The sequence below is a fragment of the Meriones unguiculatus genome, chromosome 1 (genome assembly GCF_030254825.1).
Source record: "Meriones unguiculatus strain TT.TT164.6M chromosome 1, Bangor_MerUng_6.1, whole genome shotgun sequence".
NCBI lineage: Eukaryota > Metazoa > Chordata > Mammalia > Rodentia > Muridae > Meriones > Meriones unguiculatus.
Window position 1 is genome coordinate 145,124,805 of NC_083349.1, and position 275,897 is coordinate 145,400,701.

Below are 275,897 nucleotides of genomic sequence, written 5' to 3' on the forward strand. Positions count from 1 at the left end.
GTAGCTGCCGTGTGCAGAGCCGCCCCTGCTGCCCCGAAACCAAGCAATGCTGCTGGGGGGCCCCGACTCCTGTCTGAACTCACAGATAACAAAGTGCTTGGAATCACAGCTAAGGAGAGTTTTGTCTGTCTGTGTAAATGTATGTGTGGCCATTGCATGTTTGATTCTTACTGATCTCAAATGGTTACTGTGCTCTGTATGTCTTTGTTACAGACTAACAGTCATTGGATATGTTTAAAATTTAAATACAATCTCTTGTTTAAAATATATGTATATGCGTCTGTAACAGCTATAGAAACACAAATGTTTTTAAAAAGCAACCATGCGGCCTGCCATGTGATGTGACTCTGCCATCTTGAAATTGCCACGTGGTGTGGAGTAGGACAAAAAAATTACAGAGCCTCTTAGTCGTAATGAATTCTGTTAATCATCCCATCTCCTTTTAGACTAAGAAAACAAGTCTCACTTTAAATTGGTATTGATTTTAGAGACTGAATTATTTACACTGGTAAAATTTGGTTTGACTTTTGAAATTATGATTATGTGTTGTGACTTCACTCCTAAAAAGGATACTTTATTTTGATATTGTGAAAACACATTTCCTTTTTAAAATGTGTTTATTGGTTATTTTATAATAATGTCTTTATGGAATATATATATATAATTCAGGGTTGTATTTCTTTTTCTTTAAGATTTTTTTATTTATTTATGTATACAATGTTCTGCCTGCATGTATACCTGAACATGAAAGTCCATTACAGATGGTTGTGAGCCACCATGTAGTTGCTGGGAATTGAACTCAGGACCTCAGGAAGAGCAAGCAGGGCTCTATAACCTCTTAGCCATCTCTCCAGCCCCAGGGCTGTACTTCTGAGGCATGCTATGTGATTCAAGCCTGGTTTGTGAAGATCTACTCAGATCTGAAGTGTGTGCCTGGCCGCCAGTTCCTGAGTGGATGGATTAATGCTGTTTCTTTCTGGCTGAGAGGTTTGGTATGGCCAGAATAGTTCAAGCACAGTTTTAAAATTGTTCTATACTGTTCTGTTGTGTAGTTGGTTCTAAACCTTACTTGATTCCAATGTTAGAACTTGGTTGCGGGAAGCTGTAAATGCTCCACAGTGCCATACCTCAGGAGGCGGCAACAGCACCAGAGACACCCGATGGCTAGGTTCTTTTATTAATTTATTTTTTATTAATTACAATTTATTCACTCTGTATCCCAGCTCTAGCCTCCCTCCCTCTTCTCCTCCCTTGCCCCTCCCTGATGGCTATGTTCTAAATTTCCTGCCACAGCCTCTAACAACACTTGGCTGGCTGCCATGTCGATTTGGGGATAAAGAGGACAGAGCCATGGCTTCACTGACATCTCCATGCTTGGAAGTGATACAGTTAACGGTACTCAGATACCGTTATGGAAGGGCAAATCTGGAGGACACCAAGGGTCATATCTGGAAGACCCATGATTGGGCCTGCAAATGACAATTCGAGGGTGGGAATGACCCTCCCCCCCAAAAAAAAGTCACCAGTCCCAGGAACTAGGCCATAGGTCACCAACTCCAGGAAGAAGACAATAAAGTCCTCTACCCAAGTAACAGACTGGAGAAACCCCACAAAAATGTGCTTAGCCCACTCACCTCTGATGTTTTGTTTTTTGTTTTTTTTCCAGAGCTGAGGACCGAACCCAGGGCCTTGTGCTTGCTAGGCAAGCGCTCTACCACTGAGCTAAATCCCCAACCCCTCACCTCTGATGTTTAACCATCATCCCTAGCAACGGCTAATCATAGACGACCTGAAGTTTCCCCAAGTGTTCTTTACAATAGGGTGAGGAAAACAACTAGGGTCTGGCCGTCCAGACAAACGATCATAGATCTGCCAAGCTGGAATTTCCTGAACCTTGATGTAACCCTAAGTAAAAACCCCTCTCTCCCTGAGCTTGGGGCTCTGCACTGAGAGCCACTGCTTTGGTTAAGGTGTGGGCCCAGCTCGAGCTTTAATAAAGATCCTACTGCGTTTACATGGGAATCAGCTCCTTGGTGGTCTTTGGGGTCCGAAAGACTTGGGCATGACACCAGAGTTGTCAAGGCCTGTGATAGAGGCCAGCAGGTGGCAGGGGCCCTGAGAAGGCTTTATTGAGTTTACAGAAAGGAGACAGCGCGTGTCACAGCCTCCACCTGGGACAGTTCCTTCTTCACCATTCTGTTAAGGGAGTCCTCCAGGGTCTCTCTCCAGCCACTCAGAGCCATCGTCTTCTGAGGCAAGGTCTACCTTCTCTTTGGGCTGTTTCTTCTCATGAGGTAGTGCTGAGGTTGTCTTGGTTACCACTATACCCCCAAACAGTGCACACACATGCGCACACCTGCACACACACATATGCATACATGTGGAGTGCACACATACACACTTGCACACACACATATAGTCATATACACAGGCTCACACATGCACACACACATATACACAGGCACACACACATACACACATGCACACCCATATACCCGCATGTGCACATACACACAGACCACATATACATGCTTCTTACAGATTTCATTTACTCGTTTGATCAGTGGAAAGAACAGTTCACTTTCCCAGCCAGGCTTTGACGGGTTAGAAGTTCCATGACAATAGGTTAGAAGTTCCATGACTTCCGTGTGTGTGTGTGTGTGTGTGTGAGAGAGAGAGAGAGAGAGAGAGAGAGAGTTGTGAGATGCAGGGTAGTTAGAGGACAAGCTTGTGGACTCACTCAAGCCTCCTATCTGTATGTGGGTTTGGGGCTGGAGCCCAGCCACCAGGCTTGCACTGCAGGCATCTTTACCTGCTGAACCACCTCACAGACCCTCTACACATTTTTTTTCCCCAAGACAGGGTTTCTCTGTGTAGCCCTGGCTGTCCTAGACTCACTCTGTAGACCAGGCTGGCCTCGAACTCAGAGGTGCAACTTGCCTCTACCTCCCAAATTCTGGGATTAAAGGCATATGCACCACCACCCAGCAACTTAAATTACATTTATTTGCCAGACATGGTGCCAATACTCAGGAGGCAGAGGCAGGAAGAGCTCTGTGAGTTTGAGGCCAGCCTGGTCTACAGAGCAAGTTCCAGAACAGCCAGCGATACACAGGGAGACCCTGCCTCAAAAGAAAAAAAAATTCTTAAAGAAGAGAAAGTCTTAATAAGTCATTATTCTGTGATGGCCAATGTCTGTCCTTCCCTCCCAACAGATCACCTTGCAGCTGAAACATGGAAAGAAATACAGACTTGCTAAAATTATACCAGGCTGGGATGCTTTTCTTTCTTTTTTCGCTTTCCTTCCTTTCTTCCTTCCTTCTTTCTTTCCTTCCTTCCTTTCCTTCCTTCCTCTCCCCTTCTGCTTTTGTTTGTTTTTGAGATAGGGTCTCACTGTGTAGCCCTGGCTGTCCTGGAGCTCACTACGTAAAACAGGCTGACCAGGATCCCAGAGATCTGCCCAGCTCAGCCTCCTGAGTGCTGGGATTAACCACCAAACCCGGCCCTTTTATTTTTAGATAACTTATCAACTTATGACATTTATTTATTCATTCATCCATTTCTTTTATTTTTTTTTTAAGTTTTATTTATTTATTAGATACACAATGTTCTGCCTGCATGCCAGAAGAGGGCACCAGATCTCACTATAGATGGTTGTGAGCCACCATGTGGTTGCTGGGAATTGAACTCAGCACCTTTGGAAGAGCAGCCAGTGCTCTTAACCTCTGAGCCATCTCTCCAGCCCACTCTATTAATTTAGTGTGTGTGTGTGTGTGTGTGTGTGTGTGCGCGCGCGCGGGCGTGCGTATGGAGCACTCTCACGAATGTGTCAGGGTGCACGTGTGCAAGCCAGGGGCAACTCTGAGGAGTCAGTTGTCTCCCTCCACCAAGGATCTCTGTGTTCTAGGACGGCCCAGTCTACATAGCAAGACACTGTCTCAAAAACAAACAAACAAGCAAACAAGCAAACAAAAGAGTGGTTCCTCTTGTGTGGAATCTGTCGCACAGACTGGTGGAGCCCTTGACTCTGCCCACACCAGCACATACAGCAGGCAGGTGGAGACGCCTGGGATCATTCTCAGCTACCCCGCCTTGAAAAATAACGATCCTCTCTAGAGGCTGAGGAGGTAGCCGTCAGCAAAGTGCCTACCAGGCAAACACGGGGGACTGATCGGTCTCTAGCAGCCACGTAAGATCTGAACATGGCAGCATAGATCTTTAATCCCAGCTCTGCAGAGGTGGAGGAGGACTCCTGGGGATTGCTGGACAGCCAGGGTAGCCAACGGCAGGTTCAAATAAGAAAGACTGTCTCAAAAAACAAAGCAGAGGGGCCTGGAGCAATGGCTCTGGGGGAAGAGCACTTGCTGCTCTTGCTCAGCACTCACATCGGTAGCTCAAGACTGCCTGTAACTACAAATCCAGAGATCTATCGCCCTCTTCTGGCCTCCATGGGCAACTGCACACATATGGTCATACACCCATAGAGACACACACTCCTACATATAATTTATTTTAAAAACATAAAAAAAAAAGAGGCCAGGTGAGGTGGTGCACTTTAATCTCAGCACGTGGGAGGCAGAGGCAGGCAGATCTCTGTGAGTTCAAGGTCTACAAAGCGAGTCCAGGACAGCCACAGCCAGGGCTACACAGAGAAACCCTGTCTTAAAAACAAAAACAAAACAAAACCTTAAAAAGAATTCAGTGGAGAACAATGGAGAAAGACACATTGATTTTTACCTCTGGCCCCCACAATACACACACACACACACACACACACACACACACACTCCAAATACACAGACCAGACTCCAGACAGCTCAGTGCATAAGTCTGTATTTCTGGATGATATAAAAGAATAAACTTAAAAAAAAAAAAAGACCACCCCAAACCAAACACTAATGGCTCCCCAAGGCACAGCGGCCTATCCTTCCCACCCAGATAAATAGAGGCTTCTATCTGTCTGTGTGCTCACCCGCCCTCCCCCATAACCCCCTTTGCTATAGACATACTCTGGGTATATATTACTCTACTCCTCGATAGACATCTCCCAAAAAATAGAACTCAGTCCTGCTGCGGGACTCCACCTTGGCCCCACACCCCCGCTTCAGACCACCCGCCAGTGAAGGACACTCGTGTCTTTCCCCCCAGTAGTTAGAACCACGCTGTCATCCCACAAGAAGGCCACGTTAGTCACATGGCTGCTGTGTCCGCCGTATTTGTGGCTGAGGGCCTATAGGATGAAAAAAAAAAAAAAGTCAGATGGACAAAGTCACATGGAGGCCATTGTCATTTTCTTCGAAGCCTTTAAATAAATTTTGTGTGTGCTACAGGTTTTTTTCTGTATAGTTAATTAACCGTTTATTTATTTATGTTTTTGGTTTTTGAGACAGGGTCTTACTATGTAACCCTGGATGTCCTGGAACTCAGTCTATATACCAGACTGGCCTTGAACTCACAGAGATACACAGGCCTCCGCCTCCTGAGTGCTGCGATTAAAGGCATGCACCACTACTGCCTGGCTTATTTTTAATTTTTTCATTACGTGTATATATTACACGTCATAGTATGGGCTGGTACAGGTGCCTGTGGAGGCCAAGAAAGGCCTTGGATCTCCCGGAGCTGAATATAAGGTGGCTGTGACCACTTGGTGAGCTCGGGTCCTCAAAAAGAGCAGTATTCTCTTACCTGCTGAGCCATCTCTCCAGAGCCCCCTCCCCTTTAAAAGCATATTTGTGTGTGTGTGTGTGTGTGTGTGTGTGTGTGTGTGTGTGTGTATGTACATCTACCATTCAGCACATGTGGAGGTCAGCAGACAATGCACGGAAGCTGGTTTTCTCCCTCATAAAGGTCCTGAGGGGCTGGAGAGATGGCTCAATGGTTAAGAGCACTGGCTGCTCTTCCAGAGGTTCTGATTTCAATTCCCAGCAATCACATGGTGGCTCACAACCATCTATACCCTTAACTGCTCTCTTCTAGCTTGCAGGTGCACATGCAGATACAGCACTAATATAAATGCATAAAATAAATAAATAAAATCTTTAAAAAAAAAAAAGGTCCTGAGAATTGACTTCAGGCCATTAGGGTTGGCAGCAAGCACATTTACATGCTAAGGGCGTGGCTCAGTGGAAGAGCCCCTGCCTAGAGTCCCCCAGTGAGAGGCTGGGGTGTGGCTCAGTGGTAGAGCTCCTGCCTAGAATCCCCCAGTGAGGAGCTGGGGTTGTGGCTCAGTGGGAGATCCCTGCCTAGAATCCCCCAGTGAGGGGCTGGGGTGTGGCTCACTGTAGAGCCTTTGCATAGTTTACATGATGCCTTTGGTTCTATCCTCAACACTGAAGATAAAGGATAGATAAAATTTATAAGAGCTGGCTTCACTGAGCCAAGTTCCCATTAAAAGTGGGGTGTGGCAATTCTTGCATGAGCAGCCAGATCTCACACTCAGATATGGCTTACTTTCCTCCTCTTTGAGAAACCCAGGAGGCCACGCCCAGGAGGCCACACCCATGCTCCCAGAGGTCTTTCTTCTGAGTGCTTTTCTCTAAAACCTTATGCTTAAGTTACATTAAAATATCTTCATGAAACCCTAATTCTATTTTATTAAGGAAAAAGGTTGGGTGTAGTAAGGAGCAGACACTGTCAGCCTCAGGCAACTGCTTTCATCAGTCACTTGGTTCTGCAGAAGTCGGTCTTCATCCTAGGCCTAGAGGGGAATAATGGATGCTGGGAATTCAAGCCCTCAGCCCTATAGTCTTGCACTCAGCCTGCTGAGGGCAGTGGCCTCATGCATCTTATTTGCCCAGGCACACAGTAGGTGCTCATTTTAAAAAAGAGAATATGTGTTTAAAAAGAGAATATGAGGGGACTGGAGAGACGGCTCAGAGGTTAAGGGCACTTTCTGCCCTTTCAAAGGTGCTGAGTTCAATTCCCAGCAACCACACAGTGGCTCACAACCATCTATTGTGATCTGGTGCCCCCTTCTGGCCTGAGGTGTAGATGCAGGAAGAACACTGTATAGATAATAAATCTTAAAAAGAGAATGCGGATAACAACCTCAGAGCTACAAGTTCTATCCCAGAACCCTATGAATGACCCCGTGCCATTAAGATACCCTAAAGATGTGAGAAACTGAGGTACAGAGAGGAGTGAGTCTCCTCAAGAAAATGAAAAGATGAACAACAGAAGGCTAGGGAGGCAGCCAAGAAGGCAGGAGACCCTGGACTCCATCTCTAGCAACACATAGACTTGGCCTGAGGGTGCGCATCTGTGATCCTAGCTCTGGGGAGGCTGAAGCATGGGGGTTTCTGGGAATTCAAGGTCACCTTTGTCTATATATGGACTTTGAAGCAAGCCTGGGTTACCGGAGACCCTTTTCCAAAAATAAAGCAGATATCCCCACAAGGAGTGAATGCTGCCTCCAACCCCATCACCACGGGCCCTCCGACAGACTCACTCTGGGCTGACAGCAGGGATAGCTAAACAGGTGCACTTTGCCGAAGTCGTCAGCAGAAACCAGTAACTTCCCATCGTGAGAGCGGGCCACAGCATTGATGTCTGTGCCATCTGCCCCCTCCGGCCAGATCCCTGAAGACAAGACAAGAAAAGTGATAAAAATCTGCCTGCAAGCTGGGCATAAGGGAAACAAGAAAAAATTCAAGACCTCCTTTACGACCTTTGAGGCTTATCTCAAAAGTTAAAAGCAAAAAGCTCAGGACATGGCTCAATGGTAGAGCCCCAGCCTAGAATCCTCCACTAAAGAGGTAGGGGTGTGGTTCAGTGGTGGAGCCCCTGCCTAGAATCTTCCAGTGAGGGGCTGGGCTGTGGCTCAGTGGTAGAGCCCCTGCCTAGAATCCCCCAGTGAGGAGCTGGGGTGTAGTTCAGTGGTAGAGCCCTTGCCTAGAATTCCCCAGTGAGGGGCTGGGGTGTGGCTCAGTGGTAGAGTCTCTGCCTAGAATCCCCCAGTGAGGGGCTGGGGGTGTGGCTCAGTGGTAGAACACCTGCCTAGAATCCCCCAGTGAGGGGCTGGGGTGTTGATAAGTGGTAGAGCCCTGCCTAGAATCCCCCAGTGAGGGGCTGGGGGTGTGGCTTGACCCTCCAGGCCCCACCTCACATGTCTCTCTCTCAAGGAGGCCCTCCCTAATTTCTTCAAAGACTTGGCCCAACACTCTTTGCCCGGTGCCATTTCATATATTCCAGCTGGTCCCCGTGTGGGTCACACTGTTTGGAGTGAGCTGCCTCCCCCATTGGACTTGGAGCTCCAGAAGAGCGCAGCTCACAATGGCCACCACTACAGCGGTCAACGGAGCTCATGCCGCTTGTGATAACAATGAAGCGAGTGGCTGGAGAGGCTTTAGGGTGGAGCCGTCTGGGCCCGGGGTCCCATGCATTTGGTTTCATTTCATCAAAGCTCTGAGGGACTTTGGTGGTCATTTTCCTCTGCCCTTCCTCTTTGGCTAATACCATCCAAGCAGTGAAGAAGTGAGTTCCCCAATCTGGATGCCGCCAATATGACTATGAAAACCACAAGTCAGTGTTTTTTTTTCTCAGAGCTCGGGTCCTCAGTGAAATGTCCCCAAGCCAGAACTTACCAAACACCCCAAAACCCAACACACAGGTACTGGTGGCCCATTCCACGTTTCTCACGCTGTCTGCACTGGTGATCTGCTTACAGGTAGCGGGGTCCCCTAGGGCGGACAACCGGGAGAGATGGTTCAGTGCCTGAAGAACTACCACTAGCCAATCTATTTCCCAGATATCCCAGCACTGAGGTCAAAGGTCCCTGGACTTCTATTTGTCTCTCTGGGCCAGCTGAAGGCTAGATTTTGGGCGCTGGCACGCCAAAACACGAGCTGGATATTTTTGGATAAAAACCTGCTGTCCATTCATCAAAGCAGGAGGGAAACAATGGGAAAGAAATCACAAGCTAGAGATTGCGGAGTTCCAAATCGGATCGGCTCAGACTAGCTCAAGGAACAAGGAAGCTATAAGCACAGCGCATGCAAATGAAGCGGCAGAAGAGAGGAAGCCGGCCAGGGTCCGAGAACTCACAGTACAGAATCTCGTAGTCTCCGGAGTTGGTGACAAAGCAGGTGCTGTCCTGGGCCCAATCCAGGTGAGTGATAAAACTGGAATGGCCCTGCAGGGGACACAAGGGTCACTCAGAGCACAGGCGAGGGCTGAGCCAGGGAAAGGGGATGGATTATATCAGGATTGGGAGGCAAAATACACGGGGCGAAAACACACTGGGTAGGAGGAGGGTACACAGGTCTTCTGAGGGTGGGGGCAGGGCCAGACTGCTACGGGCGGGCGGGGCTGACGACAGCGCTCAGAAGACAAGGGCAATTTAGAATCCGTGGGCAGAAGTCCACACAGGGGGTGGGGTTTGAATGCGAGGGGCGGGGCTCCACAGAGGCGCTCCTGGGACGGGAGGGAGAGGTTAAGGATGCCGGGGCGGGGCTGCAAACGGGGGCCGGGCTCGGAAGGTGAGGGTTGGAGCTGCACGAAGAAGGGGCGGCTTGGAACACAGTAAGGGATGGAGATGGGCAAGAAAAAAAAAGTCAGTGCGTTGTGAAGCTGTGGCTCCCTTGTGGTAGAAAAACGATTAACTTTGCACCCCGCCGGGCGGGGTGGTGGCGCGGGCTGGGGACCACTGCCCACTCACCGAGCACTTGCCCAGGCGGCTGACCTTGCGGCCGCCCTGGTCCACCGTGTACACGTACACCAAGTTGTCGTGGGAGCCCACAGCCAGGTACGCCCCGTCTGGGGAGGGGGAGGGTCTATGAGGAGACACCCAGGCCCCGCCCCTCCTCCACAGTCCCCACCTCCCTCCCTGACTGGCCCCTCACCTCCCAGCCCCTACTGCTGAATCTTAGTCCCCAAAGCATGCCTTCCTACCTGGCGAGAAGCTGACCACAGAGATCTGCTCATTGCCATCTGTGTGGATAGCCACCAGGTCGTGGGTGTCTGTGTCCAGCAGCAGCCACCTTGAAGGAGAAGGCGTGAGACGGGGAAGTATGAGCCTCCGTTGATAAGGTAGAGCAGTGTGTGGGGCCTGCAGGAGAGAAAAGTGCCTCCCAAATGCAAAGCAGGGGGCGGGGCCTGACCGCTATGGGTGGAGCCAGACAGTGAGGCGCGGAGACAGGCTGTGACAGGCAGATAAATAAGCCCCGCCCTTTCATCTCTCACCTCTTCCCTCTTAGGAGCCCATAGCCCTTCAAATACGTGGACTGAGCCCTAAAGGGGGTACGCTGAATGCAAGGGGCGGGGCTACAGATAGGCCCTCAGGAAGCAGCAGATTTAGAATGAAAGGCCTCTAAGGGATAAAGGGAAAGGAACTGCTAAGGACTTGGCCTATACTTAGTAGTACCTGCCAGTCACTGTGCCCACCGCCAGGACAGAGCCACTGGGGTGGAAGCCAGCCGAACGGGCAGGGTCCTGGGAAGGAAGGAAAAAGAGCTGAGGTCCCAAGTCTATCTAGGTACTCCCCAGCCTCAGAACCAGCTCCTAATTTGGCCTGCTGCTCTCCAATGACTTCCAGAAATGACCAGAAGCCATACCCCTTTCTATTATATGCTAATATAGGAGAAATTTATTCTCTCCTCTCTTCCTACATTTTTTCCCCTTATAAGACAGGGGACTCACTGTAAACCAGGCTGGCCTTGAACTCACAAATACTGCCTGGCTAGATAGCCTTCTTAAAGAGACCACAAGTAGCCATCACCAGATACACTGAGCCCTGAAGTGTGAACAGCAGCAGCTTCTGCAGAACCCCGTGTCTGCATTCCCATCCAATTACCTCAATGGTCCTGCTCCACAGGGGCTGGTGGGTTTCTGAACTCCACAGATGCACCAACTTGTCCTGTCCACACGTGACAAACTGCGCCCGGCCAGGATGTGTGGCCAGGCCCCACAGCTCTTCCACATGTCCCTACAGGAAGAAAGGAAGACAGTGGGAAGGAACAGCTCTGCCAGCAGCCCAGGCAAGCTGCAAAGGTGCCTCTCCCACAGCTGGCTGACTCAGACTGCCCTGTGGCTTAGAGGAAACCCTATCCCTTCCCCAAGCCCTTTGCTTTTTCCTTTGCAGAATGGAAGGGGAGGAGGTGGCTCAGAATTTGACCTCAGTCACACAGGTTCCATCCAGCCTTGCTACCTGCCTCCCGTGTTTCAGCCAGAAGGGCCTGGGAAAAGCCCAGTGGTCTTTGTCTTGAGAACAAAGCTGAGAGGTCTAAGGTCACATGGTGGACTCTGGGCTTTTTTCCTGATGGTGGGAGCCAGCCACCTAGTCAGCTGACCTCACCTTGGAACCTCAGCTTTTTGTTGGTGTGGTGGTGTGTGTATTCATGTATGTGTGTGTTCCTCTGTGTGTGTGAATGTTCCAGTGTGTAGTCCTGTGTGTGTACGTGTATGCATCCGAGCACAGAAGCCAGAAGTCAGTGTTAAGTACCTTCATCTCTCGCTCTCAACTCCCTTTTTTAACTACACTCATTTATTTTGTGGGTGTCTCTGTGTGTGTGTGTGTGTGTGTGTGGTGTGTGTGTGTGTGTGTGTGTGTGTGTGTATTGACAAGGCCTGTGTTTGGAGATCAAATGACAACTTGAGAGAGCGAGGTCTTTCCTTAAATCCTGGAGTTTTCAGGGATTGAACCCAGGTCCTCAGGCTTGGTGGCAAGTGATTCTCCCACTGAGCCTTCTCACTGGCCCCTGCTCTATTTTATCTTATTTCAGCTTTTTGAGACAGGGTCTCTCCTTAAAGCTAGAACACACCGACTTGGATAGACAGGTGGGCTAGCAAGCCCCACAGATCAGCATTCTCAGCCTCTCCAGTCCTGAGATCCCAGGTGTGTTACCTCGCCCAGCTCTTATACATGGGCTCTGGGGAAATCAAATCAGGGTCTTGTGTTTAGCAAGAGTTTTACCAACTGAGCCATCCACCTAGCCCTGTTTGTTTTTGAGACAGGGCTTCCCTTTCTTATCAAGGATAGGCTGGAACTCATAGAAATCCTCCTGTTCTTCAGACCCCTGGCTGCTGAGATCATAGGTATATACCACTATGCCCAATTTAGAGCCTCAATTTCATATTCTATAAAATGGAGACAATTATCCCATGTTTTTCAAAGCATTATTGTGCTCCCTCAGAACATGAATGGAAAAGTGGCACAGTGACACAAACCTAGCACTCAGTATGTGGAGGCAGGAGGATCAGGACTTCAAGGTTGCCCTCATGGCCATCCTGGGCTATACAATACCTTGTCTCAAAACAAAAACAAAAAAATAACTAAAAGCGCTGGAAATACAGCTCAGTGGTAGAGCTTCTGCCTAGAAAGTGCCAGTGATGGGCTGGGGGTGTGGCTCTGTAGAAAAGCACTTGCCTAGCATGTCTGAAGGACTGGGTTCAAATTCTCAGCACCACAAAAAAAATTTTAATGAACCTGGCAGAAGTGGCACCTTTAATCCCAGCACTTGGGAGGAAATGTCAGGAAGATCTCCATGAGTTTAAGGCCAGCCTGTTTTACAGAGTGAGTTCCAGGACAGCCAGGGTTACAGAGAAACTTTGGGTTTGAAAAACAAAAGAACCAAACCAAACCAAATCAACCAAACAAACAAAAAACAGCCAGAAACGAATGAATGAAAATGGTAGGCGCTGGAGAGATGAGGGCTGGAGAGATGGCTCAGAGGTTAAGAGCACTAGCTCCTCTTCCAGAGGTCCTAGTTCAATTCCCAGCAACCACAGGGTGGCTCACAACCATCTAGAATGAGATCTGGTGCCCTCTGCTGGCATGCAGGCAGAACACTGTATATATAATAAATAAACAAAATAAATCTTAAAAAAAAAAAAAGAAAGAAAGAAAGAAAATGGTAAACACAGGCTAGGTTAAAGAAGGCCCTCAGAGAAAATAAAAGTCACTGGTAATTATTAGCCCCCGAAATGGCAATAACTACAGTCAAACAGGCAACAATATACCTGAGAGAAAGTCAGTTCTGCTCAAGCTGTAGTGACATCTTACTACTACTTACTACCACAGTTATGTTCATGCTCTACTAATATACATCACTAACATAAGAAAGAGCTGGACGTGGTGGCTTGCACCAGCACACCTACACACGGGGAGGCGTGAGGCAGACCAGGTTGGAAGCCAGCCTGGGCTACCCAGAAAGATCCTGTCTCCAAAAAACCAACATAGCGACATAAACATTCACAGAGGCTGTTAAAGTCCTGTCTTGCTTCAGGGAAAGAAAGTCCTGCCAGCCGAGCCACGGATGCTGGCATACAGCTCCAAGTCCAGCCGGAGAATTCAAAGCTACCCACGGACACACCAGGAGACCCTGTCTCAAGGAAACAAACAAAATCCACAAATAAACGATTGAAAGGAACCCCCGGGGCTAGAGGGAAGGCCCAGTGTAAGAGCACTGGCTACACCCAGTGGTGCCGCACGCCTTTGATCCCAGCGCTCAGGGGGCAGAGGCAGGCAAATCTCTGAGTTTGAGGCCAGCCTGGTCTACAGAGCTAGTTCCAGGACAGCCAGGGCTACACAGAGAAACCCTGTCTCAAGAGAGAAAAAAAAGAAAAATAAAAAGCACAGGCTGTTCTTTCAGAGGACCCCTTTTCCTGATTACTCTTTTAAAAAAATTTTCACATTTTAATCATTATATATCCCCATCAAAGCCCCCTCCCTCAACTCCTCCTTCCCTCTTCCCCCCTATGCCCTTCCCCTAGTCCACTGAAAGGAGGAGTTCTCTGCCCTCTGCCCATAGCTTATCAGGTCTCCTCAAGACTGCCTGGATCCTCTTCCTCTGTGGCCTGGCAAGGCTGCATTGCCAGGTGCAAGTGATCAAAGAGCCGGACAGGAGCTCCACCAGGAGACCAACAAATCTAAAAAAAAAATGTGGGCCCAGGGGGTCCTCCAGAGACTGATGCACCAACCAAGGACCATGCATGGAGAGGATCTAGACCCCCCTGCTCAGATGTAGCCGACTGGCAGCTCCAGCTCCATGTGGGTGCCCGAGTAAGGGGAGCAGGGGCTGCCTCTGTCATAAACTCAGTTGTCTGTTCTTTGAGGACTCTGGTTCCTATTCCCAGCAAGCACAGGACAACCAGCCACCTGTAGCTCCAGCTTTAAGGGATCTGGTGCCCTCTCCTGGCCAATATGGGCACGCACATATATGCACAGAACTGCAGGCAAAACACCCACATATTTAATAAAATAATAATAATAAAAGAAATCCTGCTAGCCTTGCTTTCCTCTATCTTTCGGGCTGTGGTCATCCTCAGGAATTTGTCCACTTCCTTTGAGAAGGGCTCCTTCAGCCTCTGCCACCTCCATGCCGGGCACACATCACCCAGCATTCAACACTGGTTCTGTGGGTTAAGCTTGGTCTTCATGTTCGAGGGGCAAGTGCTTTACCGACTCAGCGACCCCCCCAGCCCCATCTTTCCTCTATTTTCTTATAGAAAGCATGGTCAAAGTGGCATCTAAATGCAGCAGCACAGATTCCAGCTGGACTTGCAGAGAAAACGCAAGGATCAGGTAAGGAAAGGGGACCTTTGAGCACCGAGGACCAGGACACTGAGCGAGTCCTTTGTCTCAGAGCCCGGTTTTGATGGTACACTGTGATGATTCAGATCCTCGCCAAACCTCACGTGGTCGCTCTCTATCTCATGGCTCCACGGAGAGGTGACTCAGTATCATACAGCTCATGAGCAAAGGGCTGCGATTTCCATACAAGCAGCCAAGGCCCAGACTCCAACTTCCTGGCGTCTATGCTACACTGCCTCCTGCCAGGTGGGTTAAACTGAGTATGGCATGCCAGTGAGAGAGGACTGGGCATGTGAGCAGCAAGGAGAAATCAGAGCCCAGTGTGGGGGTGTGCCTGTAATCCAAGTGCTTGGGGGGTCAGGCGCCCAAGGCCAGCCTTGGCCCCACTGTGAGTTTGGGGGGCAGCCTCAAATCTCAAAGACAAGGAAAGAAAGAAGCTGGGCGCAGTGACACGTGCCCTTAATCCCAATACTCAGGAGGCAGAGGCAGGTGGATCTCTGTGAGTCTGAGGCCAGCCTGGTCTGGTCTACAAAGAGTTCTAGGGCAGTCAGAGCTATTACAAAAAGAAACCCTGTCTCGAAGAACAAAACAAAACAAAAAAGGAAGGAAGAAAGGGAGGAAAAGGAAAATGAGGAGGAGGGTGGGGAAGAAAGAAGAAGTAAATAGGCCAATCCTGGGAAGGCCTTCTAAGATCTGAGGAGCTGAGCTGTAGGAGAGTGTGCGAGGCCACCAGACGGAAGGGTGCTAACCCAAGCATATGAGCAAGAGGCAGTCTATTGGGAGGAGAGATGCTAGGGACTCACGTTAGAAGGCAGGTGACCCTTTGGGGAGTTCCTGGGCCGGGGCAGTGTGGGAGGACCCAGGTGAAGGGAGACAACCGAAGGGAAGGGATGTGGGGTTTCCCAGGCCAAAAAAAAAAGGGATGCGGCAGGATGTAAAGAGGAAGGGAGGTTGCGGCGAAAGCGATGACGATGGCAGCGGGAGGGGGGTGGGGAAGAACTGCGGGAGAGTCACTTACCTGCACAAGCAGCGAGAAACCTGTGTGCACTGAGCCAAGCAAGATGGAGTTACGGGTGGTGCCCACATAGAGGGTGTCTCCCCGGCCCTCTGCCACGGTGCGGACCGGGCCAAAGTCCTCCGGCACCTGAGAGGGGAGAGGTGTGTGCAGGATACATGTGAGGTGGGGTGTTAAGCGCCCTGGTGGGGTAGGGGCCTTCCCACAACCTAGGAGGCCGTCGCCCATCCCCTCGTCCTCACCTCCACCTCCTGCACCTTGCTGTAGTCTGAACCCCAGAGGACCACCCGACGATCGCGGCCCCCTCCTGACACCAGTGTCCCGTCCCGCAGCGTGCACAGCCCAAACACGCCGCCGTCATGGGCTCCCAACACTTCCTGGGTGATGCGGTTTCCACCTGAGGGGAGAGCAGGGTGGGAGCTGGCATGGGCAGGCCGTCCCTTTACTGAACCCTGTGGGTGCCTAAAGCCTTGAGGCTCACATCCACCCACTCATCTCTACCTTTCTCCTGGTCCTTGTACCTACCACCTGCCCACCATCCGTGGACTGCGCTGAATTATCTGAACTCCCAGCCACCCTCCCATCTTTGACTTAGCCACTCCCCTGTCTCATGGTCTGCCCCCCCATCCATGTCCCCTTCCTCAGTTCTGCCACCTATTTATCTGCTCCTCTCTCTACTCATTCACCCATCTACCCACGATCTCAGTCAGTGCTCCTGCACTTCCTTCTACCCAGCCGCCTCCCATACATTCATCTACATTAATCTAGTTACTGATCCAACAATCAAGCCTTCCTTCCTCCCCACCCCCCATTCATTCACTGATTCTTCTATCTGCCCATTGCATCCATCAATCTACCCCCTCAGCCACCCACCTACCCACCCGGCCATCTATTAGTCCATCAATCCATCTGGCCATCTCCACCCATCCACCCATCCATCCATCCATCCTCTCAATTACCTGCTGACCTGCCCCCCCACTCATCCATCCATCCAGTGATGAAGCCATCAGTTCATCCATTCTCGCCTATATCCCTCTCCCCTGATCTACCGATGTGCCCATTCATTTACCCATCCATTCATACAGCCACTCATTCACCAATCTACCCACCAGTTCACTGACCCTCTTGCCACTCTTCCACTCATACAGACATGAATCTTCTCTCCATTCATTCACACTGGCTATAGCTGAGTCAGTTCACACATTTATGCTCAGACCTTGGTTGCTAACATGAAACTAGCAGTGGATAAGGCGAGGGGAACCGATAATGACCTCGCAGAGCTTGGGATGCCTGGGCTGAGCCTTGTCCAGGATGCTGGAAAATAAGAATTTGCCCTAAGGGCTGAGAGATGGTTCGGTGTTAAAAGCACTTGTTTGCTCTTGCAGAGGATCTGGGTTCAGTCCCCAGCACCCCACATGGTGGTTCACAGCCACCTGTAATTCTAGTTCCCGGGAATCTGATGGCCTCTTCTGGCCTCTGTGAGCACTGCATGCACAGAGTGCACACACACACACACACACACACACACACACACACACACACACGCAGGCTCAACACTGACACACAACATATTACATATTGTTAGATTTATTTTTATTTTTAACTATGTATACAGTGTGTGTGTGTGTGTGTGTGTGTGTGTGTGTGTGTGTGCGCGCGCGCGCATGAATGCAGGTGGCTGCAACTCCAGGCCAGAGGAGATAGATTTCCCAGAGCAGGAGTTCCAGGTCACCTGACACAGGTGCTATGTGGAACTCAGGTCTTATGGCGGAGCGCAGTGTGCTCCTAACCACTGAGCCAGCTCCCAGAAAATGTTTAAAAAGAAAGAAAAAGGAAAAAAGAATTTACCCTCATGCGGGCTGGAACGACAGCCCCATGGACTCAGCGCTGGCCACTCAAGTGTGACAACCAGAATTCTGATCCCACGTAATGCCCAGCCTTGGAGGATGGAGACAGGAGCAAGCTGGCTAGCGATGCTTTGTACGCTGGTGTGAGCTCTGGGTCTGATTGAGAGACCTGCCTCAGTGAATAACGTGGACCAGTGACTGTGTCACTTGACAAACAGTTCCAGCATGCACACCTGCGCACACACACACACACACACACAAACGCACTCTAGAAAAGGAGGACAAATGTATCCTACAGTGACACTGAGCATGGATAAAGAAAGGGAGCCTCAGCCAAGAGTATTTGAAAAGATGAAGGCCGGAGTCCCAACCAGTGTGCTGACACTAACCTTTGCCCCAGACATAGAGGTTCCCCCCTGAGTCTCCAGTGACCACGTCTCCACCTTCCAAGAAGGTCACACACAGCACATACTTTGGTTTCTCGTGTTTCTGCAGGACAGGAAGATAGAGGAGGGAAGGCGTCAGCGCATCACTGAAGCAGGACGGCCTTGTGCAGTCATAGGCATCCAGGTCTTTTGGTTAGGGAAACCCTGTGGTTTGGGGTGGGAGACCCCACAGAGAATATCAGCCTTTCCCCTCTCCTCCCACAGGCCAGCTGGGAGTTCTGGCTATGTTGTGAGCCTTCCCCACCCAGGGACAAACCTCTCACCACCCCACCCCCGCCTGTCGTGCCTTCAGTTTTCTCTGCTTCCTCTCTTCCCCCTGCTGTGGGCACCCTGTTCTAGCCTCTCAGCTCATCTCTCTCTGTACCTCCTGTCCTAATGCTTCCCTCCGAGCTAAGAGTGGGGAGCCCTCTCTAAAGCACCCCTTCCCCTCCTAGGCCTTTTATCTCCTGTGCTGAGTCTCTGTGCTTGTGCACGTCTGGGAGGCCAGAGGAAGCGACTGTCCGCCATTCCCCAGAAGGCACCCCCTGGGCTTTGTTTGGTTTTCCTTTCCTTGCTTTCTTTTCCTTCCTTCCTTCTTCTTTGTTGATGTAGGAGTCTTACTCTGTCGCCCCAGGCTGGCCTTGAACTCATGGCGACTTGCCTGCCTCTGCCTCCTAAGTGCTGCTTTGAAAGGTATGTGCCACACACCACCCAGAGTGTTGATTTGGTGTTTTAAAATATTTCTATACACTTTTCATTTATTCTCTATGTTTCTGTGCTATATGTGTATGTGTGGGCACATATGTGCCAGAGTGTTCATGTAAAGGTCAGAGGACAACGATGGGAGTCAGTTCTGCCTATTATGTATACCACAGGGACTGAACTCAGGTTGTCACTTTTGAACTGCTGAGCCATCTTGCCTACCTTTGTTTTTTATTTTTATTATGTGTGTACATGTGTGCATGTGTATATATGTTTGTGTATATGTGTTTATGTGTGTGTGTGCCCGTGTATGTGTGTATATATCTGTGTATGTGTATATATGTTTGTGTATAGTGTGTGTATGTGTATATGTATATTTGTGTGTATGTGCCTATGCGTACAGGTGCGTGCAGAGGTCAGAAGTGGGTGTGGGATTCCTGGGAGCTGCCCGGTGTGGGTGCCGGGAACTGGACTTGGGTGCTGTGCAAGAACAATTTTCACACTTAACCACAAGCTATGGTCCCTGGCTCCCCCACCTGGTTTTCCAGTCAAGGTCTCCCTGGGATCTGGGGCTTGACCAACAGGCCAAGGGTCTGCAGGCTCCATTTCCCCAGTGCTGAGCTTATAAACACATGCTCCCCTCCTGGGCTTGTAGTGTGTTCATGTGTGTGTATACGTGCATTTTTGTGTGTTATGTGTGTGCATGCTGTGTGCTCACATGTGTATGCACATATTTGTGTCTATGTGTAATGTGTGTTATTGTGTTCATGTGTGTGTATGTGTGCACACATTCTGTGTGCTATGTGTATGCATGCTGTGTGTTCATGTATGTGTGAGCATGTGTTTGTGTGTATTATGTGTGGTATTGTGTTCATGTATGTGCGTGTGTGTGCATTTGTGTATCTCTTCTATGTGTTTGTGTGTGTTCATGCTAAGTGTGTTTGTGTGTGTGCTATGGGCTACGTTTGTTCGTGTGTATGTGTATGCTTGCTTAAGTGTGTTCACGTGTGTGTGCATGCATATGTGGAGGGGATGTCAGATATCCCTTCCTTGATTGCTCTTCACATATTTTAACGAGGCAGATCTCCTGTTAAACCTGGAGTTTACAGGTTCAGCTACTCAAGCTAGTTAACTTGCCCTGGGAATTCTGTCTCCCCTCCCAAGGATTACAGGCATGCCACTGTGCTCACTTGGTTGGGGACCGGAACTCCAGTCCTCAGGCACTCGTGGTAATCACTCTCTCTACTAGCCGTCTCCCCAGCCCCCTCTCCCTGCAGCCTGCCTCTGTGACTCCTAACGTGTCAGCACCATTCACTGTGTACTCCAATCTGCCTGAAGCTTCATGTTCCGTCAGCGGCTGGACCTTCCCACATCACTGTTCAGCAGAATCTTCCCTTACAGAGATGAGGACACAGAGGCCTGGCAGGTAGCAGCTCAGCATCCCTCTACTACCAAGCCTCGGAGCCCTCCGACCGTCTACCCGGGGGCCTGCCTGGCCCTCAGGTCCCCGGCACTCACCTCGAACAGGCCCTGCCGCTTGCTCAGGCTGCCCCCGTCCAGGGTCCAGAAGTAGATGTGTGATTTTCCACAGGTGATCAGCAGGCTGGGATCAGTGGGGTGGAAGGTAGCCACCAGCACGGCCTCGTTAGAGCACTTTGATAGACATATTCTGAATGAGGACCTCAGAGCCACCAGAGACCACGCCTCTCCCATCCCACACAGGACTGCCCTGTGCAGCTTGCTTGCCGAACAGGCAGTATACCAGCGTGCTTCTGGAGCCCTATTCTGTTACGCACTGGCTGAGCGCTTTGTAAGACTCATCTAGTCCCCGGGTCTACTGGAAGATAAGCACCTTTAGTGCCGCAGTATCTTTCATCTGAGGCTCAGAGAAGGTCAACACCTGCCTAAGGCGACACAGCTGTAGACCAGCTGTGTCCAGATCCAGTTCACGGACTTTCTTATCCCCTTCTCCTTTCCTCAAGAGGGGCCCCAATCTAGAATCAAGTTTCCTGCTCTCAGCCTGGCCAGCCATGTGATCTTGGGCAAATATTTATCTTCCCATCACACCCTCCTACCCCCGCCCTGCACCTTGAGAGAGACTTTCACTATGCCGCCCTGACTGTACTGAAACTCACCATGCGGACCAGGCTGCCCATGCCCACGGTGATCCACCTCCTCCCAAGTGCTGGGGGCAAAGGCGCGCGCCACTGTGCCCAGCTATCCCTTTTTCTTGCAAGAGGAAGTCTTGTAGTTCAGACCAGACTCAGACCCATGATCTTTGCCCGCTTCCCCCTGCATTCTGGGACTCAAGGAGTATCTTATAGTACCTAACTCTGTGCCCAGCCTGGTTCCACCCACACTGCACCAACCTTTCTCCAGTGAGGAGGATGGCACAACAGATCTCATTTTCAACAGGAGGGAACCGAGGCTCACACAGTGGAAGCCATGTGCACGGTCACCCAGCGGATGATGCCAAAGCCTCCATTTAAGTTCAAGTCTGGTTGCGGATGTCTAACCGTACGGTACAGCAGGTCCAAAGGTGTCACCCCCGGGCGGGGGGGGTATGAGTGGCAAGCCCACCCACCTTGCTATCCACCACCTTGATCTCCTTGGCCCAGTCCCACACAGAGAGCACATGATCATTGGATTCATCCACCGCACACAGCAGGTTGCCCCCATTCTGTGGAACACAGAGAGGTGGGTTAGGACACCTTTCCCCACACACACCTGTCCGTAGACATTCACAGGCATGATATAGGAAGCACATTTGTGTTGGTCAGTGTTCACTGCCAACCGGTACGACCTAGAATCCTGCAGGAAGTGAGTCTCAGTGAGGGCTTATCTCTGGTCTCTGGGCATGTTTGTGGGGGAGTCCCTTAATTATCCTGAGATGAGAAACCCCCCCCACCCGCCCACACCCACTGGAGGCAGCACCATTCCCTCAGCAGGGGAATCTGAACTGTGTAAAAGTGGGAAACGTGAACTGAGCGTTAGCATAAGTGCGAGTTGGGATAGTCCTTTTGTGCAGTGTAAAGCTTGTCTTTGTATTGTTCAAATGCTGGTTTCTGTACCAGCAGAGAGTTTAGATCAGGAGAGACTTTGGTATTGTTCCTTTATATGAAGCATCCTAATACTCAGGAGGCAGAGGCAGGCAGGTCTCTGTAAGCTTGAAGCCAGCCTGGTCTATAGAGCTAGTTCAAGGACAGCTAGGGCTACACAAAGAAAGTCTTGGAAAAAATAAAAGCCAGGCGTGGTGGTGCACACCTTTAATCCTAGCACTCAGGGAGGCAGAGGCAGGCAGATCACTCTGAGTTTGAGGTCATCCTGGTCTAGGTCTACAAAGCTGTTCCAGGACAGCCAAGGCTACACAGAGAAATCCCATCTCAAAAAGAAAAAAAAAAAAAAAAGAAAAAGAAAAAAATTACCCTATGTAAAAAAAAATCTTTTTTTGTGTGTGATATTGGGGATGGAAACTGTCATATTCTAGGCAAGGGCTCTATAGCTTAGCCACACCCCAGCCCCTCACTGGGGAATTCTAGGCAGGGGCTCTACCACTAAGCCACACCCCAGCCCCTCACTGGGGGATTCTAGGCAGGGACTCTACCCCTGAGCCACACCCCAGCCCCTCACTGGGGGATTCTAGGCAGAGGCTCTACCACTGAGCCACGCCCCAGCCCCTCACTGGGGGATTCTAGGCAGGGGCTCTAGCACTGAGCCCCTTGTCTTGGCTTAAAGAAAGGGCCTCACTTGTTTGCCCAGGATATGAGCCAGTGAGATGGCTCAGTAAGTGTGTTTGCTGCCAAACGTGATTTCAATTCCCAGGATTTATATGGTGGAAAGAGAGAATTGACTTCTGTGAGCTGTTTTCTGACCACACATATGGTACAAATGCATGCGCACAAACAAAATGAACAAATGTTAAAATTTCTCAATTAGTTAAAAGGCCCGGGCTTGCCTTGAACTTATTTTGGCTTCAGCCGCATTATTATCCAGGAAATCTGGAGTACGCAATCATGTCCCGCCTCTTACAGAGTTTTACAATGACTCATCCCTAAGAAAATTTGCAGCCTGCACAGTTGGGGATTTCTTCTTTACTTTTCAATTTTTATTTTATTATTTTATGTGTATGGGTAATTTTGCCTGCAAGTATTTTTGTATACTATATGTGTAGTGTCCATGGAGGCTAGAAGAGCAGATCCACTGAAACTGGAGCTACGGACATTTGTGAACCACCATGTGGGTGCTGGGAATCAAACCTGAGTCCCCTGAAAGAGCAGAAAGTGCTCTTAACTGCTGAGCCATCTCTTCAGCCCCCACACTTGGGGATTCTTTTCTGTTTGTTTTGTTTTTTCTGCAACAGGGTTTCTCTGTGTAGCCTTGGCTGTCCTGAAACTAACAGTGTAGACCAGGCTGGCCTTGAACTCACAGCCTCTGCCTCCCAAGTGCTGAGACTAAAGGTGTGCACCACCACCACCCAGCTCACAGCTGGGAGTTCTTTTGTTGTTGTTTTGTTTTTGGAGACAGGGTTTCTCTGTGTAGCCTTGGCTTTGTAGACCAGGCTGGCCTGGAACTTACAGCGGTCTGCCTGCCTCTGCCTCCTGGGTGCTGAGATTAAAGGCTTGCACCACCATGCCCAGCTATAGTTGGGAATTCTTGCTGACACCGTCTACTCTGCACTGTCATAAGGAATGAGGGACACTGAAACAGGGCCCTGCTGCGGACTCCCTGACTTGCCTCCAACTCACTATTTAGCCCAGGCTGGCCTCAACCTACGGTGAACCCTGCCTGTCTCTCCAGTGACTGTTTTTTTTCCCCTCCCCATTTGGTGCTGGAGATGGAATTCAGGCAGTTTGTAGGCTTGGCAAGCGCTCTGACACTGGACCACGCCTCCATCCCTGGAATGGCTTTTTAAGTACATGAAATCCAGCCATTATCAATGTTGGCTGCAGGACTTGGGGAGGTGGAGCTGGCAAGATGGCTCGCTCAGTGAGTAACGGTGCGCGTTGCCAATTCTGACCCGAGTTCTGACCCTAGGACGGCACAATTGGCAGAAAGAGAAAGGCAACTCCAAGCCGTTCTTGACCTCCACAGGAATGCTGAGGCACTTGTGTGTATGTACGTGTGCAAACACACCCACAATAAGTAAATGAATAAACGTTTTTTAAAAAGACAATATAGAGTTGGTTGGGGAAAGGTACTGGGTGGATGAGCATGAGCAAAACACAGTGACTTGCAAAATGGAAATATCAGAACCAAGCTCATGAATAAAACAAAACTAGGGGGCTGGAGAGATAGCTCAGTGGTTAAGCTCCCACTCCTCCGAAGGACCCGGGTTTGGTCCCTAGCACCCAGGTTAGGTGGCTCACGAGAGCCTGCAACTCCCACTTCACCGACTCTGCTGCTGTGGCCTGGGTACTGCTGCAGCAAAAGTAACAGTTACCACAGTGATAACACATAAAAATAGACGCCTGGGCATGGTGGTGCACGCCTTTGATGCCAGCCCTTGGGAGGCAGTGGATCCCTGTGAGTTCTAGGCCAGCTTGGGCTACATAATGAGTTTCAGGACAGCCAGGGTACACAGTGAGACCCTGTCTCAAAAGACAGAAGATAGATAGATAGATAGATAGATAGATAGATAGATAGATAGATAGATATAAAGTTGGCCTGATGTTTGTTGTTATTTTGAGGCAGAGTTTCACTGTGTAGCCCTGGCTATCCTGGAACTGAATCCAGAGATCAGGTTGATGCTATCCTTACACTTAGCCTTCCTCCTAAGAATGCCAATATTAGCCAGGAGTTGGCGGTGCATGCCTTTAATGCCAGTACCCGGGAGGTAGAGGCAGGTGGATCTCCGAGGCCAGCCTGGTGTACAGAGAGAGTTCCAGAACAGCTAGGGCTACACAGAGAAACCCTGCCTTGAAAAAAACAAAACAAAACTAAAGAAGCCAGTATTAAAGGCATATGCTGCAACACGCAAATGAGTTGTGTTGTTGAGACAAGGTCTCCCACAGACAAGGCTGGCTTAAAACCCCTGATTCTCTGGCCTTGTCCTTCCTGCTGAGGGGAACCCAGGCACGTGCCCCGACAGGAACAGCTGTTTCTTAAACTATCTTTGGGGAGCAGAATTCTTCCCAATCCATTGTAGGCCAGCACTTTCAAACAAAACTATCATTTAAAAGCTCCATCATGGGAGTGGAAGGGGAGGGTGCCGCAGTGACGGTAACTTGCCCCGTAAATCCCAGAATGCTTATTCTAACTCCTTTGACGGGGAATTGGATGGCACAGGGCTCTCAGTGCTAGGGGGTTGAAATGCCTTCAGAGATAAGGAAGCTTTCAGAATGCTCAGGCAAGAAGAAGCCAGCGGAGAAAGAAGGACGCAAGGCTGTGCCGCGTCTTGCAATTCTGCACGTGCTGTCTGCTAAGCACAGCCTTGGGGGCTCAGGGTCTCGGGCCTCTGAGGCCCTGGGGCCTGAGATGTGAAGGGGTGCGTGGCTTTGCTGTGACAGCGTGCTGAGGCACAGGGTCCACCCACAGGAAGGTGCGTTCTGAAGGCCCTGGGCCAAAGACTTACGGATTTGGAGAAGGCCACGCAGCAAACAGCTCTGTCGAACATCCCCAGACCCAGGACGTGTAGGGTGGAAAGGGACACAGAATCCCAGACACGCACATGGGGTGGCAGAGGCTGCAGAAAAGAGAGGCGCAGTTACTCTGGGGCGGGGGTGTCCCAGCTCCCATCAGCCCCTCTGCGCGGTGCCCACTCCCCACAGATACCTTGCCTTCCTTCGTGGTGCCTGCCACCTGTCCCGTGGCGATGGTGACCATGTCTGGGTGGACAGCCAGACTGAGGAGAGAGGGACAGAGGAAGAGAATTCAGCTGTGGGAAGAGAAGGACTCACAGGACCAGGAACCCTTCCTTACCGGGTTAGAGTCAAAATGCACAGGTGTTCACCCAAGAAACATAAATGTTAAAAATACTTATGCGTGCGGGGCTTGGTGGAGCACACCTTTAAACCTAGTACTCAGGGAGGCAGAGGCAGATGGATCTCTGTGAGTTTGAGATCACCATGGTCTATAAAAGTAAAGCCAAGGCTACCCAGAGAAACCCTGTCTTGAAAAGCAAAACAAAAATATACATATATTTATTCATGAAGCAGGGTGTGGTGGATATTTAATCCCAACTCTTTAAGAGGCAGAGGACCACTGAGTCCAAGGAGTTAGCTCCAAGATAGCCAGGGCTACACTGAGAAACCTTGTCTCCAAAAACAAAACCCCATATCTTTTCTTTCACGTTTATTGAAACAATGTTTCCTGTAGCCCAATTGGCTGTGTAGCTGAGAATGACATTGAACCTCTGACCTTCTCCCTCCGTGTTCTGCACGATGGTTTTACAGGCATGACCCATTACTCCTAGTTTGTGGGGGACTGGGGACCAAACCCAAGGACTGTGCACATCAGGTAAGTACCCCACCAACCCAAACACATCCTTAGTCCTTGGATAGCAATGACAGGTGCTTAGGAGAAATCCTGGGTTTCTAACTCAAATACCCACCTGGCTCAGGCACGTTCTAAAAACAGCGGCCACGAAAACAGACTCAGCCACAACACGGAAATACCTGAAATGCTGGGGGCCGTGGTGGAGGCATCACCACGTGCAGTACTGATAATTGTCAGGTATAGTAGGTACACAATCCCGGTGCCCAGGAGGCCGAGCGAGGCAAGAGGATCCTGAGTTCAAGGCCAGCTTTGGCTACACATCAAATTCCTGCCCCATAGGAAGAGTTAAAGGGGGCTACAGCGATGGCTCAGTGGTCAAGAGCACTTGCTGTTCTTCAGAGGACCTGGCGTTGGTTCTGAGCACCCACAGAGGTCATAACTGCTGCAGCTACAGATAAAGGGGACACCAGGCCGGGTGTGGTGGCGCACACCTTTGATCTCAGCGCTTGGGAGGCAGAGCTCTGTGGGTTTGAGGCCAGTGTGACCTACCAAAAGGGAGTCCAGGACAGCCAGGGCTGTTACAGAGAAACTCTGTTTTGAAATACCAAAAAAAGGGGTGTGTGGGGACATTGCATACATGTGTTGCACATACAAACAGCACACACACACACACACACACACACACACGCGTCTAAACAAAAAAGAGAAACCCTATACGGGCTAGAGAGATGACTCAGCGGTTAAGAGCACTGGCTGCTCTTCCAGAGGAGCCAGGTTCAATTCCCAGCAGCCACATGGCAGCTCACACCTGTCTGTGACTCCAGCTCCAGGGGATCCGATACCCTCACGCAGACATACACACAAGCAAAACACCAAGGCGCATCCACTCAGATGTACATATAATCAATGCTCATTCTCCCACGAGTCTCCGCTGGGCTGGGGGTGGGGCGGGGATGTGTGTGTGTGTGTGTGTGTGCGCGCGCGCGCGCACCTGGTGGTCTCAAAGGTGGAGCATCGGTTAGGCACCGCCCCACACTCCATGGCGGCAGTCACGTGGCCCAGGAGGCAGAGGTTGGACCGGCGCCCCGCCCGCCTGGGTTCTCCCTCCCCGGAACTGCCCCACTCACCATTTGATGTCATCGTTGTGCCCCAGATAGTGCCGCTGTCTTTGCTCTTCCACGCTGTACAGTACGGCCACAGAGGCCACGAAGTACACCACTTCTCCAGTGGGCAGAAGGTAAAGGTTGGCCCTGCAGTCCCGGCCTCGGTAGCCGTGGCTGGAGACGCCCAGGGCTGGTTAAGGAACCTGTTTCGTATCTCCTGGCTGAACGGAAATCGTAAGACCACTGGAATGTTTTCCCGTTTCTGCTGCTGTGTCTGCAGGGGGCCGAACCAGGATGCTCTCAAAATATAAGTCCACGTTTGTGTGTGTGTGCGTGTGCACGCATGCACAAAACTGTAGAGGCCAGAGATGAACCTTCGGTGTACTCCCCAGTTGTTACCCAGCTTATTTTTTTCCCCACCTTCATTTTGACACGTGTCTCTCAGTGATGCTGGAGCTCACAGATTCGGCTAGAGTGGCGGGCTGGCGGCCGAGGGACAGTGTCTGTGCTCTAGCCCGTGCTGGGGCTTCAGCCACAGCTTGCCTCGCTTCCCCATGGGTCGGGAGGATAGACTCGGTCCTCCTGCTTGCCGGTGAGCACCTTGCTAAGGGAGCTATCTCCACAGCCCTGTCTGCTTTTAGACACTATGTTACAATGCAGCTCAGCCCGGCCTTCAACTCCTAGCAATCCTGCTGGCTCCACCTCCTCAGCGCTGCGGATGACATGCCCATGCCCGCCTCTAGCTTTGCGAGGTCCACTCCTTGACCCTCCCCACAAACTGTGGCAGCGGACTTCGATGGAATGTGGAGGCTTACAGATGTCATTGGGCCCTCCTATATATATGAGAAGCATAGAGCCTAAACCTGGTGACCAGTGTCTTTATCAGAGACAAGAGAAGCCGGCACACCTGTGATCCCTGCCCTTGGGGAGGTGAATCCCTGTGAGTTCTAGGCTAGCCTGGTCTACAAAGGGAGTCCAGGGCAGCCAAGGCTACACAGAAAAACCCTGTCCTAAAAAAGAAAAAAAGGAAAAAGGAAAGGAAAGGAAGGAAGGAAGGAAGGAAGGAAGGAAGGAAGAAAAGAGCTGGTTGTGGGGTGCACAATCAACTCCAGCACTTGGAAGGCTGAAGCAGGAGACAGACTTACCTAGAGATAGAATACCTTATCTAGATTCCATGAAGGAGGGACTAGGAAGTATGGCTCAGCGGTAGAGCCCCTGCCTAGCATGCACAAGGCCTGTGCATGTGTGCATACATGCTTGCATCAGTGTGTGTAGGTGTGCATGAATGCATGTGTGAATTTCACGTCTGAAATTGACTTTGGGTGTCTTCCTCCCCGGTCTACTTTATCCAGGCAGGCTCTCTCACTGAACCTGGCGTTCAGTTCCCGCTAGTCTAGCTAGCCGGCTTGCCCCTGGAAGCTTGTCTCTGCCTCCTGACCACAGGCTGCCACCATGCACCCCCAGCGTCTGTGTGATGACATCTGCGTGTCAGCATCTGTTTGAATGCTGAGGACCAAAACTCCGGCTCCATGCTTGCACAGCAAACACTCTGGCTAACAAGCAGGCAAAACCCAGCACCTTCACCCATCATTCCTCAGCCTCAGGATCCATCAGAAAATCCATTTTTTTTCAAAGGAGACCACCAGCTGAGGCATGGGGAGGAAGGTGATTTTTCTACGGTCACAGTCAGCCAGAAGCAGGGCTGGGCTTAAAACTCCAGGCTCCAATTCTCCCCCTGTGGCTGTAGCTGAGTGTCACTGGGGACACAGTCATGGTACCTGTTCCATTCCTCAGCTCAGGCTCCGTCACTCCCCAGTGATATTCCTCATCACTGAAAGTTTCCAATAAAATATTTTTGTAGCTGGGAGGTGGTGAAGCACACATTTAGTCCCAGCACTTGGGGAGACAGAGGCAGGAGGATCTCTGTGAGTTTGAGGCCAGCCTGGTCTACAGAGTGAGACCAGGACATCCAGGGGGTATGTGTGTATGTGTGTGTGTGTTGTCCCAATGTGCCACACTCCCCGATTCTCCACTCTGGAGCTGAGCTCTCTGAAGCCCTTCTTTGGTAAACAGATCGTGGTGGCTTACAACCATCTGACTGATAGCCGTGAGAGCCAGGCGGGTGGTGCACGGAACCACACCTTCCACCCGGTCTTTGGAAGCTGCGGGCAGGAAGATGATGTGCTCACTATCATCCTTGACTGACAGGAAGTGCCACGGAGGATCACTGCAGCTACTGTGCTTCTCTCTGGGGTCCTCGTGCTGATCCCCCATGGTGAGTGGCCTGGAAAGCCCCAGCTGTAGCCCCTCCCCAGGCCCCCCTCTCCTCACCAGGGCTTACCCTCTTCCAAGACGGCAGAGAGGGAGCATGGCCAAAGGATACACCCAGTCCAGCTTTAGCCGGCTGGAGGGCAGCTCAGATCGAGTGTCCAGGCTATAGGTGGGCGCCAGCGTGTCTGGGATCAGCATGGGCACCGGGCGGCCCCTCAGGAACATCTTCACGGATCCCTCCTCTGCCAAGACACCTTCGGAGGTCAGTTCCCCAGCAGCCTAGGCTTGCCTGCACTCCTCTCACTATTATCATTACTAGCCTCATTATTACTATTCGAGACAGGGTCACTACAGCCAGGCTGGCCTGGAATTCACTGTGTAGACCAAGCTGGTATGGAACTCCAGGTGATCCTTCTGCTTCAGATTTTCAAGTGCTGAGATTATAAGTAGGAGCCATAACAGCCAGCTAAGTATATATAGACAGGAGCTCTTTACGTAGCCCAGGCTAGCCTTCCTCCAACTTCCAAACCGCCTCAGCCTCCAAAAATGCCGGGTTGCTGGCTTAAACCACACCTTCCTCCCGCCGTCTTTACTTTCCTCCCCTTTCTTTCTCGCTCTCCTTTGCTTCTCTCTCTCCCCCTCCCGTTCCCCTCTCTTTCTCGACAGGTGGGTAAAAGGAAGGCAGACAGGCAAAGGCCCTGTAGCCAGGACCCCGCGCCTTCAGCCGGCTGCACAGGGAAACCACGCCCACCCGCCGCACTCACCCATGCTGAAGATAACTTCTTTGGTTTTCCTGTCAGGAAAAGATGCAGGGAAAAAAGAAAGAAAAGAAGAGCTTTAGCAGGCAGATAAGATGGGAGAGGAAGTGCTGCCCCCTAACCCCTGGCTCTGTGGGTCTCCGATGAATAATCGGGCGAGTAAGGAGCGGAGCGCTACCTCTCTGCAGGCCCTGTGCTTTGCTCGTTAGATCTTGAAGAGCCTAAGACACAGGCCCAGAGAGGCAGAGATCGCCGAAGTATCACACAGCACGAAGAGGCAGGCGCGCGATCCTGGAAGGCTGGAGTCACTAGGGACCCTTCCTCCTAGGCAGCAAAATGCTCCCCAGCGCTCCTTCCCTCCCCCCTCCCAGCTCCCCAAACTTCAAGCAGCTAGGAAAGCCATAAAAAGTTCAGAGGAAGGGGCGTGGCTCCACCTTTTCCTCCGCTAGAGGAGAGAAGGGGCAGGAGGAGGGAGAAGGGGGCTGCGAGAGGGTCTCACCCAGTTCCAAAATTACTCATGGCGGCTGCTGGCCGAACTTCGGGTCGGGGGTGGAGCCGGGACCGGCCCCGCCGCTTCCGGCCCCGGGAGGCTCCCGCGCCACCGCCCCTGCCCCGCCCTCTGCGGCCGACCCCCGCGGGCGTCAGGTGCCGCCGGGTCCCACAGAGCGACCCACGGACTCCAGACACAAGACTCTTTGTCTGGGGTGACGGGTGGGTGATGGGCTCAGAGGCGCGCTTGCGGGAGCGCAGATCTCTCCAGCTCTGCCTCTTTCTACAAGTACGGACAAGTTGCCCAACTTCTCCCTCTGTTTCCTCGTTTCAGAAGCGGAATAGAATAACTACCTTCCCAGGGTGATGGCGAGGTTCGTGGTGGCTAATGCGGGCAAGTGTCTGGCCGAGAACGTGCTTGTTGTTATTTCAGGAGAAACCTGCTAGGGTTTGCTCTTAGACTTGACTCCCCGGTCCTGCCAAGCTAGCGTGGCTCCACCCTTGACCCTGCCTCTAGCTACCCCTCTTTCTAACTTAGTCCTGGACTGGCCGTCTCCTTGTCTGTGTCTCTGTCTCTTAAGACAAGGTCTCAGTAACCCACGCTAGCTGCAAGTAGCCAAGCATGACCTTCAACCCCTGATCCTCCTGCCTCCACTTGCCAACTCCTGAGAGCAGAGTCTTGAGCCTCTATGCACTTTATTTATTTACTTATTTATTTAGGTTTTGTTTGTTTTTTTGTTTTGGCTGTCCTGGACTTGCTTTGTAGAACAGGCTGGCCTCGAACTCACAGAGATTCGGCTGCCTCTGACTCCCTGAGTGCTGGGATTACAGGCGTGCGCCACAGCACCCTGCTCAATTTATTTATTTGTTTGTTTGTTTGTTTGTTTTACTTTTAAAATCTGAGACGGAGCTCCACTGTAGTCCAGGCTGGACTGGAACTCACGGTGTGATACTGTAACTCGGTCTGGCTTCGAACTCGGGACAATCCCCTTGCCTCAGCTTCAGCTATAACTTACAGGCTTCTCTCTTAATGACTGATGGCTGGCCCACCTCTTTTCTTGGGTCCCCTTAGGTATTCTGACTATCCAGTTTCACTCCACCGGGTCCCGAAGTTCTTCAAGCTATCTCTGTACGGTTGAACCACGCTCGCCTGCAGCCCCGCCCAATCTTAAGCCCCACCCATTCATACCAAGCCTGCTTCCTAAAAGGACAGGTCCCTACGCTGGATTCTGATTCTACCAAGCTAACTCCAGTTACGCCCCCAAATTCCAACCACACCCCTGTACCTCTGATTCTTACAATTCCCTACAGAAACTCTGAGCCTTGAGTCCTGACTCCACCCTCGGAATCAAAGGGAACTTTCTTCTATCTTAAACGCCGCACGCAGGAGCCTGGCTCCTCCCCAGCTTCCTCTGCTGACCAGTGATGGTCACGCTCCCAACTTTGGTCCCACCCTTCCTGGCCTTCCATTTTGACCAGGCTACCCGAGCAGCTACCCGCCCACACCTGAACAGGCTCACCCCACTGCAGGTTATAAGCCTCGCCGCGAGGGGCCTGACAAGTCTCCATTCATTCACTCCCTTGCCTGTCTGGGGTTGCCCCCCGCCCCGACTTACCCTTCCTTTTTGGCGCTGCAGTTACTGCTGGAAGAGGTGGTGCGGCTACGGGGGTCCTCGCGGCGCACGGTGGCCAGGCGCTCGGGGGACAAGTAGCGACGAGCGCTGCGAAGGGGAGACCAGAGTGAGGAGGGCAGAGCCCACAAGGATGAAGCAGCCTTCTCCAGCAAGGTCTGAGAGGAGGCCCTGCTTGGGCTGGCTTTTCTTGCCTTACCCGCAGCCGGAGCTCGCCTCCTTCTTGGGGGAAGACGGAGAGGTGGCATAGCCGCCCACGCGCAGCGGGGGTCCGGAGCCATTGAGGGGCGTCCTGGTGGGAAGGCCTTTCAGGAGCTGACACACTGGAGTGGTGGGGTTAGAGCACGGAAGACGGTGAGCGGGAGCTCCGACCTCCCTGACTCACCCCCTCACCCTCCACCCGATCAGAATACCCGAGGCCGTGGTGCCCAGACGCGGGGGCGCCCGGCCCTTAGGGGTGCCCCTCGCGCGCAGCGCGGCGCCCTGTTCTTCGCACGCCCGCAGGCGACGCAGCGCGTCCGCCAGCGCCGCCTTTAGGACCGCCAGCTCGTCTTCTTGCAGCTGCAGCCGCTGCTCCAGCGCCGACACGCGGTCGTCCACCTCCATGCCGCTGGTGCCGGACAGGTTATCATCTGGAAAGCCAAGGAGACGCGGGCTGCGGGGGACCACCCGGGGGTGGGGGTGGGGCGCTTCGAGGACCAGGAGCGTCCCTCTGGCCTTCCGGGGTCTGTCGGCGACCAGCCAGGCTTCCTGCCTTTCTTGCCACCTGGGGCCTGTGGGGATGCTTGGAGATGGGCGCAAGAAGAGGGTTCCGGCAAAGAGGAAGGAAATCCCCAGCTCCTCTCTCTGCCACGGTGCCCTGACCATGCGACCTTGGGGGGAAGTCCTTTTTCTCATGCGGATTCCACCAATCCCAGGGCCTCGCTTTGGTTTTGAGATTCTGTGACTAAGATGCTGAATATCTTTAAGTCATATCAGCATTTTAAAGATGACATCAACCTACTACTCCCGGGGACAAGGTTCTAGAACGCGCCCCCAGCGTCCTCTGACGAATGTCAATATTCTGTCACGGGGACTAACGTTCTCTCACTGTACCCAAGACTTTTCAAGCCAAAAGGTCCTGTCATGGTCATCCCTTCCCCTCTCTCTGCTCTCCAAGGGGTTCGCCCCCTCCAAGGAGCCGTAAGGACGGACCTTCTGTGACCCCTGGCGGCCGACCTGGGGATTGCAGGACAGAGATGACATCCGATCTCTTTTTCCCAGCAGGGAGTTTCTGTCCTCTGATCTAGCTGGCCCCACTTTCTGTTGCCTCTGTATCCCCACCCAGATTTACCTCTCCTCCTTCCCTTCACTCCATTGATTCAGTTTTAAATGACTCCCTTCCCGTCCTCCCTCCTATGACGGGGAGAAGGCTCAAAGTGGTCCTCCTCCGCCTCCCTCCCAGACCATTCCTACCCAGACTCATTGACGAGGCAATTCAGGAGGCCCGGGCTTCCAGCCCGTTTCCAGTAAAGACGGTAGCAGGACCAGCAACCGGGCTGGGAGATCGCACCATCCCGAGTCCTGTGTCCGTCCCTAGGCCAGCCCCGCCTGCCCGCTGGGCTCCGCACTGCAGCCTCCTGTTCCTCCCCGTCCCTCTCCCTCCGTGGTCCAATCGCCTGCCTGGTCCTGCCAGCCTCTCCTCTGCCCACCCCACCCTCCAGTGTTTCCTAGGTCCGCTGTCCTGCAGAGGGGGGAGAGGGGGTGGGTTCCTCCAGGCCAGAGGGAGAAGACTGCAGACGTGAAACCCCCCTCTCAGGAAGTCCCAGGGTTCTGTGGGAGTCCTTCTTGCAAAAGAAACTGAAGAAGATGCGAGGGAGTTTAAAGACAAGCCAAGGACCGCACAGCCAGTAAGGGTGTGGGGGAGCCTCCAAACGACCTTACGTGTGGAACCCTTTCCTCCCTCACATAAATAACATCACAGTCGAAAATACCGGAGCTAGGCCCTGCGCTTGCCATGCCTCCCGCATCACCATAGGAGCTTAATAAATCCAAAGTAAGATGAACCATTAAATGAGGTAGCTAATGTTTACACACACACACACACACACACACACACACACACACCATCCCACTCTGATGGCTGTGAGTGGCCTCAGACAGTACTGAAACCCCAAAGGTGCTGGGTGCTTGTTGAGGACACAGCTTTTCTTTTTCTTTCAGGAGCAGGACCCATGCTTGCCACAGCCCGAGAGACCCTGTCACCCTACACCTTTAGAGGCTAGAAGGGGATGAACATTCTAGCTCTTCCGCCGACTCTAGGGGTCCCTGGCAAAGCGTGTGTGCCCAAAGGAGTGACCTCTAAACTCCCAGATGATCCGTGGGGGCACGCTGACCCTGAGCCGCCAACTTCCGTCTGCAGCGTCGCTGGATCTTAGGGTCCCACCCCGTGACTCAAGCTCTCGGCTTTCTCCTGGCCATTACCCCGGCCCAGGGACCAGCGCCCACTCTCTGCATGTCTCCTCTCCCCGCTCCTCCAGCCCAGCTCCCCGAACACCAAAATGGCCCTTCTGGTGGCATACGCATTTGTCTAGGGAAAAAGAATTCTTCCTGGGTGGGAGGGGCGGGGCTAGAGATGGGGGCTCGAGCGGACGGTAAGTCCCGTGCGGTTCTGCTGGTCCCATGCCCGGGCCTCAATTCAGCGTTTCCCCTGCTGTGCCCCAACACAGCGCTGGGTCCCAGAGGGCAGAGGGGACCGAAAGAGTTCGATGCAGGTGACTCCCTACCCCGGGCCTGCCTTCCTTCCGTCACAGGCTCCTTCAGATTCCCTCCCCTTCCCTCTGTCTAGCAGGTGTATGTGGCGGGGAACCAGGGTCGCGGCTTTGGGGATAGAGGACCTTGTTCTGAGGCCAGAATCCTGTTGATACGGGGAAAGGAGGAGTCTCCCACAGGGAGGAGGAGATGAGGACTTGGAAGAAAAGGGTCGGGGCAGGGGAGGCTGGGTCCAACCCTGGGCGGGGCCAGGGTCGAGCTGAGGAGAGGGCTCCTACCGTTGCAGTACTGCAGCAGCGAGGACGCGTCGTAGAGGCCACAGAAGGCCGGGCCGCGCTCCGCCATCGCCCCGCCACAGCCGCCGCCGGCACCTGCAGCCCCGGCTCGGGCCCGGTCCCCCCCGCCAGGCCCTGCCTCCCGTTGCCATAGCAACGCCCTTCGTTCCAGCATCCCCAGCTCGGCCCACCCAGCATCAGGCGGCCGGCGCTGAGCCTGGCACCGGGGTCATGCCCTAGGATGCGCAGAAAGGGGACCGAGAGAGACCGCCCAGTCAGTCCCCCCACCGAACAGTCTCCAGGTCAGAATTGGCCGCCGTCCGGGTGCCCCTAGGTACTGTCTGGTTCCTCCCACAGCCTGAGTGTATTCGCTCCGCGCCCCCTCCTCTCGCAAGAGGAGCCAATGAGAGTCTGTCGCGCAGGCTCCTTCGCCAATAGGGATGCAAACGGGTTTGAAGGGGCAGGGTCTTTCCTGCTTTTCATCCTGAAGCGTCGCCCCCCGAGCTCAGGAAGGAGGGTGGGATGAAAAAACACACTCCTCTATTCCCGGAAGTCTCCTCTAAATCTTTTATGTGATTTCCCGTAAGTCTCCTCGCACGACCAAGAGCCTGACATTGAGACCTCAAATAAGCCAGGTTATCTATCCTCTAACCTGCGCCTGTATCCTAGCGGGGTCCCCATTCCTTGTTTATTAGATCTAGACCCGCCCCCAGGGCCCTTAGCTCCACCCCCCCAGATCTAGAAGCAATTGAAGTTCTATCCCGCCCCTAGAGCAAATAGCCACACCCCTCGAACGTCCAAGGACCAGAACCTTGGACAAGACTCTTCAGTGGGGTTAGCTCCGCCCTCAGAACTTAGAGCCCACCTCCCCAAATCCATTAGCCCCTCCTCTCCACTTCATCCACAGGAGCCCTTAGCTCCGCCCCTACAGTCCTAATCTCCTAGGAACGTTATCCAGTCCGTGTTTTGAAGGAGACCCAGTTGTGAAACCCTGGACCAGCTGGCAGTGTCAGTCAGAGCAGGCTCGGAAACTGGGGGGCTAGGAGGGAAGGAGGGGTACAAACCTGACAATGGATTTAAAGAAGATGGGACCGCCTTTCCCAAGTCATGAATCGGACCACGGGGCTCGTTTTGCTTTGTTTTGCTGTTTTGTGTTTTTGAGCAAGGAGGACAGACTACTCTGGAACCCATTCTGTAGGTGTCAAGCAGCACCCCACCTCCACCCGTGCCTGTTTTTTGCTGCTTTTTTGAGTCAGGGTCTCATGTGCCCCCCTTCCCCGCCCCCCGCGGCCAGTTTTGAACTCCTTATCTTCATTCTCCTGTTTCCACTTCCCAGATTCTGGGGTTACAGGCCTGTGCCACCACTCCTGGCTATGTGTTTGTTTTGAAAGATGGGGTCCCACTATGTAACCTTTGCTCTCCTGGAACTTGATATCTGTCTTCCAGATTAGTCTACTCAAGAGCTGCTTCCGCCTCTGCCTCAGGAGTGCTGGAATTAAAGGCAAGCGTTACCACTTGCTAGGTTTTTTGAGACAGTCTTTCTCTCTTGTCCAGTCTGTCATGAAACTCACTAAGTAGCCTAAGCTGCCTCAGACTTGCAGTAATTCTTCTGCCTTGGCCTCCCAAGGGTGGGGATTACAGGGAAACGCTGTTAGATTCCCTTCCAGTCTCTGTTTTTGTTTTTGTTTTGAAGCAGGGTCTCATGTACCTGAGGCTGGCCTCGAACTTATTCTGTAGCTGAGAGGATGGCCTCTGATGAGTCTCTGATGTTCCTGCCTCCCAACTCTCCAGGTCAGAGATTACAGGCATATATCGCAAGGTCCAACTTCAGGCAATATTTCTGTTCTCGATTTGTACATTTATTTATCTGTGTGTGTGTATGCATACAGAAGCACATGAGTTCTTACCATGGTGTGGGTGTCGGAGGACAAATTGTGGATTCCTTCCACCATGTAGACTTCGGGGCCTGCACTCAGGCCAGCGGGCTGGACAACAGCGCCTCTCCTGGCAGAGCCCAGATGGTGCTTTATGGGTGGGGAGAAGTGAGTCTGGGAAGAGAAGATTTACTGCTGGACACACAGGGAGCTTTTGGGACCAGATTTATTCGGGTTTTGGTGCTGTGCCCACCGCATTCTGATTGTGTGAGCCCAAGCCTCAGTTTCTGCATCTGGAAAGTGAGAGTCACAGTTGTACCAACATCATTCCCTCACTCAACATGCTTCTTCACAGTTTACACACCTGTGACTCCAGCACTCTGGGGGAGGATCACAAGTTCAAGACTAGTCTGAGCTACATAGAGATGGCCTCTAAAAACTAAGGGCTGGAGGCATGACTCATGACAACACAGCCTAGAATCCCCCAGTGAGGGGCTGAGGTGTGGCTCAGTGGTACAGTGCCTGCCTGCCTTGCCTAGCATGTTTGTTTGATGCCCTGGGTTTGATTCCCAGCACCACACACACACACACACACACACACACACGTCCTGAGTACTTACTATAAATCAAGCTCTCGCCCTAGGTATTGGATTCTCCACAGTGTTCAAGTTAGAGTTTGCCCTCACATGTCTTGAGTTTCACAAAGGTTGTAACCCCCCCCACACACACACAGAAAATAACAGCTAGCATGTGCCATGCAGTTCCTACACACCCGATACTCACTGGTCAATGCTGTTTCACACCTTGAAGAATCAGGCACAGAGCTGGGAAGACAATTCGCAGTCCTGGTAAGGTCTGGGAATATAATCAGGGCCGGAGGGTGGAGCTAGCTCCTTTAGAATCCGTAGCACTGAGGACATAATCTCCAAGACTGACATGAGACACGAATGAGAGAAAGGAAGCATTCATGCCCAGAGCAGGTCCTGAGGCAAGGTTTGGCCAGCATGGATGGAGCTGAGGAGAGAGAGAAAAGGCAAGGATACAAGAGCCTGCAGAGATGGCTCAGGGGTTAGCAGCACTTGCTGCTCTCCCAGAGACCCCGAGTCTGACTCCCAGCATCCATTTCAGGTGCCCAGCCCCATAAGAACTTGACACCTTTGGACTTTGGGGGCACATGCAATCACATTGCACACACCTATAACTAAGAATAAAAATAAGTCAGTTGGTGGTGGCACATGCCTTCAAACCCAGCACTTTGGAGGCAGAGGCAGGCAGACCTGGGAGTCTGAGGCCAGCCTGGTCTACAGAGTGAGTTCCAGGATAGCCATACACAAAGAAACCCTGTCTCAAAAATCAGTAACTAAATACTAAATAGATATAAATGTAATAAGAACTTTAAAAAACAATAACAGCAGCTGGGCATGCTGGTGCATGCTTTTAATCCCAGCCCTCGGGGAGGCAGAGGCAGGCTGATCTCTGTGAATTTGAGGGCGGCCTGGTCTACAGAGCCAGTCCAGGACAGCCAGAGAAACCCTATCTTGAAAAACCACCCCCCTCAAAACAAATCCAAAAACAAACAAACAAAAAAACCACCACCAACAACAAAATAGAATGGAATAGGACTGTACTGTGTTAAGGAATATGGCCCTCTTGGAAGGGTGCCCCAGAGCATTGTGGGAGCCCAGGTGGGTTCCAAGCCAGGTGGGAAGGGGGAAGCAAATCCAGGGCATAAAGGATGGAATAAAACACAGAATTGAGGCAGGCGGGTTGTGGCGGAGCAAGATGACGTCCTCGGTCCTTGTCCTGGAACAGCTAGCTCCAGAGCAGGGACCAGACTCTAGGAGGGTCCACGTGAGCTACCTGGCTTTTGTTTTTCTTGGAACAAATGGCTGGGGTGGGTACCCCTTCCGAGAAGAGGAGAGCAGTTTGGATGGACGTTTGGTGTGAAGTGTTCTATGCTCTATGTGAAGTGTTCTATGGGAACAGCTAATGGAGTTTATTCTCTCCTGAGTGCTTTGACAGGAAGGGGTCAAGGACCCTGAAGACAAGAGTGGGAGGGGTCGTTGCGCTGGAGGAGGTGAGTTAGATGGAATTATAGAATTGGTTTTTTTTTTTCCTTTTCCAGGTGAGCAAGGTTTTCCCCACAATCTGGAAATTACGTTTTGAAACTGGCCATTAGGGGCGCTTTTTGGCATTGCATAGGAGCCTGGGCCTTCCAGCATCCATGATTTGTAGGGACCGCCCAGGCTAGTCTAACGCCACTAGGGGGCAGCCAGAGACCCCTGTAGTTGGACTCAGCCACTGGGGTGGGGTGAAGGGAAGTGTGCAGGGGATTTGGAGGTGGAGGGGGTCTGTCTGCGGAGCGCCAGCTGGGAGCCGCTTTTCTGCCCGCCATCCTGGACTCTAGAGCCCCCATCCCACCCAACGCGACATTATGTCAACACAGCCCTGCGATTGCTTCTGGCCTGGACAATATTTGCCTTGGGGATCTGGTTCGGTCGCTGTGGAGACCGGCACCCCCCCAGGACCGGAAGAAGCTAAGAGGAGCCAACTACATCTCCTCATTTCCTTCAGATTTTGTCTTTGGGGCAGTTGAAACAGAGTCTGTCCCTCTCTGTCTCCCTCTCCGGGTACTGTCATTAACTCAAGTATCCTATCTCTCATCTTCCTGGGTTCTTCACTCTCCGTGGGTCCCCTCTTTCTGTGTTTCTCTCGTGCTGGTCCCATTTCCTTGGGTTGTACTGTCTCTTTAAAACTCACTCAACCCTCAACTTTTTTTTTTTTTTTTTGAGACTGGGTCTGATGTAAGCTGTCTTCCAACTCTCTGTGTAGCCAAAGATGACTGTGAACTCTGACCCTCCTGTTTCCACCCACTTCATGTTGGGATTACAGGCAAACCACATTTGGTTTCTGTGGTGGGGCAGAGCTCCATGCATGCTAGCCAAGCAAGCTATCCACTGAGCCACAAACGTCCCGCAATCCTCGGTATTATTTGTGTGTCTCTCCAGGCCTCTTCTATCCGACATCCATCTTTTCCTGACTGTGGATTCCTTCCATGGATCCCGCGAATGTGTGCAGGCTAGTTCCCCCTTCTTTGACTCCCAGGATCTCTGTTGGCTGTGAGCCTGCTTTTCTGGCTCTGGCTTCCTAGCCTCCTCTGTTGGAGGCTGTGCTTCTCTGGCCCCTCAAATTAGTGGCCATGTTTCCCTGAGGCTGTCTGTGTCCCTGTTACTATCTCTCTATCTCACCAGCTCTCTTTCCTTTGAGCCTCGTATCTCTGTAGTCTTGAATCTTAGGAGTCATCTCTCCCTCCCACCTCTGGCCTCAGGCCCCATGGGGTGTCTCCTCTCCCCATCTCTCTCTGCCTCATTTCTCTTGCACCATCTGCCGGCGCCCCAGGCTCTGGCCTGATCCCCTCCAGCTCTGCTTGGCTGGGCAGCCCCGTGGGAGAAGACACAGGCTTCCCAGCTCTCACTTCCAAAGTTGGGGCACTGCCTGGCTACCGCTCTGGGCCAGAGGGCAGGAGACGAGAGCCAGGAAATCCAGGAACAATGGAGAGACACCCAGAGAGGAGACAGGAAAGGAGGAAGAGATACTAGAAGACAAGAATAGGTCTGGGGTGAGACCCAATAGTGTAGATCTTGTAGTATGTGTGGGATCCTGGGCTCCATTCCCAAGATGCAAAATTAAATAACGTAAATTAAAAAACACACAAATGAATTGTGGTAGCTCATGTCTTAGTACCAGGACGGGGGGGCTGAGAAATGAGGTGATTTTGAGGTCAGCCTGGGCTGTAACTGTGTTGAGAAAGGAAACTGAGAGCAGAAGGAAACTGGAGAGTCCTTGCTTAGAATCCCCCACTGATGGCTTGAGGTGTGGCTCAGTGGTAGAGCCCCTGCCTAGAATCCCCCAGTGAGGGGCTTTGGGTGTAGTGTACTGTTAGAGTGCTTGCCTAACATGCATAATGACCAAGGTTTCATTTCAGCAACAAAATAGTAATAAGAACAATAATGATAGTAGTATAATAAATACAATAAGAAGACAAGCAAAAGGAGACTGACCCAAAAGGAGAAAAAGGCTGATAGGAAAGATCTGAGAAGCTCCATGAGAGAGAGGAAAGAAAGAGAAAAGTTCCTACGTTAAGACAGAAACAGTGAGTGTGGGCTTAGAGAAAAGGAGAGATTTGTGGGTTTTGTTTGTTGGTTGGTTAGTTTGGTCCTTTTGACAGGATCTCCCTGTGTAGCCCTGGCTGGCCTGGAACTTGCTATGCAGACCAGGCTGGCCTTGAACTCACAGCTAGCCTCTGCTTCCGGAGGGCTGGGATTTATGTTTCTGTCATGCTCTGCTGGACAGGATGGATTTGGAGGAGAGAGGGAGGGTGAGAGAGCAAGCACAGAAAGAGGAGCTGTGAGAATCAACAGAGAGAAGATGGGCTGGAGGCTGGGAGAGACAGGCTATATTTAGAGACCGGAAGAGCCAAGCTGGAGAAGTAGCCAGAGTGCTGTCAGGGCCTGAGTCTCCTGGGGTGGGTGAAGGCTGGGCTGTGGCACCCCGCAGCCTGGGAGGCTCCAGGCTGCTTCAATTCCTGTCCCTAGAGACTGCCAAGGACCCTAGACAGAGCCAGGAGCCAGTTAGGGACCTTGACTGCAGTCTCCCTTCCTCTGTCTTCCTGCTGCACACGCCTGCCCTGTGTTAATCTAGAGCAGACGACGGCGGGAGGGGGCGTTTATTTATCTGTGTGTGTGCCTGTGTGGATGAGCTGCTGAGTAGGAGTGGAGGTTAGAGGTCAACCTGTGGGAGCCGGTTCATTCTTTCCTCCTACCGTGTGGGTTCCAGAGACGGAACTGAGGAACTGAGGTGGTCAGCTTTGCTCATTCACTGAGCCATCTTGCAGGCCCCCTTTTAAGATTTTTATTACCATATGTTAGTTATACACATAGGTTTCATTGGGACATTTTTTTATATAGGTATATACATTTGCATGTACATATAACATATTCTGACTGCATTCACCCTGTCTCCCTGTTCACTGCTGTCCTGGTCCTGACTCATCTTCCCTCCACTTGTTGTGGATTTCATTCTTGTTTTTGTTTTGTTTTGTTTTTTGGGTTTTCTAGACAGGGTTTCTCTGTGTAGCCTTGCCTGTCCTGGTCTTGCTTTGTAGAGCAGGCTGGCCTTGAAATCACAGAGATCTGCCTGCCTCACCCTCCAAGAGTGCTGGGATTACAGGTGTGTGCCACTGTGCCTGGCTGGATTTCTTTCTTGTGATTCAGTGAGTTTCATTTGTGTTGCCCACAGGATCATGGGGGTAAGGGGTGACTGACAGGCACATGGGTGCCTTACAAGTGCCTTCACACTGAAGAAAATGTCTCTCCTGCCTCCAGAAACCTTTAATGGCCTATGAATTCTCAAGAAGGATGTGGAGCCTTGTGCCTCCTCAAGACCATCTTTCAGGCTCACCTTCTCTCATCTCTCTCTTCCTCTGTTTCTCCTTCTCCTCTTCTTCCTCTCCCTTTCCCCTCCTTTCCCCCCTCCTACATCTTTCCTCTCTCTCTGAAATAGTGTCTCACTATGGAGCCCAGGCTGGCCTCAAACTCAGGATCTTCCTGCCTTCACCTTCCCCAGTGTTGAGATGGACCTATTAGCACACATTTTTTCCTCCCCATGTGTAGTGCTATCTGTTCTGGCACCCGCTCTGTAGACCAGGCTAGCCTCAAACACACAGAGATCCACCTGCCTCTGCCTACTGAGTGCTGGAGTTAAAGGTGTGCACCACAGTACCTGGCCTCCCTCCCCTTCTTATTTTTATGGGTCTCAAGTTCTTTCCCTGCCCCTCTGACTACTCCAGTTCCATCTCCTTCTACCCTCTCCAGCCCAGTGACCTTCATGCCCCCTGAAGCACAGCAGGATCTTCCAGTCCCCATGTCTGTGAGGTGCTCTTCAATCTCAGACGCCCTGCATGCTCCACTTCAGGGACAGATACTTTCCCAGGACCCACAGGGCGCCAGGAATGTAGAGCAGAGAGCACAGAGGCCCCCAGGGGCTGGGCGGCAAGGACCCTCAGCCCCCTCCCCGCCCCATTCTCTCTGCTCCCTGATTCTGATGTGGACCTCAGGCCACCCCCTGCCCTTCCTAGGGCCTCTGGGCCTCAGCTTTTCCTCTGCAAAATGGGCAGGCTTGCCTCTGCCCCACTTATCACGCAGGCCCCAGGGGAGCGTGTATTGAGGGGAGATGTAGACACTGAGTTCTCATACTGGGCTCCAAGCCTCCCCATCCTACATTCCATGGACAGATGTTCCCTGCATCTAGGGTGAAGGAAGATCCCGGAAGCAGAGACTATAAAACACACACACACACACACCACACCACACACACATACACACCACACACACACACCACACACGTGGCTGATATATGGGCTCCTGTAGCCGTTTTAAGATTGAATGTTAATGTGTGGCAGTGGAACTCGCAAGGTGCGGACAGGTGACTGTGTGACTGGCTGTGGGACCTGGGAGGGTCATATATGTGACACACTTAAGCTAGGAGTAGTGACAACCCTAGGTGTAATAAGCTCAGCTTCCAGGAACTGGAGGCAAGATGATGATGGGTTCAAGGGCCATATAGCCTCCTTTCTCAAAAGAACAACAAAAACAAACAAAAAACGAACAAAAGAAAAGAAAAGAAAAAATGGCAAGGTTGTCTGCTGGGACATTTCAGCAGTCAAAGGTGCCTGCCCTCAAGCCTGGAAACCTAACTTCCATCCCTGGCACTTACACAGAATGACTGTGGTTTGTGAGTGTGGATGGGCCAATGGTATGGTTGTGCAGCTACGTGACACTGAGTGTGCCAATGGGATTGTGTACGTTTTGGTGCTCCCTGAGGTCTGCGTGTTGTTGGATGCGGTGTAGACTGTGGGGGATGCTGTGATGTGTGTCCCAGGTGACAGCATTTTTTAGTGACACTGTGTGTGTTTCAGCTCCGGCTGTGAGAGAGGATGGACTGGCTGTGTGAATGGCCACACACCCGGCACATTTGCGTCCTGGGCATTCATTGCTTGAGGTCCTGCTCTGAGTAATACTTCAGGCGTTCAGTCCTCCGGAGCATGTAGACCACCGTATCAGGTGTGGGAATGTGTGCCATTCACAGTGTCACTGGGAGCCAAATGTGGCTGCACCTGCCCATGTGATTGAAATCTGAACCTCAGCACTTAAAAACTCGAGCAGGAGGACCCAAGGTTAGAGGGCACCTGGGTTATATAGTGAGATTGTGTTTTATTAAAAAACAAAAACACCCCAAGCGTAGTGGCGCACAACTGTAATCCCAACACTCGGGAGGCAGAGGAAGGTGGATCTCTGTGAGTTTGAGGCCAGATTGTTCTACAGAGTGAGTTCCAGGACAGACAGGGCTACACAGAGAAATCCTGTCTTGAAAAACCAAAGCAAAGAAAGTAGACAGCCTCGGAGGATGACATCCGAGGTCATCCTCACACGCATATACATGTACAAGCACACACATATACATACACCGGACAATGACAACAGGAAGGCTATAGGATGCCAGGCTGTGTTTGCAGGCCTGTGAAGTGTCCACAGCCCTGGGCTCACAGCCGCACGTCTCTGTAAGCGATGGTGACGCTGTGGGTGAAAGGCTGGCTCTCTCGTGGCCCCAGCTGTAGAGCAGTGAATGAACCTGCTCCTCACGGACTCTCGCTTCTCCTGCTTGGCGTCTGGGATCCTGTGTGGGGCTGTGTGAGAGGCTGGATGTCACAGCGTGTTCTACGGCTTGGAGGGGGAGGTGACCATACTGCGTGACACGGAGTGGCTGTGATGGACGTGTCTGCTCCCCAGTTCCCACTCTTCCCCAGAGCTCCCCGCTCTGCTGCTGCTCTCTGTTCCGCCCTGGCCCCGCCCCCTCCCAACACCCCAGGCTGCCAGTGCCTGTCACCTCTCCAGAGCTCAGGCAGGCCAGGCAGGGCAGCTGTGGTGGGAGAAGGAGCTTGCCGCGGGACTGGGAGCACAGGTAAGGGACCCCCATCAGGCCCCCTGTCCTGGGCCTATCACTTCCTTGTCTGTCTCTCTGCCTCTACCTTTGTCTCTTTCTGTCTCTCTGCCCTGCCGTCTCTTTCTCTTCACCTCTCTCCTAGTTTCTAGGTGGGCTTATTTCTACCCACCCCCCAGGTTCTCCGTCTCCCCCCTCCCACTCAGTTCTCTCTGTCTGCAAGCCCACATTTTTGTCTCTGTCTCCCCCAACCCAACCCCCTTTGGACTCTGATCTCTTGCTTGTGCCTGATTGACCCGGAGACTTTCTGTTTTCATCCCCTGTATCTCTGACTCCGTGTTTTCCTTTTTGTAGCTCTGAGATTCCCTCTTGAAACTCCGCTTTCACATTGTCTGGGGGCAGAGGTGATAGTTGGGATTAGAAAAAATTTCACAGCATTTAACATCCGAAAGTCAGAAATCCGGGGTCTAATATCTCCCTGGTATTTGGGTGCTGGGAGGACGTTGTTTCTCTGACTCTGGGCTTTATGTATACGAAGCCAGGGAAGTTTGGGTTCCTATCTAATTAAAAAACAAAAAACAAAAAAAAACCCCAAAAAACTCTGGGCCGAAGGGATGGGCACTCATATGGTCGTTTCAAGTTCCCTTCGAGGCTTGACTGACGGTTTCTATTCCCCCCTCTCCAAGGAGGTCCTAGATTCCCAAGAGACTCTCCGGTCTAGCCTCTGGGTGACACTGACGCTTCTGCCCGTCACAGCTCTAGGGCAACAGGCCCCTCAGCAAACACCCCTCCCTTCCACCTTGGCTGCCTCAGCAACACTTAGGAGGGCCTGGGAAATCGCTTAGCTGATTCTCTGGAGGCCGCGCCTACTCCTGCCCCGCCCCGAATCCGCACGCGCGGAGTGGGGGCGTGGCTTCGCACGCTCCGTGCTTCTGGCAGGTGAGCGTGGACTGAGGCTGAACGAAGCGCCAGCGTTGACTCTGCCCTGGGACCCGTCCCCCAGCTGCCTCGAGTGGCCAGAGTCTCCATCACTCTTCAAAGATGCCCCCGCCGCCGCTGCTGCTGCTGCTTCTGGGGCTGTGGGCCCTGCCCCTCCGCAGGGCAGAGGTGAGGGTCGAGAGAGGTACAGGCGGTCCCGGGTGGTTTGAAGCCTTCCGCTTAGGGAGAGTTTTACCGCTGTCCTCCGGGACCTCGCATGAGCTGGACGTTTCTCTTCATCCATTTTTCCTCACCCGTCCTTCTGGGGGGGACCACCCACCCCTTTCCTTTGATGCTCTTGAAGAGTTTGCCATCTCCCGTATTAGACCCCCAGTTCCATCTGAGAGGGTTCTCAGCCCCAGGACTCCTGTGTAAAGACACTGGACAACCCCAGGTCTCTAGGGTGCTCTTGGCCCTTCCCGGTCAAGCTTGCTGCCTGGGAGGGGCGTCCCTGGGTAGGGGGGTCCTCCCTTCCCTCTTCTCTTAGACAGACTCTCAGGAGCAGACGACCGGGGAACTGTACCGGCGCTGGGAGCGCTACCGCCGGGAGTGCCAGGAGACCCTGGAGGCCGCAGACCCTCCCTCAGGTGTGACTGGGGGGCTGGCGGCAGAACGGAAAACCTGGGCGGTTTCCAGGACCCGCGGGTGGGGTTTGGTTTGGGTAAGCAGTGAGGACGCGGGTCGGATTCTGATGAACGTAAGAATCCTGGCGTGGTGGCGCACGCCTGTAATGCCAGCACTCTGGGAGGCAGAGGCAAGAGGATCTCTGTGAGTTCGAGGCCAGCCTGGTCTACGAAGAGAGTCCAGGACAGCCAGAGCTACACTGTTTCGAAAAAGCAAAAACAAAAGTAAGGAATGTGACAAACTTTTGTTTATGGCCATACCACCCTGAACGTGCCGAATCTCATCTAATCTGGGAAGCTAAACAGGGTCGGGCCTGGTCAGTACTTGGATGGGAGACCGCTTGGGAATACCCGGTGCTGTTGGCTTTAAAGAACAACAAACCAGAATCCTTAAAGAAAGCAGGGAGGTCGGAAGGGTGGTGGGCGGGGCCTGATGGGGTGGAGCTTGATAACTGAGTTTTCTCTACGAGATTAATAATATGGGGCTGGGATTTACTTGGTGGGAGGAGCCTGGAGTGGGACTTGGAGGCTGGTGGGTGGGGCCTTGAGGTCTGGTGGGAGGAGCTTGTGGCCTGTAAGGAGATGGAGCAGCATCCTGGAGGTGTGGAAGGAAGAAAAGGCTCTTCAAATCTCCAGGGTGCTTCTGGCCCTTCCCAGCCTAGCTTGCTGCCTGGGAGGGGGCTGCCCGGGGAGGGCTCCTCCCTTCCCCCTTTTCTGAGACCGAGTCTGAGGGGCACGCCCCCTGTCCTCCGGCTCAGGCTCCCTCGCTCTCTCCCTCAGGCCTGGCCTGTAACGGGTCCTTCGACATGTACGTGTGCTGGGACTACGCGGAAGCCAACACTACGGCTCGAGCGTCCTGCCCCTGGTACCTGCCCTGGCACCGCCACGGTGAGGCCCTCTCCGCCCCGCCCACGCTGGAGTCCACACTCACCAGCCCCCTGCCTCACCCCCCGGACTGATCCCGCCTGTCAAGCCAGGTGTCACCCTGTGTCCGTGTCCCCTGGGCACTGTCACGTAATTTACCTCTCCTGTCTTCATTTATTGTGTGGAAGTGTGGAAGGAGCTATGGCAGGGGCATGGCCATCAGAGGTCAATTTACAGGAATCTTTTCATCCTGTTGGGTCCCAAGGATCTAACTGAGGTCTTCTGGCTTGGCTGCCAGTGCCTCTACCTCCTGAGCCAACTCGGGGCGCCAGGCTGGCCTTGACCTCATGGCACTCCTCCAGCCTTGGTCCCCCAAGCCTCAAGATTAGAGCGGGTGAACACCTCTTTCTTTGATCCCCACCCCCTTTCTGCTCCAATAGTGTTTGCAGGCTTTGTCTTCCGCCAGTGTGGCAGCGATGGCCAGTGGGGGCCTTGGAGAGACCACACCCAGTGTGAGAACCCGGAGAGGAATGGGGCATTTCAGGTGAGGAGAGGAGAGGGATTCAGGCAAGGGTATCTCGGGAGGGTTCCAACAGAAGATCTCCCAAGTTCCAAGCCCACCCTGACATCACTTTGTACTGAGTAGAGCTCTACGTTGTAAGTCATTAAAATCCAGCTCAGGCAGGGCGGTGGTGGTGCACACCTTTCATCCCAGCACTTGGGAGGCAAAGGAAAGTGGTTCCCTGTGAGTTCGAGGCCAGCCTGGTCTGCAGAGTCAGTTCCAGCCAAAGCTACACAAAGGAAAAAAAAAGTGTGTGTGTGTGTGTGTGTGTGTTAACATACACATCCAGCCTTGGGGTGAAGGGTGGAGTCAGCCTTAATTAAAGAAGTACAAGTAGGCTGGAGAGATGGCTCAGAGGTTAGGAGCACTGGCTGGCTGTTCTCCAAAAGTCCTGAGTTCAGTTCCCAGCAACCACAGGGTGGCTCGCAAACCATCTATAAATGTGATCTGGTGCCCCCTTCTGGCCTGCAGGCAGAACACTGTATAGATAATAAATAAATAAATCTTAAAAAAAAAAAGGACAAGTGGAGCTTCTAGGAGAAAACAGGGGTGCTTTGCTGCAAAAGAACATGTTTCCCAGGAGAGACTGGGGTGTGAGGAGAGGGGTGCCCTTCTCTGGATCAGCTGAGAGTCTCATCTCGCCTTCCTTGTCCCCACCAGGACCAAAGGCTGACCCTGGAGCGTCTGCAGGTCGTGTATACAGTCGGCTACTCCCTGTCCCTGGCCACTCTGCTGCTAGCCTTGCTCATCTTAAGTTTGTTCAGGTGCGACTCCCCCAGCTCTGTGGGGGGGGTGAAGACTGGGCCTCAGTTTGTCCACTAAGATGGAAGATGAGGGGGCTCTAGGGCTGGGGCTGGTTAAAGGGACTCTGGGTGACTGAGGACGGCTCTCCGGTGGCGTCCAGCCCTGTTGTCTCTCAAATCCCTCAGGCGGTTGCACTGCACTCGTAATTACATTCACATGAACCTGTTCACGTCCTTCATGCTGCGGGCAGCCGCCATTCTCACCAGAGACCGGCTGCTGCCTCCGCTGGGCCCCTACACTGGGGACCAGACTCCTGCCCTGTGGAACCAGGTAGTCCATCTCCTCCTTCCTGGTGGGACCAGTAGGTTTCCCATCTATTTCCATATCTTTCCTCATCACTATGTACTGAGGGCATGGGGACAGGATTGGGGGAAGAAACCCAAAGGGGAATTTGGAAGAAACCAATTTGTTTCCAGAGACTGGGAATGTGAGCAGAGGACTATAATGCGAGGGTCTTGGGATGGATCTCAGCACTCATTGGAGTCCCTGTTGTTGTTGTTGTTGTTCTTCTTCTGAAACAGGGTTTCTCTGTGTAGCCCTGGATGTCCTGGACTTACTTTGGAGACCAGGCTGGCCTCGAGCTCACAAAGATCCACCTGTGTCTGCCTCCCTTAGTGCGGGGGTTAAAGGTGAAGTACCTGTTTCAATACTGGGAAAATGAAAAGAAAGATTAAGAGGCCACCTGGGGCTGGAGAGATGGCTCAGTGGTTTACAGCATGGGCTGCTCTTGCAGAAGACCCAGGTTCAATTCCCGACACCCACACAGCAGCTCACAGCCGCCTCTCATGCCAGTTCTAGGGGATCTGATGCCCAATTCTGACCTGCATGTGATGCAGAGACACGCATGCAGGAGAAATTCCTCTACTCATAAAATAAATAAAATAAAAATTTTAGAAAGGTCATCTAGATGGTTCATTGCACAAAGGCATTAGCTAGGACACCTGATGACTTGAATTCAACCCCAGAACCCACATGGTGGAGGGAGATAACCAGTTCCTGAAAGGTCTCTGATCTTCACACACCTGTGTCACATAGTTTGGCATTTAAATTTTTAATTTTTATTTTATATGTGTGTGTGTGTGTTTGCCTGCATGTATATATGCATGCATGTGTACCTTGTGCATGCCTGGTGTCCTCAGAAGCCGGAAGAGGGTATCAGACCTCCTGGAGCTGGAGATAAAGGTGTAATGTGGGTGTTGGAAAATGGGCCTGGGTCCTCTGCAAGAGAAGCCGGTGCTCTCAACTGCTGAGTCATCTCTCCAGTCCCAAGAGTTGTTCTTAAGAGCTAGTGTGACCAGATGGTGGCGGAGCACACCTTTAATCCCAGCACTCAGGAGCAGAGGCAGGTGGATCTCTGAGTTCAAGGCCAGCCTGCTCTACAGAGTGAGTTTCAGGACAACCAGGGCTACACAGAGAAACTCTATCTTGGAAAACAAACATATGAGCATATGAGAGAGAGAGAGAGAGAGAGAGAGAGAGAGAGGCAAAGGGATTCTAAGGGTACGCCACCTTGATGACGGAATAGAATATGCCATTTGCTAAGGGTGTCAATGTGGGAGAGTCCTCAAGGGAAGATGAATAAGGTGAGATAAACCTTCTCCTGGGAAACCAGAGTAAAACATTTGAGGGTAAGAGATGGAGAAGAGCCCTGTCTGATCAGGAAGTCCTGTAGTACCTGTTAGGTGGGGAGCAGAGCAGAACTGATGTTTTAAAACCTGCTTAGAGCAAGTTCAAGAAGAGCCTGGACACTAGACTGGGATTCAAAATAAAGAGAAGAGAAATGAAATGTAGCTCAGTGGTGGAGCCCCTGCCTGAAATATCCCAGTGAGGGGCTGGGGTGTGGCTCAGTGGTAGAGCCCTGCCTAGAATCCCCCAGTGAGGGGCTGGGGCATGACTCAGCAGTAGAGCCCCTGCCTAGAAAACCCCAGTGAGGGCTGGGGTGTGGCTCAGTGGTAGAGCCCCTGCCTAGAATCCCTCAGTGAGGGGCTGGAGTGTGGCTCGGTGGTAGAGCCCCTGCCTAGAATTCTCCAGTGAGGGGCTGGGGTGTGGCTCAGTGGTAGAGCCCTGCCTAGAATCCCCCAGTGAGGGGCTGGGGTGTGGCTCAGTGGTAGAGCCCTTGCCTAGAATCCCCCAGTGAGGGGCTGGGGTGTGGCTCAGTGGTAGAGCCCCTGCCTAGAATTCCCCAGTGAGGGGCTGGGGCATGGCTCAGTGGTAGAGCTCCTGCCTAGAATCCCCCAGTGAGGGGCTGGGGAGGTGGCTCAGTGGTAGAGCCCCTGCCTAGAATTCCCCAGTGAGGGGCTGGGGAGGTGGCTCAGTGTAGAGCCTAACAAGTCGTGGGTTCAAGCCCTACTACCACATATAGAAAAGCATACATACAAAGATACTGCCCTTGTCTGGTGGCTTCCTAGGCCCTAGCTGCCTGCCGCACGGCCCAGGTTGTAACCCAGTACTGTGTAGGCGCCAACTACACCTGGCTGCTCGTGGAGGGTGTGTACCTGCACCGCCTGCTGGTGATCGTGGGAGGCTCGGAAAAGGGCCACTTCCGGTGCTATCTGCTTCTTGGCTGGGGTGAGCCCTGACTTCGTGCCCCCCTCCCCCCTCCCAGCCCAGCGCGTGCATCTCGGCACCCCCACTGCCCAGCCGATCCGCGTTCCCTCCCCTCCCACGCCCTCGCCGAGGAATTCCGCGGGTTTGGGGCCTGGAAGGGGCTCGTGTGCACGCTGACGGCTGCGGCGGGGTGGGGGGCGGGGATCGGGGTCTGCACAGGGGGCCCCGCGCTTTTCGTCATCCCCTGGGTGATCGTCAGGCACCTGTACGAGAACACACAGTGAGTAGCAGGGTCTGGAGGCGGAGCCTGGGCTGGGGGCGGGACCACGCGGGACCGGGGGTTGGGGGCGGGATGGGGTCGGGGAAGGGTGGAGACGTGAGTGCTGGGCGGGGTCTAAAGGAGTTAGGGACTGCGGAAAGGTAGTTTAGAAGGCCTCCTGGAAACCGGATGGGGTTGTGTGTGTGTGTGTTGGGGGGACTGTGTGTCTCAGCTCTACCCTGCCTCCTCCAGGTGCTGGGAGCGCAATGGAGTCAAAGCCATTTGGTGGATCATTCGCACGCCCATCCTAATAACCATCTTGGTAGGGCCGAATTCGCCTCCTCCAGGCTGTGCTCAGGGATTTCCCACTCTGGGGAAGAGCAGTGCCAGCCTCCTGTCCCACCCCAGAACGGAACGGCCTCTGGCTCAGCCTCTCTCTCCTCACAGATCAATTTCCTGATCTTCATCCGCATCCTTGGCATCCTCGTGTCAAAGCTGAGGACAAGGCAGATGCGCTGCCCGGATTACCGACTAAGGTGAGGGCAGGCTGAGGGCCCAGGGTGGGAGCCGTGGGGCAGGCTCTGGGCGGGGACCACCCACAGCGTCTCTTCCCAGGCTGGCCCGCTCCACGCTGACGCTGGTGCCCCTGCTGGGTGTCCACGAGGTGGTGTTTGCTCCCGTGACGGAGGAACAGGCCGAAGGCGCCCTTCGCTTGGCCAAACTGGCTTTTGAAATCTTCCTAAGTTCCTTCCAGGTGCTCAGACCCACGGGTGCAGGCATTCTTCCACCTCGGGCATTCCCTCCCTCGGGCGTGGCGATACCATCGTTCCCTGGAGCAGCCACTGCCTGGAGTGCGCCCATGGGATTTCATTCTTGCTTTCATCTCGCTCGCACAGGGCAGAGAACTCCTGGGCTGGGGAGCCGGGTGGGCGGGGGTGGTGGTAGAGGACCACATCGCCTTTCCCAGCACTGACTCCGGGTGAGGAGCAAGGGCCGCGGGGAGGACTGAGCTGGGGCAGAGTTAGTGTCTGGTGCTTGCCAGCTTCATGGCTTCCTTCGCCTTTGGGTGAGGCTGAGGTGAGACAGCCCTAAGGTTCAGAACTCAAGGAGGTGGAGAGTTCCCCGAAGGGAGGCCAATTCTTGCTTGCGTAGTCCTCACCGCACTGAGTCTGTGTTCGCCCCAGAGTGCGGACAGTACCAGGCTCTCCCATGAGACTGTATTCATGTGGAAGCAAGAACAGATGGAGCATGTAGGGACCGAGCTGCGACCAGGAGCCGAATGGTTGGCCCCCTACGCCGTGGCAGACACAGGGAGCCACACACACGCCTGGGAGATTGCAGAAGGAGGACCCCTGAAACCATAGGGTGGCTAGTGTGAGGGAGCGCCGTGAGGGTGCCTGCTATAGCAACAGGGACAGAGAGATGAGAGGGGGCAGTTCCTTGAGTCCAACTTTAATTTGTTTTTTTTGTTGTTTTGTTTGTTTGTTTGTTTGTTTTGTTTTGTTTTGATTTTCTTTCCTGGAAAAGGGGTATGTGATTTGAATTAGATTTTAATGGGACTGTAGAAAACCCTAAGAAGTCCCTCAATAATAGCCAGTGTTCATAACTGACTTGAAAATTAACCGGCCTAAGCCAGGCCTGGGGCCTGACACCGGTGCTCTGTCTCTAGCTGCCTGAGCATGTGTTCCATGACCAAGCAAACCTCAACCCCCGTATTGAATTAATTGCTGTTTTTGAGACTGGGTCTCACCATGTAGTTCTGGATGGACATGGAACTCTGGGGACAGGGTGTCCTCAAACCCGTACTTATGTCTCCCTCCGCTTCCCAAGTGCTGGGATTACAGGCATGCGCCACCACACCCGGCTGAACACTACATCTGTTTACACACTGCAATTCTTCCAACCACCGCCTTCATTGTCTCCAGGCGGGGAAACCAAGGCACAGCGCGGTTAAGCAATTTGCCTTAAATGCGGAAAGCAGGGAATCGGTTTTTACACTCAGGATGCTCAACTTCCGGCCCTTGTTCTCAGCCTTTGGGGGTCGGGGGAGCGATGCAGGGAGCTGGGAGCCAGCCAGCAGGTGCCCTTAATACCTAGGACCAGGGCGGTAACAGCCGCAGCAACCTGGGGCTGGAAAGAATGAGCTGGAAACAGCAGAGCAGCGACCTGACGTCGCTCTTCTGGCGCTCCTCTCCTGGCAGGGGTTCCTGGTGAGCGTGCTCTACTGCTTCATCAACAAAGAGGTAGGGTCCGCCCGCGCCCCCTGGCGGCTACGCTGGGGACGGCGCCGCCCTGAGCGCCCCCCCACCCCGTTGCAGGTGCAGTCGGAGATCCGCCGGGGTTGGCGCCACCGCCGCCTGCGTCTCAGCCTCGGTGACCAGCGCCCCGGTTCGCACTTGGAGCTCGGACCCCCGGCCCCGCCCCCGCGCTCTGCACCCCGGGAGGCCCCCATCGGCAACGCCTTGCCCTCCGGGATGTTGCATGTACCTGGAGATGAGGTCTCGGAAAGTTACTGCTAGGTAATGGGACCCCTGTGTCTGTACAGTTAGCATGTATTGAATGCCTACTGTGTACCTGCCCCAGTGTGGGGAATGCTGGGGAAACGGGGAGAAGGAACTGGAAGACAAGGTCCCTACGTGTATATAATTCTTGTGGAATGGCCTACGGAAAGAGCCGAGGTGTCTAGGACAACCGGCTGCGAGGCCACCTGTGAAGATGTGGTGCGTAAGCCATGTTTGAAAGAAGCGGAGACAACTTGAAGAGTTTGAGGACAAGATTCCAGGGAGATGGAATAGCATGTGAAAAGGCTGAGGGAGAGGAAGAAGGAACGGAGAAGGACTTCAGTGGCTTGGCTGGGAAAAGCCAGGGTCTGCAGATGGGGGAGGAGCGGCGAGGAAGCTGTTGTTTTTAACGTGAGGTGCAGTACTTGCACACGCCTGAAGGGCGGAAGCTCCCTGGGACCGGAGGCTTCTCAACCTCCATGTAGGTAGGGTGAACTGAACGCCGTTTCTCCAGCCCCACACAGATTTTAGCAGGAGTGTCTCCACAGCTCTCTGCCCCCATAAGGGACAGGTTATCAGGGGCAGTGTGATTTGGGAGCCCAGTGAGAGGAATGCAGGCGGCCCGAACGGTGGCTTGACCAGGATGGAGACCACAGAAGGGGGAGAAGGATTTGCTGATGGATCCCAAGAGAAGAATCAAAGGAGACTGCAGTGACAAGAGAGAGCTCAAAGGGCTCTTCCGGGTGGGAGCGCGCCGAAGTGTTCCACCCTGGGAAATCCTGAGCAGCAGGAACGAGCGGGTGAGAGCTGGCCAAGACAAGAGGAGCCTGGGGTCAGTGGAGGTAGCCAGACCCGCAGTTAGGACACACTTCTAGAGGGCTGGGAAAGTTGTGGGGGTGCAGCCTCTGTGCCTGCACACAAGCCTCCTTTATCAGTGCTGGATGCTGTGTTCCCCACAGGTTCCCAGAAAGATATGCCCTGTAACTGACACTGCATTCCACACCCCAGGCTTGGCTTCTGGTGGAGTGGAGGCCCTAGTAAACCAAGCTTGAGCAGCAGTTGCTTCTTTATGGGGTGGAAAGGGACATGATGAGGGTATGTGTGTGTGAGGTAGTCTGCCACAGATCAGTAAGGGTGGGCTGGAGCTGCACGTGGCCACAAGAAAGCAGGGACCCCGCAAGGCCGCTGTGCCCTTCCCTAAGAGAACCTTGATTGGAAACTATTGAACACATATGTATATATTAAAGTTGTGTGTGTGTACATGCCGCTTCTCCAGAAGGCAGCACAGAAATAGCAGAGCTGGGCAAGGGGGTGGCACTCATGTAATCCCAGCATTTGGGAGGTAGAGGACTTGAAGGTCATTTATCCTGATGGAAAGCAAGTTGGATATTTGAACTATGTGCCAAATGTTTGAACCTGTCTCAAATAAACAGCAAAAGCAGCAAGAACCAACCTAGTTCATTTCTTAGTTGGGCTACTGTATTAGCTGTCACTAAACTCCCAACTTGTCCGTCCTGTCCCTTCTCTAGGATCTGTATGTTCAGGACCCTGTGGAGTCACTCATTGTAGAGACACTTCACTTACTCATGGTCCACCATGTCTGGCCAGTGTAATCCCCAAGAACCTTTATTTTGGCTTTCATCCTCTGAAGGGGTTATTCAAAGCAATCAAAGACAAGGGCACCATTGTTGCACACTCAAAGGCAGCCTTATTTACTTCCTGAGTTTTCAGGCTAGTTAGGGCTAAAGTGAGATCCTATCCTTTCCCTGCAAATAATTTCATCAGGAAATGGTGATGTACACCCATAATCCCACCATCCAGGAAGCTGAGGCAGGAGAATTGCACCAATCTGAGGCCAGCCTAGGTTATAGAACAAGACCCTGTCAAAACAGAAAGGGTCAGGGGATGGCAGTGGGCAAAGTCCTGGCCATGAAAGTCTTGGGACTAGAGCTCTGACCCCTAGTGCCCACACATGGAGTGAGTGATTGAGGAAGACTTCCTGTGTGAGTCTGGGCCTCCATACATAGAAATGTGTACACATGCCCCCGGTCATGTGTGAACATGCATACACACACACACACTCCCACCATCATATGCAATTAAAAAAAAAAAAAAAGCTAGATGAAGGCACCATTTGGGCAATCAGGTAAGGAAATGGGGGGAAAAGGGAGCCCAGGTGCCCAGGGCTGCAATTCCCTGCTGGAGAGGCAGGCAAACATTTTCCATGCCTAGTGGGGAGTGCTTAGGGGGACAGGGCCGGGACTGGAGCCTGAGCCTGTGACCTCAAGGCTTGATCCAGCCCTGCTCCTGGGTCAAAGAACCTGGACACAGGGCAGCTGTATGGACTGACATCACCCACCAGCTTGGCTTCATGGGTTAAAATTTAAAAAGTACATTTATTTATTATTTCTACAGTATTCTGCCTGTAAATTAAGTTATTTTAAAATAATTTATGTGCACCAGTGTGAAGGTGCCAGATCCCTTGGAACTGGAGCATAGACAGTTGTGAGCTGCCATGTAGGTGCTGGGAATTGAATCCAGGTCCTTTGGAAGAGCAGTGTTCTTAACCACTGAGCTATCTCTCCAGCCCCCTTAAAAAGATTTTTGGTTTTCTAAGACATGGTCTCAGTGTAGTCCTAAATGTCAAAAAAACACAATACGTAAAGGTTCAGCAGTCATATTTACCCCCACTGAAGCTCTTTAGGTCACCACATAGAGTATATAAAATGAGTTATTCTGTACATATTAAAACAGAAAATTATTATAGCAGCAGTTATTCTTAAATCAGCTTTTTTCCAAATAAAAGACACAGAAACTTGTATTTATAATATGCCTTGAAAACACTAGAGCTGGGTAGTTACCAACCCTCTAACCTATCTTGTCTGTTTCCCATCTAAAATCTCTCAAATACTCACGTTTCTTCTGCATCATCAGGCCAGTCCTCAGAGCAAGCTGCTCTTGGCCATGTGCTCCTGGTCTGTGTCACCCCATGGTGATCTCCTGTCCCCCTGCCATCTCCCCTCTTTAACTCCAAACTGAGAACCTAAGCCTACCTCTCTGTGCCCAGCCCAGGCTGTCAGCAACTTAGACCAACTAGGGGCAATTGGGGAGAGAAGTTACAGTTACCTGGTGTACCTGAGAATGCACTCAGCTGGGGTGTAACCAGATCTTGGGGGCCAGCGATTAGCTGTCTTCTTCCACTGGTACGGTCACCGACTCCCAACTGTAGTCACAAGCAGTTTTGAGTTGACAAATGTGCGTATTGGGCACTAAACTCAGTAGCTACTGAGCCATCTCACCAGCACAGCCTGGCTGCTTATCTCGATGTAGCTTCATTATTTGCTACTTGGGTGACTTTGGAACAAGTCAATGCCCTTTCTTAATCTCAAGAGGTTTCAACTAAATGAGCTCCATAGCCCTGTCATCCTAGTTGCTTGGAAGACCAAGGCAGGAGGATTACAAGTTCAAGGGCAAATGGGAAACTTCCCGAGAAGGTCCCCATCTCAAAACAGAGTGAAAGGGAGAACTGGTAGATGGCAGTGGTGAGAAGCTCCTGCTGTATGAGGAGCTCGCTGGCTACCAGTCCAGTTCAACGACTGTTTCAGGGGAATTGAGGGCAGTGTCAGGGGCCACTTACAAGTGCATGGAGAGCTTGCTGAACTCGTGAGACACTAGGTTCAGCCTGCAGAGCCACTAATAAGAGAGATGGCTCTAGAGTCCACACCAAGGCTCTTTCTGGCAGCTACTCAGGAACATGTGCCTGTGCTGACCAAGCACTAGTCTTCCCACTCTGCACCAGGGCTCACAAGGTCATTCTAGCTGTGGTTTCTATAGTTCAAGGGGGCAGCTAGGCTGGACAGTGGTGGCTCACACCTTTAAAACCAGCACTCCAGAGGCAGAGGCACAACCTCTGAGTTTGAGGCTACCCTGATCTAAAATCGAGTTCCAGGGCAGCAAGGGCTACACATGGGAACTCTTGTCTCGAAAACCAACAAAACCCAAACCAAACCAAAAGAGGACAGTGAGGGGGCTGGAGAGATGGCTTAGCAGTCAAAAGCACTTGTTGCTCTTTAGAGGACCTAGGTTCGGTTCCCAGCACCCACATGGCTGCTCATCACTATCTCTGTAAACTTACCTTCAGTGGAACCCAAGCCTCCCTTTTCTGGCCTCTGTGGGCACCAGGGACAGACATACATGCAGGTAAAACACCCATGCATGTCTTATATATTTTAAAGAGAGCAGCTATCCCTGACCTCAGGCCTATGATCTCCTACATTTTGTATTTGGAATTACCTGGAGGGCAGGGACAGAGGGGCTGCTGTACAGTCCAGAGCAAGGCATGGTCCTTCCACGATCCTCTTACAATTCCCACCTGCATCTCCCCCCAGGTTTGTCAAAAATTCCCTCTGCCCATGATAAACAAAGATCAATTAAGGCCATTTCGGTCTAGACTGTCTCCTTCACAGATGTGGCTGATGTGCCTCACCACTCACGGGCCTGTCTTAGTACTCAGCCATGACAACCTGACAGTCTCTTCCCGGCCTCCCCGTTTACAAGACCCAAGGGCAGACAAGACATTGGAAAACAAACAAACAAACAAACAAAAAACCACAGGGCTTTATTTCCATTCTTGGGCATGGGCTCGCAGGGCTCGGCAGGGCAGGGAGCAAGCTCTCAAGAGAGGGAAGAGGCCTCTCCTCTACTTGCCGGCGATGAGCGGGTTCCGCAGCACCACGATGACTGAGTCCCCACGCAGGAACATCTTGGAGATGTAGCGGTCCTTATTGACAGGCTTGGACTTCTTCTTGCCCTTGCCGCTCTTCGGGACCTCAGTCCACATCTCCTTCACATTCTCCAGCACCATGTTGCAATGCCTAGCGGGGCAGGGGTGGGTGGGAAAAAGCTGGAGTGAGAGGGGCCATTCTGAGTGACCCCCTCTGCCTGGCACTGTGTGATCCTGCCAGCAGCAGGCATGGGGAAAGGTTCAGGTTGCAGGGCAGGGATGGGCAGACTGTAAGCGCCATCTCAGCCAGTCCTTAACTGAGGCTTCAACAAAGGCCTTGATCCTTCTGTGCCTCAGTTTCCTCCTTTCTGAAATGGAGATAATCTACTTCACAGGGCTGATATGAAGCCTGGATGAATGAATACAGTATTTCTAAAATACTCAGGACCCTGGCACACAGTAAAAGGCAATCAAAATGGCCCCACCTCTGCCATTAACTTTAGGAACTTAGAGAAGCTCTTGCTCCCACCACACCCAGAGGGTCCTGGGGTTAGATGTGGCTCCGGACACATGAACTCCATGCGCGGCGCTGTCCTGTCCTCACAGGGCCAGGAGACCATGTATTCATTCCACAAACGCTTGCTTGGGGACAGCGAATGTGAGCAAACTACAATGATAGACGCGTATGACTGGATCATAAGGCAAAGTTCTCTGCATAGCCCTGGCTGTCCTCGAACTTGGGAGATTCGCCTGCCTTTGCCTCCCAAGCGCTGGAACTAAAGGTGTGCGCAACACTGCCTGGTACAACTCATCACCTTCTATGCTAACCAAAACAATTAACCAGGCAGAATGGCACGTTTCACGCCTATTATTTTAACACTTGGGAGATGGCGGCAGGAAGATCAGAAATACAAAGTTATGCTCTGGGACTGAAGAGGTGGCTCAGCGGTTAAGAGCACTGGCTGCTCTTCCAGAGGTCCCGAGTTCTATTCCCAGCAACCATTTGGTGGCTCACAACCATCTATAATGAAATCTGGTGCCCTCTTCTGGTGTGCAGGCATATGCACAGGCAGAACACTGTAATAAATAGATCTTAAAACAACAACAACAAAAAAAAGTTATCCTTTGCTACATATTCAGCCAGCTTGAGCTACCCAGTTAAGACCCTGCCTCAAAACAAACTAGAAAACATTAGAAGACACTTGGCATTGATGTCTGGCCTACAGATGAACAAGTTAAATATTGTAACACCAGTCCCGCCCCAGAATTCAGCTAGGATTCTGAAGGTACTAGCCATGCACACAGTACACAGCTACACATGCAGACAAAACACCTAAATACGTAAGAAAGATTAAAAGTAAAATGAGCCTGGCGGTGGTAGTGCACACCTTTCATCCTAAACTAGGGGGGCAGAGGCAGGTGGTTTGCTGTGAGTTTGAGGACAGCCTGGTTTACAAAGCAAGTCCAGGACAGCCAAGGCTACACAGAAACACTGTTTCATATAACCAAACAAACCCAAAAACTAAGCACCCCCAGCTTCTGATTTTTTGAGACTGAGTCTTGCTAGGTGACCCTGGCTGGTATTGTAAGTGCTGAGGTTAAAGCTGTTTTGTCACCATGTCCAGCTTATGATGATGACTCTTCTGGAATAACCTTTCCTTCAGGCCCCTCAGACCCAGCTCCCCCCCACCCCCGCATGGTGCTCACCTGTCAAAGGCCTTCACCCGGCCCAGGAGCTTCTTGTTGTTTCGACAGTTAATAAGTACTTGTGTGTTGTTCTTGACCGACTGTGTAAGCACTGAGAGGGGGCCTGTGTTGAATTCCTCCTCCTCCCGCTTCTGTAGCTCCTCTGGGGTCATCTCACTCTTGGGTTTGTTGAGGAGACTCCTGGATAGAGACCCCATGGGTGAGATGGGTTCAGGATGGATGGGTGAATGATTAAAGCCACACTGTCCAGTGTCTCCCCAGCCTGGACCCCAAACACCCTCCCTGGCTCAGTCTTTCCTGGAGGTACAAGAGACATTTCCAAGTCAGCCTGTCCCAGCTCATCCAGCCACCAATAGCTTCCACCCACTGTGTCCCCTGTATCTTCATTGATGGAATTCACTGGGTTCTTTAAGCTACACTTCTGTTTTGGGGACAGACTCTCATATAACCCAGGCTAGCCTTGAACTTGCTGTATAACTAAGGATGACCTTGAATTCTCTCTCTCTCTCTTTTGAAACAGGGTCTCTCTGGGGAGCCTTAGCTGTCCTAGACTCACTCATTTGTAGACCAGGCCGACCTAGAACTCACAAATATCCTCCTGCCCTGCCTCCGAGTGCTAGAATTACTAGCATGCACCACCACACACCGCTGCTTGAATTCTCAATTCTCCTGACTCCGACCATGGTCTGGGATTACAGGGGTCCACCATCATGCTTGGAACTCAAACCTTACATCAGATCTAGCCTCACATCTTGTCACCCAACTCCACAATACATCCAGATTCTGGCCATTTCTATCCACAGCCTAAACTTCTATCATCTCATCTCTCTCCTGGAGCCTCCCCCCCCCCCAACAATGTCTCACTGTATAAGCCTGGCTGGCTTGGAACTCAAGACTGCCTCCAGAGTGCTGGGAATACAGTCATGTGACACTACGCCCAGTTGGCGTGGAGCTGAGGACCAGACCCTGTACCTATGGTAGCTAAGTACTCTGCCCACTGAGGAAAATCTCCAGCCCAAGGACTGCCCTCTCAGTGTGCCCTTTTGTGTTACCTACTGGCAGCCATTTTTTTTCCTACTCAGTTCTTCATTCACACCCCTGATCATCTAACACACTGTATATATTTGTTCATTACTCTATGGCCTTCCTACCCCATACCTTTTACAAGCCCCAGTGATTTTTTTTTTCCGGTGGCAAGGACCTTTTAATTCACCATGTGTCTAACTTATAATCCATCTACATGCTATCTGTTCAATGAAAAAACATGCCAAACCACTGTAGCAGCTTGCTACTCTACAGTCTCTTAATTAGGCCGAAAAGGCACCTGTCTCTAATTTATCCTGGTTAAATTCCATACTTTTCACTATTTCTAGCAGAACTTCTCTCCTCGACAAGCTCTTTATCCATACGTCCACTCCCACTTAAAATTACTATTACTTTTGGAAACGGCCTCGCTATGAAGCCCAAGGCGGGCCACCAACCAGCGATCCTCCTACCCCCGCCTCTCGAGGCCTGGGATTCTAGGCATGTGCCATCAGGCTCAGCTTTCCCCTTACAGTTCGCTTCCACAAGGCTCAGCACCTAGGAGAGTCCTACGCCCGCTGCGGAATAAAGCGGTCCTCTCTGCGGACACTACTTTTGCTCGAGGAACCCTGTTTCTAGCCAGGAGCCCCATTTCTACCGCTAATTAACTAAAGCATTCCCCTGAACCTCCGTGTTCCCGCTGAAGCCCAGCCCGGCCTCACATGGTGGAGGTTCCGCTCGCAGATCACTGCCGCCTCCAACGCGTTGCTCCAGCCTCTGAGTAGAGTAATAGAAGGGGGGGACTTCCGTCTCCTGCGACTCACTTCCGCCAGCGCCTGCGCAACCCTGTGCCAGCGGATGTGGGCGTGCCTTGTTGCCATAGCGACCCCTCAGGCTGCGCTCTGCCGTAAAAAAAAACTGCTTAGAGGGAGGATTCAAGGCCACTGAGGCTCACAATGAAGGTCACTGCGCTAGACTACGGAGAGGAAGATGGGAGGGTCCGGCTGGAATTATTCCCCGGTCCAACCGTCGAGGTAGGAGGGAAGTGCAGCGCCGTTCAAACACCCGCCAACGCTTCCCCTGGAGGCGTGGCTTCAGGCAAGCCAATCGGCTCCTTGCTTTGGGGAGGGGTGCCGCCTCTTTTCTCCCAGAGAGACGGTTCCTCGAGTTGGTTCCCGGTTGACAGCGGGGAGGGGCGCGGCCCCAAGCCCGCGGAGGGTTCCCCCAGATGCTTGGCGATTATTGGCTGCGCGTCTCCCGCGGGGGCGGGCCCTAAGTTTTTCGGGCCGCCTTTTGGCTTGTGTGGCGCTCGGACGAGCCAGTCGCAATCGTCTGGGGAACGTCGGAGCTACTCGGTTCTCCATTGGGTTCTGTAACCTCTAAGAGGCGGATCTTGGCCTACACTCAAGCCACAATCCGTGGGTCGGTTTCAGGGCAAAGCTACCATGAGTCCCTGGAGCCGCGGGCGGCCCCGGCAGCGCGTTGGGGATCGGGGCCTCTTGAAGCCACCCTCACTCTCCAAGGGCCGCCTGCTGCCGCGAGTGCAACTCCTGCCCCTGCTGCTGCTGGCTCTGGCCCTGGGTTTGGCTTTCTACATCATCTGGAATGGCTGGCACCCTGAGGTTGAGGAGATGTCACGGAGCCGGGATCTGCGGGTGAGGCCTGGCTGTGGCCCAGGCACCGTCATTCTCTCTTTCCTTTCTGTAGTCTCAGGTTAGCGTGGCTGTATCGTATGGCGCTTGCCGCACGTACCATTTCTTTATCGTTTGAACGTATGCCGCTTCCCAACAGAATAAGGCTTCAGGCTTGTTTTGTAATAGCCCCCTCCGAAGATGACGGACCAGCATAGCAACCTTGGTAGATCTGAATTCTACGCCCCCAAGCCATCTATTTAGAAAAGTCTCCATCACCCGTTTTCTATTTCCCCGTCAGGACTGCGGTAGGCTGGACTAGATTTGCTTTAAAGACTTTCTCCCAATCTAAGATATATCCTTGAAGATTGGGGGGCTGCATTACCAAGAAAAGCCAGGGTCTAGTGGGCAGTGGTGTTCAGGATGGGGTGGGAATGTTTTTTGTTTTGTTTTTTAATTTTTCTTTTCCCCATTCCATTTCTCAACCAAGGTCCCGCTGCTGGGAAGCCTTCCAGAAGCCAAGCTGCGGCGGGTGGTGGGGCAGCTGGATCCGAAGCGTCTCTGGGGAACTTTCCTGCGTCCCCTGCTGATTGTGCGACCCCCGGGTAGCCCTGGCAATCTCCAAGTGAGAAAGGTAAAGGGTCTTATTTCCAACCCCCCACCTCCTTTCCCCAGCCTGTCAGGAAGTGGAACTCAGACACCTAAGATCACAGAACAGCCAGGAGGCTGACTAGGGCTCTGATGTGTGGGAGGTGTGTGAACCAGATTCTCATAGTGGTGCACAAATCCCAAACTATACAACCCCCACCAGAAGTTTATTATATGTTAGGTACAAGCAACGTACTGTTTTGTGAGGTTGGAACTAATATGATCTGCACTATACATACGGGAAAACTGAGGCCCAGAGGGTTAATTACAGGTTGTCCAAATCCCACATTACTTGAAGTTAAAAATCTAAGAAAGCTGGCTTCAGAGTTGATGGTGTTAGCATTGCTTTGTTGCCATCAGATACAGTGTTTAGGATCCACCTTAGATGAACTAATTTCTTAACCTCTCTGGGACTCAGTTTCCTCATCTTCAAAATGGGGATATTCACTGACATTGTTGATTTCATAGCGATCCTACAATAGGTTTGGCACATAGGGAGATCCTTTTAAGAGGAACTCAGAGTATGGCTTAATGGGAAAGTACTTGCTTAGAATTTACCACTGTGAGGTTGGGGGCAGGGCTCAATGGGAGAAGGCTTGCCTGGTGTCCACCAGCTTGGGGCTGGGGCTGTGTAGGCAGCATGCAGCAAGTCCTGAGTTCAATCCTCAGCCCCATGGAGAGAGACAGGAAAAGGGAGAGGGTGGGTAGAAGTGAGTTGAAGGCCAGAGTCAATGTGATTTTGGAAGAATCAACACGAGTAGAGAGAAAGGGGAGGCAGGGAGGGGAAGAAGGAGGGAGAGAGAGAGAACAAACTGTCCATAGCTGGTTGGGTATGGTGGTGGCCTGGGTCTATAATCCTATCATTCAGGAAGCAGAATATGGATTTCTGGGCCAGCCGAGGCTACATAGCAAGTTGGAGGCTAGCCTGGACTACTTAGTGAGAATCTGCCTCAAAATAAAGCCATGAAAAGTTTTGTTGCTATCAAGAGGTGTGTTTACCCCACATCTGGCATCTAGATGTTTCTCAGCAGAAGGACATGTTAAGGAAACAGCCTAAGCCAAAGTGGGACTTTCTAGTCACCCAGACTGCTCTGTGTGGCTCCAGTTACAAGGCCCTTCTCCCCACCTCCTCCCCAGCCCCTGTCCACCCTCCTACCTCTCTCTTGCCACTAGTTCCTGGAGGCCACGTTGCGGTCACTATCAGCAGGCTGGCATGTGGAACTGGACCCATTCACAGCCTCAACTCCCTTGGGGTCACTGGACTTCGGGAACGTGGTGGCCACACTTGACCCAGGAGCTGCCCGTCACCTCACCCTCGCCTGCCATTATGACTCTAAGTTCTTCCCTCCTGGGTCACCCCCCTTTGTGGGGGCCACAGATTCAGCTGTGCCCTGCGCCCTGCTTTTGGAGCTGGTCCAGGCCCTTGATGGGATGCTGAGCAGAGTCAAGCAGCAGGTAAGGAGTGGGAGAGGGTTGCCTGTCCCTAGTCCACATCCGAACTTGCTTCTGCCATTCTTTTCTGAGATAGGCTTTCATGTTGCCTAGTATGTTGCCTAAGCTAGCCTTGAACTCACCCATTCTTCTGCACCATCCTTCCAAGCAGTGAGATGGCAGGTACATGCCATCACACCCACCGTCACCCTTGCTTTCTCCAACCTCTGTCTGTGCAGAGACAGACTTTACCCCCTTCCCCAAGCAGGTCTCATGTAGGCCACACCAGCATCAAACTCAAGAATGACCTTGAACTTGTGATCCTTTGCCTCCATTATAGTCCTTCACACACCACCATGTCTTGTTTATGCTATCCTGGAGACTGGTCCCAGGGCTCAGTGCATGCTTATTAGCACTCTAGCAACAAAGCTACATGCCCATCCTCCCACAGGCATCTTTCTACATCCTAAATGACAGCTCCTGCCCTCCTGGGTCTGGACACTTTCCCATAGACTGCATCACATTCTAACCATAAGCCAGAGGCCTGAGGGTAGCCCACGAGATGCAGTCTGTTACTTTCGTATTGCTTTGTCATCACTCCACTGTAGCCACACCCTTTTCTGTGTCCCTCCAATCCACAGGCTTCATTTTCGCCTCATTAGCATTTGCTGTCTACGCTGCACAGATCATGTTTTTCTCACATAAGGTTTTACCCACTTCCTGGCTGGCTCTCAAACAGTTTTTTTTTGGTTTTGTTTTTTGTTTTTTGTTTTTTTTTTTCAAAGAAACCTTTCAGACCATCCTCAAATATCTCCCTGTCACTGCTCATTCCTTATGGTACTGATGACTTGTTTTCTCTAATCATCCTTCTTCCACAACCATAAGGACCTTCTTCTCCTTCCTGTTACTGTCTCCCTGAGTCAGAGTAAAGTCGGACCAGAGTAGAAATCTGTGGAATGAATGAAAACACAAATTTCATTATGTTTCTGTCCTCCTCAAACCCCTTCTCTGGCTCCCCAATACTAATGCAACAAAGCAAAGCCCAGAACTGGGCTCTTGCTAACTCCTCTGCTCTCCCCTCGAAGCCCTCTGGCGCCAGCTCTGGGCTAGGCTGTTCCCTTGCCTGAGAACACTGTTCCCTCTTTGCCAGGCCAACTCCTATCGACTGACTCTCAGCACAGATATCCATGTCTAATAGAACCGGTGGCCTCTGTCAGGCACATCACTCTGCAGCCTCCTGGTCTTGGAAGCATCTGTCCTAACCATGTTTCACTGTTTGTGTAGTTAGTATTCCCTTGTGGGTCTGTCTGTCTTGCCAATTGGGCGTAAGTACCAATAACCAGACTGACTAGCTTTTCAGTGCTTACAGACCTGGATTCAAATGTGATCCTGTGAACAGAACTGTTATTAACCCTATTCATAGATGGAGAAATGTAGTTAATCTTGGTACAGGCCTGTAATCCTAGCTCCTCACACATGGAGGCCTGAGGAGCACAAGTTCAAGGGTACAGAGTGAGCTCAAGGGTACCTTGGGCAATTTGGTAAAACCCTGTCTCAAAAAGTAATCAGAGGTCCGGGGATGTGGCTCAGTGGTACAGTGCATGACTAGCATATGGGCATCCCTCGAGCACTCTCTAGTAACTCAAAGGGGGGGGGGGAATTAAAATGGGCATTGTATAATCCCAGGTAGAGAGTCAAGAGGGATGGAAATCACAAGCCAGTTTGGGCTATACTTTATTTCCAAACCACAATACAAAACTAAACTAAAGTTACCACATCCAACAAACACCTACAGCATGGATTTAAACCCAGGCCTCTCACTCGACCTGTGACTTCTGTCACCACACTTGAGTAAGGACACTTGGTTTGTCCCACCCGAGCTGTGCAAATAGGCAGGGCATTTGGGTGGACTGATGCCAAGGGTTGGTACTGATTTGGTGGCTTGCTCCCACAGGCAGCACCTGTGACCCTGCAGCTGCTCTTCTTGGATGGGGAGGAGGCGCTGAAGGAGTGGGGACCAAGGGACTCCCTGTATGGCTCCCGGCACCTAGCTCAGATCATGGAGTCTATACCACACAGCCCCGGCCCCACCAGGATCCAGGCTATTGTAAGATTCATTCCTCGGGGCTCTGGAGGAGGAAGTGGGGAGGGAGGAACGAGGAGGGCAGGGTCATTGGCATTGGACTCAGCAGCCTCCAACCCTGGACTCCTTCCCCCAGGAGCTCTTTGTCCTGCTTGACCTTCTGGGAGCACCCAGCCCAATCTTCTTCAGTCACTTCCCCCGCACAGCCCGCTGGTTCCAACGACTGAGGAGCATCGGTAAGGAGGGTAGGCCAGGGCCAGGGTGGGATAGGCACCTGACTTCTTTGTACTCGAGTATCTAGCCTTCCCTCCCATCCCTGGGCTAAGAAACTAGGGCAAGAAACAAACTGATCCTATGCAGGTCCAGTGTAGGGACTCTGACAGTAGAATCCTTTTGTTTTTATTTTTTTCCCCCAAGACAGGGTTTTCTCTGTGTAGCTCTGGCTGTCCTAGAACTTGCTCTATATATCAGGCTGGCCTTGAACTCACAGACATAGTCTTTGCCTTCCAAGTGCTGGGATAAAGGTGTGTGACACCACAGTTGGGCAACAGTAGAATTCTTATGTGAGCCAGCCCTGGTTTCAAACCCAGGTCTGCCTGGGCAAGATACTTTATCTCTCGAAGCCTCTATTTCTTACATGTAAACTAAGCATGGAGATAATGCTAACAGGGGCACAGCTGTGAACTGGCCATCATGGTGGTGCGGGCCTGTAATCCCAACACTCAGGAAGCTGAGGAAGGGGATTGTAAGCTCAAGGCTATCCTGGGATGCATAGTGAGTTCCAGGCTAGGATAAGCTGCCTGGTGGTGTTCACCTATGTCTAAGCACTTGGGAGACCACGGCAAGAGGATTGTAATTCTAGGCAAGTGTGGGCTACGAAGCAAGACCTTATCTCAAAACAAGTAATAGCTGCTATTGGTCATGTATGCCTGTAATATCAGCACTTGGAAAGTAGTTGTAGGGCAGGAGGATCACGGGTTCATGGCCATCCTCAGCCACAAATAGAGTATGAGGCCAGTCTGCAGCCACCTGAAATCCTGTCTCTAAACATGTCTACATAGATTGAAAAATAGGGACATTAGCCGGCATGGTGACACATGCCTTTAGTCAGAGCACTCAGGGAGGCAGAGGCAAGGCACATCACTGTTTGTTCAAGCCTCGCCTGGTCTACAAAGTGAGCCAGGACAGCCAAGGCTACACAGAGAAACCCTGTCTCAAAAAAACCAAAAAGGGGGGGAGGGACATTGGGGTCAGCGACATGGCTCAGTGGGTAAAGATTGCCTCAAAATCCTGGCAGCCAGAGTCAATTCCCAGAACCCACATAAAGTTGAAAGAAGAAAACTGACTCTACAAAGTTGTCCTCTGACCTCCACATGCACAAACCACCCCTCCAACCACACAGGGACAAATAAGAAAAAGAAATAGAGGTACCTACCTCCTAAACAGAGGATTAAATGAGACGAGGGATAGGAAACTTGCAATAAAAAGAAATGCTTGGGGCTGGAGAGATGGCTCCGTGGTTAAGAGCGCTGGCTGCCCCTTGAGAGGTCCTGACAGCCTCTCCCTGGGCCCCCACAGGCTCCATGCACACGGTGCACATGTACAGGCACCGGTGTTGTGTGGCACGGCTGACTACTGACTAACCCTGCTCTCCAACCCTGACCTGCCCCCTCCAGAGAAGCGCCTTCACCGTCTGAACCTACTGCAGTCTCACCCCCAGGAAGTGATGTACTTCCAGCCCGGGGAACCGCTGGGCCCTGTGGAAGATGACCACATCCCCTTCCTCCGAAGAGGTACTCACTGAGGCCAGGGGTACAAGGAAGTCTCCTTCTCAGGCCTAGGGGCTGCTTGCAAGTGGCTTAGTCCTGATTTCCTCATCTATAGAGTGGGAGTATCAAGGGCATCTCATATGCAAATAGGAGTCAAAATTTGAGGCCAGTGCATGGCAAGCACACGGCATGCTGGGCAAGTGCTATTCCATTTCTTCACTGAGTGCCGAGGTAAGGGATGGCGTGTCAGAGATACTCTACTGGGGCCCAGTCCACCTGCCTCTGTGCACACACAGGGAAGCATTCAAAGAGCAGGATCCCAGTGGAGGACAGGAGTTAAGAGCACAGGTTCAGCTGGGCGGTGGTGGTAAACACCTTTAGTCCCAGCAAGTGGGAGGCAGAGTCAAGTAGATCTTTGTGAGTTCAAGGCCAGCCTGCCTGGTCTACAGAGTGAGTTCCAGGACAACCAGGGCTACACAGAGAAACCCTCAAAAACAAACAGAGCAAAAGCACAGGTTTAAGCGTGGTGACTTTGTTCCAAATCTTGACCTTATTGTTTACTAGGAATATCAGTATGCCTGTTTCTGTGCTTCAGTTTCCACAGCTATAAAATGGGAGTAGTCGTGCACAGGACTATCATCTTAGCAGAATTACCTTATCCACAAATTTGAGACCAACAACGTAGAATGTAGTTCAGTGTTAGAATCCCCCAGTGAGAGGCCGGGGTGTGTTTCAGTGGTGGAGCCCCTGCCTAGAATCCCCCAGTGAGGGGCTGGGGTGTGTGTCTCAGTGGTGGAGCCCCTGCCTAAGTTATCTTAGTACCAACCAACACCCTCCCATACCATCTTTTGCACCCATCCCTTGGCCAACAACACAAGCTACCCTAAAACCTGAGAGAAGAATGTACACAGCCTGGCCTCAGTAGAACAACGCCCTGTTTCTGAATAAATAGCTAAACATTATTTAAATAAGGGTAATGATAGTAGATGCCTGCCACAGATGAGCCTACAGGCTGGAGATGTGGTTTCTTTGGTTCTTGCTTCTTGTCCATGAAGTCCTGGGCTATATGCCTGGCAGTGAGTAGACAGGGTTTGTTGGCACACATTTGTAATCCCAGCACTGGGGAGGTGAAGGCAAGTAGACCAGACGGTTACGGTCATTTGCAGCCCTATTGCCTCATATATACCTAGTGAGGAGTAGGAATCTCTTTCTCTGTCTCTGCAAGCCCTTCAGTTTTGAGGTCCTTAGATTTGTTATGTAAACAGTAATTTTTATTTTGTTTTGTTTTTTTCAGGACAGGGTTTCACTATGTAGGTTGGGCTGTCCTGGAACTCACTATGTAGACCAACTGGCTTTGAATTTACAGAAATCCACCTGCCTCCAAGTGCTGGGCTTAAAAGTTTTTTGTTGTTGGTTTTTTGAGACAGGGTTTCTCTATGTAGCCTTGACTGTCCTCGAACTCATTATGTAGACCAGGCTGGCCTTGAACTCACAGAGATATGCTTGCTTCTGCCTCTTGAGTACTGGATTATACATGACAATTACAATTTTTAAAAATAATTTACTTTATTTTATGTGCATTGGTGTTTTGCCTGCATGTATGTCTGTTAGAGGGTGTCAGATATTGAAGTTACAGACAGTTGTGAGCTTCCATGTGGGTGCTGGGAATTGAACCTGGGTCCTCTGGAAGAGCAGCCAGTACTCTTAACCTCTGAGCCATCTCTCCAGCCCCACTTACAACTTTTAAAATTATATTTATTTATTTATTTAAAGTTTTATTTATTACTTATGCAACATTCTGCCTGTACACCAGATCTCACTATAGATGGTTGTAAGCCACCATGTGGTTGCTGGGAACTGAACTCAGGACGTTTGGAAGAACAGTGAGTGTTCTTAACCTCTGAGCCATCTCTCCAGCCCCCTAAAATTACATGTATTTATTTTGAGTGTGTACATGCATGGGTGTGCCAGTGGAGGTCAGAGGACAACTGTGGGAAGCAGCTGTCTTCCTCCTTCCACAGTGTGCCAGGGATTGAACTCAGGTTGAGAGGCTTGGTGGTAGGTAGGTGCCTTTTCCTGCTGCCTGATTACTCTTCGTAAATAGTGGGGGAGCTTGGCATGCCCGAGTTTGTGTTGAGAGGCCACAGTGTCTTCTGTGTCTGCGGGCTGAAGCGGGTGCTCTGTAACTGTTGGTTGTAACAAGTGGATGAATGGCTCTTCCAGGTGTCCCGGTGCTCCACCTCATCGCCACACCCTTCCCTGCTGTGTGGCACACGCCTGCTGACACCGAGACCAACCTCCACCCACCCACTGTGCACAACCTGAGCCGCATCCTCGCTGTGTTCCTGGCCGAGTACCTGGGACTCTAGCCGGCAGACTGGTATCTTGAAGGGATCTTCCAGCCAGCTATGACTCAACTGGACCACCTTGAGCTGGTGCAGGGTGAGCCAGGCTCACCTCAGGTGTTTGCTTCAACTGTCTCAAGCCACCCTGTTTTAAGGATATTCAAGGAACACTGAGGGCATGAGAAAGCCAAAGGAGTCATTTGGTCTCCACCCTGAAGTAAATGAGTAGTCTGGACTATTCGGGACCAAATGATGTGTCACGGGCTGGCACCTGGACCAGCACCACCAACCAAATGAATCGTCTGTGGCTAATGTTTCATGTCAGTTCATTTGCTTCACACAGACTCAGTTCTGATTCCCGCATGGGCATGGGCTCCAAACTCAGGAAGGCAAAGCCCAGCTCAATGCTGCACGTTCTGCTTGGCTCAAGGGCGCCAACCTAGAGGGGAAGGGGTACTGAAGCCCACAGTTCTCATGGGGAAGTTACATTAAATGAGCATCCTCACTACAGGCGAGGTCTTCCAGAGTAAGAGACAATGAAGTGGTTCTCAACGTGCCTCACGGTGGAAGCTCTTTATAAGTAAGTATTTCAGATGACGCTGCCTCGGGGCACACACTGGGAAGTTCTGGGTTTGGCAGGTTTTGGGCTGAGAATGGACTGAACAGACGGAGATGCACCTGGGTGCAGGCCCCAGACCACCCTTTCCTTTTGTTGCCCTAGCTTACCTGGAACTTTAACAACAAAATAATCTATTTAGATAGATAGAATTTTTAAGATAAATATAGATACACACACATATGTTCATATAAATGTTTCTCCCTGTAGCCCTGGCTGTACTAGAACTCTCTCTAGACCAGGCTGGCCTTGGACTCAGCTACACCTGCCCTTCGGCCTCAAGTGCTGGGAATAAAGGCATATGCCACCACTGCCTGGCTGTCCTGGAATTTTCTATGTAGATCTTGAACACAAGAGGTCTGACTCCTCCGCTGGCATTAAAAGCACGGGCCACCACACCCGGCCCTTTTTCTTTTCTTTTCTTATCTTTTTTTTAAGACAATCTGAACTATGCTGTCCAGATCAGTCACAAACTCAGAATCCTATTACCCAGTTCCCTGAGTGCTGGGATAACAGGTTTATACCTTGCCATAGGCAGCCAGAGGCTGTTTCTCAATTCCATTAAAAACAAAAACAAAAACAGGCTTCCTAACCAGGTGGTGGTTGAGTACGGCTTTAATCCCAGCACTTGGGAGGCAGAGACAAGAGGATCTCTTTGAGTGTGAGGCCAGCCTGGTCTAGAGTGCCAGGACTACACAGAGAAACCCTATCTCAAAAAACCAAACCAAAACTTAAGACAACAGGCTCAGAAGATCCACTCCAAGCCTACTGAACCAGTACCAATGGGAGGAGCAGAAACAATAACAGAGTGGGTCTCATGGAATTCACCTTTAATTCCAGCACTCAGGCAGAAGTAGGTGGATTTCTGTGTCTGAGGCCACTCTGGTCTAGAGAGCGAGTTCCAGGACAGCCAGGGATACACAATGAATCCCTGTCTCAAAAGAATAGATACTAAGGGAACTGCCTTATCAACTGAGTTTAGAGAAGGTTATCCCTAAGGCCTGTTTGGTGAATGCAGTTGCTTAGAAAACATACCCCAGGAAAACCACAGATGGTGGGAACCATTCGGAAGGGCAGCTGAGTCACCTTAGCAGATAGAAGGTGTCCATTGGTTTTCCTAGTCAATTTCAGCAGATTTCATGGGAGACTTAGCCACAACTCAGGACATAAACTAAGCTAGGTGTAACGGCATGGGTCTGTTAATAACAACTTACAAGTTCAAGTCCTGCCTGGGATAGAATGAATTCAAAACCTGCTTGGAACAGGCTGAGAATGTAGCTCAGTGCTGAGAGCCCCTGCCTAGAATCCCCCAGTGAGGGACTGGGGGGTGTGGCTCAGTGGTAGAACCCCTGCCTAGAATCCTCCAGTGAGGGGCTGGGGGTTTGGCTCAGTGGTAAAACATCTGCCTAGAATACCCTAATAAGGGATTGGGGGGTGGGGGAGGGGATAGCTCAGTGGTAGAGCACTTGCCTAGCATGTGTTGCCTCAACATGACATATACACCAACACACAAATTTACTGTCCTATTGTGTATAAGCTGACACGAAGCATATGAATTTCTTGGGTCTGTGAAAAGGCTTCAGTAGACAGAAATGTTTGTTGCATAAGCCTGATGATCTCAAATTGATCCCTGGAACCTGCAAGTGAAGAGATCTGCACGTGAGTGCAGTGCCAAATGTGTATTTGTATACTCACACATCACACACACAAGCACCAGATGATATGAACTCAGAGATTGCCTGCCTCTGCCTCCCAAGAGCTGGGATTAAAGGCATGCACCGCCTTGCCTGGCAGAACCCCAATCCCAGCATGTCTCATGTAAGGAAAAATGAAGGGGTGGAGAGGTGGCTCAGTCAGCGGAATACCTGCATGCAAGCAAGAAGATCTGAAGTCCAAATGAACATAGATCTAGGGAGAGTTGAGCATGGTGACACACATCTGAACTCTGACGGATCTAAGGTATTCACAGAGAGTGTAGCAACTGCCCTGGTTATACAATAGGGACAATCAGGAATTCCTGCAGTCATAGACCACAGCCATGAGGGGCCCCCAATGCTGGATTCTTGAAAGAAATAAAAATCATCTTGTTCAAGCTTCTACTATTTCGAGACATTTAAAAAATACTGACAGATGATAAGAAAATACTAAGTCCCTTTCAGGCTAAGGGACATAGCTAGGACCCCTTCTTCACCACCCCACCCTGCCACACACAGACCTATGGGTCTCTTCTGTTACCAGTTCCCCTCAACATCACAGACCAGTCTGGGCCCAGCTTTATAAATACTGATTTTATAGAAAGGACCAATTCAAAATTGGTCAGATGCCACACACTACAAGTTTCCAGAACCACAAGGAAAAAAACAAAAACTCCGAAAACAAAACAAAACAAAAAAAAACCCACAACAAAAATATTTTGGACCAAACTGCCTAAAAATCAAGGTCCCAGGTAACCAAAAGATTTTAAAGAAAGTTGTAGCTGGGGACAGAGACCCTAATGCCTCACTGAGTACCCCAAGTACAAGATGAATCACTGAGAAATTCAGACTCCCTGTCCTTGCCCTCTGGCCTGCTTGCCATCCAAGAGTGAGGCAAGGGGCTTCACAGCTTTACTGGGGAAAGAGTCAGTGACAAGAGTGTAAAGGGAGTTTTCCACACTGCGGGGCTCTCGCTCCTTTCCCTAGAGGGAAGAGGGAGACTCTGGTAGTTTGAATTTCAGAAGAAAACATTTTTTATTTAATGAGGAAAACATCTAGAAATGGTGGGCTCCCTCAAAATAGTGCCAACTTGAATTGTGAGCTAAGGGCCTGGACATGGCACCCTTGGAGCCTGCAGCGTCCTGGGTAAACACAGCTCCAAAGATAACTGGGGGGAGGTACAGAAGAACGGGGAGGGCCAGCTAGAGGAAAGCCTCAGGTGGTACCAAAATTAGCTGCCGTCTGCTCCCTGCTGGTGGGTCCCTGGGATGGAGAGACTCGGGACTGGGATTGGGGCTGGATGGAGGCAAAATTGAGATGCTGATAAAAAACAAACAGAAAAAAACAACCCTCTCTGAGGGTTCATGGCCTTGGCTCTGAAGAGTAGAAAACCAACAGAGGTCAAGCAGGGTATTTACCCCGGTGACCCCCAAACCTAGTCCCAGTTCTGGTGGGAGATCAATGCTGCATGGACTGGTAGGTGTTGGCTGGGGACTCAGTTCTGTGCCCCAGCTCCCAGCAAAGCGGGCAGGGGCTAGGTATGGCAGGTGTCTCCTCATTGTCAGGCTTCACCTCCCCTCTTCCCGGCCAGCACGGCCGCCACCCACCCCATTGCACGGCAGTACCCAGTTGTTGTCATGCAGGCCCAAGCGACAGCCTGGTGTCTCACGATCGGCTCTGCGGCAGCACATCCAGTAGGAACGTCCATAAGGCAGGTCATGGTGGTAGGGCTTGGGGTGCCAGCGGCACAGTGACACATCGCCCTTCTCATATCTCTTGCGGCACTGCTTACAAGGGTCATCGCGGTAGAGCGGGTCCCGGCTCCAGCGAGAGTCCGTGGCACGTACACCGAAAGCCTCGATGATGCCTTTGAAGTGGTGGCACGTGCACTTGAGGGCTGCCAGGGCCCGGGTGGGCAGGAAGCTGAAGATCTTGACCAGCACGTGCTCAGGCAGCAGCAGCATATACTGCCGGGGCTCCAGAAGACGCTGGATTTTAAAGCGAATCTCCAGGAAGTCGTGTGACACGTGCCGGTACAGGCGGCACAGAGAGGTGTCCGCTGTGCCCTCAGAATCGTCAGGGCCTGGCACTGTGCTTGGTGTATCAGTTGGGGGTGGCTCAGGAGGCCCTTCTGGGCCCCGGGACTGGAGGAAGAAGAGCTGGCCAGGTGGGGGAGGTTCCTCAGGGCTCACTGTCAGGCACACAGTCTCTTCCTTCACGTTCTTAGTGCCATCTTTGCCAAAGAAGATACACTCATCCACTACACCAGTCACTACCACATCCACGTGGAATCCTGATGCACCACAGTCCCGGGCAGGAGGTGGAGGGGGTGCTGGGGGAGTGTCCTGAGGCCTGGCTGGGGTTGGTGTCTCAGCCTCACTGGCTTCATCGGCCCTGGCCAGTAGGAACTCCACGTTGCTGGGAAGGGCATCCCTGGAGGGACTGATAAGCTGGTACAAGTCGCAGGTGATTTTGTCTTTGGCTCGAGCCCCAGGTCCAGGACTACCAGGGTAGGGACAACCAGGCCGACCTGCGCCCCCATTGGGTAAGCTGCCATCTGGTGAACGGGGTTCTCGGCCATTGGAGATTCGGAAAGCTATACGCACTTCACCGGGCCCAGGGCCTGGCCGTTCCTCCTTCCGGAGACCCTTGGTTGGAGGGCTGTCCCGCTGGGCCTCAAAGTGGGCCACTGCCTCAGCAACTCGGCTACAGTCACCACCACCAGACCGCCTTTCTGACCCTAGGCCCTTGGCTGATCCCCCCTGCTCAGCTGATACAAACACCACAGGAGCTGGGGTAGTGGGACGTGGGTAACTCTGCAGGGCCAGGGCAGCTCTCTGTTCCACCAGGGCCACCATTTCTGCTACAGAGAGCAGGTCTACGTCATCCCCAGATGAAGTGGGGGGGGCCTCAGTGGCAGGAGGCCCTTCTTGGCCCCCTGGGTCTGGAGGAGCCTTGGTGGGCTCAAGGCAGCGCCTCCTTCTCTTAGCTTTGGAACTGTCATTGCCCCAGTGCCCTTTGACTTTCATAGAGCTAGCCCTGCTACCTCCACCACACTGGTGGGCCACAAAGAAGGCCACCTTCTCCTTTGTATTTCCAGGCTTGATAACATACCATGTGTCCAGCAGGACTCGACCCTCATCACCAGCAGCTGCTGTAGAAAGGAGTGGAGCATGCGGGGAGGTGGGGGCTTCTGCAGCCAAGGCAGGTGGTGTGTTCTCTGAGTGTGCAGGCCCGTGATCAGGCTCAGTCCCGTTGCTTGTGTCAGGGCAGACTGGCGGCTTGAGGGCTGCGGAAGGTGGGCACGGCTGGTTCTGGGAGTATGTGCCGAAGGGCCGGGGGCACCAGAGCTGGAAGGGCAGGAGGCCGCCTCTGTCCATGTTGGTAGATAATGGCAAGCAACAGCAGGTAGTCACTGAACCTCAGGACCAGGATGGTGGTGAGGAGCTCCACAGGCCACCTGGAGAAATAGAAGGTTGGAGCACTGAACTAATGGCCTTTCTTCCCAAGACCACCCACCTCAACTTCTTCAGAGAAGACAGTAAATTAGAGCACTGAGCACTGTGTGCCTCAGACAGTGAAGGGTGCAAGCCTAACCCCAGTACATGGAAAGACAAACAGGATTAGAAGTTGAAGGTCACCCTGGTCTATATGAGACCCATCTCCAAAACACACAAGTGAGTGCAAGACAGCGCGCACACACGTACTCATGCTTTCAAACTCTCTTCTTTGACTAGGAACGCGGCTCACAGTAGGAGCCACTGTCTCGAATACCCCGTAAAGGGCTAGGAGCATGGTTCTACAGTACAGCAACAGCACTTGCCTGGCTCTGCCTGCCTATCTGGTAGGCTGGACTGTGTCCCTTGCATGGCCAAGAGAATAAAACTATTCCAGCCCCACATCAGAGGGATGCAGCCAAATTGCCTTTGTTCATAGTCCAGAGCCCTCCTGTCATTTTTTTTTTTTTTGAGAGAGAGACAGGGTCTCTCTGTGTTTAGACCAGGCTGGCCTTGAACTCAGAGATCCACTAGCCTCTCCCTCCCATGTGCTGGCATGACACCTGGCCTGACCTTTAACCTTAAGGAAAAGTTCCAGCCTTATCAAGCTACATTTGCGCCTCTATTAGGTGGTTCCTCGTTTCTCCACAATTACAGCTGCTGGAGCACAATGACAAATGGATCAGTTAGGAAGGAGAGGAAAATATGAAGCCAGAACCAGACAGGCCCTTAAGAAATTCACTCTCCACTTGTTTTGGGTCATGAGGTTCTTAAATATGACAACAATGGCTCTTTTTCTCCTTTTGAAGATATGGTCTCATTGTAGCCCAAGCTAGTCTTGAACTCACAGCAATCCAATCCTCTTGCCTCATTCTGGGATTACAAATGTGAGATACTACACTCAGGTTTTTGAGGTTAGTTTTTGAGACAGGATCTTACTCTTTAGCTCCAGCTGGCCTGAAACTCACTAAGTAATCCAGGCTCTTGTCAAACTCCTAGCAATCAACTTTGCCTCAGCCTCCCAGGCACCTGGGATCCCAGGCCTGAACCACAGCATCCACGGAAGACACCCTTAATACTGATTCTTTTTTGTTTTGCAATGACTTTGCATGTATCAAATTATCTGGAGATAGTTTTGTTAAAGAGCCTGACAGCAACATTTTCCATTCTGCTTTCTACTTACCAGTAAGCAGCATACCCCTAGTCTCCATCTTTGCCCATCTCCTTCCAGACATCTCAACATGAAAATAACCCTCCAACAGGGCATGGTGGTGAGTGCCTGTGATACCAGAACTGAAGAGGCTGAGGCAAAATGATGCAGAGTTCCAGGTCAACCTGTGCTACATAGCCAGACCTTTTCTAAAAGTAAACAAACAAACAAGCAAACGAATGAATGAATGGAAAAGAAAAGAGGAAGAAAATAATCCTTCATACTCTTATATCCTGATCATGACAATGCAACGCAGAGGTAGGTAAACTAGGCAAGAATTAACCCCAGCCCACTGCCTGTCTTTGTAAATTAAGTTTTATGGGAACAAATTATGGCTGCTTTCACACAAAAAGAGCAGAGCTGCATCAATAATTGTATGGCCTGAAATAATTCATTACCTAGCTGGTTACAGAAGAAGTTAGCTGATGCTGTAGGATAGACTGCCCACTCTAAATGCAGACAGTTCTGATACACTAGCACTTCATGGCCCTGCAGATGCCATTCAAAACTCAGCCTGCAAACACTGTCACTGTAACAGACCCAATCTTAAGAAACCTTACCCAGGGCTGGAGAGATGGCTCAGAGGCTGGGAGCACTGACTGCTCTTCCAGAGGTCCTGAGTTCAATTCCCAGCAACCACATGGTGGCTCACAACCATCTATAATAAGATATGGTGACCCCCCCCTTCTGGTATGTGGGAGAACATTGTATACACAATAAATAAATCTTAAAAAACCAAAAAACCTTACCCAACCCTTCCTTCTCCTATCCTCATTTCCAGTATCTCAATATTCCACCAAATATCCAGACTTTTTCAAATTCTACTTCAAAAAATCCAACTTCTTCCCCCAATATCCGACCAAGCCTGGAACATGCCTATAATCCCAGCATTTGGGAGGCTGGGACATGAGACAGGATAAGCAGTTCCAGATCAGCCTGGCTACATAAAAGACTCTTGCCTTAAATATATAAAAATAAAAATCAAAGTGGGGGAGGCCTTTAATCCTAGGACCTGGGAGGTAGAAGCAGGTGGTCTCTGAGAGTCAAAGCCTGGTCTACATTATCTAGTCCTAGGTCAACGCGGGCTACCTAGACCCCCTGTCTCATAAGTAAATAAGAATAGGGGCTAGAGAGATGGCTCAGCAGTTGAAAGCACTTCCTGCTCTTGCAGAGGACACAAGCCTGGTTCCCAGCACCCTCAGAGTCCGAGAGGATCCAATCTGGTCTCCACCGGCAACAGGTATGTATGTGGTACACAGACACATATGTAGGCAAAACAACCATACACACACAAAAAAACCTAACAATAATAAAGCAATACGCCATCCAGCACAGAAAAACCAGATCACAAGTAACTTTTCATAGGCCCGAAGATACACAGCAATACCCTAATTTCATAGGTGACTCAGTGGCTCTCCTAACATCCTCCGCTCATTCCCGACACCGGTCCTTATTCTACTCCTTCATTCCCCAGAAGCCTAGGAACGTTGAAAGAACTAAACGCCCTCTTTAAAAAACAATCCCAAAAGAAGTAAATGTCAACATCCCTAATGGAACCTGGAGCGGTACAATAGCAGACGCGTGTCCCGCGCGCTCCCGCAGGCTTTCTAGAGGTCCATCGAGGCTCTGCGGGGCTCTGGGCGGAGAGTCTCCGCAGCTCCTGTGTGCAGATGGGACACAGAAAGGAAAGTGCCCTCCTGTCCTTGGTCACAAAGGTAGGAAGTACTCGAGCCCAAGCATTCTGGCCCCGAAATACTCATCTTGCGCCCACCAGACACCCCGAGCTACAAAGGACACCTCTAAGCCTCAGCCAAGCCTCCCACATTACAAAATAACCAGGACCCACGGCGGTTCTTAAGCCGCGGGAACCCTCAAGTACCCCATCCACCTCAGCAACTTCCCCAAGCGCTCAAAGATCACTCAGGGGCAAACAGTGGCCCCCGACCCTGGACCCGCCTCCTTTCGACCCCCACGCATGACCGCCCCCCCCCAGCCCGGACACGCCCCCCCGGAGCCCTCACCCGCAGCGCCTCCCCCAGGTGGCAGGGAGAATGGCGGCCCCCAGGCATGCGCACTCGTGCCCCGCGGGCCGGCCCCCTCGCGCGGGCTGGCCCGCCGCAAGCTCCGACCCGCCCCTTTGTTGACAGATGCGCGCGTGACGGCCGCGGCCAATGAGCGGCCGCGGCTCAGAGCCGTGCCCATATAAGGAAGGCCCTGGAGAAGGGGCCCGACAGAAAGACAGGAGGAGTAGGCGTGAGGCGGCGGCAGGGGATGGGCGGGTGGAGACGGCAGATGTAAGGGAGCGGAGACAAATTCCCTACGCGCTACACTGCCGAACGGAAACCCGGGCTCCGACCCGGGCCTCCACACTTAACGGGAGGAGAACTACCGGACAGTCCCTTCAAACTGAAGTCCTGATTGACTTAAAGATTTAAAGGGCCACGCGGCCAGGGAATCGAAGACTTGGGGCAGAAAGAAGTATGTGGGAGGGACGTCTGAGACCCTGGCTTTGTCTACCAGATGTGCTATGCGTGGAGAGGTTTCTTGGTGGGACACCGGGGGCTTAGTCACCTCACCTTTAAGCAGAAAGAGCTGTAAGCCAACCTGGGCTTATTGTGTGACTGTCGTAAAATTTTAAAAAATCCTAGAAAAACGGAATAAGCAAAATAACACCACCAACAACCCAATCCACAAATAGGCAAAGGAGAGGCTGGAGGGATGGCTAAGCGGTTAAGAGCACCGGCTGCTCCTGCAGAACCCAGCTTCAGCTCCAGCACAAGGCAGCTCGCTTGTAAGTCTAGTTCCAGGGAATCAGCACCCACCTTTGAGCAGTGCATGCGTGCGCTACACAGACAGACCTGCAGGAAAACACACACGTACACACTATTCAAATGAGTGGGAGAAAGCTAGGATGCAGGAAATAAGAGGTAGGAGGAACAGGAGTTCAAGGCCGGCCTGGGCGACATTAGACCTTATTTCAAAAGCCAAATTCAAAACCAAAGAACAAATTCTAACCCTGTACTGGTCCCCACAGTCACTGCACTTGGCATTGAAGGCTAAGATAGCTGGCCATGGGACCTGTCCAGTTTTCCCTGTCTTACACTCACTACAGGAAAACAATGGGAAGTCACTCATTAATGACTTCTAATGTATCTTAAAATTACAGACATCTTGCACTGTGGCCTGTGCCAGGCTGATTCGGGAGAAACCCAAAAGTGGCCTTCAGTGCACTGGGGGTGGGGTGGGAGGGCTGGAGGGGTGGTTCATCAGTTAAGGGTGTGTATGGCCTTTCCACAGAAGCCAACAATTTCACAGATCTACAGTTTAAAGGTTTATTTTTATTACTTTTAAAGTGTGTCTGAGTATGGGTATGTGCATGTGAGTGCAGAGATCCATAGATGAGGGCCTTGGAATTACCAGCACCAGTGACGCTGGGAAACAACTCTGGTCCTCTGGAAGAGCTGCAAATGCTCTTCATGGTTAAGCCATTTCTTCAAACATAATCCACAATTTCAATGAGAATCATGAACACTCCAATCACAGGAGATTGCCTGAGAGAGCAAAGCGAGAGTACAGCCACACACTCTATACCCTCGTTAAATGATCCCAATAATCAGAGAATGCACATTTTCGCACAGATAGAGGTAAAACCTTGCCTTTGACAGGCACTGAGGTCCTCCTATGGGCTAGTCAACATACATACATACAACACTGGGCTCACAGAAAACAGGAAAGACATCCACTCACAGGCCACATAAATACATTAATCACAGCAGCAGTTAGCAGCACAGCACTTAAAAGTAACAACCTGAATTCTCAGATCTCTCTCCGGTCTTACTCTGGCCTCAACTTCTTCAGCACTAGGAGCCCAAGCTCTTTCCTCACCGATGTGTCTCATTTTTACGTCTTTATTTGGGGTCTATGTGTGGCATACAAATGTGTGGATGGGAGAATACAAGTGCTTGTGAATGCTCATGACTGTGTAGCGGCTAGAGGGCATCACCAAGCGTCTTCATCAATCACTCAGCACGTGTTTTGTGTTGAGACAGGGTCTCAACTACATAGCCTTGGCTGGCCTACAGCTCATTTTGTAGAGCAGCCTGGCTTTCAATTCACAGATCCGCCAGCCTCTGCCTCCCCCGTGGTGGGATTAAAGTGTATCACTATAACAGGTTGCACCTGGCTTCTGAGACAGGCTCTCTCCCTGAAACCCTGGCTGGGTAGTGGCTTTCCTAGGTGGCCAATGAGCCCCAGGAATTCAATCCTCCCTGTTCTGGGATTACACTGTGCATGGCCATGCCTGGCTTCTTCGGTGGGCCCTGAGACCTGAGCTCAGGGCTTCATGATGCAGAGCAGGTACTTAACCAACTAAGCCAGCAGTTCTCAACCCATCACCTATCCTGCCCGTCAGGTCTTTACATTATGATTCATGATAGTAGCAAAATTAAAGTGAACTGCATTAAAGGTTCGCAGCGTTAGGAAGGCTGAGACCACTGAGTTAAGCCATCCTTCCATTCAAACTCAGGCCCTTTGCAAGAACAGCAAGCACTTTTAATGGCTGAGCCACCTCTCCAGCCCGTCCGAAGGCTAGGAAGGAAGAGAACTCTGAGGCAATGCTGTCCAGACTGCCTATGCTCCCTGGCATGGATTGTATCACTAAGTCCGCAAGGCCATCACAGTCACTGTTCCCTGCCTAAAGTACTGTTCCTCACCTACAGCTCAATCTTCACCTGCCTCAGGCTTGGCTCAGATGGCCTCTGGGAGGCCTCTGATCTAAGCCCATAGCTTCTACACAACAGACACATACGCTCAACCCTCAGTTTTTCTCTTTAGTGCCTATCGCTGGCCACTGAACTAAATACTTTGCTTGTAAAGTGTGTTGTCTGCCTCTCCTTGTTGAAATCACAGCTTAAGGGCTGGCATTTCCCTTTGTCTATGTGGCTTATCTCTAACTGGAGATCCTCCTGCTTCAGTCTCCTCAAGACTGGAAATGACAGATGGGAAATACCATAGCTGGCTCGGCTGGCATGAGTGTATCTCCTCTTCCTAGTACTTGCCTTCCTGAGGCACAGTACCCCACATCCCAGCTACTGGGAACAAGCACAGACAGGTTCTAGGTCCCTGCCTCAGGGCGGCTGAATGTAAATGCACATTTCATCAAACAGCCCAGGCCACCGTGTCCACTGAAGTTCAAGAAGCAGTGCCCTAGCACGTGGGAGGTGTACAATACACATGGCCTGGATGAGTGACTGAGTAGATGACCTGAATGCTGGCCAACTTTTCCCTGTCCACTACTGCAGAACTCTGCACAGCTGGCTGCTGCAGCCGGTGCCCTGGAAAATCCCACCACCTCCTTCAGGGGCAGCCCTACTACCTTCCCAGGCTATCCCGGACCTCTTCCTCACCACCATTCTGTTTCTAACATCTGTCCTCTGTCATGGCTCAATGGCGATGAGCTAGGTAGGTGAGAGGCTCTCTCCCCTCCAGCCTCCACAGGTTTCAGGAAGGTTGGGATCTCTTCCTTGTAGCTATCCTGGATCAGCGAGTGGCTCACTCGATGCCTCAGGGGTCCACAAGCCTTGCTCATCATGCCTCCCCCGCCCCACTCCTGGCTTTTTGGTCTGGGTGTCATCTTCTCTCTCTGAAGTTCAGACACCATATCATCCTCATCTTATTCTACATTGTGAAGAACTGGATTGCTGGCCAGCCCCTGGGAAAACTGGGACACGAGGAAGCAACCTTGCCTGGTTTCTGTCTGCTTCTAGGATCTCTAGATGCCCAAAGGGTTAGCTAGCTCTCCCTGAGGGTTATTGGTCAGGAACATCTTCAAAGCAAGTGTGATAGCCACATCTGGGATTCTAGCTCTTTGGGAGGAGGAGCACAGGTTCAAAGCCAGCCTGGGAAACTTTCAGGGAAACCTGACTCCTAAAAAGAGAGTGAGGGTGTGGCGTGCTCCCACACGGATGGATGGCTCACCATCATCCTTAGCCTCAATTCCGTAGAGTCTGGTGCCTTCTTCTGGTCTCTGCAGCACAAGGAACACACACACAGTGCACATACATATATGCAGGCAAAACTGCTTATATATAAAATCAGAGTAAATAAATCTTTGAAAAATAAACATGCTGAAGGTCTGAAAAAATGATCAAGGACCAATGGCTGCTACTACAGAGACTTCTTCTGCAACCCACGCTGGCCCAGAAGTCACTACGTTGGAACTCCCAGCAATCCCCTTGTCTCAGCCTCCCCTGTGCTGGGATCACATGTGTATGTCACTGTATCAGGGTGGCCCTCTTTAGTTCACATTCTGACATGAAACTGATCTCCAGGAGATACCCACAAAGCCCAGAAAACTTGCCTCTGCTGCTGCTGGGTCCTGAGCCTTACTTATTAATTTAAAAGCCTATACTGTAGGGGCAGAGAGATGGCTCAGTGGTTAAGAGCACTTGCTACTCTTGCAGAGGACTCAGGTTTGGTTTCTAGTGCCAACACGGCAGCTCACAACTGTTTATACCTTCAGATCCAGAGGATCCAGTGCTCTCACCTGGCCTCAGGGTGGTGCACACACACCGTGCACAGACATACAAGCAGGCAAAATATCCACACACAGAAAAATGGACTAAAAACAAAAACAAGGCTGGGCACGGTGGCACATACTTTTAATCCCAGCACTTGGGAGGCAGAGGCAGGCAGATCTCTGTGAGTTCAAGGCCAGCCTGGTCTACAGAGTGAGTTCTAGGACAGCCAGGGCTATTATATAGGGTAAACCTGTCTTGAAAAACCAAACCAAGGCCAACCAAGGAAACTCTGCCGAAAAGAGAAGAAAAGCCTGCACTGTGGCAGGTGCAGCTCCAGGCATCGGGGACACACAAGGAGCAGGAGACAGGGCGCCTTGTCCTCAGGGGCTGACATGCTAATTGGATAAAGGGAAGATAAGCTCACTGGCAGTTTCCAGGCAGAAATAAACAAACACACAAGGGCTGGACTGTGTGGAAGGCCAGTTTATGTTTTCAAGTCAAGGAGGCAGCGCAGTCAGAGAAGCCATGTCCTTTTCCATATAAAGGTAGGTATCAACAGCAAACTCTTCACAAGTCGTGCTTTGAGGCCTAAGATAGTTTTGCTACCACAGCTAGTAATCTGCTGTCACACATGGAATACAATAACTTTAGAGGCAGGCGTGACATCGTGTGCTTGCAAACTCAGCATTCAGGAGGCCGAGGTGAGAGATCCCTGAGCTCTCAGGGCCAATCAGGGCTACAGAGTGAAACTGTCATAACAATTGGGGATGAGCTGGGGCTGGAGAGCTGGCTGAGAGGTTAAGTGCACTGGCTGCTCTTGCAGAGGACCCAGGCTCAATTTCCAGCACCCACATGGCGGCTCACAAAGGTCTGTAACTCCAGTTCCAGACTCTCAAAAACACAAGAACAAATAAATAACGACAGCTCAGTCTGCCTATAAAGTGCTTGCCAGGCAAGCATCAAGACCTGGATTTCATCTCCTTCACCATGAAAAGAGCCTGGCATGGTGGCATATGCCTTTATGACCCCACCACTGTGGGGACAGGGATAGGAGGACCCCTGGGGCTTGCTGGTACATACACACACACACGCATCATGTGCTATATATGGTCAAGCCTCAGACAGGCACAGGCTGAAACCCAACCTAAGACAAGAGCATGGGACCTGGAGCCTGTGATCCCAGCACCTGGGAGGTAGAGGCAGAAGAATCCAGGTCATTATCAGCTACATAGTTGGTTTAACACCAGCCTGGGCTGTGTGAGACTCTTCTCTTAATAGAGGAAAGAAAAACAACAGCCACACTGGTGGCCCATGCCTATAATCCCAGTACCGTATAGCTGGGAAAAGATGACCAAAGGTTTGGGACCAGCCTATGCTACAGAGTCAGACAAATACATGTGGCTCCTGCCTTTTCAGCTCAAGGCTCAGCAGGCAGAGGTAGGCAGATCTCTGTGAGTCCCAGGACAACCTGGAGACTGACGTATTGAGTTTCAGAGCATCGAAGCTATACAGTTAGAACACGCCTTACAAAAACAGACACGAAGGGGGAAAAAAAGGCAAAAATAACTTGGGAATCTGACTCGTTTTTTCCTAAGACAAACAAGCGGATGGCACGGGGTGTCGGGGGGAGTCAGTTCACCCAGTTGTGACACACAGGGCCAGGGACAAGTGAGAGATGTTTGACTTTACCCTAAAATAATAGAGGTTCAAGTAATTTACAAAAGAGTGGAGAGACCCTGTTAAAACCTCTCAGGCGGGTGCAGGAGAGGAGACAGACACAAAAGGACCCTGAAACCTGAACTCAAAGCCACTAGTGCCGAGAGAACAGTGCCCTGGCATTATGGCAGCAGGGAGCCCTAAAAGATGACTGCCTACAGTCCAGACCTGGCATCTAGTAGGATCTGGCCACTTAAGCAAATCCCAGTCCAGCAAGGTGACTTGTGGGTACAGTTAGTTGCTGACAAGCCTAAACAACCTGATTTCCACTCTCAGAATCCACAGGGCAGGAGAAAACCGGTTCACACTGACCCTCCCAGGTGTCCCATAGTACACACTATACAACAGCTTTTTAAGTGAACCCTCATTTTTCCTCTCCCCTCCCATCTTCTTTCTTGCTTCCTTCTCTCTCTCTCTCTCTCTCTCTCTCTCTCTCTCTCTCTCTCTCTCTCACCCAGGCTAGCCTCAAACTCCTGATCCTCCTACATCCATCTTCCTTGTGCTATGATTACAGGCTTGTGCCACCACAAACAACTGAAATGTGTTTTTCCTGAAAGAATGAAAACACCAGAAAGTTGTCATACTTATAGAGAGCATGACACACCAGGTATTTTAAACACATGCTCTCATTATCAACTCTTTAGGAGGACATCATGAGTTAACTGTGGTCTCATTTTACATGTAAAAAAATGGAGGCCAGGCATGGTGGTGCACGCCTTGAATCCCCACACTTGGGAGATAGAGGCAGGTGGATCTCTGAGTTTGAGGCCAGCCAGGTTCACAAAGAGTTCCAGGACCGCCAAGGATACATAGAGAAACCCTGTCTTGATGAAAAAAAAAAAAAAAAAAAAAGAAAGCAAAGAAAGAAAAAGAGAAAGAGGAGAGAGGAGAGAGAGAGAAGCAGGTCTGCTCCAAGCAAACGCCTGTGCTAGGGCTGCTAAGATGGCTGAGGTAGCAGGCTCAGTGGCCAGTGTCTACACCAGGCAGCCCACAACCACTTGTAACTCTAGCTTCTGATGATCCAACCACCTTCTTCTGGGAGGCACATGTACAAACCACCCATACCACACACAAAACAAATATCATTTGCTAGCTGGGTGGTGGTAGCGCATGCCTGTAATCCCAACACCTGGGAAGCAGAGGCAGGTCAACCTGTATGGGTTTGAGGCCAGCCTGGTCTAGAGAGAGAGAGAGTTCCAGAAGAGCCAGGGCTACACTGAGAAACCCTGTCTTGAAAAACCAAAAATAAATAAAAAAATTTTAAAAGCTCAAATAATTTCAAAGTGAACTACAAAGTTGCTAAATTCCCTAGGCAAGACCCCCGCCTGGCCTGACCAAAATATTAGGGTACACACACACCCAACAACAAGAAAACCAAAAATCAAAACAAACAAAACCCCAACTCAGTTGTCAGCAGCATTTCTAACTCACTGGAAGACCTGGGCACTGGGCCAGACCTGGCAAGTGAATTATTAATATTTGGTTGGAGACAGATTGAGTTTCTGAGCACCTTTCTGAGAGACTTGCTTAGACTCAGGAGACGAGAAAGGTAAAACTAGAAAAATCAGGAAGGGGTGAGGTGGGAGGGGGCAACGGCATGTCCAATGCTCCAAGGTTCCTCTACCTTCTTTACGATGCTTCTCATTTGTTTTGGAAACAAAAGCATGGACGTAATTCAGTAGATAGAGTACTTATCTAGCATGCACAAAGCTCTGGGCTGGATCCTCAGCATAGCATAAACCAGGCATGGTGGTGTAAACCTATAAGTCCAGAAATCAAAATATGGAGGCAGGAGGATCAGGAGTTCAAGGCCTCCCTCAGCTACACAGAGAGCTTGAGGCCAGCCCAGAATACATGAGTCCCTGTCTCAAAACAACAAGAACAAACAATATCTAGGCTAGGGTGATGGTAATTCTACAGCACTCTGGATCCTGAGACAGAAAGATCAAGAGTTAGGGGCCAGCCTGGTCTACACAGTCTCAAGACAACAACACATGTGTGCTGTACACTTACTCTAAGCATTTCCCAGACATCACTGCTCTAATCTCCCTAACCTACCCAGGTTATGGAGCTCATGTAATAGTTGGACAGAGTCCTAAGACTTGCTCCAGGTCACACAAAAGAATTACATCATCTCTGACAGGTGCTCTGGGTGTCCCCACTCACCCTATCCTCACTATAAACAGTGGGGACTGAATGAAAGCAACAAAAGCAGTTTTGACAGGGACTGCAATTCTAGATTTGCCATTTGATGCTGGCTGACACCAAGAAAGCTGCTCAAACTCTACCCCTGCTTCCTTCTGTAAAATGGAGCACCTCCACCTAACCCAATGAGTTAACACAGACAGCTAAAGTCAATGCTGAGCATTTCTTAAAAACAGGTGCCAGCAGAAAAGGGGCGGGAATGGGGCGTCCCCTCCACAAACCGTGTGTACACACAGACTACTGTCAGGTTTTGATAAAACGTCTGGGGTCCGGACTGAAAAGTGGGGTTAGCAACTCGAACCCAGTCAACATTCAACATCCTTGGGATGGGAGCTCCCCACCGAGGCTGGGACTTCAGTTTCCTACCGAAAGCCGAAAGTATCAACTTGTACCGAGCCTCCCGTTAGCTATCTTCACAGGGGCCTCATCACACAGATAAGGGCACAGAAGCTTACAGACAGACTTGCTAGGTCACAAAGGAGGCAGAATGGGGAATCTGAAAGCTGGACTGCCCACGCAAAGCACTACTCCTCTCCATTCCACTGGTGCTAGAAGGGTGCTAAAGGTTGTCCCTACGGATCTCTTCTGGCCACGTCAACCCGGAGTTCTATGTCTGGAAGTTTCTGGTTAGATTAAGGCACGATTATCGACAGCCACGTTCCTAAACTCGCGAACCCTACGACGCCTCCTGGTCCCAGAAGCTAACCCACGGCATCGACGAGTTCTGCCTCCCAACTCCTTAACTTGCCCTGCCGCCCCACCTCACAGGCAGAGACCCAATCCAGTGCATCTGCGGTTAGCTCTTCCTTCACTCATTTAGCCCCGACTCCCATGTCTTTCCATGAACACCAGGCTAACTAACCCCTCTCGAAATTACCCACCTCAGGGTCTCTCACCTGTTCAGCCAGGACTCCAACTCGGAGCCTCACTCCCCCAGCTCCGAATCCCTTTAACAGTCAATTTCAAAGCTCGACTCTCTCCACCTCCAAGACCCCTCCCTAGCCCCCATTCTTCTACTCCCTCGGGCTCCCGTTCCTCTCAATCCCCACCCACAGTGCTCTCCCCACACCCGGCTCTTTGAGCCTCAGTTTGCTTCCTCCAGAACCCAGGTCCTGAACCGCCTGCTCATACTCCCTAGCACCCGCAGGACCTAGCTTGGGGCTCTCACCATCTCCCCGCGCTGCAGCTTGCTCGACTACGCGGGTTTCCCCCACTCGCTCCTCTCCAGTCTCCCCTTCCGGGTTCTCGCCCCGAAGCCCGCTGGGAATTAGAGTACAGGCGGCTACGGACTACAGCTCCCAATATGCAGCACGGTAACTTGGAGGTAGACAAGGAAAAAAAACTAGGCGGGCTTAGACATAGAATGACTCTAATTCCCAGGAGGCAAAGGGCACATTGAGTTGCGCAGGCGCAGAAAATTCTCCCTCTAGGCTTTCTGGGAAATAGAGTCCAGCCGCCTCCATTTTGGCTCGAGGCCCTTGAAAAGGAAATTGAGGCTAGGTCAAAGAGATAGAGGATGGAGAGTTGAGAAAGAACAGATTTATCTGGTTTTATTTATGTCAATTAATACATAATTGACAATATGTGCGTTTTCCCAAGCTTCCCATCTTCATTCCTCACTTCCTTCTCACACCCCACTCTTGCCTACTACCTCCTCCTAATTCACAAATAAGAAAAACAAGACACTGGAGTGAGGAGAGCCTAGACACTGTCGGACCGTCCACATCACAGGTAGAGCAAAACATCCAGAAAGGCAGGAATCTCTGTGTTTCTTGGTTAGGCACCCAGAACAGTACAGAGTGAATAGTTCATGCTTTCTGCTCACTTAGTAAGAATTACCCCAAATTTCTTACATTTCTAAAAGTCTGCATTATTTCTGGAAAGTAGTCTGATCTGAGATAGTTAACCCCAGGTACTTGTCATAGTTAGGTTGCTAGAAAACTTCTGAAGATTTCCCCCCACAAAATTCCGTATTTGTGTACTTGAGAATGAGCTTTCATTTGATTATTTGTGTGGGTATGGGGGAGGTTAGAGGACAGCTTTCAAGGAGCTGAGTCCCTCCTTCCACCATGACAATCCCAGGGATGGAACTCAGTTCGTAAGAACTAGCAAGCAGGGGCCGTTATGCACTGAGCCAGCTCATTGGCCTAGGAAAGCCTTCTTAACATGTACAGTTTGGGTCTGCCATAGTGGTGCATGCCTTTAATGCCACCATTCTGGAGGCAGAGTGTGGTATATATCTGTGAGTTTGAGGTTAGCCTGATCTACCTACATGCTGAGCTCCAGGCTGTTGAGACCCTATGTCAAAAGATAAATAAAACTGGAAAGACTGCTCCGCTGTTAGAGCACATACTGCTCTCTCCGAGGATCTGGATTTGCTTCCAGCACCTGCCAGTAACTTCAACTCTAGGGGGATCGGCCCTAGATGCATCTGGCCCCTGAGGACACCTGCACTCATATGAATACACCTCTCCCCCGGAAAAAAAAAATGTGTGTACATAGTTAAAAATAAAAATATTTGTTTAAATAAACAAATAGTATAGTTTGTAGCCTGACTTGGTGGTGCGCTCCTTGCATTCCAGACAGACCCGGGACAGAAGGATCACAAGTACTAGGCAAACTTGAGCTACGTAGCAAGACCAGACACTAAAAAGGTTACTTTGTTTGCATCTACAGAAACTGGTATCTCCTTCAGGTCTACAAAGGAAAGTTGGCAAAGTTACCAGCCTGAGCAAAGTGCTTGGCACACAACGGTTTTTAATTGTCTCTGTGCTGAAGGGAAAGTGTTGGCCCGGGACACAGGGAAGCCGGCAGGGGGAGTGCTGACACCTAGCTCTTCCGGGACCTGCCAAGACCTGCTAGGGGAAATACGGTTAGGGGCGGGGCGAGGCAGGGGCGGGGCGAGGCAGGGGGCGGGGCCTGAGAAAAGGGCGGGTAGCGAAGCAGGCGCTGATTAGCCGGCCCTGCGGGGCGCGGGAACAGGAGCACGTGTCCGAGCCGCTGCTGGCGCCCTACCCCGGGTGCGCGTGCGCATGGCCTGCCTCTTTCCAACGCCTCCTCTGCTCCCGCCTCGCACCGCGTGGCGGGAACGTGGAGGGGCGTGGCCTCGCCTCAGGAGCTCCGACGACGTCGCGCGGCCCGCCTCGCGCCCTGCCATTTCTCCCTCAGCCTCCGCCTCGGAGGGCACGCGGCCTGCGTCCCTGGGACCCGGCGCGAGGCGCTGCCTGAGCCCATCGGGCTTGCCCAAGCGTGGGCCCGGCGCCAAACCAGAAGCCGAGCCTTAGCGCCATCTTGCAAGTCTTGAGGCAGGTGCTGGTGGCCCGCGGCTGAGGGGCGGGGGACGCCGGGGCTCGCCGGCCTGAGGTGGCGTCGCCGGGGTCATGCCTCCCGGCCGGGGCCTCTCCGGGAGCTGGAGAGCGGAGCAAGTTTGAGGCTGAGCCGAGGTCTGGGGGACCCCTGGTTAAAATCGGATTTCTGGAACGTTCTTTCCGAGCGCCGTGGAAGACTTGGGGTCTCCTGTTCGAGGCTCGGCTTCCGGGAGATCTGGAAATCTTAGTTTGGGGTTCCAGAGTTACTATTTGGAGGGTCAGCCGTCTAATTTGACAGGGTTGAGGTGAGGACTATTGAGGTGTGAAGGTAGGATCTGGGGTGGGACCCAGTTTGGGTCTTTTGAGAACTAGGTTTAAGGGCTGGAGTTGACCTCTCGCACTGAGTATAGACAGGTGTCAATTTAGGGTTCCAGTCTCAGTGGGATGCACGCGTGAAATCGACGTTTTCTAAGGAGATCGAAATTTGAGGATCTGAAGGGACAGTGTTAGAGTCCAGAGATATTTATTGTAGGACATGAGATACACTTTTTTTGGGGGGGGGGGGAGGAAATGGGATCTGGGCTTTTCAGCGTTAAGGTTTGTGGTTTGAGGTGGGTGTGGTAATTCACACATGTAATCCTTCGTGAGTTGGAGTCGGACGTGGACTACCCGTGTGTGTGTGTGTGTGTGTGTGTGTGTGTAAGTTTGTGGTTTATCATCTGATATTAGGATTAGGCTCCTATTTGAGGGTCAATACTCAACATTTTGAACATCCAGAATTTCAGTATTAGATTTTCAGGATGAATAGATTTAGGAAGCTTCTTTTGGGGATTTGGCTTTCACCTAGGAATTTCTATTTATTTGTTTGTTTAACTATTTTTTGTGGTGGGGTTTTTTGCTGATTGTTTTTTTGAGACAGTGTTTCCACTATGTAGCCCTAGAAGACCTGGAACTCACAGACATCTGGCTGCCTCAGCTTCCTGAGTCCTGAGATTACGGTGTGGTCCACCAAGCCTGGCTCACTTTATGATTAATTTTTAAAAATTATATATTATATAAACATGTTTATTTTATATATTATAAAACATGTTTATATATGTTTTGCCTGCATGTGTGTGTGTGTTTGTGTGTGTGTACATGCATGCTACATGCATGGAGTTTCTGGAGTAGACCAGAAGAGGACATCAGATCCCCTGGAACTTGAGTTAGAGACAGTTGTGAGCCACCACGTGTCTAGGAATCAAATCCAAGTCCCCTGAAAAAGCAGTCAGTGCTCTCAACTGTAGAGCCATTTATCCAGCTCTCACTTTAGGATTAAATATATATATATATTTCATTGGTGTTTTGCTTGCATGTATATCTGTGAAGGTTCCAAATCCCTTGGAATTGGAACTTCAGGCAGTTGTGAGATACCATGTGTTTGCTGGGAATTGAACTCAGAATTTTTGGAAGAATAGCCAGTGCTCTTAACCTCTGGGCATCTCTCCAGCCTCTCACTTTTAAAGTCAGTTTTCATCTATTAATATCGCTATCTAGCTGGGTATGGTGGCACATCCCTTTAATTTCAGTGCTGGAGAGGCAGAGGCAAATGAATCTGTGAATTCAAGTGCAGCCTAGTCTACATAGTGAATTCTAGGACAGAGCTATAAAGAGAGATCCTGTCTCAACCTCCTACCCCCACCCATTTCTAGAGGTTTCAAACCAGTTTTCAGAATAGACAGTCTTTATTTCAGCCTCTGGCATCCAGTTATTGATGTCTGAATTCTGAGATAAATGTCTGGAAACTTGATGATTTTGGTTTTAGATCCAAATTTTAGGAGCTTAAATTTACCATTTGGGATTTGTGATCTTCTATTTAAATTTTAGGGTTTTTAGGCTCCTGAGCCCATAGATATGTTCTATTTTAGGATATCTGGGTGCTTTTAAAGATGTGTCAAGGGGGTGGGGAAAGGTGTACATTCATTTTGGAGTCTCAAAGGTCACTAACAATTCTTTCCCTCTTTGCAGATGTTGGGTTCCAGGAGATTCTTGTGTTTTCCTGATCAGCTCAGAGCTAGTTCTTTGAGTCCTAATGACAGGTAATTGTTTCCCCATCTTCAGTATAGCTCCAGCCACTATGACTGACTAATAGTAACAACATGATGTTACTAAACACTGTTTCTAGCTTGTTTGTCTAGAACTTTGATTGTATCTAATAACAGCCACCCAGCAAGGAAGGAGGTGGGAATATTCCCGCTTTTTCCCAAAGAGGGTTCTGAAGTTTTGTTTGTTGTTTGTTTGTTTGTTTCAGTTCTGTGAATGAACCCAGGGCCTTGTGATGTGAAGTCCTAAGGAACTCATCACTTTACTACATCCACAGATCCCATTTTGTTGTTCATTTCTTTATTTTTAAGTTTATGTGTGTGTCAGTGTTTTGTTTGAACATCTCTCTCTGCACCATGCACATGCCGTGCCTGTGGAGGCCAGCAGGGGGCACAAGATCCCCCAGAACTGGCGTTGAGAAAAGAGTTGTGAGCCACCTTGCAGGTACTAGGATTGCACCCTGGATCCTCTCTGAGAGCATTGAACCATCTCTCTATCTAGCCCCTCTAATTCTGAGGTTCTTAAGTGCTCCTTCTTCCTTTCACTCACAATGTGCATTCATTCATCCACTAAAAACTTACTTACTTAGGAATATTTTGGGTGTTGGGAGTGGGGAATACTGAAATGGCCTTCAGGGCCATATGCATATCTATATCCTCAGCTGTAGGACTCTGAAATCAGCAGATTGAGGGTTGCACTGGATTCCCTCTCCATCCATCCAATCTGGAGAAATTAAGAACAGTCGAAGTTCATCTTGCTCAGTACTGTCTTCCCCTAAACAGATGTCCATACAGCCCTCCTCATCTATTTATTAATATCACAATTAAGCACCTCCTTTGCTCTGGTCCACTATGTAGATACTATGCTCAGAAGGAGCACCATGAAGTAATGAAGACTCGTGCATCATGCAGCCTATTGCTTTTAGAATCTTTGTGATCAACAGTTCAGTCTCTTGTTTTCTTCTTTCTAGATGAGGGTTTTTTCCAATAACGAAGACTCTTGTTTTGGTTGGGTAGAAAACTAGCTGAAACTAGGTTTATGAATAAAAGGGAATCTAAATAAAAAGGGAATAAAAGGGAAATTAAATCTAGGTCATTTAAACAAAAGGTCAGGGATAGCAGGGCATGGCTGGTCCCAGCCAGGCAAGGGGTGAGTGCTGTTAGTGGAGCTTTGCTTGCCTTCACTCTGCTCTTCCTTATCAAGCAGGCTCCTTAGGGGAGGGCAAGATGACTCCCAGCTGCTCAGGTTTATATCCTGCCTGCTGATCACCCCAAAGAACCTCTTTTCAAGACTTACTAACTCTCACTGGTCAAGCCTGAAATCCAGACCCCAATTCTGAGTCAGTCATGGTAACTTCTTGGATGGACCTTGGTTCTGTGCTCCCTTTGGAGGGGGGAATAGGGTCAGCCTCTCTGAACAACATGCACAGAGAGCAGAGAAGTTGTCCAAAGGACAATTGAGGGAAGGGGAATGGGATGTTGGTTAAGCAAAAGCAGCAGCTATCAACAAGTCATTCAATATGCTATGTGCCCCATTATCTAATCATTCTGAGAAATAATTCTACCTTCTTTTTTTTTTCAGTTTTTTTTTTTTTTTTTTTTTGAGGCAAGGTCTTGCTTGGTTGGTTTTAAATTCATACAATGTTCCTGTCTCTCTCTCTCTCTCTCGTACAGGATTACAAGTGCAATTTATTTACCATGCAAGTAAATAAATAGGGTCAGGTCAGGAAGATGGCTTAGTGGACAAAGTGCTTGCCATGCATGAAGATATGAATTTAATCCCCTGTACCCACATGAAAAAACAAGTGTAAGAGCACATGCCTATAATTCCAGCATAGGGTGGGGTGGGGGAGTAAGATAGAGACAGGATGATTTTTAGCCACTCAGTCTAACTAAATCAATGAGCTCAAGGTTGAAAAAGAGACCATCTTAAAACATAAGATGGTACTCGGATGTGGTGGCAGGGACAGGCAGATCTCTGTGAGTTCGAGGCCAGCCTGGTCTAAAATGGAGTTCCAGGACAGCCAGGGCAGTTATACAGAGAAACCCTGTCTCGAAAAAGAAGAAAATACAAACACCGTAAGATGGGGAGTGATTCAGAGACACTGGATTTGGACCTCAGGCCTTTTTACACACCACACTCATGCATTTTTACACACATAAATAAGAACAGGGCTAGACAAAGCTTTGGAGGATTTACTTATATTTATCTGTTGCTTGCAGTATTGAAAACTGAACCAAAGGGTTTATATGTGCTGAGCAAGCACCAGTATTTTTTTTTTATAATAAAATCATGTGGCTGAAAAGATAGCTCAGAAGTTAAGAGCACCTGCTGTTCTTGCAGAGGAACCAGGTTCAATTCCTAGTACCCATGTTGTAGCTCACAACCATTATAACTCCAGTTCTAAGGGATTCAACTCCCTTTTCTGACCTGAGGGCACCAGCCATGTACATACATGCATGCAAGCAAAACACACAGTCATAAAATAAAAATTTTTAAAAAATAATATCTTGAGCCCAGTGTGGTGATAGACACCTGTAAATCCCAGCACTTGAGAAACAGAGGCAGGCAAGTCTCTTTGTTTGAGGCTAGACTGGTCTACAGAGTGAGTTCTAAGACAACCAGGGATACAAAGAGAAACCCTGTCTTAATAATAAAAAAAAAAAAAAGAAGGAAGTTCAAGCCAGCTTCAGCTACACAGAAAAACTTGAAAACTACCCTGAATTATCTATATGAGACCCTGTCTCAAAAAAAAAAAAAATAGTTCACGATTAGCTAAGTTAATAATGAGACTGAACTCACCAGTGGTCTCAACTACTGGGGTGGCTGGGGTAGAAGGATCTTAAGAGCCCAGGAATTTGAGGCTAGCCTAGGTAGCACAGTGTGCCCAACAACAACACTCCTCAAAATTGCAGTCAGAGAAGAGTAACTTGGTATCCAGTATGATATTTTCCTCTTCACTCCTCCATTAATATGATAAGTGTGTGTGGTTTCTGTGCCCACAAACATTTTAGGAGGTGAACTAAGGATGCCATCTGCTGCAGGAAGCCCTTTAAGTGCTTTCAATAGGTCTTAGAATATAGATAAAACTCCTCTGTACCCTAAGCCTATAGGTTCCTGTTTCACCCAAGATGTTAGCACCTGCCTTGTCTACTTTTCTTGCTGAGCTCCAGTGCTTGGGTTTTATTTTCCTTGAGTTCTCCTTGCTCCTTTGTGTCATAGGGCCTTTGCACATGTTCCCTCTTGCCTGGCGTGTTGTCTGTTCCTTCTCATACCCTCTTATCCTCTAGACTAGGTTCTGGCCAGATTTAGTTTCTGAGGAAAGACCTCACTAGTGCAGTTCCAGGTAACAAGCTCCTCATTTTGTAGGTCAATACCTGCTATTACAGCATCCATAACCAAACAACCCCTCTCCTTAAACATTCCATGAGAACCAGCCTGATGGGTGTTTGACTTGTGCAGTCGTTTACACAGGGCCTAGAGTTTAAAATGTCAGACCATGGGGTGGTTGGTGGCTAGCTCAGAACAGTGCTTGGTATGCAATGTTAAGGATCTGAGATTAGATCTCCAGCACCCACAAAATACAAACAAGTGCTGGGGAGATGGTGCAAGGATCCTTGAGGTTAGGCCAGCCCGCCCAGCTGTGTCTGTGAGTTTCAGTTTCAGTGAGAGACCCTGAATCAAAACTAACATGGAAAGTTGGGTGCAGTGTCACAAGCCTGTAATCCCAGCAAAGCACTCACGGAGGCAGAGGCAGGCAGATCTCTGAGTTTGAGGTCTACACAGAGTCCAGAACAGCCAAGGCTACACAGAGAAACCCTGTCTCAAACAAACAAACAAACAAAACATGGAGATTGACTGAGAAGGACATCTGATCTGGCACACGCTGCATACATATGTCTGTGTCTGTGTGTGCGTGTGTCTGTGTCTGTGTCTCTGTACTCGTGCACACAGAGAGAGAATAAAAAGACCTACATAATGAGTTTAATGCTTTGCTCTCTCCATCTTGAAGCTCTTTTTTTTTTTTTTTTTTCCCTGAGACAGGGTTTCTCTGTGTAGCCTTGGCTGTCCTGGACTTGCTTTGTAAACCAGGCTGGCCTCAGACTCAGAGATCTGCCTGCCTCTGCTTCCCAGAGTGTGCCACCATGTCCAGCTGAAGCTTTTAATTATTAAGCAAGTGACACCACATTTTTATTTGTAGTGTACCCCTCAAATATGACATAGCTCATTCTGGTCCTAGTTGCTGTTTCGTTTGTTTGTGTAGCAGTGTGTTTGAGGACCTTATCTACAACTGTCCCTTCAGCTGCAGAAGAGCTGTTTGTTCTTTATGCTCTTGTTCTTGTCCCTTACCATTCTTGCCACACAGTAGATGCTTGGTAACTAATTGCTGAATGAATAGGTGAAAAGATATTTTTAACAGTTACTTAATTATTCTATGACAAGGGAAGGGGGATATGGCATTATGTGTGGACGTCAGAGGACAACTTGCAGGATGACTTTTACCATGTAGGTTCCAGAGATGGAACTCAGGTCATCAGGCTTGCCTACCAGTGTCTTCATACAGTGAGAGATTTCAGGCCCTTGTCTGCTCCCCAACCCCCAGTTTTTGTTCCTTGAAGGATCTTTTCTCTTTTTTTTCTTTTTCTCTTAATCTTCCTTCCTTCCTTCCTTCCTTCCTTCCTTCCTTCCTTCCTTCCTTCCTTTCTTTCTTTCTTTCTTTCTTTCTTTCTTTCTTTCCTTCTTTCCTTCTTCTTTTCAGTGTTTGGAATGGACTCCAATACCTTAGCACTGGTAAATTCTAGGACCACTGAGTCACATTCCCAGCCCAGAGAGATTCTTCTAGAAAGTTGGAGTTTGATTGGGAAGATGAGTGTGCTTCCCACACAGAGCCCCATCTCCTCATAGGCAGGGACTAGAGAAGTTCTTTCCCCTGCGTATGAGGCCAGCATCAGGCTTGGGGAGGAGAATCAGTGTATCACCACCACTAGAACTAAATCTATCTATGTAAGGTGGTTTTGGTGTGGACAGGGTATGGTCTTTTGGGATACCAGGGTACAAGAGCTAGCAACTGAAGGCCCTGAGGAGGGTATGAGGAGAACTGGTAGCAATGCAGGTGCTAGGGCAACCATAGGAACCCTGCAAGCAGTGGGGTAGTGTATAATTTGGGAGTCAATCTTATGGCTCGACTAGTGGGGGAGGGGTGGATCTGTGTGTGTTCTAGTGTGTGGCTATCTCATGAATTATGTATTCAGAAATTAGGCCCTGGAGGTTATCACAAGTCAACTCCTTTCATGCCTGTATTGAGGCCTTTAGCCAGCATGCACTGAATTTCCAGAGTACCAGAGCCCAGTGACTGTGCTAAGGACACAGTGATGGACTGCAGGGGCATGGAGCTCACCCACCCTGTGCAGCGTGGGTCAGTCAGTATGAAAGAGCCAAAGTAATGCTAGGACTGGCATGTCCAGCTGGACTAGAAAAGGAAGGGTGAGCCACTCAGAGGCTTTAAACATGGTCCTCTCAGGTGTTATGGTGCACACTTGTAATCCCAATACTTAGGAGACTAAAGCAGGAAGTTTGAGTCCCTCCTGTGCTACATAGCAAGTTCCTACATCTAAAAATAAAAATGAACAAATTGCTTCATATCAATGGCATGACCTTGAAGGTGTGACGCCAAGGTCAGATTTATGTTTCAGAAAAGTGAGCTTGCTCAGACAAAACAGATGAAGGAGATAGATAGGACACTGGGAGTCCTATGAGGATGTGAAGACAGCCATGGAGGAGTTAGGGCCTTAACAAAAGTGGGAGTGGGGCGGAAGATGGGCAAGATTTGGGGACCCATTGGTCCAAGCAATAAAGGAGAATGGTAAATTCTGATGATGTCTGAGACTCTGTCTTGGATGTTCAAGGATGGGGATAGGGCACAGTCTTGACTCAAGACTGAAGGTTTGGGGGCAGGCCACAAACCTTTAAAACTAGATGTGATGGCTCATACCTGTAATCTTAGCACTTGAGGGGCTGAGGCAATACAATCACCTTGTCTCCAAACAAAGCATAATTTTAGGTATCTTAACCAAAATTGGCTCTCATCCTCAAACAGGAAGGATAAGAAAAACCACACGAACAAGCTTCGAGAACTGGCCTTACTGATCCCTGTGACCATGAAGACCAGAAACAAGAAGCACACCAAGGTATGGGGATGGAAGGGGAGGAGGCAGGTGGGAGCAGGGTGTCAGAGCAGTAAGTGGGGGCCTCTCCTAGGAAATCCACATAGGCCTCTCAGTGGTGGACTTGAAACAGGTGGTCATGCTCTGAACAGGAATTTCTGGGAGTCCATTGGGGGGGAATTCTTGTTTTTAGAAGCCAGTTACTTACCCAAAGTGTCAGCAAGTGCTTTCTTTGCCACTGAGCTATACCCCCAGCCCTGTGGGATTCTTTCAGGATAAGAGGTGGGGTAGGTGGAGCTGGGACTGGAGACTGTTCAGTCAGTACTTGCTACAAAAGTATGAGGACCTGAGCTCTAGTCCCAGAACCCACAGAAAGCCAGGGGTTGTGAGGTGTCATGGTGCAAGCTTGTTTTGGTTAGCAAATCTACTCTCATTAGTTATTGAGCTCAGGTCACATTGAGAGACCCTGTTTCAAAAAATAAAACAAAACAAAAAAAACCCATAGTGAACAACCCCTGAGGAATGAAGCTGGCCTCTGATCTCTACGTGAACATGCACATACACAGAAAGAGGTAAAAGGAACAGGGAGTGGAAAAAGTAGAGGCAGAGGTCACACAACAGAGCTGGAGCCCTCCAGCCTCGCAGCTGCTGCTCTCAGCCCAGAGTTTCTCAGTTGTTATCAAAAAGGAAGATAAACTGGGCATGGTGGCACACACGCCTGTAATTTCAGCACTCAGGGAGGCAGAGGCAGAGGGATCTCTGTGAGTTCAAGGCCAGCCTGGTCTACAAAGGGAGTCTAGGGCAGCCAGGGCTACACAGAGAAACCTTGTCTCCAGAAAGAAAAAAAAAAGGTAACTCCTGCTCCTCACGTAGTTTAGCAACAGAGCTCTTGCCTGGCATGTACAAGGCTCTAGATTTCATCCTTGAAGGTGGGGCACAGAGGGAAAAGAACAATTATGGTCTAGTGTTGCATGCTTTTCATTCTAGCACCTGGGAGGCTGAGGCAGGAGAATTGCAAGTGCAAGGCCTGCCTGGGCTATAGAGTGAGTTCAAAACATCATGTGCAACTTTTGTTTCAAAATACAAATGTAAACAGAGGACTGGGGATGGTAGCTCAGTGGTAGAGCATTTACCTTGGACACCTAAAGTCCTAGGTTCAATGAAACAGACAGATATACACATTTTCTTTCTCCTCTCTCTCCCTCAGGGGAAGGTGTATTATGTTTTTCTTTGGCAACTTTCATGGGCCTCATATTCCTTGCAAACCATCAACAAGTTCTCGTCAGGGCTCCTGCTCTGCTTTCATATGCTCTTCTCCACCTTTGGGCTTCTTGCCTCCCTCTTACAGTAATCATCATAATCATCATGATTATGTCCGGTTCATGTGGATAACCTCAAGCAATCTCTCTATCTCCAGTTCCTTAATTCAGTGACATCTGTAAAGTGCCCTTGCCATATAAGGCAGCCTAATCTCAGACATGGGACTAGGATGTGGCTGCCTTTGGAACTGGGATGTGATGATGGGGAATTTGTCTATGTCCTCAAGCACTTGCTTATTTGCTGTGTATAGGTGCTGTCATAGGATCCTGGGAACCAGGGAAGAGAAGGACTCTATTCCTGCCCTCAAGGAATGAATAGCATTTCTTAACTGATGAGATGTCATCTCCAGGAATCATCTCCAGGCCTTGCTACATAACAGAGAGACCTCTTTTTCAAAACAAACACACACATTAAAAAGAAAAAAATATTTATTTGTTTATTTTTTTGAGACAGGGTTTCTCTGTGTAGCTCTGGCTGTCTTGGAACTTACTCTGTAGACCAGGCTGGCCTTGAACTCACAGAGATCCACTTGCCTCTGTCTCACAAATGTTGGAAGCAAAGGTGTGTGCCACCACTGCCTGGCTCTTTTTAATTTTTTTTTTTTTATGTGCATGGATGTTTTCCCTGCATGTATGATATGACTATGTAACAAACAAGGGTGTTGGATCTCTTGGAACTGGAGTTATAGGTGATTATGGCCTGCCCTGTGGGTGCTGAGAATAGAACCTGGATTCTCTGGAAGCTAGAGCTTTTAATTGATGGCCCAACTCTCTAGCACCCAACTCCCCCACCACACCCCCTTTTTTTTTTTTAACTACATAAGGGCTTCATATTTGCTTTGCAAGGGTTCTACTACTGAGCCATACCCTGCAGTGACATTTTTAAGAATTCTGGAATTTTGGTTTCTTTATTAAAAAAAAAAATAAAAACAAAAAACAAACAAACAAACAAACAAAAAATAAACCAACACAGAGCTATTACAAGAATGTGCTTTCACTTTAATCCCAGGTTTGGGGATATGGGGGGTGTGGGGATATGGGGCTGCTTCGGACTGTCCGCAGCAGCAGGCTATGGTTTGCCTCCTCTTCTAGCAGAAGCGTGGTTTTGCCAGTTGAAGATAGTTTTTGTAATTGTGTGGTGTTTGGAATTCTGGGATTCTTTTCAGAGGGTACATAAATGCAAGGGCCCAGAAAGGCAAGGTCGATGTTTGTTAGTCTTTTAGGGAGGTTAGTTATGATTTGTTAGTAGTTATGGTCAAATAAGAAACAAAATGAAAGAAATTAGATTCAGGGATTTTCCTAATTCCTCTCTCCCTGATATCCTTGTTTCTCTCCCATCAGGAGTGAAACAGGAGGAATAAAGGGCAGGAAAAGAAGAATTCACAAAGTAGCAAGGATGGGCTGCAATATCCCACCCTCCTATTTATTTAAATAATTTATTCATGACACTGGGTATTGAACCCAGGGCCTTGTGTACACTAGATAAGTACTCTTGACTGAACTATACTTATTTCTGAGATAAGGTCTCACTAAGCTACCAGGCTGGCCTTGAGCTCATTCTGTGGTCCTGGCTGGCCTAAACTTGGAATCCTTTTGCCTCTCATATCCTGAGTAGCTAGGATTACAGGCCTGTATTATTAGGCCTGGTTTTGGTCTACTTTATTTTAACAAAATTATTAATGTATGTGTAAGAGAGAGAAAGAGGGGGTGGACATAGCATGGCATGTTTATGGAGGTCACAAGATAACTTTTGGGAGTCAGTTTTCTCCTCCACCGTGGTATTGGGATGGAGCTCAAGTCATCAAGCCTATACAGCAAGAATTTTTACCCTCTAAGCCATCCCACCAGCCCATTCAGCATAATTCTTTCCCATGTGTTCTCTCCTGTGCTCGGGATCCCTTCTCCCCTACATTCTCCTTGGGTTCTATCCTGCACGCTGGCCTACATGCAATCTGCTTGCTAGTTAGAGCTCATACTCTGAGGTCAGTCTCTTACTAGAGGAAGTCACCCACTTGATCACGGCCATATGATCTCTTATTGGAGCTGTTAGGGGTAGTTTTCTTGTGTCTGAGGCTTGAGGTTGTGGTATCTATCCACACCACTCTGGCGGATTCATTGTCTCCTGTCCTGCATGAACCACAGCCTTCCCATCCACCACGAAAGTCCTTATCACAGTGATTATTCCTTCATTTTAGAAATGTATATACTTAATATATTTGTGTGTGTGTATATATATATGTTTATACATGTACACATGCACACAGACATATATAATTAGTAACTTTCTGGGAGCAGTGCCTGTGCCACAGCGACAAGCACCTCCCCCCTGAGTTATCTTAGTCCTGTTTCCTCATTTCTGATGCCCTTTGGATGGAGAGTTCTGTCAGGCAAGGGCTTCAAAGGATGACTCTCTTCTTAGCAACAACAGGAACAGCCTCAAGCAAATAATAACTGATAATTGTTGTTCCTAATTGACTGTAAGTTTCTGGAATCAGCCCCCAAATGCTGAGTATCTCTTTAATATGCCTCCTTCTTTAAAAGGTAAAGTTTTAAATTATTTATTTGGTATAAATGTCATGACACAACTGTGGAAGTCAGAGGCCGATTTAAGGGAGTCAGTTCTCTCATGTGGGCTTGAGTGATTGAACTCAGGATGCCTTCAAAGGGGTCTAAAGGGACTGAAATTTGAGAAAGGTGCATTTCCCCACCTGAGCCACCTCACAGGCCTGCTTTCTTTTTTTAACTTTGGAACATAGACAGCCAGCTACATAGTGAGATCCTGTTCAAAAACAAAACAACACAACAACAAAAACCCATGCAAAAAAAAAGGGGGGGGGGAGAAATTCCTGAAGGAATAGATTGTCCAGAAATACCCAAAGGGAAGAGGAATAAGAGAGGTTGACAGAGAGAATAAGATTGAGTGATAATGCATCATTCCAAAGGTCTGTGTCTTCAGTCACTCAGTGGTCAATAGATGTTTGTTGAGTGAATTTTCTTTGTTGTGACAGTTTTAATGCCTATTATAACTTGAGATGGTCTCTGGGGTTTCACCTTCTAGTTGTAGCTGCCAGGTCATGTTCCTAAAGCACTAAGACTGAACTTTCTAGATGGGTGTGGAGCTCATGTCAATAATTCAAGCACTTAGGAGACTGAAGCAGGAGGATTACCAGTTAGAGGTCAGCTTGAGGTACACAGTGAGACCATTTCTCAAAAACAAAACAAAACAAAAATCAGAAACAGCTTTCTATCTTGAAAACAGGGATGCAGTCCAGCTACCTTTGCATGGACCATCTGTGTGTGTCTCTTCACAACTACACAAAGACTTCATTGTAATGGCATTCCAAGCCAGGTGTTATACATGCCAGTCTAAGAAAGACACCTGTCAGTGGTCTACTGACAGCTTTCTTCTCTTTCAGGCCCTTTGAGACCAGCCCCCTTGAAAGCAGTCTCATTCAAACATTGACTAAGCCTTTTTAAAATTGTGTGTTGGTGTTGGGGGTGGTGTTAAGAAGTATTCTCTCTCAAGTCTGTCTTGTCTCTCTTTCTATGGGGTCTTCCTAGGCTGTATTGTCCTGGAATTTACAATCCTTCTGTGTCAGCTTCCTGAGTACTGGGATTACAGGTATACTCCAGAATGCATGGCTGATAATTTTGAATGATTTCTGAGTTATTTAGGGACTGTTGTCCTTGCTAGATTGTGTGTCCATGAAGGCACGTGTTTGCATTGGTTTTAGCTTTGTGTCTCCAGTAGCATCTCAGGAGGTATTGAGTGGTGGTAGTGGGGTAGGTGATATCTGCACATTGGCCAGGAGCACCCTGTTGAATGATGTGAAAAATCTGCTTCTTTAAAAGCCCCCGGCCAAGGCACCTCTCCATTCTATGTCTTTGGAATACAGAAATGAGTTAGCTAAAGTCTTGCTTCAACCAGCTCAAGGTCAAAGGGAGAGAACAACACAGAAACAGATAACAGAAAGCAGTGTGGCTGATGTGGAGGTGGGAAGAAGTCCAGGGTGTTTTAGACTGCTGAGATATGGTAAGCTGACCCAGCCTGGGCCAGGTAGTCATAAGAGGAGGTGGCTATGCTGAAGTTCAGAAGAGGAACAGGCAGATGAAGGGGCTTGTGGAGAGAAGTGGAGGGCCAGACAGGAAATTAAGTATGAGCAAAAGGCCAGAAGCTGAGCAGTATATGCCTGTGACTGGGACCAGGAGCAGGCTGCCCCAATCAGATTCTAGCTCTGTCTCTTTAGGTCTGCAAGCTCCATTAATGTTCAGCCTTAGCCTCCAGCCAGCTCTCTAGGACAAGCTAAAGCCTAGATGGCAGAATAGGTGGAGCTCTGCCAGCTGAGGCATTGTTGGGGTGTATGTGGAGAGCGGGTGTGAGGTGCTACCTCTCTCTGTTCCCCAGGAGCCTTACACTGTCTTAGGCCCTGATACTTGTGCAGTCAGGGTCTTAACAGCATGTATTGTAGGCTGGTTTCCAACTCATGATCCTGCTGCCTCTCCCTCCTGAGGAGCTGGGGTGACAGGAGGGCAATGTGCCCAGCTCTCAACTTTGTCTCTGCACAGAAGGAGATCCTGCTGCGTGTCCTACACTACATCCAGTATCTCCAGAGAAGTATTGATGTGGCCAAGGCCTTGCTCAAGCTCCACAGCAGCAATGGCAAAGGTGAATTTGTGGGTAAGCAGTTCCATCTCCAGTGCCTCTACACCATTTTTTCCTGGCTGTCAGGGAAACCAATCTTCCTCTTCCTGGGGAAGGTAGCTACATCAGAGAGATGTGAAAGGTGCTGTAAGAGAGCCACACCTGTTACTCCAGCGTTCAGGGGCTGGGCAGGAGTTCAAGGCCAGCCACGGCTACACAGTGAGCTCCAGCCCAGCCTAACCTACCCAAGCAAGACCCAGTCTCAGAGACACAAAGCAAAACATAGACACTGTGTTTTGGAGTTTGGAGGAGGTAGCCTGAGAGCTTGGCCTTCAAGGACAGCATAAGGGAACCCTGCCAGACTGCAGAACCACTCCGACCAAGAACATGTGGGCATGAGGAGACATAGAATGTTTAAGGAAAGGCAAGCAGCAAATGTGACTGGAGTAGATACTACACTGATCTGGTTTATGCATGCTCTTCCCAAGCCAGATGCTGATTCATATTCTGTTATGACTATAGCCTGCCTGGGCTTCAGTCTTGTAATCTGTACATTGGGACCCCACCAGCACTTCCATACTGTGTGTGTCATGGGAATGAGATGTGTTTATACAGAGAAACAACATGGTGGCTGCAGCACACAGCTACCCAGCACTGTACAGTGGCTGGGGTGAATACTCACACAGGAAGAAAAGGCCAGGGACACAGAGGCTAGAGCAGAGGGGTAAGGTCTGTAAGACAGAGCAGAGGGGTGGAGATGAAAAGTATTAGAAGATTCAACCAGAGAACATCCTAAAGATTAATTTGTTTTTGTTTCTATTTTTATTTTTTCTTATATTCATTCATTCACTCATTCATTTATATTTTTGAGGAAGAGTCTTACTATATAGCCCAGACTGGACTCAAACTTACAGTAATCCTTCTGCCTCAGCCTCCTAAGTGCTGCCTGCCCTTTGACTTCTTGGCTGTGTAAGAATAGACCTTAGTTTCCTTGTTTGTAGAGTCTGCCTGAAAACATTCCCACCCAGAGTTGGAAAGCCTTGTTTGGGGGGGGAGGAGGATGTGCAAGACCAGGAGTGGGGTCTGACCTGTGTCCTCTCTACTACCAGGGCTGGGTGGGAACCCATCTGCTGGCCAGACCCGGCGGAGACACTCCACCCCCTCCAGCTCTCAGAAGTCACGCCTTTGGGGCACTTGTTTGAAACCTCGAAAGAAGAAGTTTACCCGAGTGTCAGGTACGTGTGGTCTGTGGAAAAAGTGCAGTGAACTGCTGTCACAGAATAGGCTCCTTCTCCAGGGACACACTGGGCCAGGCCCCACCAAACTATGCTGGAGTCCCAGACCTTCCAGGACTTTCGTTTCCCCTCACTGGGACAGGGACTGATCTAGTCCCTCTCAAGGTTACAGAAAAGCCTGAGAAGACACTGCCAAGCAGTGCTTATATGAGAAGCCCTGGCAAGGCCCAAGAAGGATGCTACTGTCATCATTTGTTGTCCTTGATCGAGTGCATAGGGGAGGCAGGGTGGTAGAAAGATCTAACTGTAGAGGCTGAGAGTCCTGGCTCTAGCTCAGCCTCACCACACCCTTGCTTCCCAACCCCTTAAGCACCTCAGTGCCCATGCCTGTGAAATGGGGCTATGGCCTACCTAATCACTGCTCTCTAGTCACAACTGTACATTACAATTATTTGAGGTGCTTAGAAACTTCTTAAGTGTGTGCCACACCCCGAAAGCTAGCATCATTGCCTGGTGTGGGATATCACAGCAGCTGTGCATCATGCTGTTAGAACTCAACTTATGTACACAGAGCTGGCTCAGTGAGCTCTGGTTGAAGAGCTGGTAACACCTGGACTGCTGGTGAGTGCCAGGAGATAAGCAGTGTTCCGGAATGTGTCAGCCTCAAGCAGAAGAGTTCCCTACCTGAGCCAAATTCTGAGGCATCCTGGTGCTAACACCAAGCCTCCAGACTCCTGTCTCTATTCTCTCAGAGCGCCCAGTCTGGCCCTATAAGTCTCGCCGCTCCCTAGTTCTGGACCAGTCTGAAAATCAGATGACCACATACCCAGGCCTAAAGGAAGAAAATGGGGAAGGTACCATCTGTCCAAGAGACCTCAGCCCTAGCATCCACCCCACAACTATACCATCCCTGTCTGAAGGTGACGGACGAGGGGCCCAGCTGGTGTTCCTGGACATGGCTCAGAACATCTCTGCCTATGACATCACAAGTTGGTGCCTTTCTTTAGCAGGAACTCACTTTATATTTGCATGTGCTCTTTAACCCCACCCATGTGTGTACATGTACATGTGTACATGTGTATTTGTGCCCTTTTGCAGACTCTGCCCTGGACAGTTCCAGCAACTAGGCATACATCAATGAATGGGATGACATTGCCTCTTACACCATGGGGCTTTCCATTAACTTTTGTTGTCAGTCTCTGTAAGAGAGGGGCAAGATAAAGGTCACCCTTGTGTGTAAGCTTCAGGTCTCAAACCTAGGGATGGGGCAGCATACGTCTACTTCTCTGAGTGCCCAGTTCCTCTTCTCCACCATGCTCCCCTATTGTTCATGTATCCTCTCTAGTCCAGGCCATGACCATGCTATGACATGGTAGTGACCAAATTCTCAGTCCAGTGATGGAATTCCCCATTTTTCCAGGGCCACCTGGACTTGCTGGAATGCCCTGGTACTAGAATGCCCTGGTCCCAGAGGCGGTCCTGCCAGCTATGAGACTTGGAGCTAGACATGCCATTTCACATGGCAATGACTGGGCTTACCCATTGGTGTAATGGTGCTGTACATCAGTAAAAGATTTACAGGGAGGAGGACAAGGCCAGCTTCACTTGTGTGCCATCATTGCTGGCATTGTTATTCTATACTAAGGATCTGGTCTTCTGGCACTTCTGATGGAGGTGTGAATCATTGGGGTGACTCACACACTCTGGCTTCACCCAGGCACCACAGCCTAAGATTCTGGTTTTGGTTATGGGAGGAGGAAGGCTGATGGCAGAGCCTGGTCCTCTCTCTTCCACCCTTACCCCTCCCCATCTTGGGTCCCTGGAATCTGGCCCATATACAGGCATAGTTACCTTATTCTGACACCCCTTCCTTCAGGTGATCATGCTGTAGCAGCCCAGGATGGAGAGCTTGATGTTGACATCAAGGCTCAGAGCAAGGTTCAGAGGTCCTTTTTCCTCACCAGGGCACAGCCCTGTCTCAGGTAAGGAAACCCCAGAGTGCCAATGGCTGGGGCTGAGGTATCTGTCAAGTGTGAGAAAAAGCTTTACATTCTCTGCCAGGGCTCCCTGAATGGCGCTCTGGGCTCAGCTGTGTGCTGGCTGTTTCAGGCTCCCAGGAAGGTCTGGCTTCCCACCTTCTAGACTGGTGATTGTCACCTGCTGATCTTCCTTGACTCTCTCTCCTCCTAGCCTATTCTCATCCATTGAGTGCTTGTCTAATATAGACTTTGACTAGATCAGTGCAGCTTGAAGCCCCTGACCCAAGGTAGAGCCAAAACCTCTTCCTTGGCATTGGAGAATGTGACCCAGTCTCATCATGTTTGTCCTCTTTTGCTTTTGCCCCCAACCTTTCACTGAACAGCCCAAATGTTCTCCAGTCCAGACCCTACCTGCTCTGAGCTTGCTGCCCTGGTCCCTCTACTTAGATCATCTGCCTCTCTGGTTTACTTGGGAAACTACCGTGTCTCTCTCATACTTGCCCTCGTCTTCCCTGGAATGCTCCCCCACAGGGTCTCCTCCATTATCAGCATCTGCTTACCAGCTCATTTTTCCATGCACGACTTGGAGCTCCTTGGGGGTAGAAACCCAGTTGATTGAGTTCCCTGGGGTTGCCCACAGTTGATCATGTGAGCTCAGTCCCGGGCTCTGTGTCTTCCTCAAATTCCAACTCCTGCAGGCAGAAGCTATTCTTGTGCCCTTCCAGTGAAGCAGACAAAGAAGCCCCAGACATTGACCCCTGGCTTCCTGTGTGGACCTCCGAGGACAGCCCAAATGGTGATTACAACTTCTCTTCTTGTAGGCTTTGAGCCTTCTGAACCTTCCTCTTCAGGGGATTTCTATAGCAAGAAAAGCAGGAAGAAGGTTGTGGGATGAAAACACACTATACCTAGCATCATTCTACCCCTGGTTGCTATTCTAGACATTGCTAATCAATCCATGCTTTTCCACAAGCCAGCCACCACAGAACCTTTTAAGCACAGAGCTGTGGGTCACCATAGTCAATCTGTTGGCTCTGGCACGTTGCAATGATTCTTTTTTCTTTTTTGTTGATGTATTGCCAGGCAATGTGCTTCTTAATCCTATACCACCTTGACTCTGAATGGCAGTCTCCTTTCCCTAGGGTGGGGCTATCTCCTCAAAGCCCACTGCTACATTGGGGGTTGACCACATGCCTGAGTGCCATGATCCTTTGCAGGAAGCCCACTGGCCTTGAGGTCTTCCCAGAGCAATACCAGGCATGTGACGAACTACCTAAGTGAAATCTTAGGATTTAGCTCTTCCCTCTTCAGCTCCCCAAGCAAAATCCTGCCGGATCATGTCCTGGAGGATGGCACCTACTTTCTGACTGAAGGTGGGCTACCAGAGTGGGAGGAACGTCATTCATTCATAAAACATGGGGTCACCATCCCACCCAACAAGTACTTGGGCCTGAGCTGGGCCCAGTGGATGCCTAGAGGGCCTGGGGGGGCCTACAGCTTCTCACAACATAGGAGCTACTAGGCCATGTAGTAAGGGAGAGGCTCCACAAAGCTGTCACTGTGCCCTCAGCTGGCACATGGACTAGGAAATCCCAAAGTGGAGAAAGTAGGGAAAGGAGGTGGGGCTAGCCAGGGGTGGTGTGGGAAAGGCCCAGTCCTGCTAGTGTTCTACTCACAGGTCTCTTGGAGTCTTCACCTGCTGCCTGTGAACTGGAAGGCCCCTCAGAGAAGGTAGGCTCTTGTTTTTCCAGCTTGTCTTCCTCACTGTATCCCATACCTCCATCCTTCCCAGAGTTACCACCTCTGTCCTCACCGCCCACTTTTGAGCTCACTGCTGCCATGAGAGGCCCCAGAAGGGCCTGCATGAGATCACAGCCACTCCCCTAGCAGGGTGGACACAGGGCAGTTCTCTCACCTACAGTGGTTTACCACTCACAGCTTAGTGTGTGTGTGTGTGTGTGTGTGTGTGTGTGTGTGTGTGTGTGATTGTATGTTTGAGACAGGGTCTCCTGGATCACAGGCTGGCATCAAACTCTCAATCCTCCTGCCTTAGCCTTCAGAGAGCTTGAATTACAGGAATGTACCAATTTATCTGGCCAAATAATTCTTACTTCTCTGACCATGGAGTTTATGCACAGTGGTAGTGGCACCACAGGGCTCATGGTGCCTGGGACTCAAGATTGGCTCCATTGACACAGCTCCATTGGTGTCATCCAGCTTTGCCTTTGCCTCCAGCTCAGCCACATGAGGGAGTAGGAGGGAGGGATAACCAGTTAGCTGAGACTGGTGCTAGGGCTGCTAAGGCTGTGCAGGTGGGAGGGGCACTCATGTCCTCCAGCTGAAGCACCCTGTGTCCTTGTTCTAGTACCAGTTTCCTCATGTGTGGATTGATGCCATGAGGCTCCTGCCTGGGACATTCAAGTCGAGGTTCCTGTGTTTCCAGGGGTGTGGAGACAGGTGAAGGTGTCTAACCTGAGCTGTTTCTAATGTCTTGCGAATCCTGTAGTCAGTGTCTTCCTCCTCATCTGGTCCAGGACACACCCTCTGAGGGCCACACAGGCCCCCCTAACTTCCAGTCTGCAATTTCACTGGACCACTGCTACCTGTCGCTGAGTGAGAACTCGAAAGTGCTGTCCAACTGCAGCTCCAGTTCAGAGTCCACAGACATAGACTCCCTGTGGGGACAGGAGGAGGTGAGAGGGGTAGCCATCTACTCAGGGAAGACAGGGGTCTTCTCCCTCGCTCAGCTTTCTGTTCTGCAGCAGGCCAACCCAGAGGGCTTGCAGAGTTCCAGTGATGAGGACAAAGACTACACATGGACACCTACCAGGAGGTCTTCTGGCCTACTAGTAGCTGGCAAGAAGATCAAGAAGGTCCAGGCAAGCCAGGGCCCTATGAGGCCCAAGGACAGTAAAAAAGTCTGCCCTGGCCAGGTGAAGAAAAAGTGTGTTAATGGCTTCATCATGTTCTGCAGGATGAACCGGAAGCAGTATATCCGGTGGGTGAGGGTACCCAGGTTTTTAAAGGGTTTACTATCCCCATGTGCACCCCCAGACCATGTGGCCCCACTGCTGTGCTTCCTATCCTGTGCAGCAGACCCAAGTTCCAACCTGAGACATCAGAGAAAAGGAAATTAATTGGCTTCTGTCACCTTCAAGAAAACTGCCTTCTGGAGGGTTTGGTTCTGGGCTGAACCAGTCCTGTCCCTCTCCCCTGAGTTGTCATCTGCCTGCTAGGCCACATTGGCTGCAGGTTGTCTTCAGAAGGTTCAGGCTCAGTCCTGCCAGATACCTTAGAAGTCTCATCGCTAAAGGTCCTTGGGGTTGACTTAGAACAGTTGCCAGCCCTGGACCTGTCACTGTTGGCTGAGCAACAGCCCAAAGAGCTGATTGCCTTTGCTGGAAGAACATGTTTGTGTGTGGGGGAACCTGTGAAGTTGGTGGCTGTGGGTCATTTATGCTTTGGAGGACATCTGTGTCTCTTCCTTGCCTCTCACTCTAGAGGGTGTAATGGGGCACTGGAAAGCTGGTGGGAGAGGAAAGATGGCCAAGGACCACGGTGTGGCCATTGTGACCTCCTCCTTCCTGTACCAGAGCCTGTCCTGGGACCGCATCTACAGCTGCCACCAAGGAGCTGGCTCAACTGTGGCGAGGGATGACTCTGGAGGAAAGGAGACCATACTGGTGAGAAATACCTCTTCAGAAGGCATGGGGAGACCTTGGGCCCCCCCTGTGACCCTCACCCTCACCCAGAGCTTCCTGGCTTTGCTGACGGGTTGGGGTGTCACTGGGCTAAAGACTTGTAAACACAGATTCCTTTTTCTTTGTATATGTGTGGTGCGTGCACACACGCACGTGCATACAAAGCCCAGAACAGAACATCAGGTATCGTTCTTTTGCTTTTTGCCTCATTACCCTGAGGCAAGGCCTCCCACTGAATGTGGAACTGGCCTTTGCAGCCAGAAGGCTGGACAGAGAGCTTTTGATCTACCTATCTCTGCTCCTAGTGCTTGGACACAGGCACACACAGCCAGGCATAGCTGTATACTAGTAACTCAGACTCATGCCAGAGTAAGTGTCCTTACTAAGTATGTCCTCAGCCCCTGGGTCACAAGGTTTACCACTTGGAGGTGCCATCTGCAGTTGGGAAGAGTGACCTTTGCTGGGTCCTGGATCTGCTGCCTCCATTTCTACTTGTCACACCGAGCATCAGTTATTTTCCTGTCGCTTAGCCTCTGTCTTTTGTCTTGGTCATTCTAATCCAAAGTCTGCCTCCTACGCCAACCTCAAGAGCTCACCCTTGCTCATTTCCAAACTAGCCTAACCCCTCACGTCTGTATGAAAGCACCTGGCACAGTCCAATCTAGGTATCAACACCCAGAGGCCCAAAGAGAGGCTGGCCCCAGTGGGACCAAAGAGAGTTCCAGCTCCCTTCAGGTTTGGTCACTGCTGGGGACTCTAGTTGGGGAACCTAGGAGCTGACCTTGAGGAACTTCCATCTGTCCCCAGCACTAAGGCACGCAGGTTCAGCCGCCAGCACAACCGCATTGTGAAGCGGGAGAGCTCCAGCAGTGAGGACGACGATGGGGAGACCCCTAAGCCCTTCTACCAGCTGCTGGCTGAGAAGGCCCAAGTGTCTTTGGGCCTGACCTCGTGCCCACCCCTTGCTGCCAGTGAGAGGGACAACCCTGGCTGGGCTCTACCATCTTCTTAGCTTCAGGCCCTCTACATTTGTTTCCCCTGGGCCTCAGCATCCAGTGCTGTGGGTCCCCTGCCCAGTCCCCAATCCCCAGCACCTGAGAGAAAGTGTATTTACTGACCCAAGGCTCTGTGTACTGGCTTGTGCACAGACCCTCCAGCCTTCCCACCTCTTTCTTACAGGATGGGTGCCCTAGATGAAATGCAAGCTTCCCTCTGCCCCTAGAATCACATGCTTTCAGTTCTGTTTGTGCTCGCTGCATCCTTCCCCGCTCTATTTATGGACTATTTATTGTCTTAAAATGAACTGGGACCTTTTACTCTCAGGGGAGAAGGGATGCTGTGTCCAGGATCCCTTGGGCAGGGGTGAGCTTTCAACATTATCAAATCCAGAAGCCCTTTGCTTCCGCACCTTGAAAACCCTCTAGAGCCCACAGGTCTGAACCCAACCCCTTTACCTCAGAAATCCAGTCTTGGGATGTGATGACCCATGTTTGTAATTCCAGCATTCAGGAAGCTGAGGCAGGAAGATGGGATTTGAGACCAGTCTGGGCTACATAGCACATGACCCCATCTCAAAAAGAACCTAAACAAAAATAAGCAGCCTCAGCCTCAGGCTGGGCTTTACCTCTAGTTGTCTTTTGGGCCAGTTGTTTGGCAGGTAACCCTTACCCTTAATGGCTGTTGTCTGTTAAGTTGACTTTAATTGAAATGGAGGCATAACATGTCCTAGAAAAATAAAAATTTACGATACAAACTAAACAAAAGGGACCAGGGTTGCCCCAGGGGACAGGGAAATCTTTGGTCTGGGGCTGGATCCTGGGGCTCAAGTCCAGGGAAGCAGGGGAAGGGCCCTGTGCACCCATCAGACCCTCCTAAGCAGCAAGGGCTGTCTCTGAGGCACCCTGGTCTCCCACTCCTGTGACTCCAGGAAGCTCTGGGAACACTGAGTGTCAGTGGGGCTATTAATAGTGTTATGAGGAGGGCGCCGGCTGGAAATCAGCCAGCTGGCAGGGCCTGCTACACTAGTAGCAGGTAGAGGAGGGCAAAGCCCAAGTCTGGACCCCTAATGGCCCTACACATTGGGCAGACAGAGCAAGGAGAGGGTTTAACAAGAGATCTCCTTTCAGGAGAGAGGCAGTGCCCTGACTGTGCTGCTCCCTCTGGCTCCTCCAGAGAGCAGCTTATCCAGGGTGGAGGGATGTAGTGTGGGACCTTCTGACAGCAGCCACTTTACTGATGGTTTCTCTTCCTGCCCTGCCACCTTGAGCACCATTGTCAGGAGAGGCGGTAAGTCCAGACAGTCACAGTTCCAAGGGCTCCTCCACAGGTACTGACTGCAGCTGGGTCAGGACCTTGGCCTCAGCGTCTAGCCCCTCATCGACCTCAGTCCCTGCTGTGGCTCCCAGGAGCAGCCCCTGCGGGTCGGGGTCTGCCAGCCTCAGCACAGTGTGGGTGGCCTGTGTCCCCAGCCCCTCCACCCCTGTGCTCAGTTCGAGCCCTGCTGGCCAGACTGGCACAGCTGCAGGGGACAACACCAGACCCTCAGGCAGGGGTGCTGGGAAGCTGGGCAAGAGCCCAGTGGGGTCCGGAGAGAAAGGCAGGCTGGCGGAAGAGGTGACAGCAGGAGCAGGTGGCAGTGGCTGAGCAGAAATTGGCCCCAGAGTGTGACCCTCTGGGAGGGCAGGACTGGGAGCCACTGGGAGGGTTCCTTCGGGCACTGTGATGGCTGGCTCTTGCTTCAGGGGCAGGGCTAGGCCGGGGGTGGGTGGCAGGACCTGGGAGACAAGCATGCTGGTGGGAAAGGTGGCAGTGAGGATGATCTTGCCCTGCTGCACAGCTACCCCAGTGACGATGGGGCTGCCAGACACAGGGTTGGCCAGGAGGAAGTTTCCTGTGGAGAAAAGAGATGGAGTGGAAGATGCTGGGTGGTGGGCAGAGGTGTCAGTAGGCTTAACCCCAAGAGATGTGCTAGGGGCAAGAGATACCTGCTCCCCAAGCCCACTCAGGCCTAAAGAAAGCAGGAGGTACCTGGAGCAGTGGCCGAGGGAAGCTGCAGTGCACTCACTCCCACTCCAGAGTTTATCAGGTGAACATTGGCAGGTCCCGCTGTAGCTGCCACCTTCACAGGGCTGCCTGGCCCAGCTGCCAACAGCTGGAGTGGTCCCACAGCCTGAGGCAGGGTCACCACTTGGGAGGTGGGCACCACCTGGGGCAAGTTCAGCAGTGGGGAGGTGGGACTCAGGCCTGTTGGGTACCCAGAAGAGGGGGAGAGTGGTACAACCTGAGGAGCAGCCACGGCTGGCACAGCTCCTGGGGTCAGAGGGAAGGTGGAGGCAGGTGGGGGGCAAGGGACTACTTGAGGCAGGGTTCCTGGGACTTCCTCTCCACCTGTCCCAGGGGCAGCCCCCTGAACCCCTTTGGTCTCAGGGGCCTCAGATTGAGCATCCTCCAGCCGAACCTCTCCTGTTTGAGGGTGCAGGACCAGGGAAGTCTTGGCTTCACTGGCCCCCTGGGGGCTGGGCTGTGGTGGAGGGGCACCCCCTCCTCCTGTGAGTAGCAGGGGTCCCAGGCTGGAGGCCTCTCCTAGGGCCAAGCTGTTGATGATGACCGGGCTGCCGTTGAGGAGCACCGCTGGGGGGCTGCTGGCCGCCAGGAAGCTCCCATTCACTAGGATAGAGGAGGAGGCGGGGCACGTCGCAGGAGGGGTGGCCCCTGCCAGGAAGATGGGACTCTGGGTGGGGGCCTCGGCAGCCACGGAGGCCACACTCCTTTCCAGATCCTCTGGACTTCTGCTGGACTCATCCTCAGTGGTGGGGTTCCCATCCGACTCGCTGGCAGGAAAAAGGATTAAGTCATAGGCCTGAGGGCTTCATTGCCCTAGGGGCAGAGGCAAGCCAAGCTCCTGATAACTGTAGAGCCCTTCAAAGAACCCGCATGGACCCCAGGGCTTCCCCAAGCCCTGCTGGGGTTGACAGCACGGCGAGAATGCTAAGCTAGAGGGATGCTTTCCCTTCACCTTGGCCTGCAGCCGAGCACCCAGGCTGCCCCAAGTCCCCTGGGTCGGCAGGCGCGTGGCTGCAGAGTGAGGCAGCAGCCTTTACTCCAGTCCTTCCCCCAAGGGCGTCAGAGACCAGAGCTAGAGGCCTGGCGCTGGGGTGGGAGGGGAAGGGCTTGGTTACAGGGAAACCGGAGCCGGAGAAGGTTCACGTTTCACAACAAAGACAGGCGACAGACCATGCTGTTTGGGTTGGAGAGGGCGTGGGGGTGGGTATTAGTAATGGTCACCCAGAGGCCCCCAAAGCAGGTCCCTACCCAGGATGCCTTAGACAAAGGCCTCTTTCCCTTTGCCGCCCCTCCGGGGATCCTCCACTTTTCTGATTGACCCCCACCCCCGCCCACCCTCCCCGGCACTGTAGTCCCAACTTGGAAGCGGCGGCAAAAACTTCTGCCAGTGGGGAGGTGATGTCCAGAGAAGCCAGGGGGGTGCCACGCTCAGCCCGTGCCCTCGCCGAGGCCGAGGGCTGTGTGAAAGGTCACGCGCACGGACTCCAGCGGGCACCGAGGACGGAGGGCCGGTCCCCTCACCTTTTGCAGGGCGCTCCGCCGCCGGTCCCAGTACGGTCGCGCTGTCGCCGGTTCTTGAACCAGTTGCTGACCTGTGTAAGCGAGAGGCCGGTGAGCGTGGCCAGGCGGCGCTTCTCATCCGGCGTGGGATAGCGGTTGCCGCGGTAGCAGGCCTTGAGCGCCGCGCGCGAGCGCTCCTTGAAGCAGTAGACCGTCTCCTCGCCGTCCCAGATGGTCTTAGGCAGAGGAAACTTCTTGCGCAGCCGGTATTTGTCCACCGCGCCCAGCGCGCGGCCGCGGGCCCGCTCCGCCTCCTGGTAGCGCGCTCGCAGGTAGAGGTCCTGCAGGAAGGCGTGGTGGGCGGCGGGGAAAGGGCGACTCTCGAGGAGCCGGTAGAGCTCGGCGTATTCACCACGCTGGAAGGCCACTAGGGCCCGCGCGCGCAGCACCGGGTCGCTGCCACGTAGGCGCTCGGCCGGGGGCAGCGCGCCCAGGAAGCGGCTTAAGCGGCCGGCGTGGCCCGCCTGCAGCAGCGCTTCGCACACGCACGCCACCTGCTCGGGCGAGAAGCGGAGGCCCGTGGGCGCCTCGGTCTCCGGGAGAGACCCTGGGCCGCTGGGGGATCCAGAAGCAGCCGCCGCCGCCTCTCCCGCCCCGGCCGCTGCCGCCTCCCCCTCGGCCGCCTGCAGAGTCTGCAGAAGCTGGCGCGCTTCCTCCTCCTCCTCCTCGGTCGCCGCCGCCGCCTCGCCCCCGGCCGCCTGCCCCGCGCTGGGCTCGGCAGGCGAGGTAGCCATGTTTGGCAACTTTGGGAAGTTCCTCCCTCCTCTGCCGCCTCCCGCGGGCTTCCCCAGCCCCCTCTGCCGCCCAGCCCTCCTCGCCTTAACTCCCCCCCACCCCCGTCCCCTCGCGGTCTTTTGGCCCCTCCCGGCCCAAAGACTAGACCCAGCTCTGTACTCAGGTCCGTCCCTGTCCCGGTGTGTCCGCCCCCTCCCCGACTATCGGGATTCTTCGTTTTCCCTCCGCCTCCGGCCGCGCTTTCGGCCTCCCTCTGCGTGTGCCCCGGGCTCAGGGCCTCAGTTTCCCCATCAGAGCAACGGAGAAAGAAATGGGCCGTCCAGGAGGGTTAAGGGCGCGAAGCCGCAACGATCTCCCGGGTCCCTTGAAGGCCCCTCTCCTTCCCCATCTCCGCGCCGCGCTCCGCCCCTCGGAATTCCCGGCCCCGCGGACTGGGGGCGGATCTAGCTTGGAGGAGGGGCGGGGGAAACGCGCTAGAAAGTTTGCGGCAACTTTTCTGGAGGTTCGGTCCTACGAACGGATGCGCGTGGCTTGCGCAGGCGCAGTGAGATGACGGGCTCGCGGCCGGCCCAACCCCCTACTTTTCCAAGCTTGAGTTGCACAGCTGGGTCACAGCTGGGCGGGGGTGGGAGAGGCGGCGTCTCTGGTGGCTGGACGCCTAAACTCCGCCCTTCAGTCTGATCTGTGCTTTGCGTCCCGCTAGCTCCAGGACAAGCCATTGGTTATCTTTACTGGGCTCTCCATTGGCCTGCGGGGCAGCTTCCTTGGCACAACAGAGACAGGGCTCCGGGCTCAGGGCAGACCAGAAAGTAATTTATTCGCTGGGGTCGGGGGTGGGGTCGTAGGTGGGGACAGACAATAAATACCGAGGAATGTCGAGTCTCAGTGCATCCAAAACGTGGGTCCCGGAGTCTGTCAGTGAGTCAGAGGGCAAGGTCAATAAATACCCACACTGCCTTGGGGGGGGTGCAACTGTGGCTCCGATGGGAGTGTACGTGAGGAAGGGGTCTGTCCGAAGCCAAAGACTCCCGTAAGAGCGGGCAGTCTTGCTGATCTGTCACTGCGGGAATGGGACGTCCCTGGAGGGGTTCATGCGCAAGGATTTACGGTTTGTGACCGACGACTGGGAGCATGAAAAGTGAAGTCGGACGTGCTGCGTAGATCTAGTTTGCCCATCCGAGTCGGGCTGAGAAAGCGCGGTCGGCAAACGCCCGGGCAGCAGCTGCAGCGTGCTAGCCACCAGCCCTGTCCCGTTCCTCCCTCCCCGGCCGCCAGGTGGCGGGCCCGGATCACAGGCGCGGAGCTGGGGAACGACCCAGGCTCCCAGAAATGTGGATGGGCGACTGGGGTGGGGCGGGGTGGTGCGGATGAGCACGAGACACTCCGGGACGCTCCCGGGTCACCCGTCCTTCCAAGAGGGCCTAGATTAAAAAATGGCTTGGAGTTTTAGGGTTCAGGGGGCGAAGGTGGCTCCCGGGAAACACCAGACTGGGGTGAGATGGCCGGTAAAGGCCACCAACCCAGTACAGCCCAGTGTGGCGGCAGCAGCCAGAGCAGCGGCGAACAGGAGCAGGCAACGCGCCTCGGATAGGCCAGGCCTAGGGACCTGCGGGCAAGAGGGTTGGATTAGCACTGGCTCCTGAGAGCTGCCCAGCCTGTACCCATAGATGGGCCTCCGAGCGCATCCCTGGTCCCCACAGCCCACAGCTACAGTTGGTCTGCTTGCAAGCCTGAGCTCCCGTCGGAACTCGTCATTGGCTACTTGGCAGCGGCCTGTGTTGATTGGCCCGAATACCCTCCCCTCCCTGCGGTGGGCTGGCTCTACAGAGGCACAGCAAAGCAGTGGGGACACTCAGTGGGCGGAGCAAGGCGGAGGCCGGAGGCAGCAGACGAGGGACGTACCCTGGCTGGGAGCAGCAGGTGACGGCGGTGCGTGGGGCCTGGCCCCACCAGCGGGCACTGGCCCAGAGCCACGGCCGGGGGGCTATCTAGCTGGAGAGAGAAGGGACAGGTGACCCGATCGGAGCCCAGCCCGGCCGCCCTCAGCAGCAGGGCCAGAGGCAGAACGGGAATCTAGGGAGTCTTGGGAAGGATTTGGCAAAAGGCCTGAAAGGAGGGACAGCTCGCAGAAGCAGGCTGAGTGAAGGGCATCTTCCTTCTGGAGCCCCCAAGGAGGGTGAGCCCTTAATATGGACGGGGAGACCGGCTTTGGTTAGCAGATCTAAGGGGCAGGGAGGAGAACGGGGTCTTACATGGGAAGGCAGATCCGTGGCCCTGGGACTGGGGACCCCCGTGACAGCTAGAAGTAGAAGAGAGAGGTGTATGGAGCGTGGAGGGAGGAAAAGGGCGGTGGTGCGGCGGCGTGCCCCAGCCTGGGCTCCTCCCCTACCCCAGGTGTCCACACACCCAGCGTGCCCCCAACTCCACCCAGCACCTGGGCTGGGGGTGGGTGAGGGACTCGCCTGCAGCTCCCGGGGCCTGCAGCATCTCCATCCGCTCCTGGAGCTGGCGAACGTGCGCCTCTAGGTCTCGGTTCCGGACCGTGGCCTCCTGTAGTTGGCTGCGGGCAAACAGCAGGGTGAGCAGGCCCTAGCTAGGGGTGAAGAGGCTGCCGAGGTAGCTGGCCTCCCCACCCAGCATCCTGACCCCGACCTGGAGAAGTTCTGGTTGGCCGTTCGGATGGCCTCCAGCTCACGGCTTAGGCTCTGCCGGGTAAGGACCTCTTCCTCCAGGGCTTCCTGCAGCTCCCGCAGCGTCACCACAGTCTCTGGCTCTGCCATAGGGGCAGCCACTGGGTCTGCCACGTCAGCCTGTAGGTGGGGATCCGGGTTGGGACCTGGGGTTGGCTCAGCGCCGCACCCACCCCACCCCACCCTACCCCATCTCCAGTACAGTCAACACAGGAGCTGAAGGACTGGAGTCGGAACTTGAGCATGTGCCGTCCCTCCCAGCTCCGCAGTGCTTCAGACAAACCTGGCTTTACCCACAAGCCTCCCCAGTTTGTGTCTTGTCGCTCTCTGTAACTCCACCTCTTTCCAGTGCCACCCACCCACGGGTAGCTTTTAAGAAACCAGCATCTCACTGGGGGTCTCTAACCTTGTTCCCAGACTGACCATAAGGACCTCTGTGTGACTCTTCCAGGTGGTCGGCAGCCCCTCCCCTCCAGCCCTGGTTGGTGTTGCTTTCTGACTCCACCCACATGTCAGGAGAGCATCTATGTCTGAGCTATATATTCCCTAATTGTCCTTTTTGTTTTTTGTTCCAAGACGGTCTCATTACATAGCTTAAGCAAGCCTGAAGCTTGGGATCCTTCTGCCTTTGCCTCCTGAGTAGCTGGGATTACAGGATGTGCTGTGGGGCCAGCTGGGAGCAGTCTCTTACTGGAGCGGCAGCTGGCACTGCAGGACACCCACCCAGGAGGCTCCGGCCTCCTCTCCTGTCTACTCACCACTTGATCCGGTGTGGACACTGGGGGCTCCAAGTCCAGCACTTGCAAGTCTGACTCGGGCAACTGCAGGGCCTCCAGTTCCATAGGGGTGGGGTCTGGGACCTGACTGTCTCTGGGAAGAGGAAGAGAGACAAACAGGGATCTGGGACTCTCTAGCCTGTGGGCACCAGGCAGGGTTCCTGAGACCCCATGGCTTAAGGAGGAGCGGGACAGAAACAAGAGAGCAGACTGCCAGGGCTTCAGCCCTGTGGCTGCCTTGTGGGCTGGCTGGGTGTAAGTATGGCTCTACAGAGGGCGGGCTGGGTTCCAGCCTGTTCTAATGAACATGGGATGGGGCTTGCAGATCAGGAATAAGCTGTCCAGGAATAACTGTGCAGGCCAGGGACAGGCCTAATGGTGGCACTTTGCAAATGTCCTCTAATGTTCCCTGCTTCCCAGGTTACCCTTGAGAAGTGTTTATTTCATTATTATTGTGTGGTCATGGGGATTAATCCCAGGACCTCATAAATGCTAGGTAGATTCTTTTTGTTGCTGAGACAGGGTTTCTCTGTGTAGCTCTAGTTGTCCTGGAAGTTACTCTGTAGACCAGGCTCGAACTCAAGAGATCTGCCTGCCTCTGCCTTTTGAGTGCTAGAATAAAAGATGTGTGCCTAGGTAGGCTTTTTTTTTTTTTTTTTTTTTTGAGACGAGAGCTCATGCAACTCAGGCTGCTCTGGAACTTGCTGTAGCCAATGATGACTATAAACTTTTGGTCTCCCGGTGCTGGGATTACAGGTGTGAGCCACCATGCACACTTTATATAGTGCTGAGGATTACTAACTTAGCACTCTAACAGCTACGCTACAGTTCCAGCCCCAATGCTCTCTTGTTCTAAGCCATGCACTAGCCCAGGAAGCACTGTCTGATTTGAATAATTGTTTTGTTTTTTTCTTTCTCTGAGACCAAGGTCTCACTATATCCTAGGCTTGCCTTGAACTTGTGATCTTCCTACCTCCACTCCCCCAGTATTGGGACTGCCTCACCAATAATGATTTTTTTTTTTTTTTTTTTTGAGACAAGGTTTCTCTGTGTACCCTGGCAGTCCTGGAACTCACTGTGTAGACCAGGCTGGCCTCAAGTTCAAGAGACATCCTCCTGCCTCTGTCTCCCAAGTGCTAGAATTAAAGGCTTGCACCACCACCTCCTGGCTATGAATTTATTTGTTTTTGGTGTTTTGAAGAAAGCCATCACTCTGTAGCCCAGGCTGGCCTCAAATTTGCAGTGACCCTCCAGCCTCAGTCTCACTGGTGGGGTGGCAGGGTGTGCCAACCTGCCTGGCAACATCAGGTGTTGTTATCTCTTGTTTCTTAGCCTCTTGTAGGCCAGGCTAGCTTTAGACTCACTGGATAGCCCAGGATGGTCCTGAACTTCTAATCATCCTGCCTTGACCTTCTAAGTGCTGGGATTCTAGGCTTGTGCCACTACAGCCAGCATAATCAATGTTTTTAAAAGGTCTTATTGACTAGGCATGGTAGCACATGCCCATAATCACAGCATTCCAAGGCCCGTTTAGACTATATTAACAAGATCAGGCCTCAGAAAACAAGAAAAAAAAAAAAACTTTAAAAAGCTTAAAAGTTGTTCTATTGTTATGTGCTCCAATGAGTCTGTGTTCTTAAATTGTCAAACTAGGCATGGTGGTAATTCCAGCACTCTGAGGGCAGAGGCAGGCAGCTCCTGTGAGTTTGAGGCCAGCCTGGTCTACAAAGCAAGTCCAGATAGCCAAGGCTACACAAACACTGTCTCAACAAAACAAAAACAAATTAAAATTAAATAAAATTGTCTTCTAAGATCCTGGGTACTACGACACGTCCTAGAAACATAGAAGTCAGCAGTTGGAAGATTCCGGAAGCCAAGTTTAAGATTCTTGGGTTGTACAGCCGAAGTGAAATGCTGAAGTACACAGCCAGAGGCACCTAATAGAGAGACCCAGTCTCAAAAAAGCAAAACAACAACAGAGTACATATGTGTTCCTAGAGCCATCAGAGAAGAGGGAGCCTTGACTTAGAAAATGCCTCAACAGGCAGAATTGAAGACCAGCCTAGTCTAAGTCGCAAGTTCTAGAACAGCCAGAGAGCTACACAGCGATGCCCTGTCTCAGAGAGAGAGAGAGGATCAGCCTATAGGCAAGAAGCCTATAGGGCATTTTTTAAATTATTGATGGGGAGAGCCAAGCTCATTGTGGGTGAGGCTATCCCTGGGCTCATGGTCCTGGGTTCCTGGGTTCTATTAAGAATGCAGGCTGGAAAAAAAAAAAAGAATGCAGGCTGAGCTAGCCGTGGGGAGCAGGCCAGTAAGTGGCACCCCTCGTGGCCTCTGCATCAGCTCCTGCTCCAGGTTCCTGAAGGTTCCTGTCCTGACTCCTTCAATGATGGCTCAGATGTGGAAGTGTAAGCCAAACAAACACTTTCCTCCCTGACTTGCTTTTGGTCACAGTTCATCACAGCAGCAGAAACCTTGACTTGAATAGTTCCTAAGAATTCTTGGTTCCAAGACTGCTCCTTGAGTTGACTGCTGAGGTGAGCCTGCACACACAGAGGCCCCAAGCAGCAGGCAGGCATGCTTACCTGAAGGCCATGCAAGAGTAGGAGTAACCCACAAAAGGCAGGTGGACCCCGAGCGGCATGTCTTCCTGCATGTCCGACAGTGTCTCCTGTGGAAGAGGCACAGGGCTGTGGCCAGCACTTGTCAGAGACGGCCCCTCACCCCTTTATGATCGTGGTGTAACTAAACAAACCCCATGAACTAAGGTATCCCCTCCATCATTTTCTCGTGTTGTAACTTCCTGTTGGGGTTCTACCCACACTTTTCTCTGCTGTGAGTGAGCCAAGGCAGGACCTAGAACTTGTTAAGTGCTGAGAGAGTGCTAGCCTGAGAAAAGGTCTCCTGGCATCCTTTGGGGCCTCAGCTCAGTCTCCTCCAGGAAGCCCTCCAGCACCTTCCAGGTTGGGTCAAGAGCCCAGCTCCCTGCACCTGCATTGCTAGTCTTGCTAACAATGAGGACTCTCATGTCTTGGGGACTGGCTACGCAGCACACCTGAGTGGGCACATGGCAGTGCTCTAGGAAAATCATTTGGGACCCCGGAAGGCCATCACCCGTTTTTATTTTTAAGGGAGGTCCTGACTGGCCTGGGACTCACTATGTGGACCACGTTAGCCTCGACTCACCAGAGCTCCAGCTGCCTCTGCCTCTGAGGGGTACACCATCACACCTGGCCAGTCACCCCACTTTTATGGAGAGGGCTAAAGAGATTCCCTCAATCGACCAGGAGCCGCAGGTACGGAGCCGCAGGTACGTACCCCGCCCCCGCTCACCATGGCAGTGAGCCAATCCTCCACCACATCGAAGTTGCATGTGTCCGTGGCACCCTCGAAGTCTGGTGTAAAGGGGGGCACACTGTCTCGGAGACCCTCCCAGTCAACGCCAAAGAAGAACGGATGCTTCTGGAAATCAGCTGCCCCACCTCGGCCTAGCCTGATCTCAGCAGGGCACAGCAGCCCCCGAATGAGGTCCTGAGCTTCCTCAGGGACCCCTGTGTCTGCCAGTGGCAGAGACAAGTGTTCCTGTTCAGAAACAACAGAGGAAAGCAAGAGTCAGCCTGCGCTGAGGAGCGGGTGGTGTTAAGAGCACTGGCTGCTCTTGCAAAGAAATAAAGGTTCTGTTTCTCAGCACCCACATGATGGCACCAAACAACCTATGACTCCAGTTCCAGGGGGATCCCACGTCCTCTGACCTTGTGGGCACTCACAAAGTGCACAGACATATTGCCGGGAAACACTTATAAGTAAATATCTTCATGAAAAGAGTCGTTCTTGGAACATGCGCACCAAGTCAGACACCCTGTGTGGCACCCAGGCTCACCTTGTAATGCACAATCTTGGCATATGTCTCGGCCGTGGAGTCTGCGTAGAAGGGTGTCTGCCCATAGAACATTTCATAGGCGAACACGCCCAGTGCCCACCAGTCACACTCCGGTCCGTAGCTGCCTGCCCCAGGCCCTCCGCCCACAGCCTGCAGAATCTCAGGAGACAGGTAGTCCGGGGTACCCACAGCCACCAGCGACCTCACCTGTGCCAACCAGACCCGGATGCTTTAGACCCTTTCCCTGACTGTCCAGGCTGGTGCACAGAACACCCCCACCAAGCTCCTCTTGCTCTTCAACCCAACCCTGGCCCGTACACCTTCTGGCCCTTCACTGGTGGGGAGGGCTTTGCCAGGCCCTTCCTACCGTCCCGTCCGGCTGCAGTCTGAGGCAGGAGCCGAAGTCCGCCAGGCGGATGTGCCCACATCGGTCCAGAAGAATGTTATCTGGTTTGATGTCCCTGTGCGTAAGGAGAAGAGGGGAAGCAAGCTTGAAAGACTTCCCTCCTGGCCCCACCAGGCTACGGGTGGTCTGGTTCCACCCCAGGGGGAATTCTACATCTCTAGACCCGTGATCCTGCCCCCAAGGGATCCGACCTTTAGGTACCCTTCCTTCCCACACAATCTCTGCTAACCCTCCAAGGGCCCCGCCACGCCCACCTGTGCACGTAGCCCAGCCGGTGCACCGAGTCTATGGCCATGACAATCTCGGCCAGGTAGAAGCGCGCCATCTCGGCGGGGATCCGCTCCCCAAACTTGCTCAGCAGCGTTAGCAGGTCCCCGCCCACGTAGTATTCCATGACCAGGTACTGGGAGCGGGTGTGTCACAGGGGTCGATTGCCCCCAAGACTCCCAGAGACACCCCATCCCAAAGCAGAGTTCCCTCACCCAGTGAGAGAGCACCCCAGAGATCTGAAGGCCAAACCAGACATTCCCTCCTATCTCAAGGAAGGTCCTGAGAGGACGACCTGAGACACACTACTACCCATCCCCAGCCTACAGCTGCTTTCCCTTCTCCAGCCCCCTCTATTTGAGACAGTGTGTCTGTCCCCCCTTCCCAGTCACCCAGATCTGGAGCTCACCAGGTAGTTCTCATCCTGGAAGGCGAAGTGCAGTTGCGTGATCCAGCGCCGGTCCCCTTTCACCAACACATCTCTCTCTTCCCGGAAGCATGACACCTGTGACGTAGGAGAGAAGCTGCAGGAGGTGAGCCGAAGAAACAAGGGCTTGTCCCCCAGCCCTGGCCCTCACCTCGCCTCTCTTCAACATGTCCCATTTATTCATAATCTTCATGGCATACACTTGGCCCGTCTGCTTCATCTTCACCACTGCTACCTACAGGCAGAACCAGGATGACAGGTGGCAGGAAAAAAAGCAAGGCGCACCTAGACGGAGTTTTGCCCTTGTCTATACCCAGCCTTGGCCACGGCCCCCACTCACACGAAGCCCTGCCTCCATACCATCCAGCCTTAAGTTCAAGCTCATTCATCCATTTTTAAGACTCTGTCCTGGCTGGTATGCCCCACCCATCTCAAGTAAAGCTCCGTTCCCAGGTCACTCAGGACTCACCTCACTGAACGCCCCGCGCCCAATCACCTTCAGAATCTCAAAGTCATCCCTCTGCAATCGGACCTCCTTAAGCCTTGCTGCAATGGGCTCCACTAGGGGGGGAACCAAAGGTTACCAGAATACTAGAGGCAAGAGGGGTGCCCTCAGTCTCCTCTTCCCACTGCCCCTTAAGCTATCTTTAAGATTCCTGCTTTCAAAACCTCTGTGATGTTTGGGGGATGCAGAGCTGCCTGTTTCCACAAGGCTGGAGGTGAAAAGGGAGGCAGGGGAGAAGATGGAGCATAAAGCCCTCCCCTCCCACAGGATGAGCAGGATGGTTAAGTCACTGGGCCCTGCAGCATCAGCCTGCAGCCCAGCCGTGTCTAGCACTGGAGCCTGGAGTTGCGGAAAGGCATTCTAGGTTTCCAAAGTGGGCAGGAGAGCCTTCTTACAGTCAAACCTCAAGAGCAGATGGTTCTCCCCTAAGGCAGCTCAGCAGGAAGGTCTGAAGGCTGGAGACTTGGGGGCAGTGGACAGAGGGAGGCCAGCTCTCCCTTAGGGAAGTAGTCAGGACTGGGAGTAGGGACGGAGGAGGGAGGAGTGAGGGGAAAAGGGGAGATGGTGGGTCGTGGAGAAGAAAGGGGTTAGGGAAAGTGGGCCTCCGGGAAGATGCAGCCAGGGCCAAGGCTGGGGGGGGGGGGTTGGGAGGAGAGAGCCAAGGCATTGAGCCCTTTTAAGGCAGCGGGAGCCCAGGCCCCCTCCCCCGCCCAGGCCTGGCAGGGGAGGGGCCCACAGGATGCTGCTCAAGCCTCAAAAGGACTGCTCCTTCCCTGAGGGCCAGACCCCTGTCCCCACCCCAGTTCTCAGTTTACCCTACCAGCCCAGCCCTATCTGCTGCCAAAGGGAGGTTAAGGGAATCTCTGAGGGCTAGAAAGGAGAAAAGGCTTCCATAAGTTTAGTGGCCTGGCCCATGGCCTCCACCTTTCCATCCGTGATATGGGGGAGGAGGGGAGCATGAGCTGGGGTCACAGACATGGACATACAGGCGAAGGACCAAGAGCAAGACCCTTAATGACAGGCATAGCATGACAATCCAGGCTGTTATTTGTGAAGAAGCTGGGGTGAGCCTGAGCTTAGGCTGGAAGCGGGGCAGGGACAGATAAGGCTCCAGGCCTACCCAACTAGGCCTGAGAAGACCTTCGGGGAAGGGCATTTAAGTCAACAGAGAAATTAGGGGTCCTGAGTGAAGAGGGCCACGAAAGGAGGTGGGAAGCCAGAAGGGGTCACCAATCTGGCTCACACAGGCTGAGAGGGACCACGATGCGCGGGGTCGGCATACTCAGAAGCTGAAGTTGTTCCTTTCTCCTTAATTTGGGGGATGGAAGGGGTGCTGCGTGGCGCCTGTCTGCCAGGCTGTTTCTCCCCCTGAGCCTCTGTGAGTCACTGTACCCTCATAGTTCCTGGACACCTGTCAGGGCAGCTGGGGAGGCAGACAGACGCCAGACACCTGCCTGCAGGCCCCACCCTAGCAGCTGTCCCTCCCCACACTCTGGGAAACTAAGGAGGGCCATAGAGCCCATTTCTGGGGTCGAGGGTCCTAGAAGAGAAAGCTGCCAGGCCTCAGTGAGGGATGGCAGGAAGCTGCGCCCACCCCAGCCTGCACAGGCTGAGTCACAAGTGGCCTGCACTGACCCTAGTCTGCCCCAGCAGGGGAGCTTGGACTTCAGGCCTGACCTCTGCTTGGCCCCCTTACAAGAAGACCTCTCTAGGTCTCCTGCCCTCCACAGCCAACTCTTGCCCTGTAGACCTCCTGCTGCCTTGCACCCCACCCCAGGTCCCCTGCCCATACTCACCCCACTGCAAGAAGTCGGCCACATACTTGTCCTGGGCTAGGTGGGAGGCGCCCAGCTCCTGGTGGACGCCCAGGAGAAGGTCGAGCAGGGGCTCCAGCCCCAGGAAGCCGGGGTCCAGCACCAGCTGCTGGAGCTGCCTCAGCCGCACTTCGGCTGACATGTTGGGCAGGCAACACCATGGCCCCTCCCCGGGCCGTAGCTCGGGGTCTTCCCGTCACGGGGCCTGGCTGCCCCTGTCCAGGCCCCAGAACTCTGGCTGCATGTCTGCCTGTCCCTGACTATCCCCTGGGTCTCTCTGGCCAGTTCTATGGCTGAGGCCTCCTCCTCTTTTCCCCACCCCTTGGCCCAGCCCACCCCACCCCCCACCTCCCAGCTTTAACCCCTCCCAAGCCAATACCCCAATCTCTTCTTCCAGGGCCCCTCAAAACTCTTCAGTGCCCAATGTCAAGGGAAAGAGCGATACTCCAGAGACACCCCAAAAGCCCCTGCCCACCCAAAAAAGGCAGAGCACAGGAGTTACAGGTGTGCCATGTCAGTGCCCAGAAAGGCCAGTAGGCTCAAAGCTGGGAGGGGTAGGGAAAGAGGTTGATGCCTGGGCCCACAGGGAAAGGGGGGCAGAAGCCAGGGGTAACTTCTTCGTGACTCAGCAATGGATTCCAACTTTGGGACAGTTAAATTTAGTCCCTGTGTCTGCTGTATTACATCCCCCCCCCTCTTTTTGGCAGGAGGTAGAAGGGAGATCAGGAGGGAACTTGCTCAGTCGCCAAGACCAGGGGTGACCTGCTGGCCCAAGCCTGGAGGAGGCAAGTGGTGGAGCCAGGCCCTCCCCAAGCAAGAGAGACCCCAAAATAGCTCCTTGGCCACAGGCCGGGGCAGCCACATTCCTGCCTGGGCTAGGATTAGAGAGAAACATTTTGGGGGTTGGGGCGGAGCTGCAGGGACAGCCAGCCAGGAGACATGTTCTTTCTAGGGTGGCCAGTTCTCTGGGGAGGAAATCATGGCCTCCAGCTAATACTAGATGGCCAATCATAAAAGGGCCAGGGGCATGAGGCTGCAATGGCATGGCCTGAGGAGGCAGTGCTGATCAACTCCCAGCACCTCCCCTCCTCCCAGGAGAGCACGCTTGGGCTTGGCTAATCCTAATGCTTAAAACAAGTTTCAAACACCTCCAAGGACCTAGCAGGAAGGCCGCCTCAGCCTCTTGCCTCTGGACTCTTCTTCCAGAGGGGTGTGCTCAGAGCTAGGGCGAAGGGAGGCAGGCTGGATCAGACTTGCTTTGGTCAGTACACAGGCCCCTCCCCACCAGGGCCAAGTGCTGCAACTCCCCCCCACCGTGCCCCAGGGAAAAGAGACACCATGCAAACAAGGACTTTAGTATAAATAAGAGGTCCAGGGGGACAAGAAGGGCTCTGGGGGCTTCCATAATTTAACACTCTTCAAAAGCACAGACCATAGCAAGGGGCGGGGTTCGGGCCGGACGGGGGGCACCCGGTGCCCTGCCCTGTCACCCAGGGGTTCTGTGGAGCTGGGCTGCTGAGGGTGTAGTCTCTCCCAGGAGTGAGCAGTCACATGCTGGGGCAGGGATGTGGCTAACACTGACGTTTTCAGAGAACAGGTCTTGTACTTGGCAGTGGGTGGAGGGCAGGGCCGAGGCCACACGGGCCGCTACACCCCCATGGCTGAGCCAGTCTAGGGATCCCCAGTACTTGTGCAGGGTGGGGCTGGGAGTAGTCCTTCCATCATGGTTAGTCTTGTTAATACAGTGGTCCTGGAGGTCAGCAGGGGGGTTATGGCTGGGAGGCTGGGGGCATAGGACAGCCACGCTTCACACCACAGTGCCGCTGGGGGAGCTGCCTGGTTGGGAGGAGATGCCCTGGGGAGGAGAGGGAGAAGCTGGATTAGCAACACCTGCGCTTCTGCCAGCGTCTGAGGAAGGGCCACCCCCAAGCCTCACAGATGCTGCTGCCCCAGCTGGGCCCTCTGGCCCCCAGGCCCAAAGCTGCAGACATAGGAACAAACAGCTCAGCCGCTTTCCCTGCCCCAGGGTAGCACTTTCACAGTAATTAATGGCCCCAGGTGACCTGAGCAGACAGGGGAAGACAGGGAAGAGGAAAGAGAGAAAGGGGTCCTCTTGTAGTTTGGGAGTTGTCCTACCTCTACCACTGACTTGCTGGGTGACCTGGGCCAACTTGCTTCCCCTGCCTGGGCCTCGGTCTCCTCATCTGTGAACTAGGGAGACAGAGGGGTGTCTTTGAGAACTCAGTCAACTCCACAAGCCCTACCCTCCTGGCCTCCGCCCTGAGGCTACCCTGAGTTCTAAGGCTTCTGCACTCTAACCTTCCACAGCAAGGATCTGGGGGACTGAGGGCAGTGTGGGGTCCTGACACAGCAAAGAATGGCCTGAGCAGATAGGTGCCAGGCCTGTAACTCACTAAGACTAAGACCACAGCCACCGGACAGCCCACCTACAAGGCAGTGAGCAGGAACAAAGCAAGCAGAAATGCAGGCCTTCAGCAGCTGCCTCAAAAATGGAGTGTCTAAGAGGCAGGCCGGAAGCCAGGCCCTCAGCTCAATCTCATCCCTAGAGTATCAGCCTAAAATAAAGTTTCACCATTTTAAATACTGGTTTTTCCATGAAAACTGTTTCTGTCTTGAGTGTTAAGTGCTAAGGATGGGCCATCAGAGGCCCTTTAGAGAGTTGGCTGTGCACCCCACCATTCTGTCTCCTACACCTGGTCTCTCTGCTGATACCTGGTATCCAGGGATCCCATCCCTCAGAGAGCAGGGACAGTCCTGGTGGCGGGACGGGTGGAGACTCACCGCCTTGCCTGGCCGGGCCCAGGTGCAGATGAGGCCTTCTTGGCAGGCAGTGATGATGCAGTCCTCCAGGAACAGGAGCACAGTCAGGCGCTCCTGAGCAATCTTCTTGCACACGAGGGGCTCCAACAGTGGGACCTCATGGATTCGAGGGCACAGTGCCGTGCCCAGCACCTTGGCTGGGTCCAAGCGACTTCGGGGAGCAGGGCCGCTGAGCTTGTCGTTGCTGCTGTTGCCACCACTGCCACCTCGGCTGATGTTTCCCAGGCTGTGGTAGCGCTTGTGCTCCTTCTCAGTCCCCCGGTCCCGCCGCTCCTGCAGAGTCAGCGTGGCAAAGCGGCCGATGCTGAATGGTGTGCCAGGTTCCATGGCTGCACTGGGCCCACCAGCCTTGCCACCACCAGCTGGGTGTGGGAGGCTGTTGGAGCGTGACAGGGAGCGGGGCAGGGGGCCTGCACCTGTCTCTCCAGCCCGAGAGCTACCAGAGGCTGGTGGGGTGGCACCAGGTGTGCCTGGGAGGGTGCGGGTACGGGCCAGAGATGGATGAGGGGAGAGCACATCTTCTGTGAGGTCCCACAGGCAGAACTGCGTGTCCTGGCCAGCTGAGCCAAAGCGGTAGGTGATGGAACCAGACTTGGGCAGTGGGGACAGTGGGACTCCTGTGTCTGAGCCGGTGGCCTCAGGCTCCTCCTCTTCCCCACTGGCAGATGCTGCCTCCTCTGCCCGAGTGGTGTAGGGATCAAAGGCTACAGCATTGACCCAGGACTTGTGGCCGTGACCTCGAGCTACCACACGACCCTCTGTGAAGGACCACACAGTGACTAGATCATCTTCCCCTCCTGTCACCACATAGCGGCCATCAGGGCTCCAGCACACGCACAGCAGACCCCCAAAGTAGCTCTTCATGAGCCCACGCAGAAGCATGCTGTCAAAGTGGAAGACCCGTAGGCAGCCATCTTGGCTGACGCAGGCTAGGTGTCGGCCATCAGGTGAGAACGCAAACTCGTTGAGGGGCCCCTCACCCACTGCCCACTTAGCCAGTGGATTGCGGGGTGCCTTGCTTTTGGCTGCATAGACAGCAAAGCCCTCACCCTGTTTCAGCAGACTATACTGGGGTGGGGTGGAGGCGCAGGGGTGGCTGACATTGTAGAGGTACAGGTGGCCACTGGCATGAGAAGCAAGGAACAGACTCTCTGACTCAGGCAGCCACTTCAAATATGTCACCTTGGTCTTGTCAATCAGCCGCTGCAAAAGGAATAATTGACAGGGTGGGGTTGGGAAGTAGTGAGTACTTTTGACAACCATGTCAGGGTTTGACCCTAGCTCCCCTACACACTGAGACAGATGGCAGGATGTCACAGGAACACAGGGAAGAAGGGCTGCCTATGAGTAAGCCACCCCATGGTGCCTCCGTGTCCCAAAGGAACAGTCCTGCTGTCAAATGCTGATCCTAACTCAACTGTTACTCTGTCTTCAGTATCAGCCAAAAGATAAGAACTTCAATCCCAGAACACCAGTTTCCCCCAGAAAGGTCCCCATCACTAACCTGGCCCCAGCATACAGAGCAGCATCCAAAGGACATGCCCTGAGCAATGTCCCTGCACAAACTGATGGCAACCTCACCCTTTTAGCTGCACATGTCAATACCTTTCAAGCAGTTACCCTGTTTTCCCCACAATGAAGTCTAATCTTCCAACAAAAGCTGTGGGCCTCCTAAGCAAAGTGTGCCCACAACCCAATCTCTCAACTCCTGCTCCGTCCACCCTAGTCTCACTGCCACCACCCACAACTGCCTGCTGGCTTTAGACACCCATAGCTGTCTCCTCCTTGGTGGTCAGAATCATATATTCGAGTCAGCCCCTAGCATTGTCCTGCCTGAAGCTCTACAGTTTGAGGCAGCCACTATAATGACCCAATATCTCTCCTGGGGCCAAGATGCTTCCTACTCAGAGCTGATAAAGCCACCTCAAATCATCTTGGCCCTATGGCTCAGACACAGACCAGTGTGCGAGGCCACTCCTCTGATTCCTGTTGGTGAAGAGGGCAAAGTCCTGCCTACAGCTTTCTAGACAAGCCCAAGCCAGCACCTCCAGTTCTTTCTCAGAATGCATCTCCTGTCTTCTCTTCAACTGCTACCCTGGCCATTCAGCACGATGGTTGTCCTGTTTGGAGAAGTTTATCTAAGTTGTTCCTTCTACTCTGTAGCCCAAGCAGCCCTCGAACTTTTGATCCTCCTGCCTCAGCTTCCCAAATAGCTGTGACAGCAGACTGTGAAGCCCCACTCCTTCTCTCTATTTAAATGTCCTTCCCTGAGGTTCTTTGCCTCTTTCAGGCTTCACTTCAAATGTGAGCTCCTGGCTGACAGGGGCTGCCTGCAGGACACCTGAGGAAGCTGTGACCTGCCTCCCGGTCTGAACATGTGGCAGGGCAGCCCTTGCACCTGCTCACTGAGCGGCTCCTGGAAATAAGTTGTAATCCACACACTGTTCTGCTTCTTTGCTCCCTCTGGCCACTTGCTCATTTTGAGGACATTTGTGAACCACCTCCCCTGGACGAAAGGCAGCACAATTCCGAGCACAAGGGCACTCCCTGCCTGATTACTAGGTCATCTTCTGGCATCTCCTTTTAAGCCAAACTAACCCAACCAAGCAGTCCATGTGAATGAGTTTAAACAGCCCCATGAGAAGGGGACAAAAATTCCACTTTGCAGAAGGCAAATCACTTTCCCAAAACCACATAGTAAGTCAATGATACATCAGGGACTAGAATCTAAAACCCAAATTGCCCAGAATTTGTAGTTAGCAAGAATATCAAGGAAATCCTAACTGGCTATAAGCCTCAGTCTTCTAACCTATGAGATGGGTACCATACTTTCTTATGAATGAGAACACAAGCAGTGGAGACTTCTTTCAGTTTAGGGCTGCCACAGCACAGGACCAGGACTGAGTAAGAGCAATGGCACCATCAGTGGCTGTCATGGCTGTCTGTTACTCGTTCCCCTCTCCTTCCTGCCCTTCAAGCCTAGTCTGTTTCCAGGCTACTTAGTGTTGGGGTGGGTAGATAAAAAAGAAGGGAGCAGTTCATGTCCTCAATCACCTCTTCATTGAATAGCTTGCTGGTGTCTTTCTTGATGAGGTCCAGATACTGCACCTGGCCGGCAGAGAAGCCCACCAGCAGGGAAATGGTCTCTGTGGCAGCTGTGAACTGGTTGAAGTCGTGGCAGGTGGGCTGGGTTCCCTTGTAGATCCGCTTGTCGATGGGCTTGTTGAGATCAATGGACTTGAACCGTGGGAGAAGACGAGTTACAGGTTAGAGAAGGAAGAGGAAGGAAGAGGGAGCTGGGGTCAGCGAAAACCACCAAGAGGAAGCAGGGTTAACCTCGAGAGAAGCGGGTGGGTGGGTGGGGAGGAACAGGCAACCACAGACTGGAAGGGGATTCAAACCCAGAGCACACACATGCTCACATACACATGATCACACACCACCCAATAAAGACCACAGACCCTTTCCAATCGTAATTTAGGGGCAGCTACCCAGAGCGTCAGCTTCAGAGTCCCCGTGGGCCTGCAGCTGACTCTCCTCAGTTTTCCCAGCCACTACTACAGGAGCAATTCCAGCCGGAGTTAGCTACCACCATATTCTAAGACCCCCCAGGACTCAAGGACTCAAAAATCCAACATCCTAAGATTTTTTTTTTCTTTTCTATATGTACATGTAGTATGTGCCTATGTGCTTTGTGTGTGCATTATGTGTGTGGCTGTAGTGGTTAACACTGAGCATCTTTCTCTGCGGCTCTCCATCTTACATTTGACACAGGGTTTCTCACTGAACCTGGACTAGCTGCCAGTGAGCCCCAAGGACCCTTCTGCCTCTGAGCTCCCTGAACTGGGGTTGCAGACTCACACAGATACACCCTTTGGGTTACCGGGATCCAAACTCAGGTCTTCATGCTTCCAAAGCACACATTCCATCCACTGAGCCACCTTTGAACCCTCATTTCTTTCAACTTGGGAGTCCCTAAAACTTCGGAACCTCTGTCACAGTTCAGACACCCATCAGTCATCACGGTCCCTCATATTTTGGGTACACAATCACCACTGGATTCTCACGGTCCTCATTTCTCCTCCACCCCAACCCAACCCTTCTGGGACTCAGCTGCTTTAGAGATGTCTGTCACATCTGGGGATGACCCCTACTAGTAACCCCATCAACTCAGAATTCCCATCGGTTCCTCCAAACTCCCTTCATTTCCTGCAAAGCCTTTAGTCACCATATTCTTTAGGATCTCATTCACCAACAGGTGAGTGTTTGTAGACCCCTAAGTTATACCTCTAGTCCTCGGTGCCTTTTACCTGTAAGAATCCCATCATTTAGAAATCCTGTCACTCCTGGCTTTGGCAAGTCTCAGGGCTCCCTCCAACATGCCCAGAATGCGGTATGTATCTTTCCCTTCTCCATCTCCCCTGGTCCTGCATCCCCTTAGGATTCCCTGACGCCTACAGAACGCCTGTCACCTTGGATTCCATGACAGCCCATCTCCTCTCAGAAGCTCCATCACGTCCAGAACACTCATTCACCACGCTCAAGAACCCCCACGTGAAGATTCCCTGCAACCTCTCAGAACTCCATTAGCTCCAGGAACCAGGCTCCCCCGGGATGCCCACCCTCGGGGCCTTCTGTCACTCCGGGACACGGATGCTCTCGGCACTCGGGTCCCCGTGAAGAGCGAGCACTCACCCGCTGGCTCCCGCGGCGGCAGCAGCCGGGGTAGAAGTAAAGCTCGCGGCCCAGGTTGAAGCAGACGCGGTCTCCTCCCGCACCCAGTCCCGAGGGCGTGGAGGGCGGCTCCCCCGCGCCCTCCGGCTCGCCTAGGCGCACCAGGCTGAGGCGGACGGCGGGCAGCGCGGGCCCGGGTCCCGGCCCGGCGGGCGGCGGGGACGACGCGGGGCCTGCGGCTCCGGGCCCTGAGGCTGCGGCGGGCCCGGGAGGGGGCTGAGCGGGCTGCGGCGGCGCCGGGGTCTGGGCGGAGGTCGAGCCCGACCTGCGCGTCGCGTCGCCGGGAAGCAGCTTGTAGAAGCCCTCACGGGTGCGAAACTGCGACTTGATTTCCGTGCAGTCGCCCATGGCGGCGCTGGGGCCCGGACCGCCCTCCCCGCCGCCCGCCGCCATCTTGGCCGCCCCCCGGGCAGCACCACAGCCAGGCCGCCCGCCGCCGGACCCCCAGACGGAAGTTGCGGAGTTAGCACCGGAAGGGGTAGGGTCGTCGTCCGGGTGACGCCTCTACGATTGGCACCCAGGGCCGGAGGCGGGAGGAGCCGGAACCGTTGCTGAGGTAACGGTTCTGGGGCTGTGAGCGGGGTAGGATGTGGGTGTGGCAGACGCCACAGACGCTGGCATATGGTTGGCTACTGGCCGTGACCGATGGGAACGCCCCTAGGCCCTAACAACCGCTCCCTGGGAACGGTTTGCCTAGCAACGGAGCAACCTCAAAGCCTATTCAGAATCCTCCTGTTGTTACAGCTGACTCCAGTCGATTCTTGCTTCTTTTAACTAAAAAAATTATTGCAAGCATTTATTTTTTTGTTAGTGCGTAGACGAGCATGTAGAGGTCAGAGGAAGTCAAGTGCCCTTCCACCAAGCGGGTCATAGGGATGGAACCCAAGTCCTCATACTTGGCAACAAAAACCATTACCCGCAGAGTCATCTTAGTGCCTTTGTTTTGTCTTACGCTTGTAGGCCGGAATGTCCTCAAACTTGACCCAATCCTCCAGAAGTGCTTGGATTTCAGGCCTGAGACCACACCCAGCTCCTTCCTTGTTTCAGTTTAGATCCTCAACGGTATATTTCTGGGCCTTTCCATGTCTGACTGGCAGCCTGAAGGCCCTCCCCTTCCTCTTTGACCACCTGTGGTCCCCTGCTGCTGTGAGAATGAAGTGAAGCTTTCTGTGACCCATCTAACCTTGCCTGCTTTTTTGTTTTTGTGATGATGGCTAGCTTTGTCAGTTTAACACTAGCTAGATTCACAACGACGGACTGCCTACACTGGGATCCTGGCAGCAGGAAACTGATGTGGGAAGACCCAGTCCTTTGTGGGAGGGTGCATACCCTTCCCTTGTCAGCGGGTCCTGAGCTGTGACTTGGAACTGCGACCTGAAACAGGCTTCTCTCCCCCAAAGTTGCCCTTTGTCAAGGTATTTTTCTTTCTTTCTTTTCTTTTTTTTTTTTTTCTGTGTAGCCCTGGCTGTCCTGGAACTTGCTCTGTAGACCAGGCTGGCCTCAGACTCATAGATATCTGCCTGCCTCTCCCTCCCAAGTGCTGGGATTAAAGGCATGCAGCCCCCACCACCCAGCTGTTATTTTATATTTTATCATCAACAGAAGAAAAATAGTTCTGTTTTGCCTGCCCTTTTTTTGTGAGACAAGCTCTCTAGCTCAGACTGAATTCCACCTCACTTTGTAGCTGAAGAAAACCATCAACTCCTTATCTTCCTGACTCTGTCTCTTCCAGGTTAGTATTACACCGTATGTGCAGTGGTAGGGATTGAACCCAGGGCTATGTGCATTCTAGGCAGTCACTCGGCCAACTGGTTATAAACTACTATGTGGGTGCTGGTAATCAAACGCAGGTCTTCTGGACAGGCAGGCAATGTTCTTAACACTGAGTCAACTCTCTGGCCCTCTACCCCACACAAACTAACTAACTAACTAACTAACTAACAAAAATTGGGCTGTATGACACAAATTCAGTTCCCAGCATCCACATGGGGATGCGGGGGTGTGGCTCACAACTGCCTGTAACTCTAGGGACACAGAATATAGCCCACTCTTCTGGCCTCTGAGGGCATCTGCACACAAATGCACAGACACACATGTACACAGAAATGAAAACCAATCTTTAAAAACAAAGAAGTTGGGCAGTGGTGGCACATACCTTTGATCTCAGCACGTGGGAGGCAGAGGTGGGACGATCTCTCTGAGTTCCGGGACAGCCTGGTCTACAGAGAAGTTCCAAGACAGCCAGGGCTACACAGAGAAACACTGACTTTAAAAAATAAAATAAAAATAAAAACAAACAAACATGGAGAAGGAATGAGGGAGTCAGCTGCCCAGTATAATGAGTGAATGTGTGACTTATCAGCTGTGCTGTGGGGAATTTTATTTGGAGCACTGGGTGCTTTTCTACCCATGTCCTGCAAGGGCAGGGAACAAAACCAACAAGAAAAAATACAATCTGTAACTACATCTAAGGGGAAAAGGCTGTGGGAAACAGCCTGGGGACCTCAGTCATCCAGGTCCTCATCCTCCTCCTCTTCTTCATCCTCCTCCTCTTCCTCAGCGGCTGCCAGGGCCTGTTCCTGGGCAGCCTTCAGGGCCTGTTCCTCCTCCACTGTGGGGTCACTCATCTCCAGGATTTCCGGGCCGCTGGGATACTCCTGCTGAATCGGAGCTGGCAGCAATGGGTTGAAGTTCTCGGGGCTGTACTTGTGACCCCAGCCAATGTAGAGGTTCTCAAACTTCCTGGAGGAACAGGGAGACATTGTCTTTGAGGGTGAGTCTAAGTGTGGCATAGCATCACTGCAGGGTCGCCAGCGGGCAGGTGAAAGCACACACTAGGTGTCTCTGTCTGCCCACCCCACACAGGTTTACTGAGCATTTGCTTGATACTCAGCAGATCTAAAGCGCACATGCTGTCCCAGCACTCAGGGAGGCAGAGGCAGGCAAATCTGTGAGTTCAAGGCCAGCCTGGTCTACAGAGTGAGTTCCAGGACAGCCAAAGTTACACAGGGAAACCCTGTCTCAAAAAAATAAAGTGGCTATGCCAACAAGACAGAAGTGGACTGGGGACCTGAAGAGTGTATGTGTCTGTCTGTCTGTTGTCTGTGTGGGTTTGGGCACATGAGTGTAGTGCCTGCAGAGGCCAGAAGAGGGCCTCAGATCTCCTGGTGTCAGAGTCACAGGGAGCTGCGAAGCTGCCAAATATAGGTGCTGAGAACTGAACTCAGGTCTCCTGCAGGACAGCGCCTGCTCTTAACCACCACCTACTTTTTGAGACAGATTCTCATGGCTGACTGGTGGAGAACATGCTATGTAGACAAGGCTGGCCTCGGACTTGTATGCATCTGCTGGCCTCTGCTTCCTGATGTACTACCAAGCTCAGCTCTTCACCAGGTCTGGAGCTCACCAATTCTGCTAGGCTGGCTCACCAGAAGCTCCAAGGATCCATCTGCCTCTGCCTGTTGCCTTACCAGCACTGGGGTTAAACACATGTGGTACTGCCCTGGCTTTTTCATAGGTCCTGGGAATCAAACTCAGGTCCTCCAGGCATGGGCAGCAGGTAGTTTGCCCATCAAGCCATCTGCTCGGCCTCTGATGTCTTCATCCATCACTGATCATTTCAGAGTCTATTGGTTCCTGGTCTCATGTTGTCACCCACCACCAACTCCCTTCCTTTACTGACTTCTTACATCACTTCAGGGAGCCACAGAGCAGATCTGGTCCAATTGCAGTCGCCTGTGTCTCCTGAGCCTTGTTTGATGACTCAGTTCACACTCTGTCTTGGAGTATTTCCATGGACACTAGAGGAGAATGTGTATTCCTCTGTTTTGGGGTGGAGAGGCTTTGATTTAATTTTAGTTAATTTCAATTTTAAAAATAAAACTGATACTTAATTTGGTTATTGGAAAACCTCCAAGGAGTCCTGGAACAAGTGGGTGCATGAATCTGCTTCTATTTCTTTTCTCTTTGTGGGAGTATGTCACCATGTGCCCCAGGCTGGCCATAAACTGGAGCTCCTCGTACCTTAGCCTTCTTGGTGCTTAGATAGTAGACGTGTATCTGTAGACTGGCTACAGTTATTTTCTTCTTCCCAGTGGTAATAGAGATTGAAACCAGGCTCTCCAAACACTTCACTGCTGCGGGATGGGCCCCAGCCCCTCACTGGGGGATTCTAGGGAAGTGATTTACCACTGAGCTGTAACCTCAGTTCTTTATCTTGAAATACATTCTAGGTGCTCAACCTAGCCTTAAGCTCCCCCTGCAGCTAAAGCTGGCCTTGAAACACCCTGTCTTTTTTCTGTGTTGGTTCCTGATTACCTGAGCTTATTGGAAGCAACTCTTTATGATGAAAACTTCAAATCCAAACGGAGATTCATTTTAGTGAAGAACATGTTTCATATTTCAAAGACTTGTTATGAAGTAATAAAAAATAGACCTAGATGGTGGTAGCACACACCTTTAATTCGAGGACTCAGGAGGCAGAGGCAGTAGAATTTCTAGTCTGGCCTACAGACATTCAGGACTACATAGAAAGACCTTGTCTAAAAATTGTGAGTTGCAGCTGGAGAGATAATTTAACAGTTAAGAGCCTGCTCTTCCAGAGGCCACAGGTTCAATCCGCATAGCAGCTCACAATTATCTATAACTACAGTTCCAATGGTTCTGGCCCTCTCACACAGATATACATGCAGACACATGAAATAAAAATAGATGTCTCTTTTTAAAAAGTGAAATGAAAAGGCTAGGGGTGTGGCTCAGTGGTAGAGCCCCTGCCTAGAATCCCCCAGTGAGGGGCTGGGGTGTGGCTCAGTGGTAGAGCCCCTGCCTAGAATCCCACAGTGAGGGGCCGGGGGTGTGTCTCAGTGGTAGAGCCCCTGCCTAGAATCCCACAGTGAGGGCCTGGGATGTAGCTCAGCAATAAGGCACTTGTCTAGAACAGGCTAAAACCCTGGGTTCAATCCCAGCACCACAACATGAACAGTCACCCTGAACCTCAGGCTCTCTGCTAGATGTTAGAACTAGAATTTTCTTCTTTGCCAGATTCTCAGTGAGCCCTATATATTCCATATGTAAAACTGGTCTAGAATATTTCTTCTGTCTGTCCCTCACTGGTATTTTCTTTCCCTGTGGATTGTAGATTGAAGATTGCTTCTCTCCAGAATTCCCAAGGACTCAAGACACTTAATTAGGAGCTTATCTGCTTCCTAACAGGCTACTGGCTAGCTCGGGTGGGAGAGTGTTGTATGAATGATGACTGCACTTTCTCTACCTGCTCCTACGGATGCATCCATGGCTATGTTTTCAACAAGGGCCTGGTGTCTGGCACACAGCTGCCAAATAGTGACATTCAGAAGTTTCTCTCTTTTCTTTTCCTTCTTTCTTTTTGGTCTTTTGTGACAGGGTTTCTCTGTGTAGCCCTGGCTGTTCTGGAACTCTCTGTGGACCAGGCTGGCCTGGAACTCAGAGATCCTCTTGCTTCTGCCCTCAAAAGTGTGTGCCACCACGCCCAGCTCCAGAGTTTCTTGTAGAGCCAAGTGTGGTGATATATACCTGTAATCCCAGTACTCCAGAAGCTGAGTCAGGGGAATTAGAAGTTCAAGGACAGCCAGGGCAGCATAGTAAGACCCCAGGTTAACAATAAAAAGGCTCTTCGGGGGCTAGAGATACAGCAGCACAGGCCAAACAGCCCAGAGCTGATCCTGGAGCCCGTGTAAGAAGTCAGATCTGGTGGTGCACATCTGTATCTTGGCACTCTTACTGCGAGCTGGGAGGCAGATGGGAGAATCTTGTGTGGGAGCTCAAGGAGCTAGCCTAGAGCACACAGCACAACACAGCACAGAAACAGATAGAGACCCTGCAGCAATTAGGTAGGTTACCACCCACGCCCGTGACTTCTGACCTCCACTTGCAGATGTGGCACATGTGTGGGTGTGACACACACGCACACACACACACACACACACACACACACACACACACAGATTCTTAGGCACATACAGTGACACACGCCTTTAATTCCAGCACTTGGGGGCAGAGGCAGGCAGATCTCTGAGTTTGAAACCAGCCTGGTCTACAGAGCGAGTTCCAGGTCAGCCAAGACTACACAGAGAAATAAGGTGTGGCTAAAATAAGAAGGTTAGAAAAATCTTAGTCTCAGATTCCGAACAAAAAAATAATCGACAAGAATATAGTTATACATATCAAGTCCCCATGAAATTCCCTCAGGACTCAGCCAGAACTCAACGATGCAGTACCCTCTGGTGGACAGAGCTGGTTTCGCAGCCAAGCTAGTTAGGGATTTAGAAACAATTGAAAAGTAAGAGTGAAAACAGAGGAAGTGGGGTTGGGGGCTGCAGCTTGTCAGCTTGTCAATGCATATATTGACTAGAGATAGAGACAGACAGACAGACAGAGTCAGAGTCTCTGTGTAGAGTTGGCTGGCCTGGAACTAACTATGTAGGCCCGGCTGGCCTCAAACTCACAGAGATCTGCCTGCCTCTCTGCCACCAACTCTTGAGGTTACTGCCATGCCTGGGAGGGCTGTGAGCATGGACTCTGGCAGGTAAGATATCTGTACCACAGACAGGCCCCTGGGTCTAAGTGAAGTCGTACTTGCCAACGGCGTAGGCGTAGGCCCCCGGCCAGAGGTTGGAGCGCACAACGGCCACCGAGTATTGAGGGCTGAGGCTGCAGGAGAGGCGGGTGGTCCAGGGCGACAGGTGCATGATCTCTGTTGTGAGAAGGACAGGGAGGGGCAGCGGGGCCAAGGCTGTCCACAGCCTGCCTTGCCACGTGGGCAGAGAGAGGGGATGGAGGGGACCAGGCAAGAGCTACAAATCCCACCGAGAGCCCTGACTCTCTCTCCTGATGTGGCCCCAAGGAAGCCACTTTACCTGTTGTTTCTGTGACCCTTCCAAGGAAATAAGGACGCTCGCTCGTGTCCCTTCCCTTGCTGGGTGGCAGTGAGGTCTGGTGGCCACCAGCAGGGAGCTACAAGCATTCTCCTGTGGGCTGCACCGCTTTGGAGCAGGGTGCTGTGTGTAGCTCATGCACAGAACCGGGGCCACCCCAGCCTTGCCCCTTCCTCCAAGAGCCAAGAACTCATAGAATTCCTGTGATGAACACAAAATCCAGCTCCCGGCTGCCTCTCCTGAGGGAGGTCCCTAACTCTCCCTTTCCCAAGCTCTAGTGGGCCTCAAAGACTGTATCCTGGCTAGGTATAGGGGCACACATAGTAATCCCAGCACTCGGGAGACCAAAGAAGATTGCTTAGAGTTTAAGGGCAACCTGGGCTACAAAGTGAGGCCCGCCTGAAACAGCAACCCCTATGACAACCCTGCCCCCCAAAGATAGAAAATTAGAGAAGAGACTCTGTCTCAAGACCATGATAATTATCACAAGCCAGACAAGGCTCAGTGAGGGGATGAACACATTCCCTCAGATGTGTGAGGCTTAAAAACAAAAAACAAACCTACAAAAAGCTGAGTCTTCAGCTAGACCGATGGCTCAGAGGTTAAGAGCACTGGCTGCTCTTCCAGAGTTCCCGAGTTCAATTCCCAGCAACCACATGATGGCTCACAAGCATCTATAATGAGACCTGATGTCCTCTTCTGGCGTGCAGGCACACATGCTGATAGAGCACTCAATAAATGAATATTAAAAACAAACCAAAACAAAACAGGGTCTTGCCCATCGTAATGGTGCCCACCTTTAATCCCAGCACTCAGGAGGCAGAAGCAAGTGGATCTCTGTGAGTTCGAGGCCATCCTGGTTTGGGATAGCAAGTTTGGGACAGCCAGAGCTACACAGAGAAACCCTGTCTTGAAAAACCAAACCAACAAAACCAAACAGGGTGTCATGCAGCCCAGGCTGGGGTCTTAGACTCCTTGTGTAGCTGAGGGTGACTCATGTCTGTTCTCATGCTCATGCTGGGATGACCGACTTGTGTTCTCAGTCTGGCCCGATGCCCACTGCACATAAAAAAATACCCACTGAGGCTCAGAAAATGGGTGACACCAGTGTTTCCAGGGGCTGCTGCTCTCCCCACCCCACCAACACTTAGCAGGCTGGCACTGCAGCTACCCCAAAGGGGGACTTACCTGCATCTTCGGAGAGAGGAGTCAGAAGTGGGGGACCAACCTCCTGCTCCACCTCCTCTGCCCCCTCATCCGCCTTCTCCTCCTCCTCCCCGAGCTCCTCCTCCTCCTCGCTCTTCTGCAGTGGGTTCACCCACGTACAGCGGCCCTGGAGGAGCAGCAGGAGAGTCAGTTGATACGCCAGGAGAGAGCCTCACCTACTGTGGGAGAAGGTGAAGGGACAGACAGGCCCTAAAACACTGGGCCTGTCCCTTAGCTATCAGCTGAAAGGGCTGCCAGTGCTGAGCGGGTGGCCCCAAGTATGTGCCAGCAACTGCTATAGCGCAGCAGCTTCCAAAGCTGGTCACACTGTGGAGAAAATTGGCCTCAGTATTTCTGCTCGGGGATTGCTGTTACTCAATAGTGGGAGGGTCACCTGTGCCTCCCTCACCGGATTGCCGTTGGGCTCTGTCAAGTCAACAAGCACTCCTGTTGGTGTCTCTGTCCCTCTTCTCTCTTTCTCCATCTGTGTGTATGTGTCTTTGTGTGAGAGAAAGAGAGAGAGAGAGAGAGAGATTGATATCAAGGAAGCATTCTACTGAACTATAGTCTCAGCTTTGTTTTGTTTTTGTCTGTTTTTTGTTTTTTTTTTTTGAGACAGGATTTCTCAGTGTAACCCCTGGCTGTTCTAGAACTTGCTGTGTAGACCAGCCTGGCCTCAAACTCGCAGAATTCCACCTGCCTCTGCCTCTCTAGTGCTGGGATTAAAACATCAGGCCCTGTTGTTTTAAACACAGGGTCTTATTTGGTGGCCTTGACCTCCCTCTGATAAATGATAGCTTTTTGACTAATAAATACAGGCAGGCACCCAGCCTGCAGCTACCTCCCATTTCCTCAGCTGTGAACTGGGATCAGTCCTTGTCCTGATCACAAAAAGACTTATGTTAAGCAAGTGTGGTAGCTTATGTCTGTTGTGCAGTTTGCTGCTGCTGCTGCTGCTGCTGCTGTATCAGCTTGATACAAGCTAAAGTCTTCTAGGAATAGGGAATCTCATTGAGAAAAAGCCTCCATCAGATTGGCCTGCAGACAGGTCTGGGGGGAATTTTCCTGATTAATGATTGATGTGGGAAGGCCCAGCCCACTGTGATGGTGCCATCCCTGGGCTGTATAACAAAGCAGGCTGATTCAAGCCATGGGGAGCAAGCCAGTAAGAAGGACTCCTCCATGACCCTGCTTCAGACCTCCACCCAGGCTCCCGCCCAGACTTCCCTCAGTGGATATGCAGCCAAATAAACCTTTTCCTTCCCAAGTTGCTTTTGGTCCTACTGCTTATCATAGCACTGAAAAGCAAATTAAGACACTTGCAGTCCAGCACTTGCTAGTCCGAGGCAGGAGGATCACCATGAGTCTAAGGCTAACATGCAATACAGAGACTGTCTCAAGAAACAAAAAAGAAGGCAGGTGTAGTGATGCATGCCTGTAATCCTAGCACTCAGGAGGCGGGGGCAGGCAGATCTATTTTACGTTGGAGGACAACCCAGTCTACAGAGTGAGCTCCAGGACAGCCAGAGCTAAATATTGAGACCCTGCCTTGGAAAGGAGAAAAAAGAAAACAAAAGAAACAAAAAAGTTAAGAGGGATTTATTTGAATGTAATCAAACATTGCAGAGTCAATAACAGCTGATTGAACAAATCACTTCACTAGTGAATTAATTAAACGTTGCTTGCTGGTCCAGTGAGACAGATGGTTTAGTGAGTAAAAGCGTCTATGGAAAAGCCTGAGTTCAAGTCCCAGGACCTACATGGTGGAAGGATCTAACTCCCAGAAGTTGCCTTCTGGCTTCCACTAACACAATAAATAAATAATAAGTTAAAATGTGATTTATAAGTTTCTTGCTCAGACTGGAGAGATGGCTCAGAGGTTAAGAGCACTGGTTGTCCTTCCAAATGTCCTGAGTTCAATTCCTAGCACCCACATAGTGGCCCATGACCATCTAGAGATCTGGTGCCCTCTTCTGGCCTGCAGGCAGAATACTGTGTAAATAATAAATAAATAAATCTTTAAAAAAAAAGTTTTTTGCTTCCAGCAATCGTCATGGAATGACTAAGGATCCAACAGGCGCTCAACATGAGCATCACAGTTTCCTGTTCCCAACTCAGAAATCCTAAACACATGCTGAGCAGCGGAAGAAAAAAGGCCATTAGTTCCAGTATCTGTTACTGTAGCAGGTCTCCTCAGAAACCATCCAGCAGCAACCCTGGCCCAAACCTATGAGAGTTATTCTGATTTTAGGCAGAAATACCCACGTGTTCAAATGCTCAGTGCTGCCCTCGCCTGTCCTGGGGCCTAGTGAGGGGTCTGAGTGCCTGCCACCTCCTTATAATCAGAAAGACCTGAAGGTCCCCAAAATCCATCTGACCCCAAAGCTTCTGTTGGGAGATTACCAACCAACCCCTATTCAAGGAAATAAGGAGGGCATGAGAGGTGGAGGAGCAAGTGATGGGTGAATAGATGGATGGACAGATGATGGACAGATGGATGGGTGGGTGGGTGGATGGGTAGGTGGATGGGTGGGTGGATGGGTAGGTGGGTGGGTGGATGGGTATATGGATTAGTAGACGGTTGCAGGAAATTTGACCCCATTGTGAACTCTGAGATTGTGAACTTGTCTTTTGTTTGGTGTGGCTCAGCCCTAGCACACACCTTTAATCCAAGAGCTTTCTGTACACAGGATTTAATGAAGTTAACCCTAGGTCAAGAGGTAGAGCAAGAAATCATTTGACAGGGATTAAGTAGAAAGGGGAGCATTGAGTCGAGGGGCATTTAAGTCAGTGTTGAGAAAAAGAAGGAGCTCTTTGGCTTTTAGCTTTTTCCTCCTGGGCTAACAAGTGAGCTAACAGGCCTTCTCCATCTGGGATGTGAGCTGAGTAAGAGGCTTTTTCCTCTGGGATGTGAGCTGAGTAAAGGCCAGCTGGGTGCTTTCTCTGCCTCTCTGAGCTGGCAGGTTTTCACTGGCTCCTGAGTCTTTAATGGTACTATCAAACTCCTGGGATTTTCTTTCTTTAAAACAACAGTAGATGGCTGGGTAGACGAATGGGGTGGATGTATGAATGGATGAATGGACAGACAGCTGGTTTGACAGACCAGTGGATGAATGAACGAACCAATGGATAGACTGGCAGGTTCATGGATAATAGTTGGAAGGGAGGGTATGGGTTGAGAGTCTGGGTGACGGTTAAGTAGATGAATGGATGAGTTGGTGGGTGGATGGATGGGTAGATCACTGGATAGACAGATTCAAGGGAGAAGGATGGGTAGATGGGTGGATAGACCAGTGGGTAGGTGGATGGATCCGTGGCTGGATGGTTGGGTAGGTGGATGGACAGACAGATGGACGGATGGACAGATAGATGGATGGGTGGATGGATATGTGGTTGGATGTCTGGGAAGATGAGTGTGCAGATAGATGAGTGGGTGAGCAGAATACTGGACGGATGGATGGGTGGACGGATGGATGGACAAACAATGGCTAGTATCACACAGATTCTGGCCTGGCCTGGGGCAGGTACTGGGCAGGGTACGGGGCGGGGAGCTCCATCCTTACCTGCTGCAGGATGTGCTGCTTGTGATGTACCCAGTTGGCCATGGAGTCCACGAGTTCCAGCACAGGGATGCCTTCAAAGTCGGGGTTCTCCTCGAATGAGTCGCGCCCAGCGCCGCCCTCCTCCTCTTCATCGCCCTCCTCCTCGCCGAACTGGTAGAAGCCCAGCGGACTGACGTGCGTGGCAGCCGAGATGCGCGCAATTTGCGCCCGCAGGTAGTTGGCCTCGTTGCCCGGGAAGGGGGGGTAGCTGATGACCGGCGTGTCCAGGAAGCCGGTGAAGAACTTCTTGATCTTGCGCGCGCCCACGATCTGCGCGGGCGTGACGTGCGGCAGGCGCGTCCACGGGCGGCCCGGCTCGTTGCACACGAAGTACAGGTACTTGTTGGTGCCGGTGCGGCTCTCCTCCTTGGGGACGACGGGCGGCGGCTTCCACTGAGGCTTGGGCACGGAGTCCACCACCTTCTCCTCATCCTCCTCGCCCTCCTCCTCACCGTGCGTCTCCAGGACCTCGCCTCCCTCCAGCTCCTCCACCTCCTCCTCTTCGCCTTCCTCCTCGCCCTCGCGGAACTCCACCTCGGCCACCAGGTAGCTGCGGCTCAGCCCCAGGATCTTGCCCCAGAAGCGGCACGTGTGGATGGGCTGCTGCTCCACCAGCTGCCTCAGGGCCAGGAAGATCCGGAAGCTTTCGTCCGAGCTCAGCCCCACGCCCGCCTGCTCGAAGTAGAAGGCTGTCTCCATGATGTTGGGCACCGGGCTGTCATTCTGCGCGAGGACGGGAGAAGTGGGTGGGAGAAAGGCTGAAGGCTTCCTAGCCTGACTCTCCTGCCACGGCTAAGCCACCACTTTGGAGAATGTCCTCAGGGAGGGGGTCCCTTGGTGCAAAAAAAGATGAAGAGAAAACCCTTTGCTCTTCATCCTGACAGAAATAAAGGATGTGAAGCCTGGAGCCGCAGAAGCTCTTTGGGTACCAACGGGCAATACAGGGGTGGCCATACTCTGCACCCTAACAGTAATCGGGTGAAAGGCTTAATTAGCTCACAGAGACACTGCTGGATTGCCTTACTACTCTGGCCTTCTTGTTCTACTGGGGGGGAAAAAGCCACAATGGTGCCACATATCTTCAAACCCAACACTTGGAAAGCAGAGGCTGATGGGTCTCGGTGAGTTCAAAGCCAGCCTGGTCTACATAGCAAATTCCAGACAGCCAGGGATATATATCATCCTTTTCCACTGTGTCCATGAAGGCGGGTCGGGTGGAGGATGGAGGGTGGGGGGACCAGAAAAGTGACAAGGACCCTGGGGTGGGGGTGAGGAACAGAAGTCGGGAAGGAGTGGAACCTGTGTCTCTGGCACGTGGCCTCCGCAGGTCACCCACCAAGGCGCTTGCCTTGCTCTAGAGATTGCCTGTCGCTGGCTCAGCAGTGGGTCACGGGCCTTCAGTCTAGTCTGCTGTGGCCTGAGCTAAAGCCACTGAGAAACAGGCTGATCTGGACCTCCAGCTGGTTCTAGTCATCTTTGGAGTCTCAACCTGCAGCTTCACATGGTATCTTCTGTGTGTGTGTGTGTGTGTGTGTGTGTGTGCGTGTGTGTTCCACTTTCCAAACCTCTTTCTATTTGCTTATTCCTATGCAATTAGAATTGACATTTGGGATGTGATAGACACTTCATACTAAATATTACACTTTCAGTATCTAATATAGTTCATTCACTTTACCAGCAAAACAAAAAAAAAAATATCCATGGCAGAATTAGAACTGGAAAAATAATTATGTCCCCTTTCATGACTCGTGTCCGCTGCTTGCATTTCGCCCCCCTCATCCCGATAGCCGGCCCCCTTGTTCTCTTTTCCTCCTGTTGTACTGTGTCCGCACATTTGTTTTACGTACATCATGCCATATTCCACCCGTGAGGGCAAACACGTGGTGTGTTTTCCTTCTGAGGTCTCAGCCTCACAACAGTATATGTCCCAGGTCATCCACTTCCTGAAAATTGAGCATTATTCCATCACACATGCTGCACGTGCATACACACACACACACACACACACACACACGCACCAAAGTTTCATCCAAACTAGGTTGATTCAAGCCTTTGCGATAGTGAATAAAGCAGTGATAAACAGGGGACAGTGGAAACGTCTCTGATGGGGTAGAGAGAGTTCTAGGGATAAGCCCAGAAGGGAAACCGCTGAACCATATGATGGTTCGATTTTTAAGTTTTGCAAAATCTCCAAACTGATGTCCACAACGGTTGTGTTAATCTTGACCTCCATCAACAGTTAACTGAGGTTCCTTTCCACATCCCTGCCAACATTTGTCAGATTTAATGAGAGCCATTCTGATGGAGGTGAGGTTAATTAATTTATGGTTGTTTGAGAAAGGGTCTCTCTGTGTTGCCCTGATTGTCCTGGAACTCACTCTGTAGACTAGACTGGCCTCAGACTCAGACATCTGGCTGCTTCTGCCTCCCCAGTGCTGGGATTAAAGGTGTGCCCCACCACCACCTGTCTTTTGTTTCAAGTTTTAAATTAAGGTCTTCAATCTGTTTTGAGTTGGTTTTTGTATAAGGTGAATATGAATCTAATTTCATTCTTTTGTTTGTTTGTTTGGTTGGTTGGTTTTTTTGAGACAGGGTTTCTCTGTGTAGCCTTGGCTATTCTGGACTCGATTTGTAGACCAGGCTGGCCTTGAACTCACAAAGATCTGCCTGCCTCTACCTACCTGAGTGCTGGGATTACAGGAGTCTGCTGTCATAACTGGCTTTTTTTTTTTTTTAAGCTTACCTCACTCAGTATTCCCATCCAAGTATTACTCAGGCCCAAGCCTGCTTAGCTGAGATCAGGCACATTCAAGGTGGTATGGCTGTAGACTAATTTCATCCTTATGCAGTCAGAAATCCCATTTTGCCAGCACTGTTTCTTCATTAGGTTTTTTGTTTGTTTTCTCCAAACTATGTGTCTGCCTCCTTTGTCAAAACCTAAGCAACCATCACTTTGCTGTTCAGCATCCAGGTCTCCAACTCCATTCCAGCGGTTTACCTGTCTGCTCATGCCCGCATAGGCTGTTTCTCATCATAGTGCTATACTATGATTTCATTTTATGCGATATATCGTGGCCATCTCCTTTCCCCTCCCCCAGCTCTTCCCAGATCCTCTAACCTTCCTACCCACCCGCCTTCATGTTGTCTGTCTCAGAAAATGGGGACTGTGATAGCTCTGTCAGGGGCTATCCTTGGAACTGCTCTGGCTGTGTGGTTTTGTGCTTCCACATGAATTTGATGGTTTTCTCTGGGTAGTGCTGGCTGTCCTGGAACTCACTCTGTAGACCAGGCTGGCCCCAGACTCTTGGACCTGCCTGCCTCTTCCTCCCATATGCTGGGATTAAAGGTGCTTGCCACCATGGCCCAGCTGTTTCTCTCTCTCTGTCATTTTTTAACCATTGATTTTGTATCCCAAAACTTTACTGTGTTTATTGGGTCGAAGAATTTTCCAGGCAACACAATAGGTACTTAATCATGCCAGCTGGGTGGTGGTGGCACACACCTTTAACCCCAGGATTTGGGAGGAGGAGGTAGGCTGATCTCTGAGTTCAAGGACATTGGTCTCCAGAGTGAGTAACAGAAGACAGGGAAACCCTGTCTAGGAAAAAAAAAAATCACACCATCTGCAAAGAGATAGTTTGACTTTGTCCCTTCCTATTTTTATTTTTATCCCATGTCTTTCTCTTGTCTAATCACTAAGCTATGGCTTCAAGCAGTGCGGTGAATAAGAGGATGAGCCTTCTTGTATCAATCCTGATTTTAGAGAAATGCTCTGTTTGAATTTATTTAATATAATGTTGGTTGCAGGTTTGCTGTATAAAACCCTTTGCTATTTTGATATATGTCTCATCTATTCCTAATGTCTCTAGAACTCTTATGATGAAGGCATGTTGAACTTTGTCAAATGCCTTTTCAGAGCCAACTGAAATAATTATGCGTGGTTTCTGTCCTAGAGTGTTTATAGTGTATCACATTTATTGATTTACATGTGTTAGACCAAACTTGCCATTCTGTGTATGATCTTCATGTGTTCATGAATTCAGTTTACAAACATTTTAAGAATGTTTGCATCAAAGAAATCAGTCTGTAGTATCTTTTTTTTTTTCTTTTTCTTTTTTGGGGTTTTTTGGTATCCAGATAGTATTGGCTTCATACAATCAGTTTGGTAGTGTTCCTTCACTTTCTATTTTGTGGAACAGGTTAGGAAGAATTGGTGTGAGGTCTTCCATAGTGGTCTGGCAGAATTCTGCGTTGAACATGCCTAGCCCTGGGTTTTTCTTCAAGAGAGGCTTTTTACCAACAGCTTTTTATAGATCTGCTTAAGATTACGCATGGTGGCACATGCCCTAATCACAGCACTCAGGAGACAGAGGCAGGTGGGTCTGCAGAGTGAGTTCCAGGACAGCCAGGACTATGCAGAGAAACCCTCTGTTAAAAAACAAAACAAACACAAACTCAAATTCTTCTGCTTCTGGCTTATCCAGCCTTTTCATGTGTTAGCCTTCACAGTAATTTCTAATACTGTTTTGTATTTTGCTGGAGTTAGTTGTAATGACATCCTTTTTGTCTCTAATTTTATAAATTTGTGTCTTCACCCTTCTTTTGTCAGATTGGCTAAGGGCCTGTGTATCTCACCTCCTTAAAGAACTGCTTCTTTATTTGGCTGACTTTGGGTACTGTCCTTTGCTTTCAATTTCATTCAGTTCTTCCCTTCTTATTTTGCGCTGTCTGCTGTAATGAAAGTTTTGTTTTCTTCAAAAACTCAGTTATGTTACGTAAGCATGTTTTTGTCTTAATCCCAAGTGTGGGCTATGGGACTGCCTTAAGCTTGTCCACAGCTGATAACAGCCTCTTGCAGCTCTGAGAGGGGTGTGGTCTTTGCCAGCTGGTAACAGTCTCATGCGGGCTCAGAGGTGTGTGATTTTTACCAGCTGGAGTTAGTGGAATTCTGAGGATTCTGGGAGAGTATAAATACGAGAGCCCCAAGAGCGAGAAGGGGTGGTGGCTTAGAGGAGAGAGTGGGAGAGAATGCTTCTGATAACCCTTCTAGAAGAGGACTGCTTGCTGCATTTGCTGGTCACCTGGACTGCTGGATATTCCGATGACTGAGATTGGTATTGCCCCCAAAAGAAGCCGAGGACCCTACCCAGATGGAAGAAGTAAAGAGGTTTATGTCACTTTTCCTTCTAACCTTCTTTCTCTCTTACCTAAGATTGGGAGGTTGGAAGGGAGGTAGAGGCTTTAAGAACCCCAAATAAAGTAGAGTTAAAAATAGCAGTCTGTGGTTTGGGATTGGCTGCTCTTGCTTTTGAGATGGGGTGCACCATTTGGTTGCTTATCCAATGCCTCTCAGCTTCTTTAACACTTATCACCATCAGCTTTCCCCTTAAGAGGGTCTTGGCTGCACCCTAGGGCTTTTTTGTTTTCATTTGTCTCTGGAAATTTCTTCATTTCCTCTCTGACTTCTTGGATGACATGCTGTTCATTCAATCGTGTGTTTAGATTTCAAATGTTTTTGTAGTTTCTATTGTTGATATTTAGGGTTTTGTTTTGTTTTGTTTTGTTTCTGACAGGATTTCTCCTGGACTCACTCGTAGACCAGGCTGGTCTCAAACACAGAGATCCACCTGCCTTTGCCTCCTGAGTGCTGGGATTAAAGGCTGCACCACCACCACCATGTCTTGATTTTTAGTTTTATTGCATTGTGATCTTCAAGGAATTCTTTCCCTCTATCTTTCTTTTCTTTTTTTAAAGATTTATTTCTTTATTACGTATACAATGTTCTGCTGCATATACACCTGAACTCCAGCAGAGGGCACCAGATCTCATTATAGATGGTTGTGAGCCACCATGTGGTTGCTGGGAATTGAACTCAGGACCTCTGGAAGAACAGCCAGTGCTCTTAGTCTCTGAGCCATCTCTCCAGCCCTCCCTCTATCCTTTGAGACTTGACTTATGTCCTCTGATATGTCTGATTTTGGAGAAGATCCCATGTACTGCCAAAAGTCAAATCTGTGGGGTGAAATATTCTGCATATGGCTATTAAAGGTGAACTCATGCATAGCATATTTTAGCTCAGAAATGTCTGTACTTTTTAGTTTGGAGGACATAGCTAAATGTGAGAGTGGAGCATTTGCTGGTGGGGCTGGAGAGACCGGCAGTTAAGAGCACTTGCTGCTCTTGCACACACTGGACTTTGATTCCCAGTATGCACTCCGGGCTGCTCACAGCCACCTGTGACTCCATGTCCACGGGGCAGCTAGCTACATCTGGCCTCCAAGGTACCTGCATACATGAGAGCATACTCCACACATGTGCATAAATAAAAATACATTTTTGAAAAATTGCAAACCACTATTTTGTTTGTTTGTTTTGTTCTGCTTTCTGAGACATGGTTTTGTTGTGTAGCCCTGGCTGTCCTGGTACTCCCTCTGCAGACCCCGCTGAAAAGCACCGTTACTTTGCCATGATTTCCACACGGTGTTCATGTAGCCTTAAACGCTAGATCCTGCCTTGGCCTCCCGAGTGCTGGGATCACAGGCATGCATCCCTATGTGCAACCTCACTCGGTCTTTAAGCATGACTCCAGCTTGTTTGCCTGCTGTCACTGGCAGTCTGAAAAGTGCCTGCTAATGCAAGCATGAGGACCCAGTTCCATCCCTAGAACCCTGTAAACAGTCTGGTGTGGTGCTGTAGGCTTGTAATTCTAGTACCAGGGAGGCAGAGGCAGAGGATTCCTGGATTTATTGGTCAGGTAGCCTAGTTAAGGTGGCCAGGAGGGAAGATTAGGGAGCAAGTATGGGGAACTCTTTGGGTCTGTTTCTGGCACAGGCAGTTACACTGATGGCTATCACTTTTCTTTTTTGTTTTAAGATTTATGTTCTGTATTACATGAATGCTCTACCTGCACGCACACCTGCATGCCAGGAGATGGTTGTGAGCCATCATGCGGTTGCTGGGAATTGAAGTTGGGACCTCTTGTGCCCACATTACCCTTGAACTCAGCCATGTAGCCAAGGGTGGACTTGAACTTCCAAACCTTCTGGCTCCATGCCCTAAGTGCTTGGATTGCAAGTATGTGCTTCCACAGCCAGTCAGTGTGGTGTGGTGGGGGTGGGGAGGGTTGATGCCAGCGCTTCCTGCGTCCCAACTAAGCACTCTCCCACTGAGCTAGGTCCCCAGATGCTTTTTCAGTTTTGGGAATCAAACCCACAGCCTTTTGAATACTGGGCACTCTTTCTGCCACTGAGCCGCATCCTCAACCCCTCACTAGGGGATTCTACGTTTAACCACCGAGCTAAACCCTCAGATTGGATTTTGGGAGGCATACGGGAGGGGATGTTAGGATGAGATCTCCTAGCTGGGTGATGGTGGTGCAAGGCCAGCCTGGTCTACAGAGTGAGTTCCAGGATAGCCAGGGCTACACAGAGAAACTCTGTCTTGAAAGCAAACAAACAAAATGTTTTATGCGTATGCCTAGTCTGTGCACCCTGTGTGTGTCTGATGCTCTCAGAGGTCAAAAGAGGGCATCCCCTGGAACTTTCCCATCTGATTTTTTTTTCCTTAAAAATGGGATCTCATGTATCCCAAGCTATTTGACCAGATGGTTTTGAGCTGTCCTGTGTGAGTGTGAGACTGCTGAGCTGTCTCTTTAGCACCAGGTTAGACCCTTAAAAATATCATAGTTAGCCAGGTCACACCTTTAATCCCAGCACTCGGGAGGCAGAGGCAGGTGGATCTTTGTGAGTCTGAGGCCAGCCTGGTCTACACAGTGAGTCTAGGACAGCCAAGGCTACACAGAGAAACCCTGTCTCAAAAAAAAAAAAAAAAAAAAAAGAAGAAAGAAGAAAAGAATATAGTTACTGAATTATTTGATTGGAGGGCAGCTCTTGTGAAGTTTGCTTTCTCTTTCCACCATGTGGGTGGGTCCTGGGCTCTCAGGTTGTCATGCTTGGTGGCAAACACCCTTATTCACGGCGTCATCTCACCAACCCATTTCATCCAATCACAAATAAATTGTTATATTATTATTATTATTATTATTATTGTGATAACACTTCACCCTGAGCCCTGGGAGACCCATCTGTGTAGCCTGTGTTAGCCCTGACTCACAACACTCTTGCCTCGGCCCTCTTGGGCTTTTCCACCAAAACCAACCAAACTACAACAAAACAATGCAAAAACAGGCCATTTGACCTGGAACTCACCAGGTAGCCGAGGATGAGCTTGAATTTCACTCCTTACACCACCAAACCCAGGTTACACAGCGCTGGGGATGGAATCCAGGGCCTTGCGCCTGCTAGGCAAGCGGTCAACTACCTTGAGCCGTGTTCACAGCACCCCACCAAAATTGTAGGCATCACCCGATTCAGGAACCAAGGACTTAACTACTCTGAGCATGGTGGAATATGGGTGGGAGTGTTCTTAGCATGTCTTAACTTATAAATGGGGAAACTGAGGCAGGAGCTGAAGAAGGAATGGATTCTGAGTTGAGAGACGCTGGAAGGCAGTAGGAAATGTTTGTGGAGAGGGAGGGACAATGAATCGTTCCGGTGAAATGAGAGACCGGGCTTCTTCACCTGACAGCCAGAGACAGCTTCTGGAAGGCCAAAGTACTTGTTCCACGCTCCTAAGCCTCATGTGGTGCCCCAGATACTCCTCTGTTGGCACTCAAGGCCCTCTGCTGGCCTCCCCAGGCACGGTAGATACCATGTGCATTGCCAGTCACTTTTGTTTCCACCTTAGCACAGGTTGTGACGTGGACCAGTGTGTCCTTCTCGGTCCGTGCCCCCCCTCCACTGCCCCCTAGTCTCCCCTCCCGCCTGCCCACACCCCACTCACTCACCACTTCCTCTTCCATTTCCTGCTCGCCTTCTCCACCTCTGCTGAACAGAGCCTTTTGCTTTTCAGCCATCTCGTAGGTGGGCTGCATCTCAGGGTCATCCCGAAGCGTATCCAGTTTAGGGTGAAACCATTCCCACTGCGTGGTGCGGTTCATGGACTCCAGAATGGACAAGGGATCTTCGGGCCGCTGGTTCAGGATCTTGGTCAGCAGGTTCACCAGGTGCTCATACCTGCCTTCCAGAGCAGGGGTCAGGGGATGGGATGGACACTCGCTCAGTGCATTGAGCCTACTGTTCTGTGCCTGTCCCTCTGTCTATTGCTAGGGACACAGAAGGGAACAGAAAATGTTCCTGCCTCAGTGGGAGTGACATTCAGATAATAGACACAAATGGCTAACTATAGCCAGGATGGTGAGACTAAGCTCTCCCTTCCAGCCTTCTCTGTAACAGGATCTTACTATGTAAGATTGGCCTTAAACAAGAAATCTGCTAAATGGCCATAGCCAATGCAATACGGCATGAAAAGAAAAGAGGGAAAATATATTAAAATAGAATAAGCAAAATTGTTGAGGCTCATAGGTCCTCCCTGGGGTTGCAGGAAGATCTGAGGATGGGAGTGTGCCTGGCATACTGGAAAAAGATGGAGGTTTAGGTAGCGGGAACAGAGAGAGGGAGGGTTGAGAGTAGAAAAGAAAGCAGAGTCGTAACAGTCCCATGGCAGCTTCCACAGTTAGTCCAGGCACCATGCTATGGGTTTAAGAGCAATTTTTGAATTCTTGCAACAATTCTCACACACACACACCAACCCTCCAGATGAGGGAACTAATGCTTAGGAACCCTGTAGTCATGGCTCAGCACCCTTTGAAGCCAGGCTGGTCTCATCCCAAAGCACTTACATGAGCCTTTCTGCTGCATGCAAACCGCTCTGTGAAGTCTCAATTGCGTGGGAAGTGGGGAGGACCCACGCTGCCACTGGGAAGGTAAAGAGACTGGGCTGGTCAGGTAGCTCAGTGGTTAAGGTGCTTGTCTAGCTTGCAGGATGCCTTGGATTCAAGCTCCAATACCGTAAAGTAAGTAACAGGACTATCTTAGAGGGAGCTGGAGAGATGGCTCAGCGATTAAAAGCACAGGCTCTTCTCCAGAGGACTGGGTTCTGTTCCTAGCACCACCATTCAGTTTCAGAGGATTCAGTGCCCTCTTCTGACCTCCGAAGGCACTGCAAGCATGCGGCATACTTAACAAACATGCAGGGAAAATACTCATGCACTCTAAATAATTTGTAAAAGCATCTTTAAAAGGCTAGAAAGACAGCTCTGTGGTTAAGAGCACATACTGCTCTTGCAGAGAACCAGAGTTGCCACCACCAGGAAGCCTACAACTGCCTCTAACTCCAGTTCCAGGAAAGAAATGCCCTCTTCTGACCTCCACAGGCAGTATGCACGCACACACACACACACGCACACATTTAAACAGATAAAAATGGAAAAAGAGGTGAGACAGCCCCAGGGCATTTTAGGAAGGAACTCTGAAGTTCTCATGACCGGAAATGTGAGCCAGATGAGGTGGCACACGTCTGTAATCCCAGCACTCAGGGAGGCAGAGGCAGGCGGATCTCTGTGAGTCTGAGGCCAGCCTGGTCTACAAAGTTGAGTCCAAGACAGCCAAGACTATACAGAGAAACCCTATCTCAGAAAAAAAAAAAAAAAAAAAAAAAACTTTTTTAAAGAAAAGACTGGAAATGTGTTGGTGAAACACATACAGGTTAATTTTGGCTGGATCTGGGGCCCGAGGGAGACAAGTGAGGAATGGGTAGAGACTGTATGGGCAGTGCAGGGTCATGCCTCCTGGCTGTCTTCTTTCAGACACTAGGCATAGCAGGTTCTTAGCATGGAAGGGACAGAACCAGCATGTGCTCCGGCCAGCCTTGTGTTTCCTTTTCTTCTTCCCCCTGTGGTCCCGCATATGACAGCGCCCTTCCAAGCCCCCTGCGTTTTGTGCAAGGTGTTATCCCCAGGCCCCCCCCCACGTCCTAAGTCCTTCCTAAGTCCTTCTCATTGACCATGCCACATTGGACAGCATTCTCTCTAACGCGCTAACAGGAGGGGGCGGGGACAGTGACTGCAGCTCAGCGACTCTGACAAGCATCCTCCTTAGGGAGGCTAGCAGACAGAACAGGGACCTGGGAGCCAGATGCCTTGTTCTAGAATACTGGTTCTACCCACTTCTTGGCTGTGTGATTTTAGAGCAAGCCAGTCTCTCTGGCTCAGCGTCCTCCTGTAGTAACAGGTGGAGTGGCTGTGATTAGATGTTATTTCTCCCTCAGCTCTGCTAGGTTAGATGCCCACAGAGACCCCACACCCGAGGCAGCCTTGGCTAGAGCCCTTCCCAGCCTTCTGCCCGCTTTCTCCACCCTCCACCTCCTCTCACAGGCTGAGGTTGCAGCTCACGCTGGTCTGCAGCAGGTAGGCCTTGGCATTCTGCACTGCCAGCTCTCGGGGCTCGGGGTCAGGCATCTCTCCCATGAAGGGCATGAAGCCCAGATCAGAGGACCCTAGGTTGAGGGCAGGGTCGTCCCTCAGGTAGGGTCCGTGATGCGTGGCCTGGTTGAACAGCTGTTCCTCTCCTGGGTACATGTTGAATTGGCCCAAGAGGCCGGCGCCCGAGTCCTGGTAGGAAGCCTCCAGTTGTTCTAAGAGGGCCTGGCCCTGAGGGAACTGCATCATTCTGCTCTCATCCAGGTAAGCCTGTGGGGAGAACTCCCCGGGAAAGCCAGGCGGGAAGGTCATGGACTGTTGGTACTCCAAGCTTTCGTCGCCCTGATTATCTGAAGACAGGCTGGACCTCTGTGGCAAGTGGAGGCCAGTCCCCAGGTCCTGACTGTCCTGACTGGCCCTCTGTGGAGGTCGGCGCACCCCATCCTCCGGGATATTCAACAGAGGCTGTGATGAGTCTCGACTCCGTGCTCTTTCTGAGCTTTGGGAAGTCCTCCGGCTTTGGGAGGAGGGGTCTGAGTTGGGGTTGGGCAGTGGATCCCCCATGACTCGAAAAAGTGTGCGGACCTGTAGAAGGAAGCTAGCTAGTGCTGGCTGGGCCTGCACCCCGCCTGCCCTGCCGTTAGATTATCAGCGCGGGGCGCCTGCAGCACAGGGAGCAGTGCGCGCAGGCGCAGTCTAGCACGGGGCTCTGATTTCAGGGTTTCTAGCCTGCGGCAGAGAGGACACTGTAGCCACACCCTGAGTGCCACCTCCTTTATTTGTGTTAAGGCAAAGCTCCAGGTGACCCCGTCCCGCCCCTCCCCCCAAACTCCCGCAGCTGTCAGCTGTTCCCCTTGCTCTCGGGCTCCCTGGCCTCCGGGCTGGAGGTCTTCAAGACTTCGTCCACAGCATGGCTGAGGCTTTGCGGGCTCCGCTCATCCTTGGAGCTCAGCCCGACTGCTGCTGCCTCCTGGTGGCGGGAGAAGGCAAGGGGCAGCAGGTCAACAGCTGGTCACACCCTCAGCCCACTGCCCAGAGCTCTGCTCCTGCCTCCCTCTGCATCTCTGGCTGTTGCCCCTACCTTAGGCAGGGGGCCCTCGAGACTAGAGTCCAGGAGTGTGGTTTCGGCCAGCCCTGAATCGTCGTCCATGCTGATGAAGATGGCCGGGGTCTCACTCTCGGGACCCTCCTCCCGGTATTCCATAGCTTCCTCAACCGGTGTGGGGCCAGTTCGCGCTGTCCCAGAAGGTGTTGAGGACACGGAGGGTGCGGGCGCCACGCCTGTGGGCTTCAGCTTCTGTTCCTCCTCCAGCTGCCGCTTCAAGGCCTTCTCCTGAGCCAATCGCAGGCCGATGAGGTCCTGAGGGGGCCGTGGGGCAGGGGCCGGGGCTAGAGCCAAGGGCTCCAGGTCATCCTGGGGAAGGAGGGCCACTCAGCTAAGAAAGGGCACGTTCCCTCCTCCTCCCCCCATCTCCGGATGGAGGAGACTGAAAGCAGGGAGGGCACAGTACATAGTCTCTCCATCCGGATACTGAGGGGAGGGTGGGTGGCCATTCCCCTTCACCAGGTTCGCAATCTTGGGTGACTGTGGGTTAGCAACTGGGCCACATTGCCCTCACCTCCTCCAGGGGCCCTGAAGGTGCTTCCTTGACTTCCGGCTCCTGCTTGCCGCTGGCTTCCAGGATGGTCATGATGGAGTTGGGGATGTGTGCTTGCTAGGGAAAGGGAAATGCAGAGGCCAGGGCTATAGCGAGCTCTGGCCAGAGGAACCTCTCAGCGCACCCTATACCCCACAACTAAACCCTTCAGAGCTCTCCTGCTCACTTGGGTCCACTCTGCCACTCAGGTACCTGGTGGGGGGTGAAGGAGCGCACATGGGCCAGCAGCGGCTCCCGGAGCTCAGGGCACTTGTCAAAGACCGCACCAAGCTGCTGCGGAGGTAGCTGCAGGATGACCTGGAAGCTCTGGGGCTTAGTTCGCTGGCAGCACTTGATGAAGCCCTCCCATACCTTAGGGTACTTCCACACCTGTGGGATGGGGGAGGGGGCATTAGGCACAGGCCCAAGCAGCCACATCTTTCCCACAGCCACAACCCAGGGCCCCATATGCTGCCAGTTGACAGCGTACTCCAGGCTTCATACACCTGCCTGCCAGAAACTTGCCTTTCTCATACGAAACTGTACTAGGACATGAGCCAGGGAAGAGGGGGGACCCTGCCTCCAGTCCCTAGGTTAGCACAGCACCAAGTGCCAGGACAGCACCGCCTCAAGCTGTTGTGGTAGGCACCTCTAGCTGGTGCCAGTAGCTACATAATAGGCTTGGGGTGCTGCATAGGGGCAGCCTGTGGTCTGATCCCAGCTTCGGATGGAGGATGGACTCGATCATTTGCAGAGTATTTCTAGTTGGTGTTACATGCTTGTAATCCCAGCACTTGCGAGGATTCAGGCAAGAGGATCACCACAAATCTGAATTCTTGGTTATTCTGAGCTACAAAGCAAGACCCTCACCCTAACCCCCTAAAAGAAAACAAAAAACCCAGCCCTAATTCTAGTCTCTTCTGGATGCTTTCAGCTGAGCTATGTGCCCTGCAGTGCCCAGAGGTGAGGTAAAGGCAGGCACCCACACCTCTCCTACCTCTAACTAGGAGTCTCCCTGAAGCCAGTTGGACAGAGCTGGGAGAGAACACTGCAAGAAGTAGGGCAGGTGTTCCAGAGATAGTATTCTGAGATTTGCCCCACTGTGGCTGACTGCTGGAGCTAAGGACAGGTTACCTGCTTCATGATGAGTCGGGCCAGGATGTTCATGACGAAGCCCCCCAGGCGGGGATACATGGTCAGGGACTGGATGACGGTCCTCATGAGCAGCATGGGCAGAGGACTTTGCTCCATCAGCTGCTGCATCACCACAGCTAGCACTTCCGAAGTGTACACATTCCGCTCCGCAAAACACAGGTTGGTGGCTACGAGGAGGCGGAGAGTGGGCCTGTCCTCTCTGCCTCGATGTCCCCCATAAAGTGGAAACCCCACTCCCCAAGCTTCTCCACCCTGAGCACAAAAGGCTCTTTATGAGGATGCTTAATGGTCCTGCTCCTAGAAGACTGAGATAAATGCATCCAACCCCTGAATAACCCACGGTGGACCAACTGCAAGACCACAGCTTCTTCCCTGAGGACAGCCCCAGCGAGTGGGCTGGAGAGCACCCTCTAAACTCTGGGGCCTGACCTAGCCTAAGGAGAGTGGCTGTAACCCACTACGGGGAGGGGGGGGGAAGCTGCTGACAACCCTAGCACCCACAGAAGAAGCGGATGGGTCTCTGACAGAGGCTGACTGAAATATGAGGGTCTGTGACAGTGCATGGCAGATGTAAGGGACATGTAGCAGAGTAACAGAAGGAAGGGTAAGAGGTAGTGGTGGGAACCAGGACGAGGACCCAGCTGAGAGCAATGCCCACAGGATGTGGGAAGATGTCATACTGAAGAAAGCCTGGAGCAGACCTTGCTTGGGGGCTAGCTCCTGAGAGTAGGTTGGTAGTATCAGGGTTGAGGGACGATCCCAGGAGATGCCTCTAAAGTCCTTCCCCAAACACCACTGGCCATGTGAGTGTGTCAACCAGGAAGTCTTTATTGAGCCAGAAAAAAAGACCCCAGTCCCAATCCCTGAGAGGCCAATGGAGGGGAGGGTGGTCCTGAAAGGAGGCTAAAGAGAGGGAGGCACTGCAGCAGATGCACAGGCTGAAGGGCAGAGAGGCCTGCCAGTACTTGAGGAGGAGGTGCCTGTTGCTCTGTGGAGATACGCTCCACTGCTGCCCAAATGGACCCTGACACAAGTCTACCCAGCCTCCTCTTGTGCTTCTCACTCAGCCTCTAGCCCTTCCCAGTCAGCAGCCCAAGGGGTCTTCTGAAAGACCTGTTCTCCACCCCAGAGGCTGCAGGAGGCCAAGGCCAATTTCCTCTCTCACTTGGAAACCTCTGCTCAGCCCTAAATCTGACCAGGCTCAGCACACTATCAGCTCACCCCTACTGGTTCTGTTCAATAAAGGTAACCCCATTTCAGGAAGCCCTTCCTTAGTCCCAGCTAGGCTGGATCAGGGCAGTCTGTCCTAGCTGTGTTGCCAGCACTGTGTTGGGACTGCTGATTGGTTGGGCAGGAGTGCTGGGATTCCACAGACCCCAGGAAAGGCAGGGTTTTCACTTGAGCAGATGGCTGAGAGGTGGTGAGAGCTGTGGGCTGCTGGGGTTCTGCAAGCCTAGAGGTTGTGCACTGGCAAGTGTTCCCAAAGAAACTTCCACAATCTACTAGCTTTTGGCTGGACCCTTTTTTCCCCTCTTTGTGACTGGATTTCTATTCTGGATCCAAGATGGCTGTGTGTTTCCAAACCCCTTCAAATTATGCACAAAGAACCCTTAAAAATGGAGTGTTGTGGGGCCAAGATTGTTCTCATTGCATTTAAAGGATCAAGGCGTGGCTAGTGGTAGAACACTTAGCTAGTCCATGTGAGGCTTTAGATTCTTTCCTATCATTGTACAAATTGAAAGAAAGAATTTGTTTCTGTGAGTCTACAGCCAACAACCCTGGAGCACTACCTTTGAGACCTGTCCCCAATCCCTTCCCTTGTGGCCTTCCTTGGCCTGTCTTCACAACCCCTCTCCTGCCAGGAGCTGCTGAGGAAGGCTAGGAAGGCAGTCCCTGAAGCAGCCACTTCAGGCCAGACAGGAAAGGTAGGGACAGAGAGGAAGCCACGCTGAAGTGAACAGAGAGGATGGGTGACAGGCAGGATCCCCTCTTGGGACAGAGTTGATCCTGGCCCACAAGTTTCTGGGGGAGGGAAGAAAGGAAGGAAAATGGTGTCTTCCCAGGGGAGGCTCATGGGCAGAGCCCTTTTTGGTTTGGGTTCAGCTTGGTTCAGGTTGTGTTACATGACTAGCTTCTGTGTGACCCTAGCAAATTATTTAGCTCATGTGAACTCCGTGTCCTATCTACACCATACTTACTAGGAGTGTGTGGGCTCATGGCACGAAGGGAGAGCCTGGCAGAGGACACTTGGCAGACTGTCACCAAGCCCCTGCTATGGAGGTCCTCCGATGACTCAACTCATGCCAGCAGCAGCCCTGTGCCTCTGATTTGCTCCGTGGGCTCTGCTTCCTTGAGCTCCTCAGGGTAGGGTGGGAGGGATGGCCCCTAATTCCCAAGGACCACCTGATGCCTGGCATAGGTTTGTATGTGCTTTACATGGAGGCCAGGGTGGGGCAGTCGAGAAGTCTTCGTTCCAGTGGGGCCATGCAGGTGACTGAGGCCCTGCCCATCTGTGGGAGCTGGGCCATGTGGGAACAGGGGTGCCTCACCTTTGATGATGGACTTCATGTCACACTTCACTGAGTCAATGTTGTGCAATGCAATCAGCAGCTCTCCAGGATTCAGGGGGGACAAGGCTGAGTTCCCTTCACCTGCAGTGAGTGGTAACAGGGGAAGGGAAATAGTACAGAGCAACCTCAGCAAAGAGCTGGGTCTCAGGCCAGGCTTGAGGAACAGTGAATAAAAATGAGGCACCCTCTGCTTCTTGGGGGCCAGGAGACAGAAGGAGAGACTGGATGAAGTGGCCTTCACCATTCTTTTTACCACTGTCCCCCTCCCACCTTGTTAGAGATGCCCTGCTGTGGCCCCACTGATCCTACTGGGCTGTGCACCCTGAAGGCAGGGCTGGGCTTAGCCATCTTAGTACTAACTCTACATTGCCCATGATCATGGGCAGCTACTTGTTGGGGTGGGGTAGGGCAGGGCAGAGCAGGGCAAGGTCTCACTTAACGGTACTTTATTTAATAGTAAATTGGCTTGAATCTTTGCTGTGCTGGGGCAAAGAGTTGGGGGGAAAGGCACTTAGCAGAGGTGGTCTGCTGTAGGAAAGAAGACCAGATATGCCATGGAACCACACACACCCCCTACTGTGTCCCTAACTGTGGCCACAGGGACCAGGGATAAGGAACTTGTCCAGATCACTGGCTACTTTTCCTCCTGAAACTTTTTTTTCCTTGTTTCTAACCCCAGTGGACAAAATGCCACTGCCTCACAGCCTGAGAAATCACATAAGACCCCAGGGGGCTAGGAGGGAGAAGGAACTGATGGGAACCAACAGAGACCCTAGTCTCCAAGGACAGTGGAGCCTACCTGGGCCCTTCCCACGTGATCCCTGTGCAGCTAGGAGGAAGAGCACCTACCGTGCTGGGTGCCCAGCAGGCGGTTGAAGACTTCCTTCACCACGATGGGGTTGAGTTTGATGAGCTTGGGCAGGGCCTGGATCACCTCTTTCTAAGGGGGAGGAGAGTGATGATGGGCTGGGAGGCCCCGTGATCCACTTACTCACCCCAGTGAGGCCTCTAAGCCTCATCACATGTCTCCCTCTCCCCAAAGCTGCTGCCTACCACTTGTGAACAGTGTCATCCTCATTCCCACCTGCATGGGGATGAAGCATCCTTGCTCCCCTGTTCTTGCTGGGTGTTTCCCATAGGCCAGGGACAATGGTTGCACACACAGAAACACACACAGTAAGATGCTGCTGTGACACTTGAGCAGTGGCTTGAGGAGGCTGAGATGGGGCAATTACTGACTACAGGGGCAAGATGGATTCCCTGCTTTTCTCACAAGCCTCTGTCCTATATACTGTGGAAGTGGGCTGGCCACCTGCCCCTCTCCTCCTGCCCTACCTTTTCCAACCCATTGAGCACAGGGATGAGGAAGCGCACGTCAGGCAGCCTCTTGTGGTACAGGTCTCGGACCCGCTTCACCAGTTCTGGGGATGGCGGTACTTCAGGAAGACAGAGAAAAGCAGAGTTGGGATGACAGGGAGGAGCCAGAGGAGGTGAGCATGGGTTAGGGGACAGAGGTAAGCATATAAGCAATTCCAGAGCAGGATCCCCAGCCTCTCCTTTCCTAAATGTTGCTCACATGGCTCTTCTCTACAGAAGTCCAAGGACGGGAGAAACCCACAGGGTTTGGGGACATAGTAGCTCCACCCACTGAAGGGGAAGAATGGGTGAGATGGTAGTTGGAAGGTGGGGCCCAGGCACCTTTGTCAGTGAGGCTGTGCAGGCATCGGGTAACCAGGGTCTCCGCCCCCTTGGGGCAGTTTTCGACCAGCAGCAGCAGCTCTGGTGAGTTCATGCCCATTCCTCGGATCTAGATACAGAGGTCAGCAACACCAGGTTATGGTGAGCATTCAAGGAAGCTGGAGAAGCTGGGGTGCTTAAATCTCTGGGATCCTCCAGGTCTTTCCTGGTGTCAGCTCAGAGCCTTGATCTGTATCACGTCCTCCTCCCTGGCAGGATAGTGCCCCAACTGTCGCAAACCTTCCATGCCCAACTTGTGTTGCAATGCCTAACAAGGTTTTCCTCACCCTTGCCCACCCTCCTGCAACCACTGTTCATTCTAGTCTAGCTGAGAGTGCAGGCTAGACTCGGGCAAGGAGCTTGCTGGCTGCCCTTCGCATCCTCATGTGTAATGTGATGGACACTGACGCACTTACCCTGCCTATCTCCCTCTGTTTCTACTGGAGTTTTCCATAATAAAAAAAATGTCATGAGGGCAGGGCTGTGTATACCTGTAACCTCAGCACTCAGGAGGATGAGCAAGAAGACCTCTAGACCCGTTCAAATATCAATACAAAGCCAAGGGCAGAGCTGTTATGTAAAACAAGGGGTTCTGAACCGAGGAGCAAACTGGGTACTCATCTGATCTGCTTCTCATGGGGTGGCCCTATGGCTCAGGACCTCCAGTAACGGCACAGGGAAAGGCCAATAAAAAAGGTAATAGGAACTCAAGCAAATGTGGTTTCTGCTTGGGGGTCTGACCTGCACCCCTCATCTCAGGGCAGAGTGAAAGAGCAAAGGCAGAACTTCATTATGAAGCGAGGTGTGCCCACTCCAGGCCCTGTACCTCTGAGACACCCTGTGCCTTCTCATGAGCTGAAGAATGATGTGAAAACCACCCACAAGCCAAAGCCATGAATCCAGATGACAGCCCTTGGTGCCTGCTGAAGTAGACACCCAAGTAGCAGCTGGAGTTGGGGACTCGGCCCTGCCCAGGTGGGCCGGGAGCCTCACCGGCTGCTCAATGACCCTCAGCACTGTCCGCTTGATGTCGGCGATGGCCTCGGTGTACACAGCTGCCAACTCATGAATCAGCTTGTGGTTCTGAGGCAGGAGAGCCAGATACAGATATAAACATTGCTTCACTGTCTCCTCCGTCCAGGGCGCAGCCACCTCTGACAGGACAGGATAGAACAGGACGGGGCCATGAGTCAACAGAGGCCAGTATTTCCTTCCCAAAGCTCTGTCCCCAGTGTCCATGCTCCTCTGAAGTCAGCAGGAAGAGGGAGCAGGTGGAAAAAGAGCAGGACTTCCTCCCACCACCAAGCCCCAAGGCAGCTAATGGTCATTTGTACAGTGTGAACCTAACCCTACCTTCTCCGAGTCCTATCACAAAAAGACTACAGCATCAGCATAAATGCCCTCATAATGGCTCTCAGTCAGGTACTACAAGGGGCAGCCCACCTGGCAGTGCTGCTACCCTCCATGCTGGTCCCTACACAGACTCTCAATGTGCCAGCATCTCCCCGGCAGGGTAGCACCTCTGCTCACATGTGCTCACACCTTTCCTGTGAGGCCTTTTCCACATTCCTGATCTGGGACTATGCTAAGGGACTTGGCCTGAGATGGCCCTGGAACCCACAGTTGCTCTCCTGGTCCTCCAGTTTTCCCAGCCCTGCAGCCTCTTGTCTGTCTGCCTTGGCCCTCTTGCAGCCATTCTAGTAGGCTGGGTGGGGCTCAACACAAGTCAGATGAACCTGCATCAAACCTGTGTCCTTATCAGCTCCGAACAGCACTGAAGGGGGGTTGGGGTGGACCAGGAGCTGCAGGTAGTTGAGGGCGAATTTTTCCACATACTCTCGAAGCTGCTCCTTCTCATACATACGCTTAATGAAGAGTAGGGCCTGGGAGCGCACCTGAGGGCAGAATGGGCAAGATGAAGGGAGCTGAGGGAGGGAGTGAGGACAGAGCTGCTCTGCTGTGAATCAAGTCCAGCCTGAGGCTCAGGACAGTAGTGACCTGTATCTCAGGTTGCACTTCTCAGTCCCATCTTGTTCCCCTGCCTTGCTTGCTCCTCATTCCTCAATGGTAACTCCCCCTGCCAAATGGCCTTGGCTTTGGAAGTTGGCAGGACAGGCAAACCCATTGACTGGAGCACATGTCACTGTCCAAGCTTCCCTCGGACACCATCTGCTGTGAGCCACAGGAGCAAGGTCTAGTCTTTAGCATGAGTTTGTAACAAATGACAGCACAGGCTGCACATGTACCCGAAGGGAGGGTGGTGGTGACAGGCTACAGTGCAGATGGGTCCAGGGGCCTTTCAGCCATAGCATGTGTCTCATCTAGAGCACAGCTACTCTGTGTTATGGTCATCTCACCTACCTCCTCTTCCAGGAAACATCTTGAACCCCATTCCCTGCCTACACAGGTGGATACCTAAGCACTGTGTGCCGTGATATCACCCTATCTGCAGCCACATGGGCTCCTCTCCTGGCTGCAGCCCAGGTGACAGTTTACCAACAATGAGAACAGTGAGAAGAGAATGGGCACGCCCTCCTTTGAGAGGGCACACTCAGGGTCAGGAAAAGCACCCCTGACTCCATGGTGATGTTACACTATGGTAAATGGAAAACATGAGTTTTGAGGAAAAGAAGAACAAGGATGGCTGGCTGGCTATGGGCATAAGCTCACCCTGTCCTTCTCATGGGAGCTGAGGTCAAGGAGCACGTGCAGGTACTGGAACTGGCGAGAAGGGCGCTTGAAGATCAGGTCTCCAAGTGTCGACATCCCCAGGTAGGCACGGCTCTGCAGACGGGGGCAATGCTCAGTCTGCTATGCATCTTCCTCTTGCGTCCCTTCTGCTCTCAAACCATGCGCCCAGGACTGGGCATGACACACCTGCCTCTAAGTCTACACCACAGATCTGCAAGCTGCTCACCTCATCCTCACAGTACCTCCGTATCACCTCCAAGGCACTCTCGGTGATCAGTGGGGCCTCCAAAACCACCTTGGTGAAGATCCTACCCAAGAAAGACCAGGTTGCAGAAGTGCAGTAAGATAGCCACATTCGGTGGCCCAAATGGCACCCAACTTCCCCGGCCCTGGAAGCTTCAGAGAGGGGCAGGCTTGTGCAGACAGGGCACCAGTGTTCCCTCTCTGATGCTTTCTTCCTTTTGCTAGAATGAGGAAATGCAACCCAGGGCTTCCTTTGTGCAAGGGCAGTGCTCTAGCACGGAGCCACTGTACCACCATCGTTATCACTGGGACCTGTTAGTACAGATGGGAAACAGATGCCCAGAGGGTGAGAGGCAATTTAGACCAAGAAGCAAGAGTTTGGAGTGAACCTGATGACCACCACCCAAGCCCTCCCACACAGCATCGTCTGCATAAGCTTCTTTAGGGAACAGGAAAAAGGGAGAGGAAAATGGGGAGGGCAAGCCTGAGTAGTACCAAGGGATAAAGGGAAGTGAGACACAGGAGGGGAGGTGGGGCTTACGGCCAAGCCCTCACCCATCCTTCTGGTCCGGTTTCTCCTGCAGTCCAGAGAGCAGGCGGATGAGGCAGTCCTCATATTTGTCCAGGGTGCCGGAGGCCCCTGCTGCCAGGTAGGCATTGTACTCCTGGTAGAGCCAGGCAAAAGCCAGGTCTAGCCGGGCCCGGACATCTTCCAGGATGAAGGACAGCACCTCTGCCTTGAGTCCAGAGTCAAACTGTGTTACCAGGCTGGCCAGGATCTTGATGCGGACCTGGGGGCAGGTGAGCAAGCAAGTCAGTAGGCAAGCATGTAGGTCAGCGCCTGACAGCCTACATGAGGAGCACCCTTCATCATGCCTTGTACTCCCACTCCCACTGGTTCAGGAATACAGAGGCTAACATCTACAATCTTACCACCCAGATTGCTCAAGTTCAAGACCAGCCTGGTGAGTGAGACTTCATCTCAGAAAACCAGATCAATCAATCATCAATTAGTCAACCAACCAACCAATCAACCAACCAAGGAAGGCATCATGAAGGAGCATAAACACAGCAGCCTCACATTGTATGGCAGCGAACAAGGAAGAACCAAACTTTCAACTGTTCCAAGCCACCCCAGGCTCCCAGAAGTGACTTGTGTTCAGTCCTAGGGCAAGATCCTAGGGATTCTCTTCTTGTCTCCTCTAGGCAAGAACAGGATGTGGGTGAAAACCAAAAAGAACACACGGTATCTGTACCACCCACAACACTCTTTAAAATGTAAGAAAAAGACTGGAGTGGTGGCACACGCCTTTAGTCCTAACACTTGAGAGGCAGATGCAGGCAGACCTCTGAGTTCAGGGCCAGCATGATCTACAGAGCAAGTTCCAAAGACAGCCAAGGCTACACAGAGAAGCCCTGTCTCAAAAACTCGAACAACAACAAAACAAACAAACACATTAGAAAATAAAGGCTGGAGAGATCAGTGCTTAAGAGCAACGGCTGTCAACTCTGGAGGACTTGGGTTTGGTTTCCAGCATTCACATGGTGGCTCACAATTCCGTGTAACTCCAGTTCCAGGGGATATGTATCCTCTTCTGGCCTCTGTGGGTTTCTGCACACACACAGTGCACATAAACCCATGTGTGCAAACACATATACACATAAATTAAACAAACAAATTAAAAAAAAAAAAAAAAAGCAAAATATTTGAAGCCAGGTATGTCTGAAATCAGAGCAGCCCACACCCCACACCCTGTGTAGCCCTGCTGTCTAAAAAGCTGCTGCTCTGATTCTGCAGGGGGCAGAGTCAAGCCTGGAGCAGTGGCTCAAGCAGAGGAGGAGAGGCTGGAGCCACGGGACTTTCCACTAGGCTGAGGGGCGCACCTGGGCCGCCCCACTGCAGGCTACGGCCTTCTCAGCTCTCAGGATCCGCTTCACAGCTCCCAGCTTCATGGCTTCCACCTGGGCATCTGTCAGGGGCTTCAGCACATCGCTCAGACGGAAGATCTTCTTGCGCCCACCAGCACCTGCCAGCCTACATGAAGGCAGGGTCAAGGACAGTAACTTGGCATGCTTTCTGCAGCCCAGTGTGTCTGGTGGCCCCAGCTGGGCCACATAGGCACCTCTGAACTTCCTGAGGCTCAGCAGGCCAGGAAGCCAGAGTCAGGAAGAAATTGTGATTGTTTTTGCCAAGGAGCATATCTCCCTGTGAGAATAGGCCAGGACCAGAAGGGGTCAGATAGAGAAGAGTAAGCACAAAGACCCTGAAGGGGGCTGAGCGTGGGTGGGGTGAAAATGGAATGGGGAGCGGAGCATGAGGCTACAAGGAAGCAGTAACATTCAAGTGATGCTCGAGTAGGGTTGAGCTTGATTTATGATAAAAGTGATGAGAAAAATGAAGATGGTGGTGACGTCCAGGAGCTCCCGTTGCAAATCAGGAATTGTACCAACTGTCTCACTGTCACCACGACTGGTGGCCCCGAGAGTCTCTAACTTAAGTCACTCTACCACTGTTCTCCCAGGGTAAGACGGAAAAAGAAAGTGTGGTTGCAGAATCCTACAAAAGCTTGGTGGTCCCTGCGCTGACTCTGAAGTAGAGGAACCTGGCCCAGCCCTCGGCCTGCCCCATACTCCTATAGCACACTCATGGGACAGGCACCACATTCCAACTGGAAGAGCACTTACCGTGGCTGTGTGACAGGGATGATGGGTTCTGGCCTTCTCTTGGCCTGGGGTACCTCCTCTTCCAGGGGGGACATGGTGCTCAGAGAGCCCACCACAGAGATGGCCTGGCCCTGCACTGACAGGCGCCGCTTGATCAGGACACTCTCGGGCTTCACCACCTTCTCCTCCTTGGGCTCCTCCTTGCACTGTTTGGTCTGCTCCACACCTGAACAGAGGCACCCACATCAGCTTCATTACCTGCACCCCAGGCTCTGCTGTGCACACTGCACCCGCCAGGTGGCTCACCCAGCGAAGGAACAATTGAGCCAAACAGCTTCATTCCGGGTCACAGCCTCTTGAGATACATCACAGGCAGGTTCTCTTAATTATGTCTGTGTGGTGTGCATGAGTATGCATGTGTGTGTGTTGATGTGTTAGACTGTATACACACGTGGGAGAGAGGGGTGTGTATCTTCCTTTGTCTCCACTTTATTTTTTTTATTAAAACAGAGTCTCACTGTGCAGCCCTGACTGGGCTAGACTCAATATGTAGCCCAGACAGGACTCAAACTCAGGGCTTCAGGCTGAGGTTAGAAGAATGTGTGTTACTACCCTGTCTCAGGCTTTTTTTTTTCTTTTTCTTTTCTACATTTTATGTGCTGTGCATGTCATGGGGCAGGCACCGTCACCAGCTGAGCCATTAAACCAGCCCCACTTAGTTTTTGAGACAAGTCACCCATGGAACCCATGGTGTTTGACCAGGAAAATCCCCAGGGCCCAACCAGTACTGTGGTTAGGTGTAGCCCAGCATGGCTTTTCTGTGGACGTTAGGGATGGGAATGGAAGTCCTTGTGCTTCCATCTCATTTATGTGTATGAGATGTACATGCATATGCCACAGTGGATGTGTGCCGTTTCCTCCTTCCACCTTGTGGATTCCAGGGGTCAAACTCAAGTCTTTGGAGTTTACAGCAAACACTTTTTACACACTGAGCTGTCTCACCAGCCCATTTGGGCTTTGTGGGTCAGGGTCTCATGAAACCCAGGCTATCCTCAAGCCTACTATGCATCTAAGGGTGACCTTGAACCTCTGATCCTCCTGAGATGACAGATGTGTACCACTAGGACATGTTCATGACAAACATTCTTTAATAGCAGAGGGCATGTGACTTGACAACTCCATCCCTTGGAACATACTCAGGGGAAAACCTGAGTGCACCAAAGACTCGTACGCCACTGTTCACAGCAGCTATGCTCACAACAAAGTCTGAAACAAGGGCTGGCGTGATGGCTTAGAGGGTAAAGGGAACTTAGTTTAACTTCAGAACCCATTTAAGGTGGAAAGAAAGGATGTGGTTCCTGAAGTTCGCAGCCGTGTTGACACTGGAGTTGTGCTTGTGTTACTGTTTATACTTCAAAGAACACAAAGGTGCTGAGAGTGACTCACACCTGTAACCCCAGCACTCAGAAGGCTAGGCAGAAAAACTGTTAGAAGCTAGAGGCCAGCACGGGTTACACAGCAAGACCCTGTCTTACAGAAAGCGAAAGGGCTGGAGAGATGGCTCAGTGGTGAAGAGTACTTGCTGCTCTCACAGAGGACCCACAACCTCCTGTGGTTTTTCCATCTGCAAGAAATCTGACACCCTCTTCTGGCCTGTGAGGGCATACACATAGAACAAAGTGATAAAATAGACAGACCTCAAAGCTCACAGGCTCAGTAACCCGACACAAGCTAGTCTGGACTCAAGGTGGAGTCTGTTGGATTTCAAAGCCCAGTCCTGAAGACACTGAATATCCTGCATAATGACGGACCCATGACAGGTGACATGTTAGATAGAAAATAACCTTCATCCCGAAACTTTTCCAGTAAGAAGAGCCTAGTGCCATGGCCTGGCACGGGTTAGCTCAAGACTCACCAGGACCCAGTCCTGCAGCTGTCATCTGTGTGGCCATGAGCCGAGCCAGGTGCTTGATCTGGGCTTCAGTGCCTGCTGACTCCACAGGAGTATAGATGGCTTGAAAGGAGGCAGGCATGGTCTCAGGGAGGTACACCATACTGATGAGGACCTGCAGGATGCCCAGGGAAGAAAGCTCTTAGGCAGCTCAGCCTAGGGCAGCATGGGAGATGCAGCAGGAACTTTGGTCGAGGCTGGGGCTGTTCTTCTTGTCTTAGCTTGTGGGGGAGCCAATGACTGCCAGCCCATTCACTTGGGAGAGTCCTCCTTCCGAAGAACAGAGTGAGTAGATAGGGAGTGGGATCCTGATGATAAATGGCCATTGGAAGAAAAGAGGCCCATCCAAGGGTTGGAGGGAACCCCAGGCTGACACTATGGCAGTGGCCATTGTGAAGTACAGGCAGCGAAAGGACTGGGATCAGGACTCTGTGGGACGACCTCACTCTCCTCACCAGATTGGCCACATTGTCAGGTGTCAGCAGAGGCTGCAAGAACTCAGCAGTGATGTCTGTGTCTGACTGGCCTGAGATCTGGGCTGAGGCCTTTGAAGTCCCTGATGGGCCAGGCTCCAAGTCTTTGTCCTCATCGTCCTCTCCCAAGTTGGGCTCTGAGAAGGGGAGGGGAACAAGAGGGTGGTTCCCTAGATAGCAGCATGATCTTTGCTCGGGAGCCAGGTAGCTTACATCTAGCAAATCACCACAAAAAGCAGATGCAAACTATAAGGACCTAGGCTGCAGTGTGCCATGGTCATAAAAGTACTACAGGATCCTAAGCACCAACATGTCTTCCTGGGTCTCAGTTTTCGCCAGGGCTACACAGAGAAACCCTGCCTAGAAAAAAACCAACCAAACAAAATATTATAGATGGTTGTGAACTGCTATTTGGGTGTTCTTTAAGGCTAAGCTAAATATCCCCCTGCCCCACATCCTTTTAATAGTGGCCAAATACTCTGTAATGTGCATGGAAACATTAACAATTCCGAAGATTCAATGCTCTCTTCTGCCTTCTGAAGACACAAAGTATACATGTGGTAAATATACACATGTGTAACCAGAACACTCACACATAAAATAAAATAAACAAAAAGTTAAAATAAATCAATAAAGAGATGCAGGGCCAGTGACACAGCTCAGTGGAAAAGGTGCTTTCTGCACAAACCTGAAGACCTGAGTTCAATCCCTAAAACCCAAATGAGGTGGAAGAAGGGGGCAGACTTCCACAGTGCCCTGGCTTCCATAAAAACACCATGGTGCGCATGCATTAAAAACAATGTACACATGTGCACACCAAGAAAGTGCTCCACAGAAACCTTCAAGAGGACAGAACAGACAGAACATTGCTCTCCTTCACTGAGCAATGGAGAAATCTAGCTAGAGCCACACAGCAGCCCTTGTGACGTTAACTCCACTTGAATATGAAAAATAGTTTCATAGCTGGGTGTGTTGGCACACACCTGAATCCCAGCACTTGGGAGCAGAAGCAGGTGGATCTCTGTGAGTCTGAAGGCCAGCCAGGACCTTGTCAAAAACAAAACAAAACAAACTCCCCACCCAAGAATTTCAGAAATGTTCTATAAACAAACAAAGATGACATTTTTAAAAAGTGTTGGTATTGAGGCTGCTATGGCCAACACTACTGTCAAATACCACAGAAGTCACTTCAAAGCTGGGATGGTGACACATACTTGTAATCCCTGAACTAGGAGGCTGAGGAATAAGGCTGTGACTGTGTTTCAACAAAAACCAAAAATGCTAAAGATTTCAAAATTAGAAAAGAAAAATCCTATTTATGTATGTGTGTATGTGTGTGTGTGTCTGTGTGTGTGTGTGTGTGTGTGTGTATAAACCAAGGGAAACAAGCCTTCTACACATGTATAAAACAGGAATGAAAACATGAAGGATAAGACACATTGTCACTCACTTCATTCCTTTCTGTAACATTTAAATTCATTCTAATTGGCCACACACCGGTCATCCCAGCTATCCACAGGTGGAGGCCGCACAACCAAGGTTATCCGCTCCTAGACTAGAAGTACATTTACTAATGTATTATATGCCATAGTTATTTTACTTAGCTATGTTTACCACATCATGCTTTGTAATGTACTGTGTATTAATGCAACTTAACAGATCCACTAGCGACCTCAGACAAGGCCAGACCTCATGCCCCTGCTCACCTAGCTTCATCTTCTTGAGCGTAGAGTCTGCATCGTCCCGGGGCCGCTTTCGGGAGTCCTTGTTGCTAGGCATATTACGGGCAATCTCAGCCTGAGGCGTGCCCAGGTCCACCAGCAGGGTGGTGATCTGGGCCTGGAACTCCAAGGAGGCAGGGTGCTTGAGCACGCTCAGCAAGTGCAGCTTGAGGTTCTTACGCACGCTGCTCACCTGGGACTTGGCCAGTGTTGGGGGCAGGTTGGCTGTGAGGACAGAGGTGGAAGCTCGGTGCTGGGGAAAGATCACTGCAGGGCCTACCAGGCTCAATACTCTGCCCCAGACATGGGCAGGGCGCTGGCTGACATTTTCTGGAAAGTTCCTAGACTCAAAAAAAATGACTTCCCACTTTCAAGCTGAAACTAAAAACCTAAAACACCTCTACTACATTAGTCCTTTAAGGTGAGAAGCCTAAATGTTCTTTGTCTGCGCAGCAAGCCTCAGGTCAGGCCTCTGATCTGCAGGCCAGTGCCAACCCTGGGGAGACTGTAACTGCCACCTTCTTCACAAGCTGCTGAACTGCTGCCACAGCTGAGGCCAATCCTCCTGCCACTGGCATGAGCAGCCAGAGTTTCAGTCACCTCGGTGAGCAAGCCGTGCCTGCTCCCCAGGGAAAGAGGCCTCTAACTTGGCCTTCACAGCATCCACCAGTTCCTCAGCCAGCGCCACTCTCATTCCCCTTTGAGGGAACCACCCTGTCTCCATCCTCTGTCCAAGTGTGCAAGAGACTGGGGCCAATGAGAATACTGCGTTTCCCAGGCCACTGTGATTGGCTCAGCAGCAGGCTCGCAGGCTCTGCTCAGCCAATCATAAACAATGAGCATCAGCCTTTGACTTTTGCTGGAATGATGGGGAAAGAGTCGCTCTCTTTCACTCTGTTGCTAAGTGGATCCTCCGGGAGCCTTGAGCTCTGGGGCCATCTTCCTGCTTCAGGAAACAAAGCCGACCAAGAGCTCAGAGATGGACAATTAGAACCATGCCAAGCATCACTTATGCCTCAACGCCATACTCTTTGGAGATAGGAAGGCTGAACTTCCAATCCCAGCCAGAAGGAGGGAGGGAGGGAGGAAGTAAAGAAGGAAGGGATGGAGATTGGAGGGGCAGGGGAGGAGAAGGGGGGAAAGGAGGAGGAGAGGGCAGAGAAGAAGGTCGCTATAGGAAAGTTGCCATGAGGACAAAGATGGTGCAGGATCGGCCAGGGTGAGACTAGATAGCAGCTAAAAGGGCACATGGCTAGGAGGTGGCCCGACTAGCATAGCTGGGTTAGACTAGATGAACATCTGCCCAGCTTTAGTGTTTTACCTTGTTGAGTAAATCTAATAGGTCTCTGTGTCAATTATTTGGGAGTTAGGGTGGGTATTAGAAAGGGCCCACACTAATACCACAACCCAACACCAACGCTTTCCATCTAACATGGAGCTCATGGTGAGCTGCAGTGCTGACTGGCATGCAGCGAAGCTCAGGGCTCACGGTTCCTTAAGAACCAACCACCTGGCCAGGGGAGGACATGGGGTGGAGGGTGGGGAACACCCAACCTACCGTGCAGAGTCTCATATGCCTGGATCACCTCGGACATGAACATGGGTCTCTGGCGGGCGATGTTGGCAAGAGAGCCCAGCGCTGTGGTCAGGTTGATGGAGGAGATGGCGGGGTGTACCATGAACTTCAGCAACTGCTCCAGAGCCGCCTTGCCTTCTTCCCATAGGGCATCTAATGAGGGAGAAGAGAGGGTCAGTAAGTGAGGTCCTATTGTCAACCTGACTGGATGCAGACTCACCACACAACCCAACAGGCCCCAAAGCAGCATGGCTCTCAGTCTAGTCCTCCAAAATCAGTACACAACACTTTGGTGTAAACACACTGACTCATGTTAGAGGAAGATGCGTAGAATACATTAATTTGTATCTACAGACACTGCAATAGCACTGCAAGGTGCTGCATGGCGAGTTTTTGTTTTTAAACACAGGGTCTTACTTTGTAGGCTGGGCTGGCCTCGAACTCATGATCCTCCACCCAAGCACTAGGATTTTCAGGCATGTAATGCTCAGTGTATTCAGAACTGGGGAAATCTTGGGGTTCTGTGCCAGCCAAGCACTCTATCGATACAGCCCTGGTCTGTAGACTTACTAAACTTGGAAGGTTTCAGGTAAGAGTATTAGAAGTTCAAGTTACCCTCAGCTACACAATGCTAACACAGGATACGGGAAACCCTGTCTGAAACAAGAAAAGAGAAAAGGAGTAGGTAGGAAGAAGAGGGTGACTGAGAGAAGGTGGTGAGCCCATACAAGGCCCTTGGGCACTCACTGTACTGGATGTAGGGGTGATCACGAGGAATGCGGTCCAGACTGATGTCATGTTCCTGGCGTCGGGGGACCTCCGAGTCAGCCATGCGGGGCGAAAGGGTGACAATGAGGCCCTCCACAAACTTGATGGCATGTGTACGGATGCCGTCATTGTCAGAATCTAACAGCAGGATGATTTCCCCGGCCATAGAGGACACCATGTCCCAGCAGGCCTCCTGGAGATCACTGATGACACGAGACTTCACCATCCACTGCCAGGGAGCAAGAGAAGAGACACAACAAAGACAGCACATCAGCCACCAGCAGGCTCTGGCCCACCTCAGACTCAATGATGAGCATTCACTTGGTTAAGGCACAGCTATGCTCAGCACTGGGTGAGGCTAGGTTGGGGGTGACCAAGACACAACCCAGTGATGCAGATCTCAAGACACAGGAGTCACCTCGGAAGGTGGGAGCACGACTAGAGACAGCTCAGAAGTTAGAGCACTGGCTGGCTGCTATCCTATCGCAGAGGACCCAGGTTGCATTCCCATACCCACAGCAGCTCTCAACTGAAACTACAGTCCTAGATTTGATCCTTCTTCTGGCCTCCACAGGCATTCCACAAAGACTGCATAAACATACATGCAGGCACAAAGCTTATATACATTTTTTTTTTAAAAAGGGCAACGATTAACTGACTTTGTTTTGATAACCTAACTCACTGTTCCAACCAATGAACTCACTCCTGTGTCATCAACTGGCAGTCAGAGGAAGTCATATGATCCCCCCCCCTTTCTGAGATTTGTTTACGTATAAGGGTGTTTTATCTTCGTGTATCTGTGCACCACATGTAACAGTGCCCGAGGAGGCTGGAAGTGGGCATCAAATGTTCTGAAACTGGCATTACAGGTGGTTGTAAGACAGCATGTGGGTGGCAGGAAGTGAACCTGCGTCCTCCTCCAAAAGAGCAAGTATTTCCAAAAGCTTGGCTATTTCTACAACTCATGATCCTTTTAAAAAATTTGCTAATATTTTTGAAACATGATCTTCCAAGGTAGCCCAAGGTGGTCTTGAACTCTTTCTGGCTTAGCCTCCCACATGCGGGGGCTACAGGTGAGCGATCCACACCTGGTTGAGATGATCCTTTAGTCTGTGTCCCTCACTGGGCTAGGAGCACTGTGAAGGTTGCACCTACAGTCCTGGTCCTGGCTGTCCCCTACATCACCTGGCAGAGGGCTTGAGAATTCTTGGGGAATGTTTGTTGAATATCATAAATGAGTGGACCTAGAAAACAACATTAGATGCCTTGTTGTCTACGCTCCTGACAGCAAACCTCACTCATAACAAGCTTGCACTCGTCAGGACTGGCAATACAGGCTATAACCCAGCTAAGGGACTCCTAGCACAAAGAGAGAGAAATTCAAGGTTTCCTTGGGTACTTCAGATGGCTCAAGACAAGCATAAAACAAGGGCTGGAGTGTGGCTCAGCAGAGCAGTGCCAGCTCTGTGTGTGCCCAGCCCTGAGCATAGCCGGCATCAAACCCCACTCTGACGTGGCTTCAACCTTCATTTGGAAGGCCCAGCTGTGGTCCTCACCTGCAGGGCCACCTTGTAGAGCTGAGTCATGGTGAGAATGGCTTTCTTTACCACATTCACGTTTTCGTCCCGTAAGAGCATGTTGAGGTTGGCAATCAGTTTCAGCAGCAGCTCAATGTCCCGCTTGCTAGGGAGGGAAGAGAAGGGGCCAGGGGTAGGAGATGGGGACTCAGGGTCCACAAATCAAGAAACTGAGGTGGAGGTGTCGGAATCTTTGTTGCCAGCACATCCAGTAGTGGAGGAGAATGCTGACACCTCCATTGTAGAGCTGCCCTGGGCCCCTATACTATGGCTGGTCCTGCAGTCTTCACTCCTTCAACTCTGTAGGGCCCTGCTGGCTGTGTAAGTGACAGCCTACAACTGTTTGAAGTATGTCCAGCATCAGCTTTTTCTCTGAGACAAAGTCTTAATCACAACTTGGCCTCTAATTAGGAGCTAGAGCTGAGGAGAACCTTGAGCCCCAGACCCTCCTGCCTCCAGATCCTGTGTGCTAGCGTGTATACATGCACGCACCACAGTGCACATTTATACAGTGCTGGTGACGGAACCCAAGGCCTTGCATGTGCTAGGTACATGAGCCACATCCCCAGCCCTATTCCATCTTCATCTTATTTGGAAGAACACCTACTGCAGAGGTGTGAATGGCCACAAAACCCATCAAGTAATCAATGAAAGAACTTAATAAAAACACCTAGTTGAGTTTACTCAAGACTGGAGGCTACCATTGTAAGAACCAAGGCTACCCTTGGTTCTAAGATCTGACAGGTTCAGTTGGGTTGACAGAACCAAAGGCCTCCAATAATGTCTGGTCAAGGAACAAAGAAATTGAGAAAGCTAGCCCTCAAAACTCAGCACATTAATGGGACTTTTCAAAACATAAGTTTCAATCCAAGTCTAAACATCGGCTGCATCATTCAAAAAATATTAAACATTTATATGTGGTGGTGGCACACTCCTTTAGTCCCAGCACTCAGGAGGCAGAGGCAGGCCGATCTCTGAGTTCGAGGCCAAGCTGGTATAGAGTGAGTTCCAGGACAGCCAGGGCTACACAGAGAAACCTATCTAAAAAAATAACCAAACCCAAACCAAACAACAACAAAAAATACCAAACATTCAAAAAGACCAAAAAACACAAGCTAAGAGATGGCTCGGTAGTAAAGAAAACTGGCTGCAGGCCTGGGCTAAGTGAGACTCTCTCTCAAACAGACAAGCTCAACTGTGAGGCCAGAAGGCAGGGCAGTACACAGCTTCGCCTCATACTGTATCCTTCAGCACACTAGGACACATTTGCTACACACACAATTTTTTGTGAACTCAAGAAAATTTAGCATAGCTGGGTATGGTAGCACATGCTGCAATCGCAACACTGGGGAAGCTGGGACCATGGAGGGAGGGTGTTGGGGAAAACACAACTGCCACAAGTTCAAGGCCATGGTGAGATCCTGTCTCTACCAATTTTCCCAGTAAAGAAGAGAGTGTGACAGTGTGGGCACTGGGGTCAGAGATATAGGATAAAATATCCTAGGTCTGCCAAGTTCCACCAAGTCAACTCGGAGAGACCCCACCTGACCCTCCAAGCCTATTTCTCAATTAAACAGATCAAGAAATCCCCAAAAGCCTCATGCTGAAAGCTGGACAAAGCAGGTCAAGACTCAATAGCTCCTGGCAGGCTCTGAGGGCAACAGAAAGAGCTACTTTATCTCCTCCCCTCACAGAGCCAAGAATGAGTAAAGAAGGGATGAGCTATAGCCCCTTCTGAGACTGTGAGAGGGCAACTGGCCCCATCTAAGGCTGCTATGGGGATCACAGGCAAGAGACTGTGAGCCATGATCAGATGCCTTTGCTTACAACAGCCATTGTCACTGCTATTAGATCCAACACTGTTTAAGGCAGACCCAGAACGAGAAGGCTAGAGACAGTGAGGCCCCACTGGGAATCTGAAGTTTTTTGTGGGGAGAATTTTCCAGGCAATTTCAAGCAGTACAGAACACCATAGAGAGCAGTGACAGTAAAGACAGAAGTGTTACTGGGTAAGACCCAAAGGGAATGCTTTGGAAGGGTTTTCTGAAGTATCCTGGGGACGTGAAGGAATGGCCACCTGGAGTCACAGGTCAAGCAGAAGCAGACTGGCTACGAAGGGAACTGGTGTTTTGTGAGGGCTAGAGGGAGATGAGGTCAGGCAAGTTCGTGGGTTTCCACCTGAGTGCTTAGAGGGCCAGCAAGAGTGTAAGATCAGGCATAATAAGATTCCATGCCTCTCAGCAGATCATCTCGCTATGGGCAAGCAGTGAGGGATATGATTCCCCTCTGGCCGACAGATGCTTCAGAACTAAACTATGAGGCCAGGGTGACGGCAAACTTCCTATTCCAGAAACAGGGAGACAGAGACAGGAGGACCAAATATACATGGTCATCCTCTGCTACAGAGGAGGCTCTACGCGAGCCTGGGCTTCAGCTTAGACCTTGTCTAGAGCAAAACAAAAACTGAAAGTGACTGTACTAATCACCACTGATTGATCATTTTTAAATAGTAAAGAAGTGGAAGGGGGTGAAGTGGGCTAGAGAGATGGTTCAGCAGCTAAGAGTGCATACTGCTCTGAAAGAGACCCTGAGTTCAATTCCCAGTTCCCATGTCACGTCAGTCTGGTGGAGAAAAGCCATGGTGGAGACAGTGGCTGAGAAATAGTAAGCTGCTGCCTGTATTCTGAAAGGAGGACTCCCGTTCTATGAACAAAGCACCCAAGAAGTGTTGGCTGAAGTGCAGTGACTCTTTGACAACTAGGGTTGCAATCCCATTAGCTGTGTGCTGGGGGACCCTGAGGAACACAAGCCAGGACACCCAGACACTCTCAAGGAGCCCCCATACCATGCCTCCTCAATGAAGCCAATGACAAACTTGCGCACTTCAATTGACTTGTCTGCTTGGAAAGCGATGATCTCCTGTAACGTCAGAGGGAAGATGGATCAGGCCACACCAAGGGCATCACCTCCCCTTCATCCTACCCCCAGGCCTATCACTCACATCCAGGAAGTTGTCCAGCAAGGTGGGGTCTTTGTTGATGATCAGCTCTTGGACCTAGGCAATTGAAGGAAGGAGGAGCAGACATAAAACAAGGCCCCAAAGCCAGACACAGTTGCTTTCACTCATAATCCCCATACTCCCAAGTACTTGAAAGGCTAACGCAGACTGTCATGGTAGCAAGGCAGAATAAACTGAAGACTTTAAAAACTAAAAATTAAGGGCTAGCAAGATGGCAGAGTGGTAAATGAACTTGCCACACTTGCTTGAAGAACTAAATAGCATGTCTGAGAATCACTTGATGGAAAGAGCAGGCTGACTCCAGCAAGTTGTCCTCTGACCTCCGCATGCTTGTCCAGAAATAAGCCAGGCTGGCTCTGGCACTCCTTGCACTCAGGGAGGCAGAGACAGGCAGATCTCTGTGAGTTTGAGGCCAGCCTGTCTATGAAAAGAGTCCGGGACAGCAAAGGCTACACAGAGAAACCTTGTCTCAAAAAAACCAAAATCCAAAACAAAAACAAAACAACAAAAAGAGCACTGGCTGCTCTTCCAGAGGAGTAGGTTTGATTCCCAGTACCCACTCATGGTTATCTGTAACTCCAGTTCCAAAGGGATCTGATGTCCTCTTATAGTCTTTGTCAGAGTTGCACGTGCATGAATGTAGGCAAAACATATAGAATTAAAACACAAAGAAACCTCAAAACTCAACCCAGATTCAGTGTATGCAGACAATAGGGAGGAGATGGCACTGGTGGCCCTGACACTCTGGAACCTCTGGGCGGCATTGCTGTGCTGTATGGTGAGACCCGCACTGACTAAGGACCCTGGGAGGCTTCAGTGCACCTGTAGACGTGGGTCGGGTCCTGGTCAGCCGTGAAGACATGATATCCAAGAGTATTAAACAAAAGAGAGAGTTGAGCCTTATGGCACAGGCCTATGATTCCAACTGCTCAAGGAGGCAGAAAGATTACAAGTTCAACAGCTGTGTAGGCTGCAGGGTGAGGTCAAGGCCAGTCTAAACAACATAATAAAAATACTTCTTAAAAAAAAAAAAAAAAAAAAAAAAGTCATCCAGGCATGGTGTCACATGTCTTTAATCCCAGCACTGAGGAGGCAGAAGCAGGCGGATTCTACGAGTTTGAGGCCAGCCTGGTCTACAAAGTGAGTCTAGGACAGCCAGGGCTATTACACAGAGAAACCCTGTCTTGAAAAACAAATAAATGAATGAATACAGAGTAAAAGGGTCAGGAACACAGATGACAGTAGAGCTCCTGCCTTCCTGATGTTCAGCCTCCTTTCCCATCAGTTCTCCAACCTCACAATGTCAGCAGCCAGCAAGCATTCTGACCATGAGAGCCCTTTCCAGAACCCTCCTACATTAAAAAAAAAAAAAAAAAAATGCCCATGAGGGGATGGGCACACTCATGTGTACAAACAGAATGTCTTCCTTGTCTGTTCCTCTTTCAAATATCTCAAACCTGGGAATTTTAGCCAAGCTAGTTAGGCAGCTCCCAGGAGTCACCTGTTTCTACCCCTCGAGCTGAGGTCCTAGGCATATGTGGCCACGCCCAACTTTTCTATAAGTTTTGAAGCCAGATCCTTTTGCACAGTGAACAGTCACTCCAGCCCCACGCTATACTCTTTGAAACAACACCTTCTCCAGACATCCTCCTGCAAACCTAAAGCGAGCCCAAGACCTCAACAATACAACTCCAAATATTGCTAGTAAATCACCCTCATAACCACACCACTGTCAGCACCCATGGTACTGCACAGGGAATACGGCCATGTGCTAAGGGGGGAGAAATAGGGTCCCGACCTAGGCAGTGTGGTCCCACAGTCTTTGTGGTTCTAGGAAGAAGGACCCCTAGGCTTCATGCCTGATAAACACAACCTCTGAGCACAACCCCACCCCCACTATGGGATTCCAGGCAGGAGATCTGCCACAGAGCTCATATGGACTCCACCCTGTCTTGTTCTGAAGGACTCTATTCTTTTCCACTTCTGCATGATTTGATGCTCTGCCTGTGCTTGGTTATGCCTTTCAGCTTCTCTTCCTCCAGCACTTGTTCTGATAGCCTCTTTTAGAAAACCCTCCGTGACCACTATCCTGAAGACAGGTCAGGAATTGCTTTTTGGAGACAGGGTTTCTCTGTGTAACCTTGCCTGTCCTAGACTTGCTTTGTAGACCAGGCTGGCCTAAAATTCACAGCCATCTGCCTGCCTCTGCCTCCTTGAGTGCTGGGATTAAAGGTGTGCAACAACACTCCCAGGCAGGAGCTCCCTCTTAATTCTGCATGCCAGCCTGTCCACTATAGGTCACTGTCTGTCCACCTAACCAGACCATAGTAAGGGGAATGGCAATAAGGAAAGGCACAGGATCTGAGGTGGTCTCCAGAATCCAATGGCTAATTCTGCCAGCTGCTAGCAGTGTTCTTAGGCTCAGTCTGTAAACCCTGAGGCCTGCTTTTCTGTGCACAGACTACAGAGGTGACCCCTCCCACTGTGCCCAGTCCCAGGTCGTGAGAAGCGCTGAGTGAGCACGCTGTACGCTGGGCACTGGTATGTATGAGTGTGCACGTGCACAGGCAGGTATGAACGCATCACAGGCGTGTGGGTCTGTGTACAGACATGCATGACCACGTGTCAGCAGGGCTCCCTCAGGGACGCTATCCCCTGCCTTGTCCTGCCCTTCTTCTCCCTTACCCCGCCTCACCTGTTTGAGCACTGTGATCTTTGAGTCATTGGTGATGAGCGCAGCCTGGTTCAGGAGATCGACCACCTGGAGGGATACAAGAACCAGGTGTGCGGCCTGTCTTGCCAGCCTGGGCCAATTCCTGCAGTCCTCCTGTTCTCTGCTGTTGGGCAGCATCATTCAAAGGCAGAAGGCAGACTTTCTCACTCCCAGCCTCCCCCAGTGACACTCACCCTCTCAGAAGTGGTCATGCCATCAATGCCTGGCCCTTCTTCTTGTGTGAAGAACTGGGATGCCACACTCCGGCGGGTGACACTGTCCCCGCTGCCGCTTGCCATGACTGCTGTCAGGTTTTCCCTGGAAAAGAAACTAGTAAGCTCCCCTGTCCAGCCCTCCTCCTTCCTCTTGGGTGAATAAGGGGTTTATGTCCATGAGCAGGGGGCACAGTGCTTCATCTCTAGCACTTTTTTTTTTTTTTTTTAAATACAGGGTGTATGTAGGTTGGGCTGGTCTCTGTATGATCAGGTAGCCAAAGATGGCCATCAACTCCTAGCCCTTCTCTTGGTGCCTCCCAAGAGCTAGAATTACAGGTGTGCAGAGCCACAAACTCTTTCCAGGCTAACCAGGGTGCACAGTGAGACAGCCCCAACCAAAAAGAAAAAAAAGAAAGACCATCTACATAACCAGGTGTGGTGGTGCATGTCTCTCACTTTTATGACACAGGTACAAACACTGGGAGTTTAAGACCAGCCTCAGTTACGCAGTGAGTTCAAAGCCAGCCAGAGCTACGTCATACTGTCTCAAAAGAAAAAGAAAAGACTCATTGCAATACAGCATCCCTAAGCCATTCTGTGAAGAGGGAGGGAGAAGAACCTCTACATAATTATCATAAAATCATACTGACAAAAATCATGAAATGACTCAGAGACACCACTGCTACAACATGACTTTTAACAGCAAGCAGCATAATCCAACCACATGTTCTTAAGCAGGGAGCCAGGCTGCAAAGACTACACCTACATGCTGGAGGACTCTGAAAGCTGGAGTGTGTAGGGGAGTGCTTGCACAGCATGTGCAAGGCCCTGAGGGGATAAATAAGCAAACCAACAGGTGGCACAGCTGCAAGGAATTGCTAGGAGAGCCAGGTAGGTGCACACACCTGTAGTCTTAACACTCTGGGAAGTCTGAGGCAGGAGGATTGTGAGTTCTAGGCCAGGTGGGCTGCTAAGAGAGGGGAGAGGGGCTGGAGAGATGGCTCAGTGGTTAAGAGCACTGGCTGCTCTTCCAGAGGACCCAGGTTCAATTCCCAGCACCTACATGGCAGCTCACACCTGTCTGTGACTTCAGCTCCAGGGGATCTGACATCCTCGCACCAATGCACATAAAATAAAAATAAATTATGTAAAAAAAAGAGAGAGGAGGAAGAAAAGAATATGGAAACTCTACACTGACAGAATGTGGTAAATCTGTGAGCACCAGCAGACTACGGTAATTTCTACAGCTTCCCCTTTTGGGAGGGAGATCCATTATATAAGGAAAACCAAAGTCAGGGTGGTCTAATGCCAGCAGTTAGACTGAGGCAGGAGGAGCACATTGAGCTGTAACAGTGTGAAGAAGTGACAAGCTTTTATAAAGGTGGAACTGGGGGCTGGAGATTTGCCTTCGCTGATAAAAGCATTGGTGGTCTTCCAGAGGACCTGGGTTTGTTGGCCCCCAGCACCCACAGAACAGTTCAAAACTCTAGATCCAGGGGATATGAAACCCTCTTCTGGCCTCTGAAGGTACTCGACATAAATGCAAACAATAATCCGTACACAGAAAATAAAGATTAATTTTTTAAAAATATGTTAGATTAGTCCTAAATATAAATGGTGCAACTATAAGACAGCATTGGAGATAACCACCGTTTTTTTGTTGTTGTTGCTGTTTTTGTTCTGTTTTGTTTTGGTTTGGTTTAAAACAGGGTTTCTGGCTGTCCTGGAACTCTGTAGACCAGGCTAGCCTTGAACTCAAGAGATTCTGCCTGTCTCTGGAGTGCTGGGATTAAAGGCAGGCGCCACCAACACCCAGTGGAGGTATCTAAATTTAAATGGAATTAACCTATAAACTGAATAGCAACACCTCCTCCAGACATCACAGGCTAATACATTTTTAAAAAGTTTATTGCCAGGATTTTTAAGTGAAAGTAACCTGGTGGGTGTCAATGGGTTATAAATCTTATGTAGACCAGGCTGGCCTCAAACTCACAGAGATGCACCTACCTCTGCCTCCCAGTGCTGATTAAAGGCATATGCCACTAGCCAAGCTAAGTTTTATCTTTTTAAAGAACTGTGACATCCTGAGCAAGATGTGAAGGCTGCCTGTCACTCCACATCTTGCACAGAGTCAGTGCCATACCCACAGGCCTGCCCTATACCTCCCTCTGGCCGCCATGCTGTCAGTTGACCCCCCGCCTGCACAACCCTTTCTCAAAGTCTGTTTCTTTTGCCCCCTGAGATCTAGTCTGTTCCTCCATACTGAGGCCCCTACTCCAAATTTTATACACTCACAGCACATTCAATCCCATGCTACCGACAATCACCATTCCCCTGTGTGCGCATTAAGCCAAGGAGTATGGCCACCTGACACGACACGCCGCACTGCTCCTGGGACCAAAATGTAAGGAACTTTCCACTCGACACATCAAGAACCAAAGAAACTTTCCTTCCTCTTTGGCTTAACTCTTTAATTTTTTTTTTCGAGTCCATATTTCTACTTTTTTTTTTTTAATTAGTAAAATGATGTTCAGCTCCCCACAAGTATCAGCAATTGACCCCAGGACTCCCTTTATATCAAAATTTATTCCTATATTTACAACAGCATTGCTTGGTGCTGTTAAGATGGCTAAGTGGTGAAGAACCCTGGCTGCTATAAAGGGATCTGGTGCCTTCTTCTGGCATGTAGGTGTACATGCAGACAGAGCACTCCAACATTTAAAAAAAACTACATAATTAAAAATATTTTAAAAACACCAGCATTGTTTGGCCAGATATGGTGTCATGCCTTTTAATCCCAGCCCTCCAGGTAAAGGTAAGAGGATCTCAGTTTGAGACCAACTGGGGCCACTGCTTAATAAAATAAAATAAAAATAAAATAAAGCAGCACTGTTGGGGCTGTTGTTTAAAATACAAAGCCCCAGGCTCCATCCCCAGCACCACATAAACCCAGAGGTGTAATATTCAAGGCCATCCCCCATATTTGGTGAGTTGGGAGGCCAGCATGGGACGCAGAGACCTCCCCCAAAACAAAAGAGCAGTGTTCATGTGAAACCCATACATATCCTCTAGCACACTTTTAACCTCCGCCCCCCCTTCTCTCTCTGGCTGTGCTAGATATGGAACCCAGGACCCCTGTATGGCAGGCACGGGCTCTAAAATAGAGCAGCATCCCAGTTCTCTTTTTGCTGTTTGACTTTGAGACATCTCAAAGTCTCACTAAGTTGCCCAGGCTGCCAGTAAACTTGCTCTGTACCCCAGACAACACCTAGAATGTTGTGAACCTCCTGTCTCAACTCTTAAGTAGCTGGAACTACAGGTCTGAGCCCCCAAGCCTGGCTTAAGTCACCTTCAGGTGTCTTTAAATACCTAATGCAAAATACTATGTAAGCACTGCTACACTGTATTGTCTAGGCACTGATGGAAGAGTTAAACAATTTACATATGGTCAGGGTGAACTGATTTCCTGAATATTTCCATCTAAGGCTGGCTGAGTCCACAGTGAACTGGATACAGAGCTGACCTTCAACTTGTACATAGATTATTTTTTGCTTCACTTTTCCCCTTAATAATGCTGGAGCTCAGTCTAGTTTTCTACTTCCTTTCTACAGTTGCAAATCATTTTATTACATAAATATAATTAGTGATTTCCTACTCAAAACTGGTTGGGATGTTTGCAGTCTGGCTATCAGAAACATTAGCTCTTTTTTCCCTCCCCCGCTGTGTGCTCAGCAGTGAACTGCCCCTCCCACCAGGAAGGACGACGACTCCGCCGTCACTTTAAAGAGTGGACCTCCAAGTGGTTTTCATTCATTCAACGAACATCACCTGAACAACTCCAGTGCCGGTGCGTGGCGGGCGCTGCGGACGCCGACCGACACACACCCAGTCCGCGATCACACACAGCTCAGGGTTAGACACATCCTCAGACAGCACACACACAAAACCCTAACAACAAGTTCAACCACGCGTGACGTGGGGGGAGGCCCAGGGACCTGCGAGGGCCTTCAGCGGGCGGATTTCTGGGAACGAGGGCAGAGAGCGGGGGGCTTTGCAGGGGAAGTGACGTGGGGTGCCGAGCCCCCCAGCCCCAGGGATGAAGGGAGTTAGGCCAGTGGGTAACAGCATGTCTTGAGGGTGGGGGAGTGGGGGAAGTGAACAGCCTGTGCAAAGGCCCCGCGGCGGGAAGGCACATGGCCAGTCTGGGCAAAGTAAAGGGCCAGTCGCAGCTGTGTGCGGAGCGGAGGATAAAGCAGGACGCAGACTGGAGGCCGAGGAGGTCTGCGGGGCGGACATGTGCGGGGCCACGCTGGAACTCTGGTCCCGGGAGACTGGGAAGCCGAGGAAGGGTCCTGAGCAGGGGGGAAGGGGCAAGGGCCGCTGCTCCCGGCCCTCACCGAGGCCCTCCTCGCCGCTCGCGCCCGGGCCTCGTCAGCGCCCCTCCTCCCCTCGCCCCAGGCCCTCACGCCGCCACCCGCTCACCGCGGCTCCAGCCTCTGTCCCCCTCGCGCCCCCTCAGCAGCGCCTCTCCACAGACGCTGCCGCCGCCATCTTCCGCCTGCCGCCGTGACACAGCGCAGGCGCTGCACTAGTAGGGCCGCCGGGAAATGGAGTCCCGCACCGCGGCCCGTCCCCGCCCCTACGGCGTGCCGCGTCGGCAGCCGTCCGCCCTCCCCGGGCGTCCACCGGGGCGGCCGCCATTTCCGGCCTTCGAGCGCCATGCCTTCTGGGAAATGTAGTCCGACGTGCGCAGGCGCTGGACAGAGATAGGGGCGGAGGCTTCTGGGAAATGGAGTTCTCGGAAGTCCTGAGTCTCCCATCTCCCTAGACGGCAGGCTGACGTTAAAGTGGAGGGTGCTGTGAGCGGAGTTTTCTGAGTCTTGGAGACGATCTGGTGACTCAGTGGGGTCTAAGCAGAAGTCTTGAGCCCTTCCACCACCGGCCCTGATCCCGTGCGGAGCCTGCAGCATTTGCAGTCGTCCAAAGCCTCAGTCTTCCCATTTGTCCAGTGGGAATGTGGTTTCAAGAATCCCTGCTGGCTGCTTACGGTGTCCTATAGGGACTTGTGGAGTCCTGAGCGCTGTTAGCTGCCTTTCCTTCGTGGAGTACATGCGGGGCTCTGGCGTTTCCCTCTCTTAGGTAGAGATGATGAAACAGCTCGAAGCAGAAAGATTTCCCCGCCCCCGCAATGTGGCTCTAGGACTTTTGGGATCAGCAGTGTGTGGTCCTCCACGCCACTCCTGGTAGCTCCCCCACTCTCCATCCATCACTAGCTTCCAGGTGCCAGGACCGAAGTTCCCGGGGCCAGAGGGCTGTCTTCTTGCGATCCCGCAGGGGGCGCCCCAATCCGAGCGCGCTGCCCTCGGGCAGGGAGAGGAGCCCGGGGCGGGCCAGGGCGGGGGTGTCCCGGCTATAAAAAGTGGCTGCCTCCCAAGGCGCCTGGGCCAGCGGGACTCCCGGGCTGCGTGCCTCAGGTCCGAACTCCGGGCCAGTGCTTGCTGAGAGACCGAAGCGCTCGGTTCCCCCGGGGGGCCGCAGCCTGGGCGTGTGGGGGCGCAAGCCCAGGGGATGCTGGGCTCGGTGAAGATGGAGGCCCATGACCTGGCCGAGTGGAGCTACTACCCAGAGGCGGGCGAGGTGTGTCCTCGGGGATGGCGGAGCGGGAAAGTGGGGGAGGAGGGCAGACGTGGGGCTGCGGGCTTATGTGCAAGCAGGGACTGTGGTGTAGACTCAGGTGGGAGCCAAGGACCTGGGAACACAGACACCAGGTATGGGAGTCGGGGACTGGGGGACAAGGCTTGGGAGAGCGACTTAAACAAGCAGATCTAGATGATGGCTTGCTTCCAAAGGGAAGGGGGGGGATGTTAGCAAGGAAACCTTGAGGTCACACTTGAAAGGTTCAGTTGAGACCCTGACTTGAACAAATTGGAGATGGGAAGTCAGAGCTCTTAGGATAGGGGGATAGAGCCGGAGGACCTCAAGAAACGAAGTTCACAGTACAGAGAAGTGTAGTGACTAAGAGGAGTTGGGAGTCTGCAGTAAGGAAAGTCTGTGGTGGAATTCAGGGTTAAAGACATGGTTGGGGGGGGGCTTTGGGTGGTTGGGATCAGAATTGGGGTTCAGGGATAAATATCAGCTGTAGAGCTAAGGTAGGAGCAGAACTAGGGGTCCTTTTGATGAATCTAATGTAACAGGTGGCTTGGGAAGACTAGTCCTCAGATGACGTCAGCCTTGGGAGATCGAAAGACATGGGCATCCACATCTGTGTGGCAGGAGTCAGTTTTCACCCTCATCCTTACCGTGACTCCCAGCAGGGACTCCCTTCAGATTCTGCACAGTCTCGTCATTGCTAGACTGACCTTAGTTCCTTCACCCCAACAAACACAAAAGTCCCTCTTCACGTCTTACTCTTGTTTGTCCTGTTGCAAGGACTCCGGCTTTGCTCACTCATCCTGTAATCCGTATTGTGATGGTGGGGAGAAGGACACGAGGTTCTGGGCCCACAGGTCCCTGACATGGGCGACTTAAGGTGGGGGTGAGATATTGGAACAGTTGGGCTCGCCTAAGAGTCAAGATTTAGTGGTTGAGAGAGGCGGCTAGGGTCTGTATTTCCAAGTTGTGGGGTTGGATCCCTGAGGGGTAGCCAGGCTTGGATTTGGCCAGGTGCCCAGGAGGGGCCTGTTTTGGGTCTGGGGAGCTGTGAGGTGGGGCAGAGCTGACTGGGAAGGGATTGGGAGTGTGGAGAGGTAGAAAGGGAGTGGGCTGGAGGTGTTGGTGATATAGAGGGAAAGCAGGGGCCAGGCTGGTATGTGCAGGCTCTCAGGTAATTGGAAGTCTGAGCATTGGGCTTAACAGAGCCAACTACAAGTTGGTCCTAACGGGGACACATCTGAAGAAGTTAGTTGGGAGGGGGCATCTAGGGCAGAGAGGTAGTGTTCAAACACCCCACCACCACCACAGCTGAGGAAGTAGTGTGTGTGGAGAGACCGACAGAAATTAACAGACCAGTCATGGCTCTGCATGCGTGTCAGCCTAGCACCTGGGAAGCTGAAGCAGGAGGATGACAAGTTTGAGATCAGCTACCCGGCAAGCTCCAGGCCAGCGTGACCTACAGAATGAGGTCTTGGGGGAGGGGGAAGCTATGTGAGGGCCAGCCTAGATGTAATTTCAGAAACGTCGACAAAAGGGAAGACTGGAATGGTTTGGAGCTGGAGTCTGAAGATGCCCACCCCCTCCCTCTGGCAGCACCTGCGGCTTCTCAGCAGGAAAGCCGCTTTGCCAGTGTGAACAATGGGTGGGCTGCATTTCCCTGGGACTAAGAACAGACAAGACCACGCCCAACGTGTCCCCCACAACTCAGCATTTTTCTTTCCCGTTAATGGCTTCTACTGATGGGGCAAGGTTGCTACCTTGTACTCTGTGGCTAGCTGGCTCTTGGAAAGCGACCGTGGACGGCTTTTAGATATCAGCTGCCCCAACAGCCCCCCTATTTCAAAGATGGGCCGTGGGGCACCTTGCAGGACACTGGGGTCCTCGGGGTCTGGAACTGGAAGGTCACCGGGCTTCCCCTCTCTCCTCCCCAGCACTCTCTTCTCCAGAAACAATAAGGAAATGAACAGGGAGAAATTCCAGCCTCCCAGGTGGGGGTGCCACCAGTCCCCTGAGGGCCTCCCCCCCACTCTCAGCCGCACCCTGAGGAGGGGGAGGGGAGATCCGGTTCAGACCCGGACATCAGGGGTTCATCCTAGCTGTTGGGCGTGGGAAAGCCTAAGGTGGATTACAGCAGCTGGAGTGCTTGAGGTTAGACCTCGAGAAGGACTTCCGGGTGGGTGGGGAGCAAGAAAAGGAAAGGCCTGATGTCCCAGGGTTGGAGAAGTGGAGATGCAAAGAGATTCAGAGATAGTGTGGATCCCCCTAAAGTCATCACTTTTCCCTTCGAAGGGGTGGGGGTGCAGAAACAGCCCAACCAGGGTGGGAAGACAGAGCATGGGGGAGGGTAGGAAACGGGCTCCTGGAGAGATAGAGATTCAGAAAAGTACAGAACTGTGCTGCTGCAGACTGGGGGATGGGGTGGGGGAGAGACATGGACACATGACAACAGAGAGAGAGAATGCCAAGGAAGAGACCGAGGCAAAGAGATGAAGTGGTGAGAGGTGAGCACTGGATTGGGGGGAAGGAGGAAGAGATGGCCCAAGGACAGAGACATGGGAAGGGGAGGGGCAGGAGCTTCAGGGACGTGGCTAGAGGAACACAGAACACCGGTAAAAGAGCCTGGGGTGGTCGCAAACACCTTTAATCCCAGCACTAGGGAGGTGGAGCCAGGAGCCAGAGTGGTATAGAAAGAGGGAGGGAGAGAACGGAAGAAGAGGAAAGTGACAGATTGTAGGAGACCAAAGCAAAAGAGCTGCCAACAGAGCCTGCATGGTGGAATCACCTACCGGTATTGGGGGTGGGGGGAGCAGGAGGGTCGGGAGTTTAAGGCTAGCTTTGTCTGCTTGGAGGAGCTGCCTATAAGGGCTGGGGAGAGAGATCGCTCCCAGCTAAGTGTGCCATTGCTGCTCTTTTTAGAGGACCTGAGTTTAATTCTCAGCATCCACACCAGGCAGCTCGCCACTGCCTGTAACTCCTGAACCAGGGGGTCTGGAGCCCCTCAGCACCCACACTCACCCGCACATGCCCACACACAGATACCCAACATATAATGAAAAAAAGTTTTGTAAATGTATCTGGGGCTAGGGCTGTAGCACAGTTGGTAAAATGCTCTCCTGGCATGCAGGCAGAGCTGGCTTTCAATCCCAGCATGGTATAAACCAAGTTTGCTGGTCCATGCCTGGAATCCCAGCTCTTGGGGAACAGAGGCGGAAGAATCAGGAGTTCGAGGTTATCCTAGGTTACTTTGAGGCTAGCCTGGGTTACACCATGCTCTTGTCAGAGGGAGGGAGAAATGAGCTAACTGACAGAGGAAGGCTCCCTAAGCCACTGGAGCCCAGCTAACGCTCACAGTGGCAGAGAAGCAGACACCAGGTGAGACCCCAGCTGGGAGAGGAGAGGGTGGCCAGGCATGTGGAAGGCTGAGGAAGGAGAGGAGGGAGGAGAGCAGGTAAACGCAGTAGGGATATCTAGAAAGAGAAGGACCCATCCAATGTGCTTGGTGCTTCCACTGCTCTTTGGGATCACTGGCTTTCTGCTAGACTGTCAGCTCTACAAGGGTGGGCATTTCTGGCTGTCTTGACCACAGCTTTCATAGCATGGTCCAGTTCAGGACACTGGTCAGGCCCAAGTTCTAGACTACCAAGATTCTTCCTCTTCTTTTCTGTGGCCCTCACCCCCTGACAACTTTTCTGGACCATAGCTGACTCAGATGTAAAATGGTCATTTTAATACCTCTCAAGCAAGGAGTATATCTCAGTGGTAGAGCCCCTGCCTAGAATCCCCCAGTGAGGGGCTGGGTGTGGCTCAGTGGTAGAGCCCCTGCCTAGAATCCCCCAGTGAGGGTCTGGGGCCGTGGCTCTGTGGTATAGTCCCTGCCTAGAATCCCCCAGTGAGGGTCTGGGGCCGTGGCTCAGTGATAGAGCCCCTGCCTAGAGTCCTCCAGTGAGGGGCTGGGTGTGGCTCAGTGGTAGAGCCCCTGCCTAGAATTCCCCAGTGAGGGTCTGGGGCCATGGCTCAGTGGTAGAGCCCTTGCCTTTGAAATGCTTGGGTCCATTCCTGGTACAGTGCAGACGGTGAATAAATACCTGTTAAAGCTGGGTATGGTGGCACACACCCGTAATCCCAGTACTAGGGAGGCTGAGACTGCTCCAGAAGGAGTTGAGGGCAGCATGGGCAAGACCCTGCCTCCTGTTCCAGCCTCTAGTGTGGCAGGACCACAGGCGTGAGCCACCAGTGTGAACATGAGGGTGATTCTGGAAGGCATAGCAGGGCAGACCGTAGCTCACTGAGCTAGGAGACACCTGTTTCCCCTATCTGAACATGTCTGAAAATGGGGTGCGTTTGTAACTGCTTTTCAAATTCTTTCAATTCTGTTTCACTTACATAAATAGAACTGTGTTTGCACGTGCCTGTGTGTTTCTGTGTGTGTGTGTCCTGCATACACATGCAGTTGGAGATTGGAAGACACGTTGCAGGAAAGGAGAACTGACGCTCTCTTCTGGCCTCCTTGGCCACCAGGCACTCACAGGATGGGCACACACATACATACATGCAGGCAGGACAATAGTAAATAAATCTAAGAAGAAAAAGTGGAAAACCACTGATTTTTTTTTTTTTGACGTAAATTTATTTTTTAGCTGACTTGGCTGATTTTGATTGATTTCTCAATTTTATTGTGCTCAGAACTTTTTCCTTTTCTTTTTCTTTTTCCTGCCTAGTCTGGAAGTTGGTATGTAGACTGTGCTGGCCTCAATTGCCTGTGTCTGCCTCCTGAATGCTCGGGTTGAAGTTAGGCACCACTGTGCCCAGTAACAACATAATTAAAACCCATCATTACATTTTAAAAATTATTTTAACTGTGTACATGAGTGTGGTTACGAGCACATGGGGACAGGTGCCCAAGAAGGCTAGAGGGGTCAGATTCCCTGGAGCTAGGATTGTAGGCAGTTGTGACGTGCACGGTATGGATACTGGGGACTAAGTGCCTGTCCTTGGGAAGAACAGTACTTACTCTTAGCTACTGAGCCGTCTCTCCAGCTATCAACCTCTTTACATGATTTTAAAAAAGCAGACAACCTCCCCACAAAAAAGGAAAAAAAAAATTATTGAGACCTCAGACAATGTCATGTTTTTGTTTTTTTGAGACAGAGTCTTGATAGGTAGCTTTCTGCCTCTTTCCCCACTGCTGGGACTGCAGGCCTGTGCCACCAGCCCTGTTCCAGTTTCTATTGATCTGGGATATGTCTACTGATAATTATTGTATTCAAAAGTAAAACTTTAAAAAGAAATTTAAAATATAAAAATATGCATAATGTGGTTTAAACCTTTATTTACATGTATTTATTCTTTGTATATGTATGTGACCACACAAGTGCCATGGTGCATATGTGGAGGTCAGAGGACGGCTTTCAAGAGTCAGTTCTCTCCTTCCACCAGGTGGGTCCTAAGGATCAGACCTGTGTTGTCAGGCTTGGTGACAGTGTCTTTACCCACTGAGCCATTTGCTGGCCCCTCGTTTAGTTTAAAATGGCAGTCACTTATTAGTATAACCAAGGGTTTTCAGAAGCTGTTTAAAGAAGGTAGTGAGTTTGAGAGCAGCCTGAGCCGTGCCGTGAAGCTTTGTCTCAAAGACAAATAAATAAAATTTAATGAGAAGAGTAACACTGCCCTTTATTTTTGCCACAGCAGGAAGGGCAGAGGAGCCAGCAGTAGACCTTTGGTCTCTTGCAGATGTTGCAGATCGATGAACAAGAGGGTACAAACTGGGCAATGGTGGCACGTCCCAGCACTAGGGAAGCAGAGGCAGGTGAATCTCTGTGAGTTCGAAGCCAGCCTGGTCTACAGAGTGAGTTCTAGGACAGCCAAGACTACACAGAGAAACCCTGTCTTGAAAAACCAAAGGGGGTGAGGAGGAGGATATAAAAAGTTGACAAAAGCTTTCCTTTTTAATTTACTGAAGAGTGAATCCAGATCTTCCTGTGTGCTAGAAAAGCAGCTATCATTTAGCCACACCCCAGCCCCTCACTGGGGGATTTTAGGCAGGGCCTCCACCACTGGGTCATGCCCTCAGCCATTCTTTCTGTTGTTTATTTTGAGACAATATCCAGGTAAGGTGTCCAGGCTGTCCTAGAAGTCTCTCTGAAGTTCAGGGTGCCCTTGAACTTGTAATCATTAGCCCCCCAGGTGGCTGGGATTACAGACCTGTACCACCTTACCTCTAGAGAGAGACATGGAAGGGACTCAGAAAAGGCAAGACAGGAGGGTGAGCTGGGCATGATGGCTCTTGGAAGGTGGAGACAGGAGGATCAGGAGGTCATCCTTGGTTGCATAGTGAGTCTGAGGCTAGCTTGGGCTGGATGAGACTCTGAAAACACATAGGTGGACCTGCATTTGAGAGCTCTTTTGCCGAGCAGCGAGCACTGGCTGATGTGTCTGTCTCTCTCACTCCTGCAGGTGTACTCGCCAGTGAATCCTGTGCCAACCATGGCCCCTCTCAACTCCTACATGTCCTTGAACCCTCTCAGCTCCCCCTACCCTCCTGGAGGGCTTCAGGCCTCCCCGCTGCCCACTGGACCCCTGGCACCCCCAGCCCCCACAGCGGCCCTGGGGCCCACCTTCGCAGGCTTGGGTGCCGGTGGCAGCGGCGGAAGCAGTACTTCTGGGTATGGAGCCCCAGGGTCCGGGCTGGTGCATGGAAAGGAGATGGCAAAGGGGTACCGGCGGCCGCTGGCCCATGCCAAGCCACCATATTCCTACATCTCTCTCATCACCATGGCCATCCAGCAGGCGCCAGGGAAGATGCTGACGCTGAGCGAGATCTACCAGTGGATCATGGACCTCTTCCCCTACTACCGGGAGAACCAGCAGCGCTGGCAGAACTCCATCCGGCACTCGCTGTCCTTCAACGACTGCTTCGTCAAGGTGGCGCGCTCCCCAGACAAGCCAGGCAAAGGCTCCTACTGGGCCTTGCATCCCAGCTCTGGGAACATGTTTGAGAATGGCTGCTACCTCCGCCGTCAGAAGCGCTTCAAGCTGGAGGAGAAGGCGAAGAAAGGGAACAGTGCCACGTCTGTCACCAGGAATGGTACGGTGGGGTCAGCCACCTCTGCCCCCACGATGGCCGCCCCGGTCGTCGCCTCCCCGGCTCAGCCCCAGCCTACACCTTCCGAGCCTGAGGCCCAGAGTGGGGAGGATGTGGGGGGACTGGACTGCGCCTCCCCGGCTTCCTCCACACCCTATTTCGCCGGCCTGGAGCTCCCAGGAGAACTGAAGTTGGATGCGCCCTACAACTTCAACCACCCTTTCTCTATCAACAACCTGATGTCAGAGCAGACACCAGCACCTTCCAAACTGGATGTGGGGTTTGGGGGCTACGGGGCTGAGAGTGGGGAGCCTGGGGCCTACTACCAGAGTCTCTATTCCCGTTCTCTGCTTAATGCATCCTAGCAGGGCAGTCGGGAAGGTGGTGATGGGGTTGGCTGTGACAGACACCGGGTTCCTGGGCTCTGATCCTTGTGGTTACACTCTGCTTGTCCCATTAATTAACATCTTATTTGGTCTATGACTGTGATGACCCATTGGCTGCTGTGGTAACTGCCATGGACTCTTTCGTGGGCCGAGGGTGGGGGTATTGTGAAGGTGGCCATGTTGGACCTATTGTGAATGCAGCTGTTCTGGGTGTGTGCACTGTGAAAGCTGCCATATTAAGTGAAGCTGTTGGCCGATCCATGGGTGGCTGACGGTCACCATGTTGGATGGCCTCTTCGTTGGCCTGCCATGCCGGCCACATTTTCTTTGTCCTGTTGGGATCCCCTTTTCCTTTTTTTTTTGGCAGACTTCTTGGTACAGCAGATGCCAAGTTGGCCACCAGATCACATGGTGTGTTTTTTGACACACTGGATGCATGGAGGGAACTGGCAGGGTGACATCTCGGCATGCTGTTAATGCACCGTAAAGGCCACCACAGGACTGTCATCTCCATCTCCTTGGTGGGGGTTGGGTGAGGGTAGAGGTGAGCAGACCCAGTGATTTTTTTTTTTTTTCTCTGAAGCCCATCCCCACCCTGGCCAATGAGAAAGGGCTGGTGTGGGTGTGGGGAATTCCTACTGAGGTCAAGTTCTTGTCTGGGACTTGGGATACTGCCTGTGTCTGACCATTAAAAAGGCACCATTTCCATCTCTCAGTGTCTTTTCCTTGGTGGACCGTGTGGGGCTCAAACGCCTAAATTTGTGTTCTCTGTGCTCTTCTTCCTATCCCAGAGAGCTGGTGGCCCCTGTGGAGGAAGGGCTGGGGGAAAGCAGCAACGTGACCTTTGGCTCTTTGTTGTCCCTGACCCCAAGGACAGTTTGTTCATAGATAGCAGCCCCCGCAGTAGTGGGGCCAAGGCAGCCAGGGGGGAGGTGGCTTTGCAGTGACCAAGGCCACTGCCCCTCCCCCACAGTGCAGACACACTCACACACACACACACACACACCTGGCGCTCTGAGGCTCCAGGAACCTACGGAAACTAAGGGCTGTTCAATTTGGAGGAAGAAGGAAAAGGATGGAAGACTTGAGGGTGTGTGTGGGAGAGAGAAAGAGAGAAATTTTTACTTACTTATGAAAGGGTCTCATACTCAGGGCAATCCTCCTGCCTCTGCCTTCCACATGCCACAGTTACTGGCATGTATGCCTGGCTTGTACTCATTCGCTCTGGTGTGTTCGGTGCTGCGGGGTGGAACCGTGCCAGGACCGTGCCAGGCCAGGCAATCGCTTACCTACTGAGCTAGGTCCGCTCTGTCACTCTTTCTCGTCCTGTCACCCATGTTGGCCCCTCCTTGGCTCTCTTCTCTGGCCTCCCTCTCTGGTTCAGAGTTTCCGCCTCTACCTGCCGCCTGGCAGGCGGGTTCCTCTATTTCTGTCACAGTCCCGCCTTGCCCAGGCTGCGTGTCACCCCGCCCCCTGCCTTGCCGGCTCCCAGTTGCCAGCGGTCCCACCAGGCTGGCTGTCCTGGGGAATTCCTCCCGGTTCCTGGAAAAAACAACTGGGGCCTAGAGAAAGGCCCTCAGTCTCCCTGGGCCCCGGCCCTCCCCCCCGGACTGGGGGTCGCCGGCCCGAGGCAGGAAGCCCTGCGGTTTCTGGCTTCTCCCCGGCGGCCTCCGGATCTGGCCCTCGCCCCCCAACCCCCACCCCGCCCCGGCCAACAGCCCAAATATTATTCCGCAGGAGGAGTCGGTGGCAGCGGGAGGAGGCCCAGGTTGAAAGAGGCTTTCAGGGCAGCTAGGCTTGGGGCTTCCTGTCCCCAGGCTCAGGCCTCAGGCTGCCCCACTGGGGACCTCAGGTGGCCTGAGAGGCGGGTGTTGTTGCAGGGTCCTTAGGGGAGGGTGGGGCATCTGTCGGGGTGTCTGGTGGCCACCAGCTTGCCTGGCGTGGGCCGCTGTGACCCCCCACCCCAGGGACAACCGGCTGGTGTCCAGTGTGGAAAAGTACCACCATCAGACTGGGACGCATGGACAGACAGGAGGACCAGATGAGGAACGGATGGGTCATTGGAGGCGGGGGCCGTAAAAACATAGAGAGGGCTGGCTGTGGGTCTGAAGTGACATAGTCTAAGGAAAGGACCCGTGGGTGGTGGGTGGGAAACTGAGCCTAGGGACCGGGGTCCCTGCTTGGGCACAAGGCTATACACCGGATGCTTTGAAGTGAGAGAATGACCATAGCTGTGGGTCTAATGGCCCACACCTGTGTTCTCAGCACTCAGGCAGTAGAGGAAGGAGTGTTAACCGGTTGGGGCCAACCTGGGCTACATAATGTGTTTGTGTCTCTTAAAAAACAAGACCCTAAAAACTTGACTAGTAATGAGCAATTTGGAAAAGCTTTCTAGGGCCCCTCACTTTAACATGGGCAAAAACTGAAGGACAGAGTGGCTTGGCTTGACCAAGGTCACACAGCTAGTAAGTGGGGTCCTAGGGAGGCCACCTGGCTTAGACCCTAGGGCCCTGGACCTCCACTATTCTAAAGGATACCCCCACTTCCTGCCACAATTTGGTATGGTAAAAGCCTCATCCACAAAAGCCAACAGCCTGGGCAGTTCATCATTCTGTGCGTGTGTGTGTGTCTGTCACAAGGCTTCTTGCATTTCTTAGTGTTAATTTTGATGTTGCTTCTCTGTTCTGTGATGTCTTTTAGCATAGCTGTGTCTTTGTCACTGGCTTGTGCATAACAACACTTTTACCTGTCACTCTTCTCTCTGTGTGTAACTGTGTGTCTCTGTCCTTCAGACCTGTCACTGTAGATCTGCCTATAATTGGTCACTATGCGTCACTGTGTCTGTCCACGAATGTGTCACCATCTACCCTGGTGCCAGTGTGTGTTACTCACCACTCAGGCCACAGGTGGGCGTGTCAGGCCCACTGGTCCCAGGACTGCGGCCCGGCCCAGCCTACCCGGGCTGCTGTGGTCCAGGCTGGACGCCTGTTTGCCGTGCCTGCCTCAGGTAAACAGGAGCCTGCAGCCCCAGGGCCCCTCCCTCACCTCTGCACCCTTCCCTTTAGGGCTGCTCCCAGCTGGACCACAGCCACCCTGCACTCACAGCCCTAGTCGTGCTCTCAGCCTGGTCTGTCCCTTTGTCTGTCTTTCTCTCTCTCCAGAGTAGTGCTTCTCAGCCTTCCTAATGCTGTGACCCCTTATGTTGTGGTTACCCCCAACTACAGCATTATTTTCGTCGTTATTTCACAACTGTGATTTCGATACTGTCATGTAAATATCGGATATTTATGTGCAGATGTCATGATGTAGCTATCTGATACCCAGGATTGTGCATCCTGAAGGGGTCCTGATCCCCAGGCTGAGAGCCACTGTTCTAGAGCCTCACGTAGCTTCGGCTGCCCTTTACATCACCTGATCCTTTTGCTTCTACCTCCATAAAGTTGGCATTACAGGCCTGAGCCACCATGCCCAGCTTATGACGTGCTGCATCTTGAACCCAGCACCCTTGCACATTACAGAAACACTCTGCCAGAGGAACTGCATGCCTACCCTAGATTTTTTTTTTTTAATGGAGTGGGAGATTCTTTTGTTTTGTTTGTTTGCTGGTCTCAGACTCACTTTGTGAACAGGGGTGACCCTGTTCTTCCTAACGTCGCCTCCCAGGCGCTGGGGTTACAGTCCACCACACCCATGCTCCCGTATTTTAATATCTTTGTTTCTTTCTGTACCTATTTCCTTCCACCTGTGTCTGTGTCTCTGACTTTCCCTGCCATTTCTTCATTCTGCTGCTCTTTCTCCATCCATTCATTCGTCTTCTTGCCAGCCAAGTTTGTTTCTCAGATATGTCTTCAACCTCAGAATCAGCTACTCTGGGCCTTCAAGCCCCTTTCACCATGAACGCTTCTCTCTCCTCTCTGTGTTGAGTCTTGGCCACAGTGGCAGACTCTGCTGTGCCTTGGCCCTTCAGGGACAGAGCGGCCCCCAGCCTCTGCCCAGCCCGCTGGTGTATATAAAAAGGTATATGCATGTCTTATTTCTATCTGTATGGGGGCAGGAGGGGCAGACACTGGGGCCTTTGTGTAGCCACTGCCTGCCGCCTGCCTGCTCCACACTTCTCGCCCTCCGGCCTGCCACAGCCTCTGTTCACTGACCCCCTCCCACCCCCACAAAAGTTCCTGTGGGGGCCTGCCAACTTCCTCTGCCCAAGGTGTGAGTGGGCAGGGCAGGAGCAGGCATACGGGGGGACCTGGAGGTTTTCCCGGTGAAGAAAGCTCTGGAAGGAACAGGACTTCCCCACCACGTTGCTGCCGTCTGCATCTGTTGTCCCTGGTTGTCCTCAGGTCCTTAGGTGGCTTCTCTCTGTGGGGGAAGGGAAGGGTCTGAGTCTGTCTGTCCATCTGTTTGCTCTGGCTCATGTGTGGCTGCTTCTGTGAGGAAAAAAGCAGGTTACTACCTCAGGACCTTTGCATAAGTGAGCTGCACTGATTTCTCTTGGCTTGCTTCTTCCTTTCTTCTTTTCTCAATGGACCCTTTCTAAAATAGCAACCTGTGATCTGTTTGCCTGGCCAGTCTTATCACTTGAGATCCTATGGCTGTCATGTTTTAAGGGTCCTTGCAATTCATTTGAACTGTGGGGACTCAAACAGCCTTGTATGCAACCTCGGAGTCAGAGAAAGCTTCCAGGATGAGGTCACAAGTGAGCTGAGCTGGAAAGATAAGAAAGAACTAGCCAGGCTGCCCTCACCACATGGGTAGGGAGTGCAACCAAGGATCCAGAGGATCTAGGACAGGCTTGGCCTGGCCCTTATTCCCAGAGGTCTTTCTCTCTCTGGGAACTTCCTAGTTTGAACAACTTTTTTGTTTGGTTAGTTGGTTTTTCAAGACAGGTTTTCTCTGTGTAGCCTCTGCCTGTCCTGGAGCTCAGCTCTGTAGATGAGACTGGCTTTGAACTCACAGTGATCTGCTTTCCTCTGCCCCCGAGTGCTTGAACAAGTTTTTGGTGTTTTGTTTGTTTTTTAATGTGTATTAGTGTGAAGGTGCCAGATCCCTTGGAATTTGTGTTACAGACAGTTGTGAGCTGCCATGTGGGTGCTGGGAATTGAACCCAGGTCCTTTGGAAGAGCAGACAGTTCTCCTAACCACCGAGTCATCTCTCCAGCCCTTTGAACAGTTTTAAGCCTTTGTTTTCCCTCACCTGCTTTCTGTCCTTTTCTCCTTCTTTGTTTTCTGAGATGGACAGTTCCCTTGCAGCTCAGTCTGGCACTTATGTGGATCTTTCTGCCTTAGCATCTTGAGTGCTAGGATTGTGGGTATCATCTCTCAGCCTTCAAGTCTGTTAATGGTATCTTAATGCAGCTGCCTTTCTCAACCTTTCTGGACATCTCTTCATTATACTCACTTCTCTGAGCATGTTTTCCTCCATTTTTGCCTCATTTTTTGAGGTTCTCTTTGTTCCATGTCTTTAGCTCAGTGAATTAAAAATGTTTTTGTAGGGCTGGAAACATGGCTCAGCAGTAAAGAACACTGGCTGCTCTTGCAGAGGACTGAGTTCAATTCCCAGCACCCAGATGGCAGCTGACAACTGTAATTCCAGGTTCAGGAGACCTGGCACCCTCACAAAGACATACATGACATACATGCAGATAAGACAGCAATGCACATAAATTTCTAAAAAAGTTTTTGTAGTGTTGGGCTCCCACATGCTTAGGCAGGTGCTCAACCACTGAGCCATGTCCCCAGGCCCTCACTGGGGGATTCTAGGTAGGGGCTCTACCACTGAGCCACACCCCCAGCCCCTCACTGGAGGATTCTAGGCAGGGATCTACCACTGAGCCGCATCCCCAGCACTTTACTGGTAGTAAGCAAGCCCTGTGCCACTGAGTCACAGGCTCAACTCCTCACTGGTAGATTCTAGGCAAGAGTTCTACCACACAGCCCTTAACAATTGGCCATTTGCTCCTCTTTTCCCTGCTTCTGTCCTTTCCCATATTTTCCTGAACCTCCCTGTAGCATTTTTCTCAGTCTTTCTGCCTACTCTCTGGTCCCCAAACAAATTCTAAGTCCTTCTACCCTAACCCCACCTGGGCATTGGGGGAAGGGGGACTGACCCAGCCCCCACACCCACACAGGTCAGGCTGTCTGTTTTGTTAATAGTTAACCTAACCTCTATCTAAAATACACAGCAGCTAGGCTGGGGGTGACTCCTCTGACCCCCACCCACCAGCTGCTCTTAAAGAACCAGGTGCCTTGCACAGCTGTGAGCCCTGCCTGGAGCAGAGCATCCAGGTGTGAGGAGGCCTCCATCCATCTGAGGGTTTAGACGGAGGGTGACAGATCCAGTGCTGGAGCCTGCAGCCCTCCATCACTCAGGGCGACTTTAAAGGAGGGCGCCCGGGATCCGGCACCACCCGCTGCTGCTTATCACCAGGTGTATTTAATCAAGGGTGGTTTTCCTAGCCCTGCCCTGAACCCAGGCTCCCGACGTTGCCCGAGTGCTCACCACTGGGGTGGAGGGAAGGGAACTCAGTCCTGTAGATCCTGAGGGTGACGTGTTTTGAGGGGAATGCGGGAGCACTCAAGCAATGAGGGTTCTTCACGCTCAGGTGAGGAGAAGCTAGGAGGGAGGTCAGAAGCACCCTTGGGTCTCAAAGCGGAGAGCTACATGCACAGCGGCAGGACACAACTCTGCCCTGACTCTCACTGCACAGCTACGGTCCCTTTGGCTCAGCATTCCAAACCTTCCCGGAATCTCCATCTCGGTGAGGAACGGGGCACAGCTCCTGGGGCCGCCCCCTTCTTTTAAGCTTGCCTAGGGCCCGGACCCCGCCCCATGACGTCAGCCAGCAGGAAATCCTGGTTAATGATCAGTCACCCAGGACAGGTGCGGGGCAAGGCCGCACACACATCAGAAGCCGCCGCGGTGGGTGGGAGCCTTTTATTTAGCTCCTGGGTGTTTTAGTAAGGCCACTACTGTCCCCAGATGGACATGGGCCTACTTCAGGCTTCTCAGGTGTGTCTAACACTCAGGCACCATCTGAAGCAAGGAACCATCACTCTGCTTCCATGTGTCCTGTTTATCCAGGAAAGTAAAACTTACTCTTTCCGTGGGCAGTTCCTCTAGAAATACACCTTCAAGTAACCTGCCTCCAGGAAGCCTCCCACACTTCCTTTCCCTCCTCTGACGTCTCCACACGTGGAAAGTACGAGCCAGCTGCAGCGCAGACCTATTCCCCGCATGCCTGTGGTCCCCATGCAGGAGGCAAACCCTGTTAGAATCTCAGTTCCATCGTCTACAAAACCAGCCTTGACTACACCTTTTAATCGGAGCATCGCAAATGTACACTACAAAAAGCCACTTGCTGGACAAAGGGCGCCACCTGGTGGTCACAACTCAGAAGTCCACTCTCGCAGAACACGTCCAGTCCCGAAGGGGGCGCAGCATTTCACAAAACTAAAGGGACCAAGAAGGGAAAAGAAAAAAACCAACCCATCTTTCGGTTTATTGAAGGAGGAAAAGGAGTTGGGGGCAATAAAATGCTTTTGCTTCGTTTATAAAGAGCGAGTTCTCAGGAGGTCCCTTCTCAAGGACAAGGGGGGTACCTCTCTCCCAACTACCAACAGCAGGAAAGCCAAGCCAAGAAAGGAGAAGGAAATTGGGGGGGCCCAGAACTCCAAACACCCGCTCTGATAGGAGCCACAAGCTCTCTCCCCCCACCCACAACGTATCTACCCCAAGGGACTCATCTGGGCAGAGGAAGAGGGTATTATACACAGGTCAGGGTTACTGGGTTGGGAGGGTGGGGAATAATTTATCCGCAGCTGCGGTGGGCGGTCAAGGGGGAGGGGAAAGTAGCCTGGTTGGCAGCGGCGGCCTAGGGGTCCCTTTCTTTCTTGACCTTGATGTCTCCAGCAAGGATTGTAGCGATCTCACCCTGCATGAAGGCCCAGGGGACAGAGGAACCCACCAGTGGACATTTGTCTCCGCTGGGGCAGTACACCTCTCCAGCGGGGCCCTGTGCCTTGATGAACTCCCGGGAGCAAGGAAAGCAGAACTTGTGTCCGGGTACCGAGGGACACTGCACGAAGTGGGTGTCTTCCAGCCTCTCTCTGCACAGGGTGCAGCACAAGGGGGCTCCGGGGGTCGCCCCTGGGCCGCTCCCACCCCCGCTGACAGCTTCAGCCCCGGCTGTGGGGCTGACTTCTGCCTCTCCATTGCGTGCCACCAGGCGATGCTGGGTCGGCGGCTGGGTAGTGGAGGAAGCGGCTGGGCTGGCGCCCCCTGCGCGCACAGGGCCTCCACCCCCACCAGGGTCCTTGGGTGAGTGGCCCAGGGCCTCCGCCACGTTCTTGAGGGCAGCAATGGGTGAGGGTACACCGGGGGTCTCTGTGGAGTACGGACCACCCGGCGCTACCCAGTGCCGCTGCTGCTGCTCCTCTGTGGTCATCTTCCCAGCTGTCTCGCCCTCGGGCTCAGGGGATGCCTTGCGACGGCGTGGCGTGGGCACCAGGTTCCGGGATGGGGCTCGCGGCGGCGGACCACACAGGGCGGCGGGGGCCGGTTCCGGGTACTGCTGGGGCAGAGCCTCCGCGGGAGCAGGCTCTCGAAAGCTTCGGACCCCGTCGGTAAGCAGCTCTCCCAACTGGCGCCATTCCCCTGAGCCGTGGCGGCGTTCGTATTCGAGGTACTTGAAGCCCGAGGAGGCCAGGGCCTTCCCCGGCTCTCGAAGAGCATCATGAAACATCTGGCGAGCCACTGCAAGGACCCCCGCGTACACATTGCCAGAGCCACAGGGGTATTCGGTGAAGAGCTTCAGCTCGAACTCATAGCCAGGAGGGCGGGCGGTGGCATCAAAGGCAAACACCCTCCCCACCAGCCCGTGGTCCTTCTTGAAGCGGACATTGAAGGGAGCACAGGCGGAGAGCGCCAGTAGCTGCTCCCGCACAGCCTTGGGACGCCCATGCCACTCCTCCGCCCGGCCCCGCATGGCTTCGTTCAGTTCTGCCAAACAGTCCGCATTCCTCTGCTGCTTCTCTTTCTCGAAATCGGAGCCGAAAAGTGGACGAGCAGGGCTTAAGCCAGGTGCCAGCGTCAGGGCTCGGCCTCCGAGGCCAGACACTGCAGCTGCCAGCAGCCCGGGGGGCATCAAACTGGGGATAGAGCCAAGCAAAGCCCTGCGTGCCCCTTCCGCCACGGCCTCCTCGCGGCCCAGCCCGTTGGCCAGACGGGACCCCAGGGTGTACTCCAAAGCCGGCGAGGGCAGCGCCAGGCGGCTGGATGAAGTGGCCCTGTCATAGCGGTCCGGACCTGAGACGCTGCCTCCGGTCCCCGATGGCTGCGCCTGGGCCTGCGGGGGTGGCAGCTGGGAGCTCTGGGAGCCCGTGGAGGCCAGGTCCTTGGAGGTCGGGTGCTTGAGAGCCGGGGGTCCCGGGGAGCGGCCCTCGGGGAGCACGTGGCTGCGCTTGAGCTGGCGGGCGGCGTCGATGAGCAGCTCGATGCGGTCCGCGCCCTCGAAATTCACGCACCCGCGGCAAACGGCCTCGCTGAAGTCCCACACCATGGCCCACGGCATCTTGGGCAGGTCGCACAGGTAGCACCACTGGCGGCGGGACGCTTGCACGGACGCCATGGCGCCCCCCGGAGCGCCACCAGGTGCCCCCGCTGTGCACCCGCCGCCCACGTTCGCTCCGCCGTGCCCGGGGACGGGCGCGCGAGCCACTCAGTCTGGCCTCCGGCTCGGCCTCCCCGCCGGATTCAGGCCCGGCCCCCCTTCCCCGCCCCCTAGGCCCTCAGCCTTTTTTTTTTTTTTTTCTCACTCCCGCCTCCCGTGGAAAATGCAAGCCACGAGCACGCACGTCGGCGCCCCCGTCCGGTCCGCGCAGTGAGCCAAGATGCACTGCTCCAGCTCCTCGATGGGCCTCGGGCGCCGCCGCCCCGGGCTCCCGCCGCTCGTGCCGTCGCCGACGCCGCTGCAACGGCCGCCTTCGCCTCCACCTCCTTCTTCTGCCCCAGAGGCCGCTTCGCAGGGAAAGTTACATAACGCGCGGGCAAAGCCTTGTGGGAAATGTAGTCCCGTCGGGGTTGCTTCTTAAAGGGGACTAGGCAGAAAGCAGTGGCTGCAAGAGAGGGTGCGTGCTGGTCTCTGGGTGCTTAACACTCACTGTGTTTCGCTTAGAAGCCGGGGTTAGCATCCAGGGTCCAGGGAATGGATAATGGATTCAGAAATGCTTGGAGCGGACAAGTTGCTGGGCATGCAATTTTATTTTATTTTATTTGAGACTTGGATTTATTCTTTACCTTAGGCTGGCCTGGAAGGCTAGCCTGTGTAGCCTAGAATGGCTTCAAGCTCGCGGCAGTCTTCCTGCTTCAGCCTCCTTAGTGCTGGGGCTACAGGACTATGACTCCAAACCCAGGACCCAGAACGCAGTTTCTGCTCTGATTTGCTGAGCGGTTTTAGAAAAGAAAAAAAAAAACCTTGCCCTCTCTGAGGATCCCGCCCCTTCGAGACGGGCCAATGACGGGTTAGAAAGGCTGCAGCTTTCTGAGATGGGGCGGAGAGGTTCTGATTGGACGGCTTCAAGAGGATGGTATCAAGAGGATGGTATCAAGAGGACTGTCTACTTAGCACTTTGTCCTCCCCCAGAGTTTAGCCTCAAGGCCAGTCCCCAGGGAGAGGATGAGACGGTGAAAGCTTCCGAGCCAGGCGCCTGCCTTAGTTTCCTCTTCTGTTAAAGGGAGTTCACCGAGCGCCTTCCAATTCTGCTCCAGCTGTGCACGCGCTTTGGTCTCCAAAGGGTTACACAGTTGGCTTCTTGGCGCTTCCCAATAGCACTACATTTCCCAAAATGCTCTGCGAGATGGACGAATTGACGCACTTCCTCTGCCTGGAAGCTTGAGGGAGGCCTTCCCGATTCTTGCTCTCCCCACCCCCTTTCTTTCCCTTCTTTGCTAGCAGGGCTTTTTTTGTTTTGTTTTGCGCTGTGGCGCAGAACGGTTCCCTTATTGCTCTCGTATTTGGAATGAGAGACCCAAGAGGAGGTTTCTGGGGAGGGCAACACCAGATCCTCAAGTGCCTAATGACCTGGTGGGCCCAGTGTGGCTCTGGGCACCCCATGTTTTCTCTCGCAGATTTGGGGGGTGGGAGTAGGGGTGAAGGGAGAAGCGATGTATGTGTCCTAGCTCCGTCAGCCCTTTCCCTTCACTGGGCCTGGGTTTCCGCTGGTGTTTGAAAAAAAAAAACAAGTCTTGTCAGTTTGCATTCAATGGAGGCTGCCTGCTTTCTCACCCTCACCCCAGGATTGTCACAGCAGCTCTGGCTTTCTATTTCAGCGTCACAATTTTACCTACCACCTGCATTACTATTTTAACGCTTTTCTCCTTTAAACAAATTGCCTATTTTTGTCGTTTCCTGGGAGATACTATGTTCACAACCATTGGTACTACTGTTTATTTACTTTCTCTTGCTTATTCTTGGTGCTGGGACGGAATCCAGGGCCTTAGCGCTCTTCCACGGAGCTGTACTACTAGCCTGCATTTTTTGTTTTGAGACGGGGTCTTACTACTGAGGCTGGCTGGTGTGAGGCCCTGGATCCTCCTGCCATAACCTCCTGAGATGTATTTAAAAATACATCTCCATGCCTGGCTCTATTTTTTTCTTTCTTTCTTTTAAAGATAGGTCTCACTCTGAAGCATTCGTGGCAATCCTCCAGTGTCAGCCTCCTTAGTAATGGAATTGCAAGTGTAATCCATGATCCCCTGCTGAAAGTTTTTAAAATTGTAAAGGTGTATTTCCTGCACACTTCTTGGGAGTCTGACCCTCGGGCAGCTGTCTTGTCTTTGCCTAAATCAACCACCTAGGTTGCTTTATGAACTACTCTCTTTAACACAGCACCGCATGATCCCTAGCCTTTAGTTCGTAACATTCTTTGGGGACTTTTTTTCTCTGATACAGGGTCTCGTTATGCCGCCTGCCTCCCTCGTGTAGCTGGGGTTACAACCACCTTCAGTCTGGGCTTCTACACTAGAATTAAAGCTTTTAGAGTAGTTAGAAAAAAGAAATACCCACCCTCCTCAAATTCAGGAGGCGTGTCCTCTGGGAGGGTGTGGCCTACCATGGGAGGGGTGGAGCAGTGCTGGATTCCCAAGGCCTGTCTCGGAGCCTCAAGTTAATTGTATGAAAATAAGTTTATTGACATCTTGTCAGCACTGAGGAGAAAAGGGGGGGAGGGTGTCTGAGCTCTGGAGGTCAGACACGCCACGCAGCAACGGGAGGCACAGGACCCCGTTATACTTCCCCAGTCAGAATTCTGCCTCCCTTTCCCTAGAGTCCTCCACCTTCTACGTTCTCATTTGTCAAGCAACTCCCACCCCTTCCAAAGGATTTCGGGCTGGGGGAGTGGGGCGTGTTGCTTCTCTTCAAGTCAAGAACAGCAATGATTGGGCGAAGGGGCATGTCGCAGAGCCAGGAGGCCCCCCTCCCACCCCACCAAGGGTAATACAGTAACATAAAATTGATGGCTTAGAAGTTGGGGTTACAGGAGGCAGTCGGGCAGACACCGCCTATCCGAGAGAGGGGCTGAGGGAGTCCACCCGGGCACTCACCCAGAGAAATCAGGCACTAACTAGCACAGGGAGTGGGGCGCTCACTCCCCTAGAGCAGGAAGCCCGGGTGCAGCAGGGTTGGGCAAAGAGCATCTTCCTCCTCGACTGCGCCAAGCTGGGAGCGGGGTTGCAGGCAGGAGCATAGACGGGAGTAGGTTTCACGGAGACTTCCAGCGGCCCCGCCTTTTCCGAGAAGGGAAACCTTTCCTCCTCTTGTGTGGAGGTGAGTCGTGGAGGGGAAGTGGTGGGGCTGAGGGGGGCTTGGGTACCCCTTCCTCACTCCTAGGGGCCATGATCACTCCCCTAGCTGCCACTACGGCCCCATCCACGACAGCAGCCACCACGGATACAGGCTCTGCGGTGATCTCCACCTTGGGGGCAGGTGATGGCAGGGCCGGCTTGGGAGGCGGGGGCGGGGGTGGGGGCGGGGGCGGAGGCAGAGGCTCAGCGGGGGTTCCTGGCAGAAGGGGTAACAGGGCGCTGAGGGCCTCGCTCAGTTTGGCCAGTCCCTGCCGAAGGGTGCCAGCCAGCTCCCTGATGGCATTGGCAGTCTCCTGCTGAGCCCGCAGGAAGTCCAGGGACTGTTCCGGGGCTGATGAGGTGGGTGGCGGCGGCGGAGGAGGAGGAGGAGGAGGAGGGCTAGGGCATGATGGTGCCACTTGGGCCAGCGGCGTGGGTGGCGGTGGAGGAGCAGGGAGTGGAGACAAGGCCAGGCGGGGCAGCTGGACAGGCTGCATGGCTGCAGGGGACGGGGCCTCACGCTCCTTGGCTTCCTGGGGATTGCACGGGGGCCGGGCCCAGGACTCTGGGCTGCTGGAGGCTCCCTTGCTCTGCACTGGGGCATCTGTAAGAAGAGAGACCTTGGGTAAGTTATAATGAGCCTGTAAGGTTTCAATTCCAGTTTTTGGCTTCCTGGCCCCAGAGCAACCTCTCAGTTCCTTCCTTCTTCAGTGAATGGGGCTATGTGGTACAGGCTATCCTGCAACTCCTGATCCTCCCCCGTCAGTTTCTAAGTGCTGGTAATACATGGGCACTGCCACACCTGGCTAGAGTCAGGCTTTCCAAGGGTCACACCCTCCAGGCACACTGGCACATGCCTGTTAACCCCGGTACTTAGGAAGCCAAGGCAGGAGATGGAGAAGTTGAAAGCCTGCACTTACTACACACCCAGGTTGAACTACATTAGACCATAGCAAAAAGAAGGGGGAAAAAACCCATAAGACCTCTTCCACATCAGCGCGCGCACGCACACACGCACACAAACACCCAAAAGCCAACCTAAGCTACAGAGAGAGACCCTGTCTCAAGCACATCAGGGAACACCCATGACATCATCCTTGGATGCAGAGGAGTCAGGAGTCGATGCATTAAACCTGGTGGCCAGCTTTAGTGGACAAAAGCCTTGAAAGCCTTACTGACCTCTAGGTAGCAAGAGTATCTGCACACTCATCCCTACCCCTCAGCTGGAGTCCCTGGAGGAGGGAGTGGCTGGCCCAGGGGTCAGACTTGCAGAGTTCTCTCCAGCCAAGATGGCGAGATTTCCTAGTTCCATCCCAGCCTGCTTGGCCTTTAGGACCTTCACTCAGCTGAGACCTCATTCACATTCTTGGACCATGTCCTGGGTGAGCTGAACCTCTTCCCTGAGTTCAAGCAGCTCTCAAGTGTCGGGGTGGGGGTGGAGCAGTGGCCACTGTCTGTGCATTGTCTAATGACACCTCAAACTCACTCCAGGACTGAGCTCTTGATCCCAGAAGGCACCAGTTCCATGCTTCCAATTTCTGGGGCTAAAATAACTCCTTTATTCCCCATTCTTCTCCTACCCCAGAGCTGGACCACAGTTTTATTCAAATTATGTATGTGCTCTATCATTACGTCACAACTGAACTCCTTCTATTATTCTCTCTGTGTGGGGTGGGGGGGAGAGGAAGCATGAACACGTATGCACATGTATGTGGACTGACCAGAAGTTTGCTGATTTGGTGTGGCTGGCTAGCCAACGTCCCTTAGGGGCCTCCTGTCTTCCCCTCTTCCGTGCTGGGATTTCACACATGGGAACTTATACCACCGAGCTTTTGAGCCTGGGTTCTTGGGATTGAATTCAGGACTTCCTACTTCCATGGCAAGCATTATTACCAACTGAGCACTCTCTCTCTCTCTCTCTCTCTCCAGCCCTAGGGTTTGTTTTTGGCTTTTTTCGAGACACGGTTTCTCTGTGTAGCCTTGGCTGTCTTACACTTGCTCTGTAGATCAGAGCTGGCCTCCAACTCTCAGAGATCTGCCTGCCTCTGCCTCCCTGAGTTCAGGGACATGTACCACCGTGCCCAGCTAATTTTTTAAGATTTAAGTTTAATTCTATATATGTGTGTGCCTGTGTGGGTATGTGCAGGTGGGGTGGAAGCTCTGGAGGCCAGAGGCCGCTGGGGCTGGTGTGCCAGGTGGTTGTGAGCCCACAAGCATGGGTGCTGGGAACTGAACTTGGGTCCTCTGCAAACAGTACTCTCTCCGATTTTGAGACAGGGTTTCTCTGTGTAGCCCTGGCTAGCCTTGTTCTGTATACCAGGCTAGCCTTGAACTAAGAGATCCACCTGTCTCTGCCTCCTGAATGCTGAGATTAAAGGCATCTACCCCCATGCCCTGCTCAGAACACACTCTTAAGTGCTGAGCCATCTCTCCAGCTCCCCTGCTTTGAAACAGGGTTTTGCTAAACTGTCCAGACTGACCCTGCTACCTGAGCCTCCTTAGGAGCTGAGATCACAGGCCGGCACTGCCACAGCTGGCTCCTTGACCTTACTGAAGGCACTATCCTGATGCAGATGCTCTTCCACATAAACCTGATTAAATCCAACACCCAATCTAGAAGCTTCTCTCTGACGCCACAGCCCTGGCCTTCTCCAAACCCCTGAACTCCCTTTCCTCATCTAGCACATGCTCAGTCCCTTCACCATCATCAGCTTTGTGGGGTCCCACCAAAATGTGGCCAGATGCCAGGAAGCCACCAAGGCACAAGTGACTGTGCTGTCTGCTTCCTCTTACACAAAGTGTCTAGAGCATGCTGACAGATGCAAACAGTGATCAATGGCTGCCTAGGCTTCTGGGGCAGTTGGTGTGGTGGCCTCCAGGCCTGTAGACTCTAGTGCTTCCTCCTCAAGGAGACATTCCTTAGCTGTTTTTTCAAGTGGCTGCCAGTCCCTCCCTCAGCTCTGCCTTCACCCCTCAGTGATTTCTCGGAGCACTCATTCCCCTGGGCATTCAATCCATGTTTGTTGTCTAATCATTCTAGGTGAGCTCTACCAGCTAAGGCTTCCTTGTGCTCACAGCTGTTTTCCCAGCCCAAGGATGGGACTCCAGGCCTCATACAGCCTGGCAGGTGTGTACCCCTGAGCTATACCCCCAGCCCCTCACTGGGGCGTTCTAGGCAGGGGCTTTACCACTGAGCTACTGGCCCAGCCCTTTTTTTTTCCCATTTGCTGTTTTATTTTGTGTGTGTTGTTATTACTTGTGTTTATAGGGGTTTGGGCACACATGCCATGTTGTGCATGTAGAGGTCACAGAACAACTTGTCTCTGCCCATCATGTCAGTCCCAGGGATTGAACTCCCAATTGTCACCCTTAGTGGCAAGCACCTTCCCCTACTAAGCCTTCCTTTTAAGTTTTTTTTGGGGGAGGTGTCTTTTGTTGTTGCTATTTTTTCAAGACAGGGTTTTCTCTGTGTATCCTGGCTGTCCTGGAACTCAACTCTATAGACCAGGCTGGCCTCAAACTCAGAGATCCTCCTGCCTCAGCCTCTGAGTGTTAGGATTAAAGGTGTCTGTAACTACACCTAGCTTTTTTCTGGGGGGGGGGTGTTTTTTGTGTTGGGGGGACAGGATCTTATCTGTAGTTCCGGGTAGCCTGGAACTCACTATATTGAACAGCCAGCCTCAGGCTTGGGATGATTCTCCTGTGTCTGCCTCCTGAGTTCTGGAACTCTGAGTATGTGCCACCATGCCTGACTGTCATAGCCTTCAAACGCTATGTCAGAAATAGGTGATCCTTAGTTCAGTGCCAACAAAGACCCAAGCAAGCTGCTCGCAGCTGCTCAGGACCATGCCCTGCTTCTCTGATTATAGCAACTTCACTCTGTAAATTTTACACAGTATTAAGTGGCTAGGTAAGCCAGGTGCTGTGGCACAGGCCTTTAATCCCAGTACTCCAGAGTCAGAGGCAGGCTGATCTCTGAGTTCAAGGCCAGCCTGTCTACAAAGTGAGTTCCAGGACAGTCAGGGTTACATACATAGAGTGACCGTGTGTGTGTGTGTGTGTGTGTGTGTGTGTGTGTGTGAGAGAGAGAGAGAGAGAGAGAGAGAGAGAGAGCGCGCATTGGTTAAGGGTATTTTACCTCAGGGCCTTTACGATGTAGTTTTTTCTAACTGCAACATTCTTTCCTCAGATATCCACTAGGCTCAACTTCTGAATTCAAGTCACTGCTTGATTTCATGACCTCCAAGAAGCCCTCCTATCATTACAGCATGACTTTTAACTGCTTTTGGGCACAGGGTCTCTATGCAGCCCAGGCTATCCTCAAACTCTCTTCTCAGCCCCGAGTGCTGGGATTTCAGTGTGACCCACCACTGCGTGGCTTGACACCCTCTCAGCAGAATTCTCTGTTAATAGTTATCACTTATTGGCATTTCGTATAGTGTTGACTCTTTATGGTATGTATCCCCAAATACATCAGTTCTCTGAAGGGAAAGGAATCTGTCTTGTCCTCCACTGTATCAAGAGTCCACCCCAGGAAGAGCTCTCATTAAACAGTGATTGTGATGGGCAGGTATGGCAGCAAGCCTGTTAATGCCAGTCTTGGAAGGTGGAGGAGCTGGCTAGTGGGTCTAGCCCCATCAGTGAGCTCTGGGTTTGATTGACTGAGCCTGCTCAGGACACATCAACTTTAGACCACCACATACATGCAAACATGCATTCCTACACACATGCAGACAACATATGAACATAGAACAAACTTGTTATCATGGCTCTCAATTCACAGGAAGAGATTTGGTTCAAACTGAGAACACAGGCTGGCTTTCTGGCAGTTTCCTCTCTCCCACATGCCCTCTGTGTGAGTTCCAAGTCCTGAGTTGGTACTTGCATTCTGTCACATCCGTTAACTCCCCAGTTGTTAACGGGCAAAAACTGCACGAAGACTAGAGGCTGGGCATAAGATACCGTTCAACATCTCACCGCCTACCAGCTGTGTGACCTCAGGTAGGGAGATGAACCTTTCTCAACTGCTTAGCAAAGGGGCCAGTGAGCTGGCTCAGTGTGTAGAGATGCTTGCTGTGTAAACTGACTTCAATCCAGAGACCCCACAGTGGAAAAGAGATTTCTGAAAGCTGGCCCATGATCTCTACCCCCACACTCATGTGTGCATGTACACACAAGTAAAGACTTGAGACGTTAATGAGAAGGACTGTTGGGCATGGTGGCACAGCTCTTGAATCCCAGCACTCAGGAAGCAGAGGCAAGTGAATCTCTTGACAGTCTGATCTACAGAGGACAGCCACGGCTACACAGAGAAACCCTGTCTCAAAAAACTAAGAGAGAGAGAGAAGCTGCCTAGTGTGATCATGCCTGTGCCCTCCCTTTCTCAATGGCTCCCCAGAGCACATCTCTTTCCCCCATGTACCCAGTTTTTTGAGACTGGCTCTCACACAGCCCAGACTGGCCAAGGTAAACCCTGAACTCCTGATCCTCCTGCCTCCACCTCACTTAGTGCTGGGATTGGGGCATGTACTGCCATACAAGGATCATACACGCCAAGACCAAATGTGGTCTGGCTTCTATTGATCTCGCTGATCTCATCTAAATGATGATGGTGGTGATAGGAAATGTCTTTTGTGTAATCTTTCTGTTTCTAACCCATCCTCAAACCCTCAAACTTCCTTCAGCTTTCCAACCGGGCCAGGCTATCCTGTCTCCGTGCTGCTGCACAGGCCTTTCCTCCCATTAGGACGACTTTCCGAGCTCTTTTTCCACACTTTTTGTGTGTCAGCTCTGACATCATCTTCTCCCATCAGCCCTCCTCTTACACTCCCGAGCCTGGGTGAGGTATATGCCTCTGGCTCACTCAGGCCCTGGGTTCCCCTGCTTTATGCCTGTCACCTTGAGCCACTCTTTTCTCCACCAGGGAACGGTGTCAATCATTGGTTTGTGTCTGCACAGGGCAGGCGTTTGAGGAAGAAAGTGGCCTAGAGACCATGGCTCAGTGACTATTGTGCTTAGCTAGCATGCACAGTGTATGGATTCCACCCCCAGCACTGCATAAAGCCAGGCATGGTTCTATGTACATTCTTGCAATCTGAGGACTAGAGAGGTAGAGGCAGAAGGAGCATAAGATCAAGGTCAGCTTCAGGTATGATGGGAATTCAAGGCCAGCCCGGGGTACATGAGACAATCTCATGGGGGTAAAAAAATCCACAGTGAATGCTGAGCAGGAAGGAGGTCTCCACAGCAGCTCCTCAGACATGACCTTGAGGAAGTCACCAGGCCTCTCCAAGGCTTGGTTTACAGTGGCAAAGCAGTACGGACCACGCACTGTTGATGGTCACCTAACTCCACAGGCTGGCCATGCACTCAGGAGATGCCATAGCTAGAGATTTGCCTGTATCGCCTGACTTAAGTTTTCACAGAAACCCTGGAGGAAGAAACTTACTTTTTGGTTCTACTCTGCAGGAGAAGTGAGAGAACACTAACTGGTGGCCCTGTCCGGGGACAACGCGACTAACACACTAAATTCTGCATGGAGGTCTCCCCTCATCCCATCTCTCTCTCTATTTTCAGGGCTGGGAATGAACTCTCACCCCAACGCCTGCCCATGGCTCCCAGACTGGTCCTGAACTCACCCGGTAATCCAGGGCAGGCACTGAGCACCCCAGCCCTTGCCCCAGCCCTCCACAGTAGCTGGGAAAAAAGGCCACCACTTCCACGACTCCCCAGTTCCCCCGATCCCCACTGAAATCCCACCTGCCTGATGATAACATTCCAGCTATGGACCCTGAGCCAAGCCTCCTAGGACTGGTTCCATGCCTACCTCTGGCCATTACCAAGCAGCTTTGGAACCACCAGAAACAATGCGTTTTCTTTTCTCTTTTAAACTGTTATTTTGGGGAGGCAGGATCTTGCAGTGCTCGGAGTTGCCTCTACCTCGCTAAGCACACAGGCGACCGTTGAACTTCCTGGTGTTGAGATTACAATCATGTGCCACCACACACAGCTATCCAGTGTGGGGAGCTGACCTAGGAAACCCTGAAAGCTAGAAAAGACACTCTACCGACTGGGCATCCCCAGGCAGCGGTGTCTCCAGTAGCACAGGCTAGCCTTGAAGTCCCACTTCTGCCTTCAACTCCCAAGTCGTTTCCTTTCTCTGACCTTAAAGCCCCAGCTCTAAGATGGGAGCGGCAGCGCTCACCTAGGAGTTTTTAGCGAGAATGCCCTGAAGGACCTGGGCGTGAACTGCGCGCTGTGGGCTTCGGGAGTGTTTGCGGTTGTTGTGAAAAGCGCTGGCTTTGGGACTCACCTGCCCGTCGGTTCTGTCTGCGGTCTTCTGACAGCACATACCGCTGCGTACCGGAGGTCGGAACCTGAGGCTGGGACGAGGCGGCCGCCGGGGACTCCTCAGCCCCGGCGCCCGCCACACCCGGCCCTAGGATGGCGAAAATAGTCTCCTCCTCCGCGGAGAAGGCGTCCTCGGCGGCGGGCCCCGCGCCCTGCGTGGAGTGCGGCACGCGAGCCAGCTTCTCCTTGGTGCGGCGCTTGAAGTCATTCCAGCGCTTCTGGACCTCCTGGCCGGTGCGCTTCCAGCTGGTGATGCCGTTGATCTTGGTGGCGATGCTGTCCCAAACTCGCCGCCGCTCGGCCACGCTCACCCGACGGCTCTGCGCGCCGTAGAGCTGAGGGTAGTGGGCACGCACCTCCCGGATCAGGATCTGGTTCTCCTCGAAGGAGAAGCGCGGCTTGCGGAGCCGGGTGGTCTCCTCCGCTTCGCCCGGCGCCGCCGCCGCGGTCGCCGAGGCCATGGCGCCCCCAGACGCCACCGATCGGCTGCCTGGCGCATGGGGGGCGCCGGCTCTGCGGGCAAAGGGCGAACAGCGCTGGCGGGGGCTTGGTGTCCCCGTGTCGCCCCGACACGGGCTCCTCCGGTCTCCTGTACAAAAGTGGTGATGGGAGCGGCGAGGTGCTGAGTGCAATCAGAGGCGCTTCCTAGTAGTTGACACCCGCCCAGTTGCCCATCTTGTGCTTCACGCGGCCACCGAGTGCCTCGCGGAGTTGATGGGTATTAGGGGGACAGTCTGGAAGGATGGAGGGAAATGAGCAAAAGTGGAAGGGAAAAGGGTGTCACTGCAGGAGTTAGAAGAGAACGGGGGCGCAGAGGAACAGGACAGGGAAAGATAATCGGAGATGCCCCGGGGGTCGAACATGCATGAGTTTGGGAAGTGATGCCACCCGGGCAATGCAGCAGCCAGGGGGGGCTCAGATCAGAGGGGAGCGTTGGGAGGGGGGCTCCTAGGGCAGTGGATTCCCGTTCTAGGGTCCCTGAGAGAGGATGTCCAGGAATAAAGGTGAAATGGGGGCCTCTGGATAAGACCGTGAATTATCAAGGCTGAGGGTCTGCAGGGATTGTGGGGGTGCTGGGGTGGCCGGGAATGAAGGGGAGCTCTGGAGATAACGGGGGTCCGAGGTGAGAAGGAGACCCCCCGACGCTTTTGGGAACTCCAAAAGAGTGATGGAGCACAGAGGATGGGGACCCCAGTTGGGCCGCGGGGTCACTCACCGGCGCCACCGCAGCCCCTGCCTGGCGGTGGGTCAGGGCTTCGGCTTCTGCGGCCTCTTCCCTCCCCCCCGCCTCTCCCTCCCCCTCTGGGCCCCGCCCCCAGTAGCACCGAGCGCCAAGACGCATGCGCGCCGGGTGAACACGGTCTCCAGACTCTGACCGCCTGGGCTGCGTTCTCTGCGCCTAGCCGCTCAGCAAGGCGCAAGCGCAGAACTGCCCATCGCCTGGCTTCACCGAGATACGGCTGCGCAGCCGCACAACCAGCGCTAAACTAGATTCCAAGGGCTTCTGGTGCCCAATGGCGCATGTGCAAACTTACAGTGCGCATGCGGGTCGCTGGCATCTTGCCTGCGGTGGTACCCAGGACTAAACCCCAGTGCGGGCTCAGCAGAAGAAGGTGGTAGGGAGAACGCTAGAACCAGGCTGAATCTCCTCCTTTTGGGTAGTCCTCTGGCTTACTCTTCTCGCTGAACGAGGTCTTTCTTATTAGGGAAAAGGGAGGAAACGCTGGGGGAATAGAGCTTCGTTTCCATGACAACTGCGTGGGTGGGGACGGGGAGGTGTTAGGAAACCTCGCTGCCCACGCCTCATCACGCCCCTGCGCAGGATCGCTAGGAAACCTCCTACGGGTTGAGGCGGGGCACCCTGGAGCTATTCCCCGCCTATGCAGAGGCGGTAACCATAGCAACCCAACAACTTCCCAATCACGCCTGGGAGGGCCCCGGTCCACAATTTGACGTCATGGCTCGGAAAGGTAGTTCAAAGGCAGGAATTTGTTGGAGGAGGGTGGGCACGGCGATCCTGGCCTTGGCCCATTTTAATCAAAAGCGCAGAGCAGGAAGGAATCCAGAGCACCGCTTGGATGAACTGGATAGTCTGATAGCTGGACCACTGAGTTCAGCCTCATGAAAATCGTCAGGGCTAGCTGGTGAAGAATTTCAAAGTCATTGTGTAGCCGGCGCATCATCTGTCCTTCTGGTGCTCACTTACAAAGATTCTTTTTGAGGGCATTTTAGTAGTCTCCCAGGCTGGCACTGAGCTCGCAGCAGTAATCTCGCTGCAGCCTCCAGCGAGGCTAGGACAAGTATGTGTCGCCGCCACTTAAGGAAAAAGGTGACACGAGGCTGGGGAGAGGTTAAGCCCTCTCCCTCGAGGCCCGGGAGATCTCTGCACCCAATCGCAGGGCTCTTAGCCGTCCTTAGTTAGAGTACCACGTGGTGCACAGACACACAAGCAGGCAAAGCACTCACATACATTGAAAAGACTTTGGAGCTGCTTTGTTGTTGTTCTGAGACAGCATTTCTTTAGGTAGCCTTGGCTGTCCTGGAACTAGCTCTGTGAAAGACCAGGTTGGGCTCGCCTGCCTGCTGGGATTGACTAGAGAGGCAAACCGCATCAACTCCCGGCCTAACATCTTAGGGTTCCTGGTGTGTATCTGTTTGTGGGTGCTGGGGCCGTCGGTGCAAGAGGGCACCCCTGCCGTGGCTCCTCCTGCCTCTGGCTCCGCAGTGCTGAAATTCAAGGCGGGGCTCCACCACTACTCAATGCTGGCTTATACCTTTTTTTTTTTTTTTTTAACAGTTTTGTGCTGGGAAGCTGAAAGAGTAAGATTCAGACCTGGCAGTTCCTAGTCTCATAAGGCAGCAGGGGAACCCCCGGGTAATCAGAGCTGTAGAGCCCTAGGTTCACTCTCTAGTGAACAGGAAGGAAAAAAAGAAGAAAAACAAACAAACAAAACACAGACCTGGAGCCGGTCTCAGTGGCCTAATGGGTGAAAGCTACCTGCCACTAAGCGTGAGACCTGAGTTCAGTCCCAGGCCCCAGGGCATGGCAGTGAGAAAGTCAGCTCCCTTGAATTACCTGGTCCCACCCACACCCTCTTTTCTCGTTTGTTTTTCAAGACGGGGTTTCTCCGTGTAGCCCTGGCTGTTCCTGAAACTCATGCAGAACAGGCTGGCCTCAAACTCACAGAGATGCGTCTGCTTCTGCCTCCTGAGTTCTGGAATTCGTGCGTGCAGCACCACCTGGCCTTTCCACTGGTTTGTTTGTTTGTTTTTTAATTATTATTATTAAAAAAGAAAAAAATAAAAAGCAGTGTCTCGGTGGAAGCTGAGAAGTATTTGGGAACGTGTCCCCAGACAGACGCCCTGTGTGGGAAGACAATGAGGCAGGCCTGGGGTGCAGGTCTGGACTCCTTCCTGCTCCTCCAATGGTTCCCTGGGTTTTGCAAATGCAGCCTTCCAGTCCCCTCCTTCACTTCTGTCTCCCAAAGGCACAGCCTACCAAGTTGGCCAACCAAGTTAAAAGATTACAGGCACTAGGGTCTCAAAACTAACTCTAAAACTCTTTATTCACCAGCGTTCACAGCCCCATCCTCATAAAATTGCCAAGCCCGCCTGCTAAATAATGAACAACAAACTCAACTGGAGTTCTTCCTTGAGCCTAACAGTAAAATACAAACAGGCGCTGTTCTGACGGGGTCTCACTCTTTTGGCTGTGGGACACACACTGACCTAACACACTCAAGTAACAAGATGGTGGGTGTCAAACATCTCTCACAGGGTGGGGGGAGGGACCCATCAGTGATTGGGGTTTGGAGGCAGGAGTAGAGTGAAATGGGATTAACGCTGAAGCAGGGGGAGCGGTGGACTTCAGCACCCAAGGCAGGAGGCAGTCTGTGAAGTTACAAAGGTCTGGCAGGCTTCCCAGAGGGCCCTGACCCTCCTCTAGTTCAAGGAACTGAGGGCTGATATTGAATGGTCCACGGGGAAACCTGAGCCTGCAGATGCTGAAGAAGGTGAAGATAGATGGACGGCATCACAGTGCCAATATCAAGTTCTTGAGAGTGCCATTCTGGGCCAGTCTCTGGCACTGTCCCTGGGTTCTGAAGGCAGGCCTGTCAGAGCACAGAGCACACTGAATGCGATTCTACTTGGTGGGGAATCCAAGGATCCCCCCAGGGATCTTTTCGAGAAGCCGAGAAGTCAAAGAGGCCATCTTAGTGTCACCAGCAGGCCCTCACGATCCAAAGGAAGCCACCAAGAGGCGCGGTCCCTGGAGAAAGGCTCTCCCAGTATCAGGAATCTGAGACAAGTGGTCCCACCTGCCAGCACCTCCCTTTGTTTCATGATCCTGAAAGTAGAGAACACTGGGATCCAGGGACCCCCAGAGGACTGGGTGAGCAGAGGAGATGGAACTAGGGTCAGAGGCTAGGAGGGTTTTGGGGTGTAGGTGGTAGGTACCCGAAGGGTCTTACTTATCGCTTGACTTTGCGGCCAGCAGAGTTCCGTCCACTGCGACGGTAAAGGGACTTCTGGCTGCTGTTGAGCGGACAATACTTGAGCGTATGAGCCTGGTCCCCGGTGGCCCCGCACAAAGGACACACGTAGTGCCTGAGGATGGGGCACACCACCACACCCTCAGGGGTCTTCAGCTGGTGGGAGGCGTAGACATGGCGGGACTCTCCGTTGTGCTTGCAGAAGTTGCACAGGGCAGCCGGGTTTCCGGACAAGACCCCCAGGCCCTCCTCTCTCGTCTCCTCGGGCCTGGGGTTGAGTTTCTTGTCCCCCTCATCCCCCAGTCTCTGCCCCCAGCCTTGAATTAAACCCAGAAGCACCTGGCTCAGGTTAAAGTAGTCCCTCCACATATCAAAGGGTGGGAAGTCCATGACACCTCTCTGTGGCTGGTGGCTGTGGGCACTAGGGGGGGACTGGGGGGACAGGCCGTGAGGTCAGAGGGCAGGAGCGGCAGGAGCTCTGTGGAGCAGACAGGAGGCACACCCCCTTATAAATACTCCCCAGAGCCCACTCTGAGCAAAGGTGGAGCCTAGATTTAAAGAACCCACTTGCAGCCCAGGTCCTCGGTGGACTCCAGTCTCCCGGAGAGAACTGGAAGCAGCTATTTCCCAGGTTGCCCCTCCCCCAAGGCGCTCTGTGTTTTCTGGGAAGGACCTTCTAGTCCCTGGTCCTCAGGTTCCCTCCTGTTCAGTGCAGGGCTTCCCATGTGTCTGTTGATCTCCCTCAACTTCTACCTTTCCTCCCTCCCCCCTATTCCGCTCCTCCCTTTCTCTCTCACTTCCTTCTTCCTCCCCACCTCCCCTTTGGGTCATCCGGAACCTTATGACTTGACCTAATTTGTTTTTGTTTTTTGAGACTATGTAGCCCTGGCTTGCTCTGTAGACCAGGCTGGCCTCAAACTCACAGAACCCAGCTGCCTCTGCCTCCCAGATGCTCAGATTAAAGATGTGCCCACCATGTCCAGCTTACATATTTTTTCATTACGTTTATTTACATAATGGCGTGGGGCAGTGTGCCACAGCTTACCTGTGGAGTTTGGAAGACCTTACAGGAGGCAGGTCCTTCCTTCCCCCACGTGCATTCCAGGGACCAAGTTCAGGTTGTCGGGCACTTTGCCAGCTAAGCCATCTCACTGCCCTGATGTGGGTTTGTTGTCTGGTGTAGGGTTTGTTGTTGTTGTTTGTTTTTGTTTTTTGAAACAGTGTTATGTCTTGTTACATAGTCCATGACTCTGACTCTCCATCCTTCAATTACGGTACCTGGGAGCGGCCTTCGGCTGTGTTGTTTCAGTCCTGAGTGTGGGGAGACGACAAACACAGGGTTGGGTGTGAAGCTCAGGTGGGATGCCATATGAGCCTGGTACCATATACCCATCATGTCATCCCCACACTTGAGAGGATCGGAAGTTCAAGGCCAACCTCAGCTACCTGTAGCCAGTGAATTTGATTCAATAGGGGACGGAGATGGCTCAGCAGTTAAGAGTTTTACGATCTGGCATATGATCCAAGTTAAGGCCAGTTGGCACACTACCGCCTGTAACCTCAGCCCCAGGGGACTGAGACGCCTCTGACCAATATGGGCACCTTTATTAAAAGTAATAAAGGAGGCTGGAGAAGTGGCTGAGCTGTGAAGAACACTTGCAGTTCTTACAGAGGAACTAGGTTCGGTTCCCAGCACCTACTCTGGGCAGCTCACAACCGTCTATAACTCCCACTTCAGGGGATCCAGTGCCCTCTTCTGGCCTCTCTGGGAACCTGTATATATGTGGTGCACAGAAATCAAGAAGGCACACATAAACAATTCACACACACACACACACACACACACACATACACACACACACACTACCCGCACACATGTTTTAAAAAATTAGAAATAGTCATCTAAAGAAAAAACTAAACAAACTAATGAACAAAGCCCCACACTCCGGGATGCATTCAAATCCCAAGCATTCCCTTTTGAAATTGTTTTTTGTTTTTTGAGCTGTAGCCTGGGCTGGCCTCGAACTCCTGCCTCACTTTTTGTTTGTTTTTTGAGACAGGGTTTCTCTGTGTAGCCTTGGCTCTCCTGAATGCGATTTGTAGACCAGGCTGGCCTCGAACTCACAGAGATCTGCCTGCTCTGCCTCCCTCAGTAGTGCTGGGATTACAGGCATGTGCCACTTCTAAAGACCTCACGTCTAACTGCTGGAGTAGGCGTGAGTCACCAGGCTTATGGACTTTTTTTTTTTTTTGCTTATATGTGTGTGTATGTTATATATGTTTTTGTATTGCATATGTTTGTATATGTTTGTGTTGTATATGTGTGTTGATATGTGTCTGTGTTGTTCGTGTGTCTATATTGTTTATGTGTGTGTGTCGGTATGTGTGTTGATGTGAGTCTGTGATGTGTGTGTTGATATCTGTATGTTGTATATGTATGTGCTGATATGTGTGTCTGTGTTGTGTATGTGTGTGTGTTGATGTGTGTCTGTGTGGTATGTGTGGTGCCCATACTGCAGCATGCAGTGGTCAGAGGGTAGCTGTCAGACATCAATTCTATCCTTCCACCATGTGGGTCCTGAGGTTGACCTCAGGTTGTCCGGCCAGAAAGCAAGGGCCTTTCCCCTCTGAGCCAGCCAGCCAGCCAGCCCAGCCTTAATTGTTACAACAGCCCTTAGGATGAGGCACACACTGCGACACAGTTACCTACATAAACTGATTCAACCCTCACACGTCCGTGAGGGGAATACAGCTATGATCCTGTGTTACAGATGAGCAACCGAGGCTCAGAGTGGGAAGTTCATGGGTCGGGCGTCACACAGCACGCAGGTCAGGGAACTGGGCTGGAAACCAGCACGAACCGTAAGGTGCCCGGGGCCTTTGAAGGCCATCATCAGGTGTGGAGGCGAGGATTCTATTCCTTTCTTGTCACAGAGAATATGAGGCTCAGAGACAAGAAGGCGCACACCCAAGATCACAGACGGGGGATGGTGTGTACATGACTTTTTGTTCCCACTCCCACTCCCCACTCCCAGATAAGGCCCAAACCCAGGGCCTTGAGCTTGTTAGCTAGGCAAACACTCTGAGCTAAAACCAGCTCTCGGTGTGTTTATTTTGGGGGTGAGGTCTCACGTAGCCTAGGCTGGCCTCGAACTCTCTGTGTAGCTGAGGAGTGCCTTCAACTTCTGATCCTCTTGCTTGTACTCACCAAGTACTGGGCTTATAGGTGCGCACCGCCACGCAGAGTTTTTGTGCGTGCGAGGTTAGTATTCTAACAGCTGAGCCAAATGACCAGCTCCCTTTATGGGTCATTTTAGGGTGACCTCAGCACCGGCTCAGCGCAGCCTCAGCCACTGCGTTTGTAAAGCTGCAGCCTTGCCTAAGAAGACGCGCTCACCAAGAGTGGACTGTGATACCTCACGTGGTAGCAAATGCCTGTCACCCCAGAACTGGACAGTAGAGGCTGGAGGACCATAGGGAGTTCCAAGCCAGCCTGGGCTCCGAGACCCTGTATCAAGAGAACAAGCAGCTGGGCAGTAGTGGTGCACTCCCTAAATCCCATCACGCAGGAGGCAGATGCTGGTGGATCTCTGAGTTTGGAGGCCAGAACTACTGAGTTTCGGGACAGCCAGGGCCACACAGAGAGAAACTGTCTCAAAAACACCAAAAGCCAAGACGCTGTTGTGGGCTGTGGCTCCCTCGTACAGAAGGGCAGAGGGAGACTCCAGAGAGCCTGAGGATGAGCTCTGTGGGTGGTGGAGGTGAGGTGGGACCCAAAGCCACAGTAACCTGTCCCAGATCCAGGCACTCTCCAGTCTCATGAACCAGCACAGAAAGTGTAGTCAAGGGAGAAGAACAAGGAGGTGCCATAATCCCAGCAGAGGCAGAAGGATTGCTGCAAGTTCAAAGCCAGCCTAGGCTGCAGGGTGAGGTTTATCACAAAAGAAGTCAAGGTAACCGGGGGGAGTTGGGGGAGGCTTGCCCACTGTACACTGGGCACGCTGAGGTGTGAGGACATGTGTGAGGACATGTGTGAGGCACTGGTTTTTCACGCAGAATCAATCAGGGACAACCTTCCAGGCCGAGGAGACACACTGGCTTAGGTATGGAAGAGCCAGGCTTCTGATGGGGAGCCCAGAACAGGCACCAGGTCTCTGCGCTAAGCAGAGGTGGGGCAGGGTGGCTGAAGTCTGTAAGTCCAGTATGTAGAGGCTGAGGCAGGAGGGTCGTGAGTTCTAATCCATGTTGGAGACGCAGGTGAATCTCTGTGACTTTAAAACCAGGCGGGTCTACAAGGTATTAGGTCAGGTGAGGGTCTCAAAAAGGAAAAAAATATAGCCACAGTGGTGATTTTTAGGGGGATGCTGAGCCTCCTGTGCACTGCAGCACCTGAGCGTGACAGTGCTCGCTGTAATTGTGGGTCTGAGAGCCACAGTGCCTGCCTGCCTCCCTTCTTTATTTTCCCTTGTTTCATATCTCATATTGTTACTTAGCTGGGGCTGCTCTTCCTCCCAGGCCTCTGTTTGTGGTTTATTTTATTTACTTATTTATTTTTTTGTATGTTTGCAGACACCCCCTTAGATAAGCCTGCTCTGTGGGTGGTATAGACCGGGTTGGGGAACAACCCGGAGGTGAAATTGATGAGAAACTGCCCAGCCTGGTGTTTACCGTGTGGGGTTACTGCCCACGCCCTGGCCCTGCAGGGCCCCACAGCTCTGTTTACTTCTGAGTTTCCTCTTCAGCCTGACCCCCTCCCCTCCCACCTCTGGCTAGAAAACAGATCAACTGGGGTTTCGGACAGGTGGATGGGGCCAAGGATTACAGCCCTTCAGAAAGGCAAACACTAAGGAAAAATTAGGAGAATTACCCCCACTTTCCAGATGGAGATTCTGAGGCCCATGTTCCACAGAATCATCAAGCCACAACTACAGCTTATTAATTTATTTTAATTAGTCTTTTATTTTTTTTAAAGGCTGGGTCTCACTATATAGCCCAGGCTGGCCTTAATCAGTGATCCTCCTGCCTCAGTTTCCCAAGCTCCTAGACTACAGGTGTGCACCATTATATCCAGCTATATGGTTCTTTTTAAAAATGTTAAGGCCAGCAAAATGGTTTCGTGGCTGAAGACTTTGGCCACCAAGCCGGCCACCTGAGGGTGATCCCCAGGATCCACACGGTGGAAGTGGAGAACCAATTCCTGGAATTGGTCCTCTGACCTCCATGCGGGGCATATAAATACATAAGTAGATGAGATCTTAAGTCTTGGAAAAAGTTCTGTTAAACCAGATTCTGTGGTGCACATTAGTCATTCCAGTGTGCAAAGTGGGGAGACAGAAGTTCAAGGGCATCCTCAGCTACTTAATGACCCTCCTCCGGGTTACAGGTGATTCTGTCTCAGATGGAAAAGACAGAGTTGACTAGGTGAGGAGTGAGCACCGTTGGTGGAGGGCTGACTGCCTAGGATGAAGGAAGACCAGGGTACTGGCGGCAGTGCTTTGAGTAAGACGGGCTCCCACAGGCTTATTGATGTTTTGTCATCAGGGAGTGGCATTGTCTTAGTCACTGCTCTATTGCTCTAAAGAGACACGGTGACCAAGACAGCACTTATGAAAGAACGCATTGGATTGGGGGCTGGCTGGCTTATAGTTTCAGAGGTTTAGTTCATTGTCATCATGGTGAGGAGCGTGTCACCGTGAGTTTGTCCCTGTTTTTTTTTTTTTTTTTTTTTTTGTGTGTGTGTGTGTGTGTGTGTGTGTGTGTTTGAGCTCAGTGGCACAGAAACTGCTTAGCCTTCAGAGACACCGGATTTGATCCCCAGCTAAGGCAAGACAGAGAAATACTTGACTAGTCTTTCCAGCTTCCCGTCCCCACAGCTTCAGCTCTTAACAGCTGAACGGTGTATCACTGCGCTAGCCTCTGGGAGTCTGTCAACACTGCCCGTTGCCTGCTCCCTTTTCCTCTTTCCTTTGGTACAAAGACAAGATAGACCAGGCTAGCCTCCACCTCACAGAGGTCTACCTGCCTCTGCCTCCTGACTGAAGGTGCTGAAATTAGAGTTGTGTCCTACCACACCCAACTACATTTAACTTTTCAAAAAGTACTATTTTATGTGTATGTGTGAGTTCCTTCATGTATGTCTGTGTATCACTTGTTCCTGGGGTCGGAAGGAGGCCATCGGATGCCTGGATCGAGAGTTACAGGTGGTTGTGAGCCGACACGTGGATGCTGGGAATGGAACCTGGGTCCTCTCTGAGAGCATCCGAGCCATCTCTCTAGCTCCCTGCCTGTTCTCTTTTGTGACCTGCTTATTCTGGCTGAGTGCTCGTTCACCTTCAAACTGTATGGAGGTTCCCCAAGCTTGACTGAGTAGAGACAAAGGCTGGTCTTGGCCTTCTGGGGCCACAATTCTACTTAGAAATGAATAAAAGTTGTTTTGTTTCATTTTTGAGACAAGGTCTCACTTTTTTGGCTCAGGGTATCCTGACACTAGTGTCCATGCCCCTGCCTCTGCCTCCCTCGTGCTAGGATCACAGCCATGAACCATCATTCCCTGCTCACAATGACTAAATCAATTAGTGCTTTTTCTTTCTTTTTTTTTAATTAATTTATTTATTTATTTAGTGCTTTTTCTATACGTTCCTGATGGTTTAACCATTGTATCTTTTTATTCATCCTACTAGGTCTCACTGGGTAGCCCAGGTTGACCTGAAAATTGTTCCAGTGCTCCTGCCTCAGCCTCCTGAGTGTGGAAGTTACAGTTGGGTAATGCAATGCCTGTCTTCTTATCATATTCTGGCCTCCGACTCCTCTGAAACGTTACAGGTGCATGCCTTACATCGTTTGACGGTAAACTAGTCATTCAGCCTGAATCCCAGCACTCGGGAGGCAGAGGGAGGCAGATCACCGAGTTCCAGGCCAGGCTGGTTGACATACTGAGTTCCAGACCAGCCAGGGCTACACATAGAAACCCTGTCTTGAAAGCTTCTGAGAGGAAGGAACCTAACTGAGAAAATGCCTCCAGAAGATCAGGCTGCAGTTTAGACAGTTTTAAAGTTAGTGGTTGACGTGGAAGGGTGCATCCCACTGTGGGTGCTGCTGTCCCTGGGCTGGTAGTTCTGGGTTCTAGAAGGCGGGCTGAGCAAGCCGGTAAGCAGCACCCCTCCATGGCCTGTTGCCCAGCTCCTCCCTCCAGGGCTCTTCCCTCCTGTCTGGACTTCCTTTGATGATGGACAGTGATGTGGAAGTGTAAGCCGAACAAACTCTTCCTCCCCAAGTTGCTTTTGGTCATGGTTTCATTGCCCCAAAACTGTTCTACAAAAGGTAGAATGGGTTTGGTGGTTCAAGCCTGCAGTTCTAGCAACACCTACATAGTGAATTCCAGACCAAGCTGAAACCTTGTCTCATAAAACTGAGATTAAAAAAAAAAAAAAGTCTGACATTGTGGTGTATACCTGTCTTTCCATATCTTAGGAAATATATGGAGGAACATCAGGAGTTCAAGGTCATCCTCAGATACCTGTTCGTGTTCTTGGCTATATGGGACTGTGTCTGATGAGTCAGCACAGTACTGTAACAGTGTAACAGGGATACTAAATCATCAACACGTTGGGCCATGGAGATGGCTCAGCAGGTAGTGGTACTTGTTGCCAAGGCTGAAGACCCGAGTTTCAATCCCTGGGATCCCCATAGTGGAAGGAAAGAGCCACATATATGAAACACATATATACACATACATTTCTGTTATACCATGTTTACATGTGCAGGTGCGCACACACACACACACACACACACACACACACACACACACTGTAACAGGGTCTCGAGGTAGCCCAGGCTGTCCTGGGGTTTTCCAGCCGCCTGTCCTAGTCTCCTTTGTACCGGGATGACACTGTGCACCACACTTAGGCACAGCCTCCACGAGCACATATCTTTACTTCATTTCAGGCCTTGCTGTTTTCTCCTACCTCCGCCAGACTCTCCCAAACAAACCCCAGGCACACTGTTATTCCACCCATAAATACAGATGGTCCTGCATGCAAAGATGGCTTGACTCATGATATTTTGACTGCACGATGGTGGGAAAGCAACACACATCCAGTTGGATCATTCCCCGATGCTAATGGCAGGCAGGAAACTGTGAAGATGCCGGGCCCCAGGTCCTGGGGGTCAGTTCTCTCCTACCACCCGCTTTACCTAGCATGGAACTCAAGTCATCAGGATTAGTGCCAGAAGCTGCTACTCACTGTACCATCTCTCTGGCTGCAAATCTAGAAATCTGAAAGGACCCGAAAACAAAACAAAACAGAAACCAGGCAAGATAGTTCAGTAGATAAAGCCACGCAGTGTATACGTCTGGGGACTTGAGTTCAAACCTCGGAAGACATGGCAAGGTAAGAGGAGAGGACCAACTCCATGAGATTGATATTTAACCTTCCTATTCACGCTCTGGGATGCAGCTTCCCCCATCCCAAGAAAACTAAGAAGTAAGGCTGGGTGTGGCAGTAGATATCTTTTTGTTTTTCTTTCTTTTGATCATTTTAGATTTATTTATTATGCATACAGTGTTCTGCCTGCATGTAGGCCTTACCCAACAGAAGAGGGCACCAGGTCTTGTTATAGATGGTTGTGAGGCCCCATGTGGTTGCTGGGAATTGAACTCAGGACCTCTTTGGATGAGCAGCCAGTGCTCTTAACCTCTGAGCCATCTCTCCAGCCCTGTTTCTTTGTTTTTCAAGACAAGGTTTCTCTATGTAGCCTTGGGTATCTTGGACTCGATTTGTAAATAAGGCTGGCCTCAAACTCACAGTGATCCTCCTGCCTCTGCCTCCCTGAGTGTTGGGATCACAGGTGTGAGCCACCACGCCCAGCTGGTGGTTAGATATCTTTAACCTCAGCACACTTGGGAGCAGAGGCAAGTAGAACTCTGGGAGTTTGAGGCCTTCTCGGTTTCTATATCAAGTTCCAAAAAAGTAAGCAAGTAAGCAAACAAACAAATAAATAGAGGCCAGATATGAAACATAGGAGACTATGTTCTGCTGGCCTTCTTCTGGGTCACTGTCTGAAGCCCTGCTTGTAGCTGGTGTCTTTGCTTCCACAGGGTAGGGGTTGACACTCGCTCGGAATTTTCATGTCAAGTATTAATGGACACTATGTTGGGCCATTTCTGCTTCTCTAACCAAATACCAGAGACTGGGTAATTTACAAAAACCAAAAATTTATTTTCCATAGTGCTAGAGGTCAGGAAGTTCCGGTTCAGGGTAGCAGGTTCCATGGCAGGGGTTCCGTTTCTGTTTTGCAGATGGTGCCTCGGGCACTGTGTCCTCCATAGTAGATGGCAGAATGGAAAGTACACACACGCACACGCACACACACACACACACACACACACACCTAAGTGTTTTTATAAGTGGTCATCTTGGTAGTCCCCATGGTGTCTGAGAGGCCCAACCTCTAAACACTGCAGATTAAGTTCCAACATGAATGTTGGAGAGACACGCTCAAACCGTAACAGATAAGCAAGTGTCTGAATGTATGTATGCCATGACGGTTCGTGTGCAGATGTCAGAGGACAGCCTGCTAAAGTTAGTTCTGTGAGTCCCGAACATCGAACTCAGGCCCTCAGTCTTGCTTGGTGACATCTGATGAACCATCTCACCAGGCCACACCCCGGACATGTTTGATTAGAAGTACCTTAACGTACAAAGGATGAAAGCTTATGTGATTGGTCCCATGTGTACCGCGTGTGTGAGGTCAGCTGCAGAACCCTTCATGAGATGGGAATTTGCAGACCACTGTGGATGGCTTGGAATTCATGTAGGGACCAGTGGAGAAACTGACATGGTGGATGCTGTTTGCCCTTTGGCAGGATGATGAGTATTGCTCTCTCTACTTTTCAGAAAAGATTTGCGTTATTCATATGTGTGTGTGTGCCCAATCGTATATGTACATCAGATCACCCAGAATCTGGGTTCCAAGCGGTTGTAAGCTGCCTAAAATGGGTGCTGGGGCTCAACTCAGATCCTCTGTAAGAACATCTCTCCAATGCCCCTGTCTTTTTTTTTTTTAATAATTTTTTAAAGATTTATTTATTTTATGTATATGAGTGTTCTATCTGCATTTACACCTGCCAGAAGAGAGAAGCAGTTCACATTATAGATGGTTGTGAGCCACCATGTGGTTGCTGGGAATTGAACTCACGACCTTTGGAAGAGCAGACAGTGCTCTTAACCACTGAGCCATCTCTCCAGCCCCCGCCCCTGTCTTTTAAAGATCTATATATTTGTATATAATATATATATATATATATATATATATATACAAATAAATAAATAAATAATACATACATACATACATACATACATACAAATGTTTTGCCTGCATGTCCGTATGTGCACCAAGTGTGTGCCCGGTATGTGAGGAGACCAGAAGATGGCATCAGGTCCCCAGGAAGTGGAGTTACAGAGGTTGCCTGTTATGGGTGCTGATGGATGATGGGTGCTGATGGATGATGGGTGCTGGGAACCTAACCTGGTCCTCTGAAAGAGCAGCAAAAGCTCCTGACCACTGAGCCGTCCTGTCTCTCCAGTCCCTCTCCTGTTTTCCTTTCTCTATTTGAGACTGGAGTCTATGTATCCACACCCAGCCTTGAACTCTCAGAGCTGAGGATGACCTCGAACCGCTGATCCTCCTACTTCTACTTCCTGATTGTTGGGGTTACAGTGGTGGTCCACCATACGTCTTCCAGAGAGTGACCGTCGTCTTTTCTCTCACTTTTGGAGATTCCATAGAGGCCCCTAGTAAACACTGTATGTGAAGACTCAGACGTGGGTGAACTGAATGTTCACGCTGAGGCTCTCTGCTTTAGTCTCCGCCTCTTAGGAAAAGGCAGTCGTGCCTGGTAACAATAGTTAGCACCTGGCCTGTGACAGGCTCGTTCTGAAGGCCTTACCTCAGCCCTCACAACCTTACAACCATAGAGCCAGAGGGAATTTGGTCACACACCAAGCCTGTGACAGAGGCAAGGCGACACAGCCAAGTTCTCTGTCCCCGCAGCTGCTGGACTCTCTGCTCAGGTTTGGATCCTGGCTGCCCAGGATTGTACAGTAAGGGTGATCAGGTGAGTCCCCACGTCTGGGGATGATGCTGGGTTGGATTGCCTTAGCTCACAAGTCAGGAGTCAGAAAGTTGAGTATGGTCACTGACACCTGTAATCCTAGTATTTGACAGGTGGAGGCAGGAGCGTCAGGGGTTCAAGGTCAGCCTTGGCTATATAATGAGCTGGAGGCCAGAGCAGGGTGCTGGGAGTCTGTTACAGAACAGAAAACCAAAAGACCAGACGAGGAGAGAGAGGGGCAGTCTGCCTGAGTGGCTTCCAGGCTTAGAGTATTTCTAATGTGTTACAATGTGTTCACTCTGTGGGTGTGTAGGCGTTTGTAATCACAGCAATCAAATAAAGGTTTTGGGTGGAGTTTGCATGACTTTTACCACCAATGCCTGTCTCAAACAGTGTGGCTTTGGAGAAGTCTATTTCTCTCTTTTCTTCCTTCCTTCCTTCTTTCTTTTGCAAGACAGGATTTTTTCTGTGTAGCCCTAGCTTTCCTGGAGTCCTGGACTCACTTTGTAGTCCAGGTTGGCCTCGAACTCACAGAGATCTGCCTGCCTCTGCCTCCCAAGTGCTGGGATTACATGTGTGTACCACCAGGGCAGGGCCTAGAAGTTTCTTAGCGTCTCTGTCCCTTCCTTTTCTTCTCTGTAAGATGGAGATTAGCAGTGCCCGGCTCACAGAGTGCTATGAGGGTTCAAGGAGACAGTGCATATTAGGTTGCATCAAAGCCCTCCATGGTGGCTGGGGAGGAGAGGAGCATTGGATAAGCGCTGGCCACGCACGTGTCATGACCTTAGTGCAGTGCCACGGCACCCGTGCAAATATGAGGTGGTGCAACGGCCCCTTTGTGATTCCAGCGTTTGGAAGATACAGACGGAGCGCAAGGGGCAAGCTTGCTAGCTAGTCCTATCTGTGACCTCCGGGCTTCACTGAGAGATCCTGCCACAAAGAATGAGGAGACTATTCCAAAGTCTTCAGTACTTCAATACCTTCTGTACTCAGGATCCGCCCCAAGCTTACATCGTCTGTGACTTCTGCTTATGTGGTCTTGGGCTCCTCAACCCAGTCCTTCAGTCTCAGAGTTAAACAGCATTGGTGTTATTTCTCCTGTTCCTGAGTCTCTTAGCTATGCACACTGACCTGTGGTCTCAGTCCTCCAGTCCCAGGCATAAAGAGGCTAAGCCATGCTTCTCTGTCAATTCCAAGTCTGGGTCTGCAAAGGTCTGTTCCTGAAACGCCACCTCTCCTCCTCCTCTGTGGGTTGACTACCACGCTTCCTATCGAAGTGTGTCAGCACAGCTGCTCACACTCCAGCCTAAGTCTCCTTGATGCTTCATGTTCGTGTTCAGTGCTGGGGATGGAGCCTGTGGCCTCGGACATGGCTAGGCAAATGCTCTACCACTGAGCCACACCCCCAGCCCCTCACTGGGGAATTCTAGGCAGGGGCTCTACCACTGAGCCACACCCCCAGCCCCTCACTGGGGGATTCTAGGCAGGGACTCTACCACTGAGCCACACCCCAGCTCCTCACTGTGGGATTCTAGGCAGGGGCTCTACCACTGAGCCACACCCCAGCCCCTCACTGGGGAATTCTAGGCAGGGCCTCTACCTCTGAGACAAGCCCCCAGCCCTCTCAGATTTTTAATTCTGAGGCAAGTTTCCAGTGAGTCAACCAAAGAAACTGTCCTTGAATTCCTTCTATAGTGGACATGAGGCTTGGCCTTGAGATCCTCCAGGTTCAGTTTCCCTGAATAGCTACAGGCTATGCCTTCAGGCCCAGATACCCTAGGTTTCGAAGAGTTGCTAAATTTTGGAAGAGTGTGGGTCTTGGAGATTTGCCTCATAAAGGTCTTGGGATTGACAAGTTACGCCTTTTACTAGGGCCTTCTGAATCTCCAGGTTGGGAACTGGAGCAGCAGAGCAGAGGCCATGAGGGTTATGTCTTGTGACTGCTGCAGCTCTGGGCCCACTGTCGGATATCAGTGTCTTTCTTTTCCTGTCAGCCCTTTCTAGATGAGCTGCCGTTCTTTTAAAAGCAATTTTTAATTTTATTATTTTTATGTATGTGGGTGTTTTACCTGCATGAATGTCTGTGCACCACATATGTGCCTGAGGAGGCCAAAAGAGGGGTATCACACCCTCCGGAACTGGAGTGACAGATGGTTGTGTGGGTGCTGGGAATCAAACCCAGGTCCTCTGGAAGAGCAGTGTCCTTCATGGCTGAGCCATCTCCCTCTCCAGCCCCGAACTGTCTTTCTTACTTAAAAATAAAAACTACATTAGCCCTCCCCCGTGTGTGCGTGTGTGCCGCGTGTGCGCCATAGTGAATGTGTGGCAGTCAGAGAACAACTTTCTTACCTCGTGGGTTCCAGGATTCAAACTCTGGCCATCATGGTTGGCGGTAACGGCCTTTGCCCACTGCGCCAGCCTGGCAGGTCCTGTGACTACTCTTTTGACAGCCTCTCTGGGAATCCACAGCCAGGAGGCAGAGTGCTTCTGGAGTGATGTGGGGATCCCCTGTCCGTGGCTTCTTGTCTACTGTTTACCCTCAGGGTTTACCCAGCCCCCGGGCTCTAGTGACTTGGGTTTCCTGTCCATTTGCTGCTGTTTGCTGAGTAGGCTCTGAGGTTTGGGGAAGTCTTTGGCCTTGTCTTTAGGATAAACAAACAAACAAACAAACAAATAAAGTTTTAAGGAAAGCAAGCTAGGTCTTGTGAGGCACAGCTATAACCCCAGCAGCACTCAAGGGGCTGGGGCAGAATTATGAGTCTGGGACCAGGGCGTGAGTTGGGCTACAGTGTGAGATCCTGTCTCAGAAAGAAAAAGTTTAAGAAGAAAAAAAAAAATACTTAATCTATTGATTTTTTTTTTTTTAAAGGAGAATGGCATGGTAGCATGTCTTTAATCCCAACACTCAGGAGGCAGAAACAGGCTGATCTTTGTGATTTCAGGCCATCCTGGTCTATATAATGAGTCAGGCTATCCAGGGCTTTATAGTGACATCCTTTACAAAATAAACAGAAAGAATGAAAAGAAAAGAAAAGGAAAGGAAAAAAAAAAAAAGAAAAGAAAGGAAAGGAAAAAGAGATGCCTCAGCTGTTAAGAGTCTGGTAGTTTACAATCCTCTGTAATTCCAATACCCTCTTCTGGACTCTGTTAGTATTGCACACACATGGAGCACAGACATATATGTAATAAAGACATAAATTAAAATACACATAAATTAAAATAAACAAAACTGAAAAAAAAAAAGAACAGAAAGAAAAACAGTAAGAGTGAGGCATAAAGGCACACACCTTTAACCCCAGCGCTTGAGAGGCAGAGGCAGGTGGATTTCTATGAGTTTGAAGCCAGCCTGGTCTGCACAGCAACCTGACCTAGCCTGCTCAGGCCAGCTGGGGCTACATAATGAGAAACTTTCTCACACTATAAAAAGTTGTATTTCAACCGCCAAGCATGATGACTCACTCTTGTTATTCCAGCACCTGAGAGGCTGTGACTTTGAGGCTAGCTTGGGTTACAGAGTTCTAGGATAGCCTGGGCTACAGAGCTGAGGGAGACTCTGACTAAGGCACCAGTCTGAATCTTGTACGCACAGTAAACCCCACCCTACACTAGTTCTACTGTCACCATCATCTCTGTTTGTTTGTTTGTTTGTTTGTTAAGACAAGGTCTTACTATGTAGCCCTGGCTAGCCTGGAACTCACTGTGTAGACTAGACTAGCCTTGAACTCACTCATAGAGGTCCCCTTGCTTCTGTCTACCTAGCACTGGGGTTAAAGGTGTGATCCACTCCACCAGACTACTTCACTGTAGTCTTAACGCACATTTCTGCCTCATTAAGGTCATCCTCTGCCAGCCTGAGTCTCAGATCCTGTGGCCTAAGTCTCCTGGTGCCTCTGTAACATCTCTCTCACAAACCTGCTGCTGCTTCTGTCTCTGAACTCTTCTGAGCTCTCTCTCCCTCTCTCCTCTCTCTTGACAGAGGGTTTCTTTGTAGAATAGCCTTGGCTATCCTGGACTCATTTTGTAGATCAGGCTGGCCTCATCAAACTCACAGAGATCCCCCTGCCTCTGCCTTCCAAGTGCTGGGATTAAAAGTGTGCACCCCCATGCAAGGTGAATTCTCTCTTTTTAAAAGGTTTTATTACTCTTATATCCTGAGTAACAGTCAGTGTTACTCAGTGTTACTGAGAAGGAAGCCTGGGCAGGAACTCACACTGCGAAGAAATGTGGGGGCAGAAGCTGATACAGAGGCCATGGAGGAGAATGCTCGCTGCCTGCTCTGCTAACGCAAGTCTAAAGAAGGGATCAGACCCTGTTATGGATGGTCGCGAGCCACCATGTGGTTGCTAGAGATTGAGTTCCAGACCTCTGGAAGAGCAGCCGTCGCTCTTAACGGCTGAACCATCTCTCTAGCCCCGGGGCCATTCCCGCTCTGATCTGATGTCCCTAATTTAGCCATTCCCTAAACTGAACCCTTAACCCAGGCCCTGACCCTCAGAGATTCACCAGGACCTCGGCTGTAACTCTTAGCCCTGCTGACCTTGGCCGCAATCCTTAGATTATCAAGCCTCCATCTTGAGTCTCACTGCAAGCAGGGTCTTGACTCCAGCTCCCATCTTCCTCACCCCACCCCGAGTTCTTTATTATTATTATGAGCACTGCATACATGTGCAGTGTGTGTGCCTGTGCGCCACAGCACACATGTAGCGGTCTCTTCTCCCCTTCTGTCTTTACGAGGACGGGCTCTAAGGACCAAACTCTGGTTTTGAGGAACGCACCCTCCCCCCACCCGCACCCAGACATCTTGATGGCCTTTCACAACCCATGTTTACCTCCACTCCTTAGCCCAATCCCCATCCTTCCATCTTTCCTTCTTCCCCCTCCTTTCTCCCTTTCTTTCCTTCCGTCTTTGACACTCTCTTTCTTCCTTCCGATCAAAAGCTAGCTTGTTGTGGGGGCTTGTGCCTCTAATTCCAGCACCAGGGAGACTTGAAACGGGAACCATCCTGCCTTCCCACCCTCCATCCCTCCTGCCCTTCCTCCTTTCTCTTTCTCTTTTTTGGCTTCTCTTTTGCACTTGTGTCTGTGTTTCTGTGTCTACATGTGTGTGTGAACATGACATGTGTTGCAGGAGTGTGTGCAAGAGTTTATGAATGCCTGTGGTGATCAGAGGTCAATGTCAGGCGTCTTCCTGGATGGCATAGTCTAGCTAGGCCCTTTACCCCCAGGAGTCCTGCCTCCACCTCGGAAGTGGAGGATCCCAGGCAGGCCTTCCTTCCTGTCTGGATTTTCAACGGGTTCTAGGAATCCAAACTGAAGTTTCACACTTGCTGGTGTGGGGGCCAGGAGGTGTCTGATCCCCTGGATGTGGGCGTAAAGATGACTGTGAGCCACCACGTGGGTGCTGGGAATGGAACTCAGCTACAAGAACAGCCACCACGCCTCACTACTGAGCGATCCAGCCCCAGTTTCCTCACTTGATTGGTAAGAGTTGTATCTTCTGAAGCATCACCTCAGCCCCTCCCTGTGTTTCCCTGCAGCCCCCAACCCAGGGTTTCTCTGTGTAGCCCTGGCTGTCCTGGAACTCACTCTGTAGTCTAGGCTGGCCTCAAACTCCGAGATCTGCCTGCCTCTGCCTCCAGGGTGTTGGGATTAAAAGTGTGTACCACCACTGCCTGACCAGCCCTCCTCCAATTTTTTTTATTTTTTTAACTGGGTCTTACTTTGTAGCCCAGGCTGGCCTTGAATTCACCAGGTAGCCTAGCCTGGTTTGAGTTCAAGACAATCCTTCTGCCTCAGCCTTTCAAGTCCTAGAACTATAGGTGTGAGATGCTGCCCCCTGCTCTTTTGGTGCCATCCCCCCTCCACCGTTTCTGTCGCACGCTGACTGTCTAGAACAGTAGGTGCTTACTAAATATTTTCCGATGCCTATATTCAGTTTTGAAGGATGGGTCTGTGTTTCCCCACAAGTTGAAGCTTACTGGGTAAAGGAGCCAGGTTGAGGTGGTCACAGTCTTCATAGGGCAGGCTTAGTGGTCACTTACAGTTGGCTGACTGAGAGCCTGGCTATGACCCAACTCTCTTCACTTCTTTGGGCCACTCTAGTACAGGCTAGCTTGGTGCTCCTTTCAGCACCCGGTCCTGAGCATCCCCATTGCAGAGGGAGTTAATCTGGGAAACAAAGATTTCAGCCCAGGACACCTCTCACCAATCCTCTCCCCCTCTGCTCCTCATCCTTTAGGGCTCTGAGATTCAGGTGTAGCTAAAAGGGGATGAAGGTGAAGAGGGAAACTCACTTAGCAACAGAGCTGGAGCCTGGGCCTGGTGCAGCAGCCGAGGCCGTTAGCCAGAGGCGGAGGCTGGAGGAGCTGTCACCTCCAGGCCAGGCTGGTCTACACAGAGAGCTCTAGGCCAGCCAGGGATTCAGAAAGAGAAGCGAGACGCTGCCTCAGAAAGGAGGTGTTGGTGCTGGAGAGATGGCTTAGCAGTTAAGAGCACTTCCTATTCTTCTAGACTTCAGTTCAGGCCCCTGCACTCATCAGCACCTACTCACTCCACAGGTTCCTAGTTAAAAAGACAGCAGCGTGTGGTGTACATGTTTAATCCCAGCACTCAGAAGGCAGAGGTGGGCGGATCTCTGTGAGTTAGAGGCCAGCCTGGTCTACAAAGTGAGCTCCAGGATAGCCAGGGCTACACAGTGAGACCATACCTCAAAAAACAAACAAACAAACAAACACCCCCAAAACCAACAACAACAAAAAAACCAAACAACAAAAGGAGAGGACATGAAGGTGAGAGGTATTCTGTTGCCAGATGTCTAGGGGTGCTGTGGGAGTGGGAGGTCAGAGGTGAAGGGTGGGAGGATATGATCAAGATACATTGTATACAAGTACAAGCATGGAATTGCCAAAGAATAAGTATGTTCTGAAAGCAAAACAAACAAACAAAAAACTAAAACCAGAGAGAGATTCACAGAAAGACTGGACATGAGAGACAGGTGTAAACAGGTTCACACACAGGGAGGGTGTGTGCAATAATGTGGAGAAACGGGCTCGCTAGCTCTTATCCCTTGGTTAGCGCCCTGGCCTGTGACAGCCTAGGCAGAAGGCTAAAACTACATTTCCCAGGAAGCTGCGTGGCTGGAGTTTGGCCTCAACGATCAGACGCTTCAGTTGGAAGCTTGGCTGTCTAACCTGTGTCTGTGGAGGGGGAGGCAGCTTGATGGCCTAGCCAGTGTGGGCGCTGCCTGTCGCCCAGGGAGAGTGGAAACTCACCTGGGAGGGTCATTTCTTGTCTGTCTGTCGCCCCTCCCCCGCCCCACTCCCTCTCCAGGGTCTTACAGTGTTGCTCCGGGTACTGCCCAGGATGGCCTGGCACTGTCAATCCCAGGTCTCAGCATCCTGAATGCTGGGATTAGTCATATCTGAATGAATGACTTGGCTCCAGCGTGATACGCCATGACCTGGACAACCTTTTCCTTCTGCTGCCGTTCTAGCCCTCTCTCTAGACTGATCTTCCCGTCCAGGCAACTTCTCTGCAGTGTTCCTTCATTTCTCTTCGGGAACATCACCTGCCCCGGCTGCCCTCCTCACTTTTGTCCTACCTCCTCTTTCCTTTCCATTTTGTCAGCAGAGGGTCCCCACGTCAGAACGGGAACTAACCCCACGGTGCCCCACTCCCTTCCAGTGGAAAGTCAATCTTCCTGACGTGGCTCTGCCTGGAAATATTTCCTGACAGTTACAGGTCAGGATCACAGGTGCCTGTGATTTACAGCATGACAGTCTTTTGAGGCCCTACTGTGTGCTGGGAGTTGAGCGGATAGGGATCCATGTATCGGAACTGGCAGCAGGCTTACTATGTTTCCGGCGTGCCTGCAGCCCTGCAAAGCCTTCTGTAGGCCATGCTGACCTTGAACTTGTTCTCTAGCTGAAGCTGCCCTTGAACTGAAAATCCTCTCTGCTTCACCTGGCAAATGCCGAGGTTACAGGTGGACTTTTAGTTTATTTATTTTTTGAAACTATGTAGCTGTGTCTGGCCTGAGCTCTCTGAGTAGACTATGCTGGCCTCAAATTCACTGAGATCCGCTTGTGTGCAATGCCTGGGAACCAAACGTGGGAATTGAAGCCTGATGGTTGAGGCACATCCCAAGCCCCTCACTGGGGGATTCTAGGCAGGGCTCTACCACTGAGTTACATATCAGCCAATCTTATAACTTTGAAACAGGATTTCACTAAGTTGTGTAGCCCAGACAAGGCTTGAACTTTCTTCCAAACCTCTTTCTTCAGCCTCCCAAGTAGCTGAGATTATAGATCTATACCACCCAACGCTGGTAATAAATGTTTGTGGGCTGAATGAACAAATTCATGGATGACGGAAGCCTCAACCAGTTGATACCCATTTTTCGGTCTGTCCTTCTCTTCAGCCCCGTTGAGGTCTGAGCCTCCAGCCTCTCTTTCCTTCCATCCTCTCCTCTTTTGAGTTTTCTATTTTATAACTGGAGGGGTTGTATAGCTGGAGCTAACCATCCCCTGTTACGAACAGTGTTGGTAGATGCTGATGGATTGGTTGACACATGGCACCCTTCCTTATATGATTTTCCAGAAGATAAATACACCTAAAGAAAGATGCTTTCCAGTTGTGGAGACTTGGCCACAGAGAGGATGGGAGGGGTCCTGGACACCCCTCGCTAGCCCCAGGTTCAGAGTGTGCCCCCTATACCATCTCCGACCATCTGTCTCCGTGTCAGATTTCCTTGCTTGGTACACCCTCACCTGCCCAGCTTCGGGGTAACCTCCGAAATGTGGGCATAACTCAAGAGTTGCCTCCTCCAGTTTATCTAGGGGAGGGCCAATTAACACAAGGGCAGAGTGCAGGCTGGGAATGGACTGTGCTACCCCACACCCATGAAGGCTTGCTTCTGAAGGCAGCTGCATGCCACCTTGGATTTATTTTCTTCTTTTTCTTTAGCTTTCTGAGACAGGGTCTTGCTATGTAACTCAGCCTGGCCGGGAACTCATTACATATAGCTCAGGTTGGCCTTCAAGCCCTCAGCACCCCCAAGCTGGCTTTCAATTCTTGCCGATCAATCCTCTTGCCTTATCCTTCCAGTGCTGGGATCACAAACCTGCACCTCCATGCCTGGTGAAACCTTGCATTTTCTCAAGCCAGCGTTTCCCACGCAAATGCAAACGCTGTTCAGGGGTTGGGAACAGGTTCCGTGTTTGCCAGACTTACCCCTCTGGCTGATGGCCTGAAGTTCCCGGATTTGTGTGTGTGTGTTCTGTGTGCTGTGTGCCAGAGTTAAGGCTAAGAACGAATTTGAATTCCAGTAGAACACACATTCCCTGAAGGCGTTGGGTCTGTTTAGTTCATTTTTCTAACTCTGGCACTTAGAACAGTGCCTTACACATAGTAGGTGCTTAATAAACTCTTTAAAAAGTGAATGATGTATTAAATCCAAGCATAAACCATTGATGTAGAAATAACATTTAAAAATTGTTTCCATTCTACAGTTGGCAAGCTGGTGGCTCAGATGGGCAAAGTCTTGGGAATCTGAACTGGGGCCTCACACACTCCAAGCACCTGGCCCCCGTGGGCTATCCTGGTGCAGCTGGACTGTAGGAGCTGCTCCTCATGGACACGGGCGTCCAGGAGCTGTCTGTGGGTTCTGTGTATGTGTGGCTGGTGGGAACCCTGGCTCCCAGGACTGGACATTGAAACTGCAACCTTGAAGCACTTCCTGTCTTCGGCCATGCTGACTCTCATTTGTTCACGCAATTCAGAGAAAACAACACAGCCCTCCCTCCTCTGGTACCATCCTTAAAGATCCCCCCTCCCCTAAAAGCCCAGAGCCCTGGGTGTGGGATGAAGGGGAGGAGGGGGAAAGAGTTGAGGATGAGGGTGGAGGTGCCAGGGAGGAGGGAGAGGAAAGGGGATGGGTTAAGAAGGCGTGTGTGATGCCAAGCAAAAAAGACAACATTAGACACAGATGCTGAGATGACGTTTATCGCGGCAAAAAAAGGTGAAGTCGCCGAGGGAGGAGGGGTGGGGGAGGGGTGTGGTGGGGGCGGGGGGTGGGTGGGTCCATGGAAGCTAATACACGGTGCACTAGGTCACACAGCGGACACTGGGGTGGGTGGGTGAGTGGGTGGGAGAGGTGGGCGTGGCCCAGGCATGGCGATGGGGGGAAGGGGAGGAGAGTGCGGTGACCCCAGCCAAGAGCTTCTGGAGGTGGCGGAGAGGAAGTGGTCGGCGGCGCTGGTCGAAGAGGATGGAAGGAAATCGGCTAAGAGGGGGTTGAATGGAGAAACTGGAGGCATGGCCACTTTACTGTCCACCCCACCACCAAACTGGAATGCAGCGCAGAGGCAGCAGGCAGGCCAGCCGCGGGGCTTGGACCTGTTCCTTAAAGGTTAGAAAGGGATCTCAGACGTTCATCTGACTACCTCTTTGCAAGAAAACAAGCCTAGCAGAGAGTAGCGTCAGGTCCCAGGAAGGATTCCCAGTCTTTTCTCCAAAGACAACCCCATCCCAGAGCCATTCTTTTCGCGCCCGCCTCCACCAGAGGAAGTGGAGGAGAGATTCAACTCTCGGTCCCTCCAAGGTTCTTCAGGGAGATTGGAGGATGAGCCCATTTCACAGATCTGGAGAACAGAGCCTTCCCTCTCCCGCACAGGGGGATCTGTGTATCCCAGCCCTTTCAGAACTAATACTGTTTTCTTGAAATCCTCAGCATTTTGGCGGAACACACCTTGGGCTCCTCCCAAATCGAACCGGGATGTGGACCATGCCTCCAGTAGCTGAGATGCCAACACAAATAAAAAAGAAGGGGAGGGGGGGAGACAGAGAGAGGGAGAGAGAGAGAGACTCCCCACGTCGCCTGGCTCAAACCAAGTACAAAAGTGACTATTTACAGTGAAGGCGTGGGGAGTGGGTGGAGGCGAAGAGGAGGACAGTCGGAGTGCGCGCTCCGCTGGGGAGACCACGACCCCTAGACCCGCCTTTGCAAAGCCAAACAGCAAAGGTATTTCCAGAGGATCCCTGTGCCCCTGGGAGAGGCAGATCCTCAGGGGTGAGGGCTGAGGATGGGGACATGGGATGGGGAGGCATGGGCGCTGGGAGGAGATGGAGGAAAGATAAGCAACTGCCCTTAGCGTCCACCCCCTGGCCTCCCTGCCGGACACACAAGTTTTCCGTGGGATGAACACAGAAAGGGTTAATCAAGAGTTCGATGAGTCTGACGGTCGAGTGGGGGCGGGCTGGAGCAATGAGGCCGCAGGTTCCAGTGGTGGCCGGTGGTGATGGAGTCACTTAGAAGATGAGAGGTTGGTGGTTTTGTGGGGATGGGAGGGGGGAGGGAGGAAGGAGGAGGGTCTCCCTACATTAATTCTAAGGAGACGCGTGTCCTAGACTGGCTGAGAAGGGGTTAAAAACCAGCAGTCTTCACCACCACCACCACCTTCCAGAGACTTCCCCTCCCTCCTGCCCCTCAGCAGGCAGTCGACTCTGCTGCTGGTGAGAGCCTGGGGACCCGAGGGACCGCACACACCAGCTGGGACATCCAGACCGCAGACTGTGGTGTGGAGAGGGCTCGGACGGCAAGGACGGGTGTCCACACTCCACAAAGCGCAGATCAGGCTTCTCTGGCCCGGACCTGGGTATTGCGACTCTGTCCTCCCCCACGAAGGTTTTCACGAAGGTGATTCCGGATGGCGCTTGGGGGCGGATGCATTAGGTACAGAGAAGGCCTGTCTGGCTGTCCGACAGGTGTGCGAGCTAGCGGGGCCTCCTGGACACCTGGACTGGCGAACGGGTTTGCCAATTAACCTGCTAGCTTAGGTTGGAAACGGCAAGAGTCCATGCAAGGGAAACCCTCCTCATTTTTTTAAACAGTTGGAAACCAACTAGCCATAAAGTAATACGGACGGTGTAGGCCACAGGGACAGGCAGATGAAACAGAACGGGGTCGGGATGGGATGGAGGAGCGCAGATATTCCAAGGGATTTGGTCAAGAGTGGAGGGAAAAAATACCACGGGGAAACAAGTGGTTCCAAGTATAGGACCAGTAAGACGACTCTTGCCACGATCCCATAAATTCCCACCTCCAAGTTCAGTACAAACAGAGGCGGCAAAATCCTTGCCGTCCGATCCCCGCCCTACTAATTATTGCAGCAAATTTTCCTTGCCCTTGTAGAGATGGCTGGCAGAGGGCAAAAATGATGACTGGGCAGGCTGGCTCAGAGCCCTGCCCAGGACAGGATGGAGAAGGTGAATTTGGCACTTTGGAACCCCTCTTGTCATAAATACTTTGAGGTCCCTCCGCAGCGACTACCCCGTTAGGCCAGCAAAAGAGGACGGACACTGTCTTATCCGTCCCCAATTTCTATGGATTTGCCGAGAAAGAGGCAAAAGGGGTTCTCCTTGGCTGGTGGAATTTGGGGAGGGGAATCCAAAAAGGTAGGGGTTAGTTGAAAATTAGTTTTTTTTTTCTCTTTTTCTTTTTCTTTTTTTCTTATAAAGATTCTAAGAAAAAACTCAGGTTGAGAGGAACGAGGAAGGGGGTCCAATTTAGCTCAGCGTCCGAAGGTGTTTTTTTTTTGCCTCTTAAGGGGCCCCCTCTTAATTAAGGGGTCTCCTTCCCACCATCTGAGATCCTCTCCCCCCAGATCGGCTCAGTTCCAAGGAAGTTTGGCACTTTTTGCTTTTCAAGGGGAAATGAAAGAGTTGAGAATTTAGGAGGGGAAAAAGACAGACAAAGATAGAGACAGGACAGAGAACAGTGTGAGGGCGGGTGTGGGGGTCACAGGAGGAAAACCCAGTGGGCCTTAGGGAGGCAGAGAAATAAAGAGAGGGGAGAATGCTGGGGAAGGTATTAGAAGCTGGAGGGGAGATGAAGAGACAATTCAATGCAGGCAACACTTACTAACTTATTAAGCACCTACTGGGTGCTGAAGAGTGGGATGCAAGGAGCCCCCTCAGATCCTTTGAGATCTGACTGGCTAATGGGTAAAGAGGAGGAGATGGGTTTTGCTATTATTTTAAAAATAATTCTCATCCCTGGCCCGCATCTGTGTCCCTTCTGGACCAACTACAGCACAGAAAGACTGAGGTTACTTTGCAGAAGGGACTTTCAAGGGGTAGGGGAGATGATGGAATTTCCCAGCGCCAACTGGGTCAAGTGGGAGGCCCACAGCTCCCACCCACCAGCACTGTGAGTGGACCAGCTTACAAAGGCAGCAAACCACCTTTCAGATAGCCCTGGCTGGAGGGGTAACGGATCCCCAAAAAGTGTTAATAGGGACAGGCACATCACACAGCCCGCCCTCCCCCAGGATACTTTCTCGGTGTGAAAGGAGTATTGGGCCCAGACTCCAGCCTAGGGCATTTGCAAATGGTCTCTGTATTCCACCCACCCATCCCAGACCTTGCTTCCCCCGGACTCCTTCCCCTCCTCTTGGGGCCTGGGGGCTTTACAGGGGATATTCCAGCTAGATACTTCACTACCCACATGCAAGGTGGAGCTACTATGAAATACTGTAAGGTCATTTAAGAGGTGGAGGGGAGCAGTGGCCCTGTGGGCCGCCCCCACCTCCAATCCCTACAGCCCCAAATGGTAGAAGATATGTACAAAGTGGTATCAAGAATTGTTTTGGCACTAAAATCCCCATCTGGGCTCAGTGTGGAGATGAGGGGTAGGGGGCAGCAGCGACAGGAGGTGGGAGATGGGGGTGTGTGAGGGAAATGGGGCCTGCCCCTCACTGGGGAGATGAGGACATGGAAAAGTCACCCCAGTGCTCAAGCTATAGCCTCCCATTCCGGTGGAAGGGCTGGGGTTGGGGGTCAGTGCGAGGTACCTCGAAGGCTATTGCTTTCTAGGGATTTTCACATTTTGATTTGGGGGTGGCTCTCTAGCACAGGGTAGGGAGTCTCCCAGGCTTCAGGGGTAGCAGGCATTGTCTGGGTGGGTGGTTTTCCCTCCTCCCAGCTCCTTTGTAGGGATAGAAGCAAGGAGGCCAGTTGCCCCAAAGCCATGGAGAAGGGCAGGGTCTGGAAGACCTAGGAGGGGGACTGATGGAGGAGGGAGCAGGCACGGGGTGCCCCTCCCCCAAGAGATGCTGATGATGGAGCCCGGGTTCTGAGGACCCTGCTTGGGGTTGGAGGACCTGGAGGTGGGAGGGGACAGGTGCCTTTCAGTGATCCTACTCTATAGGTTTTTCAGGCCCTGAAATCTCAGTCTTCAGAGTTGACAAGAGCCACCAAGCTCAAGTGAGCCACTCCTAGAACAATCCCAGGGCAGCCTGGCTTATCACAGTTCCGTCAGAGTCTTCTAGCTCCTCTGAGCCTAAGGCTGAGCACACTGCGTATTTCTGACTTCTCGCACATCACCTACACCGATCCCTGGAAGCCACCAAGCCCATCGAATTCGGCAGACCACGCTAGGCATTCCAGCCAGAGACACCCACAGCTTGGCAAGGCTTACTGAACTCTACACCAGATCACACGGGCCTGACAGAGCCACCATACATTCGGCTCATCCGTCAATGAAATGAAGCCACGTAGACACAGGCATGCACACAAAAGGCAGGGAGGGGAAGAGGGTAATCTTCAGCAATCATTTTCACTAGCTGCTTCTCCCAATCTTACCTGACAAGGCAAGTTCATAGATGGTATGTTTGGATGGAGTTGACCCTGACAGCACAGCACTGTTTGCACTGTTTTTTTTTTTCCTCCTTAGAACCTCCATGTTAGATCCAAGTCCCATCCTCTGTCTCTTCCCAGGGATCCCCCTCCCCCAGGGACAACACCCACCAAAGAGGAGTGGAGGAGGAGGAGGAAGATCAAAGGACTAGCCACTGTCCAACACAGGAAGCGCATGCTTCATCCCTATGACGCCACAGGAAGTGACCTCAAGATTCCATAGGAAGTATATGCCCTCGCCCCTGGCATCACAGAAGTGACCTTTGAAGAAAGGTCTTTGGGTTGTGACCTCACAGGAAGTGATTTTTCTCTAACCAGTGCAGCAAGTAGCCTCTGAGGAAATACTTCCTAAGACATCATAGGGAGTTACTGGAAGCACCCCATAAATACTTGATTCAGTGACATCACAAAAGGGACCCTCGTTCCTCTAGGGAAGGCCACGAGAAGCCACAGCCAGCTGCCCCTGAGCCTTACAACAGCGTGGCTCGCAGGAACTGAGGCACTCCAGAGCTGGCATCGTTCCCAGCAGGAATATCTCTGCTTAACGAAGAGGAAGAGAGCTACATTTCCACCACATTTCCACCGAGGGCATACTGCAGGGGATAGAGGAGCGAAGGAAATGTGGGGCTCCAGGGGGCGGGCAGGGGTGGGGTCTATGTTCCAAACCCCTCATTTCAGCTCTGACTCCTGGGTGGCTGCCTCTACTCCTGACACTTCCCAGGTTCTGGAACTGCAATAGAGAGGCAGGATGTTGTGTTTGGGAGAGGCACCTATTCCAGGTGACCTGAAGGCTCCCTCCCCTCCTCCCATATGTTAACAAAAATCTTATAAAGGAGGGGGGTCCTTATCAAAAACAAGAAGAAAAAGTTAAAAAGGAAAAAAAAAAGGAGGGAAAGAAAGAGAAAATAACGCTTTGTTTTCTATTAAAATCAACAAAATGCAATATATACAGATATCACACAGACCTGAACCCTGGGAGAGGCGGGTCAGGCCCAGTCAAGCACAGGGAGGGAGGGAGGAGGGGTCAGTTCAAAGCTGGGGGCGGGGCTCAAGAGCCCCCTCCTCAGCCGTCACGTCACTCAATCCTGCCTATGACTACCAGAAGGGAGGGTGCAGCCAGGCCTACCCCAGCCCCGTCCCAAGCCAAGCAGGAGTCACACCAAGCTGAAGTCTGGCGGGAGTTGGGAGAGGAGGAGGGGGGGGGGGAGAGGAGGAGCGGGAGGGGGTGGGGACGCACACCACAGGCCTCATCCCACTTTCTGCGGGTTTGAGGCCCTCACCCCCTGCTCGTAGGTGACCCGCTGGCTGATGAGGTATTGAGCGGCTTGCGTGGCCGCGGGGCTGCCCGTGATGGTGACCCGCCGGTTCCGTGTGCCGGGCAGGAACTCGCCCTTCTTGGAGATCTGGATGCGCGCGCCCGTCAGCTCCTGGTACTCCACCAGCGTCTTGCCCCCTTTGCCCAGGATGGCCCCCACCAGGTTCTCGGGCACCGCGATCTCCACCAACTCCTTGGCGCTCTCGGCCGCCAGCTTCTCGGCCGTCAGGAAGCCGCCGGCAGCCCCGGCCGCAGCCGCGGCGGCCACCAGGGGCGCGCCCCCCGCTCCGGCCGCGCCCCCCGCGCCCGCACCAAGGTAGCCGTTGGCGGCCGCAGCCAGCGCAAAGGAGCCCAGCGCTCCGGGGGGCGGTGGCGGCGGCGGGGCGGCCCCCGCCCCCGGCCCCGCCCCGGCGTCGCCCGCGTAGGACGCCAGGAGGTTGGCGGCGGCGGCGGCAGCGGGGTTGGCGCCCGCGGCCACCGCGGCCAGGACGCCCGAGGCGGCGGCCGAGTTGAGGCCCAGGCTGAGCGAGTTGGTGTTGTAGCCGTAGCTGGCCAGCGTGTTAAGCGCCGTGCTGATGGCCAGCAGGTCGGTGCCCGAGAAGGCGGGCAGCGCGGCGGGGAAGGCGCCCACGCCCGCCAGCCCCGCGGGGCCCAGCAGACCCGAGGCGGCGGCGGCGGAGGCGGCGGCCGCGGCGGGCAGCACGTCGGCCGGGCTGGCGTAGGGCGAGCCGGTGGGGTTGGAGTTGGCCACGGGCCCCGCCACGTTGGCGTAGCTGATGTTGAGGCAGCTGCTGCTCTGCGGGTCTTCCTGTACCTTCTGCACGATGGCGCTCACGGCCTTGTGCACCTGCTCGGGCTCGCCGCTCACGGTCACCACGCGCTCCTGCAGGTTGATACCCTCGGGCTTCTGCGACAGCTGCACCCACGCGCCGGACTGCTCCATCACCGCCTTCACGGTCGCTCCCCCTTTACCGATGATCAGTCCCGCCGTGCTGTTGGGAACGATGAGCTTGGCCTGCGTGGGGAGAGAGACAGCGTCTGCGCGGGGGCAGAAGGAGGTGCGCAGCCGGCTCAAATCGTTCCTGGGGTTTTTGTGTTTCTGTTTTGTCTGCCCTCCAGGGTGTGTCCTCTAATAAAAGCCACGACAGCCCTATTAGTTCCTAAAGGAGAATTCGGGAGTATCTGTCGGGGTATAGTGCTGCGTGCCTGTAATCCCAGCACCTTAGCTGGTGGAGGCAGGAGGAGGTCAAGTTCGAGGTCGGCCTGAGCTATATATACATAAGCAAGACCCTGTCTCGCGAGAAAAAAATCCAATACACAGTCCCTCGGACACCCTGACCCACGTCCCTGGGACCTCAAATGCCTCCTCTTGTGTGGCAGATTAACGTTTATTAACGGGTGTCCCCTGGGAGCCCATCTTGTGTCTGCTCCAAGCTCACACCATCACTCCCAACTTCTGCCTTGGTGTGCTCTGGTTCCCAGTTCCCCCTCCCACTACAAACCTTCAAATCTGACTTTACAAAGTTCTCCCTCCGTCCCTCCCTTTCTTCTCCCCTCTGCTGTCCTCTCTCCACCTAGGCTGGCTGGGAACTCATGATCCTCAGCCTCAGCCTCCTGAGGGGATTTCCCACTCAGACTCTTACACCAAAATCCACAGCCTGACCAGTGTGTTTCTGTTTGGAGACACAGTTTGTTTTTTGTTTTTTGTTTTTTTTAAAGGTAAGCAGGGCAAGTGTGGTTTCAAATGCCAGGCCGCTGAAATGAGAGGATCAATGAGTGCAAGGCCAGCCTAGGCAACAGAGTGAGTTCTGGGCTAGCCTGGCCTACACTTTGAGACTCATTTTTTTTTTTTTAAAGCCCAAAACAAAAAGGAAGTCTGAGGGTCACTCTGTTATAGCTTTATTGCTTTGTGCAGTCCCGGTGTGAACGGTAATGACATTTCTTCCACTGTGGTTCCATCTGAATAGTTATACATTAAGATTCCACCTCATTTACAACAAATTGCCTTCCTTTTCTCTCTCTTCCCTTCTCTCCCTTTTGAGACAGTGTTTCTCTGTGTAGCCTTGGACTCTCTTAGTACACCAGGCTGGCCTTGAACTCATAGAGATCTGCCTGCTTCTGTCTCCCTGAGTGCTGGCATTACAGGCATGTGCCACTGAGGCCGGCTTTTATTTCTCTGTTATTTAGTTTCTTCCTCATTTTTTTTTTTTTATTTTGTTTTGAGACAGGGTCTCCTTAGTGTCTTGGGCTGTATTGATCAGGCTGTCTTTGAACTCACAGAGATCTGTCTGCTTCTGCTACTCCAGTGCTGGGCTATCAGCTGTGAACTACATCCATCTCTTCTACAATGTGTTTAGCCTAAAGTGTGTGTGTGTGTGTGTGTGTGTGTGTGTGTAGGTGAGAGGGCACTCACACCACCTACATGCACCTTTCTCTGTGGAGAAGCTTCAGCTCAGGCTGCCAGGCTTCTAAGGCCCGTGCCTTGACCCACCGAGCCCTCTCCCTGGCCTGGTCTCCTATCTTTAAAAAAAAGCTCCATAAAAGCAATCAAATATGAGCAATAAAATCCATGTGTGTAATGGGATAGTATTGGGAAATAAATATACATGAAATACTGACATAGCACATGCTATAACATGGATGCTGCTAGGAAACACACTGAGTGAAAGAAACCAGACGTAAAAGGTCACATGGTTTTGTTTTCATGAACATCCAGAACATGCAAACACACAGCGACAGGAGAGTGTTTGGAGAGCAGGAGGGATGGCTCAGTGGTTAAGAGCGCTTGCTGCTCCTTCAGAGGACTGAAGTTGGGGTTCACACATCAAGTGGCTCACAACTACGTGTAACTCCAGCTGCAGGGATCCTCCCCTCTGGCCCCCACAGGTACCTGCATTCATGTGCACATACGACACACAGACCTCCATGTAATCAAAAGTAATAAAAATGAATCCTTAAAGAGATTTTTATTTTATGTGTCTCTGTTTTTCCTGTAGGAGCAGGATCCTGCCTTCAGAAGCCAGGACAGGACAGCAGACCCCTGGGAACTGAAGCTACAGACACGTGTTAGATGCCGCTAAGAACTGAACCTAGATCCTCTAGAAGAGGGACGAGTTCTCAATAGCTGAGCCAACTCTCCAGTCCCAAGACCCTGGGTTCGAATACCTAGCACCTCCGTTAAGAGCTGCGCATGCCGTAATCTAAGAACTGAGGCAAAGACCGACAGACACCAAGAGCTTGCTTCCCGGTCATCCTATCCATGGAGCTGTGGTTTAGCTAAGAGACCCTGAAGTCAGTGAGGGAGAGAGCAAAGGAGGAAGACAGTCCTTTTTCTGCTATGGGCTTAGCAGGCTCCTCACCTCACATGAAACACACAAAAATAGGTTAGTGGACACTAAAGCTACAAGACAGGGCTTGGGTGACTGCCAACAGGAATAGTAGAAATATTCTGGAATTCGATGGTGGCTCTGGTTGGCCACATATTCTTCTACTTTAAAAAGATATGTGTGTGTGTGTGTGTGTGTGTGTGTGTGTTGCTTTCCTGTATATATATATATAGCATGTGCATGCCCTGGTGCCTGCAGAGGCCAGAAGGTATCAATCTCCTGGGACTGAGTTACACACGGTTGTGAACAGCATGTGGGTGCCAGGAATTAAACGTGGGTCCTCAGGAAGAGCATCCAGTGCTCTTAACTGCTCAGCCATCTCTCCAGCCCTCTAGGTTTGTTTTGTCTGAAAAGATGTGGTTTCACATAGCTCAGGTCACTGTGCAGCTGAGGATTTCTTGTCGCCCTACCTCCACTTCCTGAGTTCTGGGATTGTTGGTTTACATCACCACACCCTGCTTGATTTTATAGTTTATGACTTTATTTCTACAAGTGTCCAGGACAGGAGACTCCGTGGACACAGAGAGCAGATTTAGGGGTGTCTTAAGGAGGAGAGAGGATCAGCTGGGGAGGAGACCGAGGGGCCACAGCTAAGGGGATCAAGGTTTCTTTGGAGGGTTGGTGGAATGGCTCAGTGAATAAAGGAACTGGCCTCCAAGCCTCAGGACCTGAGTTTGATCCCTGGTACCCACATGGCGGAAAGAGAGACCCAATACCAATACAAACACACACACTTTCCCTAACAAATAAAGAAATGTAGCAAACTGTCTTGAAGGATTTCTTTTGGAAGCCAGGCATGATGACACGTGACTGTAATCCTAACATTCAGGGGCTTCCGTGGTAGCACCATGAGTTCCAGGGTAGCCTGGGCTACACAGTGAAACCTCATCTCAAAACAAAATAAACAAAGCAAAACCTAAAGTTCAAACAAAAATTTACAAAATGAAACAAAAATAAAACATAAACATAGTTTTAACTGGGCACGGTGACACACATGTTTATAATCCCAGGACTTGGGAGGCAGAGGAGAGTAGGCCTCCAAGAGTTCAAGGCCAGCTTGGTCTACAATAGTGGTAGACTGACTGTATTGGTGGTTTGTTTTTGAGACAGGGTTTCTCTGTGTAGCCTTGGCTGTCCTGGAATCGATTTGTAGATCAGGCTGGCCTGGAACTCACAGAGATCTACCTGGTGCTTCTGCCTTTGCATCCCTGAGTTGCCGGGATCACAGGCGTACGCCACTGTGCCCAGCGGTACCGTCTTAAAGACTAAATTGGGAGATGAGAAGGTGTTCTAAACTCAGGTGGTGGATGCATACCTCTGTGTTTATACTAAAAGGCTTTGAGCTGCACATCTCCCTGTTTCGCCTGGTAGTGGGCATTCAACCTAGGGCTTCACACCTGCTGGGCAGGTTCCTGCCACTGAGCTACTCCCTGAGTCTTCCTCTTTTTTGAGACAGCGTCCCTCTAAATTGCCCGTCCTACCCTCAGAAACACACGCCATGCACACAGTCCTGGAACTTAGCACCTTCCTACCACAGCCTCCTGAGTAACGGGTTTCAGGTGTGGGCCACCAGCCTTAGCTAACTACCTACATACGTCAGTGAACTGCTAGCCAGTATGTAAACCGTATTCCCGTGTGTCCTGGTTAGATTTTGTCAGCTTGACCTAAGCTGGAGCCATCTGGGAGAAGGGAACCTCATTGAGAAAATGCCTCTGTCAGACTGGCCTGGAGGGAAGCCTGTGGTTCAGGCTTTTGATTATTGATAAGGGAAGGCCCAGCCCACTGTGGGTGCCTCCCCTCCCCCTGGGCAGGTGTGGTCCTGTGTAGTATAGGAAATCAGGCTAAGCAAATCATGGGGAGCTAGCAGTAAGCAGCCTTCCTCCTGATTTCTGCTTTAATTCTTCCTGCCACGTTCAGGCCTTGGCTTCCTCTGATGAAGGTCTGTAACCAGTATGACAAATAAACCTTTTCCTCACCAAACTGTTTTTGGTCAGTGTTTTATCACAGCAGTAGAATCCTGAGTAAAACACAGTGAAAGTTGCTAAATAATTTAAAATATATGTTTTAGCCTTTTATAAGATTTTTCGTTTACTGTGTTCCACAGTTGAGGGCAGTGATCATAGGACATTTTGAAGGAGTCAGTTTTCAACTTCCATCATGGTTCTGGGGATCCAATGCAGGTGCTCAAACTTGCCAGCAAGAGCTTCTACGGGCTGAGCCATCTTGCCAACCCAAGTTAGTTAAATCTTACACATATTATACAACTACCAAGTATCTGTATTTAAAAAGACTAGAAGATTTGAACATTTTCACTATAAATAAAAGAAAGGCAGGCATAGTATCCCAGTCCTATAATCCCAGCACTGAGGAAGCCGAGGCAAAAGGAGAACTGAGATCCAGGACAGCCTGGGCTAGGTAGTGAGTGACAGGCTATCACGAGATACAGAGTGAGACAATACCTCAAAACAGAAGCGAGAAGTCACACACACACACCAAGAAAAATCCCATGAAGATGGCAGCTGCCTTTAGGATAGGCCCTGAATTATAGCACCATAGAATCTGAGATGCTCAGGTGCCAACCTACAGGGTTCTGAGATACATGTTAGAAGCGTTGAACCTGGGCCAGTGAGATGACACCACAGAAGAGAGCGCTTGCTGTCAAGCTGGAAAACCTGAGTTAGGTCCCCAGAACCTACACAGGAGAGAGAGAAGACTGATACTCTTGTCCCCTGACCTCCACCTGTGGCCATGGCATGAGATACATACACACAATAAACGTGAATTAAAAATATATATAAACAAACCAAATCTCCAAATAACAGTATATGCTCAGAAAATATTTTTTTTTCCAAAGTCAGGGGTCTTACTACTTGAGATCCTCCTGCCTCAGCCTTTCAGATGATGGGATTACACGTGTGTACCTGATGCCCCTAGGATCTCGGAGTCGCAGACACAGCCCTGGAGGTGGTTGAGAGGCAGAGGCACTCCTATTATCTGCCTTGGGACTTTACAAACTCATGGAAAATTCCAAGCAGAACTGTCAAGGGCAGACAGCCTGGCAGTGGCAGCCAGCACTTGTCAGGGATTCTCTAAAAAGTTGTGTGAGGCAGCTGAGCATGGTGGCTCATACTCTTGAAAGTGGCCTAGCGCTTTCAAGGCTAAGTGAGGAGGATTGTCCTGGGTTTGAGGCAATCATGAGCTACTTGGGATTCCAGGACAGCCTGGGCTCCAGAGTGAGACCTTGTGTCAAATAAAATAGAATAGAATAAAATAAAAATAATAAGGTATGAATGAATGGGATCAACTTTTTAAAGTCAGCAGCTTCCAGAGAATTATGGCTGCTTTTGTGATGTCTGCAAGGTGTGGGAATGGCTTGTGCTCCCCAACGAGAAAAAACTGCATGGGCTGGTCATGGGCTATCTGTCCCCTTCAGAAGGCCATAACTCCTAATGCTTTTTATTCCCTGTCTAAATCTTGAAAACATTTGAATAACTCTGGGTTGGATATGACTGCTGTGTCAAAAGAGAAACTGAGACCTGAAGAAACCAAGGCGGACATGTCCAACACAGCAGTCTAAAGTAGAAAAGTGGGTGGTGGTCCTGAGTAAGGGAAGTCCTGTAATAGGGGCCAAATGAGTTACAGCACTTGCCGTCCTAAGCCTGACTACTAAAGTGTCATCTTTGAAACCCACAAAGTGGATGGAGAAAGCCAACTCCTCCTAGTTGTCCTCTGATCTACACACACACACACACGAATGAGCGAACGCACACTCACAATAGAAGGAAGAAATGCTGTAACAGGACTGAGGCTGTAGATCAGTGTGTTGATTTTGTGCTCGGCAGGCATGAGGCTCTGGGCTAGATCTCCAGCGCCACAGAGACAAGATATGGGGGTGCACATCTGTATCCAGCCCTCAGTGGTAGGCGGTGGTCGCACTAGCTGCCTTATGAATCTGAGGCCAACCTTAATTTTCAAAACTTTCCCTCGCCCAAAAAAGAAAAAAGGTTTGTGAAATGACTATGTGAGTTAAAGCAGCAAGAGATGGGATCCCCAGCACCTTGGTAAGAGCCAGGCAGGTGTAGGGGCTGTTATCAGCCACAGTACTCAGGAGGGAGAAACTGAGCATCCTCGGGCAAGCTGGCCGGTCAGACTGGCCAGGTCAGCAACAGACCCCACCTCCATGAATAAAGTGGAGAAAGACAGAGAGAGACCCCTGACATTAACCTTGGACATCCTCAGACACATACGCACATGTGCCTGTGACCTGGACAGTCAAACACTCATAGACATAAGCAACACACACACACACACACACACACACACACACACACACACACATATCCCAGAAAGAAAAAGGGTAAGAAAACCGTCTATGATGGCTCATGCCTGCAATCCCAGCACACAAGAAGCAGATGGGCCCCATCTCAAAACAAAATCCCAAACAGCTAACACTGTGTTTTCGAAGGGGAGAGAAGAGTTTTGCTTTGTAGCCTGAAACTTTCTCCATCCTCCTGCCTCCACCACCCCAGTGCTGGATTATAATATACCACCATGCCCAGTGTGTTTTGTTAGAACTGTCTATGCACTAGGCATCTAAGCTAAATACTCTTTCAAACGCTATCATCCATACATCTATAACAAAATAAATCTCACAAATGAGAAAAATGAGGCAAGGAGCCATCACAGCCTTGTCGCCTGCTAAAGGCCACGAAAGTAAAAGGAGAGAACAGAGGATTCAAATCAAATGTGCCTCCACAGCCAGAACTTCCACAAGCACTCTCTCTTTTTTTTTTTTTTTTTTGAAGCCCCGCGGAATAATAAGATCAAGGCTAGATCCTGGTTCTGAAACCTTCCGACTGTCCTGTGTGGGTGTAAGGCCTAAATGGTACTGACCCCATTTCCCGCGCAACATCCACAAACGTTCCACGAGCCCTCACTCTCTTGTGGCCACACCAAAGCGGAGAAGGGGCCCGAAGTCTCTCTAGGCTGCGTGGGTGCACGCCCTGGCGGGTGTGAAGGCTGGACGCTGGGAGCGCGGTCTCTTCAGCACCACGGACAGCAGCCGTGCACCAGGCCTTCAGCATTTTTTTGGTGGGGAACGGTCACCAGGAACGCGTTCCTCCAGGGCATCCCGCCCATCGTGTCCACAGAGTTTAGGATAATTCAGGTTTATGGTCTCCTTAATGCCAGGGCTGAAGACTCTCAGCTTCTTAGTACCAAGAGGGGCTTTAAGGAGCTCTCGTGGGGGCGCCCTGCTAGCCTGCGTAGGACTTTTCCCTTTGTGGCAAGAGATCATGTATTTGGGAGAGAAGAAAGAACCGGAAGCGTTCGTAACCGGCTCTGCGTTCCTCTTCTACCTGCAACCCCCACTGGGTCGGGACATCAAAAAAAAAAAAAAATTCAAAGCACACACACACAGGCACAAGCGCGCGCACACACACTCAGACACACACACACAGACACACACACAGACACACACAAGCCCACCAATCCAGGGACTTTCCTAAGAGCCCACCTGTCCAAGGCGCAATATTGTCATGGCAACCGGAGAGGCTCGAGAAGCCATTGGTCCACTCTCTGCCACGCCCCTTACACCACCGCTTCCTGGTAACTAAGGCAACCGGGAGGCTTGCTTCCCTCGCCATCCTTTCTAGACAGGGTTGGGTAGGATGGAGACCAGCCCCTCCCTTTCGTTAAGCAAAACACTATCTCTATCCCCATAATGGGTATTAGGGAGGAGGGAGATAAAGAGGCTGCTTCTAAAATTCTGGAGGGGTTGGGCTCGCACTGAAGTCACTTCCGGTGAACACAGGAAATAGGAGGCAGGTTGCTTTGAGAGACAAGGATGCAAAGGAAAGGAGAGGGAGCATCTCCGGGAGGATGGGTGAAGGGGAGGGTGCCAGTGTTGATCTCCAGGCCCTCCGAATCCAGCCCCGCCAAGAAATGTGGAGCCTTTTCTAAACTATTGGAGCTGATTTCCGGACATGAACCACTAGCAGGCATTTGAGGAACGTTATCATTTATCTAACAGAACCCACTGTGCAGGGACCTCACCAGCTTTATAGAAAAACAGTCAGTTCCCAGCTGACCTGCTTGGCTCTGTCGGGGTTCATCGTAGTTTGGGGTTGAAGGATGTTGACCACCTCAGGCTTGGTCATCGCTTGAGGGATTTCTCGGACCTTTTCTGCGATAAAGCTGTGGACGGCATTCAAGGCCTCTGCCGTGCCCTGTACTAGGCATACCCGTTCAGTAGTTCCTGTTAAGCAAGGGACAGAGGAGGGCACATACGTCAGACAGCAACAGAGACATTCCTGACAGGCTGGCTCCATTTAATGGAAAGGGAAAGTCAAGGTCTGAGTGAGTCAAGGAGTGAGTCTGGGGCAGCTGATGGGGGGACTGGCCCATGGGGGATAGCTAGCTGGGAGAATGAATGGAATCCCTGTTTTATAATCTGTACTTTATCTCCCTCCCCTAAAACAACCCCGGGGAATGGAAGAATGATGCTTAAGTGCCCACAGCAGCCCTGGGCATGGGAGGTAGGGCTCAGCTGCCTCTTCCCAGTTCTTGTGGGCTCCCCCAGGTTGCTGTGGCAACCATTCACTCGCCACTCACCCCCCTTCCAGAAGCAGAGAGCTTAAGCCCGAAACGGTTGCCACAGTAACTGGAACCCCCTTATCAGGTCTGGCTGGCCCGGTCCTCAGCCCACCCCCAGGGGGATGAGGGATGAGGCTCGGTTGCCATGGCAACCGCTGAAAGCCTACAGCGCCTGGCCTCTGGGCTTTTGGAGAGGATGGGGAAAACGTGGGGGGATGGGGAAGGCAGAAGAGAGGCTACAGTGCGAACCTAGACCCACCAGATGGAGGGCTGGGGGGTGGGGGAGGGCAGGGGTGTGGCTAGGGGAAGAGCAATCGAGGTCAAAGGCAACACTTAAGAGAATAGAGACCAAGAGACTAAGAATAAAGGGTGGGGTAGCCAGCTGCCCTTTCTGGAGATCTTCCAGGTACTGGCTGCAGGTCTGATTTGGCATTCTTTGTATGTGTGTATTAGGGAAGGGAATAAGAGTATCTGGGTGATGCTAAAATATACACGGGGTGGGAGGATGAGGGAACGGGGGAGTGGGAACTCTGGGTGACACTGTGATCTGTGTACCTGTGAGGCTGCCTGGGGGAGTAAGTGAGTATCTCTGTGTACTTGGGCAGGGTTGGAAAGATGACCATCTTGGATGTGTGTCTAAGGGAAAGACCAGAAGAGATTGCAATAGAAACATACTGTGTGTTGCAGCATAGTTTAGCATCTGCCTAGAATCCCCCAGTGAGGAGCTGGGGTGTGGCTCAGTGGTAGAACACCTGCCTAGAATCCCCCAGTGAGGGGCTGGGGGCGGCTCAGTGGTAGAGCCCCTGCCTAGAATCCCCCAGTGAGGGGCTAGGGTATGGCTTAGCAGTAGAATTCCTGCCTAGAATCCCCCAATTTGGATTATGGGTGTAACTCAGTCAGGTACTTGCCTAGAATGTACAAGGTCTTGGATTCAATCTCCAGCAACACACACACACACACACAAACACACACACACCAAAACAGATAATAACTGAAATAACAGTTTGGAGTAGGAAGACTTGATCATGTAAGCAACAGAGGCTGTGCGATGACAGAACCCTGTCCACTGGCAGTGTGCATCTGTATCTGTGGGAACAAGACAAAAGGACAGTGCACACCTCGAGGTGTTCCCGGGCTGTCTGAATGATCGGCACGTGGTATGAAAACATTAGTGTACACACGCGCACACACAGGTACACAGAGGACCCACTTTTCCTGGCTGTGTGAATGTGTCCGTACATTGCTGTTTGGGTGGCATGTGAACTAGCATGTGTGAACATTTTTCCAGGTGTGTACACTGTGGAGACAGAGGACTCCCGACCACACCTGAGCTGTGTGGTAATGCGTGTGCCTCGGTGTGCTTGGGCCTTTTAATGTGATGTGTGAGTGTCTCTGTCCCCAGGAGAGACGCAGTTTGTAGAGTCAGCTCGCTGGGTCTGTGAAAGGTTTCTGAATGTGTGCCAGGTCCTGTGCCTGCGCGTCTGGGACACTTAGTGCTGAGTGCCATTGTCTATGGAGTGCTCCGGTGCAGCGTCCTGGGAGTCCAACCCTGACCTGTGGTGCTTTCTCTCAGCCTGGCCCTTCAGTCCTGCCGTGTGTCTGGGGTGCTCCCGTCTGGTGGCCGTGCTGCCAGCCCATACCCTTGTCCTCAGCAGCATGGCCCTCACTTTCATACCCCACTCCACCCAAGAACAATAGCTTGGTCTGGGCCAAGGGGTGAGTCAGCTGAGTCGGCCTCTGTCTGGGTGTAAATAGGAAAGGGTGTGGGTCGGGCTGGGAATGAGGGTGGGGAGACAGGGAGCCCCGGGGTGGCCGTCTCTGCAGGGCTTCCATGTCTGAGCACCCACCCCCCCGTAGTTCTTACTCCAGGGTCCACAGGAGGCTGACAAGGGGACCCTGTTAAACCCTGAAAAAGTGTCCTGTGATAACAGCTGCTGGTTATGTAATGCTCAGCGCCGGGCACGGTTCTGAGGACCTGCTATTAGTCTATGCACCGTTCACTTGACATAGGAGGTAGGCTGTGTCTCGGTTGCTTTGATGTCCTTCCTGCTAAGGACACAGAGAGGACTCTGGTCTTGTCCCAGATCACCCAGGCAGTACAGAATCATCAGAGACTGTGTGTGTGTGTGTGTGTGCGTGTAGATTCAGGGGACCACCTCGGGTGTTGGTTCTTTCACTTGAGACAGGGTGTCTTCTTCCCCAGGACGTAGTAGGCCAGACTAGCTCCCGCACAAGCATTCGGAGATTCTCCTCTACCTGGCTCCCATGTAGTCATGGAAACACTGGGATTACAGACATATCCTAACCGAACCTGGCTTGCCCTGGGCTCTGGGATTTGAACTCAGGTACTCATATTTGTATGGCCAGTGCTTTACCAGATCTGCTGTTTCCCTAGTCCACCATCAGGCCTTTTTATCACAAATGTCTGGCTCTTTTCCAGCACCTGTCATCCTCCTGCCTCAGTTTACCAAGTACTAAGGTGATGCACATATGCCACCATACCTAATGAATGTTCTGTGCTCTTCATCCCAATCCACCCAGTGCTAAATCTGAGGTTCTTTTGAGTTATTAGCTCTATGCATGTGTGTGTGTGTGTGTGTGTGTGTGTGTGTGTGTGTATGTGTGTGCACACGCATGCATGCGTATGTTCGAAGGAGCAGTATGGAGGACACACAAAACAAAAGCTTTGCTTTTATCTTGTATTTATTTATAAACAGTGTTTTGTCTAGATTTCTTTTTGTGTGTTTGTGTGCGTGTGTGTGTGTGCGTGCTAGTAAAAAGTGCAGTATCCCCAGGAAGTGGAGTTACAGGTGGGTGTTTGTGACCTCTCTGATGTGGGTGTCCTGGGAGTCGAACTCAGATCCTCTGAAAGACCAGAAAGCGCTCTTAACTGCTGAGCCATCTCTCCAGTCCTGAAGCTTTGTTTTTAAAGATGTATTTGTCTTCATTTCATGGGTATGAGTGTTTGCCAGCATGTATGTGTATTCCTGCAGTGCCCATGGAGCTCAGAAGAGGGTCTGATGGACTGCAGCTACAGAGGGCTGAGAGCCACCATGCGGGGTGCTGGGAACTGAACCTGGTTCTTCTGGAAAAACAGCCTGTGTTCTTAATCACTCAGCCATCTCCCCAGCTTTGACGCTTTGCTTTTAATCTTAAGGAAGACTATGAATGGAGTCATTTGGTAGATACTTAAGATTTTGCACTTTGGTGCAGCTATGTTATAAACCAATAATAATTATGAAGATCACATGTGTGTTCGTGTTTTGCTCTTGGGAGTCAGGTCCAGAGCTCTTTACAGATGCCCCAACTATGGGAGTGTTTTAGCTTTCTGAGGAAAGTGATGTGGTCAGGAGTCTTTGGGGTCTTGGGCCAGGACTTGCTGCTTTCCAGTTCCCTGCTTCATCATGAGAGACCCAAAAGGACTGAACCTAAACTTTTGGGCTCCATTTCCAAGATGAGGCACTTCTTGTGTTTTCTGAGGCATTCTCTCCTGGGGTAAAGGCTGGGTAGGTTTAGCTTTGTGAAACACAAGTTTATTGAGTGTGTCTGTGTGTGTGCACGCACACGCATGCGTAAACCTTAGACCAACATTGGCTTTTTGGTTTTTTGTTATTGGGATGAAGGGCCTGCAGGACCTTGCTTATGCTAGGCAAATGCCTTTAGCACTAATGTAGGTCTGCTACCCCTCACTCGGGAATTCTAGGCAGGGACTCTGATCCTAAGCCATGAGCTATGCCCCACCCCTCTCTTTTTTTTTTTTCCTACTTGGATACAAGGTCTTTCACAGGCCTTGAACCTGTGATCCTCCTAGCCCAGCCTTCTGAGTAGTTGGGAACACAGGCCCACGCCATCCCGTCCCGTCTGGCCTAGTCTCACACTGTGACACCCTTTCTCTGCTGTCATTTCCTCTCCTGTTTCTAAAGTGTTAGCCCTACCTTACAGCAAACCACTTCCCAGTTTTTGTTGTGTGACTCTTTCACAGTCCCTTCTCTACTCTTCCCTAACTCATCGGAAGCTCCTGTTGTAGGCTTCTTCTCCAGGAAGCCCTACCTGGTCTGTCCTCCCTGGTCTGGGCCAAACGCTTATGTCAGCTCTCATCGTTGTCTGACCTTCCTGTTCTAGCTCTCTGGCCACGATGTGTCATTGTCAGTGAGGGCTCTGTCTCCATGGCTTGAGATCCAAGAGAACAAGATTGGACTTCTCTCACTGCTGTGTCCAAATGTCTGTCCAACTGGGGTCACAGAGGTGGAGAATGTGTGTTGAGTGACTGAATGAAAGGATGTCAATTAGGAGCCCAAGGAAATACACCCAGAGTCATGTAGTGGTAACAGTTCTGGGTTCTGGGTTCCTAGGGATACAAGCAGGGTAGGGCTAGGAGGAGCCACACCCATGTCACTGACTGAGGGGACAGCCTTGCTCTACCTCTTGCATGCTTCATGCCAGGAGCTGTCTGTCTGTCTGTGAGGTGGGGAGAGAGGAGCCACACATTGGTTAGCTAGTGGGCACAGCATATGTTCCAGGAGCATCAAGGACTGTCCTATCTTTTGGGTGTCTCAGTAGCCTGGCCTTGGGGTGAAGCAGAGTTAGGAGGAGGGAATGTCACCATCTCATAGCACAGAATGTAATGCAGAGGCAAGGAGCCAAATGTCCTCAGACTGATGTCCTGGGCAGAAAGGTCTTACCCACATGGTGTGGACTAGAAGGGGAAAGAGGAAACTGGGCCACGATGGCTGAGAAAAGGAGGTAGGGTGCCTGGGTTACTAGATTTTTCTCTAAAACACTTGGTCAAAGCAGCTTAGTGAGATGGGAGGCAGGGAAGGAAGGGAGGAGGGCAGGGGGAAGGGAGGAGGGAGGAAGGGAAGAGGGAGAAGGGCTGGGAAAGAGGAGAAAGAAGGAAAGAAGGCAAGAAAAGAGGGAAGAGTGAGAAGACGGGAGAGGGGAGAAAAGGGAAAGGGGAGAGAAGGAGAGAGAGAAGAGTAGAAGAGAAGGGGAAGGAGAGAACAGGGATAGTATGAAAGGGAGGAAAGGGAGAGAGGGAGGAGGGGAGGAAAGAGAAGGGGAAAGGAAGAAGGGGAAGGAAGGATGGGAAAAGAGGAGAGGAGCGAATAGAGAGAAAGGCAGGAGGGAGGATGAAAGTGAGAGAGAGAGAGAGGGAGGAAGGGGAAAGGAGGCAAGGAAAGAAAGAGAAAAAGGGAGGCTTGAGGAGAGAGAGGAAATAAAAATGAGAGAAACAGAAAGAGGAGAGGGGCAAGGAAGGGAGGAGGAGAGGAAAAGGAAGAGAGGAAGAAAGGGAGGGAAGGAGAGAGAGGGAGCGAGAGAGGAGGAGAGGAGGAGGGAGAGGGAGAGGGAGCCATCCAAACCCTGTGCTACATCTCTGGTGTCTGACCTAAAAAAGTAAAAAATCCAAGAGGATTAAGGATGAGCTAGAACCAGCAGCGTACAGTATACTAGATGCAATTTTGGAACCCTTCCTGGGATCCCTAAAGGCCAAAGCTCAAGCTCTGATCTTGGGAGGGAGCAATGGAGGGATGAGAGACTTTGAAGGTGTTGGAGAGAGCAGAGTTGTTTAAACATATGTAGTAGGGGCTGAGAATGTGGCTGAGTGCAGAGTGAGTGAAGCCCCGTGTGAGCCCACACTTCGTACACTGCTTGTCATCTTAGCACCTAAGCAGGAGGGCCAGGAGTTCAAGGTCATCCTTGGCTATACAGTACATGTGAGCCTGTGCTTCATAAGACCTTGTCTTACGAAATGCGGTTGAGAGGGACCAAGATGGAGTCTAAGAAGAGGCAGAGAGTGGGCTGGGCTGAATTTGGTGAAGAAAGGAACAGGAACAGCTAAGACTTTGTAAGGGAGCTACATAAAGGAGGCAGAGAGAAGTGAACAGAGGCGGAAGCCAAGGAGGGGAGCAAGCACCTGAAGTGGGCTGACCACCTCCACCGCCCCAGGATGGCTGTTAGGTTGAGTCAAATGAAGTTCTGAGGCAGGGGTGGCGGTGGTGAGGGGGTGGAGCAGGAAAACCAAGGGGTGGGGGTAGGAGGGGAGCTGAAAGGGATGGCAGACAGAAGGACAGACGGACTGGATGAGAGCCTCAGAGGACGGGAGATGGGGATACCCAGACAAATCCCTAGAGAGAGGGGCAGTCCCAGGCAGAGAGATGCAGAAGGGCACAAAAGGTGGGGACGGGCAGAAACAGATGTACGAGAAGCATCAGGCAGGGCATGGCAGAGCGTGTCTGCGATCTCAGCACTGGGAGGCAGGGGAAGGGTTGGAAGCTGCAGGCCAGAATGGGCTACAGGGTGAAATGTCTCGTTCAAAATGCCCCAAGAAAGCAAACCGGGTATGGGGCGGACCACTGTGATCCTAGCACTTCAGAGGAGGAAGCAGGATGAGGAGTTCAAGGTCACTCTCAGCTACATGAGGAAGTTCCAGGTTAGCCTGGGCTACATGAAGCCTTACCTCAAAGGAGGGAGGGGGAAGAAAGAAAAAAAATTAAAAGTGCCCCTTCTCCAAAATGACTCAGAGGAGAGTAAATTGGGTGCAGGTTGGGGTAACAAGTCCAAATGGACAGAGCAAATGGGATGGCTGCCCCCACCAAACCCCTCCTCTGACACCTGCCACCCTCCCCACCCTGGCTGCTCCAACTGACTGACCGGAGGAGGCGGCAGGTGTGTGGGAAGGACACAACTGCCTGGCATAATGCAAATGAGTCCATGAATATGCAGCAGCTCATTGTCTGGCCCTGCCCCCATCCCCATCTGCTCGGGCCAGGCCCCTTGGGCTGCAGGCAGCTCTGCCCCTCCCACCCCCAACTGTCCCTAATGCAATCCTTCCTCACACCCAGGGCTCAGGAAAGTGGAGAGAAGAGAGAGGTCCCGCTCAGGCAGCTGGCGGGTCTGCGGCTTACCTGGGTAGAAGTCTTTGGACTTAGACAGCTTGATAGTGGCTCCCGTCTCCTTCTGCAGCTGCACGATGGTCTGGCCGCCTTTGCCGATGATGGAGCCGGCTGCGTAGCTGGGGATGAGCACCTTCAGGAAGTACTCGCCTTCCTCTGCAGGGTAGAGAGGATGGGAGTGAGTGAGCGAGGGAGGGGTCCCGCTCTAGGAAGGCACCTCCAGGGAGATTCCCAGCATTGGGCACAAAAGGGAAATCACAGCTCCACACTGTAATGACCACTGCGGCAGCAGCATGAAAGATAGCATAGAACTATCTTCATTCACTCACTTTCTTTTTTCTCTTCTTGCAACAAGTCTCACCACGTAGCCAGGCCGGTCAGGGACACTCTATGTAGACCAGGCTGGTGTCAACATCACAGATCGCCTGGCCCTGTCTCCCGAGTGCTGGGATTAAAGGTGTGCCCCACCATGCCTGACCTACATTCAATTTTTATTTTTTTGAGACAGGCTCTCAGATAGCCCAGGTTAGTCTCAAATTATGTAGCTAGGATGGCCTTGAATTCCTGATCCTCCTGTCTCCGTCTCCCAATGCTGGGATCACAGGAGTGCACCACCATACTTGATTTACGTGGTGCTGGGAATGGAACTCGGCATTGTCCGCTTGCCTGCTAGGCAAGCACTCTATTGATTAAGCTATGTCCTCAGGAATCATTCATTCATTCATTCATTCATTCAACAAACAATGACTGAGCACCTGCTTATGTACATACTTGGCATTAGTGTGGGGAAACAGCCATCAAGGGAACAGCAAAGGCTTCCCTCATTTTGTGTACAAATAAGGTCATGAGACTTTGCGTAATCTAAGCTAGAGCTCAGACAATTACATTCTTCTAGAGAGGAGACACGCTACAGTTCATGCAAGATAGGAGGAAGCAGGAAAAAGAATGGGGAGGGCAGAGGAGTGTAAAGTGAGGTACGAGGGCCAGGAACTGCCTTCCCAAGAATGCAGAGCCCGTCACGAGCCACACACCTTCTTTTACTGCTTAGGACACTGGGGACTGAACCAAGGGTCTCTTGCAAGTACATTATCACTGAGCCGCATCCCAGCTTTTCACTGGGGGATTCTAGGCAGGCGCTCTACCACTGAGCAACACCCAGACCCCTTTTTAATATTGGGGATAGGGTCTCACCAGGTTGCCCAAGACTGGCTTTAAAGTCACTCTGTACTTCAAGGAAGCACTGAACTTAGGGGTCTCCTGTCTCAGCCTCCAGAGTATCTGAGGTGACAGGCCTCTGGCCATCATGCCCAGCTCCGAGTAGGCATATTTTATTCATTGGTAGACCTGCTAAATACCCGATTCCACCTGAAGTACTTTACAAACATCAGTTATTTTAATTTTCACATTGTTCCTATAAAGAAATCCATTCTGCAGATGAAGACATGAAGCTAAGAAATCATCCCAGCGTCACTGAGCTGGTAGGCTGCGGAGCTGAAATGTGAACTCAGCCTGGAGTCATGTCCTGGGTTATTATCATTGAGGTAAAGAGAAGGAACTGAGCCCCATCACACATGTGAAGCTCCGGGTGGGATGGGATGTGAGTTGTTGGGAAAATCAAGGAGGCTGCGTGTGAGGTAGGGAGAGGAGAAGATGGTGGTGACGGCGGGGTGCTGGGGTTTGTGCGCCACAGTGACGTCTTTGGCTCTTACTACAAGTGGAATGGGAGGCTCAAGGCGGTGTGAACTAATTTCAAGTTTGAGAATATTCCTCTGGGCCCAGCAAGATGGCTCAGTGGCAAAAGGAGTCTGCTGCCAAGACTGATGACTTCAGTTCAGTACCCAGGACACATCTTGTGGAAGGGGAGAACTGGCTCCTGCAAGCTATCCTCTCATCTGTACAGCCATGGAGCATTCACGTGTGCGCACACACAGAGATATAAATAAGCAAAAATATTAGTTTTGTTTTGTTTTGTTTTGTTTTCGGTCAGGATTTGTTTATTATGCAGCACTGGTTGCCCTGGAACTCACGATGTAGACCAGGCTCATAGACATCTGACAGCATCTGTCTCCCAAGTGCTGGAGCTAAATAAAGTATGTGCCACCATGCCTGGTTTTGTAAGATATTTTAGGTTTTTTTAATTATTATTTAAGAATATTCCTTTGGGCTGGGGATACAATAGGGGCTTGCCTACCATGCATGAAGTCCTGGGTTCCATCCTGAGCACCACAGAAATTGAGTGAGGTGGTGCACACTTGTAATCCCAGCACTTGGGAGGTAGAGGCAGGAGTTCGGGGTTGCCTTTGGCTACGCAGTGAGTTTGGGCCCAGCCTGGGCTCCACGAGACTCTCTCTCGAAAGCAAGACAAAACAAGAATATCCCTCCGGTGCTTGTGCCAGGAGCAGACTGTACGGGCAAAGGCGAAGGAGGTGGGTCTTGTGCTCAAGGTGAGCGACAGCGGGCCGACTTAGGGAGCAATGACCGAGTGGTGGAGGGCTGGATTGGGGCTGTCTCTGTGCACGGCTGGTGGATGCATACACGTAGGCAGGCGCCCATGTGTGGAGGCCAGAGGAGCACATGGGACAGTGTTGGGTTTTGAGGCAGGATCTCTTACTGGTCCGGAACTCACTGACCAGGCTACACTCATCCACACAGGCCAGAGGACAACTTGCGGCAGCCAGTTCTCTCCTTCCGCTGTGTGCATCCCAAAGATTGAACTCAGGTCATCAGGCGTGGCAGCAAGCATCCTCACCCGACGAGCCAACTTGCTGGCCCCTGGGCATCCCTTCTTCTAAAGCAGTGTCCTCAGGAAGGCAGTCACACGTAAGTAAGACGCCTAGTTAATGCCTCCTCAAGGCAAACCTCTAACTTAACTCTTACCTTCTAAACAGATGGTTAGCCCTAGGTGCTGCCAGGATGACAACTCTGCAGCCTTCTCCCTGAAGGACCTTTTAGGATATGGCCTCACTACTCAGCCTTACTTCTTCACTACCCATGGGCACCAGATTCACTGTCCTTTCATTTCTTCAAGCACTCCCTGTTCCGTCCCACCTCAGGGCCACTTCAGATACTCTCTGCCTGGCATCTCTCTATCCCATCATTTTCAGGGCTTCCCTGCAATGTTACTTGTTCCCCAAACCTTTTCTGGACTGCTGAGGACTGAAGAGCCCTCCTTCTCCCTCACACCTTGCTTCATATCCCTAGAGCAATTTGTCACACAGGGCCAATATAGACCACTTCAACAGAGTGCGCCTCTGGGTCCCTTGCACCATGTAACAGCATACAGTAGGCTTGGGATAAGGAGTGAGAAAAGAAAGGGAGTTGAGCCTTTCTGCTTCCAAGGCATTTCTTCTCCCCGAGGGATTTCAACCTTTTCTTTTAACTATAGGATGCCTGCTTTTTACCATCAAACACAAAACCCCAACTGGTAGTATGGTGATCAAAGCTGCCTCCCAGAGCAGATAAAAGAGAAGTGTTGTATGTAGCCAGGAGGGGTGGCTCGGTGGTAGAGCCCCTGCCTAGAATCCCCCAGTGAGGGGCTGGGGTGTGGCTCAGTAGTAGAGCCCCTGCCTAGAATGTACCCCTGTAGAGGACCTGCCTACCATGTTCGAGGTCTTTAGTTCCATCCTTAACACAAACTAAACGAGGTTGCTCTGGATGGGGAGGTGCTGAGTGCTTCCCACCTCAGCTCAGGTCCTTCAGAGTGAGAGTTCTGGTTTCCCAATATGTTTTGTATGGTTGTGTGGGGCACAGTGGCTGAAGGTGGCCTTTAAGTATGAGGAGGAAGTCAAGAATAAGAGGGTTTTATTGAGCCCAAACCAATCCTCTTAAAATGGCCTAATCAGACCATTAAGCCTATTAGGTAATTAACCTCCTCCACCCCCAGGGAGCCTTCTCAGCCATCTTCTGGACCCTGCTCAATTCACTTTCTTTCTTTTCTCCCCAGCCCCCTCTTTCTTAATGCAGCTTAGCCAAGTATCCTAGCCAGGCCTCAAATTTATAATCCTCCTGCCTCAGTCATTCTAGTGTTGGAATGACAGGATACATCATGACTACTATGTCTCCCAGCTTTCTGGGCTCGAAATGTGTCTATTGTCTTTGAAAGCTGGACATCCACACCTAATTCCCTCTGTGTTCTATATCTCCTCAAGCTCTAACTGGGGATTTCTGTGTGGAGAAGGCAGACAATCCTAAATAAAGGGTGAATTTTGTTTTTAATGTCTGGATGAAGCTAGGAGATGGTGGCACATGGCTTTAATCCCAGCACTTGGGAGGCAGAGACAGGCGAATCTCTGAGGTCAAGGCTAGCCTGGTCTACAGAGAGAATTCCAGGACAGCCAGGGCTCTACACACACACACACACACACACACACACACACACACACACACACGAGGGTAGGATGGAGGGAGGGAGGGGAAGGAGAGACAGAGATCTGGATGGCTTTGGATATGTTGTCCTACCTTTTCAGGCCTCAATACCCTAACAGTAGATTGGGAACACAGCTGCGCTGAGTTTCAGGGGATATGATCATCCACTCAACAATGAACTGGAAAGTAGCTAGGATGTTCTGGGCATACAGCATGCATACACGCCATGCCACTACCATTGCTACCATCTATTGTTTGTTTGTTTTGGAGGCTGGCTGTCTTGGAGCTCACTATGTAAAGCAGGCTGGTTTCCAACTCACCGTGATCCTCCTGCCTCTGCCTCTGCAGGGCTAAGATCACCACGAACCACACCGGGACTTGTCTCTTTGTTTTTGTTTTAAGACAAGTTGTCTTTGTACTTCAGGGAGGCCTTGAACTTCTGAGCCTAGTGCCTCTGCTTCCCAGGGGCTTGCAGTAGAGCACTGTTCAGGGTTCAATACATAATGGGTGCTTTGTTCTCTGTGAGTTGAAAACCAGAGCTTAAGGTTTGTGGATTTTGTTGGGAGGTAGGAGAAAGAGGGGGAGCTCTGTCCCTCATCATCTTGTTTGTGGGCACTCAATGCTGTGCCCTACTTTTTGGAAGAGGAATGAACATTTTCTTTGAATTGTTTTTTAACCCGCTTTCTCTGTGTTCATATGTATGTAGCACATGTGTAGGTCAGAGAATAATCTGTGGCAGCCAGTTCTCATCCTCTACTTAGGTCATCACACATGATATTAAGTGGCTTACCAGGTGAGCCATCGCACCTGTCCTTTTCATTTTCTGTGTGTGGAACTATCCATTGGATTCCTAGTTCCTACATACTAGACAAGTGTTCTACCACTGAATGACACCCCAGCCCCTCACTGGGGGATTCTAGGCAGGTGTTCTACCACTGAGCCACACCCCCAGCCCTCACTGGGGAATTCTAGGCAGGTGTTCTGCCACTGTGCTACACCCCAGCCCCTCACTGGGAGATTCTAGGCAGGGGCTCTACCACTGAGCCACACCCCCAACCCCCAATATGGGTAGATTTGTAGCAAATGCTCTACCACTGAGCTACGTTTCTAGCCTTTTTTTAGCTTTTCATTTTGAGATAGGATCTAACAAACTTATCCAGAATGCCTTTTAACTCATGATCCTCCTTGCCTCAGTCTACAAAATAGCTGAAATTACAGGTCAGCATTTTCATATCCCACCTGGGGAAGGCCTTGTGATATCGGGCAACCCCATATCTCCTGTCTGGAATCCCTCTAGTACCTTCCATTGTAGAGTGTTGCTATCATATTTTTTGCTTCCCCCTATTCCTGTGTGTGTATTTCATGTGTGCATGGTTGCCATAGTGTGAGTATGGAGGTCAGAAAATAACTTTGGAGAGTTGATTCTCTCCCTCCTGCCATATCAGTCTCAGGGAGTGAACTCAGACCATTAGGCTTGGTGGAAAGTATCTTTTTAACCTGCTGAGCCATCTCACTAGCTTTCTCCTGCCAGGTACTTGATTTCTGCTCTCCTATGTGCCTCTGAATGATGACATTATTTCTTTTCTTCTTCTTCCTTCCCTGTCTGCAACAAGCCCTCCCCTAAACACCTGCCCAGTGCCCGCGCTTGCATTAGATGCTGGGATTCAGCAGGGAGGCCACAAAGACAGCTCTTTCCTTCATAAACTCCTCCCAAGACACATAAACACTTTCATTTAAAAGGAGAAACTCTGGACCAGCGAGATGGCTCCAAAGATTTCATGACAGGCATGGCTGTGCACGTCCTGTGTCCTAGCACTCAGGAGGCTGAAGTATTAGAAATGTCCAGCCCAGCCTGGATTGAGTTTATGTTCAAACAAACAAACAACAACCAAAGAAACCTGGGCTGGGATAGCTCAGTAGGTAAGAGTGCCTGCCTTCAAGCCTGACCTGGGAGTTTGATCCCTTGATCTCACAGAGTGGAAGGAGAAAACCAACTTCTCAAGCTGTTCTTTGACTTCACACACACGCACACACACGCACACACACACACACACACTGGATGTGAATAACTAATTAACTAAATAAGTGCAATTAAAACAAACAGCTGTGGTGGAAGGGAGATAGATGCCACAGGGCATGATGAGGCACACCCCTGAGCCCAGCACCAGCGAGGTGTCAACAGGAGCAGCAGCAGTTCAAGGCAAGCCTGGACTACGGAAAGAGCTGCAGGCCTACCCAGCATGAGACTCTGTCTCTGAAAAGAAAAATCAAGAAACGAAAACCCCAACCAAAGCAACAGACAGTAACTTTCTCTCAGATGTGGAGTCCAGTTATTGGGACTAGGGATGTAGCTCAATGGTCGTTCACTTGTCTAGCATGCATGATGACCTAAGTTTAATCTCTAGCACTACACAAACTGGGCACAGTGGCACACACCTATAATGTCAGCATTTGGGAGGTGGAGGCGGGAAGATCAGGAGTTCAAGGTCATGCCGGCCTACTTACAGAGCATAACGGAAGCCTAGACTACATAAGACCCTGTTTAAAAAATATTGATCTATGTATCATGTATGTCTGTCTCATCTATCCATCCATTCATCTGTCCATCCAGACATCCACCTATCCATCCACCCATTATCATCTATGTAAGATCTTAAATCAGAAGGACTATTGGTATTGGTGAAGGAAGGGAGGAACAAGAGAGGGTAATTGAAGGTAAGAATGAACATGAAAAACGTCATAATGAGGGGCCAGCAAGATGCCTCAACAGGTAAAAGCATTTGCCACCAAGCCTACAACCCGAGTT

General features: G+C 51.6%; 16 protein-coding genes, 2 long non-coding RNA genes and 1 pseudogene across 41 annotated transcripts in view; 7 read left to right on the plus strand and 12 right to left on the minus strand.

Moving 5' to 3' along the window:
• Positions 1–4,817: 4,817 nt before the first annotated feature.
• On the minus strand, positions 4,818–35,555 carry Eml2 (EMAP like 2). Of its 4 annotated transcripts, none has more exons than XM_021642144.2 (22): positions 35,232–35,555; positions 32,616–32,834; positions 32,402–32,525; positions 32,188–32,292; positions 30,089–30,117; positions 29,437–29,566; positions 27,078–27,227; positions 25,288–25,357; positions 25,088–25,198; positions 21,101–21,196; positions 20,035–20,169; positions 17,779–17,878; positions 15,785–15,939; positions 15,546–15,671; positions 10,790–10,921; positions 10,361–10,428; positions 9,889–9,977; positions 9,656–9,753; positions 9,043–9,130; positions 8,583–8,678; positions 7,448–7,578; positions 4,818–5,230 (listed from the first exon to the last, which is right to left on the minus strand). In XM_021642144.2, the coding sequence occupies exons 1-22, from the start codon at positions 35,401–35,403 to the stop codon at positions 5,105–5,107; spliced, it is 2,550 nt and encodes an 849-aa protein (XP_021497819.1). In that variant the 5' UTR covers positions 35,404–35,555; the 3' UTR covers positions 4,818–5,104. The 4 variants fall into 4 exon arrangements, 3 of the variants coding, with proteins under 3 accessions (XP_021497819.1, XP_021497820.1, XP_021497821.1); XM_021642145.2 differs by lacking the exon at positions 35,232–35,555 and adding an exon at positions 33,658–33,805; XR_002476574.2 differs by lacking the exons at positions 4,818–5,230; positions 9,656–9,753 and having other exon boundaries at positions 7,498–7,578.
• On the plus strand, positions 14,254–23,689 carry LOC132648107 (uncharacterized). Its single transcript, XR_009586485.1, has 2 exons — positions 14,254–14,518; positions 17,885–23,689. It is a non-coding gene; the product is annotated as an uncharacterized LOC132648107 (long non-coding RNA).
• Positions 35,556–35,974: 419 nt separating the features above from the next.
• On the plus strand, positions 35,975–55,685 carry Gipr (gastric inhibitory polypeptide receptor). Of its 4 annotated transcripts, none has more exons than XM_021642128.2 (14): positions 35,975–45,121; positions 46,040–46,207; positions 46,566–46,665; positions 47,482–47,589; positions 48,006–48,109; positions 48,788–48,891; positions 49,057–49,201; positions 51,340–51,499; positions 51,698–51,758; positions 51,990–52,059; positions 52,185–52,273; positions 52,353–52,491; positions 53,939–53,980; positions 54,056–55,685. In XM_021642128.2, exons 2-14 carry the CDS (start codon positions 46,142–46,144, stop codon positions 54,254–54,256), a joined length of 1,389 nt encoding a protein of 462 aa, XP_021497803.1. In that variant the 5' UTR covers positions 35,975–45,121; positions 46,040–46,141; the 3' UTR covers positions 54,257–55,685. The 4 variants fall into 4 exon arrangements, with proteins under 4 accessions (XP_021497803.1, XP_060224677.1, XP_060224692.1 ...); XM_060368694.1 differs by having other exon boundaries at positions 35,975–39,179; positions 45,787–46,207; XM_060368709.1 differs by lacking the exon at positions 53,939–53,980 and having other exon boundaries at positions 35,975–46,207.
• LOC132651579 (5S ribosomal RNA) lies at positions 46,949–47,067 on the plus strand (annotated as a pseudogene).
• Positions 55,686–58,837: 3,152 nt separating the features above from the next.
• Snrpd2 (small nuclear ribonucleoprotein D2 polypeptide) lies at positions 58,838–62,567 on the minus strand. Its single transcript, XM_021642182.2, has 3 exons — positions 62,414–62,567; positions 60,669–60,848; positions 58,838–59,112 (listed from the first exon to the last, which is right to left on the minus strand). Coding segments are annotated over exons 1-3 (357 nt in total). The 5' UTR covers positions 62,416–62,567; the 3' UTR covers positions 58,838–58,937.
• A 457-nt stretch (positions 62,568–63,024) lies between these two features.
• Positions 63,025–71,912, plus strand: Qpctl (glutaminyl-peptide cyclotransferase like). 3 transcript variants are annotated; one of them, XM_021642121.2, is made up of 7 exons: positions 63,033–63,346; positions 63,813–63,956; positions 65,144–65,425; positions 67,356–67,508; positions 67,621–67,720; positions 69,161–69,277; positions 71,477–71,912. In XM_021642121.2, the coding sequence occupies exons 1-7, from the start codon at positions 63,137–63,139 to the stop codon at positions 71,620–71,622; spliced, it is 1,152 nt and encodes a 383-aa protein (XP_021497796.1). In that variant the 5' UTR covers positions 63,033–63,136; the 3' UTR covers positions 71,623–71,912. The 3 variants fall into 3 exon arrangements, with proteins under 3 accessions (XP_060224727.1, XP_021497797.1, XP_021497796.1); XM_060368744.1 differs by lacking the exon at positions 71,477–71,912 and having other exon boundaries at positions 63,025–63,346; positions 69,063–69,200; XM_021642122.2 differs by lacking the exon at positions 69,161–69,277 and having other exon boundaries at positions 63,026–63,346.
• A 3,006-nt stretch (positions 71,913–74,918) lies between these two features.
• On the minus strand, positions 74,919–90,315 carry Fbxo46 (F-box protein 46). Of its 2 annotated transcripts, XM_021642199.2 has the most exons (3): positions 90,223–90,294; positions 78,589–78,764; positions 74,919–77,368 (listed from the first exon to the last, which is right to left on the minus strand). In XM_021642199.2, exon 3 carries the CDS (start codon positions 77,286–77,288, stop codon positions 75,477–75,479), a length of 1,812 nt encoding a protein of 603 aa, XP_021497874.1. In that variant the 5' UTR covers positions 77,289–77,368; positions 78,589–78,764; positions 90,223–90,294; the 3' UTR covers positions 74,919–75,476. The 2 variants fall into 2 exon arrangements, with proteins under 2 accessions (XP_021497874.1, XP_021497875.1); XM_021642200.2 differs by lacking the exon at positions 78,589–78,764 and having other exon boundaries at positions 90,223–90,315.
• Positions 90,316–100,260: 9,945 nt separating this feature from the next.
• Meiosin (meiosis initiator) lies at positions 100,261–115,036 on the plus strand. The gene is made up of 13 exons (XM_060381325.1): positions 100,261–100,307; positions 100,542–100,632; positions 106,494–106,593; positions 107,679–107,804; positions 108,557–108,793; positions 109,681–109,786; positions 110,482–110,579; positions 111,001–111,156; positions 111,462–111,514; positions 112,318–112,476; positions 112,546–112,781; positions 113,377–113,466; positions 114,292–115,036. Exons 1-13 carry the CDS (start codon positions 100,261–100,263, stop codon positions 114,494–114,496), a joined length of 1,704 nt encoding a protein of 567 aa, XP_060237308.1. The 3' UTR covers positions 114,497–115,036.
• A 128-nt stretch (positions 115,037–115,164) lies between these two features.
• On the minus strand, positions 115,165–119,278 carry Six5 (SIX homeobox 5). Its single transcript, XM_021642210.2, has 3 exons — positions 118,069–119,278; positions 116,512–117,314; positions 115,165–116,374 (listed from the first exon to the last, which is right to left on the minus strand). The coding sequence occupies exons 1-3, from the start codon at positions 118,839–118,841 to the stop codon at positions 115,785–115,787; spliced, it is 2,166 nt and encodes a 721-aa protein (XP_021497885.1). The 5' UTR covers positions 118,842–119,278; the 3' UTR covers positions 115,165–115,784.
• Positions 119,279–119,634: 356 nt separating this feature from the next.
• On the minus strand, positions 119,635–129,920 carry Dmpk (DM1 protein kinase). Of its 8 annotated transcripts, none has more exons than XM_021642166.2 (15): positions 129,593–129,920; positions 127,761–127,852; positions 127,443–127,526; positions 127,274–127,369; positions 126,852–127,000; positions 126,559–126,652; positions 126,192–126,398; positions 125,645–125,893; positions 124,897–124,982; positions 122,291–122,402; positions 121,495–121,652; positions 121,305–121,402; positions 121,095–121,141; positions 120,745–120,830; positions 119,635–120,448 (listed from the first exon to the last, which is right to left on the minus strand). In XM_021642166.2, the coding sequence occupies exons 1-15, from the start codon at positions 129,750–129,752 to the stop codon at positions 120,289–120,291; spliced, it is 1,878 nt and encodes a 625-aa protein (XP_021497841.1). In that variant the 5' UTR covers positions 129,753–129,920; the 3' UTR covers positions 119,635–120,288. The 8 variants fall into 8 exon arrangements, with proteins under 8 accessions (XP_021497841.1, XP_021497843.1, XP_021497839.1 ...); XM_021642168.2 differs by having other exon boundaries at positions 120,745–120,834; XM_021642164.2 differs by having other exon boundaries at positions 125,630–125,893.
• A 1,029-nt stretch (positions 129,921–130,949) lies between these two features.
• Dmwd (DM1 locus, WD repeat containing) lies at positions 130,950–137,707 on the minus strand. 2 transcript variants are annotated; one of them, XM_021642191.2, is made up of 5 exons: positions 137,147–137,707; positions 135,506–135,688; positions 132,413–133,654; positions 131,747–131,821; positions 130,950–131,465 (listed from the first exon to the last, which is right to left on the minus strand). In XM_021642191.2, exons 1-5 carry the CDS (start codon positions 137,576–137,578, stop codon positions 131,418–131,420), a joined length of 1,980 nt encoding a protein of 659 aa, XP_021497866.1. In that variant the 5' UTR covers positions 137,579–137,707; the 3' UTR covers positions 130,950–131,417. The 2 variants fall into 2 exon arrangements, with proteins under 2 accessions (XP_021497866.1, XP_021497867.1); XM_021642192.2 differs by lacking the exon at positions 131,747–131,821 and having other exon boundaries at positions 137,147–137,701.
• Positions 137,708–139,504: 1,797 nt separating this feature from the next.
• Positions 139,505–160,810, minus strand: Rsph6a (radial spoke head 6 homolog A). 3 transcript variants are annotated; one of them, XM_021642207.2, is made up of 6 exons: positions 160,175–160,810; positions 157,750–157,978; positions 148,866–149,627; positions 145,285–145,429; positions 143,798–143,915; positions 139,505–139,927 (listed from the first exon to the last, which is right to left on the minus strand). In XM_021642207.2, exons 1-6 carry the CDS (start codon positions 160,783–160,785, stop codon positions 139,690–139,692), a joined length of 2,103 nt encoding a protein of 700 aa, XP_021497882.1. In that variant the 5' UTR covers positions 160,786–160,810; the 3' UTR covers positions 139,505–139,689. The 3 variants fall into 3 exon arrangements, with proteins under 3 accessions (XP_021497882.1, XP_060232875.1, XP_021497883.1); XM_060376892.1 differs by lacking the exon at positions 148,866–149,627 and having other exon boundaries at positions 139,532–139,923; positions 160,175–160,785; XM_021642208.2 differs by lacking the exon at positions 148,866–149,627 and having other exon boundaries at positions 139,532–139,927; positions 160,175–160,785.
• Positions 160,811–160,981: 171 nt separating this feature from the next.
• Positions 160,982–191,568, minus strand: Sympk (symplekin scaffold protein). Of its 3 annotated transcripts, none has more exons than XM_021642134.2 (27): positions 191,414–191,568; positions 186,911–187,034; positions 186,699–186,764; positions 183,986–184,039; positions 183,830–183,903; positions 180,964–181,090; positions 179,387–179,636; positions 178,622–178,792; positions 177,049–177,288; positions 175,325–175,479; positions 174,834–174,984; positions 172,940–173,144; positions 172,139–172,289; positions 170,810–171,045; positions 170,238–170,319; positions 169,991–170,104; positions 169,068–169,215; positions 168,314–168,474; positions 167,282–167,390; positions 166,919–167,019; positions 166,433–166,523; positions 165,563–165,664; positions 162,993–163,180; positions 162,072–162,248; positions 161,841–161,936; positions 161,303–161,635; positions 160,982–161,191 (listed from the first exon to the last, which is right to left on the minus strand). In XM_021642134.2, the coding sequence occupies exons 2-27, from the start codon at positions 187,013–187,015 to the stop codon at positions 161,063–161,065; spliced, it is 3,816 nt and encodes a 1,271-aa protein (XP_021497809.1). In that variant the 5' UTR covers positions 187,016–187,034; positions 191,414–191,568; the 3' UTR covers positions 160,982–161,062. The 3 variants fall into 3 exon arrangements, with proteins under 3 accessions (XP_021497809.1, XP_021497810.1, XP_060224802.1); XM_021642135.2 differs by having other exon boundaries at positions 161,303–161,581; positions 191,414–191,545; XM_060368819.1 differs by lacking the exon at positions 186,699–186,764 and having other exon boundaries at positions 191,414–191,545.
• Positions 191,569–192,344: 776 nt separating this feature from the next.
• Positions 192,345–200,758, plus strand: Foxa3 (forkhead box A3). The gene is made up of 2 exons (XM_021642183.2): positions 192,345–192,568; positions 199,037–200,758. The coding sequence occupies exons 1-2, from the start codon at positions 192,500–192,502 to the stop codon at positions 200,027–200,029; spliced, it is 1,062 nt and encodes a 353-aa protein (XP_021497858.1). The 5' UTR covers positions 192,345–192,499; the 3' UTR covers positions 200,030–200,758.
• A 6,760-nt stretch (positions 200,759–207,518) lies between these two features.
• Irf2bp1 (interferon regulatory factor 2 binding protein 1) lies at positions 207,519–210,076 on the minus strand. Its single transcript, XM_021642202.2, has one exon. The coding sequence runs from the start codon at positions 209,674–209,676 to the stop codon at positions 207,922–207,924; it is 1,755 nt and encodes a 584-aa protein (XP_021497877.1). The 5' UTR covers positions 209,677–210,076; the 3' UTR covers positions 207,519–207,921.
• A 2,136-nt stretch (positions 210,077–212,212) lies between these two features.
• On the minus strand, positions 212,213–221,548 carry Mypop (Myb related transcription factor, partner of profilin). Of its 3 annotated transcripts, none has more exons than XM_021642131.2 (3): positions 221,455–221,548; positions 220,201–220,972; positions 212,213–213,492 (listed from the first exon to the last, which is right to left on the minus strand). In XM_021642131.2, exons 2-3 carry the CDS (start codon positions 220,697–220,699, stop codon positions 212,807–212,809), a joined length of 1,185 nt encoding a protein of 394 aa, XP_021497806.1. In that variant the 5' UTR covers positions 220,700–220,972; positions 221,455–221,548; the 3' UTR covers positions 212,213–212,806. The 3 variants fall into 3 exon arrangements, with proteins under 3 accessions (XP_021497806.1, XP_021497807.1, XP_060224829.1); XM_021642132.2 differs by having other exon boundaries at positions 220,201–220,827; positions 221,455–221,531; XM_060368846.1 differs by having other exon boundaries at positions 213,266–213,508.
• LOC132648121 (uncharacterized) lies at positions 212,757–217,384 on the plus strand. Its single transcript, XR_009586506.1, has 3 exons — positions 212,757–212,871; positions 215,929–216,015; positions 217,078–217,384. It is a non-coding gene; the product is annotated as an uncharacterized LOC132648121 (long non-coding RNA).
• A 1,925-nt stretch (positions 221,549–223,473) lies between the features above and the next one.
• Positions 223,474–226,232, minus strand: Nanos2 (nanos C2HC-type zinc finger 2). The gene has a single exon (XM_060368856.1). It carries the CDS (start codon positions 225,119–225,121, stop codon positions 224,711–224,713), a length of 411 nt encoding a protein of 136 aa, XP_060224839.1. The 5' UTR covers positions 225,122–226,232; the 3' UTR covers positions 223,474–224,710.
• Positions 226,233–245,830: 19,598 nt separating this feature from the next.
• Positions 245,831–275,897, minus strand: part of Nova2 (NOVA alternative splicing regulator 2) — a 38,064-nt gene continuing 7,997 nt past the window's right edge. The window contains exons 2-4 of the mRNA XM_021642123.2: positions 268,739–268,882; positions 261,329–261,495; positions 245,831–252,868 (exon numbers count right to left, since the gene is read on the minus strand). Of these exons, the coding sequence (XP_021497798.2) occupies positions 251,786–252,868; positions 261,329–261,495; positions 268,739–268,882 (1,394 nt within the window). The 3' untranslated portion in view covers positions 245,831–251,785. The remainder of the gene's footprint in view (positions 252,869–261,328; positions 261,496–268,738; positions 268,883–275,897) is intronic.

Coding starts and splice junctions, on each gene's coding strand:
- Sympk (XM_021642134.2), bottom strand. CDS start 187,015: ATGGCAAGCGGCAGCGGGGACAGTGTCACCCGCCGGAGTGTGGCATCC. Junction 179,637..180,963: donor TCTACAAGGTGGCCCTGCAG/GTGAGGACCACA, acceptor GCTCCCTGGCAG/TGGATGGTGAAGTCTCGTGT. Junction 168,475..169,067: donor CGGAGCTGATAAGGACACAG/GTTTGATGCAGG, acceptor CTGTCCTGTCAG/AGGTGGCTGCGCCCTGGACG.
- Irf2bp1 (XM_021642202.2), bottom strand. CDS start 209,676: ATGGCGTCCGTGCAAGCGTCCCGCCGCCAGTGGTGCTACCTGTGCGAC.
- Rsph6a (XM_021642207.2), bottom strand. CDS start 160,785: ATGGGGGATCCACTGCCCAACCCCAACTCAGACCCCTCCTCCCAAAGC. Junction 149,628..157,749: donor AGGAAATGGAAGAGGAAGTG/GTGAGTGAGTGG, acceptor GTCCTCGCGCAG/AATGACAGCCCGGTGCCCAA. Junction 139,928..143,797: donor TACGCCTACGCCGTTGGCAA/GTACGACTTCAC, acceptor CTGTTCCTCCAG/GAAGTTTGAGAACCTCTACA.
- Dmpk (XM_021642164.2), bottom strand. CDS start 129,752: ATGTCAGCCGAAGTGCGGCTGAGGCAGCTCCAGCAGCTGGTGCTGGAC. Junction 127,370..127,442: donor ACATGTTGAAGAGAGGCGAG/GTGAGGGCCAGG, acceptor CCTACGTCACAG/GTGTCATGCTTCCGGGAAGA. Junction 126,653..126,851: donor CGGCTGGGCTACGTGCACAG/GTGGGCGTGGCG, acceptor CCTTACGCACAG/GGACATCAAACCAGATAACA.
- Qpctl (XM_021642121.2), top strand. CDS start 63,137: ATGAGTCCCTGGAGCCGCGGGCGGCCCCGGCAGCGCGTTGGGGATCGG. Junction 65,426..67,355: donor TGAGCAGAGTCAAGCAGCAG/GTAAGGAGTGGG, acceptor TTGCTCCCACAG/GCAGCACCTGTGACCCTGCA. Junction 69,278..71,476: donor CATCCCCTTCCTCCGAAGAG/GTACTCACTGAG, acceptor TGGCTCTTCCAG/GTGTCCCGGTGCTCCACCTC.
- Snrpd2 (XM_021642182.2), bottom strand. Junction 59,113..60,668: donor CGGGTGAAGGCCTTTGACAG/GTGAGCACCATG, acceptor CTGCCCCGCTAG/GCATTGCAACATGGTGCTGG.
- Fbxo46 (XM_021642200.2), bottom strand. CDS start 77,288: ATGGACAGAGGCGGCCTCCTGCCCTTCCAGCTCTGGTGCCCCCGGCCC.
- Nanos2 (XM_060368856.1), bottom strand. CDS start 225,121: ATGGACTTCCCACCCTTTGATATGTGGAGGGACTACTTTAACCTGAGC.
- Dmwd (XM_021642191.2), bottom strand. CDS start 137,578: ATGGCGGCGGGCGGCGGGGAGGGCGGTCCGGGCCCCAGCGCCGCCATG. Junction 133,655..135,505: donor GCAAGCTATTCAATGAAGAG/GTGATTGAGGAC, acceptor TTCCTTTTGCAG/CGGCTGATTGACAAGACCAA. Junction 131,822..132,412: donor GGGCCCGGCCAGGCAAGGCG/GTGAGTCTCCAC, acceptor CTGTCTCCCTAG/TTCACAGATGAGGAGACCGA.
- Gipr (XM_021642128.2), top strand. CDS start 46,142: ATGCCCCCGCCGCCGCTGCTGCTGCTGCTTCTGGGGCTGTGGGCCCTG. Junction 51,500..51,697: donor CTATCTGCTTCTTGGCTGGG/GTGAGCCCTGAC, acceptor GGGTCTGCACAG/GGGGCCCCGCGCTTTTCGTC. Junction 52,274..52,352: donor TGCCCGGATTACCGACTAAG/GTGAGGGCAGGC, acceptor GTCTCTTCCCAG/GCTGGCCCGCTCCACGCTGA.
- Six5 (XM_021642210.2), bottom strand. CDS start 118,841: ATGGCTACCTCGCCTGCCGAGCCCAGCGCGGGGCAGGCGGCCGGGGGC. Junction 117,315..118,068: donor GGCGGAGCGCCCTGCAAAAG/GTGAGGGGACCG, acceptor TTTTCCTGCCAG/CGAGTCGGATGGGAACCCCA. Junction 116,375..116,511: donor TCCCTCGGCCACTGCTCCAG/GTACCTCCTGCT, acceptor TTTTCTCCACAG/GAAACTTCCTCCTGGCCAAC.
- Meiosin (XM_060381325.1), top strand. CDS start 100,261: ATGGGCAAGATTTGGGGACCCATTGGTCCAAGCAATAAAGGAGAATG. Junction 100,308..100,541: donor CCAAGCAATAAAGGAGAATG/GTAAATTCTGAT, acceptor ATCCTCAAACAG/GAAGGATAAGAAAAACCACA. Junction 113,467..114,291: donor GAGGAAAGGAGACCATACTG/GTGAGAAATACC, acceptor ATCTGTCCCCAG/CACTAAGGCACGCAGGTTCA.
- Mypop (XM_021642131.2), bottom strand. CDS start 220,699: ATGGCCTCGGCGACCGCGGCGGCGGCGCCGGGCGAAGCGGAGGAGACC. Junction 213,493..220,200: donor CAGACAGAACCGACGGGCAG/GTGAGTCCCAAA, acceptor CTCTTCTTACAG/ATGCCCCAGTGCAGAGCAAG.
- Foxa3 (XM_021642183.2), top strand. CDS start 192,500: ATGCTGGGCTCGGTGAAGATGGAGGCCCATGACCTGGCCGAGTGGAGC. Junction 192,569..199,036: donor ACTACCCAGAGGCGGGCGAG/GTGTGTCCTCGG, acceptor TCACTCCTGCAG/GTGTACTCGCCAGTGAATCC.
- Eml2 (XM_021642144.2), bottom strand. CDS start 35,403: ATGCTGGAACGAAGGGCGTTGCTATGGCAACGGGAGGCAGGGCCTGGC. Junction 15,672..15,784: donor GCAAGGTGCAGGAGGTGGAG/GTGAGGACGAGG, acceptor CTCCCCTCTCAG/GTGCCGGAGGACTTTGGCCC. Junction 7,579..8,582: donor GTTGGGTTTTGGGGTGTTTG/GTAAGTTCTGGC, acceptor TCTTGTCTTCAG/GGATCTGGCCGGAGGGGGCA.